Raw genomic sequence first — 265,822 nt, 5'->3', positions numbered from 1 at the left:
GCACTGATAAAGAATGCAGAAAAGGGAAAATGCTTAGTAACTAATTCTCAGGTAGCCTTCGCTCTCTCCACTTGCTACAGCTGGTTTCCATCCCAAGGTCACCAGCAAACACTTTCACTGCCAGCTGAGTCAGTATGTTCCTTGGAACCCCAAACAAAGGAGATAAGAACTCTGCTCTTTTGACCGGATCCTCCCAGCTCATGCTTATGCTCATAAGAAATTCAGGCCAAATTCTGCTCTGGTTCCCAAGGATAAAGCTGGTGTGATTCCGCTGAGGTCCATGGAGTTACTTGGGCTTTACAGCAGTGCAGGTGAAAGTGAAAATTTGAGCTGTTGATTTTAAGAGCATCCTCAGGAATTAATACTAACCTATTTGTATTGTGGGAGCATCTGGCCATCAGCCAAGGACCCGGACCCATTGTGCTAGGCACTATACACACCCATAAAGACAGTTCATTTCCCAAAAGAGCTTATGATCTAAGAATAAGGCAAGAGACAACAAGCCGAGAGGGAGAATAGACGCCCAGATTCTCCAGTAACTGATCTGTTGCCGTGAAGCCTCTCACACCAGCCACAGGCTGGACACGGGATCTGAGTCCAGATCACTTTGTCTCTGGCAGCCAGGAAGCTGCAGGGACTCATTGCATTAGCAGATGCAGGCCATTTCCTCTGAAGGTGTTTGTCAGGGTTGCTCAAGAGGACGGGCATTGATGGAGGAGGCAGAGTCAGGCTCTTCCATTCATTAATCGGAAGGGCTAAAATGTCTGCTGAGCCTCATAACGATAAACCCTCAGAGCATTTCTGGTGACGTCCTACGCTAGCAGTGTATCACCAGGGCTGTGCAAAGTCAAGTGCAAGAGGAAGAGAAGGAGCTGCCCCCGGCAGTGGTGCTTGGAGATCACAAGGTAAGAGACTGACGCAAGGGAGAATGGGGCTGAAGGTGATGCTAGCATCGCTGAAAGGCAGCCCCTATCTGTGCAACTGTCACGGGTTGCTTCTGCAGCGGCTAGCAGTGGACTCTGTAGCCACAACACCATTGCCAGAGTCCAGTGTCAGACGGTCAAGAGAAACAGTGGGAATATAGACCAGAGGTGGGATTCTTCTTCCACATGGTGTGTTAATGAGCCTCAGCAAAATTCATTCGGGATTGTTTTTTTTCCACTCACAGCTCCAGCTCCTAGAAGACAGAGAAAGAAAAGACCTTTTAGGTCCCCAGGCAACCCTCTGGCCTGGGTCTCTTCCTTAAAGTTTATTTTCTAGCACGTTATTCAGTCTAATTTGAAAAGTTTTGCTGCAAAGATTTCCCAGAAGTCCCCATTGCAGAGGTATCCATTTCATGCTGGAACATGACACTCTGGCTCCTAATTCCCCTGGGTGCAATTCTCTGGGCACTGGATCTGCCCCTCCCTGGTGACTCCTGGCAGCAATTTGCTCAGCGGCCCAGCACGTGGGGCGATTCCACCAGACAGGGCTGGGTGGCATATGATCCAGAATGATTTGCTTCCCTTACAGGTGTCTACTGTCAGGACTGGGCAGAGACATTCCTAATGGGCCCCTTTTCTGGATGGACCAGCTCCTTTCCAGGATGGTCGGTTCAATGCAGGACACTTGAATCACCTTAGAGAAGGCCCCCCCCTGCCCCCAGATTGCAGGGCTCATCCTCTACAGCAGGGGGCATTACGCCCCCCCCCCTTTCTGCCCCATTCTCTAAGAGGGAAATGGGGTCTGGTGGTTAGAGCAGGGGAGCACTCATGGGTCAGAACTTCTAGGTGTTTTTGTCAGGTTCCTGGCTACTGGCAGTCTGTTGAACCCTTTGCCTCTGCTGAAGAAGTTCTGGGAGCAAAGCATCTGACCCTTCCAAGTCATATTGTAAAGAAGCAGGCAAGAGGGTATAGAATCATAGAATACCAGGGTTGGAAGGGACCTCAGGAGGTCATCTAGTCCAACCCCCTGCTCAAAGCAGGACCAATCCCCAATTTTTGTCCCAGATCCCAAAGGGCCCCCTCAAGGATTGAACTCACAACTCTGAGTTTAGCAGGCCAACGCTCAAACCACTGAGCTATCTTTTACCACCAATCAGATTGATGGGACTCTAAGCATCTAAACCCCACTCCAATGTTTCCCTCAGCCTGACATGTGGCTGCTGAGTCCCTCTGGGCATTCCCAGCTTTTCCCCAGGGTCTCTAAGTAACATTAGCTGCTCCCCTTAGTTTCCCATGAGGCCTCATTCCCCATGCGAGGCAAACACACAGGCTGGGTGAGAGGCACTCAGCATCCTGGGGCCTGCTCCAGCCTTGGCAGCCCGGCTTCGGGTTCCTGAGATTGCTGCTCCTCTGGGGCCCCGGCAGAGTTAAATGACTCCTGATTCCTCCTGACTTCACAGCCCATCCACGTGGGAATCCCCTCATTGGACAGGAACCAGGACCTCTCTTCACCAGCTCTGTAGGGCCCAGGTGCCCACATCCCACCTCCTAGTATGACTGAAATGGCACATGGAACCCAGAGCAAACCTTGGACCAGGCTGGGGACACCGAACTGCGAATATCCCTGTCCTGGCAGGACCATGGCGCGGCACTGAGATGCTGGCTGGATAGATACAGGGATGGGTGCGGCTCTGACCAATCCCAGCCTTCGGTGAGGTGAGCTCTGCGTCTAGACATAGCTCGTCTGGTGGTTGGAACAGGGGGGATGGCAGTTATCATTTGTGGGTTTTCTTTATGGCTCTGGGATGGGCATAGGGTGTAGAGGTTAGAGCAGGGGGGCTTGGGAGTCAGGACTCCTGGGTTCTTTTTGCTTGAAAAATTGTCAGCTGGCTCTAGGAAATATTATTATCCCAGAGGATGGGCAGAGAGGGATCTACCCTTTTGTTCTGTCCTGGGCGGGGTTCCCTTGGTGAATGCTAACCCAACTCTCACCATCTGTTACCCTGAAAGTGCCAAGTGTCAAGGCTGGGAAGAGACCGATAAGTGAAGGCAATCCCAGTACTCTGCACTGCGAGGCTGCTGCCCTGCGGCCTATGGCCAGGGGGTACATCTCCATCTGGTGTAAGGGCTGGGGACCTGGTCACGGAGACTTGCTGAGGAGGGGAAGCGGGTTGTGGCGATGTCTTTGTACCATAGGAACAGCCTGGGAAGAGTTGTCTTGGGGGTCATGCTGGATAATCTGTTGACCATGAGCTCCCGGTGTGATGCTGTGGCCAAAAGGGCTATTGGGGTCATGGGATGGATACATAGGGGAAGCTCGAGGAGTTGAGAGGTTATTTTACCTCTATATTTGGCATTGCTGCGACTGCTGCTGTAATCCTGTGTCTGGTTCTGGTGCCCACAATTCAAGGAGGATGTCGATCAGTTGGAGGGGGTCATAGAAGAGCCATGAGAATGATTAAAGGATTGGAAAACCTGCCTTACAATGCTAGATTCAAGGGGCTCAATCTGTTTATCTTAACAAAGAGAAGGTTAAGGAAGGACTTGATCCCAGTCTAGAAGGACCCAAATGGGGAACAAATATTTGATAATGGGCTCTACAGGCGGTGAATTGAAATATTTTGGTTTTCAATATTTTGCCAAAAAGTCAAATTTACACACACACCCTGGCCTATTTTCTGACTGGTTCTAATGCTGTGTCTTTTGCCTTTTAAATAACATTCATCCGATGAAGAGACCACACAGGCTGGTGGGGTGCAAATAACCATGTTTACTAACTATGCACTACGCATGACAGGCCGACCGACACCCACACAGATGCTCTGGTTGCTTTTGAACCACAGAACATGGTGAGCGCTGCTAGAGGGCTCACTGGACACTACCCCACTCCCATACACAGCCACAGAATAGAATATGGTACGAACCCAATTTTTCTCTTCCTTTTTATGGATTGTTTCTCTGTTTCCAGATGCCCCTAAAGGAGTTAGCATCATGACCATGCTAGGGTCCAACATGTGAAAAGGCGGATCTGTGAATCTGACGTGCCATTCAACCCACAGCATCCTTCCTAACGCCATCTGTGTCTGGTACAAGGATAATGCTAGTCTGGGGCTTTTCCAGTGGGAGCAGGTGTTTGAGAGCATCACAGCAAAGCATGCTGGGGAATGTCACTGTGAGGTTCAGGGCACAGCTGGGACATCCTGCCCCTCCTCTGTCACCATCTCTGTCCTGGGTAAGTGCTCAGGGCTGAGGGGCCTTGGCATCCCTGAGAGGATGGCTGGGCACCCCCAGACATCAGGATGGCAACCTCTCAGGCCACAGGTGCTGATCCCATCAGGCTCCATGCCATCTTTGTCTGGAGGCAGGCTGAGTCCCACACACTGCGCTGGAGGCCACTGGCATGACACTGGTGATGCCAGCCCCCATCTGCTCCTCATGATACCACCCATGTCCCTTCCCATTTGGGCAGATATCACACAGAGCCTCTGTTTGGGCCTACAGGAACTCTACAACCACTTGGAGAATCACTGAGCCAGTTCCCACTGAGATCTCCTGAGATCCCAGCCATCTGGGGTCCCCACTGTGCTGCCGGTACCCTAAACACAAAGAGGACCCATCGCTCAGTCTGCCAGATGCCCACCTGGTGTGAATCAGCCATAGCTCCAGGGGAGTGAATGGGGGTCAGAGCCCCTGCTGCTGTGAATCGGCCATAGCTCCAGGGGAGTGAATGGGGGTCAGAGCCCCTGCTGCTGTGAATCGGCCATAGCTCCATTGGAGTGAATGGGGCCAGATCCCCTGCTGCTGTGAATCGGCCATAGCTCCAGGGGAGTGAATGGGGCCAGATCCCCTGCTGGTGTGAATCGGCCATAGCTCCAGGGGAGTGAATGGGGCCAGATCCCCTGCTGGTGTGAATCGGCCATAGCTCCAGGGGAGTGAATGGGGCCAGATCCCCTGCTGGTGTGAATCGGCCATAGCTCCAGGGGAGTGAATGGGGCCAGATCCCCTGCTGGTGTGAATCGGCCATAGCTCCAGGGGAGTGAATGGGGCCAGATCCCCTGCTGGTGTGAATCGGCCATAGCTCCAGGGGAGTGAATGGGGCCAGATCCCCTGCTGGTGTGAATCGGCCATAGCTCTAGCGGAATCAATGGAACCTGATCCCCAATTGGATCTGGTATAAATTAGATTCGGTGGATTAAATAAATGAGGCTGCATCGATTTACACCAGCTGAGGATTTTGCCCAGAATATGGGAGATTCTGGCTGCGTGACTTATATTGTCAAGTGTTAGACTTTCAGATGCTTGGACTTGATTGCATTTCACCTTAGCTGTGATTTTCTAGCCTATTTGATGTTTGGGTTTTTAAAGCTCCGTTTCTCTTTGTCTTGAAGAGACTGATCATTTCTCATCCCAAACTCCTGCTGAGCAAAGTTTTTTGTCTGAGAATTTCCTCAACGTTTACTCAGTAACCAAGTTCTGTTAAAAATACCAGGGGTGTGTGTAGCAAAGCAGGGGCTGCAGGCAGGGGGTTGTGTGTATAGAGCACCAGGAATCCAGGGTCTCCCAGGCCCTCTGGGGCTCATGCAGGCCTTAGCCAGCCTAGAGGGCCCCACCCACTTCAGTCCTGGCCCTTGCAGGATTCCTCAACCCCACAGGAGGGAGACGAGGGACCCAGGGAACGGTTGCAATGAAATTCAGGTGCTGTAAAGAACCGGCACCGTCAGTGCAGAACCCCACATGCAGGTGGAGCTGGAGTAAGAGCAGTTGTTCTGCAGCACGAATTCTCCAGCCCTCTAAGCTACAGGAGATGTGGGGGGCTGCTATGAACAGGTCCCAAATTCCCCGACGGGGTGGCACCATCAGTCAGTCTCTCGCCATTACATTACAGCCTGGCCTGTGGGAGCTGAGCAGAGAGCCCCCACACCTCAGCACTGGCTGGTGAATTGCTCCCCACGCTGAGAGTCAGGACGCCTGGGTTCCCTCTGTGGCTCTGGGGTGCAAATGGGTTCAAGCAGTGAGATGCAGAGCTGCCATGTTCTCTTCCTGGCTTTGCCCACAGTTCTCCCTGGGGGGTGTTTCGCTTTGCTCTCTGGCCTGAGCCAAAAGCCTTCCACTTCCCTTGGAAGCTGAGAATGCCGGCCCCCCAGGGTGACTATTATGATGTGTAGGGGGTGGCCTGTTCCCATTAACCCTTTCATTCCCAGGAACCGCCTTGCCACAGGCCAAATGGGCCTCCTGGAGGGGAGCTAAGAGGACTCTCACAGCTAGTGGCTCTGAGAGACCCTGGGGAAGGGATGAGGCTTTTTCCTGTTTTGGCACCATCCAGCTGGGATCTCAAAGCATCTAAGCTTCTCAACCCCCCCAGGGGAGAGGAGGGTTCCTGTCCCCCAGCACGGATGGAGAAAAGTGGCAGAACAAAAGAGAATGGGGGAGTCGTAACTCCCAGCTTCCCCCTCCCCTGCAAACACACGCACTCCACCCCACTCCCTTCTCTGAGCTGCAGATAGAACCCAGGAGTCCCAGCACCCCCCTCTCTAACCCACTAGACCCCACCTCCCGGCAGTGGGCATGAAACCCAGGAATCCTGACTCCCAGTCATTCTAACCATTGAACCTTATTGCCATCTAAACAGCAAGTAAGTTGCCGTTAAGAGCCCGGACGTCTCTATTCTGGTTCCCTTTCCTCTCCTGAGCCACCAGCCACTCACAGTGCAGAGGCTATTGCCACAGATATAGATGAATATGATTACCTGTTATCCACCTTAACCACTCTGCCCCGCTGGTTAGTGTCAGCGGTGGGATCAGACCACATTCCCAGCTGCTAACCCAGACCTAGGACCCAGGACCCAGGTAAGAGCCACTCATCTTTATTTGGGGGCAAAACCCATGTCTGGGGACTATGATTCTTCGATTCCCTAAATCACCAAAAGTAGGCGAAATGGTGATAAGTTATTGCGCGTGTAGCTCCGACTGAGATCAGGGCCCCATTGGGCCAGTCCCTGCCCCACCTGAGACCAGGGCCCTGTTTTGCCAGGCTCTGCACAGGCACAGTGAGAGACGGTCCCTACCCTAAAGAGTTAAAATCGAAGTAGACGTAAGGCGGAAGGGGAAACTGAGGCACAGAGAGGGGACACAATGTGCCCACTCTCTTACAGCCGGCCTAGGGCAGCTCCAGGAGCCATGAGTCCCAGTGCAGTGTTTTAGCCACTGGACCACGCTGTCTCATAGTAACTTCTGCTAGCAGTGATAATACACTGGGGGCTTCCCAAACACAGGATGAGAGACAGCCTCTGCCCAGAAGAGTCCGAGTGTAAACTGTGGGTATGGGGACCGAAAACTGCAGGGTAACATCGCTCTGAGCCGTTAAACAGCAGGCGTGCCCCAGCCCTGAGATGGCTGCAGTTCTCTACTGCTTGAAACATTCAACCAATAGGAGGTTGTCAAGTGGTATGAGGTCCTAAAGGGTAGATTCAGAACATGTCTGATTAAATGACTGTTCATAGAGGGAGCATGGTGTTTTGCTTAGAGCAGAGGGATCTGGGAGTCAGGACTCTGGGCTCTATTCCTAGTTCTAGGAGAGAGGTGGGGGTCTAGTTGGTTACAGTGGCAGGGGGCTAGGAGTCAGGACTCTTGGGGTCTAGCCTTGTCTGTTGGAGCAGGGAATCAGGACTCCTGGGTTCTATTCATGGCTTTGCGAGGGGAAATTTATTTTCAGACATACCCTGATCATCAGAGCCTTGCTGGCTAGTTCCCCATTGCCCTGAAACTGTGTGCTCAGAATGGTATGATTACATCAGGATTGGCTCACTGGCTGTAACCAGGGTGTGGACGGAAATAGAGGCAGAGAAGAGACCCAGATAAAGGGTCTTAGGCCTGGTCTACATTACAGACGTCTGCAAGAAGGCTGAAGATGGTTCCTTATTCCCAGTTCCTTATTCGTGGTACCAGCTCTTTTTTCATGGTACCAGCTCCTTATTCCTGGTTCCCAGTTCCTTAGTCAAAGGCCCAAATGATTTACAGATACAGCCGCATAAGATAACATTTCATCAAGCCATGTGATTGAATGAGAGAAACATTTAAATGACGAATTACTTAATTATTTACGAATTACATACTCAAGTAAAGCGCTGGGCTTTTATGGCTTGTACGCAGGGCCACCCGCGGGGGGGGGGGGGCAAGTGGGGCTATTTGCCCCCATGAGAATATAGTATTGGATAGTATTGCAACTTTTGTTTTATGGAAGGGCCAGTGGCGTAGCTAGGTGGAGCGAACAGGGGGAGCGATCACAGAAAAGGCACCACCCACTGCGGCCCTTCTACTCACTTCTCCTGACGGGGCAGCGCTCCGGGTCTTCGGCGGCACCTCGGCAGCGGGTCCTTCAGTGCCACCGAATGCACCTGGAGCGAGTGAAGGACCCGCCACCGAAGACCCAGAGCGCTGCTGGGTGAGTAAAAATTAAAAAGGTGCTTAATTAATTAAAGGGCCTCCGAAATCGCTTTGCCCCTGGCCCCCTGAATCCTCTGGGTGCCCTGCTTGTAGGTAACAAAATAAAGCATGAGTCACCCTAATTGACACCTCCCTGCAGCCATCAGGCTCTTCCGAAGGAGCTGGGAATTGCCACTCGCTGCCCTGAAGCTTCATTCTTGAATAACATGCTGCAAAATGTCACACACGCACCCACCCCTCAATTCCATTTTGTGTTGAGAGTTTGAATAAGGAACTGGGTTTTGACTGGCTGGTATGTGACGAAACAAGTCTCAGTGATATGTCCCCGCAGCTGTGAAGCTGTTCTGATGTCTCTGAGACATGGACCTCCCTGGCTTGCAACATTTTCTTTGTGGAAAACCTGTGGCCCATGTCACCAGCCCTTCCCTTCAGCAGGGTCCCAGGAGCAGCAAATCTGGACGTTTCAGGGGGTTAAGCTGGGGAGCCCATGTCTGCAGAGGGTGGGGACTTGGAGAGTGTTGTGTTTGTCCCATGTGCTGGCTGGTTGTTCTCCGTGGGGGGTTCTGGGAATGGGCTGCAGGCCCCCTGAACTAGCCTGATGCAAAGGTCTGTTTGTGTTTCAGTGAGGCCCTTGTCCCTGGGACCTCTGGCTTGGAGCCATGTTGGGAGTCTGAGGAGTTATTCGCTCCTGTTGGCGAGGGAGGGAGCTGAGCCTTGAGGTTTAGTATATAAGTGAGGTGACGTGAACGGGAGTGGCAAACAGTCTGAGTTTCGAAGGGAGTGTGATTCCTGTTTTAAGTATAGCTCTCCACCAGGGAGCAGATATGGATGAGGAGAGAACAAGTGCTGGGACCTACCTTGGACGTGCTATGTTTTCCTTTCTGCCAGAAGACAGAATAGATACCAGGTATATGAAGTGCAAGCTGGTGGCCGTACTGGAGGAGAAGACACATGGTCAGGAAGCATAAGTTGCAAAACAACGAAGACTTCTTAGACAACCAGAGTTGGAAATCATTTTCACAGATGCCACAAGGGGAAGGATCAGTGATAAAGGAATTGGATATAGTAGGAACCAAAGAGGTAGACAGGCTGTTTGTGACCAAGAGGGGAAAGAGCCAGGAGGCATTCAACCTGACTAGAAGTATCAAAACATCTTCAGATATTCAACAAGTCAACTGCGGAAGAACGTGTCTCTGGAGGAATGGAATAGAAAGCTACAGGGGACATACCTGAAGGGTGTCATTGCAGTTTGAAATAAACAGCAACCAAGCCAGGTTCTTCTACCATCCTAAGAATGTAAACAATTGGTGACTCTATTAAGAAGAGCGGATGGAGAATTCAGCCATGGAGACAAGGACAATAGGGCAGTGTGCTATCTCCCCGCAGTGAAGATACGAGATGTAACCATAACATTGGGTGGGATTATGAAGTTGTCTCCACTGATGATGATATGGCATCACACAGAACTACACATATTATAGAAGACCTCAGGCACTTGGAAGGGAGCAGAAGGAAAGGAAAGGCCAGATGATCTTCTCTGAGATCCTACTGGTCCAATGAGCGAGAGAAGGCAGAAAATGCTGGAGGTGAGCTGTTGGCTGCATGACCAGTGTGAGGCTGAAGGTTTTGGTTTTGTGGAACACTGGGCCACATTCCAGTGGGAAAGAGGGCTGTACAAACAGGATGGTCTGCATCTCACAACTAGGGGGACTAATCTTCTCTGTTGGAGACTAGCTGGAACTGCTCTGAGGGCATTAAACCACCAGTGCAAAGGGGAGGGTGCTCATAAGGCTAATGCTGTACAAAACTCAAACTCACGATGTCCTGACCAACTTGAATTGATGTGGCAAAAACGTGAAAAGAGATTTTTCAATTGCTTCTATACCAATGCTAGGAGTCTGTGTAACAAGTAGGAGGAATTAGACATTCTCATTGATGAGGAAAACATTTATATACTTGGCATTACTGAAACCTGGTGGGAGAACCCACCTGATTGGTTATAACCTGTTCAGGAAGAAGAGAGTGGGTAAAATAGGTGGGTTTGTGCAGTTGGCACTCTCCATTAAAGCCCCCATAACCTGTGTTAGTTTTATTGCTAACTCAGAACTACAGGATCTTGCATGCATGTGGATCCACATGCTAACAAACAAAACCAGGGATGGGGTCTGTTACAGGTTACCGAATCAAACCAGAGAGCAGGATGAGTTACTCCTTACAGATGGGTGTTTAATATGTTGGCTGAAGTGTTGTTATAATGGGGCAGTTCTATGTGGGAGACATAGGCTGGAGCTCTCATGCAGCTGGCGATAAAACCTCATTCCAGGTATTAAAAATGGTAGATTTATATTGATTGCAGGACATATTGCACCCAACATGAGGTAACTATGTTGGTCCTCACTATGGCAGATCAAGATTAATCAGTCATGGAACTGAGTGATGGTGGTTGCCTAGGGACCAGTGATCGTGACCTGATTATTTCACTATGGACACACAGAGGGCAGGCCCAACCCATAATATATGCACTTGGTGCTTCAAGAGGGCTGATCTCTCAAAGATGGGGAACATTTTGAGTGAAATTGATTGGGAGAAAAAATTAGAAAGAAAAATGTGAATGAAAATTGAGACTTCTTTATGAAGATTTTATTAGATGGACAAAAAAGCCATGCTACCAGATCAAGAAAGAGGACAACTTTGGTCAAAAGTCCATTCTGGTTCCGTGCTGAAGTGGAGGCAGCATTTAGAAATTAAAAAAAACAACAACATATGATATACGGAAGAAAGAGGACATAGCAATCAATGTAAATGAGAAGTTATGATGTGTAGAAAATTGATAAGGGAAGCTAAAGACATCACAGAAAATCCATGTCTGGCAGGGATAAGGAAAATAAGGAGTTTTAAAAGAATATTCTGAACTAAAAAATCCCAACAATGGTATAGAGTATAGGCATATTACTAGATGGAGATAGTAAAATTGTTAATAATAATGCAGGAAGGGTTCAGTAAATATTTCTGTTTTGTATTTGGAAAGAAGCAGGATGATGTATTCATATCATGAGGATTGATGAACTACCTTGTTCCAGCTCATCAGCAGGCCCTAATAACTTGGACCCAGGAATCCTAAAAGAGTTGGCTAAGGAGATCTTTGTTCCTGGGAAATTCCAGAAGACTGGAAGAGTACTAATGTTGTGCCAATATCAGAAAAGACAAGCTGTATGACCTGAGTGACACTAGACCAGTTAGCCTGATATCAGTCCTAAAGCAGAGAGGCACAACTCACCCCACTTTGCTCTAGGCTGACCCTTTGCAGACTGACTGCTCAAGCCCCAGATCGCACACTTCCCTACAGAGACCCATAGCTTGCAAGCAGGCCCTGGAAACCTCTTACTGTTAAAGTGATAGCTTGTTGTGTTTGCACAGTTTCAATGCACACACTTGTTTCGCTTAGGGGGGCTGGAATAAGGTATACCAGTACAATGTGCAGTGCTGCAGGGAGTGGGGACGGGGGTTCGGTATGGGGTCCTCCCCTTGCAGGCAGAGTGACCCCAATGCCCCAGCATGGCTCTAGGGGGTGCTGTGCTGAAAGGGCAGGGTGCTCAGTAGGGGGTGTTCTCCCCTTATGTGTGGTGCTTTGCTGTTTCTAGCTGAGACACTGAATGAGGACACTGCCCCCTTGTGGATGTCATACCCTGGTGGCTCTTTCCCAAGTGGTCAGGATGTCCCCAGAGCCCCAGTCACATCCCAATGTGGTTAATTCCCTTCCGCCTTCCTAAATCCCCTGGCAATGTCAGCTCCACACAGGATCCTTCTTCTGGTTCTGCCCTGAAACTGCCATTCATGTTGCTACAAGCTGTCAAGCAGCTGGCATGCCCTGCCCCGCCCCAGGGGTGGCTGCATTTCACCTGTGAGGGCATAACCACGCAAAACTGGCCTGCAAAGCATGCTGGGATGGAAATGCAACCACTCCTTGCTCTGTCAGGCAAGTCCGCTGAGCTATGTTCTCTTCCTGGCTTAGAAAATGCTTTACAAGGCCCATAGGTGTAGAATACCTGGTCGTGATGCGGGCTAGAGAAGATGCAGCAGACTCTGTGGCCAGATGCTGATGGAAATGCAGGGACCAGATGAGCTTCCCCAGAGAGATGATTCATGTGATTAATTTCTGGCCCTTTTCCCTACTCCCAGACCTGATGGAAACTCTCTTCTGGAAGAAAATGGCCTCTCTTCTGTTGCCTGCATTTTGCCTTTTGAGCGGTGAGTATAATGTGTGCACACACACGCGTGCACACAGCCACCGCACACACCTGTGGTCCCCAGGAGGTTTTGTCCAGAGCACCTTAGAGCTGGTCTTTGCTGCAAAACAAAATCATAGAATCATAAAATATCAGGGTTGGAAGGGACCTCAGGAGGTCATCTAGTCCAACCCCCTGCTCGAAGCAGGACCAATTCCCAGTTAAATCATCCCAGCCAGGGCTTTGTCAAGCCTGACCTTAAAAACTTCTAAGGAAGGAGATTCCACCACCTCCCTAGGTAACGCATTCCAGTGTTTCATCACCCTCCTAGTGAAAAAGTTTTCCTAATATCCAACCTAAACCTCCCCCACTGCAACTTGAGACCATTACTCCTTGTTCTGTCATCAGCTACCACTGAGAACAGTCTAGCTCCAGGTGTGTACAGTCTAGCTCCCCGCTGTGTACTTAACGGGGGTGCGCTAATTCGGGTTAAAACAGCAGCAAAGTCACAGCGGCCCGGGTTAGCAGCTCCAGTTAAAACCAACGGGTCAACCCGGACTTGGACTCGAGGTCAAACCCGAGCAGCGGTGTCCGCACTGCTCTTTTAGCCCCCGTTAAGATCGCAGCTCTTGTTATTGCAGAGTTATCCTGGCCTATCCGCGCTGCAAAACGCTACCCATGCCAGATCTATGTTGCTGTACCCACAATGGTGTGATGCTACCCCAGGAGCTGGGATGGGTTTACGGGGGGTATCCCTAAGCCCCTCATTTTCGCAGTTTATTTGGTTTGAAATAGCCTGGGAGTTTTTCAGTGTTTATTCCTAAATGTAAATAATGGGTGAGACTTGGTGAAAAATTGAAAAGGAAGGGCAGGAGGTGGGGGTGCTTGGTCCTGACAAGGTTCTGGCTGGCTGGGGAAGCAGACAGGGCTCTGAGCCGTGGGGCTGCGCTGAAGGTACCAGCAGAAGAGTATGTGCATCTTCTCCTGACTCCAGCCACTTCCCAAGCAAAAAATTCCCTGGTTCCCAAAAAGCCAAAATTTGGGTGAAAATCGGTAGAACCCAAATTGTGGCTTTTTCAAAACTATGGGAGTTTTAGGGGGAAAATCAGCAAATGCTGAAAACAAAGGGCTTTGAGTGTAACCAAACCCATCTTGGGTTGGCACAACTGATCTTCCCCATTCCCGGTAGGGCCCCGAGTCAGCAAGGCATTTAAGCACATGCCTGACATTAAGCACCCGAGTACCCCCAATGGGATTTCCGTGGGATCATGTGATTAAAGACCGGCTCTTCCTTAACTGCCCTGCTGAACTCTAGGTAGGTGGGTAGCTGATTGCAATGCACTCTAGTCTGGAAAGGTTCCCTGTCTCCTTGCCCCTTCGGCTGGGTTTGGGGAGGGAAATGTCCGATGCCGAGAAATCAGCTGATCATTGTTTTACAGGAGCCGGGTGGACATCTGGATGGGTGGTCCCTGATTTTGGCAACGTCTACCACGTCTCAGGTGAGTGGGCCTGGTACTCTTTGGTCGGGCTCTGTATCGCAGCATGCTCTCCCTCCGGCAGATGGCTGTGGTGCGAGCACCTCCTGGTGACACCTCGACCACGGAAAGAGCGCTGCCCTGCCCTGTGTTAGGAAACACTCGGGATAATCCTGAGCCCTGACCTGGCACCTCTGATCCGTGGATCGTAAGGTGTTGTACTTGCTGAATTAAACTGCTCAGCTGCTCTGGTTAGTGGGGAGCTAGGCTTGTCCCCACTAAGCAGATGAGGAAATTGAGCACATGCAGGCCCCACGGCTTGGAGCCTCCTTGGGGCTCAACAGGCCTTAATGTTAACCAGAGAGATTAAAAACATCCCTTATAAAAACAGCTAGTGTCCTCCAGCAATCTCCCTTCCCCCCTAGGGTGACCAGATACCAAGGGTGAAAAATCAGAACAGAGGGTGGGGGGATAATAGGAGTTGTCAAGGTCCCTCCCCAACGCTGAACTCTAGGGTACAGATGTGGGGACCTGCATGAAAGACCCCCTTGGCTTATTCTTACCAGCTTAGGTTAAAAACTTCCCTAAGGTACAAACTTTGCCTTGTCCTTGAACCCTATGCTGCCACCACCAAGCGTGTTAAACAAAGAACAGGGAAAGAGCCCACTTGGAGACGTCTTCCCTCAAAAATATCCCCCCAAACCCTACACCACCTTTCCTGGGGAAGGCTTGATAAAAATCCTCACCAATTTGTACAGGTGAACACAGACCCAAACCCTTGGATCTTAAGAACAATAAAAAAGCAATCAGGTTCTTAAAAGAAGACTTTTAATTGAAGTAAAAGAATCACCTCTGTAAAATCAGGATGGTAAATAACTTACAGGGTAATCAGATTCAAAACATAGAGAATCCCTCTAGGCAAAACCTTAAGTTACAAAAAGACACAAAAACAGGAATATACATTCCACCCAGCACAGCTATTTTACCGGCCATTAAACAAAAGAAATCTAACGCATTTCTAGCTAGATTACTTACTAACTTTTTACCGGAGTTCTGAGCTGCGTTCCTGATCTGTTCCTGGCAAAAGCATCACACAGACAGACAGACCTTTTGTTCCGCCCCCCTCCAGCTTTGAAAGTATCTTGTCTCCTCATTGGTCATTTTGGTCAGGTGCCAGCAAGGTTGTCTTCTTAACCCTTTACAGGTGAAAGGGTTTTGCCTCTGGCCAGGAGGGATTTTATAGCACTGTGGACAGAAAGGTGGTTACCCTTCCTTTTATAGTTATGACAGGAGCCTATATAAGAAAAAGCCCCAAATATCAGGACTGTGTCTATAAAATCGGGACATCTGGTCACCCTACTCTCCCCAGATACAGGAGTACTGCTATGGCAAAAGGGAATGTTCTGGGCCATCACTGTCGGACTTAACAGAGACCAGCCGGTCATCTCTTAGCACTTCAACTCTTCTTCGGCCATAGTGGGAGGACATGTCTTGTGCTTAATGCACTGGGGTGGGACTCATGGGTTCAATTGTGGCTCTCCCTGTGTGACCTTGGGCAAGTCGCTGCGTCGCTCTGTGCCTCGGTTTCCCCATCTGTGAAACAGGGATGATGGTACTTTCCAGGGGGGTTGTGGGGATGAATCCATTGCTGTTTTTAGTGGAGATTCTATGGGCTGGCGTCTGCATCAATATCTAGATAGAATCAAATCCTTTCCCACCATTCTCAGCCACAGACAGACAGACAGACAGACACCATATGGGAAGGGAAAGGAAGCAGAAGAGCCTCATCCCTAGTAAGCATGTTAACAAACCAACTCTCTGCCTGCTCTGTCTCCCAGTGCATCTCAAGCCTGAGTCCCCGATGGAGACTGCGTGGTGTTGTAAGCATTGTGTTTGCAATACAGCTCCTAGGCTTCAGGCATGCAGCTGGATCTGTGCCGCTGGACCCATGCGCCCACACAGAGCCCCTTGGGTGCAAGGCTCTGGCCCCTGACTGAGTCCCCAACTCCCCCACGGCAGGGCAGGGGACTGTCTTAATGATTCTGTCTGTCAAGCTGTCTCCCCCACATGGCCATCAGCCTAAGTGATAGGTACAGGTGATGGCAGGACTAGCCTGTCCAGCTAGCTCCTCAGACTCACTGGTGTCCATTCGGCAGTTAATAATAATAATTAATTAATACCTAGCTCTTATCATCATCAGATCTCAAAGTGCTTTACAAAGGAGAATCAGGATCATTATCCCCATTTGACAGATGCGGAAACTGAGGCCCAGAGGGGGCAGCATGATTTGCCCAAGGTCACCCATCAGGCCAGTGGCAGAACTGGGAATAGAAGCCAGGTCTCCTGAGTCCCACTCCCATGCTTTAGCCATTAGCCCACACTGCCTCCCCGTTAGAGGGAGGCAGTTACTGTATATTACAATTACTGGGAAGTCCTTTTGTTCATTTAAAACACTTCCCAGGAATGGGCACGTGTCCAGCGCTGTTCAGTACCCCGGCCTAGGCTCCTGGGTGAGACTGAAGCTCCAGGGGGTGTTGCCAAGGCTCTAGGCCACACGCCCAGTGTCTCTTGTTAAGAGGAAAAACACAATCAGTGCAGAGAATGGGAAGGAACGGGGGGCGGGGGCGGAAGAGACAGAAAAGCAGCCCCGTAAGCCGCTGGAGCCGTCTAGGAGACCGGAGGGTGGTTCTGTTGTTTACACAATCCGAGGGACAGCTGGGACCTGTTTGCTGGCTCCTTGTTCCAAAACAGCCCCGGTCACGGCCAGCCAGAAAAGGGTCTTTATCTTGCCCTTAGCCCAGACTGCAGCAAACCAGCTCGGCTGACGTGGCTGCGGGAACAGCCTTTCCCAGAAGGCTCCCCTCCTGCATGCATTCCCCTTTCACCATCCTGGCCTATCCTTCGCTCCCGCTCAGTGTGGCTAAGGGCCAGGGGAGGTGGCCAGGGCATCTCTAGGAGCAGCAGAAGGCGTAATTTCCTGCTCAGGCAGACGTACACTTAGAATCATAGAATCATCGAAGATCAGGGTTGGAAGGGACCTCAGGAGGTCATCTCATCCAACCCCCTGCTCAAAGCAGGACCAGTCCTGAATTTTTGCCTCAGATCCCAAATGGCCCCCTCAAGGATTGAACTCACAACCCTGGGTTTAGTAGGCCAATGCTCAAACCACTGAGCTATCCCTCCCCCCCAAACCTGCTAGCTGTGGTCGAGGTAGCACCCTAAAAGTAGCAAAGTAGCCACAGCGGCGTGGACAGTGGCCCAGGCGAGCTGCCTCACGTACCTAGGATCCTGGCCAGGATGGCACTTGGGCAGCTAGCCCGTGCTGCCGCGGTGACCCGGCTGTTTTCAGTACACAAGCCTGATCGAAGCTGGTGTGTATACATACTCTAAGCCTGGAAATTACACCTCCAGCCGCAGTGTAGACATACTCTAAGCCAGCTGGGGGATGAATTGGCCCCTGTGGCTGCTGTGACTTTCATCAGCTAGAACTGTCTCCCGTCAACCAGAAATCAGTGAGGGCGTCATGCTCTACCCCCATTCTCTCCCTGCTCCCAACCAGCCCTGTGCCAGAATCAGGGGGTGGAGCCAGGAGGGGCTGCCAGTCCAGGGTTTCCCTTCACCCAGGGAATCCTCAGCTCCTCCCTGAGGGGCAACTTTCGGGTCACTTTGCACCACTCTGGCTCTGGATCGCTCATTAAATTAACATTGTAGCTCGCAGGAGTAAAACTTCCCCCTTGTCTGTTGTCTCTGATGAGGGCATCACTTTTCAGTGTCCGAACAGTGAAACTGGCATAACCCGGCCTCTGGAGAGTGCAAGGAGGAAATCACCACCGAGCAGATTCGTGGCGAGAGGTTCTGGGATGGGAAGGAGCGGCAATGCCAAGGACAGTGAAGTGGCTTGGCCTAATTTCCTCTCTGTTAGGCCAGGCTGCTCGGTGGCTGCTTTCGCTGTGGGGTCACAGTGCATTTTCCGAGGGGGGCGCATGGAGCGGCCTGGGTCTCGTTGCGCTGCTCGTCTGTAGCTCAGAACACAGGGAGCAGCCGGGTGCACAAATCTGCATCTCTGGGAGCTCTCGGTGATGGAGGCCGGACTCCTGTGGGTGTGAAATGGGGCAGAAGGGGAATTCTGTCCTGGGTTAACGTCCATTACAGGGAGCTGGCCCCAGTGCCCTTGGTGTGCCCAGAGGGCGGCGCCGCACATGGCTTGAATTGGGCATGGCTGAGCTCATCCCACGTCTGTACGGTGAATCCATACTAGAGACTAGGCCTCGGCCCTCTGTCTCAATGGCATAGACTTGGGCTCATCTGGCTCCTGTTCTGGTGGCCTGCAGGGGTTATCGACCTGCCGTTCGCTGAAATCCAGGAGCCCTTCGAAGCCTGGTACAACCTGACGGGAGAGAAGAGCCGGATCCAGTACTACCAGGGTAGGCGTGCTGGGCACCTGGTCTCTCTCCGCTCCTCACCAGGGGGCAGGGCCAGTTCCCACCATTGGGGCCAAACTCGGAGGTGACGTATTGAATGCTGTAAAGGAGCCCCAGGAAAACCCCACCCCTCAGCCTGACGTGCCCCCACATCCCACTCCACGAACGAGGGTAGCCTGATTCGACTTGCTGCGACTTGGGGCCTGATCCAGAGCCCAGCGGGAGCCTGTCCATTTACCTCACTGCGCTTTGGGTCAGGGGATCCTCTGAGCAGTGGGGGAAGGAATGAGCTAGCAGAGAGGGGCCCTACATTCCCACAGCTGTTCAGTGTTCCCTTGGCTCCTCTTTCTCCTGGCCCCCTTGGGGTGTGAGCGGGAGTCGTCCCCCCCCATGCAGAGGGCTGAGTGCAAGGAGGGGGTGCATGTTCCACCTCTGCAAATGGGTGTGAGCTGGAGGGGCTGCAATGCACCCTAGGTGGTAGAGGGTGTAAGTTGCTCCAGGTGGGTCAGTTGCAGGGGTGCCAGAAGCAGGGGCAGGGAAGGGGGAGCACAGGGCCATGCCCCCCCTTTTTACTGGCCATAAGGGCAAACAACAAGGGGGAGGGGGCAAAAAGGAATGAGTGGGGTGCAGGGAAGAGGCGGTGCAGGAACAGGGCCTCGGGGGGCATGGGCAGTGTGTGTGGGGGGTCTTGGAGGGCAGCAGGGGGCAGGGCCATAGTTCAGGCACCTATGGCCCCCCCACAAACACATTTTTAGAGCACTTCCGCTGCTCCTGGTCTGTTGTCTCCCTGGCAGGGGAACACCCAGCTCCCCACAGTCTGGTGCTCAGCCCTCGCTTTCCCTCTGCTGCTCAGCCTGGCATGGCTGGGCACAGAGGGGATAACGGGGCAGCCAGGCCCATCGTGGCTATGGACTGGCTGCAGGGAGTTCAGCATCACACCAGCTCCTAGGGCTGCTTCCCCATCTCCCCGGGATCTGCCCCAGGTGGGTGTAAAAAGCTACGGACAGTGACGCTTCTCAGCTTGAGAGTTAAACCCTTGGTACCATTCCCCCTTCTCAGCCTGCTCAGGGAGAGGCTAAGACCCTGGCGGTTTCTCCCCTTCCCTCGCTGGGCCCATGAAATGTCTTGCCCTTCCCGCATCTCTTCCCTGCCTCCTAGGGCAAGTGATCACCTTCCAATATGGGGCAGAGAGGCTGTTTGGTGCCCTCTACAAGATCACCCCAGAGACCACCGAGCTGGAGCTGAACGTCCAGAAGTGCTTCCGGATCAGCGGCAGCCCCAGGAAGCGTATCTATCCACAGAGCGTCCTCCCCAGGCTGGACGGCTTCAAGGTGAGGCCTGGCAAAAGGCAGGAGGAAACGCCAGTCGGTCGGGCCTTTGGTTCACAGCGAATGGATTCCTTTGGCCTGGGTGGCTTCCTGGTTTAGCTGGGCAGCCCCCACCCCACCAAGGCTTCTTGTAGGAAATGGCATCTCCCCAAAGCTCGTTAGACCCGGCTAAGTCTGAACCAGGAGCCCAGCCACCCCTCATACGTGCTCCTCTCCTGTGTCCATTTCCTGGGGGCTCAGAAGAAGCTGAATGCAGGGGACAAGCCTGCGTCTAGTCCCTCCAGCGCTCCCAGTATCCTTTGCCACGGTCCTGCCTGGGGGGAAGGTGCGGAGGGGCTGACGCCTGGCATTCCCCTAGTGCACCTGGGTGGAAAGCAGCTTCCCAGTTGCTGCTGCTGCTCCTTTAAGGAATGCATAGCCCCGAATCGGGGTTGCGGGGGAGACTGAACCCCATTCCCTCCCCCAGGCACCGCAGCTGCTGGTGAAATAACATTCCACCCAGGCGAGCCACTCTCTGGAGGGTCGGTTCCGCCTGGCCGGGAAGCCGAGGGCACAGCTGGCAGCGCCCGTGGAACGCCCATCCCAAAGCGGGCGGGACTGGCAGCTCCTCTGTGGGAGCCAAGGCTAGCACTGCTGAGGGACAGGCTGGAGGTGCATCGGCAGAGCCGTGCCCCGTGCCTGGTTGCAGCCAACGTTCTGTGCGTCAGGCGCCCACTGCCGAAGGCCCCGAAGCCTTTCCAAGAGCGGAAAGCCAGAGTTTTCAGGAATAAATATGGGGACATTTAAGAAACACGTTTTCAGGGGTGGGGGGGAAATAGACAACAGGGTACAGCTTGGGGAGCGGGGAGCCTTTTCCAGTGATTGGGGCAATCGTCATAACATTGTCCAAGGATTGTGGCTTTATACAACTATACACAACTAAGTATCTGGACACGTACTGCAAGAAGTGCTGCTGTTTGGAAGCACGCTGTTTTTTCAATGGCAGCTCCAGGAAACTGAGGCAGGCCCTGAAATCGTCCTGGACATTCAGTTTTCATTTTTGAAATATGAACAAATGTGTGCTTTGGTTTTGCCACCCTTCCTTCTGCGCTCTCTTGGGAGCTGGGCGGCTGGAGAGCAGCAGCTGCTGTACCCACCCTCCCCCTCCAGCTCCCCTTCTCCCCAGCAGTGTCCTCTAGTTGGGAACTTGAAATATGGGAACCCTAGCAAAGGGCCTAAAGGCGATCGCAGTATTTTTTGTGATCTCGCGACCCCCTTTTGGGTCAGGACCCCCAGTTTGAGAAACGCTGCCTTAAGACAACACGGTACTGACTGCAATGTCCCCTCCCCAGCCCGTGCGGGAGGAGTTCTACAAAGGGCAGCTCTGCACCGTGTGGCAGAACGTGTCCTACTGGGGCCAGAAGGAGAACGTCTACACTTTATGGGTGGCCAGCTCCGCCGACGGCCCCGTGCCCGTCCACTACGAGATGCAGGGCTTCAACAGCCTGCTGGACTCCCACTACGACAAGTGCAAGATAGACTACAGCGGCTTCACCCACAGCTACCCAGCCGGGGTCTTGGACCTCCCAAGCAGTGAGTGGCAGTTCTCCCTCCTCCCTCCATGCTGTAGAAGTGCTTAGCTGGGGAAATTCCACAGCCAGAGCTCCCGAGCCTGAGCAGGGAGGTATGTGCCCTGAGTCCTGTGGGGACCCAGGGCCGGGATCTCTGAGCCAGGACGCTGCCAGAAGTAGCCCCAAAACATGGCCAGGAGCTGCACTGGGAACGTGAGCCCACTGGCTTCACTCCTGCAGACCAGGGAAAACCATCACAGTGTAGTGAGTCAATCAGGAGTGGCCAAGTCTCCACGTGATCCTGTTGGCTGCTGCTAAATCTCCAGGGGTTTGCATTGATCAGAGACGTGGAAACATATGGCTGGTTAATCCTTTCACGGCATGTGCCCCAGCTAATGCTGGTACCAGCAGATTCAGGCCCCCTGAGGAACCATTCAGTCCAACATTCCCACGCACCCACCTTCCCCATGCAACTATGCCCTGCCAACTGGGTGGGAGCAGGGCAGGCCCCTGGTCTGGGGCTGTGTGCATTTACCCCAGAGATCAGCTGAGTCCCACTAGAACGATGGTGTCACTCTGGATTTGTGCCAGTTTGTCCCTGCGTTAAGTGTGTGTTGGGGCAAGAGTGGATGGAGGTTTCCTGTTAAATAGACCCTGAAATGTGGCCCAGCCAGCGCTTAGATAAAGGCAGGGAGATCTGGATTCACACCAATGAGCAGCAATCTTCATGCTAGCACGTCCAGGGGCCCTGGTCCAGAGGGGAGCCTGTGGCTTGTTGACCCCCTGCAGACACGTTGTCTGAACCGCTTCTCACTGACCCATGGGCTAAAGCTGGCATGCTGAGCTTCTCTGGTGGATTTCGCTCTGGGCAAGGAACAAAGGGTTTGTTTCAGGCTGACGTGCGGTGCTCTATGAATTCTTGGCAGCTGGGTTGTGGGATCTGAGATATTGCAAGTAGGGGGTGGTACAGATACCGGGGGATTGCCGGTTGGTGTCTCTGAGCAATGGCTTTCTGGCACATGCTGTAACCTCCCCACTAACCTCCGGCTCGGTCCTAGACATGGAGTGCGAGTTTCCTCCAGGAGACGGAGTGGAGCATCATATCCTCGCCAACCCCATGGGGGATTTCATGGGCAGGCAGGCGGATCGAGGCCATCAGCTGTTCCATCACTACCGGCGGGAGTACAGGAAGGAGTACGGCAGCGAGAAGGAGCTCGAGCGCAGGGCACAGACCTTCATTCACAACATGAGGTGCGGGAGCTCAGATATTGGGGCGAGGTAGCCAGGCTCCTGGGATGCTGGGAGGGGGCAGGGAATGGTGGGGGGCAGGGAATGTGTCATCCCAGATTAGCCTTGTTCCTCTGACCCAGCCTGGATGTGCCGAAGAGTCAGGCAAGCCCAGAGCAACATGGGATTAATTTGATCCTGGCCCTTCCCATAATGTCAGTGTCAGGCCGATGCCAGCGCAGGAAACCTCTTCTTGCCCCGGATGGATTAGAACCCAGCTCTCCAGAACTCCACCCCGCTGCCCTGCGTCGCTTCTTCTGAGAACTCACAGAGAACCGAGACGGCCAGAGACAGCTGTGCTCCCTACCCTGCCCCATGCTCCCCACTCCTAACTAGAATGAAGGCTCCCTGCCATTCACCCTTCTGGCAGTGTAAATGTGAATCACGCCCTGAGTATCTAGCCATCAGTCAGCTGCTGGCTTCATAGCGAGAGGGGAGGAGATGCATGTCTCGGAGCACAGAGCAGTCATCTCCCGACTGTCACTTGACCTAGCACCAAACGGCGGTTATTTAAGTGTGCGTGTGAGGTGCTGCTGCAGGGATGTGCCCGGGGTACACCAGGGCTGCCCACCAGCCAGAGCTGCCCAGCTCCCACTCTCTTCATGGCATCCATCCCCTCCCAGGTACGTCCACTCCAAGAATCGAGCCCACCTGCCCTACAAGCTGGCACTGAACCACCTGGCCGACCGCACCCCAGAGGAGTTGGCTGTGTTGCGGGGGAGGCTGCAGGACCAAACTCCCAACAATGGGCAGCCGTTCCCACTGGCACAGTACGCTGGCATCATCCTGCCTGAGAACCTGGACTGGAGGCTGTATGGTGAGGAAGGCCACCTGTGTCAGCATTGACCACACATCCCCAGGGCTGCTTCACACGCCGACTGGCTGCAAAGTCCTTGTTCTCCCGCAGTCCCCTGACAAGTGGGAAGCACCCTCTGCCTCCAGGCGATGCTGAAATGCAGCCCTTAGGCCTGCTAGAGTCTTGGGCGGCTCCCTGCTTTGTACCCATGTGACGGAGTCAGGACTCACCACCGCAGCACCTCCCGCTGTCACGTCTGGGAATTAGTTCTGTCCTCTGTGGGGCACCCTCTGCCAGTGGTGTCCTGTCTGTCATCTGCTCCCCCATTGGTATCTGGACCCGCAGTGCTCCCTGCTCGGCAACTTCCGCTTCTGGTCACTGCCCTCCAACAGTGCCCCTTAGTCCATCGGAGGGGGAAGAGAGGGGGTTCCTGGTTAACTGCAACTTGGAGTCTAGCCCCTCACATCTGGGGCACATTGCAGTCCAACACTGCCACTCTTCATCAGCCAGGTGCAATGCAAGAGGAAAGGGGGGCCGGGACCCAGGCCCACCCACTACTCTGGGTCCCGGCCCAGGAACCCTCTAGTGGCAGCCTCCCTGCCCTCCTTCTTGTCTCTCGCTCATCTATCCTCCCTGGGCCAATTCCTCTCTGGCCCCTCACACCCTCTAGGCCCCTCCAATCAGGGCCCACAGCTTGACAGGTACTGGGCTGGAGCTTTCCTCAGCTCCCCCAAGCCTGCCCACCACTGCGCTGTCCAGGGTGCTAGGCTCCTTCCCTCAGGAGAGGGACCTTCTCCCTTGAAGGTCTGAGACAGACTGCCCTGCTTTTCTGCTGCACAGCCTTTATATATGGCTGAGCCTGGCCCTGATTGGCTGCCTCCTGCTCAGCCCTGATTGGCTCTCCCACAGGCCCTCCCTGATTGGCTGCCAGTCCGCACAGCCACTCTGGCCTGCCCTAGCCATGTCTCACCCCACCACAACCCACCTTTCAGCTGCCATCCTGTTAGATGGGGCCTGGATGGAGCTTGGGAGAGGGTGACTGTCCCCTTTAAAGGGCTAAGGGTCAGTTGGCCCCTAATCCATGGCATGTCCCTCTAGGCTTCCTGGGACTCCTTGGGCGGATAAAGGCCTAGGGAAGGGCTGAGGCGGGTGCTGGAGGAGAGGAAGAAGGTCCCAGGGGAATCGTCTGTCTCTTTAAGGACCCAGGACCCGGAGCCTTGGAGGGAAGCAGGGGTATGGGCAGGGCTCCCCCCTTGCAGCCAACCCAGATGAGCCCTGGGAAGGAAGGCAGGATATCTGCTGCCTCCTCTGTCTCACAGCGGGAGAGACACCAGCTTGGGGAAGCAGGGCTGCCTGCCTGCTGACCCCTCCCTGGCCAGGGAGGAAGAGGGCTAAGCAAAGAGAGGTCCAGCTAGGAGAAGCTGCTGTAGGCTACAGCTGGCCTGAACCAGCACAGCCCCTGAGAGGAGGGCTGGGGAGAAGAAGGGTGGGGCTCCCGAGGGTAGTATATCAGAGCCCATGAAAGGGGGAGCCAGGGCTTAGCTCTTGGCTCTGGGAGTCAGTTAATGCAGAGAACCCAGAGGGAGCTGAGGGCAGGGAGCCTGCAGGGCCATCCCAACTGGGGGTTGCTCTGTAGATGGCGACCCTGGTGTAGGGCTCCTCCTGGAACAAGTTGTTCTACCATAACTCGACAGAGGGGGGCAGCGACGAGCATCACTCCCAGTTCCCAACACTCAGGAATAGTAGGGCGAATTCCCAGGTCAGCGCGGGGGGGGGAGAAGAGACAGGGTGTGGGGCCCTTTCAGTCCTTTTAGTCGGACGGCTTCAGACTAACCAGCGCTGGCTGGGCTGGGGAGAGACGGCCTGAATTCAGAGAGGAATCCCCTGGGCAGGTTACTTTAATTCAAACCCTCCTGCTAGCTGTCTTTCCTGCTGTCCCTGCCAGCCACTTGGCATGTAGGTTACCCAGCATAGGCTGTTGGATGCCACAGCTCCTGGGTGAGTGTCTGACAGGGTGTAGGTTGTCCGGGGGTGTGGCTGCCCACCAGCTGGGGGTGTAGACATAACCCGCGTTGGCAAGCTAAAGCTAGCAATGTAGCGGCAGACGCGGCTAGCCACCCTGGTCGGATCCCATCTGAGACCCTAGGTACGTACTTGGGTGGCTGGCACCTCTTGCCACTTGTCCTACCAGGCCGGCACTGCTGGTTTTAGCAGGTTAGCTGGATCAAAGCTAGCGTGGGTGTGTCTCCTGGAGTTGGAAATGACCCCTCCAGCTCTAGTGTCAATGTATCCCGAGTCGTCACTCCCGCATTGAGAGGGCCGGAAGGTGTAACTGGCACCATCTTAGACTCCTTTCTGACTCTGACTTTGGCTTCCCACTGGAATAACCACGAATCCAGCAGTACGAGGGATAGCTTGGTACCAGGAGTGTGATGGAAACTGGACTCCTCCTTCCTGCTCATGACCCACCGAGTCATGTGCGTGGGCCTCTGCTCTCCGGCAAGATGGCCCAAAAGTTTGCCGCTCGCTCTTCATGCTGCATTTCTTCAGGGTAGCGAGGCACCTGGAGTGGGGGAGAAGGGCAGCGAGTGGCAATTGCTAGGGGAAAGGGGAAGAGAAGAATGGCCCTCTCGTGGTACAGAGGCCAGGTGGCATGGTAGCTCCAGGCGTTCAGGAGCCGGGGAGATCAGAGAGCTGAAATGTGGAAGATCTGAGTTCTCTACTGCAAGTGGCTCATTTCTTATTCTCTCCCACAGGCGCGGTGACCCCAGTGAAGGACCAGGCTCTGTGCGGCTCCTGCTGGAGCTTTGCTGCTACAGGAGGATTAGAAGGTGCCCTGTTCCTCAAGGTAACAGCCCCGCTGCCTCGTCACACCCTCAGCTTGTACGGGCAGGAATCACACCACAGGGTGGAGCAGCCAAGACGCCCCCCGTTGTGGTCTTTCAACGCTCATATGTACTGTGGTAACACCGAGATGCCGCAGCTGAGATCACGGCCCATTGTGCTGGGAGCTGTACGCACACACAGTAAGAGACAGCCCCTGAATTCAGCTGACACACTGCAGAGACAAGGCAGAGGGTAGGAGAAGGGCAGTATCGCTATCCCCACGTAACTGAAGGGGAAGTGAAGTACAGAGAGAAGAAGTGACTTCCGGGGCCACACAACGAGCCAGGCATCAAACCCAGACCCGCTGTGGGCCCGGCCAGTGCCTTAAGCACAAGCCGCGGCCTCCTTCCCCTTTGCCGAAAGCCTCCAGAGCAGATTAGTTTCCGCTACTGATGGGGGAGTCCCTGCTTTCAGCCCCAGGCTGTAACTCTGCCTGGAGTCCTGCCCCAGGAGCTCCCCAGCGTGAGCAGCTCTGGCTGGCTGCACCGGCATCACTGACGGGATGATGCTCACCCGAGACACAGCTCCCGCGGGCCATGTATCCCAGCCCAGGGATAGAGGGAGAGCGGTCCCCAGAGCATGGAAGGGGTCCCCAGAGCATGCCCATTGGGGGGATGTAGTAGCTCCCTGGACGTGGTCTTGGTGAGCCTGTGTGTGATGTGTCAGCCTTGTCGTAAAGGGGATGGTGAAGTTCAGGTTTGAGTTCTCTGTGCCCGACCCTGCCCTCCCGCTCTCCTCCCCAGACCGGAGGCCTGACCCCCCTTTCTCAGCAAGCCCTGATGGACTGCTCCTGGGGCTTCGGGAACTACGCCTGCGACGGCGGCCTCCCTTGGCAGGCCTTTAAATGGGTCAGGAAGCACGGCGGCATACCGAGTGCCAAGTCCTATGGGCCGTACAGGGGCCAGGTGAGTCGGGCTGCTTTTCTAGGCACCTGCTAGGGGAGCCGCAGAGAGCATTTATTCTACCTGCTCGAGCAGCGTGCCCTTGCACCGAGTGGGGATGTGATGCGGAGAGCCCCGGAGAAATGCCCCCGGCTGCCAGACGCTGAACTGTGGGCTCCCTTGGCAAAGGGCTGGGGCTGCTGACGGGAGAGCTTGGTGCAGGGCCCAGCAAAGATGGAAGTGGCCTGGGATGCGATCCTGGGAGCAGCTGATTCCCCCTCTCCCCACTCCCACCCCACAGCATGTCTATTGTGCAGATGGTGAGTCTCAGGCATGGTCCTGGGCTGGCTCCTCCCTGGCTGCCAGACAAAGGAAATTGTGAGCCTCTGTTCACCAGCCTCCAATGCTCTGACGGGGCTAGAGAAGTCGAAATCCATCCCTCCACTCACCGTGCAGGGCCCTGGCATGAGATGAACCTCCAGCATGCCCTAGATGTTAGCGGGGTCAGACAGAGGTTCATACCTGTGGGCAGATAACAGGGCCCAGAGCCCAGGCTAGGCACTGGGATAGCGGGCGATGATGCCAATCAGCATCTAACTAGAATGTGCTCCTGGTGGCTGAATTTCCTGGTGCTCATTGTGGATCCTGCACCACTGAAGCCAAAGGGAGATTTATCATTGATTTCAATGAGGGCAGGAGGTGGTCCAGAACTAGCAGTCTGAGTTCTGAAGTTATCTGTGGAGTGGATGGGCCGCCTAGCGCTCGGGCTGCAGGAGGAGAGGGGTGCTGCAGGGCTAGTCTTGCTAACATCTCAGGGAGCCCAGTCCTTTGTGATACAACTTACTAGCTACGTTCTCCTACCACCGATCCAGAGAGATGGGAGCGGGGGGAGCCTTTATTTCTTCCTTGACATTATAACCAGTTTTAGACAATGTGCAGGGGCTTTGATTTTACATGGAAGGTGTGATGGGCAGTGGTATAAAACCCTTGGAGGAACTGATAGATAAGCAATTGCTTCTGAAGATCCTGAAGTCTCCCCTCGCTGCAAAATTCTCGTCCCTGTTACAGAAATCTCAGATCCAAGCAAACCTACCTGCTCCACTCACCTCTGAGTCCTGCGAGTGTTTCTTCTCCACGGCTCCCATTTAGTACTGTAACCCTCGGTACAGCCCCTCTACAGCGTCTGGCTCCCGAGGGCTTTTCCTTAAATGACGAGAGGGGACTTGTAAGGCTCCGGAAGACTAGAACCCAGGTCTGCAGAGTGCCAGGGGATGGGTGTGGCTCTCAGCAGCCCGGCAGAGTTGCAATGAATAAGCCCTGGGAGAACAAGCACCGCAGCACCCACCATCACTTCTGATTGGTCCACGTGCACTATTTAAGCATGGAGGGTGTTCCAGGAAGCTGTCTGTGCAGCTTGGCAGCTTGTGGCTTATTGCCACCGCAGGCCCTGCTCTGGTCCCTGATTTGGACCTTGGCTCTGTTCTTTGGCTCTGATTCCTGGCTTGGCTCCTGATCCTTAACTCCGCCTGCAATCCCTGCCTACACTCCTGACTCTGGTTCTGACCTTCACCTTGACTCCTGCTTTCTGCCTCTGGCTCTGTCCCCTGGCTTGAGCCCTGACTCCCACCAAGCCTTCTTCCTGGTCCTATCTGCTAGGCCTGACCACCCATGTCCCAGCTATGCCAGGGCTTAACAGATGCACTGAACTCTTCTCCTTGCCTTGTGGGGTGTCCCGCTAATGAGCCAGTCAACTGCTGCTGGTTCTCCCTGGGCTGAGCAGGCAGGAGAGTGTCTGGCTGGCTGGGTTTGAGCTGGCGGCATATCACGGATCAGCTGGCATCCTCTGGCTCTTATCCAGGCTTGGCCGCAGTGAGGGGGTGGATGGAGGTTGCTCTGTGAGCATTCTGGCTGTACGGGGACACTCAAACCATACTGCTGTTAAACTCCCGTGTCCCGCCTGCCTCCCAGAACGGATATTGCCATTACAACTCGTCTAAGCTCCTCGCCAACATCACGGGCTACGTCAACGTCCCGGTCGGCGACGTCACCGCCCTGAGAGCCGCCATCTTCAAGAACGGCCCTGTGGCCGTCAGCATCGATGCCTCCGCCAAGTCGTTCATATTTTACTCCAACGGTGTCTACTATGAACCCCGGTGTGGTGAGTCCAGCCCTGCCAGGCGCGCGGTGCTCCCGGTGGGACGAGTTTGCATGGCTAGGAGGAGAGGCTGTGTCATGGTAACCCTTTGCCAGAGGCTGCTGGATCCCAGATTGCTCAGGAGACAGGGTGGCTGCACACCCCCGTGGGGCAGGAGAGTCCCAGGCTATTCTGTTCCATCCAGGGTTTTCTCTGCTGGCTCCAACACCATGAGCCGGGTGGACCTTTAGTGCATCACACTGCTCTCTGCTACTCGGGCACCCCCTCCCTCTCCCAGTGCCTCTTGGGGGCCACACATGACTGCCAGCCTGGGGGTGCTGGTGCCAACTGAAACTGTACAGAGCCACCTCCGTGCATGGCAGGACATTCCCCCGGATGAAGAGCGCCCAAACAGCACAGAGCCAGGCTGGCCCCCCGATCACTACCAGGCACTCCAAAGGCATGGTGAAGGGAGGCAGCAGAGACCCTAGAAATCCAAGGTCTGGGCGTCCCATTCTGGGGTGCAATCCAGCCCCATGAGGGCTTGCATCATCACCTGCCCTGCAACCTTGGGCACCTCACAATGCTTTGCTGTGGTAGCTCCCAGCCATGGCCGCTCACAAACAGCAGGCAGGTCACACCCTGAGTGTCTGTGTACGGCTGCCGCGCTGGTCCAGCTACTCTGAGCCCAGCAGCCTGTGAGCAACACTCCAGCCATGCTCTGGCTTCCACCAGCCTCGGTTACTACTCACAGGGTGACCCCAGCACACTCTCAATCCCAGGGTTTTCCCCAAAACTTGTGTTTCTGTGTGGCCCAGCCCTTTCCTGGACTGTTCAGCTATTACTGGTCCCCCAAGGGGTCAGTATTCAACAATTTGCTACATTAACTGGAGTTACCAAATAGTTTGGTTTAAACACAGCCCTGGATTAGTTTAGTTTAAAAATAAAATACATTTATTTAACTACAAAGAGGGAGGTTTTGAGGGAAAGTCAGACATGGGTAAGAGAGAAATAAAGCTAAACCGCTGTCTGGTAGCTGAAACGTCGCAAGTGAGGCTTGGTTCAAGGTAAAATCGTTACGGCAGGTTTCCAGCGACAATGCTGATCAAATTCTGAAGTCAGGATCTCCCCCAGAGCCAAAGTGCTGGTTCCTTTGTCATCTCAGATGTGTGTGAGAGAGGAAGAGATCCCTGGGGTGTTTTTGCCCCTCACTTTTGCAATCCACTCACCCTCTGGAGTGGATTCTTTTGAGGTTTCCCCCTCAAAGCCATGTTTATTCACACAGTAAAGAAGGTGACCTGGGATCTGCAGGTGAAGGTGGCTCCTTCTCCCCTGTGCATGCTGAAATATAGACTTGCTATGTCTCCAGCCCCAGGACCCTGTTTACTACTTACATGTACATTGAGGTGAACCCACATTGCTTTGTTTAGCCTAGACCTGCTTAACAACTCTTGCCTAGGCAGGGCTGTGGGGGTTTGAACATGCGCTAACATTGTGCAGGGGGAATTCATAACCTTACATAGAATGTCGCTGCGTATCTTTCACCAGGATGTTATTGACCAGCAAGTTGTTAGTTTTCAAATGAGACCTGACAGGGCATATTTTGTATAAAGATGATCACAACAGTGTGTCGGGGGGAACGGGGGGAATACAGCAGTGCTTTCGGTCACGGTGGGCCCCTGCTTCCATGGCCTGACACCCCAGGATTCCTGCCTCCCTTCTGCAAGCTTTGCCCCCAATCATGCCCCTCCCCAACCTCCCCATGACAGCACTTAGGAAGGTGTTGCATTCTCATGCTTGAAGAATCCCTGATAAGTGGAGCAATGCTCGGGGGTCTTCCAATGCAATGCGCCAGCCCCCTGCACTAAGAGCTTGGCAAGAGCTTTGCATGGGCTCTGCCACCAGGTGGCAATCATAGTCCATCCTAGGTTTCCCAAATAACTTCCCTGGCAGAACTAGACTAGCCGGGCGGTTGATACCGCCCCTCCCTCTTGGCACGGCCCCATATAAAATAGACCTGACTGTACAACTCTCCAGGCTGCCTGCAGGAGGGCATTTGATTCACACTGTGGGGCGTGGAGGAAGCTACGTCTCGGGAGAGTCCCAACCCGTGGCATCTGATGCAGAAACCATTCAGTGGGGCGCTCTGGGCTGTGGTAGGCAGGAGGTCAGACTAGATGGGCGTAATGGTCTCTACGGGCCTTAGTATCCATGGATCTGCCCCCATGGGGAGTCCTTGCTCGTGACCACTCCAGGGCTGCTGTGGCTGAGTCTGTTTCTCTACATGAGACTTGTCTTTTGGCCTCCTGGGAATGCAAGAGCCCGGATGCCAGGGAGGAAAGTAATCGCAGCAGGTTAATAGCAGCATGAGAAACCCCTTTGCTAATCTCCTTTCCTCTCGGTCGTAGGGAATGCCAGCAGCAGCTTAAACCACGCGGTGCTGGCCGTGGGCTACGGGGTCCTGCAAGGGGAGAGCTATTGGCTCATCAAAAACTCCTGGTCCACCTACTGGGGTAACGACGGCTACATCCTCATGTCCATGCGGGACAACAACTGCGGGGTGGCGATGGCTGCAACGTACCCCATCCTGGCCTGATCTCCAGCCGCTCCTGGGTCAGAGGGAAGCGAGCTGGCTTCAGGATGCTGGTCCTTAGCAGCCTGCCGGGCCTGCTCTTTATCTGTGCTTGGCTTGCGCTCTGGACGGGACCAAGCTATGTGCTTTAGCACCTGATCCTGCATGGCCTAGGCGCTTGCTCATTCATGCTGAGTACCCTGAAATCCCCCGGGAAGCCAAATGGAAACTCAGGGCAACAAGGGCCTCCTGAGGCTGCATCTGCAGGGTCAGCCCCTCTCGCTGGATAGGATTTCAGCTCAGCCCAGGTAGGCAGACCCGAGCGGATTTTGATCTAGCTAGACGCAGTCTCCGCTAGCCTTGATCTAGCGAGATCAAAGCTGGCTTGAGTAACAAGGCCAGTGTAGCCACTTAGTGCCAGGGGCCAGTCTCCTGAGTACCCCCCACCCCCGGTCTTGACTCCAGCAGCTAGCCTGTGATGCCACCCACGCTGCTGCTGTTACTCAAGCTGGCTTTGATCTAGCTAGATCAAAGCCAGCTGGGCTCTGCCTACAGGTGTGGCATGCTCACCTCCTGATTGCAGCACCCACGTGCGAAGAGCCCTTTGTGGAGCTTTGAGAAGCTTTAGGTGCGCAGCATCCCCGGCACCGGAGAAGTCAGACCAGCTGCTGTGGGCGGGGGGAGCCCTAGCTCCGGCTGGGCACTGAAAGGAGGGGTTCTCTGTGTGGTGCTCCAGCCCCTCTACCCCTCTCTCCCTGTAGCTGGCTCGCAGTCTGGTGAGTTACAGTAACTAGGGCAACTCCCAGGCCTGCAGCTGGCAAAGAGAAGTAGCTGATGCGACTGATTCTGGTCCTGTCAATAAACTCGCTGGTAAAGGCACAAAGTATGCGGAGTGTTGTCTGCTTGCTGGGCTCCGCCAATAATGGGGTGGGGTGGCAACCCAGCTAGGCTGCTGTGGTCACAAGGGAAAGCATAACTGACCCCTCTTGTAAGCCAGGCCACCTGGATTCCCCCAGTTGCAGGCTCCCTTCTGTGCTTTGGGACTCTGCTCCGGAGCCTCCGCTCTTGCGTAAAAGAGAGAAGATCATGCCAGCCCCCATGGTTGTGAAGAAAACCATAGATACAAACAGAGAGTAATGGCTGTGTCATCTTCCTGAGTCTGCAGAGAGCCTGAAATGAGAGTTCTGTTGTGTGAGCACTGTCCTGTTTTTCCCTCAGTTAGTTGTTAACTCTGAACCCTAGTGATGTCCCTTTAAAGATCAGCATTGTTATTTATCTCCCTGCTGATCATCCGAGCCGAAGAGTCCAGTTAATGTGCTTTACCCTTTGATCCCAAACTGTCCCCTACATCTCCCCGGGGGCCAGAAATCTCCAACTGCTCTGGACCCAGATGCCAAAACCTCTGGCTTCCTCCGTGATGAGCTAGGGAGGCTGCCCAGAGGGGTCGTGCTCTTTGTGTCTGAGGGGAGGGTCAGCACTGATGTGGGGCTGCTAGCCGCTGTGTCCTGTCAGCGTACAGGGTGCACACGTTGCTGCCAGGGGAGACAGTGTAGCCTCCAGAGTTAGGAAGGCTCCCCCTTCCAGCGGTGCAGGGGCTGGATGTGGGGACCAGGGACTGGGAATCCCGGTGCAGTGGCCCTGAACTGTGTCATGCCGTAGTGACTCGGAGAAGGGAGTGACCAGCACCCACCCCTGCAGGGGGCTGCGTGGACCTTGACCGTCTCCCAGCCAAGCACTGACTCAGCCAGCTGCTGCTGAGCATGCAGGATTCAATGGGGCCAGCCCAGCACACCCCTGCCCTTTCCCTGGGACCTGGGAGTTAGGCTGCTTTCCACATCCTCAGCTATGCAGCCTCTGAACCTCTCATTTTATTCTGCGCTGGGGCCCTGCAGCCACCCCCTTCGCCCATGGGCCCTGGCTAGCTGCCCTTGTGCAGGCCAGCAAATTCCGTGGTCTTTCTCTGCGCGATTTCCCCAGGCAGCCTCCCAGCGGGCAGTCAGGGCTGCGAGCCCAGCCTAGAGAAGCGTCGCTCCACGCTTTGGGATCCCACATCCTGCAGCAGCATCACGTCCTAGGTGAGGTCAGTTCTGGTTCTTCTAGGAATCCCGCACTGGACACAGCTCCCTCGGCTATCGGGATGCAGGGGGCTAGGGGATGATGTTTTAGAAACACATGGAGGAGTGCACCTCGCTCGCAGTCCTTGGGGCGGCTAGCAGGAATGCAGGGCGCTCAGCCTGGCACCTACACAACAAGGACCACAAACCTAAGGGTGCAACCCAGGAGCATTGCCCAGCTCAGAAGTTTCCCCACAGAGGTGGCCCTGGCCAGGGGGAAGCCACTTCCAGAAGTCCGGCCTTCCTGCTCACATCCTGCATCATACCAGCGCTCCCACTCGGGCTCCCACGCCGGGCGTGTTGTGCCGGTCGCCGGCACGGCAATGGCAAAGATCCTGAGCCTGCTGTGTGTGTTACTTAGCGCCATGCTGGTCGGAGCTGCTGGGCTCGGGGCTTTATTACTGGAGACAGCACACTGGCCTGGGCTGGTCTAACCCGGGCTTCTTGCTCTGATGGTCACGTGCGATCCTTGCAAGCCCCTGCCGCGGCTCCGGTAATGGGAACCCTGCAGCTGCCCCTTGCGACACCCCCCTCCACAGCAATGCAGAACCGGGCTGCAGCGTCCCTGCCATGAGGCGAGCAACGCACCAGGCCAACGCCAGCCCGTGACTGGGTGGCGCTCACGCCCTCCCCCACTGCTGCAGCCCCACCGCACTCATCGCTGCTCTGGGAGATCCTGTTTTTCCTGCCTCCTTGAGAGAGGAAGCCCCGGTCCTACGGTTCTGAGCCTCCCACGGTGCCGGAGCCTTGGTTCTCGCACTGATGCAGGAGCAGAAATCCTTTCCTTGCGCTGGCCCCAGGCTTGAGGATGGCATGTCCCCTGCCTGCTGGGGCCCGTACAATGGGCTGGGTGCAGCCACCTCCTCCTGACTGTGTCCTGGGCCTTATGCAAACGTCCCTGCCCAGGTGCCCCTGCAGACTCAGAGCAGCAACCTAGCGGCTAGGTCTTCACCGCAGCGCGAACTCAGGCAATCCACGCTCGCGTGGACTCCTCCTGAGTCAGCCTAAGCCGGGGAGCACGGCCACGCAGCGTGTGTGTGAGCCGCTGAGGAGTCGTGCTAACACGAGCTGTAGCTACACCCCCGGAGGGTGGGTTCTTGTGCGTGGACGGGACTCGAGTTAGGGGCGCCACCCACGTGCACTGCAGGGAAGACAAGCCCTGAGAGTCTGGTCGGCTTCTCTGGGGCTGTTTGCAGGCCTAGCGAGGCCTGGAGGACCCACCATGCTGGAGCAGTCTCTAGGCCCTCCTAGGCCAGGATTCAGTCTCTGGGAGGGGCCAGCCCCTCAGAGGAAGGTGTAAGAACCAAGTAGCAGCAGCTGTTGGAGAACCTGCCCCCCGCAGTAGGTCTCTCCCTGACCCCAATCACCTAGAAACTGGCTCCAGCCCCGAAACGCAAGGTTTGGCTCCCCTTCCGCTGTCTGTGTTGGGGCCACTGCATTGTCCCACATCTGTCCTCCGCAGAGTGCCTGTTCTCCTGCCTCTCCCAGCTGCCTGGCCGCGGTCGCCTGTGCTCCTAGGACACCCTCCCTCGAAGCCTTGGAGGGATGAAGCCAGTTTGCCAGGCCAAAGGCCACAGCTGGCTCTTCTCCCCCAGCCCAGGCTGGGGAGGCCTCGTTGGAGCTGCCCTGGGATGGGAGCTCAGTTCCAGGGAAAGGGGCAGCTGCTCCCCACACACACTGGGGCAACTTGGGTCTAAAGAGCCACCCCTGCCTCCCACTCCCTCCTCTCTCAGCAGGGGAGAGGCTCCGTTCAAACCCCGGCTGCCAGCCTAGAGCAGGGAAGCCCGCAGCAGGCTGGTGGGGCTGGGCCCTGTCTGAATGGGTGGCACTTGGAGACTTCCCACCCTGGCTTAGCAGCAGGTCCTCAGTGCTGGGACTCCCAGCCGTGAGCACCACCGGAGCCTGGCCAGGAGGAGCCTTAGTGCCGACTGGCTGGGCAGAAGGTCTGAGCTCGCTCGCTGGCTGGCCCCAGGGAGGAAATGAAGATCAGCTGCCTCTGGCCTGGCCATTCTCAGGGCAAGAGGGGTTTCCAGCAAATAGACTGGAAACAGTCCAAATAGACTGCAGGAAGCCACCCCTGCAGCAGTGAGGACCCCTGCATGCCCCTGGGGGCCATGCCAGCACCAGGAGAGCAGGGAGAGCCCAGCTGGTTGTGAAGAGCCACCGCAGCCAGGTACTGGGGGAGAAGGAGGTTTTCTTTGGGGGTGAAGAGGACTATGACCTGCTGGCTTAGGGGAGGGGCCGGGGCAGCGTGCACAGGGTGTCCTGCCCCTGGTGGCAGCGGGCGGGAGCACACACAGAGCCATGTGAAGCCAAACCGCCTTGTGAAGCAAGTGCACCTTAATCCCCCCACCTGGTTTAAAAGAGAGGCAGCAATTTCCCAGGTACTTTATTGCCAGCAGTGGCGAGAGCAACATCAGCTGCGCCCCCGTGGGCTTCTTTGGGCTGCTCCGTAGCCAGGCTGCCATCCTAGGGGGACAGCACTCTCCCACCCCTCGGTACAGGCAGCCCCCCTTTTCACACCTCTCCCCTTCCCCAAATTACCACCCCGCCTTGATTGCTATGGTATGTTCCCACCATCCTCCCGCCTGCGTGGCTGCTTTTACTTTTCACTCAGGGGCTTAGTGCTGCGAGGTTCCGAGGAGCTGATTTGCTACCGACGAGGGCCAAGGCAGGGGGACGGTATGAATTAGGCTCTCAAGTGGGTGTCTCTGCTGGGATGAAATCCACACTGGCCTGCAAACTAACAGCCCAGGCCTGGTAACCCTTGTGGGTGGGGCTAGGATGGCGTAGGTGACCCCAGCCTGTTTTGGCGCCAGGGTCACTCCAGGATGGGGTAGGTGGCATCCGTGGCTACCCCGCAGTTGTTGTCCTTCATGGACATGAGGATGTAGCCATTGTTACCCCAGTAGGTGGACCAGGAGTTCTTCACCAGCCAGTACAGCTCTCCTTGGAGCACACCGTAGCCGACAGCCAAGACCGCGTGGTCCAGGTCACCTCTCTGGTTACCTAGAGGGGCAAAAAATAAATATAAATGACGGCACCATACCACTAGCAAGCTCATTAGTGACAGAACCAGGGCCTAGCTTCTCATCCACACGTCTCCCAGCACTCTGCAGCAGTGGATAAGTGTTGTTATCGGCCAGGTAACCTGAGGCACCGGGTTTACGTAACTAGCCCAAAATCACCTAGCAAATGAACAGCAGAGCTGGGACTAGAAACCAGGAGTCCAGGCTCCCCATCCAGTGCCCGGTTTTCTCCCCTGCCCTGCCTTCAGTGCTCCTTGTTAGCGGTTTCTGACCCTAGAGTTGGTGGCAGGTTCCTGAGCAGTGGCTCCAAGCTTCTCAGATGCTGTTGTGCAGCCTGGTAAGCAGGCAGCAAATCCGTTGGGTTTTATTCCAGCTGCTCCTTTTGGAGGCTGAACCTGTAACCCTCCCAGCCAGCTTGTGGCTCTGGTGAAGCCCTGCCATGTGGCAATATCATCCTCCTCTGAGCCAGGGGTTCCTCCGCTTTAGTTTCCTTTCATCAAAGCCATTGGGCCTCCCCCCACCACCCCAAGGGAAAACCCCACATCTTGCTGAACTGGCTTGTTTGTCTGGTCTGAATGTATGCAGCTGGGAAAGGAGACGTGGCTGCCCCCCCAGTGTCAGATCCCCTGCAACGCACTTGTCAAGCCAGAGGGGCTCCAGATTGCGGGTGGAATCATGGTGTTTACCGCATTCATTGGCAGCACCCCAGCATTGCTGGACTTGGCTGCCAGAAGTCAACTGCCCAGGGCCTGGTTAGAGCCATCCAAAGCCATCCCAGGAGCCGATCGGCCGGGAACGGCCGCACTCACCACACTTGGGTTCATAGTAGACGCCGTTGGAGTAGAAGGAGAAGGACCGCCGGGAGGCATCGATGCTGACGGCCACGGGGCCATTCTTGTAGATGGCAGCTTTCAGGGCCGTGATGTTACCCGAGGTGACGTTGACGTAGCCTTTCATTTTGCCCACCAGCTCGGACTTGTTGTAATGGCACAAGCCGTTCTGCAACACAGACAAAGGAGATGACAGCCACTCTCCTGCACCCCTGCATGCATGAGCCAGGCCGATGGCCCCAGGAGCAGGGTGTCTCGGCTGGTCAGGCAAACATGCGGATGCCCCCTGGGCTCGAAGGAAGCCATAAGCGTCTCTGGCTGCTGGCATGTCCAGTCTATGCTTTAATGCCCCTCTTTTCTTTCTATGACCCCAATCAGCTCTGTGTCCTCCCCCCGACACCCCCGATAGGCAGGGGAGTCTCACCCCCATTGCACTGTCAGGGAAACTGAGGCACGGAGTAAGGGGAAATGATTTGCCAGGCTAGCAGTTGAGCCCAGGTCTTCCAAGTCCCAGGCTAGTGCCTTAGCAGGGCCATGCAGCTGTAATTGGGGTCAGCAAGGGCATGTTATCAGCAGTCCCAGTGGCTGCTTCCCACGTGGATGCTGCACCCTAGTCACTGACTCTAAGTGGGGTCGCTGGAGCGGCCCCATGGGATAGAGCCCCAAAGCCCCGAGAGGTCTCGGCCCTGCTGGAGGCAGAGGCTCCCCCTTCATGGCAACCTGCTTTTGACTCACAGACCTGGGACACACCAGGGAGGTTCAGCGGGATCAGAGCTCCCGTGCCAATGGAGCCGCTCCCCGGGCACCTCCGGCAGCCGAGCCGGAGGGCGCCGCGCTCACCTGGCCTTTGTACAGGCCATAGGAATCGGTGCTGGCGATGCCGCCGTGCTTCTTGATCCACTCGTACGCGCTCCACTCCTCACCGCCGTCACAGCCATAGTTCCCGAAGCCCCAGGAGCAGTCGATCAGGACTTGCTGGGACAGCGGAGTCACTACTCCTGTCTGGGGAGGGAGGAAACCCAGGTCCTCAGCTGCAAAGTCCCAGCCAGGCGGCTGGATCAGGAGCTATGAGCCTAGAGGGGGTGTTCCCAGCTCCGCCATCGCCACCTCCAGCCAGCCTTGAGCTACAGCTGTGCCACCTGGGGCCCACGCAGTGGGGAGTCACCCCAATATCCCTGGATCTCCCTAATTCAGCACAAAGACCATTCCCACCCCTCCAGCTGCTGGAGCGCCCCCAATCCCCTCCCCACCCTTGTTCCAGGGCTGCCCAGTGTTCTTGGGGCAGGGCTCTTGTTGCTGCAGGGTGGCTCCTGCACTCCCAAGCCAAGCCCTGTTGTGGACGCGCCATCCAGCTGGGGAGCCGGACGGGCTGCCTGTGACATGTAGGCACACAGGTTGTGCCCTCAGCAGAGCATGCAATCTCCTCACTGGGAGGCAGGCGGGCTCTCACCTTGAGGAACAGGGCACCCTCCATTGCCCCGGTGACAGCAAAGCTCCAGCAGGAGCCGCACACGGCCTGGTCCTTCACTGGGGTCACGGCGCCTGGGGAGGGAAGGAGGGAGCGAGCGAGGGGTCAGGGACTGAGACATATGGGGCAGGTGCCTCCAGGAATCTCCATCTGGGGAGCTCTAATCCACCCGGTTCCCTCTGTGCCTGACTCCCTCCCTTGCTGCCCAAGAGCTACCAACGATCCCCTGTAATGCAGGGCGTAGAGTGCTGGCGACTGGAGTTTTAGCTTCTTGGGCCTGGCGCTACCCCGGCCTGGGTGCTGGCAGAGCCCCCTCCCCCGACAGGGATCTCCGCGCGCTAACTAGCAGCCATGAATTAGGTCTCGCATGGCCCTGTGTAGCAGGGAAGTATCGCCAGCTCCATTTTACAGATGGGGAAACCGAGGCAGCGCCTCGGTGACTTGCCCACGGTCACACGGGGAGTCTGTGATAGGAGCTGAAAAATGACCCCCCGGTCTGTTCAGCTAATTGGGCTGCAGCTTCTGGATGGCAGCACTACTGTAGTAAGACCAGCTTTGGTATAATTCGTTCCCCGTTAATCCCTTCCTGAGGCATTTAGTTTGGTGCCAGCCCCGGGCCAGCCTGCTTGTCTGTCCCAGGGTTTGCACGAACAGCACTGCACGGACCTCTGGGTAACAATGGGATGCCAGCAGCTCCAGCCCGTAAGGCCGAAGCCTTCAGAAGCGCCCCGGGGTTGTTTCTTTTCAGGGGCCTCTGATTTTTGGAGTCCCAACTCACAACCCATCAGGCCAGGCTTCATAGAATCATAGAATATCAGGGTTGGAAGGGACCCCTGAAGGTCATCTAGTCTAACCCCCTGCTCGAAGCAGGACCAATTCCCAGTTAAATCATCCCAGCCAGGGCTTTGGCTTCCAGGCAGAGCTGTGCGATTCCAGCTCCCATTGACTTCCCCAGCAGCAGGGGGCGCCCCGCACCCTGGACATATAGCCCCTCGAGGGTTCGAGCCCTGTGAGTAGCAACGGGGTGTGGAAAGGGAGGCAGGAGGAAATGCTCCATCCGGACGGAGCTTTCTGCCCAGAAGCAGCCACATAACAACCCACTCACCGTACAGCCTCCAGTCCAGGCTCTCGGGCAGGATGAGGCCAGTATACCCCTCGGACGGGAACGGCTGCCCGTTGTTGGGGGCCCCGCTCTTTAGCCGCCCCCGCAGCACGGCCATCTCCTCCGGGGTGCGGTCGGCCAAGTGGTTCAGAGCCAGCTTGTAGGACAGGTTGGCCCGATTCTTGGAGTGAATGAACCTGGGCAGGGATGGGTGCCGTGAAGAGAGGGGGAGCCAGGCAGCGATGGCTTCTGGGCGCTGCTCTGCCCACCTGGCATAGGAAGCTCCTGCCACAGGGCAGGGTGTGTGGCACACCTCTACAGCCCTGGCGAAGGAATCCCTACCCACCAGGCACACCCACAGCGTCCTCCCCTGTGCAGCAAGCAGATTAACCCTTAGAGGGCTGGTGCAGCCTCAAATGGCAGCCAGACGGCTTTGGGGGATGCCCGGTGCCCACAGTCTGCGACCCAGGAGGGTTCTGTGTGTTGGGGACAGGGGGAACCAAGGGATGCCAGCCTGAAAGGAAGTCAACAGACCAGCTCCCGCTTGCTGCGTAGACATACCCCGAGGAGATGAGATTGCAGCTCCTGGAGGCAGACCCAAGGGAGCGCTGATGGAGCGAGGAGATGTGCCCCCAGGCCCTGCGGGACTCCATTCTCCAGCCGCTAGCTAGAGTCCGCTGCTAGACCAGGTGCTGCTGGCGTTGTGGACAGGCCGTTCTCCGCCACGTACAAGGCTAGCTCAGGAAGGTCCGTTCCGCAAGCAGCCAAGGCCGAGCCCCCGCCCAGCTCCCTGGGGGAACCCTCCAGCCTCCCTGACCCAGCAGAGATGCCGTTTCCTTCAGCACGCGATGCACCAGCTCCCTCCTCCTCCTCCTCCGTGACCCCAGAGCCCCCGCTGCCCCCAGGCAGCCCTGTACCGCATGTTGTGGGTGAAGGTGTGTGTCCTGTGCTCCATCTCCTGCTCGCTGCCATAGCTCTTCCCGAACGCCTTCCGGTAGTGGTGGAATACCTGGTGGGACCGGTCCTCCTGCTGCCCCACAAAGTCCTGCATGGGGTTGGCCAGGATCCAGCGCTCTGCTCCCAACCCGGGGAGCTCCCCACAGGACTTCGTTCCTTGGGCACAAGCACAGGCAGCCGTCACCCCCAGACTCCCCTCGCTCCCCCGCCCGGTTAGGGGCAACCCATACAGGGGCTTCAGTGAGTGCTCTGATGCCTGCAGGGGTGGGTGGACCAAAGCTCTCCCAGCTGCCCAACCTGCATGGGGCTTTGCCTCTCTGCAGGATGCTTTTCCCATGGACTGTTCCTCACTCCCTTCGAAAATGCAGGTCAGCAGGGCTGGGTCAGACGAGGCTGCCGGCCCCCCCCCCAATGCTAGTGCCACATTCACTGCTCAGTGCCCAGGCGGAAGCGGGCAACGCCCTGCTGCCGCAGCTCTACAGTGATCATTAGATCCCTTCCCCGCCTCGCCCCAAGGAGCTGGGAGATCCCCTCCTCTCTCTATCCTGACTGTGGCAGCTTCCCACTCCTCTTTCCTAGCAGGCACAGGCTGGTTTGGCCTCCCATGGGCCTGCCCGACCTCCCCTTCTCCCTTGGCTGGCCTCAGGGTTGGAGGCAAAGAGAAGACATTGGCATCAACACTCGGCACGGGATCTTGGGCCTTCCAGATGCCAAGAGCCTTGCTATGCCAGCAGGGCTTCCACAGAACTGGGCTACCTTGCAGAGAGGCCCGGATCAGCTGCGAACCTTATCCCCCAAGCTGGCTTAGCAGCTGGGTCCGGAGCCAGCCACCAGGGGAAACATCTGAGAGCAGGCGGCGGCCCCCAGCCCATTTGTCTCCAACATTTCTCCAGCCCACGGGGCTGAGCTGCCCTTGCTCAACGTCTGTTTGGAGCTGGAGATGGGTGCGGGGGCTAGTTTCCCTGCCCCGCCCCTGAGTGGCTCTGTCGAAATAGTTTCACGGCTGCTTCTGGGCACCTCCCACGGCAACAGGACGCAGGGCACCACCCACCCCTTCCTCTCTGCCCTGGGCTTCGTGAGGTCAATTCCTGACTCTGCCACAGATGGCCTGGGGCGGACCACATCCTCCCGCTGTGCCTCGGTTCCTAATCCTCAGCTCGGATCCCTTCCTCCCGCCCTTTGTCTACGTCCCCGTCGGGGCCAGGCTGGTCTCTGCGTGCGTCTTGGTGCGGCCCCTAGCGCGAAGGGACCCTGCTCCCGGCTGAGTGCTTTTGGAGTACAGAGAAGAGGGCGAGGCTTGTCTCGGGCATGGATAAATGCTGGCCCAGGGATGGAGAGGGCCCACCAGGCCCATCTTACCGTTGGTGGGGAGGTTGAAGGCAGAGGCCGGGTAGCTGTGGCTGAAGTCGCTGTAGTCGATCTCGTACTTGTCGTAGTGGGAGCCCAGCACGCTGTTGTAACCCCGCATCTCGTAGTGGACGGGCGACCAGCCGCAGCTGGTGTTGGTCACCCACAAGGTGTAGACGTTCTTCTTCTTGCCCCAGTTGGACATGTCCTGCCACACGCTGCAGTACTGCCCTTTGAAGTACTCCTCCCGCAGGAACTGGGGCGGCAACGGAGGGTAGCCGGAGTTAGGCCCCGTGGTTCTTCCAGCGCTCTGCTGGTGAGACTGGCCCACGCTGCCCACGGCACCTCTTTCCCGCCCCGAGGCAGCTGGTGCTAATCCAGCCCCGAGCCTTGCCTTAGCAGACGCCGCCCAGCACATGGAGGTTGTGGGGCTAGGCACCAGCTGCAGACCCATCTCCTTGCCCCATCCCCAGAGAGGAAAGTTTAGTTAGGCTCTTGGGGCAGGAATTGTCTCTTGTTTGGTGTCTGTCCTGCACCTAGCGCAGTTGGGCCCTGGTCCGTGACTGGAGCTCCTAGGTCAGCTGCTACCATCCTACATAACAAATAATTTCTCTAGGCCACCCAGAGCGCTTCCTGTGCCCGCATCCTTCATTCATGGAGCTAAAAACTCCTCAGCCACCATCAGAAAAGTCCTTCTGGCTTCGAAGATCCCCAGGACGACCCCTCCCCCGTCCTCCCTTCCAACCCAGTCCTCCCTTGTCTACCTCTGGCTATGCCCTCCGCAAGCTTTGGTTCATTCAACGCGGCTTCTGAATACATACAGCGAGCAGCTGTGTTATTTGCCCTTGTATTCCTGTAGCACCCAGTGGCTCCAGTCAAGCATCAGGGTGCCACCGTGCTAGGCATTGCATCACAAGGAGATGGGCCTCGCTCGGAAGAACTCCCAGTCTGAGTACGAGCTTGAATCTTTCCACAGCCCCGCTCCCCAGGGAGCTGCGTTAAGCAAGTAGCAGTATATTGGTGAGTTTTCCCCATATGCCCAAGGCCTTTTAAACAGCCATTACCAAATTATCATCCGGGCGAAGCAGATTTCAGTTTTCATTCAGAGTCCAGGACACATGAAAGCAACTTTGCCCAACGCCCACAACGGGGATCTCTCGGTAGTGGGCAGCTGAGTCACCACACGGGCTCGCCCAAGCTGCCACCTCGTTGTAGTAAGGACTAGTTGCAACAAATCTCCCAGGGTTGGGAAAGGAGAAGAGATTCTTGGCCAGCACTGGTGCCTCCTTCCCAGGTTCACCTCCTTCTGCAGGGTCTGGCTGGCCAGGCAAACCCCCTGCTCTGATTGGGGCCGTCCATTTCTGACACCGCTAACAAAGCTACCCTGGACTCCTTGGCTTGCTGTTCTATTTTTGTGCTGCTTAGACACAGGGCTCCCCCAGAGGGCATGGAATGGGTTCTCCGGGTCTTATGCTTCCTGGCTCTCAGCAGGGGATGGAGAGGAGTGTAAAACGCCACGAATCTCTACTTGGAATATCTCCAGAGATATTCAGCTAGGGCTAGAGCAGCCCCGAGGCTGCTCTAAACTGCTCCAAGTATTGGGAGAGAGAATTGGGGAGCTGTAACAGTGCACCTTCCCAGCTGCACCCCACAGCGGGGATCTGGACAGCTACACAAGGTGTATGCATGAACCTTCACCAGCCAGGAGAGGCCAGGAAGAACACTGAAAGACACAGGGACTCAAGCAAGGAGACAGAGACTTGGCATTTACCGATAAGCTATGGAACAACTGTCTGCAGCTTCCCACATACCTGTAAGGAGGAGGCCTGCAGCGCGTGTCCAGGCCAACTGTCAGGCGCTGTCTACAATGCCACACGGACTGGAGATCAGAATGGGCCTGACGGTTCTCCCAGCTACAACGAACCCAATCGCTGCTCTGTCCCAGCCAAGCTGCTGTCAGTCTGAGGGTCTGGCGTCAGAGTCATGCCAGCTGAGGGTCTGGCCCAGTGCCTGGGGTCCTGCACTCCTCCCCCATCCTGCCCAGATCCCCGGTAGAAGGGGCTCACCTTGAAGCCATGTGTGTGGGGAAAGACGCTCTGTGGCTTGATAAGCTTCTCTTTCGTGCCGTTGATCTGGAAGCACTTCACGATGTTCATTTCCATCTCAGTAGTTTCCGGCGTAATCTTGTAGCTGGTACCGTACGGCTTCACCGATCCCAACTGGTAAGTTATCACCTGCCCTGCAAGGTAGGAAGAGAAAATAGAGGCAGCCATTTTCTACGCAGGGCTGCTCTTAAGCATTCTCCGTCCTCCTCCCACAGAGCACAGACTGAGGGGGTAGGCTCCTGCTTCCCCCCGCCCCAGGATAGCAGATGCCATGCTTCCCTGAGCCACAGGCATGGTCGTTGGGTCTGGGAGAGCCAGGCACGGCATGCAGGTGACAATAGGAAATGTCACGTGGACCCTGCACTTCCACCGCAACAGGGATTTTATTATCCTTGGTGCGTGACGTCCACATTGCTCCCCACTGTAGCGAATCCAAGCAGAGGCAACCCATGCCTGACCGATAGCGGGACTGAGCTCTGCAGGGTGGCCTTCCAGAGAAGAGCCATTCGTGGCCCTGTGGCCTACACACACTAAGTAAATCAGGGTCTGGTCGTGCAAGTGGCTGAGTGTCTCCCGGTGCTGCCGAGCTCTCGGCTCCCAGCGGAAGTCCTGGGCAGCACAGCGCTTTCTGCGCCTTTCAGAACGGGGCCTTCCGCGGATCACTTGCTGACACCAGGAACCCCGCAGAAGTTCTCAGCCTCGGCTTCTTCACCAGCGGCTGCAGCTCCTGAGCAAGCCCCTTGCAAGAGCAGGAGATGGTGTCACCCCAGACTGGCACGTGAACCACCCAGAGGCACATCCTGCTCTACAGACCCCCAGGAGACTCTCTCTAGTCCGCCTCCCACAAGTACCCCGGCGGCTTACCGTGGTAGTACTGGATCCGGCTCTTTCCTCCGGTCAGGTTGTACCAGGCTTCGAAGGGCTCCTCGATTTCGGCGTAAGGCAGGCTGATGACTCCTGCAGCATACGAGTGACAGGTTAGTCAGTGTCTTTTGCTTGGGACAAGGGCCCATCTGTAGTTCGCGGAGATTCCCTGGGAGAACGCAGACTTCGAACCAGCCCGTTCAGCCAACCCGGGAGACAAGGGTGAGCCTGTCGTCCTGAGGTACAGCTCGAAAGCACAGGCGTGCGCAGCTCGCTTTGGTGCTCTCTGGATTCGGTGCTTGGAGGGAGCTTCGCGTAAAGTGCTGAGTTCTGGAAGGTGCAGGAGGCCAGCGCTCTTCTCACATGTGGCTGAGGATTGCCATAAACTAGTGCAAGCCTCCGACCAGCTGTCCCCACTGCCCTAAGCCAGTGGTCCCCAAACTGTGGGGTGCACCCGCCTAGGGGTGCACGGAGAAATGTTCAGGGCATTTGTGGCGGGGCCTGGGCCAGCACCCCTGGGGAGCAGGGAGGGAGCACCACCCTGCCCCACTCTGCCCCCAGACCAGTTCCAACCCCAGCCCAGCTCTTCCCCTCATTCCCTCTCCACCTCTCGCCCCAGCTCCCCGCCCCGCCAGCTCTGCCCCCAACTCCACCTTCAACCATGTGGCTCTGGTGAGGAAGCCTTGGCTGTGCAGTAATGGGGGTGGGGGGGCGGACAGAGTTCATTACTGGTAAGAGAGGGTGCGACAGGAAAAGTTTGGGCCCCACTGCCCTAAGCTGTGGTGGGTGGATTTGCCAGATCACCCAGAGGAAGCTCCTACGCGCCAAACCCGTTGGGTATATGGCTACGCTTTGAGCTGGCAAAGAAACCCTCAGGCTAGCTCTGGCCTCATGCACTGAAACCAGAGCACAGCCGCAGCAGGGGCTAGCTACCCTGAGGGTGCAGCTCTGGGGAGGTGCACGCTTCCGTCGGGTTTATCTCTGTGAACATGGGAATGAGACTAGAGGGCTCTAATCTGGGGCAGAGCATTTCCTGCCAGTGCTGGAGCCGGCTCTCACTCCCTGGGGTTCAGAGACACCCCTGGGCTAAGCTGTCGATGGCGCCGAGCTCATGGATGGTTCCTAGGGGCTCTGAAGGCCACTCAAGTTCCTCCAGGCCCAGCACAACACAGAATCCTGGGCATGGATTAAGCGAGGCCCATGCCTCAAAGACAGGCTAAGCGAACATTAGAGAGGCCCCATCCAGTGCTGCCAACTCACACCCTTGGTTTCTTGGGCTTGTAATTGCTGCACGAGTTTATCCAGAGCAAGCACTCTGTGGGAGGCTCTCGCCGCGAGCGATCGGTGCGTGTGTCGAAAGGCCAGGCTCTGTCGTTGGAGGGATAATCATAGGAAGCTAGACATTAAACTGCAGCTTTGTTGTTGTTGTTGAAGAGGGTTTGTGCAGGCAACGTACAGCCGGCTTGCCAAAAGCCACGCCACTGTTTCATCCCAGGAAAAAGCCACAGACTCACCTCAGAGGCCCAGAGTCAAGACATTCTTCTGCATTGAGTCGAGAACAATCATTATCATTCTTTTGTTTGTCAGTTGCACACCCACAGTGTGCTGGGCGCTGGCCCCACACAGCCAGGAAAACACAGTCCCTGCCCCAGGAGCTTCCAGTCTGAGGAGACCAGCCAAACTGGAAGCCTGCAGGAGAGGGACGCAGGCCCAGATCCTCAGACGTACTTAGCTTCCTGCTGTCCATTGGAAGTTAGGAGCGTAAATACCTCTGAGGATGTGGCCCCTGGTGCTCCGGAGCCTGGCTGTGTGCCAAGCTCTGTTTACTAGTAGAGCTGGGAGTTGATGGAGTCACTGGGTTGAGCTCTCCTTCAGTTATTTTTTTTTCCCGAGAAGGCAGATCAGATCCAAGGCCTCAATTAACCTCAGCAGCAATTTGCCCTACGCAGCTTTGCACAATTGCACCGGGCGAACCCGTGGCTCTGTCGGGCTGGGCAGAGGACTCCCATCATAGGGCCTATCCCTAGCTTCTGGCTCAGGGGCAGGGTATGCTTCAGTCTGGTTTGTTTTACACACACACACACACAGCAGGGTGAGGGTTTGATTTGCTGCCCATCCGGCCCTGAGTTGTACAGAGGGAATGTTACCTTTGACATGGTAGATATCTCCAAATTCAGGGATTGTGCTTAAACGTTTGCAGCCTTTTCCTGAAAGCAAAGGAAAACAGAGGTACAGAGCTGACCCTGATCTGCCAGCACAGCCAACATGTTCCCCCTGTTGGAGGGCTCCAGTTACACCTGAGGGCCAGTTTCAGACTTAGGCCAAGTGGGTGCAATGTCATGGACTTCAGTGGATTTGCACCTGTTTACAACAGTTCTTAGCTCTAGAAATGGCTATGTGGGTTTGCATGGAGCACTCACTCCAGCGCGGGGGGTGGGGTGAGATAAATAGGGTTACCATACGTCCGTATTTTCCCGGACATGTCCGGCTTTTTGGTTCTTAAATTGCCGTCCAGGAGGCATTTTTAAATATCTAAAAACGTCCGGGATTTTGCCATTATTATTTTTCCCCAAAGAAGAGTGGATCATTCAAGAGAGAGAGTGAATGTTGATCATTTGAGAAAGAAAGTGAATGCCGATCACTCGAGAGAGTGCCCACTTTCCCCCCTAGCGCCCAGCGCTTGCGCCGCGAAACAGCTGTTTCACGCTGCTGGGAGGGAGGGGGCAGGAGGGGGAACATGGCACGTTCAGGGGAGGAGGCAGGGCCAGGGTGGAGATTTGGGGAAGGGGTCTAGTGGGGCAGGGAGGGGGCAGAGTTGGGGCAGAGACTTTGGGGAAGGGGTTGGAATGGGGGCGGGGAAGGAGTGGAGTTGGGGCGGGGCTGGGGGGGGCAAGAGCAAATCCCACCCCCGTGGAGTGTTCTCTTTTTTGAATGTTGAAATATGGTAACCCTAAAGATAAAGGTGGCAAACCAACAGGCCCTGGGCCATGTCCTGTAGTGGGAGGAGCAACCTAACTCACTGCAGCCGGGAAACACTTGCATCCACTGGCGGTGTGCGGATCGCATGTCCTTGTGGGAGGCCCCATCAGTCACTCAAGGTGAGAAGGGACCGCCAGGGTCAGCTAGTCTCACCCCCTGCCAAGAGGCAGGGTTTGTGGTGTCTAAACCATCCAAGGCAGGTGGCTACCCAGCCTCCTTTGGAAAACCTCCACCGAAAGCACTTCCACAACCTCCCAGGGTGTCGGTTCCACTGTCCTTACAGGCCGGAAGTGTTTCCTGAGATTCTAATCTAAATCCGCTCTGTGATAGTTTGAACCCGTAGCCTCTTGTCCTGCCCTCTGTGGCAAGAGAGAACAACTTTCCTCCATCTCTTTTCATGGCAGCCTTTCAAATATTTGAAGACCACTCTCATGTCCCCCCTTTACTCTCCTCTTTTCCAAACTAAGCATGCCCTGTTCCTTCAGCCTTTGCTCAGCTGCCTTATTCCATCCCTTCCATCAGCTTCCTGGCCCACCTCTGGATCCTCGCCAGTTTCTCTCCATACTGCATGGCTGATAAAAGAAAGATTTGGCCAAGATTTCCACAGGGGAGTGCCTGATGCCAAGCTCCTACATGCAGTCTTAGGCACCTATGTAAATGGGCTTGGGTCTCAAAAGTGATGAGTGCCCACAGTTCCCACTGGCCACACTGGGTGGCACCAGGTTGCATTAGGGGGGGCTGGTAAGGTGTGGTCCTGTGGCCTACACCGTTGGCCTGTGGGTTGCACTGGTCAGGATTTGAGCCTCACAGTTTAAGACACATCACGTGCTTCTCCTGCTTTACCCTAGGGGATGTGGGCGTGCAGGCAGGATCTCTGCTCCCCAACAATTTGGCTGGGGCTTAGTCATCAGCCGCAGGATGAAGCTAACACACCCTGTGTTTTAAGGAGCTCGTCTTTTCCCTCATGTCAGCATCTTCCTTGGAGGAGGACAGGTCCTTAAACTGGAGGGGTAACCACAGCCTGTCTGGAAGCAACGCCACGCCATGGTGCCCACTGCTCCCTCCACCCTTTGGTCCCCCAAAGGAGGCTGGGGGGCCGAGAGGAAAGGCAGCTGGCACGTAGCCCACGGCCCTGTGCGCTTCCCTGGGTAAGAGCAGTGCCTAGGGGCTAGCACATCATGCAGGCCCCCGGCCTCTGCTAGAGGGTGCAAAGCCCGAAGAAGGAAGCTGCCTTTCCCCGGACGGCCCTCCCTGGGGGTGATGCCCCAAGAGAGGCCCAGCTCGGACAGCGAGGGAGCGTCGTAGGAATGCCAGCACCGCCGCAGCTAATGCCAGGCTGCAGCCACAGCGTCCGGGCAAGCTGCTGCTGCACTACAGAGCACGTGCCTCCCAGAAAAGGGGGGTCAGCTCCCACCCAGAGGGCGCCCGGCCACACCGGTTTGCTTTTAGGTTAATCTCGGATTCCCCCTGGAACGCCAGCGACGTTTCACGGCGGTCCCTGCTCCCATGCCTAATTCAGCCCCCTCTGCCCCTACACGGCTGCCCCCCGCCTGCTGTGTTCCCCCTACTCCAGCACTGCTGTACAGGGCATAAGGCTGAGGACCATCCAGTCTGTGGCTTGCAGGAGCCAGTGGTCCCAGTTGAGAACTAACCATCCAGTCCAGCTTGTCCGGCCGCATTTCACTGGGCAGAGCCAAGCGTCCCAGCTACGCTGCCCCATCCAGCGGAGGCTCTCCAAGCGCTTCACTGACACTTGTGAGCATAGCCTCACACCCCCTTTCCCTGGCGTGGATGGTCAGTATGGTTCTCTCCTGGGGAAACTGAGGTCCAGCAAGGGGAAGTGACTTGCCCAAAGGTCACGGAGGAAGCCTCAGTCTCAGTCCTCCCTTCCTCCCAAGCAGGCGGAGGAGAGGCCCTCAGGTCGCCCTACCGGTTCCCCTGCTCCCATCACCTGTTGCTTTCCATCGGCTCTCACTTGGCCGGGAGCAAACGTTCTCTCTGTAACAGCATCCCTCGGAGATGCGGGAGCTCTACTCTCCCCGGCTCAGCGGGCTGGAGAGACAGACTCACCTGCGACCGAGCTCCACAGTGCGAAGAGCAGAACCCACTGGAGCGCCCCCATCCTCGCAGCTCCCTGCTCGACCTGCCCTGGGCTGCAGCCGTCTGAGCAGCAGCTCCGAGCACCACCTTTAAACAGTGCCGGCAAGACCAGGAACTCGGGGATCCAATGCCACAGCCAGACCCTGCCCAGAGGAGGGGAAGGAGCCTGAGCATGTCTTTGCAGACAGCTCATTTGCTGGTGCCTCCAGTGCTGGGAAGGGTGGATCTGGCAAAAGAGGGAGGAGCGGGGAGGTGAAATGAAAGGGCGAGAACAGATCCTACTCAGGCAGGGCGAAGAGTGGAGTGCAGCCCCGTGGAGCCTTTCCTGCCTCTGAGCTGAGCCAGGCGTCTCTTACAGCGGGCTCATTTCGGCACGTGGGCCGATCAGCTCCAGGGCCAGCCAGCCTGGCCCCTAGAGCCTTGGTCAGACCGACTGGGCGCTTCAAGCTGCTTTTTCAGCCAGCCAAGACCTGTCCCTAAGGTCTTCTCCCCCTACTCCCTGATCAGAATTTCACCTGCCACGTCAGGTGTTCAAACCCCTCTGTGGGGTCTGGGTGAAGGTGACGCGACTCAAGCTGGAGGGTGACTTTAATGCAAACTAAAACTAGTTGAGACCCTAGATGATTAATATGGCCACTAAAGGCAATGGGACTGGCCCAGAACTAGGACCCCCGCAGCTGCTGTGCCAAGGCAAGACCAGGTAGGCTGGGGAAGGGTCCCAGGGGGCTGCATCGCGTGCCAAGGAAGACAAGGAGAGAGCAGAGTGCGCAGCAGAAACAGCAACTCCCCCTTAGGAGCTTGCAACAAAGCACTTGTCCTCCCCCCCATGTGCATGGCCTAGGCTGCCTGCTATGGGAACACAGACCCTGGAAGACCAGCCGGTGGGAATCTTAGGTGCCAGGGAGAACCCGCGACTGAGGAATCAGGCAGGACTATCAAGTCTGGCTCTGTGCAGGAGAGACCAGGGATGGCCGCTCCAGAGACTGGCAGAGGGGAAAGAGCGTGGAGCCTGTTTGCCTGTGCAGAGCTGGGCAGGACCCAGACCAGCAGGGGACTGGGGTGGGGAGAGGCATCACAGCCCCAAGATCGGGGTGATGCGTGTGTCCCGCGAAAGGGCCAGAAAGGACACGGCGAGCAGGGACGAAAAAGACTTAACGCTCCTTTGTGTTAATAAACCAAGAGGGCGCCTGGCATTGGAATGGCAGCTGTGTGGGGGTCTGCATGACGGTCATCAACTGGGCAAGTGCTCCTGGCTTCACAAATGAGCTTCTCCCTCCCCAACGCTGGGGGCCAGGACTGAAGTCATTGCAGCTGGAGTAAAGAGCTCACTTTCTTGCGGCCAGCCAGAGGGAAACTGAGGCACAGTAGCACATCCAGACCCAAAGGGGACAACAATGGCCAGTTGCTCTCTTCTGATTGGGTGGACATGGCAATTCCTCCAGTGATGTCAGAATGTCAGCCAATCACTGCTCTCTCTGGGCGTGGGAGTGAAGGCTGTCCTCCCTTGGCCACTTCCCCCCTTGGCAGTGCCGAGTGGGTACCATCTGCCCAGTAGCTCGTGGCCTCTGAATGTAGCCAAGCCCCTTGGTGAATGTGCCAGCCTTCTGTCTGGGTCTGAGTCGGGACCCCTGCAACACCCGCATCCCCAGCTCCACCTGGGAGCAGCCATATCCCTCTTTGCCCTATGAAAAGGCCGAGTGAGCCCTCGCTGGGTGTGCCAGGCCAGCTGGGAGTGACCCCGCGAAGCTGAAAGCTGCTGGCCACCACGTGTCACGCCCAACGGGTCCCATAGCTCCCTGCTGAACTCCCAAAGACCTTTCAGTCCCTTAAGCCCAGCTGCCGCCCACCACAGATCACACGGCCCTGGTGCAAGAACTCTGCTGGGAGGTGGTTAGTGCAACTGGGCTCTTGCCTTTTGCCTCCTCCCTGACATGCTCCCCCTGAGCCAGGCTGCAGCCCCTCAGCACTCTGGTGTTGTCACCAGAGCCGAGGCTGAATGAGGAAGCTAGGCCAGCCTCGGCCCTGGGTCTCATGCAAGTGTCTGAGGTGGAAATGCACCCTCCTCTCCTCAATCTTGTGCAGACACTGATAAGAAGCAGCAAGTGGTTAGCTGGGTTCCTGCTCTACGCACACTTCCCCAGCTAGGCAGTCCTCCAGGCAGTCCTCTGTGGCTCACTGACCAGTGCTGCCCCCAGTCACAGACGGGCAGCCAGGCAGGGTTTGTTCCCGGTGCCGAAGAGCCAGAATCCCCCCAGAGCTCAGCAGGAGCCTGGAGAGGCCGGCGCGAAGGGATCTGCTGGCTACAATAGCACCTCTTCATCTCAGACGCTTCCCACGCCCTTCACAAACCGGCTCCGGGCCTGCTGGGGGCACCGGACAGTGCTGACGGGGACAGGAGACTAGCACCTGCTCAGTCGCAAACACCGGGTGGGTCGTCCTTGGGGTGCTGCCTCGCGGCAGCTGCAGGTGCTGTACTGGAATGAAGGCACATGGCTCTTCTTAGGACATGCTGTAGCCACAAAGCCTCATCCCCTGGCTTGGGTTAAAGCTAATCCTGGCCTGGGCTGATCGAAAACACAGGGCCTCAGAGCTGCTTTGGGGAGAGGGTGATGCCACTGGGCACTAAATTAGCGTAGGGACTCGTCTCGGACAAAGGGCTGGGATCAGCTGGGCCCTCTGATCCCACCGCCCCCACCAGCACGGGACCCCTTCCTGCAGCCAGCATTGCTCCATGCCACCCACAAGTGTGGGGCCTGATTCGCCGCTGTGGAGCCTCCGGTGCCCGTGTATAGGGGGAGTAAAGCACCACCCTGGGGGAGAGCGCGTGGTGAGCTCTGCCTATGGCACTTACAGTGGAAATGCCGGCACACAGGGCCGGGCGGTGAAGACTCAGGGCCCCGGGCATTCCAGCACCAGCTGGCGTGCACCCAAACGCTTTCCATGGGGCATCCCAGCCCGGCGGGATCTCCCAGCTCCGGCAGGAGAGCTGCTCCCACAGTGCCCTGCGCTGTCGCCGGGAGGCAGCTGTGGAGTGTGCGATGGAGTTAGGAGAACTGGCTGACCCAGTGCACCTGCAAGGCCGGTGGCGTCTCATCCACACTGGGTATGGTGTAACCCAGAGCCGAGCAAAACCCTGGCTCCCTGCTGTGGCAACCTACTTGTACGAGTCCTGGAGCAGCGGTGTGAGGTGCCAAGCCATTGCACAGCTGCAAGCTCAAGGCCTAACCTTCTGCAAGACTTGTTCACCTTGCATGGCCAGCACCTGAGTGTGTAGACAACCATGCCCTTGTGGGGGGGGGGAGGGGGTGAATGAACCCCACCTTCCCCCGCTTCCCCATGGCTTCCCTGCCACAGCAGATCGCAGGCTTCCTGCAAGTGGATGTTGCAATGCACCCCAGCTGTTAACTCGGTTGCAACACAAACTCCTTCCTGTGTGAATGAAGGTTCAGCCCCTTCCTATTGTGTGGCATGAAGTAGAAGGGATCTCTCCTATGACCTGCTGCCAAGCTCCAGGCCTGCTAAAACGACACCAGCCGCTGAATATGGGGGCTACATTGACGCTGGTCCTGCTTTGCTATCCATTCCACCGAGGCTCACGGGTCTGCTGCTGAACAAAGAGATGCAGTGCGCTGCCGGGCATCGGTGGCACCTTGGTCTCTCCCAATAGAGGTATGTGGGTGGAATGAACTGGCCCGTGCTGCTATCCGAAAGGTCGTACCAGATGATCTCATGGTCTCTTCTAGCCACTCTAGTGTCTATCTTAGGTTTATTATCAGGCCTTCCAATCCCAACGCGCTTTCTAAACCTGGGCCAAGGTTTTCAACCCCAGAGGCCTAGTGGCAGACTCCTTGGTCCCTGTTGAGGCCCCTTGATAAGTGGTCTGATTTGCAAAGGTGCTGAGCACCTTGCAGTCCACTGGAGCTTCAGGGCATGCAGCACTTTGCTAAAGTGCCTAGGGGAATCAGGCAGCTCCAAGATTTTCAACCTTGACTAACTTCGGGGGCCTCAGCTTCTGGGCTCCCAGCTGGAGACCCTTTCGAGGGGGCTGATTTTTCAGAGGGCTCTTTCTGGAAATCCAGGTCCCTTTACAGTGACTCAGGTTGGGACCCAAAAATTCAGGCACCTCCCAGATCACTAGTCACGTCTGAAATTCTTGGCCTCAGGGTCCTTTGCAAATCCCAGCACCTTGGTATATACACAGCCGCAGCACCGCTGCAATGGAGAGTGGCAGCCATCCGCAACAAGGGACAGGACACAGAGGTAATGGGGTAACAGGAAGTAGAACAGGGAGGCGAATACAGAAGCTGATGCTCCAGAAATGCTGTCTGAGGCGGGGGGGGGGGGGACTCATCCGGAACCTTTAGCTGCCTTAGAGGTTTTTAAGGTCCAGCTTGACAAAGCCCTGGCTGGGATGATTTAGTTGGTGTTGGTCCTGCTTTGAGCAGGGGGTTGGACTAGATACCTCCTGCGGTCTCTTCCAACCCTGATCTTCTATGATTCTACCCCTGTAGGCAGGAGGGCTATGGGACGGGCTCAGAGTCCCTCTCTTTGAGCTCATGAGGTAGCAGCAGTCCTGGGGCTCTTTGCACCGGCTTCACATTTGCCATACAGGTCTTTAAACCGCACCCCTAAAAATAACCACCAGGCGTGCAAAAAATAGCACCTGATTAGTGCCGAAAATACCCCGGCGCCTCGTGTTCTAGTCCCAGAGGCTGGATCGTCTCGGCAGACAGGGAGACAGCAGCCAGAATTGGGCTGGGGGAGGGGATGTATACAGCGCTGGTCACTGGGGTTATTTTGAAGCTGGAAATGTGGTAAGTGCACGCATCCTCAGGCTGATCAGCAGCAGGTTCCTCTCCCCAGCTCGCCCAAAAACAGAATCAGGGACTTGGTTTGTTCACACTGCAGCCAACTTCTGTTTTGCAATGCTTCCCCTCCCCTCCCCTCCCCGCACTCCCATTCCCTCCCAGCGGCCTCGGGGTGCTGGAAGGGGAGAACTGGGGTGAGCAGCCCCTGCTTGTGATCCCCTTCAAGTCACAAGGCCTAAGCCTTCTCCTGCACGGCTAAAGGCTCACAGCCTGGCCCAGCTGCCAATCGTCCTGGGTTTCCATGCCGACTCCGTGGTTCCCAGGGCCCCCGGGTGTTTTTACAGGGAGTTTAGCACATCTGGAAGGGACCGGAGCTGGACGGAGCAGGGGATGCAGCTTTGCCTATGTTGTCCTGCCAGTGGGTCTCCGCCCTGCCCTGGAGGTGCCGCCTCTAGGGATAAACAGAGTTTAGTCCATGGCCTCTTGGCTCTGGGTGCAGGCTGGGAGGCTGATTCGAGCTCATGAAGCTCGTCTAGTAGAACTGTTCGGAGCTCGCTGACTTGCTCCGGAGGCCTGGTCCCTGCCTTAGCCCTGAGCCCACCCCGCCTCTCCCGACTCAGCATTTTCTGAAGTGCCCTTTTCCAAGGGGAGCTTTGCACGCCTCTTCCTCCAAAGTCTCCAGGCTCCCGGCCCACTCGCAGGCTCCTTTTCAAAGCCCAGCTCTGTCCGCACGCCGGACCGTGTCCTGCTGAGTAACAGAGCTCTGGGCCGTGCCCTGACCCCCCTGCTGCCCCTCTGCTCTGGCCTGAGACACGTGCTGACACTCTCGGGCTGAGCCCTGTTATTCTCCAGTTATTCCCTATGGACGGAACCGGAACATCCCCTGCACCCAAGTCAGAAGGCCAGGCTGGTGTCAAGCAGCATGGCTCCATGGCACCCAGCGCCCATTTACACCAGGTCTGGCTCAGAACATGGGGTGACATCGGGAGCATGCTGCTGGCCAAACAATGCACCTAACTGACCCCATTGCTGGCAGAATGAGCGTTCGGACTGTTCTCCCAGTGCGTCCACAGCCGGTCAGTTCCATTACCCATCCGCACGTGGGTAGGAGGAGGTCTAAGGCAGTCTAACTCACGTATCACCCCATAACATTCCCCGGGATGTCCCAGTCATCCCCGCCCCTTTTGGGCTACAGGGGGTTGGGCATCGTCTTCCCTCTGCTACAGTCAGAGTTTAAAAAGGGCGAGGTGCTGTGTCACAGAGTGATGTGGGGTGATTCCTGAGTGCCTGGGTTGCAAAGGGCTTTGGGATCCTTTGTTATGAACACTGATTTAGGAGCTATTGTCATTAGTAATTGTGTGTGGCCATCAAGAGGCTCCAGCTGAACTCAGGAGAAAGGATGGTCCAGTGGTTAGTGTTCTCACCTGGGACTCTGGCAACCTGGGTTCAGTACCCAGCTTTGCTGCTGACCTTGGGCAAGTCACTTAGTTGCTCTGTGCCTCTGTTTCCCTAGCTGTGATATGAGGCTAATAGCACACCAGGGTGTAGTGAAGCTGAATATATTTAAGCGTGTGAGTTACCCCCATTACTGCAGTATTGGGGAGCAGATTAGGACATAATATAGATCAGGGTGCTAGGCACTGTATGTGCCCATAGTTAGTGCCCCTGCTCCAAACTGCTGACAATCTAAATAGGCCAGACAGACAAAGAGGAGGAGGGGAAACTGAGGCACAGAGCGGGGAAGTGACTTGTCTAAGGTCACTCAGCTAGTCAGTGGCAGAGCAGGAAATAGGCCTCAGGTGTCCTGTCACCCAGTGCAGTGGGGGTCACACTGCCTCTGATGGTTTTCTAATGGCCTGATTCTCTTCTCACTCAGACGGGTATAACTCAGGGGTATAACCCAAGGCCAGCGGGATCAGACTTGTGTCTCCATAGAATCATAGAATCATAGAATATCAGGGTTGGAAGGGACCCCAGAAGGTCATCTAGTCCAACCCCCTGCTCCACTCTGTCTCCTCCGTTGATTCTATTAGTGAATGAAACAAACAGCCCCCATCTGGGACAGGGGAAGAGAGCCATGGCTCAGGCACTCTCCACAACTGCACCTGGCCTTTCAGGAGTTCCTGGTGCAGGCAGGTGAGGGCACCTGCTCAGAGTTTCCCCAGGTGAGCAGTTCATCTTTGAGGAGAGATCAAAGCCCCTCCAGCTGTCAGCAGAGCCTTATTTCCAAGAGGGAGCCTGGTGAGTCCGGCTGTGGAGTCATGCACCAGCCACCTCTTTCAGTTACCCACCCCAGACAAGTGATTCGAATCTCCTCCTGCTGGGAGCAGAGGAGCCCTGCAGGGCTGGGGGTGGGGAGCCCTTTCCCTTAACCCCCTTCTCCCCAAAAGAGCCCCTTCCAGAGTTCTCCCTGGACTGTCCCACAAGGCACCGTGAGTTCGGAGCAACCCCAGGGAAGGGGCAGCCCCTGGGTCTGGGTGGGACAGCTGCCCCTTCCCCTGACTCCGCAGTTCACAACGGAGCTGGGCTGCCTTCGAGTTATCACAGCTCCAAGCGGTGTGACCGCCTGCCTGGAATTTCACACGGGCCCAGGCCATGGGGCAATGCTGCGGAGAGGGGACCTCACCGGCCCACCCACAGCCCCCCTGCAGAAAAATGGGGGGTCGGGGGGGGAAGTGGAGCAAAAGGAAGGCGGGAGCTATGCACAGAGAGCCCCACCATGCACATCCCTGGGGCGTTGTTTCCTACTGCATCGACTGCTAGCCCCTGGGGGTAGGGCCCTTCTTTTTGTGCTGTGTTTTGTGCAGCACCTAGTGCAACGGGGTCTTGGTCCATGACTGAGGTGCCTAGGAATTACCGTAATACACCTAATAGCAATAAAAATGTACAGCGCCTGGCACAATGGGGGCTGGTCCGTCACTGGTGCTCCTAAGCATTACAGCAATAACGTGCCCATAGTAAGAGTCCCTTCCCCAAACAGCTGACAATCTAATAGACAGGACAGAGAAAGAGCAGGAAGGGAAACCGAGTCACAGAGGAGGGACGTGACTTGCCCAAGGTCCCACAGCTAGTCAATGGCAGAGCAGGGAATAGGACACACCTGGCTCTGATGGTTTTCTAATGGCCTGATTCTCCTCGCAACTCAAGAGTGGCTCCCCTAAAGCCAGCAGGGTCTCCCGTCTGAGTGCGGCATTGGGCGTTTTGGAGCCTGGGGTTGCTAATGCTGGGGTCCTTGGGTCGTGTCTATGTCGGGGTGTCGGCATGTCTAAGATTGGGGCTGCCTGGATGGGAGCTGTTTGCTGCAGTGCAGCTCTGGGCTCCAGCCTGGGTGTTTTCACTGGTTTTCTCCAGCATCCGAGTGGTTACTGAATCGCAGCTCTGACCAGCTTCACACCTCTGCAGAAGTGCCTCTGAGGTTTTCACTGGTTTTCTCCAGCCTTGGTGTTGTCACTGGTTTTCTCCAGCATCCAGGCATCAGCACGGTGGGCTGTGACTGTCCCAGCTCCCAGGCACTGAGCAGAGCTGGGCCTGACCGGGAACCTGCCGGGTTGAACCTTGGTGCCGTGGGGAGCGCTGGTGGCAATTCAGCCGGTGGCGTCCTTCCTTCCGGGCAGGTTCTGAACCGTCCAGGGGCTGCTGTGCTGCCCGAGGCCTTTGGAGAGAGCTGTGCAAAAAGGCTCCTGGGGGCCTTGCACTCATCAGAACCCCAGAAGCACTTCCTGCAGAGGTGTGAAACTGGTCAGGGCTGAGGTTAAACACCTACCTTCCCACTGCTGTCCTGGCGAAGGAAATCCTTTTGCACTTCCCCTCCAGAGATAACCATTGTCTGGCTGCTAACACAGAACAGCTGCATTCCACCCCAGAAGTGGCTGCAGTGCAGAGATGGGCCTACAAAGCGAGTTGAGATTCTTCTGGGGGAAAGATGCAATACTGATTTGTGATGGTGATGGTTGTATTGTGCAATGAAGGTCTTGTTTTCCATGCCCTCTCTGAGTGGTATCACCCCACCCCCACTGTGCTGAGAACCAGCCCAAGGATCTGCATCCTGTAAGTCCCCTTAAGCAGTGAGTCCCCTTTGTATAGCCTCTCTCCTGGAGGGGGGGAGATTTCATCCTGTATTCAGTTTTGAATCAGTTCCCTTCCCCCACACCTCCTATATTTCTTTGCAGGAAAGATACCCCATTTCCAGAGTGGAAGGGGAAGAATTGCATTAGTGCTTGGGAGTGATTTGTACTGGTTTGTTATGGGCTTTGGGTTGTGTCATAAATATAGGGGGAAGGGTAGCAACCTTTATGTATGTGGTAGCATAAAATCCTACCGCAGCCACCATGCCAGGGTTCCCCCACCCCACTCTGAACCAGTACAGCTGCCAAGGAGGGATTTTATGCTACTGCATATATAAAGGTTGCTACCATTCCCCCTATATTTATGACAGGTTGGCTTTAATGAGTTTAGATCCGGATGCTCAAAGGTAGTCAGGCTTCTAGCTATCACTGAAATCTGGGCCTCAGTGCTCATGACAGAAGCTGGACTGAAATCCACTGCAGAAAATCCAAATGAAACATTTCATTTTGGGTCCAACAAAGCCTGAGTTGACATTGTTTTTGGACTCCTCGATGTGCTGAAAATCTCCAGCGCTTTTGGTTTTGGTTCAAATTGAAACCTTTCTTTTTTAATTTTTTTTTAAATCTTTTGGAATGACCAGTGAACCGAGAGACCCTGTTATTCACCCAGCTCTCTACAGGACGGGCACCACACCTGGGCAAGCTCCCACCAGGTGCTGCCCCCCTACTCCTGTGCCTCAAACCTGTGCCGGTGACATGTCCTCTAGCAACAAGTGGAGAGGGGAGTCCCCTTCGCTCATTCAGCCCGTGCTCTCCCAAGGGGTCAAGCCAGGTGGGTTGGGCACTGGATTGGGAATCATGGGGGTCACTGACCTGCTCGGCAATCTTAGGGGAGTCACTTCACCTCTCAGCCACTAACTACCTGGCATTAGGAAGGACCCTGTGAGCGGGTTATTTCACAGTTACCCATTGTGGGGTTTCTTGCAGCGGGTGCTCGCTCCTAGAGTAGAGGCAAGCAACTGGGCTACCGAGTCTGATCCTGCTTAACTCCCATTGAAATCCGTGGGATTTTTGAATGCATTTGAAATCAATGGGAGTTAGGGGTCTGGATCCCTTTGAGGAGCTGGGTCTAGGTGCTAGGGTGACCAGATGTCCCGATTTTATAGGGACAGTCCCGATATTTGGGGCTTTTTCTTACATAGGCTGCTATTCCACCCCACCCCCCTCCCGATTTTTCACACTTGCTGTCTGGTCACCCTACCCGGTGCCCAGAGGTCGCATTAACAGGTGGTCCTAGGGTTCCCTCAGCCCCCCGCCTATCTATTCGTTTTTGATATAGCCACACCCTGGAATGGTTTGATTGGCAGGCACTCCCCCCGCCCCCCAGCTGCGGCCAATGCCCAGCGCTGCGTCGCCCGAACTCCCTTCGCTCTCAGAAGACACCGGCCGGGCCAGGTCGGCGGGACCCTAGAGCTGCAGCTCCCCAGTGACCCGCGGGTCAGGGGAGATGTGGGGCAGGGAGGGGTTAGGAGCTCTGCGATCTGCCCCTGCCGTGGGCAGCCGGAGGTGATTGGGGTGGTGTGCGCTCAGGAAGGACTTTCAACCCCAACCCCCCCCCCCGCCCCCCAGCCCCGAGAAGCTCCTGATTGACAGAACCCCCGGCAGCCGCAATCAATGACTGGGTGGGACCGAGCGGCGGGGGCTCGTCCACCAGCCGAGGAGGGTTTGCTGGGAGCCCGGAGCGCTCTGGCTCCCACTCGCCCAGTTAAGCCTTGCTGAGCGGGGGGAGCAGCAGAAGGGGGCTGGCTGCGGGCTGCCCGCCGGTCAGAAGGACTGAAGAGACAGGGAAAGGGGCAGCGCGCTGTGCCCTGCCCGCCCCCTTGCCAAGGGGCAGATCAGCCCGGTGCCCGCAGGCGGGAGCCGCGCGGCAGGCGCCAAAGGTAAGGCGAGTCCCGGGGAGGGGCGCAGCCGGGGCCGAGGGCCCTGGAGGGAGGCGGCGGGGGCTGCGTGTGTTTGAAGCCAGCGAGCTGGGGGGTGAGGTCTCTCCGGTTCCCCGCAGGAAGCGGGCATGTGCGGGGGGATCTGTCTGAATCCCCCTCGGATGGGCATCGCGCTCCGGGAGCTGCGGCGCGATGGAGGGGTGGATGGAGGGGGGGGCTGGTGTCTCCCCCCTTTTCCTGGGGGCTGCTCGTTCGTGGATGCGGGGGAGGAAGGAAGGCGACCTCCTTGCAACCTCCGGGGGCTGCCTGGGGCTCCCCCCCGGTGAAACAAACGAGGCTCGCTTAATTCCTGGCTCCGCCGCCCCGATCCCCCCCTGACCCCCATGTAAATCCGGCCTAGTCCCCGGCGCCAGAGGGGAGCGAAGCCCCCGCTCCGCTTTGCTAGGTCTTAATCGGCAGCATCAACAGAAGGATGTTGCAAAAGCAAAGAGCTTGTTTTCCTGCCTGGTCTGGACCTGGGGGGCGGGGGGATGAAGCGGGTGTCACTTTCCTTCCAGCCATGATTCGGGTGGCAGCCCTGATATTATGGCTATGCCTGGGCAGGAGACACCCCTTTAGTCCTCGCAGTTCAGATGATTTTACCCTTTCGGGGGTGGGGGGCTGTATCTCCAAACCCCCCGCCCCCATCCAGGAAAATGCTTGCATGGTGACCGTCCCATCCCCAGCCACTGAGAGGACTGGTCCTTGGAACCACCCCCACACATCACTGTCCCCTGGCTGTGTGTGTGTGTGTGTGGGGGGGGGGGGGGGATTAGCTCTGGGAGTGAGATCCCAAGGGCCCCCAGAAGGGATGCTGACTCTGTGTCTGGGAAAGGGGCCTTCAGCTCAGTCTCTGGTCCCGTTTTTTCTGAGTTTATTTCTCTGCACTAACTCCTGGTGGTGGCTCAGCTGGGAGCAGGAACTTGCAGCTTCCTGTCAAAGTCCCTTCCCCGCCCCCCCGCCTGTGGGGAAGGGGGTTCGCTTCCCCTCCCCGCGCTGGGCCCAGTTCTGGATTGTATGTGTGCGTCCCCCCTGCTCCCCTAGGCCGATTTCCTCCTCCTTTGCAGCCCCTCAGATCCGGGAATTGCTCTTCTTCCAGCGGAAATCCTGCTTTTCCCAGCCAGCAGGCGAGAGCAAGGGATGGGGGGGTGGCGAGAGGTTACCATGGCTACCCCTGTAATGTGCTTTTCCTTTAGGCCGTTACTAATAGTGCACTTCCTCTTTCTTGTGGGAAGGGTGTGCGCCTGTGGATTGTTCTGCGTGTCACGGGGCTGTGTTTAATGGGCCCAGGTCAGACGCTCAGAGCCAAGGGCTGATGTTTGCAAGGGCTCAGATGCTGACCTTTGGCGACCCAGGCTGGTCCCTTTTACAGATGCTCTGGTCTCACGCTGGTGCACGATCAGGATCTGTCCCCCGGGGGAGGGCCGTGGTCCTGGGGGTGAAAGGCTTGACGCCACCCTGCCCTTGTCCCCTTCTTATCATAGAATATCAGGGTTGGAAGGGACCTCAGGAGGTCATCTAGTCCAACCCCCTGCTCAAAGCAGGGCCAATCCTGAATTTTTGCCCCAGATCCCTAAATGGCCCCCTTAAGGATTGAACTCACAACCCTGGGTTTAGCAGGCCAATGCTCAAACCACCAAGCTCGCCCGCAGAAGGGGTGCTCCTTTGAGCCAGTGGGCTTGTGGCGACTCGGGGCTGTGACACAGGGAAGAGTTGTTGGCAGCATCCGAGCAACAAAGGTGTCCGGGGGAAGGAGACCTCCGGCCCCTCGGGTACACTAGGGTAGCCCCATCGACTCTCCTGGAGTCACTCTGTTTACACTGTAGATGCTCCCTGCCTGTTTAGGGACAGATGCAGCAGCAGGGTGAGTTTCTGGCTGCCTGACCTGAACAGAAGGCCCTTCAGGAGCGCCAAGAGGGATGTCCCTGTGACCCGTTTGCTCCTTGGCTCCTCTGCTCAGGCTGCCAATAAGAGCTCCAGGTGATGCCAGGCCAAGGGCTGCTGCCACCTTATTTCCTACGGAGGTCACAGAACAGCTGTCAGGTGGTGACAGCCGGCTGGGACAGAAAGGTACAACTTGAGGCCAGGGCTGGGATGGCAAATACTGGCTGTGGGGAGCCCCTCTGCCCGTTACTAAAGCTCTAATTTATTTCCACACTGAGAACCACTCCTCTTTGGGCCAAGTTCTCCTTTCCCAGGTTTCACCCTCTTCCTCATTCGATTTGCTGCTGTTTTGAATTGAATGAACTCCCGCCTCGCTCAAAAATCCTTATCCCTGTTCTACCTGGTATTGTCCCCTTCCCCATGCCCACAACAGAGCCTCTAGAATAATAGCCAGGTGGCTAGTATTTCCCTGCTGACTGGAACAGGCTGGCAGAGTCTGCTTGAAACCTCCCACGCTGGTAGCAGGTGTCCTTCTGGCTGATGAAGGGCAAAGTGGGTAGTGGAGACTCACAGGAGCAGATTCCTCATTAGTGCATACAGAACTGAGGGGGATGGTAGCCCATAGCGGGGCTCCATCTGAGACTGAACCCCTTTTGTGCCAGATGCGCACAGACACTGTGAGAGACTGTCCCTGCCCCAAAGAGCTTGCAGCCTAAACAGGCAAAGAGTGGAAGAATGGTAATATCTTCCCATTTTACAGATCAAATGTTGAGGCCCAGAGCGATTCCCTCACTTGGTCAGGGTCACACATGAAATCCTTGGTGGATCAGGGAACTGGCCCCAGATCTCCTGCATCCCACTCCAGTGCCTTAACCACAAAGTCGTACTTCCTGTCCAAGGGGTTCTCTACAGAGATGATTCAGGGCGTGGGCTGAGCAGTCTGGAGGGAGGAACTCCAGGAACAGCCAAGTGGAGGGCGAAGGTTTAAATGGAACTTTGTTACCTTACAACAAAAATTATAGCTGTTTCTATTGCAGTAGGGTCATAGGACCGCCTCAGGGATCAGGGTCCTGATGTGCTAGGCACTTGCAAATAAGTAAGAAAAAAGACAGTCCCATCCTGGAGAGCTCACAATCTAGGATTTAGTGAATATGCAACAGTGAATAAATAGAGGGTGGAAGGACAAGCTAACAACAAAGGCGGGTGCATGAGTCATGGTGGTCACGCAGGTTGAACCCCAGGGAAGGGGTCCTTGTGATACTCTGATATTATGAGCCTGGTGCGAGAATCTCGATAGAACAGAATCACGTGTTGACCTGGACCAGAGTGGGGAAAAGCACCTGCTGAGAGCAGGGAGCTACAAGCGCTCTATGAACGTGGGGAAGGAGCCATGCAGGCCCCTCTGGGAGCGGGGCATGCAGGGATTATTGAACCCATTTCGTGGTGGGTGGGGAACAAGTCTCTGAAGTTGAGTGATTTGCCTAAAGTCACCCAGTGAGCCACTGTTAGAGGTCGGAGCAGAACCCAGGAGTCCTGACTCCCTGTCTCCTGCCCTAACCACTAGGCCTGCCTCCCTCTCAAGGAAGGGATTGCTGCCTTCTACGTAAAGAAGAAGGCTGTCCTGCACCTCATACTCAGCCACAGCCCCTCTGGACTTTGGGGGGAGTTTAGCCTGGGCTGGGTGCTCAGGACCAGGTGTGGCGTGAGATCCTGAGGGCAGTGAGGTGATGGGAAGCCCAGAAATTCTTCTGCCTTAAAGGAGCAATGGGCTTTAGCAAGAACATGGCTTCCTTAGATGAGTCCCAAACATGGACACCCCAGATTTCAGGGTGGTCTGGATTCAAACTCTGCTGTCTCAGATCTGCTAAAACTAAGAATCCATTCCCATGCCGGGATGGTGCAAGACCTTTGGGTCAGTCGGGGCAGGAGGGGGCTGGAGAGTTATGCAGCAGGAAAAGCATTTATGGGCTCACCGAGGCTCTGCTGAGCTGCGGTCTGTCGCACGAGCGTGCTGTAGTTATGCGGGGGAGGGGGAGAACGGAAGTAGCTGTGTACACACCTCGCTGAGCGCAGTGCTTGGGTCCCAGGCTTCTCCCATGCAGTTTAGCTGGGACAGAGGGGCAAGAAAGCCCAGGCTGGCCTATAAAACTCCCTGCGGGGTCTTAATTGTGTGTTTCTCTGAGTTTATTTCTCAAGCCCTGATTTTTTTATTCCCCCCCCCCCTTCCTCCTTGATGTTTTTGAGACAATTTCCCCCCTTCTTTTCCTCAGGGGTAAATGCTGAGTCCCACCCACCTGTAGATCCGAGCTCGGCCAGCTGCCCACTCCCAGCCCTGAGGCTCGTGCTGAGGGGGATCTTTAGGAATGAGGCCGTGACATTGTCCCTGCTCACCCCACAGCAACTGTTGTATATGTGTGACTGGCCTCCCGCAGCACGCCCCTAGGCATTTCCCTAACAGCCAGGACTCGGCAAGAAGCAGAGCAAGGCAGGCTCTGAAGGAGCGTTCGTTTCTGTGGAGCGACCCTACAGTTCCATCGCTGGCCAGAACTGAACCTGGGACGTCTGGCCCCAAAGCCTCTTATTTGAGCTAAAGGGCCAACTCCGATAGCTGGGCACAGTAGCAGGCCTCGATGCCATGTGGATCCCAGAGGTGGGGATCTGTACCGCACTTTGCCACTCTGCTATATTAATGCCCGCGCTTTATCTCAGGCCCTGCTGTTACTCAGCAGTGTGGTTACCGTAACGTGCAGCCATCCCTGGTGTGCCACGTTCATAGACCTCGCCAGGCTGTTTAGGAGCAAGGGGGAAGCAGAAGGCAAGGGAAGGGAGTGGGTCCAGCTTTTCTTCTCCCTGTTCCCAGCACGAAGAGAGGCAGTTGCCTCCCCCAGGGGCTGGAAGTTGCATTTCCATCTTGGGGAATGAAGAGCAGCCCATGAGAAGGAATCCCTGGTAAAACAATGCCTTGTCTCTAGATGTCTCCTCTGTAGCAGGCTGGGGAAATGGAAGATCAGTGCAGCTTTTGTGGCTAGCCAGCCCTTGTGTCTGTCTGTCTGTCTGTCTGGGGATTTTCAGCAAGAGGCCAAAGGGTACAATTGGGGCACATGCCCACGAGGGACCAGCTGGAGACCCAGCAACCACAGTGTTTCATCAAGGGCCATCCGATGGCAAAGGATGCTGTCACCATAGGCTGGGTTCAGACTAGGACACTTGGCAGCAGGAGGCCCCCACCCCCGAGCTTTGTAGGCCCTGCAGGAAAGGACCTGGTCTGGTCTCCAGCCTGCTGCTCCCTTCTCTAACTCCTTTGGTTACCAGATGGACATATCTGTCCTTGCAGCCTGAGCCATTGGCCAGATCTATATGCTGGACTTGTCATGGACTGACCACACAGGGCGCTGCCCGTCCTTTTCTCTTGCTGACTCGTTAACGTAACACACGTTTTCCATGTGTCTGTGTCCACCCACCCAGGCAACTGTCTAATGCTTCCTGAATGTGGCACTGGGTGCTGTGAAGACTGGAGAAACAGGTCCTCGATGCCAGGAAGGAAACCCTAAGGGCTATTCCCAAAGCCCCATAATTTTCCCAGGCTGCCCTGGAAAGGGGAGGGTAACAGGGTGATGGGTTTTGTTCCTGGCTCACCACGTGACCTCAGCCAAGTCGTCTATTTGCCATGCCTTGTTTTCCCCAGTGGCAAGAGAGGGCTAGCAATCCTACCTGCCTCTCGTGCCATTCAGCCCTTGAGGCCAGATGTCAAAAGGTAATTTACCTTTTTAAAAGTCTGGGCCGTGGAGATCCACGGCTGGGCCGGGGGGTGGTAGGGAGCCTGGTGGGCTCTGAGTTGAGCAGGGAAGCGGCTCCCAAACGCGTCAGCGTTCTCAGTTCCTCTTAGCCCAGACGTGACTCTGTGAGGCGAGGCTGGCGTGGGGGGTCTGTGTGGGGTGATAACGCTGCCATGGGGCTGGCTGTTGGGTGGTGCTCTGGACACTGGGTAATGTGTGTGCAGCATGTCGATTTTAGCCTGTGGGTTTTATGGCACGATCTCTCTCCCCCGCCCTGCGGTGGTGCTGGCATACCTGGGGGCACCAGCCGCCCATCCAGATCCAAAGGGTGTGGGCCGTGCGGGGAGCAGGCTGTGGGAGAGGGGCAGTCCTGCCAAAAGGCTCCCCCACCCCCCTGTTCCCCAAGCGTGGCACCATCCCTCCTGCTCTTGCGTTGATTTTGGGTGGAGTTGCTCTGGTGTAGCTGAGAGCAGCATTTGGCCCTATCCACCCTGGGAGCGTGAGACCTGGGCTGACGACAGCCAGAATCCAGCCCCCGGATGGCCTGGGCCGCCAAACTGATGTGCTTTGGGTTCACTGAGTTCTCTGTGCATGGTTTCCCTGGCCTGGCCTTCGTGGCCCCCCATGTACACCCTTCCCTACCCCCACTCCACTTTATGCAGCAAGCCCCATAGCTAATCAGCCTGCTGAACTCCTGGGGGTGCAGGGCGGGGCTCTCCTGCTGTTTGCCCCATCTCCATTGTCAGCGACTGCCTCCCCATGGCTGGCCAAGAGGTAGCGGGAGGCTCTATTCCCAGGGGTCTGGGGCAGATGGGGCCCTAAGCTTGTCTGCTGCTGTGGCTGGAAAACAAAGATGAATCAGCCAAGTGTGGGAGGTGCACCCCAGAGCCCTCTTGGTGCCTCAAGAGTCGCTCCCCCCAAATACTACGAGGCCGGGCTTTCTGGCCCAGGAGGGCTGGATCTCATCTTAGCCCTGCATCCAGCCCTCCATCTGCAACCCAAGCTGTGATCTCCCCTACAGCACCTCTCCTCCCCACCCCGCTTCAGAGCTTGGTTCTCAAGGCAGCCCTGGGATTCCCCTCTTCGGGCGGTTCTGAATCCTTCCCTCCCCCACCCCCTTACCGGTTCCCACCCAGCTTCCTCCGTGAGCTGAGCATGCTGGACCAGAATGGAGTGGCTTCCTCTCTGTCCCACAGTGCTGCAGCGACTGAGCCTGCCCCCCCATGGCGCCGTGGACCCACTTTCACTTCGTGTGCCTCTTTCTCACTGGGAGGTGACTGGCCCCTTGCCTACGAACCTCCCCCAGCTCCAGCACTCCAGCAGGCATCTCCTCTTGAGCCAGCCGTGGAAACAGCTCAGCCCTGTCTACACTGGCCCTTGCGCCGTTTCTGGTTCACCCATCCTCATTGCGAAGTAGAGGGGAATGCACTCGTGTCTCTGTGCCCCCCACCCCGCCCCAGAGAGGGGGGCTGTCTCCATACCCAGAGGCACACCTCACAGGACAAAACCTTCCCACCCCACGTCTGCTCCGGCTCCCAGGCAGCTCTCCTGTTGCGGGGCAAGGAGCGCTGTTTGCACAGGCTCGCTGGGCTCTCCCCCTCTCCACTGCGCCCCGCACCCCTTTCTGGGTAAGCCAGCAGGATCGCAGGCGCATAACTGAAGGCTAGCCCTGGCCTGCTGCGGTCTCGAGCAGCACAGTGTATTCTGGGGCCGTGGCATGCTGGGCAAGTTGGGCAGTGCACTCTGGCTGAGGACGCCACCGGTGCCTCGTGGATACGATGGGGTGTTCCATAAGGGGCAAGAATGGTGCGTTATAGCTGGAGGGAGAAGCCTGGTGCTTTTCAGTGCCTGTTCTAACCCTCTACTTGTACCCTTCCTGCACCCTGAGTAACCCCGGAGTGATCCCTGCCCCGAAGTCACGGGGCATTAGGGGAAGCATCTCCTTTTATTGTCCTGCTACTTCCCCTAAAGAGAATGGAGCTTGGGGAGTATTTTGCAGAGGAGACCAAACTCAGCCAGCAGCTTCTGGGAAGGCTCAGCACCCTCCTCCCCCAGCCCGCACCCTCCCTTTCTCACAGCTCTCGACTTCGCACTCAGATCACAGAGCCAGGGTGCAACTGTGGGAGGTGAGACCTGCTGGAGTTGTGACAGCTCCCCGCCTGGCCAGCTCTCTGCGGAGCAGGCTGCCTGTGTGCACAGATTGCAGCCTGAGCTGCCATCTCTGTTCAGGATGCTGGAACGGTTCCCGAGACCCGCTTGGTGCCGGGCTGCTGCCTCGCTGGCTGGCCGCACACCTGTCTGAGTGCTCAGCCAGTTCCTTCCTCCTGCCCTGGAATCGGAACTGCAAGCCAACCAGTCCCCTTCACCCCACAGCAGGAAGCGGGCTGCTTCGCCCACCCTGCAACCACCACTGCCGCGCGTGGGTAAGTGTCACCGGTCAACATTCAAGCTCTGGAAGGCAAGTCTTGCAGGGAGCCTGCGGATTCGTGTCTGAGAAGGAGACAAAGATCTTAAATGCGGCTCATTTTAGAAAGGTCACGTGCCTGGGGTCGTGCACGGAAATGCCCAGCGTCTGCCTGCAAACACCCAGTTAGCTTCCTAACTGGAGTAAGCATTAAGTAATGCTCACAGCACTCCAGAGCATCATTAACCCAGCAGATGGGGAAACTGAGGCACGGATTTGCAGTAACCTGTCCAGTGTCACCTAGTAAGTCAGCGTCAGAGCTGAGATTAGAACCCAGGAGTACCCAGTCCACTGGTGTCAATTTGGAGCCACTCCACTGACTTTTGGTGACGTCACGCTGTGCCTAGACCAACATCACTGAGAAAAGCATTTGTTTTATTGATTCCAGGGGTTCAAGCTGGGGACTGGTAATCAGGACTCCTGAGTTCTTGTCCTAATTCTGCAACTGATTTGAGGAAGTCACTTATGCCAAGTTATTTTGACAGTGTCTGTGGGTGCCCTGATTGTGGGTTCCCAACTTTCGGTTTAAGTTTTTGGAGTCCGCACCATGTCAAGGTCTAAAAGTCACTCTGCTAGATCCTCTCTTAAAGAGACACTGTCAGGAAGTTTAGGTTCATACATCTTTTAAGGCTTTTGGATTTTGTTTCTTGCTTGTATGTTACCTTTGATATGTTAGGAATGTTGTGTGTGACCAGCCCTGCTTTAATGGAGGGTCACCCTGGAGGTTTCAGAGGCAGGTTCTCATACCTTAATTGAAGGAAGGGGGAATGATGATTCTTTAACAAAGATGTGCTTTTTGCCAAGAGTGTGTTAGGCATCGGAGTTGGAGTTAAATGGATACTTTAGCCTTATCTGTAGTAATGAAAAACCAAGTCCAATGCATGAGAACTGGAAAAGGAAACTGACTGACTAGAAATTTACTATAAAGAAACCTGAAAGTCACTAGGCTACTTTCATTGTTGGAGGTGTCATTACTGGTAATGTAGCAGATGAAATATGAGGTTTTTTAACAGCTATATTATGCTGTTAGCCTACCAGTGCCTCTTTTTAAATTACAGGGAGAAAATGTCCTTATTTCCCCCTCCAAACCATGTGGCTACACTGAAATGTTTAAAGATAGTGCTGTTCATCTCAGAACATGCCATGAACTAAGCAGAATATTCAGCATCCATACCATGCAGCTATCTCTGGGGTGGAGGACAGCAGCTATATGTTGCATGGTAATAAGTGGAGGAGAAATCAAATTAAGGACACCAGGATTTTAAAATCCATGCAGGGCAGACAAGACCTCTATTTTTAAGATGTCATTCAAAAGACAGCCTCTTACAATGCGTGGTACTCAAGTTATCTACCATATAAGGCAGAACGGCTGAGTTTACCCTGCTGCAGTTTGGAGCTGTATTCCAAGAAGTGGCTCAAGGATGGAACACAACTGGGTGTGCTGTGGGCAGCCCACTGCAGAGTGTGTGTGTGTGTGTGTGTAGGGAGGGGGGGCAGGGTCTCTTCCCCAGTGATCAGCGCTCTTCTTCTCTGATTGAACTGTAGCTTCTTAATTCCCCTGTGCTCTGCCTTTTCGCTGCGGGGCTCAGGACAGCTTTTCCCAATTAATAAAATAATCAAAGTGAAGAGATCAGTGGGACTGGACCGGTGATGGACTACGCAGGGCTTTTCATGTCCGCCTGACTGGGTCAAGTCCAGCAGTGGTGCTAGGTGGCGGTGGTGATGTGACAGGTGCGTCTCAGGGCAGATCCCTGGACGAATGGCCAAGCTGCTGGTGCAGGTGGCAGGCGTGGCCCGGAGGCCCAGAGCTGGATGGGCTGGAGGGTGAACTCTCTACTCTCACCCCTCTAGGTCATGTTGCCAAAGGCTTGTGCCGGTTGAGCCAGCACAGGAGCTGCCTTCTGCTTGGTGGCTCACTGGGATGGCACATCTCACCGGGGGGCTCTGGCTTCCACTGGGAACTGGAGTGAGACCTGCCCACTTGTCTCTCACATGCCACTGAGCAGTTACCCAGCAGTGCCAGCTGATAGTGACGGCTGAACTGGGTTTCAATCAGTGACCCGGAGCTGAAAGGCTCTGCCTCCCATCCCTTGAGCCGTCCCACTTGGTTGCCCTTGGGATGGGGAGGAAGGCAAAGCACCAGCCTTGTCTTCCTTGGCCTGGAAGCCCCTGGCATGCTGCACTTGCGGGGAGCTGGGTGCATGATGATTAGCCAAAGCCCCGGATTGCCTCTTTGTGGTTACTGCAGCCCTAGGCTGAGCAGCCCTTCCCCGGCCATTGTGCAGAGGCTGTGCCCATGACCTACCATGGCTATGCAGCCCCTGCCGGGGCCAACAGGCCTGCTGGGATCTCTCAAAGGGGAGCATGTTGGAGGGTGTGTGGAAGTCAGGCCCTCCTCCCGTCATGGCTGCAGCGCGAACAATAGGCTCCGGTGCTGGCTATTTTTAGCCTTCTGGTGCTTTTGATAGGATTCCAGTTACTATTTCCTTTAATTACTGGGCAAGCCCAGCCGCTGGCAGTGGGATTAGCAGTGCGTGGAGGGGCCGTGATGGCAGGATACGCTGTCAGCCACAGCACTCGGCAGAGGAGGAGTCCGAGGAATGATTTCTTCCTCCCTGCAAGATGTGTCTCTATGGGGTGTGCTCTTCTATGGCACGGCAGGACTGGAGTGCGGCATCCTCCATGCATAGCCATCCCCATCCGTCAGCATGATGCCACAGGGCAACAGGGCCCTCCCTTCTCTTCTCCTCACAGTGACGGCTGGGGGAGGAGGATCTCATTTATTTTCCAGCCATCATGTGTTGCTTTCCAAGTGGGAGGCGCGATTTCCCTGCCCAGCCCACAAATGTGTCTGAGAGCCAGGGGGCTGCTTAGCAAGAACCGGGCCCAACCGGTGTGCAAGAGCCCAACAGGGCTCAGCAGGAGTTTCTGAGCCTGGCAATTTGCAAAGTATCAGAACCTGAAATCATCCTGAGCCCAGGCAGAAAAAGAAGCCTTGATAGGCTATTTACCAGCCACGCTGAGATGCTTTCACCAGCATCCTGCTCCAGATCCTCTGGCAAGCAAGATGCTTCTGGCCCAGAAAGGTGAGAGAGCAACTGGGCATAGCTTGCTCCGGGCCAATGTGCAGGAAACTCTCTGGTTTGTTTCCAGTCCTGGCACCCTGAGGCTAATGGCGTGATCCTTGCAATGCATGTGGCATAGGGGAATACCACTCTCTTGGTGTAAGGTGCAGTGTGGGTGGGGTGCCTGACCTGAGGCCCTAAGCAGTGGGGTAGGGTGCGCGAGCACAGATGGTAAGGGGGCAGTCGGAGGGATACGTGATTTAAAAGGGAAGATGTGAACAAGCGGGCTCGGCCACAGAGAAAGCCAGAAAAGGTGTGGGGATGGCTTCAAAGGGGGCACCATCTTTGTCGGCACACAGATGAACTATCCTGCTTGTTGCGGTCGCTCTCGGCAGCTCTCAAGCTACATGGCATTGGGCTGGTTATCCCTGGGCTGGGAGGTCTCCAAGTGGAAACTGATGTCATTGAGGAAGTGTTAGTCACTCAGCCCACAGCACGCCCCTTCCTCCGGTCTCTCCTGGACCAGTGCCCGAGTAGGATGCTCCTCTGCCCTTACAAGTCAGAGTCTTACCAATCAGATCTGAAACAAAGGTCCTATAAGAGAGCTCCTGGCCCCTTCCCCACAGAGGGGCTCTATACCTGGCCCCGTATGGGCAGAGGTAACTACCTGAGGGCCCAAATGGGGAAATAATTCTACCCTTCCCACCATTGGGTGAGGTCACTAGAACAGGATGGTGGAGGCGGCTCACCCGTGGGGGAGCAAAGCCCTCTAAGGACTGGGACCCACAGGGAACCCATTGCTTGTGTGACACAGAGCAGAGTCTGCCCCGCTGCCTGCAAAGCACTCTTGGATCCGTCTGGCTGTATAACCGACCGGTCCCTGTTGTGTACGTTATTTCATCCCATCATTCTGCCCTGGAATAGGGCTGTCGCTCGGATCCTATGGTAGTGGGCACCTTAGAAACACCAGAGGTAGGTACTGGAGGCTCTACAGTGTTGAAGATAGTGTGTCGGGGGGGGGGGGTTATGGTACGTATGACAATAACCACCTCATGCCCCAGCTGAGATCAGGGCCCCCTGTGCTGGGCACTGAACAGACACCCTGGGTGCATCTGCAGTGGAGCTGGAGGTGGAATTTCCAGCTCAGGTACCTGTCCTAGCCCATGGCAGCGTGAGGGACGGGACGGCCTAGCAGCCCAAGTAGGCCCCCAGGATTTCAGATGAGGGCACTTTTTAGTGCACTAGCTTATTCAGAGCTAGCATGGGTATGTCTGCTGCCTCCGGCTCCCATGTGGACACATCGATGTCTGCGCTGCAATGAAAGGCCCATGGCATTCAGACACCCCCCGCTGGCCAGGTGCGGGGGAGCAGACCAGTCCGGGGCTGGCATGACAGGCAGCCGTCTGCAGCGGGCACGGAGGAATGGGTGCAGGTTTCATTCCTGCCCAGTGACCGAAGCCCTGTCCTACCCCGGCTGCGTGAAGCCTCTGAGGAGAGGATGCTGATAGGGGGCCGCAGTGGGGAGGTCGAGCTCTGGTTGCCCTCGGGTGGTGGAGGAGGGCCTGGGGGGGCTGTGGTGGGCGAGGGGAAGGGCCTGGGACTGTGGCGGGTGAGGGGAAGGGGCTGGGGGGGCTGTGGCAGGAGAGGCTGGGACACTGGAGCTGCTGCTTGCAATGCTCCGTGCAAGGATTTCTTTCACCAGCTTTTTCATGGCCCAACCACAACCGGTTTCTTGTTCCTCTTCTCAGCCGTTCCGTCTCACTGTGCCCCTGACAGGTGGGGAGACCAGCTTCCCCTGCCCGGCTCAGCTGCCGGAACTGAACACTGGGGGGGAATCCAGCCGGCTTGCCCCAGAGGGGCCCTCCCCAACAATGGGTGCTCCTGTGCAGTGGGTCTGGCAGCGGGCCAGCCCCACACTGGCTCAGCTGGGGGCGGGCACGTGAGGACAGATAGCATCTTCACGGTGCACTAGCTGGCTCAATAGCGGCCCTTGTGCGGCTCCTGGGACTGGCTCTCTCTGGCATATTCATGGCGGGCTGGGTGGGGGCACCGCCTTGGCAGTGGGGACTTTCACCAGCTGTGGGTAGGGGGCCCAGGGCAGTGGCAGGAGCAGGATGGGCTGGGGGTGGGGTGGGCGGGGGGCACAGGCCTCTTCCCCCAGCACAGGATGGGCCTTTACTATAACAATTCCCTGCATCTTAGTCCAGACACTATGGACTGGGGTGGGGGCTGATAAGGGGGGCGCTCTCTTCCCACCCCCCCAGCTTTCTGCCTCTGTAATTGCTGCCTCTGAGAACATCTTGCTGGGGAGCTGCCTGGTCTCTCTTGCCTCCCCCCAAAAAAATCCTCCAAGCTGCTGCCATGGAGAAGTGGGGTAATATACAGAGGAGGGAATGAGCCCCCCCATCTTATTGGGGAGCTGGCTGGAGAGCATGAGGCTAATGGGGCAGAGATGCTGAGGCTCATGTCCCCCTGTACCGAGACACCCTCTCTGCATGGTGTGCAGGAGCTAGGGGCTCCTCTTGTCCGTAACACAGGGTAGCTTCGAGCTTGGGATTACTCAGGTGGCAGGTTCAGAGGTAACTCACCCACCCTGCAAGGAGGAAGGCTGAACAGTGCTCGGCATGAGCCCTTTGGGGCCGTGCCCTCGGGAACCCAGGCCTTGTCTGCTAAAGACCCCGGCCCTTCTCATAGGGGCTTTGCATGGTACCCTTGCCCTGAACTCTCCCTCCCGGCAGTGCTGGACTGTGGGCAGGTGGCTGCCATCCTCCACCACAGAAGGGGCTGCATTTCAGTGGGCCTGTCGGTGTACTCTCCACAAAGCCATTCTGGGTTCCTGGGGCAATACAGACATGTCCCGTCTCACTACTACTATTCACGGCCTAGTCCCAGTCCGATGCCTTATCCACTTGGGAAACCTGGGTTCTCTTCCCAGCTCTGACATGGCCCTGCTGGGTCAACTTGGACAAGTCACAACCCCTCTGTGTGCCTCAGTTTCCCCTCTCGCCCCTTGTCTGTCTAGATCATAAGCTCTCGAGGGCAGGGATTGTCTCTTGATATGTGCCCAGTGCAGCCTGAGCTCAGTGGGCCCCGATCTCAGTTGGTGTCTCTAGGCACTCCTGTAATACAGCCAACAGTAACGCTCTGGAGGGCCAGGTGCCGGGATATTGGAGCGTCATGCCCCGTGTGTTGCTGTTCGCCCCCTTCTCTCTGGGCTCGCTTCCAGCAGCCTCCTGGTGAGGCAGGAGCTCCTCCCAGCCAGTATCCAGCACAGGTGGTTTTGCACTGGTCGAGACCCAGTACAAGGGAGGCTTTTGACCACTAAGATAACGGAGAGGGGGAGCGTGCACACCGAAGAGTGCTGGAAGGCTATCGGTGGCGTAAGTGCTTTGGGGGAGGGAAGCCTCATGTAGGCCGGGCCAGAAGAGTTCAGCCCAACCTGCGAGACGGCCCTTTCTGCCAAAACGCAGCCCCAGCCCCTCTGTAGGCAGCCATGCAGGGAGCGTTCTGATGGGGAAGAAAGAAATTTCAGCACCTCCCTTCTTGCTTCCCCTGCCCGGGAACATCCCGTGCGAGGAGCAGGCTCCCCATAACCCCCGCTGCAGGTTCAGCCTCTCGCCGTGTCCCGCCGGTTAGCCACGCCGCCCCTTCCCCTTCCGTTCTGAGAACAAGCTGGGCAGCCAGCCGCCCCGGGCGTGCAGAAGTGGGAGCCGGAATAAACCGGCGGGTACTTCTGGGGGCTTCCCAATGCTGCTGCACCACGGGGACAGGGAAGGTTCCTGCCTCAGCTGACAGAGTAGCAGCTGTGTTAGTCTGTATTCGCAAAAAGAAAACGAGGACTCGTGGCACCTTAGAGACTAACCAATTTATTTGAGCATAAGCTTTCGTGAGCTACAGCTCACTTCATTGGATGCTCAGCTGGGTGACCCGAGCCAGGGGCTGAACCGAGCTGCAGAGAGAGGTGCTATCTGTGAGCACGACCACAGGGGTAAGTCCTGCCTGGTCAGCTGTGTGTGTTTAGCGCCCGCCTCCACCACAAGGGATGTTCTCTGTGCTTGGCGGGGGAGCCCCACATTTTCACCAGTGAATTTCCCCGAATCTCAAACGGGGGGTGTTTGATCAAATCCGAGGCTGGAACAGAGCCCTGGGGTCATGGAGTCTGACCTCTGCCGTAACACAAGCCAGAGGACTGCCCTGAATGGATTCCTGCTCGAATGAGAGCAGATCTTTTAGACAAACGTCCCATCCTGGTTTAAAAATGGCTAGCGATGGCGAATCCACCCTTGGAAAGCCGTGCCAGTGGTTAGAAACCTGCACTGTTAAACCACGGGTGCCTTATTTCCCATCTCAGTCTGGCTGCCTTCAACTTCCAGCCACTCTATCTTGTCAGACAGGAGAGCCCCTTATCAAATCTTTGGTTCCCCACTCCTTAACCGGCTCTCTGTTAAGCCACATAGCTTGAACTCCTTGAGGCTATCGCTGTAACGGTTCCCATGGCTCTCGCTCCAATTGATCGTTTGGCTCCAGGTCATTTGATTCAGGCCCACTTCCACATTGCAGCCGCACCATGTTCCCCCCCTCCACACTGCTCTGCAGCTCCTGTCCTAGCCAAGGAGGGCCGGATTGGACCCCGTTAAGAGGTGGCGGTTGTATTTTGCCCCATGCCTCGTACGACAGGGGCTGCTGTTGAAATGTTCTAGAGGTGGGCAATGGGTTGTCTCTCCAAATGTGGCAGCTGGCTGTGGCTGAGCCCTTAAGTGGGGGATGGTTCTTTACATCCCCTGAACGAAGGGATGAGTGACTGCGCGGGGCAAGGCAATGGAGACTCAGACCCCAAAGGCCACCCTCCTCTTGCCATGTCACGTCAGCTGAGGCCTGGCTGCACTGGGTTGGGGGCAGGTTCTCTGTTGGGAGCAGGAGCATGATCTTCAGAAGTTGGCCGCGCTAGGGAGAAGTCTGCTTCCCTGACTGTGGGCGGGAAGATGGTCTAGTGGTTAGAGGTGCAGCCTGGGGCTTGGGAGTACCTAGGTTCAAATCCCTGATTCACACCAGATTTCTTCCATGATCTTGGACAAGTCACTCAGTCTCGGTGCCATCGGTACGACTCCTCCCTTACAGTGGTGTTCTGAGGATAGATACACCCAGGATTGTGAGGCGCCCAGAGCAGCATGGCAGAGCCTGGCCTAGGTACCTCTCCTCTGTTCCCAGCCTTTAGAGTTCATGGCCTGGAGTCGGGGGGCTGAGCTGTGCCCCTCACCACCTCTCTTGAAGGCAAGGCCTTTCCGCTTGTTCGGGGCTTCTCCCTCCCGGCTGGCACTACTGCCAGATTCCAGTATTGTCCCACCTCTGTGCCACGGTGAGGAGGCTGGGAGCAGCTTGGACTGTGTGGATGAGTAACCCAGCGAACAAGCATCCCACATGGGCTTTGATGGCTGGCACCCCTGCTCCCCCCCCGGTGTTTTCCTTGCCTCCTGCTCTGAAGTGTCCCTGCCTGTAGGATCTCGTTCCCCAGCTGGCCCTGCATGGCCCTCTCTTTGTCTGGCATGGGAGGGGGGCAAGGGCATAGCTAGGGGAGGAAGAAGACAGCAATGACTGTGGGGACATAACTGGGAAATTCTTCCTGGGTCACAGAAATATGCTGCAGTGGGGGAAGGGGGGTCCAAAACAGGGGCTGGTTCCTCGGAGGCCGTGTCCAGGGCCTGCATCTCCTTCCTCGCCCCTTTGCCAAGAGTGTGCCCTCTGCTCACACCTGGCTGGTCCTCCCTGCCCCAGAGACTGTGCCCTGGGCCTGCCCCACTGTCTCCAAAACGCATGCCTAAGACTTACCGCAGCCTGCCCCCTGCCATCCCCTCCTGCTCCCTGGGCCGCTTTGCCCCCCCATACATGTCCAATCTCCTTCCCTTCCCCAGAGCTCGTGCCCTGGGCCTGCTCTCCCTTGGCAGTCCCTCCCCATGGCCAGACCTCCCGCACCGACCCTTCCCTTCCTCTCATGGGGCCACTTGTGCTCCCTGATCATAGACTATCAGGGTTGGAAGGGACCTCAGGAGGTCATCTAGTCCAACCCCCTGCTCAAAGCAGGACCAATCCCAACTAAATCATCTGATGCTTGTGCTTCTCTTTCCTCTCCCTCCCGCCCCACAGTTCTGGCCTGGTCCCCCTCTCTCCCCACTGTAGGGCCAGAGGCAGATTACCGAGCGGGGTGGGCTCCCTGCCTCCTAGTTGTGCTGGGATGCGTCTGGGCCAATAGGTAAGCTGAGGGCAGTGCCAGGGAAGAGCAGGTGGGTTCAGAAAGCCCCTCGCTGTTATCTGCCTCCCTTTCCGCAGGAGGTGGTTGAGCTGCGGTCTTCGGAAGCTAGATGGTCCATCAGAGGGTCGTCAGGAACCAGCCCGAGATCTGCTGAGCTTTGGGAGCTCGCTGGCGGGGCTCAGCCGTGAGTCCCCAGGGTGAGGGTGGTTGGCACGGTGCTGCTGGGCAGCTGCTCCCTTTGGCACCCCCAGGGCTCCCCTGGCAGGATGCCTTCTCCCAGGCAGGAAGAAAGGGCTCCAAGCCGCTCGCCTGGAGGCCTGACTCTACACGCACCTCCCCCCCCACGCCCCCAACGCTGCCTTTGAGAGCAGAGGACCCGGGCCTCAGGGCTGTGGTAACCTCTGGCTGATCCCCCATCACCCGTGAGAGGACAGCTCTGAGCCTGCCCTGTGCCCCCCACCAGCAGGGTGGGATCCGCAGGCTGGCTGGTAACCCGGGCAGCCTGGATTTGTAGTGGGGTGCCGGGGCAAGGCCAGAATCTATGGGCGGGGGGCAGGAGCACGTCATGGCACCCGTCAACCCAAAGCTCAGAGCCTGGAGAGGCCCCGCCAACCGAGCCCAAGGGCTGGTCTGCGCTGCAGAGTGGGGCTGACGCTAGGCAGCTTACGCTGACCTAACTCTGCAGGTGTCTACACTTACATTTCGCTCCCACGGACATAACTGCCCCTCTCCGCTGCCTTAACTCCACCTCCACGAGCAGCAGAGCCAGCGTTGATGCCGTTAGGGTGATGCAGTGTCAGCGGAGGCTGAGCGGGTATTTCTCTTGCCGGCCGGCCGTAGGAATGAACCGTGCGGAGCCAGCGTGTTGGCATGAGCTGGGGAGGGGTCAGGGTTTAGGCCTTGTGTTCAGGGGCAGTGGAGAAGCTTGAATAAGAGTCTGGGCCGTGTCAGCTGCTCCTGCTTCCCCTCAGCTGCCGGCTTCAGTAAGCAGTGTGGGGGCCAAGGGGACCATGGGCCCCATCACTTTTGCCCTCCCACTTTTTTCCTGCCTTAGGGCAAGCACAGGGGCGGGAGTGGAGAGGAGTGAGCGGTGGGTGGGGCCTCAGGGGCAGGGGGAGGGGCCTCGGGAAGAAGCTGGACGAGGGCGGGGCCTCAGGCAGAACAGGGGTGGGGCTTTGGTCCGGGCGCCAGTGGGCCCCCCACACTTCTAGGGAGCTTCTGGCGCTCCTGTTTCCCAGGGGTGGCACTTGTGAGTGGACCACGTTAAGGGCTGGGAGAGCAGTAATTTGAGGAAGGACTGGGGAGGGTTCCTGGCAGAGTGGGGAAGCAGCTCGCAGAGAGGCTTTCTGGTGGCAGGGGGGTAGCTGGCGTGGGAGGGCGTGCCTGGGAATCGCGGTGGGATCATCCTGGAATAGGTTGCTGGCGTAGGTTGAGGTTGGGCAGAGCGCAAGGGGCTGGAACTGGGACCCAGCTGCAGCGGGTGGGGTGGCAGGAAGAGATTGCTTCGCTCATCATTGAAATGCAGCCAGCTCTAGGGTGGAGCATGGCAGTTGTTTAACCACATGCAGCAATGCTGCGCAACAACTCAGGCCCGGAAACGAAAGTGAGGGTCAGACCTAGCAGCATGGAGCAGCTTGGCTGGAGTTCTGCCAGGGCAGCCCCTGCCTTGTGAAAGGGGCCATGGGATCATTACACACCATGGGCAGCGAGTCGGTGTGGAGACTCTCATTTTGTGTTGCTGACTTCCCTGGGGCACAGTCTGGGTCGCTCTCAGTTCCTTCCTGTAAGGCTGATTGGTGGTGACTTTTTTGTAGAGATCGGGAACACGCAAAGCGCGTGGGGAGGGGCTGGGGAATGGAGAAGTGCACTCACCATGTAAGTGGGGGGAGAGCCACCCCCATAGTCACTGCCCCATCCTATGTCACTTCCCCGGCCTTGGTGTGGTGACACTAGGGATCCATCCGGCCCCGAGAGTGGATCCTCACCAGATGGCTGATGCGTGGTCCCAGGTGAGGAGCTGGGGAGATGGATGGTTAATGCCAAAGAGTCCAAGATCTCAGCCTGGGGATGCCTCTGCCGTTCTTAGTTGGCTGCTGCTCCCTGTGAGGGATTCAGAGACGCCGATTTCAGTGAAGAGGGCGGCTGGGTGGCTCTGGGGCTTGGAATAGGGTGTGGGGGACCCTCAGCCCTGGCATCGCCCAGCTGGGCTAGTTGGATCATGAAAGCTGAGGATGTTGCATAGCGCGGTTCTTCCTGACGCTCCTCCTTGTGGGCAGCTCCAGTGCTGGGCCGAGGGTTGTTTGGGTCGCCGATCTTGGGTGAGAACTGGCCAAGGCTGGAGCACGTTGGCAGAGCGGCCAGGGGAGAAGTTTGACCTGCTTGTGTGGCTGGTGACTACTCCGCTGGCCATCGTCCTGGGGAGTGAACTCAGGACCTGTGGTGTTAAAGGACGATGCCCGTTTCAAGGGTATTTAACATTTGTAGTCCCCAAGTGCCTAGCGGCCCCAAGCAAATCCCGGCCCCATTGTGCTAGGTGCTAGACAGACAGGGCAAGAAAGGCTCTCCACGGACAAGACGCACGGGGGCAGGAGAAACAGAGGAAGTGATGTGCCAAGGGCAGAGCCAGGAAGAGAACCAGGTCTCCTGAGCCCCATGCCCTGGCCGCACAACCCCGCTGCCCGGCGTACACAAAGCCTGGTACCCTGTGTTTAACACCCCAGAATCTTTGAAACATCGTCCTTGTGCCTTGGCTCCCATGCAGTACGATCAGCATCACCCCACGGCCAACATGCCATCGCCAGGGCCCCCTTCATGCCTTAGGAACACGGGCTGCCTCACTGCATCAAAACCAGCCCTGTGCGGCTGGGCTTGGGTGGGGCCCTTGAACTGAGTGCTTGGAACATGTCAGATTCCAGTTGTTACTATAATGACTGTAGACGAATACTGCCTCTGATTAAGGTGTAGCTCTCGAGGCCGGGGGGGAGGAGGATTACTCTGTTTTGCACCCTCTGAGTTTGCAGTGTGTGTGTGTGTTGGGGCTTTTGTGGAATGGGCCACTGGGTGTGGATCCTGTGTATTTCAGCCCCTAAAGGGACCCTGCTCCCACAGACTGCACCTGGGGAAACTCCATCTCTCTCTGCTTCTCTCTTGCGGCTCTTTCAATCCACCCAGCCCGCAGCACTGCAGTTCCTAAGGTGTCCCTGTGCCATCTGCTGGATGCTGCAGACACACAGGCCTCCTGCTAAAGAATCTGGTTGGCTGGCAGCCTGGGCAAGGCCAGCTTGTAAAGGGTTAAAGAGCCCTGGGGGGGCAGGGGGGCTCGGCTGGTCCCGACCCAAAGAAAGGCTTTCCATCCGCTGCCTCCTGAAGCTGCCGTGAAAGGCATGGAGTGTCCTTGAGCTGGGGCATGTCTGGGGCCATTGTCTCTCGCTCCTATTGTGCTCAGCCACCCTCCATGGAAAGTCATTTCACAGCCCAGTCGTCAGGAGATGAGGATGCGGGGAGACGGCCCTGTGGCTGGAATCCAGTCAAGACACCGAGGCAGATGGCAGCTAACATGCTGGCTTGGGAGGACTGTTCTGTCCCAGCTGCTGAGTCTGGGGGGGGACGGGACGCTAGCCATGTCCCTGCTCCTGGGGTGGGGGGCAATAGAATGAGGGCACTGGACTTGGGTCACAAGGTCTCCTGTAAGGTATCATATACCAAGTGGTTACACACTGGTCCTGAAAGCACTGCGTGGTGTGTGTATGGATGTATGAAGAGTTATAAATATGATCTGGAAAATTGTCTTTGTGTTTGACAAGCAATGCATAACCCAGCCTGCCCTAGACAGAGGAATGCATATTTGTTTGTCCTGACAGCCTGGTCGTCAGGCAGAGATCATGCGGGTACATTTACATGCAAGGTAAAGCAAGTCCTCAGGAGAGCAAGTGGGCAAAAAGGGACCACATAACAATCTCCGGGGGGGATGGAGGCTGGATCCCCAGGAAATCTTCCTGCCTTTTGAAGGAGGGTCACTGGCCTTAGGTAAGATAAGGTGAGAGGAAAAGCCATCCATTTCTTGAGTGATCAAAGAAACCAGCCTTTGGATGTTGTAAGGGTGGGTCCTGGCTAGAAGAACCAGTCACACTGGAGAAGCTGCTGTAAGTAAGGAAACTATCTGGAACAAGAACTTGAGCTGATTAAGTTTTAGTCTTTAGAAGAGTATTGTTACTTTTGGTTGCTTGTAGCCCTTTCTGTCTTTGTTCCTTATACTTGGTATCACTTGATCCTGTGTCCTGCTGTTAAATAACTTGTTTTACTTTTACTATTCAGTGCCATGATGGAAAGGAAGGGCATGTTAAGCCCAGCTAACAGGCCACAGTGTATTGTCTCTTTAAAGGAGCAACAAACATAATAACTTCTGGGAGTGTACAGGAGCGGGGGAGGGTGTCTCTAGGGAACATGGGAGTTGGGACTCCCCATTTGTTACCAGCAAGGCCAGATTTGGATGGGCCGGGTCCTGGCAAGTTTGCTGGCAGGGCAGACAAGCCGGCATGGCGGTGGGTTGTCACACAGCTTAGCAATAGCAAAACTCTCCTTTGTGACAGTAATTCACAGTTCTGGGAACCCCAGCAAAGGGGTGCCGTGGTGTGTGTGTGTGTCCCTGTGTGTGTGTGTGTGCATTTCTGTTGGCCTTTCCCCACTTCCTGCGAAGGTTTTTACCCCATTTTCCCCTTGGATATGCTTTATTCCACTTTGTACCCTATTAAACATAAACTACCCCAGTGCCACCAAGAGACACCCCGGCTCCATACCACCCCCAAACACCACTCTAAGGTGAGCATTTCAATAGGACTGAGGCTCCCAACTCTCACAGCCTAGGGGAGTTGGATGCATCACAGCCATTAGGTACTTTTGAAAATTCCACCCTCGGCCTCTAGCCAGCGCCTAGCCCATGACAGCAGGACCAGCCTTTGATAGGGTGTCCCGGGGAGGCGTTCCTGCCCAGGAATGGCTTGCGAGAGGGATTGGGTGTCCGTCAGGGCACTAAGCAGGGCTCACTCAGCTCTCTGCAGCACCACTCAGCTGAGGAGCAGCATGTGCTTTATGGATGTGGCAAGGGAGGGTTCGTAACCCCATTTCAGGGGCACAGTGGTTTACTCCCAGTCTGATACAAGGTTGGGAAAAGAACCCAGGAGTCCTGACCATTGGGCTCATCCACAAGACCATGCTCCCCTCCCAGAGGTGGGACTAGAACCCAGGGGAGGCCTGAGTCCCCACCTTCTTGCAGCCATGTAAACCGAGCGGCAGGAGCGGGGGAGCGTAGTGGCTGGGGCAGGGGGCGTTACCGTCCGAGTGCTAGGAATGGACGACCCATGGCTGGGCTGGTGAAGGGTGCGGAGTTAGGCCCTGCTCTGAGGTGGCCTGCTGGGATGGCCGGTCATCAGCTGGATCATGCAGGTGGCTGTGGGCAGAGTTGTCCTAAGGAATCTCACCATCTCTCTCCATCTCTCTTGTGTCCTCCAGGTGTTGGTTCTCCTCGGGCAGGTAACATGGAGCAGCTGAACTGACCTGAGGAGCCATCCCAGTGAGTGTCAATGTGTGTTAGGGGAGGTGGGGGGGGCAGTCACATTGGTGAGTCAAAGGAAAGATGTTTTGTGCCCTGGGAGTTGTTTTCCCCTTGTGCAGAGCTGGGCTGGCAGCCTGGGCTTCCCTACCTGACTAAGGGGCAGAGCAAATGCAGAGCCGCTGCGAGAGGGAGAGCACAGTGTGTTGCTCCCTGCGACGTTCTGCATCTGCATGGACCCACCAAAGTCCAGACAGGCTCCAAAGGTACAGCCCCCCCGCGCCCCTACAGCCTAGCGCACCGGACAGCCCCACGGCCTCCTCCGGCCCCTGCAGGAGGTATTTATCATCCCTCTCTCTGGCTGGGGAGTTAGCTGGAGCCTGCTGCAGAGCGTCCCAGCAAGCGGGTCAATGGCTGAGAGGGTGGGAGCTGGCCAGCGAGGGCTGCTGCCGGGGCCCTGAGTCTGTGCGGTGGGCAGGATTTCACAGTTGGTCTCTTCTTTCTCGCTGGCTTTTCAACGGGCTTGGTATTTCCTCCTCCTCCTCCTCTCCCCGCCCCCACGCTCTGCCGTCCGTCTCACCCAGGGCTGCCGGGGGCAGTTGTCTGGGATGGCTCTGTCGCTCTGCATTAAGAGACGCCAGCCTGCGTCCACCACTCAGGGCATCAGCCTCTGCTACCTGGCTCTGCCTCCAGAGCTCTCTGAGCGTGTTCGGCGCAGTTGTGCTCTCGGAGAAGAGACTGATTGGGGGGGGGTGTCAGTCATGCTCCCTCTTTTTCCCCCCCCTCCCCTCGAAAGAAGGGAAAATAACAATCCAGCCCAGAGCCAGAGGGAGCCCACCCTCCAGCCAGCAGCGCCCCCCCCCCGCCCCGCAAAAGGGATCCCTCCTGCCAGGTCCCGGTCAGCCATGCCATCAAGGCCCTAGGACTGGCCACCCCATCTCGGTCACATGGGCAGGAGCACTGCGCCTTTCTCCACCGGGTCCCACTACATCTTTCTCCGGGAGACCTCAGCCGGTGGCTGGGCTGGGGAGGGAACAGGCCATGCCGGGTACAGTGGGTGCCAGGACGCCTGCTGCATGCTATCGGGTACAGCCAGCACGAGAGTCTGCTTCCCCTTCAGCACCACCACAGCCGGAGACCTCAGCTGGACACAGGAGAAGGGCCGGGTCCTGTTTCCGTTGAAGCTGAATGGCAAGGTGTGACGAAGTGGGCCTGTTCTTAATGTTTCCTCCGAATATTGTGGGGGTGCCTCAGTTTCCCCTATGCAGTTCTTAAGTATCTAGGGGGTGGGGTAAGGGTGTATGATCCTTGCAAAGCCCTAGAGGGCAGGTGTGTGCAGGGGTCTGGACACAGAGAATGGCCAACACCCTGTTTCCTGGCAACTGATGGCCTGGGCCCTTCCCCCCCTGCAAGGTGAGAGCTGAAGGGTTGGAGAACAAAGGAATCAGGTGACCTCCTGGCCCGGGAAAGGAACAAAGCCCAGAGGAGGAGGGGCTGGAGGGAGTTTCAGTTTGGGGCTGGCTGGGACATGGAGTGAAGTGCAGACGTGGTTGTCTGGCTCACTGCCCCCCAAAATGGACCCAGCTGAGGGGTCCCGTTCTCTGCACCTGCAAGCTCTGTTTTAGACCATGTTCCTGTCATCTAATAAACCTTCTGTTTTACTGGCTGGCTGAGAGTCACGTCTGACTGCGGAGTTGGGGTGCAGGACCCTCTGGCTTCCCCAGGAGCCCCACCTGAGTGGACTCGCTGGGGGGAAGCGCACGGAGGGGCAGAGGATGCTGAATGCTCCGAGGTCAGACCCAGGAAGGTGGAAGCTGTGTGAGCTGTGTGTCCTGAAGACAGGCTGCTCACAGAAAGGCGACTGCCCCAGAGTCCTGACTGGCTTCATGGGGAGCAGTTCCAGAGCATCGCCCAGGGACTCCGTGACAACTGGTGGCAGCGGTGGGATGTACTGCACCCCGTGGATGGCGCTTCCTGCAGTAAGTGACTGGGGAGCAGTAACACGAAGGGGGATCGCCGAGGACCAGGCCTGCTGAAGGCTCAGAGAGGAGCGGTTTCGGGGGGCGGTTAACCCCTGGGAGTGTGTGACCAGCGAGAAGGACTGTGCAGTAATGGGGTCCCCCTGGGGACTGCAGTGAGCAGTCTCAGGGGCGGAGGAGCCTGCAGCTTGGCGCGGGGAGAGAGAAGGACTTTTGCAGTAACAGGGTTCCCCTGGGGATTGCAGCGACCAGTCCAAGGGGCGGAGGAGTCTGCAGCTCGACCCTGGCAAAGAGGTGGTGACCTCGAGAAGGGCTGGCACACTAGGGGTTCTCCCTGGAAACCGTGGGGGGCTGAGACCACACGGGCCTCTGAGTCCACAACAACTTGGGAAGAGCGGAGTGACGGCCTGTCCCCGTCTCCTTAAGAAGGACATTGTAACCCTGTGCAAAAAGAGAGGGTTGAGCGTTGGAAAGTTCACCAAAGCAGAGTTAACCGTGCAGCTGGAGGAGGATGACCGCTCTAAGGAACAGATTCCTGACCCCAAATGGGGCTATAGCAGGATCTGGGAGCAGCTGGAGTGGGAGCCAGGCATCGCCAAGACTCCTGTCCCCGACCAGACGGGGGTCTTCACGATCGGGTTCCCCATCGGGGGATCGAGACGGACGGGATTGGAGCTGAATCCGAGAGAGCAAGAGGACTGTGAGAGACAGCGAGAGCCCGAGAAAGAGCTGCAGAAGCAGCAGCAGCATGAACTGGCGGTGGGGGAGCGGAGAGGCCTAGGGGACCTCCCCGGGGTGAGTGGGGATAGATCCCGGGGGGCCAGTTCCGCAGGGAACCTCGAGACTAAATTGCTGCCCCTAGTTAAGGGGGGCGGGGTGGATGCCCACCTCACTGCCTTTGAGCAGGCTGGCGATTTGAACCAAGGGGACCCTGCGGAAAAGCCCCGGTGTCTAGCTCCCTTGCTGGGTCCCAAGGCCACAGACTCCATCAGCCAGATGGGTGGGGAGGTGGACAGGCTCCCACTCCTGACCCCAACCTATATGTCTGTGTGGAGTTTCCTGGGGCCAGGCCCCTCGGACCCCCAGTGGGAGCGGAAGGTGATGGTCAATGGGGAGACATTCCTGGGGTGGCGAGATCCTGGGACAGAGAGAACTGGTGTCAGACCCTGGGTGGTGCAGCCTCAGATGCTGAGGGGCGCTGTGAGCTGGGTGAGGGTCCCAGGGACGAAGCCCCTCGCCTTCCCTATGGCCCAGATCCCTGTGCAGACCCAGGAGGAGTGGGGCTGGCTGGTCGTTGGGGTGCCCCAGGACACCAGCTGCGAGACCCTGTTGTGGGGTGACTGTGTCTCTTTGGGACAGGATCCAGGCCCTGTTCCTGTAACTGCCAAGGGTTTGAATTTGAATCCAGGGAACCAATCGGCGGAGAGGGAAATGGTCAGTGAAAATGCAGATGACCTGGCTGGCAGCAGGGAGGAGCCGTTAGGCTCAGGCTACCTGCCTGCCTGTAACCAGACCCCTGGGGTTGGGTGGGACAGAGAGATGCTCCCTGCCCCCTTGCACACAAGAGTGGGGACTCTCGCTGGCTCTGATGCATTGAGGAAAGCAGTGGCCTGCCCCCACTGGGACAGCAAGGGCAGTGCTGAGCTGAGACCCCAGCTGAGTGGGGGGAGACACAGGCAGGGCAGGGGATCTGTGGGGAGTGGCAAGGTGCTTGGTAAGGAAAGTTTGGATGAGCCTAGGCAGCCTTGTGATCTGATGGCTGTGTCCAGTCAGCAGGGTGCAAAGGCGAGGAGAGTGGAAGATGAGAGTCCCGGGACCTTACCTGTTAGCTGGGTGGAGAATTGGGACAGTGAAGGAAATGGGTCTCTGTCTGTCAGGGGTATTGACTTGCCTATGGAGGGAGCTACCCTGGTCTCCAAGCAGTTGTCTGTGACCAGCCTTGTGTGCTGGGACAAAGGGAATGAGATCCCAACCTGTGTGTCTGGTAAAGGAGAAAGTGTGTCCGGCTCTTCTTGGTCTGTGGAGCAGACAGAAGGGGCCTTTCAGCCTGTGATGGTTGAGGGTCCTGCAGTTGTCTCAGAGCTGGTTCTGGACTCAGCTAAAGCCCAGGAAGGGAAGGGTCCTAAGTTTCTGTCTGCTCGGGAGAATGGCCCTGTAACTAGGTCGCATCCAGTTAGGGTCTATGTAAAATCCCAGAGACCAGACAATTCTGGTGCTTGTATTTTGCCTGTTGCTAGTGTGTTGTTGGAAAGGGTGGAGCAACTCTGTCTAATCAGGGTGAGATCCTAGCCAGGGCACAAGGAGAGCATGAAGGTGATGTGATTGTGTTACCTACTGAGGGCGTGGAAACCTGTAGCAAGGAGGAAAAGATTCCTGAACTTGTGTGTGGCAAAGGGAAGGAGAATGCTTCTAACCTTTTATCTAGGAAGTCTGTAAGTTTGCCTGAAAGGGGATTGTGTAGGAATCCGCCTGATGGGCCAGAGGTGATTCTGGATGTAAGGGAGACCCAGAAAGAGTCTGTTGTTGCTCAGGAAAGTGTTCCCCTAGAGCAAGCCCTAGGTAAAGAGGGTAAGAGCAGAATTTCTGGGAGGGGTGAATTGTTGCATAGAAAAGCCCTTGGGAAAGGAATCCTCATGGAGTCTTTGCAAGCAGTTTACTGCAACTGAAGGGTGTGAAAGTGATTTAATCAAGAAAGTTTCAGTTCCTAACAGCCAGAAATTTTCTGTTGTGAATGGATCCACTGACTTTCCTGTTGAAAGATCCAGTGTGGATAGCTTTGAGAAGGTCTCAGATGGAGTGAAAGCTGTTAAGAAAGGTATACCGTCCTATAACCAAGTGGCTGTGTTTGGCCAGCTTGTTGGGGAGCCAAGGTTGTGGAGAAAGGGATGTCTCCATGCTAGTTCTGTAAGTGAACAGTATGTGGCCCAGGTCAAGATGGGGGCCCTTAACCAAGAGAGCCCGAATTGCAGCCCTCCAGACTGGAGCTCTGGGAGAAAACCCAATCCCAGTTTGACCCCCTGGGGTTTTGGGGTGGCCAAAGGGCATGGGCCGCATAAACCTTCCCATATGCGGCATGCGAGTGCTATCGACCACCCCGACCTAAGGGAGGGCGTGAAACTGGAAGGGCCTGGTGTAACTCCTACCAAGGAATGGGAGAGACGCTGGGGCATCCATGGGAACATTGGTGGCTTCGAACTTCCCCAGGTCACCGGGTAAAGTGATCCCGCTCAGTTCGATCTCGAAGGGGGGAGAGATGTGACGAAGTGGGCCTGTTCTTAATGTTTCCTCCGAATATTGTGGGGGTGCCTCAGTTTCCCCTATGCAGTTCTTAAGTATCTAGGGGGTGGGGTAAGGGTGTATGATCCTTGCAAAGCCCTAGAGGGCAGGTGTGTGCAGGGGTCTGGACACAGAGAATGGCCAACACCCTGTTTCCTGGCAACTGATGGCCTGGGCCCTTCCCCCCCTGCAAGGTGAGAGCTGAAGGGTTGGAGAACAAAGGAATCAGGTGACCTCCTGGCCCGGGAAAGGAACAAAGCCCAGAGGAGGAGGGGCTGGAGGGAGTTTCAGTTTGGGGCTGGCTGGGACATGGAGTGAAGTGCAGACGTGGTTGTCTGGCTCACTGCCCCCCAAAATGGACCCAGCTGAGGGGTCCCGTTCTCTGCACCTGCAAGCTCTGTTTTAGACCATGTTCCTGTCATCTAATAAACCTTCTGTTTTACTGGCTGGCTGAGAGTCACGTCTGACTGCGGAGTTGGGGTGCAGGACCCTCTGGCTTCCCCAGGAGCCCCACCTGAGTGGACTCGCTGGGGGGAAGCGCACGGAGGGGCAGAGGATGCTGAATGCTCCGAGGTCAGACCCAGGAAGGTGGAAGCTGTGTGAGCTGTGTGTCCTGAAGACAGGCTGCTCACAGAAAGGCGACTGCCCCAGAGTCCTGACTGGCTTCATGGGGAGCAGTTCCAGAGCATCGCCCAGGGACTCCGTGACACAAGGCCCTTCCTGAGTTCCGCGGGGCAGGGTGTCCCCAGGCAGGCAGTGTCTCTGGAGCTGACCCTGGGTCATGCCCCTGCCCGAGGCATGCATTGCTACCCGCGTGGCACAGGGTGTCGACTAGCCCAAGGAGCTCTCTGCCCAGCTCCTGCCTCTGAAGCTGCTTTCCGGCTGATCCAGCCAGCGGAGGACCCCACTGCAGAGTCCAGACCCCCCTCCGGGGGTGGAACAGGGCCCATCTGTGCTAGGAGCCCGGCCTGCGTTCGCCACGCTGGGGAGACTTTCCAGAAACGTCCCCGATGTAGACGAGGCCTTGGTGCTGATCTCAGCCCAGCCCGTGTGGTTAAAACCGAGCAGGCCCTTGGCAGCCACCCAGCACCAGAGGAGCCCCTGTCTTGACAGAGGCTGGGAGCCGCAGCCTGACCCCAGCTGCGCAGGGCTCTTCCTGTTTCCGGGGCTGGAGGGATGGGCTCTCAGCTGAGCCTGCAGACGCTGTAGAAACCAAGTCAGTATCTGTGTCGTTCAAGCAACGCGCCTCGCTTCTGGCCTGCATCCCCTTGACGCCCTTCTCTGCCAGTCCCAGGCTCCCCATGCCCGACTCTGCCCATGGGTCTCAGTCCTGGCCTGGCACGGTTCTCCTAACGCACCCACCGCCTCTCCTTCCCCAGCCACGAGTTCGCCCCACGCCTGACTGCTGCTCCAGCTGTGTCCACGCTCCTCGCTCCTGCCCTATGTGGGAGGGAGCTGAGCCCCTCTAACACCTCCGGCGGGGGACCTGGGCCGGATCCGCAGCTGGTGCAAACTGCCATCCGTGCTGATTTGCACCAGCCCTTCTCTGCCTTTCGCCTTCTCTTCATAGGAGAAATGCTGCAGCTGGCTTCTGCTGTAGTCCGCGCAGAAGACAGAGTGAATAGCAGGGGCCGGGACCCTGGGAGCTGCTCGCCTCGAGCAGCAGGGATCTCACCAGCCTTACTGGGAAATCCACCAGGATCCCCCACCTTGCTTTGCCATGGCTCCATCAGGGCTGGCCGGGGGGTGGGGGGAGTGAATTTCTACCCACTCTGCCATGCCCGTCACTAGAGTACCTGGGCGCCAGCCTCTGCCCCAGCTGACCCCCAGCCCATTAGCTCCAGCTTCATAGATTAAAGGCACCCAGTCTGGCCCAGCTCAGCCCAGCTCCCTGCCCCTGCTGGCTGGACTCCTGTGCCCTCCCTAACCCCCTGGCAGCTGGGCACAGCTCTGTCCCCCTCCTCCTCCAGCTTGACCCACCGACCTTATTGCCAGGCAACCGGCATGTGGCAGATGGCAAGAGAAGGAAGTGGAGTTTGACAGCTGGGGAGGAAGGCGAAGTTAGTGAGCTCCCCATATCCCGCCCCCCCGCCCATGGAGCCGTGTGGTCACACATGTGCCGTCACACGCAGCCAGACACTCGCACTCCCAGGTGGGAGAGGCATCAAGTTGCCCGCACGGGCAGCCATGTGCAAGGAAGAGGCAGGTGAGGCCCGACTGCATGGACCGTTGCTCTCGTGCAGTGCGGCAGGAAGGTGGGACTCTCTGGCTGGGTGCATCTGCTGGGGCGGGAAGGGTGCATTGGAAGGACCACAGTCCTGCTGTGGTGGGAGTGGGCTGCTGTGGGGATGGACCCACCGGGCTGCGGCCAGCGCTGGGGGAGGGAGCAGTCAAGCTCCCGAGCTGGGAGGATCATTGTTCCGCTCCGTGCAATGGGTCCGTTCCGGTCCAGCAGCGCGCAGGAGTCACTGATGGGCAGCGGTGCACAGCCCGTGGCGCAGGCTAGCAGAGTTCCTGGAGGAAGGGCAGGGTCTTTTTGTCCCAGCGTGACCTGAGCAGCCGCCCCGTGTTTGACCCCCACGTTCTCTCCACCCTCTGCAGGCTTTGCCCAGAATGGGCTGTGTGTATTGCAAGGAGAAGGGGTCGAATAAAGGCCAGACGGAGAACATTGATGGGACGACCAGCTCAGCATCGAAATCCTGCTACGGCCCCGACCCGACCCAGCAGAATCTCAGCAGCAGCTTCACCCGCATCCCTGACTATAACAACTTCCACAGCACGCCTGTCAGCACCGCCGGCGCCCCTGCCTTCATGGGCCCCGGCCTCTACCCTGGCAACACCTTGCACGTGTGTGGAGGGGGAATCACAGGTGAGTCTCCTTGGTGCCCCTGCAGTGGGGCAGGGCCTTGGGGCTGTGCTGCTGGGGGAATACTTCCCCAGCAATTAACCCACTGGGATGTGAGTCCTGCTCCACCCAGCAGGGGGCAGTGTGAATCCTGGCACTACTGCACTAGGGTTTGGGTTGTGCTGGGCACTAAGGGTCGGGTGCTGTGGCCCTTTGCCCGAGTATTCGACATTGGCGAGGCCTCATCTGGAGTACTGTGTCCAGTTTTGGGCCCCACACTACAAGAAGGATGTGGATAAATTGGAGAGAGTCCAGCGAAGGGCAACAAAAATGATTAGGGGACTGGAACACATGAGTTATGAGGAGAGGCTGAGGGAGCTGGGATTGTTTAGCCTGCAGAAGAGAAGAATGAGGGGGGATTTGATAGCTGCTTTCAACTACCTGAAAGGGGGTTCCAAAGAGGATGGCTCTAGACTGTTCTCAATGGTAGCAGATGACAGAACGAGGAGTAATGGTCTCAAGTTGCAGTGGGGGAGGTTTAGATTGGATATTAGGAAAAACTTTTTCACTAGGAGGGTGGTGAAACACTGGAATGCGTTACCTAGGGAGGTGGTAGAATCTCCTTCCTTAGAGGTTTTTAAGGTCAGGCTTGACCAATTCCCAGTTAAATCATCCCAGCCAGGGCTTTGTCTTGCTTCGAGCAGGGGGTTGGACTAGATGACCTTCAGGGGTCCCTTCCAACCCTGATATTCTATGATTCTATGATTCTACTCTCGGTTCCTTTGTACAGCGAAACCTGTTTCCCATCCCCATTCTGCTGAGGCCCAGCGATGGATTGTAAACCACCCTCTGCTGTCCCACAGTGCACCCCTGGGCTTTCAAAATCTCCCACAATCCACGGCTGCTGGGAGCTAATCTGAGATCTGTGGGATAGGTGCCCAGAGGGCATCGCAGTAGGACAGTCTAGGACGGCACTCGTGTGGGCATGGGGCAGGGTTGCCAGGGTTCCAGGCACCAATCAGGGTGGCTGTGTGGAGGTGGATGAGCTTTTGGGCTGAGGGCCGTTCTGTCCTAGGAATAGTTCAGGTCTCTGTGCGGGCTGGTGGGTCGCAGTCCAGTGCCAGGGGGTAACGACTAATCTGCCCTTCCGGTATTGCTCAATGGGAGCCGGGTCCTGGGGTAGGCCTGGTATGGAAGAGGCTGAGAGCCCCTCCTCATGTGAGAACTCTTCCCAACCGTGTCCAGACTCCTTCTCCCCTGTGGCACAAATGCCCAGCAGCACTGGTGAAAGGCCAATGCCCCTCAAAAGCTCTAGTGGACAAAGCACTGGGCTGGGAGTCAGGAGACCTGGGTTCTATTCCCTGGCCTGCTGGGTGACCTGGCCCAGTCACTTCCCTGCACTGTGCCTCAGTTTCCCCTCTCACTCTGCATCTATCAGACTGTGAGCTCTTCAGGGCAGGGACAGTCTGTGCAGTGCCTGGCACGACGTGACCGCAAGCATTGACTAATACACAGAGTGATGGTGGCAGCTCGCAGCAGCCTGCCCCTGGCAGATTCCTCACTGCCTTGTCCCCGTGTCTCGCAGGCGGGGGGGTGACCCTATTCATTGCCTTGTACGATTACGAAGCCCGGACAGAGGATGACCTGACGTTCCTGAAGGGGGAGAAATTCCACATTATCAACAATACGTGAGTGTCCCATTCAGGGCTGGGCCCCTCCCCTCCAGGAACGCTGACTCCACTCCCCGAAGTGCAAACGCACCCGGGTCTGCTGCTGGCTGGAGCTCCCTGCCCCATGCGGCCCTGCTCCGAGAGCAGCTTGGCTGGGGGATTTCACAGCCCGTTGGCGTTTGAACCACAAGCCCATCCAACCAGCTAGGCCGAGTTAAACCCACTGGTGACTGGGTGGGGGGGCAGAGGTGACAAAGCCCAGCCTGAGCCTTGCTCCCAGGTCTAAGCTGGCTGGCCCTGGTGGGGCAGGCTGGGAGCAGCTGAGGAGTGGCTCCGCCTCTGGTATTCATGCTGGATGCCCCATGATATGGGAGTGGGACAGAGGGGCTCAGCGGGGTCTCCAAGATGGGCTATGTGCCTGCGGGAGTGGGGAGGGGACTTTCTCACAGATTCTCACTCCGTCTCTTTGATTCCCCAGTGAGGGCGACTGGTGGGAGGCGAGGTCCCTGAACACAGGGGCCACGGGCTACGTTCCCAGCAACTACGTGGCCCCAGTGGACTCCATCCAGGCAGAAGAGTGAGTACTGGGCTGACTGGGGAACGGAGCCCACTTGACTGCCAGAACCGGGTGTTCTGGCTGGGGACAGAGGAGGGAGCCAGTGACAAAGGGACGTCCAGGAGACACTCCATCCCCCACAGCACCCTTGGGGCAATACAGACCCCAGCCAATCCCCCCCCCCGCGCACACACACACACAATCTGTACCAAGGCACCCCGGCTCTAGGAGTTGCCTCTCCGTATCAAACCAGCTGGGTCACACAGTGGTAACTTGCTTCCAGCAGTGTCTGATGCTTCAGGAGGTGGAATCTCCCATGATGCACCTCACCTGCAAGTGGGAGGGGTGTTTCCTTCCTGACCCCTGTAACATCAGCCCTGAAGCATGAGAGTGGATTACCCCTAGCTTAGCCTGGGTAAATATTCCTGTAGCACCTTCTGCTCCCAGATCCCCAAGCGCATTGCACCCATTAGTAAATTCACCCCTGCAGCCCTGCTGGAAGGTAGGTAAGGTTTATTATTCCCAGTTTGCAGAAGGGGAAAATTGGGACAGAGAGAGGCTAAAAGGCTGACGCTTCCATCCTGTGATCGGCCACCTGAACTCATATTTAATGGCAGGGACCAACGTTGAACAATGTGGCCTCAGCAACTTGCCCAAGGTCACTCCGAGGGGCAGAGCCAAGAACAGAACCCAGGAGTCCTGACTCCCAGATTTTTGTTCTAAGTCTCAAACATACTTCCCCACCCAGTACCTCCTGTGCATGTGTGTACATCATCTACCCAGCTACCATATTCTGATGTGCATTTCAATAGCACCTAGAGGCCCCAGCCGAGATTAAGGCTCCACTGTGCAGGGCGCTGTACGTACACGAAGTAAGAGAGCACCCTGCCCCAGAGAAGCTGCAGTCTAACTAGAGAGACGGAGGCTGGGAGAACAGACGTTGCGTTCTCCCCATTTTACAGATGGGAGACTGAGGCTCTGGGAGAGTCCATGACCTTCCCAAGGCTCTCAGGAAGCCAGGAGCCAACCCAGCTCTCTGAGTCTCAGGGCTGGGCCATAACCATCCTTCCCCTGGCCCTCTGTCTTCGTTAGAGAGTCCCAAATCCATCCCTCCCCTTTCTGGGTCCCCGTAGCAGGCGGGGCATATGCGAGCCGTGGCTGCCAGGTGCCCCGACATGTTACTAACCCTCCCTCTCCTTGCCCTCTGCGCCAGGTGGTACTTTGGGAAGATGGGGCGAAAGGACGCCGAGAGGCAGCTGCTGTGTCACGGCAACCCCCGAGGGACCTTCCTCATCCGTGAGAGCGAGACCAGCAAAGGTAGCAGCCATGCCTCTCAGCATCCCGGGTGTGTGTGGGGGGTACTCTGGGAGGGGCAGCGGGGGCCTAGATGTTTCCCCACATCTGCCTCCCCGCCGGCAGCCAGACAGCTCCAATAACGGGCGTGACAGCAGGTGGGGATGCGCTTCCAGCCCGCGTGCCTGCGGAATAGCGCCCCTCTGAACCCCCATATAACCACACAGTGCCCCCTGCTGGTGTCCACTAGCTGCTCCCACCACCCCCTCCAGGCACCCTGCCTGTGTCTGTCTCCAGCCTGACCACTTTGCTGTCCCTCCCCAGGTGCCTACTCCCTGTCCATCCGGGACTGGGACGAGACGAAGGGCGACCACGTGAAGCACTATAAGATCCGGAAGCTGGATAACGGGGGTTATTACATCACCACGCGGTCCCAGTTCGAGACCATCCAGGAGCTGGTCCAGCATTACATAGGTAAGGGGGGACAAGCCAGGGCCGGGCAGGGATGGCACCAGAGGGAGCGTGGCATTGAGAGCATTACTCAGCCATAGTCCTGGCTCCATTCAGTCTTGGTGCCCCCCAGGCCCTAGGGGGGTTGAGGGCGGAAGTCGTGACGCTGGCCTGTCCAGACCGAATTCGGAAAGTGGGGAGAGCTGGAGGGTGCCTGCTGCGTGTCTTGGAGATGCCGTTGGCCTTTCTGCACCCTGCCCAGCAGCTGCAATGAAATGCACTGGCCTGGCCTTCACAAGATTCTTTCTCCCCAGCCCTTGAGAGAAGCCCCCAAATCTGAGCCCAGGGGAATTCCAGCCAGTGGCAGCTGGAGAAGCAGGGGCTTTGCCCCAGAGCAGGGGCTCCGGGAGATCTCTCCTTCCTGCGCGGGATGAGCCCTTGGGGAACCTGTGCCCAGGTTGACGGGCCTCTGCTAATTCCTTGTGCTGCAAATGAAATTTGCCCTGGCTGGCACACTGCAGCCCCTCTCCTCCCACCGTGCCTCCCTCCTCGTCTAGCAGCGCCCCCCCACCTTCTCCCCCCAGCATCCCATGCTGGCCAAAGCCCCAACACAGGGGAGGGAGGTTCCTTTGGTTGCTGCTTTTCCCCCCCTAACCCCACCCCAGCACCGATCACAGACGCCAGCCTGTGGGAGCAATGCACGGACCGAGGGGGTAAGACCAGTGAGGTAGATGTCGCCGTTCGGTGCTGACCAACATGCCATGTCCAGGACGGCTGGGAAACCCACTGCTCGGGGCTGGGCCACCCAGGGAGTCAGGCCGGGCTCAGAGTGGGGCAGGGCCAACTGGCGGGTAGAACGGGCCCATCCAGGGCAGCGCTCCGGAGGGCTCCTCCCCAGGACTCCCACCCAAGGAGCCGTGCGATCAAGGGCAGGGTCGGGAGCCTCCCGATTGCAAAGCCCAGGCTTGACTCCTCCGGGGATCGCCTACAATGAGTCCCTTGCTCCTGCCCTCCGCTTTGGCTAGCATTGCCACCTTCCGCTGCTTCTCCTGCAGCATGGTGACGCTGCCCCGTGAGCAGGGCCTCGGCGTGACCCCCGTGTGGGCTTGGTTGTGCTGCCCCCGGGGGCAGCGCAATGTGGTTTCTCTCTCCCTGCCCTCAAGGGCCTCGTCTCTCTGTCTGTGCTCTCATCTCTCTCTCTCTTTTTCTTCTCGCTCCCTCCTCCCCTCGGCTCTGTCCGCAAGAGCGAGCTGCGGGCCTGTGCTGCCGTCTGGCCGTGCCGTGCCACAAGGGGATGCCCAAGCTGGCAGACCTGTCTGTCAAAACCAAAGACGTGTGGGAGATCCCGCGAGAGTCGCTGCAGCTGATCAAGAAGCTGGGCAATGGGCAGTTTGGGGAAGTGTGGATGGGTAGGACTCTCCAGGCGAGCGGGGGGGCTGAGCCGGGAGAGGAGGGGAGAACCCCAGGCCCTGCGCCCTGCCGGGGCGAGGGGAGGCACACCAAAGACTGGATCCATCCAGGGCATCCTAGGGACACAGCAGGAAGAGACAGGGCTTGCTATTGGCATGAGCCATCTGCAGGGTCTCCTGGTTCACAATCTCAGCAGGACTGACTGAGCCATGGGGCCTGAAGTCCCTTCTCACCCCTGGGCTGGGCTGGCCAGGCCGGGGGATTCGGGGGCACCATTTACTTGCTGTGGATGTGTGCGGGGGCTTCCCTCCCCAGACTCTTTCCAGCACAGACATCTCGCTCGCGCACATGGGAAGTTGCTCAAGGAAAAATGCTGCTGAAAGCCATCAGGCCTGTTCCAGCTAAACAGCAGGGGAGTTGCCCTTGGATCCAGCCTAGTGCCTCCCCTCCCCTGGGGGTGGGGAGCTCCTGATCGCCTGCTCTGGGATGCTCTGTCGGAGTCTAACCACTCTCTGCTGGCTCTAGGGCCCGGGACAGCAAATCTGTAGAGGGAGGGAACAAATCAATTAATCCCGCCTCAGCCTGGCCTCCAAGCCAGCCGCATGGCACTGCCATTTGCTCCTGGCTCTGCCCCACTAAGCAGCCAGACCTGGCAGCCAGTAAATCCTCTCTGTGCACCTGTCTGGAGGGCGGGCCGTCTGTCGGATCTGGGCAGCCATAAGTGACCCGTCCTCTTGTTGGGGAGGTCGGGGCTGCAGGGCGGATCCATGCCGGACCCATGTACCCAAGGGGAGACCCTGCCCTAGGAGGACAAACAAACCTCTGCTATGACCCTACATGTTGCATCCTGGGACCACAGGTGAAGAGCTCCAGCTGGTGGACAAGTCAGCCTTCGCCACAGTGCCAAGGCAGGCGATCAATCTGAGCCTGGCTCCCCTCCTCCGCCTCTCAGCCCTTGTGCATGTGCATGCCGAATTCATCCCATTCTCCACTCCCCCCTTCCTCTCTCCCGCCTCCTCCCCGTCATCCCATCCCCTGCAGAGTTCAATGACGGTCTGTGCCATCTACTAACCCGGGTATGCCCCAATATGAAGCCCCAGACTATGAGCCTGTCTAAAGACGCCTGGGAAATAACGCGGGAGTCCGTAAGCTTGGACAAGAAGCTTGGCATGGGATGTTTCGGAGACGTGTGGATGGGTAAGGCGGGCACGTTGCAGCAGGAGGATGGGGACGGGGCCAGAGCCTGGATATTGCAGGGCTGGGAGAGGCCTGGGGGGTGGGGGAGGGTGGTTCCATCTGGTCCCCACCAGACCCTCAGGTTCTGATTATCCATGTAGGGGCAGGAGTGAGGGTCTCTGCCCATCAGATGTGGGGAGGGGGCCTCAGGGAAGCCTCTCTGAAGTTTTCCAGCCCATATGGGGATGCGGGAAGGGAATTTGCCCCATTCCATGTGGGGCTTCTACACTGAGCCATCCTGGGGGGAGGCTCTGGGGAGGGGGGACTTTCGGACCCCTGTCCCTGAAATGGGGTGAGATATGGGCACCCACTGCCTGTCCCGTGAGGGGGTAGGGGAGTGAGACACAAGCATTCCTGCCCATCCCACGGAGGGGGGCTGATCTGGGGATCTCATCAGGGAAGGGGTGAGAGTGACTCAGGGTCTGCTACCTGCCCTGGGAGTGACGAGGGCTTCTTTGCTGGGCTCTTCATCCTGGAGGCATTCCCCCACCGCCACCGCCCGCCCTGGAGCTGGCAGTGACTGACCCGCCCCCACACCCTCCCTGCATTGCCACCGCCGGTCGGGGCGAGCGCACCGTGACGCTGTCCCCTGCCTTCCCGCTGGCTCCAGGCACGTGGAACGGCACCACCAAGGTGGCGGTGAAGACGCTGAAGCCGGGCACCATGTCCCCGGAGGCCTTCCTGGAGGAGGCCCAGATCATGAAGCGGCTCCGGCACGACAAGCTGGTGCAGCTCTACGCCGTGGTGTCAGAGGAGCCCATCTACATCGTCACCGAGTTCATGAGCCAGGGTGAGAGCTGGGCGCAGCCCGGGGGGTGGGGGGAGGCGTTGGCCAGTTGCCTTCCTCGCCCCAGCTGTGTCTGCACCAGGGCAAGGGACTTGATGGAGAACACGGCGACTTCTAGCCGGGGGTGGAGCAGGGCTGGGGGAGGGGGGAACAGCTGGAGGCTCATGTCCTGATGCTCCCTCTCCTCTCCCCCAGGGAGCTTGCTGGATTTCCTGAAGGATGGAGATGGCCGGTTCCTGAAGCTGCCCCAGCTGGTGGACATGTCGGCCCAGGTACCAGGAGATGGGCCCTGGTGGGGGTAGGAAGCGGAAATCACCAGCCCCTCCCAGGGCTGGAGATCCAACATTTGGCCGGGTCTCGTCTGCAGGGGGGCTCCTTGCGACTTGCCCAGCCCACCCCCGTCCTGGGTGGGGAGGGGCTGGGACTAACCCCAAGGAGATGAGGGAGGGTCTGCATCCCATCCCCCAGCCGGGGTGGGGGGTGGGGCAGGGGATGGGGGCTTACGCAGGGTGACCGCGTTCTCACCACACGCTCCCCTCCCTGCAGATCGCGGCCGGCATGGCCTACATCGAGCGGATGAATTACATCCACCGGGACTTGCGCGCTGCCAACATCCTGGTGGCTGACAACCTGGTGTGTAAGATCGCGGACTTCGGCCTGGCCCGCCTCATCGAGGATAATGAGTACACAGCACGCCAAGGTGGGCCTGGCTGCAGAGGCGCGCAGGGGGTGCCAAGGTGGGTGGGAGTGGGCAGGGCTCTTGGCCTGTGCCCAGGGGTGGGAGTGGCAATAGACCCTTTGTGGCTGGGCTCCCCTCTGCCCCAGTTGGGCCATGGGGCAGAGTGACCTCCCGCAGCACCCACGTGCTAACGCTGGGGGAGGCAAAGAGGCCACGGATCCCCCGCTGGCATCGGGCCTGAGGAGCCCTGCGCCCTAGCTGGCGGCGGGCATGCTGCCCCAGGGGAGCCTGCCCCCTGTGGTGGTCTCTGCCCCTCCCCCCGTCCCATCTCATCTACCCCACCTCCCTGCAGGTGCCAAGTTCCCCATCAAGTGGACGGCCCCGGAGGCTGCTCTCTATGGGAAATTCACCATCAAGTCAGACGTGTGGTCCTTTGGCATCCTTCTGACAGAGCTCGTCACCAAGGGCCGCGTGCCCTACCCAGGTACGGCTGTCTGGCGCCAAGAGGCAGCTGCTGGCTCTGCCCCCTCCTGCTGGGGTTGTGTTCAGGGCTGAGTCCAGGGGAGTGAGCAGGGTCTAGTGGTTAGAGCAGTGGTCTAGGAGTTGGGTCTATTCCCGGCTCCGGGAGGGAAGTGGTGTTTAACAGGTAGAGCACTGGAGTCTATGCCTGGCTCTGCCGCTGGCCCGTGGGGTGACCCTTGGCAACTCACAGCCCCACTCTGCCTCAGTTTCCCCATCTGTAAAATGGGGATAATGCTGCTGACTCCATTGGGAAGTGCCCAGAGAGCTACTGATGAGAAGCGCTAGAGAGGAACCAGGCAGCATTATCAGCGGTTAGAGCAGTGGGGCCTGCCGGTCAGGACTCCTGGGTTCTCTTCCCATCACTGACACTAATGGTGTGACCACTTCCCCCCGGCCTCCGTAGGGTGGGGCCATAGCACGTCCCCCCCCTCCCTAGGAAATACCCATCATTAATGCCCACAAAGAGCCTCTAGCAGCAGCCCCTCCCTCCCCCGACTCAGCCGCTGTCCTTGTTGCGCAGGCATGAATAACCGGGAGGTGCTGGAGCAGGCAGAGCGGGGGTACCGCATGCAGTGCCCGGGCAGCTGCCCCCCATCCCTGCACGAGCTGATGGTGCAGTGCTGGAAGAAGGAGCCCGAGGAGCGCCCCACTTTCGAATACCTCCAGTCCTTCCTGGAAGACTATTTCACTGCCACAGAGCCTCAGTACCAGCCGGGGGACAACCAGTGAGCCCCCCTCTCTGAGCCAGCCAGACGTGCCCAGGGGCCCTCCCCTGCGGCGGCTGCACCAGGCCAGGACTTGCCCTGCTAGCCGGCCGCACCCAGGTGGCACCGGGCCAGACCTTCCCTCTTCGTACAATCTGGGCCAGACCCTTTTTTTACGGTCCCCTTTTGGGGGTTTTGTTACTTTCCTGCCATCCGGCACTCACTCTGCCCTTGGGGGGGAGGGGGTGCTTTGCACAAATGCCTCCTATTCTAATGAGGATCCCACCCCCCAGCCCAGGGCCGTTCTCGGGGAGGGGGAGAGCTGAGTGAGGCTGCCCTGTTGGTCCTGCATGGAGAAATCCCCCCGCACCCCTCTTTCCAGCTGCCTTCAACACCTAGCTCTTAACCGGAGAGAGGTATTTTGTTTTCCCTGGGGAGCAATGAGGCCGTGCTGCCCGCAGGGGCCAGAGGCCGTCCCGGCCTGCAGACAGTGGGGCACCCTGAGCTTGGAGGGGCGCTCAATGTGGGTGCCCTGGGCTTCGGAGATGGCATTGGCCAGGCCCGCTGCACCTCGGTGGCCTTGGATGGGGCTGGGCCAGGGCCATCGCCCACCCGTCCGTGTGTCCCCCCGTCCCCCCCCCACACACACTGGATTGCAGCAGCTTTGGAGCGTGTACATCAGGCCGTTCTCTCCTGGGGCTGACGGCTGCCCCCCGTCTCCGGCCCCTCTGTTCTGGAGCGTCAGGCACGTGTGTCCCACCCCCTCGGCTGCTGGCGCCCCCCCCCCCCCCCGGAGTTAGCGCCACCGTCTGCAACACAAGTGCCTGGGGTGGAGGAGGGGGTCTTTGCCTCCCATGGCCTGGGCACCCCACCGCCCCCCCATGCCGAGTCAAAGACGTTGCAGAAGCTATCCACCCGCCATGCAAGGCCTGGACAGAGGCTAGGAGAGAGGACGTGTGGAACGTAACCAGTTTCTCCACGCCCCCGCCCCCATCACAGCCTAGCCAGGTGCCTCCACCCCCCGGGCGGAGGGGAAAAAGAGGGCTCAGGGTGGTGGGGGCCTTTCCATCTCTAGGAGTCCACGTCTCACGCGGGGGCAAGGGGAGGCTGTTGCCCAGCCTGTGCCAGCCCCTCGCTGCCCATCCTAACGTGCTGTGGAACCTGCAGGGGCGGCAGCCCGCTGCCAGCTGCTCCCCTAGCCATGGAGGGATGGGGGGGTCTGGTCCTCAAGGCTCCTTCAGTGGCATTACAAAGCCTGGGGGGTCAGGAAGTGTCTCCCAGGTGGAAGCAGTGCCCCCCCACCCAGTTTGTCTATTTCTCTCCTGTGGCAGGGCATAGCATGCCCCCAGCCATGGGAGTACCTGAGGCCAGGGTCGCAGTCCGGGCTCTCGGGGTGGCTGGATGTAGGGCCAACAGGGTGCGACCTGCCCAGGGGGCCTGCACTGAGGTCCCGCGGGGCAGCTGGCTAGCGCAGGTGAAGGACGGGGTGGAGGCTGCTGCTTTCTTCGCTGAGAAGCTTGGCCCTTTGCATGTGCCTCCACCCCCTGGCAGTGCCCAGGTGACAGATGGAAGCCGAGCCCCCTGGGTTTTCTCTCCTAGCACAGAGCGGGGGGTGGGGGAAGCTAGATGCTCCCATCTCCATTCCCCACGCATGGCCCCCAGTTGCTGCCCTGAGGCACGCGGTGTGGTGCTGCCCTGATGATTGCACCAGCAGGGGGCGCTCCCCTGCCGCCCGCGTGCCCCCAGGGACTTGCACACTTTTGTATGTGACTTTCCACCAAGCTGTTTGTTTATTTATAAGACTTTAACAAATCCTTCTGCCCTCCTCCCGGGGGGGGGGGTGCGGGTGTGGTCCCAGTTCATTGGCACTCAGGGAGCCGGCTGGGAGACTGGTTTTCCTCTCCCTCCACATTTGTAATTCTTGCTTTTGTCTCTTTTCCTTAGCCAGAGCCAAATTGTTCAAGCCATAAACTGCTGCTCAGGGGAGGGGAGCAGGCAGTGCCAAATGCTTCTTAAACGGGGGTGAACAACCCCAAGGCTGGGCTGGGGGTGGGGTTCCAGATTTAGCCCAGTGTGGGGCAGGTGTGTGTCCCCCATGGGAACAGGGCCTGGGATTCCCACCGGAAGGCAATCCAGGGTAGGGCGGTCGTCTTCCCCCGGCAAGCCCAGCCCCTGCATCTCATGCCCAGGGGTAGCAAGGCTCCCCTCTGGCCCAGCAAAATGTGAACACGATTGGCGCGGGGGCAAGGGCCACCCACTCGGCCTGAGTCACAAGGAGGCCAAGCTCCGGCAGCTCCCCCTCGAGCCAGGGCTGCCTCCAGGGTGTGGAGCCCCTCTGAGCCAGGCGCCGTGGTACCGGAGCCCTCTTTATTCCAGGGTGTAATTTATAACCATTAACTTTCATTCTCCTTTGACGACATCCAGCTGTGGGATCTGACAGCCAGCCAAGGGGGGCTTGCTCCCTGCTGCTGCGGGCTCTGGGCCTTGCCCGCGGCCCTGTGTCCATCTCCCGGTCCAGCTCTCCGTCCGGCCAGCTACAGCACAAACGTTGGAGGCCGCGCCTGCCTGGGGGGGTCCCGCTGAGGCTCCCTGCCCATGCTGGGGGGTGTGTGTGTGTTTTTTTTTAATTGATCCTGTAAATAAAGAGAAATAAACCTTTCTAACAAGCAGGGCGTGGCGTGGTTCCCTGGGGTACCTGTGGGTGTAAGGCGCTGCTGAGGTTTGGAGGGGGGAGCTCCAAGCCTGCAGGGGTTAAAGGACCAGGCTGTCAGCTCTAAGGGCTCAGGGTTAAGTCAGAGATTAAAATACGTTGCCTTGCAGGAGGGGGATGCTGGTCTCTGGGCTGGAAGAGCGAGGAGGGCCAGGGGGTCCTGGTTGAGGGGCAGCGGCTGAGCTGGGGAGACAGAAGAGCCAAGCGGGTGCAGACCCAGCTGGAATCGCTGAGCCTGGGGGTCTGGCCGTGCGGGTCTGAACTCCCACTCTGCTGCAGCCCCTCCGCGGGCTCCCTGTCCCCTTGCCCAAGGCCCGTTCCCCTCGGCATAGGGAGCAGCTTGCAGGAGGCTGTGTGCCCAGAACGGCACAATTCGCTGCACCGGTGAGAGGCAGCTGGGAGTGAGGTCATCCCAGCACCCGGCCTTTCCCCCTCCTAGCTGCGGCTTCCCCCCCTCCGCCCCAATCTCCTCCACTGTGCTCTGGCACTGGCTGTGGTTGCCGCCTGGCAGCCGGTGCCTCAGAGGAGCAGGCCTTAAAGCTTCTCTCGCCTCCCCCAACTGCCAGGGTGTTAAAATCCTCTCTTAAAAACCATCTGCAGAGAGGCCATTTGGTGCAGAGCCGCTTCCCAGGGAGCCGTGGCTAACACCAGTCTGTGGCTGGAGAGACAGCTGGGCTTTGCTGCTGGGGACGGGGGGGGGGCGGTTCTCAGGCTGGAATACAAATGGCTAAAGCCCCAGGTGACAGTGGCGGGGGCTGGCGAAGGGAAAAGCCAGCCCTGTGCAAACAGCTGGGCCACAGGGCTTCTAGCAGGCCCAAATATGGCAGAGCATGTTCAGTGCAGTCACTAACATGCACACGCAGAGACGCCCCCCCATGCACTGTCAGGCAGGCCGGCGGGGCCCGTTAGCCGCTCTACCAGGGCTCCCAGCCAGAACCCTCTGCCTGCCCAGCTGCCCCTCCGAGCCGAGGGCTTTCCGTTCGCCGCAGGGGGAGATTTGGGGGAACGGTCTTGCACCAGCAGCGTTGCCGGCCCTTGCTGCAGGCTTCCTCGGGCCCCAGCTCCTTCCGTCAGGGGAAGAGGCGAGACACTCAGCTGCTTGCTTTATTTTATTTATTTATTTTTTTTTTTTACATACGTTTCTAGCCCTCCAGCCTTTGGCAAAAATCTTTAACTCTCGCCCCTGGAAGGGCTCAAACACCAGCGAGGAAACAAAAAGACCCCCATTTACTGTTAGCTCATGGCGCGATGGTTAAACCTAGGCCCTGCTTGGCTGCGCTGGGCCATCGACCTCCCCAGCGTGAACACCGACTTATGCCCGCTGGGCCAATGGAGGCCAAGACCCAGCGGCCTTCCTTCTGGCTGCAGTCAAGCCCGCAGCAGAGAGCGGCATCGGTGCAACGCACGCTCGTGTGTGTTTGTGCCCATGCAGGGAGAGCTATGGAAGGCTGCAGCCCCCCACCTGTTTGGCAGGAGGCTCCCTCTAGTGGCCCTACTCCCATTTGCACCATAAAAGCTGGTTTTTTAGCTGCCTCCTGCCACAGAACAGCTGTTCAGTATCTTCACTATTGAAATAAGGGAGGAAGTTCTAATCCTTGTAATTCCACAGCCATCTTGTCTGGGGAACTGTGCAGGCCGAGGGCTGAGCAAACAAGGCACCCTATAAATAACTATCCTTGCTGCCGTGGGGCCTCAGGCAGGGTCTGGCATTCAAAAGTGCCGCTGGGTTGATCAGAGACAGGGCGAAGGGGCAGTGAGTTCGACCGCCTAAAGGTCACCCCCAGCCCAGGCAGCCTCCTGCTGACCTGAGCTGTCAGGCTAGGGCGTCTAAAAGACAGGAGGGAACTGATCTCAGCTCTCCACAGCATGGATTGATCCATCCATTGCCTTCCTCTCCCTAGCTACCTGCTGTATGCCCTTCCCAGGTCCTTTCCCCGTTACGTCTCCGCTAACCGACTGTTTCCCTGTTGCTCGCATCCCCCGCAGCACCCCCCAGAGAAGGGTCATGGAGGAGGCTGTAGCAGAGGTAAAATGCAGCAGGTAAAAAAGCTGCTGCATCTCCTCGGGGAGCAGGGTCGGGAGTGCCATGACAGTGACTTACAGGCAGTCGGTTTAGCTCCGTTAGGGAGCTGGCTGCAGCTTGCTGTCGCAGAGCAGGACCGAAGGGGGTTGCTCCCAGGTAGGAAGCTCTGATGAGCCAGAAAGTTTCAAAGGCAGGGTAAGGGAAGTGCTAACGAGTCCTGGTGCTTAGCACTTACACTAGCCTCAGGCCCTGATCCTGCCCCCCGGCCCAGGCCAGGGCTCTGCCCACAAGGAGCAAGGCCAGGCCCTGCCCCAGCCTGTACCCTCGCTCTGGAATCACAGGCTCTCTCTGGCCCTGCTTAGACGGGGATTCATAGTGGAATGGTTGCTGGCACATGTAGACACAACCCCTGCCTTACCACGGGCTATGCTGGCTCCTCCAACAGCTCCAAGGGGAACACCTGGCATGAGTTAACACCCATCCCGTCTACACGAGGCTTGGCAGCCCCGTTTACTGCCACATGCTGACGCCACATCTTAAGCCCTGCTCCAGACAAGGCCTGTGGGCTCAGTGCTGCTCCCCACCGGAGGAAGCCTCCCGTGGTCTCGTTAGATTAATTCCCGACCTGCCTGTGAGGTCAGAAGCTGGGTGTGAGCAGCACGGGCTCCACCCGGACACAGCTGCACACTGCCAGGGCATCCTGCAGGCCCGGCGCTGCTCCTCTCCGGGGGTGAGTCAGCCTACGGGTCTGAACAGGGCAGGGCAGGGCAGGGCATGGGGAGTATTTCTGGGTTTATTGGGCAGGGGGAGCAGGCCTGGGGCGTGTCTGTTGAGGTGTGGGGTCTGGTAACCAGGTCTGGGGCGCTGAGCAGAGCCTGGTGGGAAGGATTGGAAAGGCTGAGCCACGTCACCTTCCATGGGGTGGCAGCATTTGTTACAGTTCAGGGAAGGGGCCCTTGGTCCCCTGTCTCGAGGTTGGAGGGGAAAGGGTTAACCTGTGGTGCAGGGCCCAGCTGTGGCCGGTTAATTAATTCCCCGGCACAGGAGCAAAGAGTGCATCTGGCTGGATCAGCTGGCGGGGCGGCTCTGGAGGGAGCTTGGCTGGCTATGGGGGTTGCTGGCTGGAGAAAGTCTAGTGGGACTTTGGCCTGGTTTTCAGAGCCTGTGCGGCTCTCAGCCTTCAGTAGACACCCCTAGAAATCCCAGGCCACTTGGGCCTGGCTCTTAAACGAGCAGGAATCAGGATCTTGTTCTGGTTTCTCTACACGGAAACCCACCTCTTTGACCCTTTGGCAGCCCTGCTTGTGTAACCCACACACCTCCTGGGTGGGGTTCTGAGACCACTTAGTTAAATGAGTCTGCTATAGCCTTAGCTAACAGCCAGGTGGCTTTTAGCTCCTGCAGTAGAGGCTCATGCACTGAGATCCCAGGTTCGATGCCGCCGACCGGGTTCTGTCAGTGTTATACTGGGTCAACCCAGCTCTGACCTGCCACCTCCTCCATGAGCACTGGACAGAAAGAGTTAGGAAAAGCCCGGAGCGCCGTCCCGGTCATCATGGGTGGGGAGAATACAGGCACAGGGGAGACTCCCCCCGGCTGTAAGCACGGAGTAGCGATTCACCCAGACACCTCGGGTAACCCTGAAAAGTGTCCCAATGGGAGACCTCCTAGGAGTAACTGAGCAAAAGGGGCTCCTGTACTCTTGTTGGGAGGGGATGCTTGCCCCCTGACATTCCTGCTGGGCCAGATCCTCCTGCTGCCCCTTGGGCACGTGGCTGCCTATTTCCTAGAGGCATCGCTGTGGGGCTGGGTGGGGAATCTCTGGCCTGGGAGATTTCGGGTGTGGCTGAGCACAGCTGCTCAGGCAATCTTGGCCTCTTACCGCTGCTGCCCCAACCCCTCCGGTGAGCAGGCGCCCCCAGAGCGGCGTGTCCCCCGGGCTGTGCTTGGCAAACAGACTTCCCCTGAGCCTGCCTGCGTCATGCCCGCCTGCTTTCTGCCCGGGGGCAGCAGCGTAGCCATGTAGTCAGGAGAGTGCGCCAAGCAGCCTGCTTTGCGCTGCGAAAGCCCAGGGGCAACAGGCCCTGGGAGAGGCCCAGGAGAGACACGAAATCCCTGCAGCTTCCCAGCCTCATCCCCGTGCTTGACAGCTCTGCCCCTGCCTCGCTACCTGCTTCCCGCCTAGCTCCCCAGGGCCAGCGCTGCCCAGAAAGGCTCCGAAAGCACTCCGGGGTAGAGCCTCGGTGATGGAACCAGGGCACTGCCTTGGGCTAGGAAACCGGCTTGTCTTGCAAGGACAACTAGAAGGACTGCCCCGGCTCATTGCAGCCATGTCCGGAGGGGTGCGGCAACAGGCTGGCAAAGCCCAGCGTACCAGCTCTGCTGAGGGGCTGCAGGGCTGCAAACACACACGAGCACAGACCCATGCAGACGCAATCCTGTGTACGTATATGCAGGCTCTCTCTCAGAAGGTGCGTAAGCACAAGTGTGCACGAAGACACCCCCCCACACACACTGGGGTTCCGACGTGTGCACCTCCCCACACTGCCGTACCTTCCTGTGCACACGACAGGTGAGCACACAGAGGCACTGTTGTTGTTCCTGGCTTGCTGAGGGCCTGCAGTGTACTCGGAGGGTTAGGATCCACATGGGGGCACCTGGGCCCTGTGGTAAAGATCTTCTCCTCCACATTCTGCATACAGATGTCTGCCTGCCTCCGAGTAAGCAGCCACACGTGATTACGGAGACATGCAAGCACACACATGCGCATGCAGAATACAGGGGCAGTCCCATATGACACGTGTGCACAGACACATTCACAGGTGTAAAAAGAACAGGAGGACTTGCGGCACCTTAGAGACAAACCAATTTATTTGAGCATGAGCTTTCGTGAGCTACAGCTCACTACATCGGATGCATACCGTGGAAAGCGTAGAAGATCTTTTTATACACACAAAGAATGAAAAAATACCTCCCTCCATCCCACTCTCCTGCTGGTAAGAGCTATTGCATGTGTAAAAAGATCTGCACTTTCCACAGTATGCATCCGATGCAGTGAGCTGTAGCTCACGAAAGCTTGTGCTCAAATAAATTGGTTCGTCTCTGAGGTGCCACGAGTCCTCCTGTTCTTTGTGCGGACACAGCCTAACACGGCTGCTCCTCTGAGACATTGCACAGGTGTGTGCATGCAATCTCACAGTGTAGAGGCGAAGAGCCGCCTATACGTACCCTGTGCATGAGCCCACAGGAAAGGGGGGCACAAGCACATATTGTGTACACGCAAACACACACGCATAGTATAGCGCACACACACCGGGCATGAGAGCGTACACAGTTGTGCGTGCACACCTGTGTTCACCATGCACACTTGCCCAGTGCCCCGGGGTGCACACACACACTCACGCTTGCACGTATATCTCTTGCACACCTCCCCACCAGTCCACGCACTGCACCGGCTGGCACTGGCCTCCAGCCCCTGCTTGCTGAACCAGGGAATCGTCCTGTGCCCTCCTGGGAACCCAGTCAGACAGAGCGCCCCACCTCAGCAGCCCTTCCAGAGGGTAGAGGTCACCCATCCCAGGGGCATGCCAATCCAGGGCACTGCCAGTTCTCTCTGCCAGCTCTGCCTGCGCGCCCCCCCCTTCCTCAGCCCACACTGCAGCTGTCCACCCCCCTTCCCTGTTCAAAATTCTGCACAGCCAAGTCCTTTGCCTCTCATCACCTCCTGGAAGAACAAAGAGAACCTTTGACCTCTCTGCTCCCCCCCATCACCCCCGGAGGGAGGGAGTGGGCACGCAGCCATGCTGGGCTCAGCCCTGCTGTTTGAAGTCTCAAACAGGCTTGGATGCTTAATTGCAGCTGGCGGTTTCTTGTTGCACGGAGGAATTTATAGAGCAGGGTTGGCTTCCAGGGTAGGGGGCAGAGGAAATTGATGTCGTTCCCATCTGTACCCCGGCCAGGCAGCCATTTAGGGCACCTGTAAAGAGGGCCATAAAGGGAGGCAGATGGGAAGGCAGGAGCAGGGCTCAGACAGCAGACGGATGATGAGGGGGAAGGCTCCTCCGGCTGCCTGCCAGGCCTGCGTGCTGTCTACGCGTGCGCCCACCAGGCCCTGCCATCACAGGCCCTGGCGGGGTTTGCCCGCCCAGCCCAGGCAGGACTCTGCCGCACGGTGCAGCCTGCAGGGCTCTCGTGAATTGTTCCCTGCTGTGGGGCGGCTGCTCCCCTGGGAGACTGTTTCCCAGCCCCATAGATCTCAGGAGCAGGGGAGCCAGCGGTGGCCACATCGGAACTCCTCCAGAGCCCAGACGAGATGGGGGAGGTGGAGGCAGGGGCTCATGCCGGGCCCATCACCCGAGATTCAGCCGGCATTTCCATCGGTCGGTTGCAGCCCCTTCCTCCTAGTTCTGCCCCCACTGCCCCCCACGGGAGAGATCGGGGAAGACAAAGCCTGGGAGGGGGCGTTGTAACAGCCCAGCCTCGTGGTGGGGTGGGAGTGGTTATATTGCCCTCGCCCTGTCCTTGCTGGCTCCTCCGGGGCCTCTCTGTCCCTGGCTGGCTGCCTGGCCGTGTCCAGCAAAGCAGAGGGGCCTGTCCGAGCCAGGGATCCCGAGGGTGGGAGGGGCAGGCTGCAAGGAGACTGGGGGCCCAGGGCGTTGGGACTGTCCCTGTTCGGATCTCGCCCCTGTCAGCAGTGACCAAAAACCACAGCCCAGCTGGTGGCTCGTCAGCAGCCCACGGGCAATCATAGAATTATAGCACCGTAGGATTGGAAGGGCCATCTTGAGACAGAACCTCCGCCCTCACCCTGAACTCAGCCCCCACGCGGAGCGAGGCAAGGGCAGCAGCTTGGGGTCCCCTGCTCACCGTCCGGGTGGCAGCAGAGTCGCTCCTTCCCCCCGGAGAGGCAGTGTCAGTCGGGCCCCCTGGCCCCCGGTACTTACCCAAGCAGCTGGGGTGGTGTTAGCATCTCTTCCCCGGAGCAGCAGGGTTTGGGGTTAATGCCCATTGAGATGGAGGAGGCGGTCCACACCTCTGACTCAGCTAGATGTGGCTGTGTCTATTACCCAGGGGTCAGGCCCTGGCCAGCTGGAGGGCTAGAAATCTTAGAGCTTGTCTACACAGGAGAAACGTACTGATGTTACTATACCAGTGTAGTTATACCAGATTAATTCAACTGAATTCAGACCCCGTGTGGACATTCTCATTTGGAATCACAGTGGCTTTAATTCGGTTCAGTGGAAGGGTATGTCTACACTACACACACCGTTGTAGTGCTGTGGTACAGGCCCTTACAACCGTGATGGAAGGGGCTTTTCCTTTGCTGTAGTAAATCCACCTCTCTCAGAGGCAGGAGCTAGGTTCAGCGGAAGAATCCTTCCATCAGCCTGCGTCTACACTGGGGTTAGGTCCACCTAAATTTCAAGTGTGGACCAGGCCTAACTCGCTTTGGAAGTAACTAAACCACTTAAGGCCACTTTTATTCCAAATGAGCCGGTCCACAGAGGGATTTAATCTGGTTTAACTAATCCAGTTTAAATGCACACTTTTCATTAATCTGGATTAATTTTTCTTGGGCAGACAAACCCTTAATCCGGAGGCAGTCATGTGACTCTGGGAGCTGGGGCCCCATGGTGTCTGTGCCTCCATCTGGCCCTGCAGCAGCGCTCTTTGGTTGCCTTGATGCCTTTCTTAGCACAGAGGCTGCAGCTGGCTGGGCCACACAGACCAAACTCTCCCCTGGCCCCTTGCAAGGTGCAGGGCAGTGGAGAATCAGGCCCAAATTCGGTGTGGGGGGGTAATGAGCACCTTGCATGCCGAGCCCGTAAAAGCACACTTCAGCACAAACTGCACAGCACAAAAGAACACCTGGATTATTATGGCTCTGTATTGCCGTAGCAGCTAGAGGCCCCCAGCCCTGCTGTGCCAGGCGCTGTACAGACATAGCCCTCAGAGATGGTCCCTGCCCCAAAGAGCTTCCCCCCAAACTTTGAGAGGAGAGACTGCACGTCCCTCATCAGTTTGGGGGCTGAGCGCGCTCATCATGCAGGCTCCCACGTAGACATTTGCTCCAGGAAATTCAACCGGCATTTCTGGGGTCCCTGGAGAAATGGCAGGATGGGACCTTGCAAGTAGCTGAAATCTCCCTGTAGCCCCTGGAATTTGTGCTCACAGCCTGAGGCATAGTGGGATCTTCAGGGTGGTCCAAAAGGAGCTGAACCAGAAAGGCCAGTTACAGCTTATTTAGATTCCGCCAAGAGGGACGAGTCGGCACAGACGCCCAGGCTTAATTCAGCTGCATTTCATAGAATCATATAATAGAATATCAGGGTTGGAAGGGACCCCAGAAGGTCATCTAGTCCAACCCCCTGCTCGAAGCAGGACCAATTCCCAGTTAAATCATCCCAGCCAGGGCTTTGTCAAGCCTGACCTTAAAAATCTCTAAGGAAGGAGATTCTACCACCTCTCTAGGTAACGCATTCCAGTGTTTCACCACCCTCTTAGTGAAAAAGTTTTTCCTAATATCCAATCTAAACCTCCCCCACTGCAACTTGAGACCATTACTCCTCGTTCTGTCATCTGCTACCATTGAGAACAGTCTAGAGCCATCCTCTTTGGAACCCCCTTTCAGGTAGTTGAAAGCAGCTATCAAATCCCCCCTCATTCTTCTCTTCTGCAGACTAAACAATCCCAGCTCCCTCAGCCTCTCCTCATAAGTCTGCTTTGCAATTCTACTTCCAGGGCCGGATCCTGCTCTCCCTCGCGGCAGGCTGGATTCACCATGAGACAGGTCTCCAGGGGCTCTCAGTTCGGCACCTTTGCCCAGGTGAAATTCACTTAAACAGGAATAAAAATGGAAATCCATAAACTAGCCTAGCTGGGAGAAGGAATGCTAGCTAGCTTTGGGCTATCTGCACACGTCTGGGCCTCCACTTAGTTCAACCCAGGTAAATCTCTGTGCGGACGCTCTGATTTCAGCTGGAGCAGTTTGTTTCCATTTAGCTTCACCCTGTTCCCATTGGCTGAAGCGAAACTCCATCAAGCCTGAAATCTGAGCCCCCGCACAGGGGTTTGCACCGATTGAACGGAACTGGTTTAAAATCGCACCACATCAGCGCTGGCAGACAAGCCCTGGGTACACACGCGTGAACTCTCCTCAGGAAGGGGGCTAAGTCTGGGACTCGGGTCCCTGGGTCTGCCGCAGACTCCCTTGGTCTGTCTTGTCTATTTAGACTGTACAGCTCCTATCTGTACCGCACCTAGCCCAAGGCCCCGAGCTCGGTTGTCACCCAGTAGGCGTTACTGCCCCACAGGCAGCAACGGGAGCGACATCAAGCACTAAAATAGGACACAGCAGAGCATTTAGCAGGCGTGGGAATACAGACACGCCTTGACCTTGCTCTGGGCAGCCCCCTGAGAACATGCAACTGCCCCGCGGTTCCCACGCACGCAGCCTGCCATCTCGCCCCGCCCACAGCAAACGGGCTGTGGTGGCAGGAGGATCTGTGCTGTCTCAGGACCCTCTGCCTGCCAGCCACAGCGGCATCCCTGGCGCAAGGCCTGTGCCTGTTCCCTGTCCCTGAGAGAGGCAGGAGTGGATCAGAGGGATTGGTTTAATCACGTGGAACTGGCCTGGCCTCCCCCTCACCCCTGGACCAGACTGCACACGAGCGCTGGTGCTTGGGGGATTGATTTTCTGTTAATGACAAGCCCGCTGGCTGGGGCTGGAGGCTGGAGCTGTGAAATCGAACGCGGTTAGCTGCTTTCTGGAAGGACACTGCAGGGAACAGGCTGCTGTTTGCTTCCATTCCCCGCATCCCCAAGGGCAACCCTCGCGCCTGATCAGAAGCGTTGCAAGCTCTCCGCTTTCTCAGACAGCATCTCTTGGGGGCACCTGGTCCAACCCTCTGCCTCAGGCAGGGGGGGCCCTGCACTCCGCTCCCCCTAAGCACCACTCGCCACCACTCTGTCGGCTTTGCCGTGGCTCCCGGGGAAGGGAGCGAGATCTAGTGGTTAGAGCAGCAGGGTTGGGACTCAGGAGGGCCGGGTGCTATTCCTGGATTCGCCATGTGACTTGGGCAAGCGGCTTCCTCTGCAATCTGCAAAGCTGGGGAGGCAGGGAGGGAGGAAGGAGCCTTATCTGCCTAGCAGAGGGAGCTGTCAGAGTTCATCTGTCAATATTTACTGAGCTCTTTGAGATCCTAGTGCATCTGAGCTCCTGCGGGACAAGGGAAGCCCTCAGCCCCTTCCCTGGAGGGAGCTCCACCCAACTCCACCATGGGTCCTGTCTGCTCCATGTGCTCCATCCTCTCTGCCCCTGCCCCCCAGGAGCCTCTCCTTGACTCTGCTGACATCTGATCCTCTGCAATTCACCTCCTGAGCCTCCCCTCCTCGGCCTGTATCGTCCTGCATGCCTTTCTTTGACCCTTCCCCTCTCTCCTCGCACAGCGGCCCAGCGCTTGCTGGGTAGGAGCCAGGTTTTCAAATGTGCACCCCCAAGTAGCTTGCCTCGAAAAGCGCTGAGCCCCAGCGGGGCGGGGGAAGCCCACCAGGGTCAGCGCCTTTGAAATCATGGGGCCATCCCAGGGAGGGGTGCAGGGACGCTGAGGCAGAGCCATCCTTTGGATTTATGGGGCCCTACACAGTATTATTACACTGCTGCCCCTATGCCGGGACATTCGGCCCTGTGAATACGGCCCCTGGCTTCTGCCTAGTAAGGAGACTGCAGCGTCCATTGGGTGTGCGGGAGCTGACCCGCTCTTACCTGCTGTCCCAGTCATAGGCGCGGACTCTGGGAGTGGGTGCTCCGGGGCTGGAGCACCCACGGGGAAAATTTAGTGGGTGCAGAGCACCCACCGGTCCCAAGCTCCTGCCCTCTGCCCCCCTGCCTCTCGGGCACCTGCGGTGCTGCGCTTACCAACTCCACCCCCCTCTCTCCCAGCGCTTCCTGCATTCAAACTCCAGGAGGGAGGGAGAGGAGTGGGGACGGGAGGGGAGGAGGCGGATGGGGGTGGAGTAGGGGCAGGAAGAGGTGGGACGGGGCCTTGGGGGAAGGGTGGAGTGGGGGCAGGCCTGGAGCAGAGTGCGGGGGTCGAGCACCCCCAGCAAGATGCGAAGTCGGCGCCTACGGTCCCAGTGGTGCCCCAAATTTTCGGGTGCCCTATGCAGCCGCATATGCTGCGTATGCCTAAGGACGGCCCTGCGCTGAGGACACAGACATCACAAGCTCTGTGGACTGGCCAGCGCCCTGCTCTGTGCGTTCTCTAGTAGAGACCCTCTCCCTCCCCTCGCTGCAACGGCCTGGCTCCAGGAGAGCATCTTCCCACTGCTTCCCACCACTGCTCTCCACATGGCTGCTCTTCTAATTAATACTCCCCTCCCTTCCATCTGGCCAGTGGTGAGTTAGCCTTCCCCGGGGTGTGTGTCTTGCCCGTTACAGAAAGGCCCCATCTACATTAGGGAGGGCAACTGCCTGCATTGGACTGGGGACTGTGCCTTTAAGGACTGAGCTTCCCAGACAGTGGGGCTGGGCGGGGCTGGGTTGTGGCGCTGCAGCACCCTCCATAAGCACTGAGGTTACGTCTAGACAGGAATAACAAGCCTACGGCTGGCCTGGGTCAGCTGGCTCAGACTCCAGGGCTGAAAAGCAGCTGTGTAGACAGCCTGGTCAGGCTGGAGCCTGAGCTCTGGGACCTTGCAATGGGGGAGGGTCCTAGAGCTCGGGCTCCAGCCCAATCCTCCCCCCAGCCCATACCCTGCGATCCTGAGTCAGCTGACCCCAGGCCAGCTGTGGGTTTTTTATCCCTGAGTGAGGACTTAACACCGCCGTGAGCAGCCCCTGGCACAGCTGTGGCTGTGAAACCCCCTCCCCACAGGGTACTGCTGCCATTTGGCTTCGACGTGCTTCTGGCAAAGCGAACCAGTGCTTCAGGCTGAGCCAGGCCTAGGGCGACCACCTGTGTTCACTGGAAATAAGGGGAAACCACGTGGGAAATAAGGGATGAGGCTTTATTTTAAGGGACGTTTTAGGGAAATCCCATTTCTCGTAGCGTACCCTGGATTTTTCTCTCAAGGGCACATTTCCACTGCCCTTCTCATAAGCTTCAATTGAATGTTTATAATAGTGTTTATTGTCAGTTTCGAAACACGGGACGGGGTGGCCACCCCTGCCAGGTCAGTGCTAGCCCGGGCGGGAGGGCTTGCCAGCACCAATCAATGGCAAAGGGTCCTCCCACAATGCACCAGTCACTGCGGAGGCAGCCTGGCGAAATCTCCCGCAGTCCAGTGCTTCCAGGAGCTGTGGGGAAGGTAGCCAGGGAGCCGTGCGGCTGCCAGGGTGGAGTATGGGGCTAATGGGGTCAAGCTGCACCGCCTTGCCATGCAGTGTATAGACCCCATCCTACCATGGCCACTAAGCGGTTAACAGATGGGCTAGCTGTCTCCGCAGCTGTGGCTAATTCCTGGCCCAGCCAGAGCCAGCGGGATCAGAAGGCCGCAGATCAGAGGGGGTGGCCTGAGGGATTCCTGAAGCAGCAGAGTGGTAAGAAGTGGTCCAGGAAGTTGGCCAGCTGAGAAAGTGAGTCTGGAAAATGGCTTATAAGAAAGGGGGTTGGGAAACAGGAGGGGAATGTGAGGAACTTGGTCCCAGCTGCTTAATGCAGGGCATGGGCTGGAACCCAGAGGACTGGCTGGGGTCCCCTGCCATCCCTAGCAAAGGGGGGGGAGTCATAAAACCCCTTGGAGTAAAGAAGGCAGGAATCTGTGGTGGACTGGGGCTGTCAACCCTTTGCTAGGGTCATTGGATTCCTGGTCCCTTCCTGGCCCTGGAAGGGGAGACCCTATAAATAACGTGGCTGGAGTCACAAGAGGAAAGCCACCTGGCATGAGGCCCAATGACTGTTGGTGGGAGAAACTGAGGCAGAGTCACTGGCACCATGCACAGCCATGAAAGGGCACTGGCTGGCAAAGGCAACCCTGGACACCCCTCTAATTAGCCATTGGCAGCTCCCTCCTGCCGGTGAGACCTATGGGCTGGCTGCTGACCTCAGGCAGGGATGTGAACCTGAGTTACACAGATAAGCAACCCACAGAGGAAGCATGAGCCAGCCCCTACCCACAGCAGGTCAGGAAGTAACCTTCCCTGGGGACAGAGTGTCCCAGAACTGTAGGGAAAATTTTCTTGCAGCGGTCTCTGAAGCAGCTGGCACCGACCACTGCTGGGGGCAGGCCTGCTGGATGGATCATTGAGCTGACGTGGCCTGGAAATGCCTGTAGTCTGAAGGCTTTCCGGACACAGTGGGGTTGAAGCTAGTGTCCCCAAGGCGAGAGAGCTCCCCAGGAAGCCTGCCCAGCCCTGAGCCAATGCACTTTGAACCTCAGGACAGTGGACAAGGACAATCCAGCTGGTCTCAGTTGCCTTAGTGGGACAGAGGGTAAGAGTCCAGGAAACCATGCAGTCCTGGGGTCTGAAAGGTTTTCTAGCGAGGGCCTTTGGGGGTATGTGTGGACACAACCTCGGGAGCCACTGAGCGGCTATAGCCTCGCACAGGGACCTAATCCAGCATTTCTCCAGGACACCCTGCTGTTTTTCTGTGCCGCCGGCTGGCCGTCAGACACTTTGAACCCCCCTCGATGAGGCTCAGGGCAAGGCCCCTGCTCAAGACATCTTCCCTCTGCATCTCCAAGGGGAGGGGAAAACCCCTTTCTCTGCCAGCTCTTTTCCATGCAACAAGTGCCTGACCACCAAAGAATTCTCCACTCTGGGACTACTCTCTTAGAGGGACCTTTCCCAGCATGTGCTTCTGCCAGCTCGCCCTTTAAACCTGGGGTGGGGGCTGGGGCACAACCAGTTGCAGCCCTAGGGGTGTTCCTTTGCATCTGGCTGCTGCAGGCCCTGCCTCCCAGCCGGTGAGGATTCTTCGCACCTCCTCTCTTTTTGCTTTTCCCAGGGGCACAGCATGTTCCATTGCCAGCCCGTGCTCCCCACCCACCCATGCGGGAGGGGGCTGAGCTCTGCCCTCACTGGCACCTGGCGGATCCCTATGAATCAGGGCAGAGAGGGAGAGTTAATTCTGGGCCTCTGGTTACCAGGCAGATTGAGAGATGCGGGACAGACTTCCAAGTGCTCAGCCCCTGGATTTTCAAAAGAGTTCAGGGGACGCAGCACACGTGGCTTGGCCCTAAACGGGGAGGGATTCCAGCAGATCAGTGACACTGTGTGGGGGGAGCCTGGGCGGGGGGGCAGATGAGAGGGAATAAATATTGCAGCACCCAGCAGAGTGCACTGCCATGGGTGGGACGGGAGCAGGGGTGTTGCAAACCAGGAGGGAGCTGGGAGCTGCTTAGGCTGCGCCAAGGGATGAAATTAACAACGGGGACGGCTGGCTCTTGGGGCCTGTCGGGAAGATCAGAAACACCGGGGGACAGTCTCTGATGGAGGCACCTTCACGTGGGAAACGGGAAACCAGTGTGGCTAAAGTGCTAGAAAATATACCCAAGGGAACGGCCCAGCGTTGGCCCCGGGGCAGCGGACTGGGGAGGTGGAGGAAGTCTCCACGTTCACTCTCACGTCTGTGAAAGGAGAATTTAGCTGCTGCTTGGCTGTGCCATGAAAGTGGGTGATTATAACAGTAGCACCCAGAGGCCCCCCCCACCACCACCCGAGCAGGACTCTCCTGGGCTAGGGGCTGTACAGCGGGTGGCTCGCTGAGCCTGCAAAGGCGGGGGGAGGGGGGGGGAGAAAAGGATTGTTATCCCAGTGCACCGGTGGGGGTTGAGGCCCAGAGTGACCCAGTGGCTTGCCCAGGGGCATGCAGGGAGGCTGGGACAGAGTCAAAAATTCAACCCCCGGCTCCTCCGTTTGTAGTTTGCTGCTTGAACCCCAAGGCCACCCTGCCTCTCTGCACAGGGTAATCGGCATGACACCACTCCCCCAATGCGCAAGATCTTTCACCCCTCGCTTGAATTCTTCTGCGGGTAGGGCCGGTGTAGCTGAGAGAGGAATTTACCCCAGAACAGTAGCCCGGGCTAAAGAGGGCAGTATGTGCCTAGGTCCCTCCCCCGTCCTCCAGGCCTGGGCCCCTTCCCCTGATTGCCAAATCCTTTTGCCAGGAGGCTCTCTCTGGGGTCCCTCCCAAGTGCACACACTCACACTCTCTCTCGACACCAGAGACGGAATCGGTGAGAGATTCCTCAAAGAGACCTTTTCATTGAAAGGCTCTTTCTTTGCTCATGGAGGAAGGCAGAAAGGGAGGAACTGAACGGGGGGGAGGGGAGAGAAAACGGAGAAAGGGGGGAAGCCAGAAAGAGGGGCTGCTGGCGGAAAAGATGAATGGACTTGGCCAATCCAGCGCTTTGGTGCTGCCAGCGGGTGGGGGGGGGGAAGCCGGGTTGTTTTTTCTCCCCCCTAGCACAGGCTTAATTCAGCCCTCCTCCAGCTCTGCCTCTGAAGGGAGGGGAAGGGGAAGGGAGGCTATTTTGAGCTTGGTCGTTGCTTTCTGGGATCTGTAGTCCGGTGCAGGTCTGAGCCAGGGGACGATGTCAGGGAGTTGGCCGCATGGCTAATGCGGCCTCCCTGTCCGCTCCCGATTCCGAATGCTCTGCTTGTTTCCTGAGCCCCTGTCGAGGGCGCCATTGGCTGGCGGTTCCGGTTGTATTCCCATCTGCTTGTTCCTCCACCAGAGCCCAGGCTGACTAGTGCGTGGGGTGCTCTCTGGCTGGTGGTGGGCTCAGCATCCGCCCCCCTTGAGAAGTTGGGCCTCGGAAGAGGCTGGAGTCCACTACTGTCGCTAGCTAGGGGGCTTGGTTTAGTAGCTCCCATGGTAGCAGCTTCTGCCTTTAGATCTGAAGAGTCCCAGGTTCAAACCCCGTGACGGGCCCCAGTGGGGTTAGTTTTGTCAGCAACAGCTCTGGGGAAGGCAGCGTCCCTAACCAGCCGCACTGATGCCACAGGAGATGGTGGCGTAAGCCAGTCACCCGGGTCGGGGCAAACGACTTGGAGGGAGGGAAGTGGTGATGCCGGCCGAGACTGCAGTCCTTCCCCTTGACAGCCTGCTGCCCCGCTCCCAGGGAGCGGGCTGGTGTCTCTTGCTTCCTAAAAATGTTGGAGGGGCCGTATGAGGCGCTGAGTGCTCCTTCCCCCACTCTGCCGCCTGGGGTGCCCCCCGCTGGGGTGATTGGCTGATGGCCCAGCTCCTGACCTGTCCTGGGGGGCTAGGTGCGGAGATGCAAAGCCAAGAGACAAGGCTGGGCTGGAAGAAGCATCCCAGGGATGGTGGGCTGAGGCTGCCGGACACAGACGGACCCTGTGGTTCTCTCTGGCTCCCAGACATCGGGCTGCGCTGCCTGGGGTCCCGCGATGGGATCCTCCGAAGTGCTGGCATGGACGCTGTGCTCAAGGGAGGGGCTGCTGAGTACCGAACTGGTGCTTGGAATGAAAGAGCCCCGGGAATCCTTGAGTGCAAGGACCCCCTGAAATCTGTCCCTGGCCCCCCTGCGTCTCTCATTAGAAGGACACATTGGAATCCCTGTTATAGAACGGCCACCTCCCAATCTTCCTGGTACCCTGCCCCCAGTCTCCATGGCTCTGATTTATGGTTCTCTTCCCTGGACTCACTGGGTGACCTGGGGCCAGCCACTTAGGGCCAGATTTTGAAAGGTATGGTGCCTAAATCCTATTGAAATCAATAGGAGTTAGGAGCCTAAGTCCTACTGATATCAATGAGTTAGGTGCCTAAATCCCTTTGAGGAGCTGTGCCTTAGCAGTTCCTCTGGGCCTGGGTTCCCCATCTGTAAAAGGGGATGATGTCCACCTCCCCGGGGGCTGGGAAGCTAGATGCAGTGAAATGTACAAAGTGCTTTGGGATCCCGATGGATGTTGCCATGGATGCCCAGGGTATCACTGCTATCCTGGAGGAAATGGGGACGGGCCCTGCTGGGTCTGTGCCAGGCAGGCGGTGCTGCGATTGGCTGCACTCTGTGCTATCGGAGGCCCATGCAGCTCGCATCACGTGAGACTTCTGCTAAGGCCTGAAAAATCTCTTCTCACAGGCCCAGCCCCAGGACTCCATATTGATTAAAGAATCCATCAGCTCCTCTCTGCCCCCTAAGTTCCCCAGCACCAGCTGTTACTGCATGGCACAGAGACCGGGCATAGCCAAACTTGGCACCAGAAGCCAGGATGTAATGAACAGGGGACACCAGGAAGCGCCAGGCAAGTCCCCCAAGGCTTGGCAAGGAGCAGTGGCTCACCAGATCTGCTCCCCATTTATGGATACAGCCCCACGTGCTGTAGCCTGAGCTCTCAGGGGGCACGGCCCTCCAGCGGGGATAGCAGCCAGTTGCAGAGTAGGGTGGGGTGGCAGAGGGGTACCTGTGGGTGACGGCTCCATCTTTACTGTTTACAAGGTGCTGGACAAACCTGCCCCACCGAGCTTACAATGCAAAAACCAAAGAGGAAACTGAGGCACAGACCTGCCCAAGGTCACCCAACCAAGGAGTGTCGGGTCTGAACCACGGCTATGGAGCAGAGGGCCTGAGGGGGGGGGGGGGTTGAGAGAGAGCAGCATGGACTAGAACAACATGCTGCAAACCTCACACTTAGGCTCTTGATTTCCATTCTGCGTTCATTAAAGTCTAATCTGCAGCGGAGCAGCCGGGCCGCGCTTGGGAAGGGAGGCCCAGTAATGAGGCTCGGAAGCCGAGTCCCCAGGTCTGGCTCTGTGCGGGCGGCTCATCCTGTGTCTGCGAGGCTGTCACCACGTCACGCTGGGGATTAGTCACTCAGCGGTGCCGGAGGGACTCGCTTGCCTCACTAACGCTAACAGGGAGTGAAACAAGGAGCCGCTGCGGACAAGGGCGGCTTCTGCTGGGCTCTGGGAGGGCGCGTGGCCCTAGTTGAAAACCCCACCCGTGTGGGTAACATGGCAGAGGGAGACTCCCCGGCGAGCCGTGTGACAGAGTGTTCCCGATCCCCTCTGCCGGGCTCTACCCCACAGGCCTGTCCCAGCCACCCAAGGGGAGGCCCCGTGGCTGCTGGAAGCTTGGGTTTGGCCTCTGCTGGGCTATGGGGGTAGGCCGACCTGATGCAGCCAGGCCGGCTGCTGCTGGGGAGCTCCGTGGGCAGGGGCGAATCTGTGGGACAGAGGGTTCAGAGGTGCATGCAGAGGGAATTGTGGAGAAGGCCTGGGTAATTCTATGAGCAGGGAGGGAGCCACTCTCAGGCTTCAGGGCATCCAGCTCCTGCTCCCTGGGTCAGGAAGGAACGACGACTCCCCCAGGTACAGCATGGCGCACCTAGTCAGCTGCAGGAGGCTGTTTTCCTTCCTTTCCCATCTCCTTGGCTGCAGCCAGAGGCAGGACTCTGGGCTAGCTGGGGGGGGCAGAGGCCTGAGCACCAGCACTCTCGAGGTTAACCCCCTGCTCAGGTTGCCCACAGGTGGGGTGCTGAGGAGCGACAGCTGGAGAGGAAAAGGCTCTGTTCTACCATTTCTCAATGGGCATCAGTCTGAGCCGGGCTGGCAAATGGTACAGGCAGGAAGGGAGAATTTTTCCAGGGGCCGAGCAGGTCAGAGGTAGATCCGGCAGTCGCGATGCCTCCCCTTTGGGGGGGTGGACGGATGGGGGCAAAGTGAGCAGGAATCCAACAAAAGCAGCCACTACCACCAGTCTGTGCTGGCCCTGGGTGGGGAGCTCTGCAGACCCTAACCAAAGGAGTGCCAAGGCATTTTACCAACACGAATGACCTTTCCTGCCACCCTCCCTTCTGCAGGGCCAGACTGCAAATCTACCCATCTGTGCGGGTACCCGCTGTGCCCCTCTGGTAATGGGCTCCTACACCCCTACACGCTCGGAGACTGGCAGGCAAGCTGTCTGCAGAGGTCCACGCTAGGCTCCCCGGGACAGCTGAGAGTGAGCCGTGACGGGACGCACTCTGCTGTGACATATGCAGGCAACAACGCAACCTGGAAAAGCCGTCTGTGTCAGAGGGCAGAAATAACCTGCTCCCCCGGGAGCAGGCCGGGAGGGTCAGTTAATTGAGGAGTCTGCAGATTTTGATCCGGAGGGCTTGGCAGAAGCTCGCAGGCAGCCTGGTGTGTGTGGAACATACAGACTTGGGTCTCGGCCAGAAAGGCAGAGCCCCCCGATGGCAGGTTTAAAATGCATTACCTCTGCAGCTCTGTGTTCCGTGCTGCGTTTGATCAATTACCTGCTCTTCTGGGAAAGCGGCAGGTCTGGGGAGGTTGTACTGCAGTGCGGGCGCTGGACACCTTCCCTCCCGTACAGCTAGACTCGCCTACGGATGAGCCTGCAAAAACAAGCCCGCGCTCCTTGTCTGTGTCACAGCCGAGCTGGGAGGCCCACGCCCCTGGCGTCAGGGGGCCGAGAGGGACGGTCCCTGCTCGCAATCTAAGGAGTTGGGAGAGGCACGAGGTGGGAGAAAGGAACTTTAACGAAGGAGAAACTGAGCCCGAGAGGGGATGAGCCACAGCTGGGGTTTGAGCCCGGATCTCTTGAGTCATTTCCCTTGCACCAGCCTTAACCACTAGGCCACCCTCTTTCTCATGGGCCCAAGTGCGCCCGCTGCTCCTTTTGGTGGCTGATGCTCCCAGACACGCGCCCTGCGGCTCTCAGAGGAGGCGGGAGCCTTTTCCCTTGCACAGCAGGGTTTAGAGGCGAATCGGGCCCATAGGCTCAGGGAAGGGATTTGCACGTTAAGGAGCTTGATGAATTATTGAAAAGCCTCCGTGATGCCTCGCTCCTCCAAACCCTATTAGTGTGTGTGGGCACAATGACACCGCACATGGGCTAGGGAGTGGGAGGGAGGAGCACAGGCTTCCTCCCCCTCAGTGCCACCCCCCGAGGGAAGACTCCAGGCAGCGCTCTGGCAGAGCCGTGGCGCTGGACTTGGGGATGGGGGTTTGCCCTCCTGACATGGTTGACAGTCGCGCTGCCAACCCACCCCTTGGTACGTGATCACCTCTGTACTGTCACCGTTTGGAACTCTTCCCCCCCCCCCCGGGAAGTGTCAGCTGGTACCAGCCTGTTGTTTCAAGGTGCCCTGTGTCTTTATACAATGCAGCATTAGAGAAAGCAGCCAGTGAAAGTGATTAGAGCTCCAGGAAGGATCCCCAGTGAAAGAGCCAGGGCCATTCGGTTTCGAGAGGAGAAGAATGAGTAGGGATAACGAATCCTATGGAGGAGGTAACTCAGGAACTCCTATTTACCCGCTCAGACTGCAGGAACAAGGCGATGCCCAATGACATATTTGTTGCCTTTTCATCTGATAAAAGGAAACTGTTTTTTTTTTTTACGTTATTAGCTTGTGGAACTCTCAGCCACATGCTCACAGTGAGCACGGAATTTAGGTTTCAAGAAAGGATTAACTCATTTCTCTGGCTAAGAATAGCTGCAGTTACATGAGCTAGGGTAAAATATGTAAGACACAAATCCTCATGCTTCAGGGCGTAAGCTGACCGCCATGAGCCTGAGATCAGGAAGGAACTTCCTCCAGGAACAAGTTGTTCTATACTAATCGGGGGTCCCTTTGAAGCAGCTGGGATCAGTCACTGGGGGGATGGCATACCAGGCTTGATGAACCATTGGTCTCACCTGGGCCAATTCCTGTGTTCCTATAATTTAACAAATATAACCTCATGCGGTCTCTTCTACCATTCCCCTCCTCCCCCTGAAACCACCAGAAAGGGCTGGTTATTAATGTCCTAACACCCTTTTATTCTGCTGACACCAGACAGAATTTCCCAATTTGACTCCTAGCCCAGGCACAAGTGCTGGCTAAGCTGCCACAGCTGACTTCTGGGGGCACCAGGAGAAGCTGTTTCCCACTGCACTGATCCAGACAGCACTGGGAGGAAGGAGTAAAGCCGGGTCATGCAAAAAGGATAACACGTCAGCGGGCCTGATTCAGAGTTGACGCCGCTCTGTCGCGTTCAGTGGTGTTACTCCTGATTTACACCAGCTTGTGTGATGAGAATCAAGGCCCCGTGCCTCTGCCGGCTGCGCATACGGTCTCACAGATGCACTCGGATTTCTCTCTCACTCACAGGCACATGCTGGGTGAACCCACGCCCCTCTGTGACACCCGGAGCCCAGCGATGCTGCCAGATGTCCTGCTCTGGACGGTGCAAGGATTGCGTTGCCATGGCCCTCCCGGGAATTGAATCAAACCGACCACAGCGATTTCCTGCTTTTCAGACTTGTAGGCTGCCACAAAGGTCTGCAATAGCTCAGTTAAAATCCGGCCTCCTCTGAGGGTGATTTTTTTTCTCTAAAACCCTTCCTGTGCCCCTGAACCCACCAGCCCCTGACCATAGAAACCGAGCTTCTACCCCCTGCTCTGACCCCGCTCGTGATTCGATGTAAGTAGGAACAAAATAGGTTTACAGACACATCGCTGCCAAGGAAGTGTGTGTCTCAGGAGGCCAGTCCAGCAAGCCTGCCTTTAAACATAAGATGAATACAGTGTGAATGGATTGCGTACGTTCACACAGGTTCACCATGTGCATGGCGTAGCATCCCTACGCGGCTAGGCCGTAAGACATCCCGCTGTTCCAGCCTGGTTTTCTAGTCTGTTTCCTTTCAGGTTTACAGATGGAAGGAAGGGTCCCTACAGTGCCAGTAAAGATGAAACCAAAAGCCTGGATCCTTTGCAGAAGTTCAGCGGGCGACAGACGTGCGCTCAAACCAGGTGCCGAGGAGGGCCGGCCAGCCAAGCCAGCCACACGGTGGCAGCGTAACCCCACGCAGAGGCATCAGGAGCCTGGGCGAGAGAAGCAAGGCCCCCGGGCAAGCTGAGTTCCCGTTAGCCCCTGGTGCGTCTCCGGGAAGAGCAGCGGGAGGGGGCTGCAGGGAGTCGGGCCCCCTCCCGTGAACAGTGACTGATGGGACGGGTGTGCCCCTCTTTGCAGGCTGTGGTGGTTTTGGCATGCACTCGTGGGCATTGTGTTGTCCCCTGCCGTCGACGGAAGTGCTCAAGGCCTCATGTGTGAGAATGGACCCTGGTTCGTGAGCTCCGCCTGCCTGAGACCTGAGCGATTCGACACCCACAGGCCCCGGGGATTGTGCCTCGCTAGATTTCCCCCTTGCAGGGAAGGGACCCATCCAGGCGCTGCCCGCCGGGTCCGCCTAGACCTGTCTAAACTGGGGCCTGGCTCTGTCCGATGCTGGATCTTGCCCAGCTCATCCTTCTCTCTAGAGCAGAGCAAGTCAGGACCCCAACGGCCGCGCCCTGGAGACGTTTGGCTCTACGTCCAAGACACGGGGCTGCGGCCTCTGTCTAATGGGAATGGAGGAGGCTATGGGGTGGGGCCGGGCTCAGGACCTCAGCCCATGTGGGCGCCCTCGGGTGATGCGGTCACTGGGTAAAAGTGGGAGGGTTGGGTCAAAAGCCAATGTGGATTATCAGGACGGGCACCCACTCAGGACTGAGGCTTGAGTCGGGATTTGGGCAGCTCAGATGCTTTTGATCCTCATTTAACAGCAAGGAGCTGAAAGCAGTGATGGCACCTGCCGCCCCATGGTTGTAGGAGAGAGGCTCTGTTCTTCTCTAGTACCTTTGACCCCATGCGCTCCTTGTCCTTCACATGTATTAATGAATTAACCTGGGTCTGGTGACTCAATGTGATTATCCCCGTTTTGCACAGGGAAACTGGGCCACCAAGAGGTGACGTGACTTGCCTGAGGTCACGCAAGTCAGTGGCAGAGCAGGGAACAGAACCCAGGAGTCCAGACTCTGAGTCAGTGTGTGCTCTAAGCAGGGTCTCTTGCTTTAACCGTGTGTGTGTGTCTAGGTATAGGCTGATGCCTGGGCTGAAAGCCATTACGTGGTGAAATTCAATCCAGGGGCTTGGGGATAGAATAAATTCAAGTGGTTTATATAGATTCTCAGGCCCCTCAGCTTGAGTTACAGCCTTAGGAATGGCTCAGGGCCCATGCATTGTTATTCACAATTGGTGAGGCGCACGTATAAATATTCACCAGTATAAATATTCAGCTAGGATTAATTGCTTCTGGAACAGAGACCTGTGCAGGTGGCATAGCAGAACAGGGCCTCCGGAGCAAGGACTCTCGGTTCGGTTATAAAGTGGTGACTGGGTCACGGTTTGTTAGCTGCCACCAGCATCCCGTGTGACGTGTTTTGTGCGCGGTCGTGAGCATCGCACAGGACATACATGCCAACAGAAAGCAGGGGAGGAAAGGTGACGTCCTGTCAAAAGCCATGGGAATTTTGTTACTAGTTTTAAACCGGAGCGAGGGGATGCGGCAGGTCCTACCCAGCTCCTTTTAATTCCCTGGGGCTTTGGGCCAGGTTGGGATATATTTTTTTATGATAACTATAGACATGAACTTCAAACCCGACAAAGGACTTGGACAGTTTTAAGCAGCTCTTTGATTAATATGTGACCTTTCAATGCTGTGGATTAAATTAATAAATCTTTTAAATTTAAACCTATGCCACTTGCAATGTAATGTTTTTTGTATAGTCGTCTGGGGGGGGGGGGGGGGAGATCTGCTCCTCTTCTCCGCCACAGATGTGTGTTATGCCCACAACTCCACTATAGTGCGTATGCATATACAGCAAAAGAGGCAAGATTACTACCAGGTAAAATCCTATGAGATCCGAATATGTGCATCCTTCTGGATTTTGATCTGTTACTAAAAAATAGCAGAAAATTCAAGGCTGACCTCATGGGCTAAATGATAAAACCAGCCTCTCTATGTGCCCGCTCCAACAACACGGATCGGGTGCCTGTGCAAATTCTATCGATCCAGGTGGAGGGCGCCCATCCTGGTGGCGGCTGCAACGTCTAATATCATGGCGCTCTCTGCATCATCTGCTTACCTACCAGTCCCCGGCAGACCCACTGACGTCCCTGAAATCAATGGGTGAGTGCAATGAACAGGACTTAGTCCTAGGTGTCTGTTGATACCCAAATATTAATTAGAATTGAATACACAATAAGCAACCTAGGAGTGTATGTGTGGGTGATACATTTTCTGTTTCATCTGCACCTATGTGTTACTTCATTGATGACTCACACATGATTAAAATTCTAGTGATATTCCCAGACCCCTGGAGTTAACCCTTCACTCATCACTCAAGAAAATAAAATGTCATAACAAACATCAGTCATAGTATGTATTTTAATTGTATTGTATCTATGAGCCTCTGTGAAATTAACAATGAGCGAGTGCTTTGAGAGCCTTGGAGAGAAGGCCCTATGGAAACACAAATTTGTATTGAGATGCAGCATGATTGAGGGGGCAGGACACTGGACTGAGGGGAGGAGACCTGGATTCTACTCCCAACCCTGCTACTGACCTGCTGTGTGACCTAGGGCAAATCACTTCCCTGCTCTATGGGGAAAGGAAGTATTTTTTCACACAATGCGCAGTCAACCCGTGGAACTCCACAACATCCTCTGGCAAGAAGGCCAAGACCATAAGAGGGTTCAAAAAAGAACTAGATACGTTCCTGGAGGCTAGGTCCATCAATGGCTATTAGCCAGGATGGGCAGGGATGGTGCCCCTAGTCTCTGTTTGCCAGGAGCTGGGAATGGGTGACGGGGTAGATCACTTGATGATTATCTGTTCTGTTCATTCCCCCTGTGGCACCTGGTATTGGCCACTCTCAGAAGACAAGATACTGGGCTAGATGGACCTTTGGTCTGACCCAGTGTGGCCCTTCCTATGTTCTGTTTCCCCTCCTGTTTTGATTGTAATCTCTTAGAGGCAGGGGCTGTCTCTTACTAGGTGTTCGCACATCACCGAGCGGTACCAATCTTGTCCAAGACTTCTAAGCCTTCCTGTGATCCCCGTGCTGATCATGCAGTTCCGAGGGCTGTCGATCCCTCACCACGTTTTACGTGAACCAAACAGAAAGTGAGAAATGGTCATGCTGTTTCATAGTGCTTAAGGCACAGCTTTGGATTTTGCACATGCAATTTGACCATGCAATTTTGCGTGTGTGCGTGCGTGTTGACGGGGCATATGAGGAATATCCACTTTGTCCACAACCCTGTACTGCCAACACCAAATGTTCAAACATCACGAGTCAGGGCCTCAAGCACCATGCGATGGGCTTAAAAAGCAGGAGACTCTTTAAAGAGAATTCAGCTGGGGCTCTTTTCGTTTGCCTTCTGGTTTGTGATGCTTTAGGGGGGCTTTGGGGTCACATTTTCAATCTTTTGGCCACAACCAGGGTTAAAAACTTACTTGTTTTTAATGAAAGCTGAGAGTCTCTTGTACTCACATGACTCCAGGGGCTGGGGCTTTAATAAATACACCCAATACCATGGCAACCCCAGCACAAATGGAGTCCAAGCAGGAATTCACCCCGAGTAAGTCACATAGAGGTGGCTTGAATATTTAGGCTGATGTTTCCAAAGCCACCGTACAGGATTTGGATGCTTCCTTCCCAATGGGAATGGGGTGTCTAGATCCTCTCGAATGGCTTTGAAAATGTCATCCAGAATGTACACAGCCACCCCACCCAGAAATAGGGAACCCCCAGACCCTCCACCAGCATTGCCCCAACCCTAGTGCTGAGTCCTGCAAACCGGAGACAGTGCAAGGCAGTCCCTTTGCCAGCACCTGTCCTGAGCCCTAGTCCATGGGCCCAGACCCTGGTGCCACCCTCCCAGTGCCATAGTCTGTACTGACTGAGTACCAAAGAGAAAAACACTGGGGTTTGGGCAATGCTGAAACAAAGTGGATTTTTCCCATCCTGTGTGCGTTTAGGTAGCAAGATCATCAACCGCTAGCTCCCTGGGACTGTCTCTCTTTGTCTCTCCCCCGAATATCCTGGCAACAGCAGGGAGGAGAGAACTCCAACCCTCCAGCAGCCCCGCCGGGAGCGAAAGGCGAATCCCCACGAGCAGTAGAGAGCCTATGACACACACACCGCGGAGCAGTTCCGATTCCACCCAGCAGAGGGCAGCGGTGCCACATCCCAGGGGTGGGGGTGGGGACAAACCCCCCCCCCAAAAAATAGAAACAACCAACCAGCCCGTCCTGCGGTTCCCAGCAGGCTGCGTCCGGAGGGCCCCGGAGCCTGGCTGTGGGTGCAAAGTTCAGCCCCAAACTTGGCAGAAGTTGGACGGCCGGGCGCGGGAGGTTGGGAGGGGGGCTCCGAGCCCTCGCAGCCGGCTCCGCGCCGGGCTCTGCCCCCCGCCCCAGCTCGGGCTCGGCGGGGACTACAATCCCCGGCATGCCCCGCCGGAGCGCTCCCTGGGGTTCCGGCTCGGCTCCGGCGGCTGACAGGCGAAGGTAAGCAGAAGTCGGAGGCAGGCGGCGGCGGCGGCAGCAGCCCCCAGCGCTCGGGAGCGGCAGGCGGCGGCGAGCCCGTCCCCAGCCCCGGCAGGCTCGGCGGAGCCCGGCAGGCAGCGCGCAGCAGAAGGCGAGAGAGGAGAGAGCAGGGGGGGAAGGAGGAGGAGGAGGAGGAGGAGGAGGAGGAGGAAGAAGAAGAAGGTGGGGGGGGGGGGACGAGCAGCCTCCGCTGCAAAAGCCAGGGCTCTGCTCTGTGTCTTCATTTCCTTTTCCCACCCAGCCCCGAGAGCCGCGGCGGAGGGTGGAGAGCGCGGAGCCGGGGAGCGATTCCTCCCGGGCTTGCAACCCCCCCTCCGCCCCCCCCCAGCCCCGCAGCCCCCCCCCCGCAGCCCCCCTCTGCTCCTGGCTTTTCTTTTGTGTGTTTCCCAGGCGGAGAGAGCGAGAGGCGGGAGGGAGCGGGGCAGATCGGCGGGGCGGGCAGGCGGGGGGGGGGGCCGTGTCCAGCCGTGCTGCCGGAGGAGAATGTGAGCGGAGGCGATGAACATGCTGTCATTGAAGGTGGCCGGTGGTGCTGAGGGCTCCATGAATCTCTCTGGCAGCAAAGACTCAGCCCCCGTGGAAGAGAAAAACCTGCCCCGGCGGGCGGCTTCGGAAGGGCTGGGTGCCCCGCAGCCGGCTGGTGAGTGCCAACCTTTCCTTTTCCCTGCCGCCCCCCGCCCCTGGGACCCCCCCCACCCCGCCGCTGCTCCGCTCGGGGCTGTTGGGTTTGCCAATCGACCCCCCCCTCCTTTCCTCTCCCCCCCCCCGGTAATGAGCTAATCTAGCAACTTGCTGCAGAGTGCTTGGGCAGCAAACTCTGTGGGGAGGGGGTTAAAGGGCAGCCTGCAGTCCAGATGAAACAGCCTTTGTCTCCCCGTGTAGCAGCTTGGCAGCAGTTGAGGCCAAGTGGGTTGTATTTCTCTTATTTCCTGTCCGCCCTCCCCGAAGCCCACACCGCTCCGGTGACTGCCTTGCAATATGCTCTCCATCTCTCGGTGGCTGCCTTTCTGTGTGTGTGTGCGCGCCCCCCCCCTTTTAAAAAAAAAATCCCTACCGCAAATCGCTTTAGGTGTAAACACTAATCTTGCCTTGCACATGCAGATGGGGGCGATGCAGGCAGGGGCTGTGCATTTGAGAAGCCCCAGAGTAAGAGGATATGTTTACTAAGTGGCGGGGGTGGGTGGGTGGGGAGCTGCTTTGAAAGGGAAGGGTGGGTGGCGAGGCGAGGGGAGGGGGGGGGGTTTGGAATGGAAGATCAAGCCAACAGTCCTTTATTATTTCAGCATGTGGGTTTGGTTCTAGGCAAAAGCGTGGGGGTGTCGGGGACAGACGCCTCCTGGCTCTGGCTCATTTCCCCCCCAACCCCCCCCCCCCGTTTGGCAGGGTGAAGTTGCATCCTCTGTGAGAGTTGTTCCCAAATTGCTGGAGTTTTAATTGCAGTTCAAGGAGCAAAAGCCGCAGAAATGTTTGGCAAGGGGGATATGAAGGCGGCGGGGGGGGGGGCAGGGAGGTAAAGGCTGGGGTGGGGAGACATTGTCTGGCAAGCAGAGTTGTGTGCGCGCTGGCAGGGCGGGGGGCGGGGGGAGTTACTGGAGCCAGCGTTACCTGTGGAACAAAGTCGCCTACTTCTTTAAATAAATAAATAAGCCTGGAATCTATGCGTTTCCTTTTGGAGGGATGTGATTTCACAGGGTTCCTCTGCCTGCCTCCCCCTGCATGTGGGATTGCTGAGTGACAGCTGTCAGGCTGGCTTCTGTCCACTAGAAGGCAGGCGGCAGTTATAATGAAGGATGTCAACAAAATTTGTGGTGATCTTTCTTTTCTCCTGTCTGCGCCTGTATCTCTGTGATATCAACCCAGCCCTTCCTGCTGTGCTTCCCCCCACCCCCAAAGGGGTGGGGGCTGCTGGACTGGACAGCAGAGGGATAGACCTTTGGTTGGTGGGGGGGGGTGTATGTGGGGGGGGGGGGAGTTTTCTTTATGGTTCATAAAGGCCTTTAGTAAAGCATGGTGAAGGTGCTTGGCTGGGCTGTCCAGGGGGGAATGCTGCACAAAGTTGGATGCATTGGAGACCCTGCTGCTACCTTAAATTCTAGAGAGCTAGTTCTTAGGGGCCAGATTTTTGTAAGAGTCTTTTCTTTTGGATATATATATTTTTTTTAGATCCCTTTGGTGCCAAGGTGCTGCACCCCCTGCTTGCAAATAACACACTGGAATTCTTAGCTCAGACCCAGACACAGGGTTGCTGGAGTAACTCCACTGAGCGGCACTAGTGGGAGACCAGAACTACCCCCCTGGGTGCTTAGTTGGAAAACACTGAGATTCTTATACATCCAGAAAATCAAACTACCCTAGCAGCCAGGCTGAGGAGACTGAATACTCTGCGAGCTCACTTGGCAGGGGCCAGTTTCTCCCCATGCAAGACCAGGTGGCCTGTGCATAGAGAACTTGGCATGTTGCTTTGGGAGTGGAGCTCAAAAGCCCTATTCTGAGCTCAGTTTCGCTGGTATAAACCCAGCGATTAGTGGAGTGACTCCAGATTGACACCACCGTGACAGAGAGCAGACGGGAGCCCTAAGAACTTAGGCACTGATTCAGCAAACACTTAAGCGGGCGCTGAAGACCCACTGAATTCAATGCGACCTCTTCAGAGCTTTGCTGAATCGGGGCGTGATGACTCATTAGGTGTCCCCTTGCAGTGACTGTCTTGTTGTCTGTGGGATCTGGAGGGGGAGGGGGAAATGCTGCTCTTTATGCCTATGCAACCGGAATAGGCCAAACCATGCCTGGTGCAACTCCACCGCAGTCCATTGCCTCCTGGGCCGTTACGTGGCGGGACGATTTTAGCCCCTTGGACCTAACTGTGCCCTCACTCATGCTGGCTTTGCACTGAGCAGGCACCCCATTCCCTTCCCCTAAAGCAAACGCAGAATAGTCTGGCTGCATTGCTTTCCATGGAGCTGCTCCCGGTTGGCACCAGTGTTGCTCAGAGCAGGATTGGCCCCATTGCCTTGGACGGGGGGGGTTGCAGGAGACGTATTGGCACCATGGTGGGAACGGCGTGGGCAAGGACGTGATGCAGAGTTGGGAGCTGGAGGCTAGGGCAGGAGAGGCGATGGAAGGTTATAGGAGGCTTGAAGGGGCTGGCTGGACAGAGTGCCTGCCCTGGCCTCCTTAGAAGAGGCAGCAGGGACCCGGGGCAGTCTATTTCTGCTGAGATCCCGAGGAAAGCTCTGGGAGAATTGTAGGCTTCTATAAATAGCGTGTGTCAGCCAAGTGGAAACAGGGCCTTGAAATGCTCCTGCTATTCTCTCGAGTGCTGGAAACCAGCTCTCAGTAAACAGGCTTTGGTGGGGAGGGCCCTTTCCTACTTCTGGACTTGTAATGTGGGTGGATGGGGGGGATTTCTGCCTGGAAGTGGAGCCCAGCACCCCACGGAGAAGGGGCTTTGGACACCAGCCTGTGGCTCTGTCTGGCTGGATGTGCGATGGGTCTTTTGCATTGAAGATCTTCTCCCTTGCGCTCGATGCTCGGTAATGGACAGTCTGGTATGTGCTGTCCTGTCGGGCTGAGCCTTACTAAAGTGACTAGTGATTTTGGGTGCCCAACCTGAGAACTCTTAAAAGGGCCTGGGTTTTCAGTAAGTGCTGAGCATCCTCCCTCTGAAACTCAGGCCCCTTTAAAGTGGATCAGGTCAGGCCTCCAAAATCCCAAGTCACTTGTGAAAATCCTGCCCCTCATTGAGTGCGTGTGATCAATGTATCCATTGTCGACTCGCCAGATCCATGGGGGCTCATTGTCGTCTCCTCTAGCATGCCACCATTGACTTGGAGTTATTCCTGATTCTACACCTGGTACGAGCGAGGAGCAACTCGGATCTGAGATGTTTAGCAAACCCATTGTGTGGTGTGTGTAGACCATGTTTTTGGCCAGATCCCTGGAAGGGTCAAGTGAAACGTACATTTTATATCCATGTGGAATAAAAGCCAGCAGGAGATGCTGTTCCATTTCCAACCCTGCTGATAACCTGGACATCTGTCCGGAATAAGCATACATTTTCAGCTGTTGGCTCGGCCTTTCCCCACCACCTCTATGTCAGGTGATGCATGAGGGGCGCTCGAAAGCCCTGACTTTTGGGGTGTTTGAAAGGTAAAGCTTTGCTTTGGAGCTTGTGTGTTGTCTTCCATGCTGGGGAGCATGAAAAGTGTGTTGCCCTCTGGCCTTCTGGGACACATCCCTTCCCACACTGGTACTCTCTGGTGCAATTCGTTGCCCCTCTGCTCTGCTATGAGGCATTGTCTGTTGCACAAGAGTGCGTTGTAGGGCTTGCTGTGACTCCGCCTCTGTCGCACACCCATTCTGGAGCATTGCACAGCTCCCCAGGACACTTTGGCTCTCTTCCATAAACGTGTGACTGCATTGCTCACTGGGGCATCTGTGCATGTCTGGGGCAGTGCCCTGACCACCATGACACGTTCTCTGGCTGGTGCGTATGTGTGAATGCATTGCACTGTGCTCTGTGGCTCCTAGGCTTTGTTCACATGCGTGTGTTACTCACTGTGAAATAACTGGTGTGACCCCCTGTGCGTTGCAGGGCCAGTCATAATGCCTCCTTGCACGTACTGGTGCATTGCATGGACCAGCAGGACACCTTTGCTTCTTTGCACACTAGTGCACCGCTTCTCTCCTGCATGCTCAGACTGGTGCTTTGCACTAACCGTTGCCATGTGTCTTTGGTCCCTCGTGTGCACATACACTGATGCATTGTATTGCCCACCCTTTCACCTTTGCTTGAGCACCTGGGTAAGTATTTTGTTTCCACAGCAAAACATAGCTTTAAGGCTGTAATTTTCTTCAGATGTGATCTCTGGGATGCCCGCTGCGACTCTTAGTGGGGTATATTCTGGAGCCCGGGATGAAAGGGATGTGACACACTCGAGATAGTTTAGCGGTGTAAAGAGAAACAGCCTGGAGTTTACTGGGCTGTCTTCAGGGCCCAGGCTAGCTTGCTGTCGAGAAGGTAGCATGTGCTTGCAATGTGATAAGGTGTGTGAGGAAGGCGTCCCGTTTCCAGCTTGGCAGTACTCGTCCATTTGGGCTGGGAGCTTGCTGAACTGGGCTTGGTCTCAGAAAAGCACAAAGATACATGGGGCAAGTGGGGGGATGAGTCCCTGTTCCTCTCTGTGAGTTTGCTGCTGGGGCTGCATATGGGGAAGATTGGCATGACGGTCTCCTCTGCTGGGCTGGCATCAATCACCGGTTCCATTGGCCATCACAGACCCGGCTCTCCCCCTGCGTCTTGGCTGCAAGAAGAAAAATCGGCATCAGAGAGTCCTGCCACAACTGGGAGAAGGGCGTCAACGGGAGTCAAACGTTTGATGGCGAAACGCATCCCTCTCCTTCCGCCCTGCTCCCCGGCACTGCACCTTGCCCAGCACTGAGACAGGCTGATGTTTTCTTGGCATGGGGAAGGCTGCTAGCCCCCAACGCCCTTGGGGCGGGGAGGTTCCCGGAGCATGGAGAGACCACTCAGGGGATCTAATTAACTAACAGAGCCCCCTGGCCCAAGGGAAGCAGGGTGCTGGGGGGAAAGTTGGGTGGAGCAGGTTTCCAAACAATGGGTTGCCCGTTGGGGCTAGTTACTTGCCTGGGCAGGAGGGCTGCCCCAGGGGAGCATCTGTTAGAGCTTGCAGGATGCATGCAGAGCCGAGCTGGGGAGAGATACGCGTGTATGTGAAGTTTGGTGTGTCCCCCTCCATCCGGGAGCGAGCTGCTAGAGAGGAGAGTTGCCTCAATCCAAGGGAGGGGTGAGGCAATAGCAGCCTGAGAGACCCCAAACCCTCCCCCCAAAAGCTCTGACAGCAGTGGTTCTGTTCCCAGCACTGGGAGTGGGATCTAGTGGTTAAAGGAAGTGGCTGATAGTGGCCCGTGGTCTGCAACCTCCGCTTGGCTGGTCAGTGTCTCTGCCGTGGGAGAGGGGTAAGACCAGACCAGGTTTGTGGGACAAAAGTGAACCTGGCTCTGCGCTGCAAGGTGCTGGAGAGCGGGAGACAGCTGCCTGGTACCCAGGCCAGGGGAGTCTGTTAGGGTGGAGCTCTTCTGCCAGCCCAGGTGGGGAGCAGCAGCCGTGTGAGGTGGTGGTTTGACTTTGAAGCCAGGCGGAGGCTGGGTGCAAAGTGCAGAGATGCCAGTGAGAAGTGGCAGCAGCCGTTGGGCCCTCCAGAGGGGGCGAAAGGGATGCCGCAGGCCATGCTGGCTGGGGAGCAGGAGACTTGGTCATGTGCATGGGAGACTCGGATTTTCCTATACATGGCAAGTCGGGGTGGGCGCAGAAGAGGCCACAATGTGGATTGTGGGGGGATGGCCCCATCAGAGGCAAGTGCTTAGAGATGTGGGGATGATGGGTTAGGAGAGGGGGAGGTGAGCTGAGACGTGGGTGGGGAGGGGCCGTGTGTGCAAAGGTAGGAATAAAGACACTTTTTAGGGACTGAGAGACTCCCCCAGGCACACCCCTGGGTGGAGAAGTGGGGCGAGACACACTGACATCTGGCAGACACGACCAGGGAGGGCAAGCGACCACTCAACATATGTGTGCATGGAGACGTGGGGACCGCCGATGCATCCTCAAATGGCAAGATATGGGGAGACTGGGGAAAATTGACCATGGTACTGGTCTTCCGAAAGGAGGATGCCGTGATCCTGGCGTTTGCTGGCCAGGAATTTCTATCCTCCCACATTAACTAAAGGGGCGCGCTTAAGAGAAAAATGTCAAAGGTCCCAACGCTCTGAAGGCTTGTGCTGGCACTTAACGTCCATGGGTCTACCCAAGCGAAGCCTGGATGTTAGTTTGTGCAAGATCAGGGTCTAAATATCTAGAGGTTAATGGAACCTTGGTGCGATAAAGATCAAATCTTGCAGTGCCGTAAATCCAGGTGGTATGCTGATTGACGCCAGCTGGCCCCCAGGAATTTACCCAGCATAAAATGTGATGGCTTTCCTTGGGATGGGATGATACAAGGGACGCTCTTAGGGGAGTGTGGTGGATGAGCTGTAATGCACCTGGATTTTAGTCAAGCCTTTGATAGGGTCTCTCAAAATCTTACGGGGAAAGTTAAATTGTCTTGGCCTGGAGTGAGCACCTGTGGGGAGTGAAAAGTGGCTGAAGGATTGTGGTCAGGCAGGGATGATAAAAGGCAACCCCTGGCCTAGTGTTTGGTGCCTAGTAGAGGCTGCTTTAGAACCAGTCTTGATGGTCCAGAAGACACTAAACTGGGAGGAGCCGGGAACTCCAAGACAGAAGGAAAATAACCCCTCGGGCTCTGGAGAGACCAGAAAATAACGAACAAAGATTTGGGTTTTGTGGAGGACATTCAAGTTGGATGGGACTTTGCTGCCAGAATGTAAAGCTATATTTAGGGAAAGTTATCGTCTTCTGATTTTGTTCCTTGTTTTCCAGCGTGGCTAGTAGAAACCCATGGGAAAACGAGCCGAACCAGATCTTGGAGGAGAGGGGAGGAATGTGGGAAGGAGTAATGGCCAGGAGAAACCGAAATGTGACAGTGGGCAGCAGGTTGAAAGGGAGTGGTTTGCATACTTGCGTGGCCGTTATGATAACAAAGAAAGCCAGGGTAGCCTTGGGCCTATGTGCTCTGAGACCTGGAACAGAGGAAGCTAGTGTCCTCCTTCCTCCCAGCACCACTCACCCCCTGCTTTGTGTGATGAGAGGCTGGGCTGTATTGACCGTCGGGGCCTGTTGGAAGGACCAACAAGGGAGGCTGACTGGGATCTGGGGAGGGTTTTATTTGTGCTGTGATTTGGAGGGGTTTCCATTGGGGAGCCCTTCTCTTACTTACCAATCCACCAGCCCATTGGCACCTTTGTAACACTTCCTGCAGCTCCTGGCATTTTGGATGCTTTTTAGAAGTGGCAGTAAGTCTACAGGTAGTTGGATTGTCCCAGCACCAGTGCCCTGGGAATGCTGTGCTCGGCTCTGGGCATTTTGTAACCAAGGGAGACCCGGGCACATTGGGAGAGGGTCGAGAGAAGAGCAGCAAAACAGATCCAGGGCTGTAGAGGCCAGCTGACATGGGGCTAAATAAGTATAGGTTGGCAAACGGCTGGAGCGAATGGGGCTGGGGGCATATGCCAAGGCTGCAGGGAGATTAGTTTGCATGGGACTGGGAGAGGAAGGGAGGCAGAGGGAAAACTTCGGTTGTTGTCAGGGGAGGAAGTTCCTGGCAGTGGGAGCTCTGGGAGCGTGGCCTACCATCTCGGTCAGCGTGTCGCAGGCTCTGAGCCTGCTTTGGCCGGGGATGGGGAGCTGGGCACGGTTTTTAGGTACTTCTATGGCCCCTCTTACTATAATCCCTAAGTGCCTCCAGTCTTCCGTGTATTTGTCCTCACATGCCCCAGGAGGTCAGGCAACGCTGTTACCCATTGTGCAGAAGGCGAACTGAGGCACGGATGATAAAGTGTCTGGGGTGGGGGAGGTCTATGGCAGAGCAGGGAATTAATGCAGGGCTCCCAAGTCCCAGGCCCATGCCCTAATCCCTGGGTCTCCTTTCCTTGCACCAATAGGGGTTGCTACCCAGAGGTCTCTTCCATTTCTGATTGCTGGGGGTCCATACATGTTGTGTGTACTGGGGTGGGAGGGGAGACCCCCAGGGATTTCCCCATGGCAAGGGAGGCTCCTGGTTCTGCAGCTGGTGAAGGGGCGTTGGGCACATACTGCTCTGGCCCGGCATGGGCTTTCCCCAAAGCATCCTTGGTCAGTGTCTTGGACCATGTCCCACCATAACCAGGTCTTAGCTGGTTTCTCTGCAATGCCCCCACCCCCGGTGCCGGCTTCCCCAGCAGCTCCCACTCACCTGGCATGTTCTCCCGGGTGTCCCCAACATGCGCACCAAGTCCACTGGCTTCCGCCAACCACGGGGTGTTAATGGGATATTGTGGTGTCTCTCCCCCCGACCCACCCCCCAGCACAGCCATCCCTGAAAAGCTGCATCCTGGGAGGGCTGGGGGTGAGCATGATGAGAGCTCCGGGCCAGAGGGGGGACACCTCGTTCAGGATGGGGGGACCCCCCTATGTGGGAAACCCTGGGGTATGCAAACAAGGGAAGCAGTGAGGATGGGGCTGGGCCTGCCATGCCCAGGGGAGCTGGTGGGGAAGAGAAAGGCAGGATGGCAACAAGGAAGCACCCATATCCCCCCCACGTCCCCTGGGGGCTGGGGTGAACCCCCTTGGGGAGGGCTGGGGGGAAGAGGCCTGGGCTGACCTGTGACCAAAGGGGGATGCCGAGCGTCTAGGGTGAGGTGTGGTGGCAGGACCTCACGGGGCGGGCAGAGGTCTGCAGGTGCAGAGCAGGGAGTGCCGCTGGAGCTGGCGTGGGTCTCGTGGGTGCTGTGCAGGAGGGGCAAAATGGAGGGGCCGAGCTCTGTGTGACAGGGTGGGGATGGCCGCCCCCGCACCCTCTAATGTGCTAGCGAAGGCCGAGGCCCAGTCCAGCTGCTCATGTTGGCTGTTGATGCGTCCCAGCTGTCTGCTGGCCCCTGGGCGCAGCTGGGCAGCTCTGAGGTGCTGGGTAGCGGGTGTGGAGAGCAAGAAGAGGACAGGGCAAGGAAAGAGACTGGGGGGGCAGGGGGGGTCTGCTGTTTGGCTGCCAGGCGGGCGTGTGTGCGAGGTCCAGATGGGGCCAGCTCCCTGTGAGCCAAGCTGCCATCTCGCCCCTGGGCTCGGGGTGGGGGCAGAATGGAGGAGGGTATGGGGCGCGGTGCCTGGGTTGGTTCCTTGCCTGGCGAAGGCCTGGCTAGCCCGGAGCTGTCGCCTGGCTGATCAAAGGTGAATTCCTGAGCCGAAGCCCCAGGGGCTGTAATCCTCAGGCTGCAGCCTCCTGCTTTCCTGTCTCCCTCCCCCACCCCTCCCCACAAGCCAAAGGAGCCCGGGTGGAGGTGCCTTCCTCCCTCCCTCTTCCCCCCCCCCCCAATCCAGGGGGCTCCTCACCCCAGGCAGTGTCCCTGTCAGCCGTTTGTAAGGAGATGAAAACAATCCACAAAACTTGTTTTTGGGCCTGGCATTCTCCCTCCTTCCCTCCGCACCCCCTACACCCGCCCCGTTTTCTCCCTCCCCCTTCCCACCTCTGCTTCTCTCAGATGCTTCAAAGGCAGGGATGCCCTGAAGGCAGCAGAAGCACCTAGCAAGCACACACTAAATATTTGAACATGGATGGGCAGGCTGAAATTTTGCCTGTGTCCCTCCCTGACCACTCCCCCCAGCTCCCCATGACCCCTTCTCCTCCCAGGACGATGGGGCAGGAAGAACAGACATAAGAATGGCCTTACTGGGTCAGACCAAAAGTCCATCTAGCCCAGTATCCTGTCTTCCAACAGTGGCCAATGCCAGGTGCCACAGGGGGAATGAACAGAACAGGGAATTGTCAAGTGATCCATCCCCTGTCGCCCATTCCCAGCTCCTGGCAAACAGAGGCTAGGGACACCATCCCTGCCCATCCTGGCTAATAGCCACTGATGGACCTAGCCTCCGTGAATTTATCTAGTTCTTTTTTGAACCTGTTATAGTCTTGGCCTTCACAACATCCTCTGGCAAGGAGTTCCACAGGTTGACTGTGTGTTGTGTGAAATTCTTTCCCCTCTCTACCCCCCTGGCCATCCCCATGTTCAGGAGAGGGGCTGTGGAGGTCTTTGCTCTCTGCCAAGCAGAAAAACACCAACTTGCACCCCCTCCGGCAAGCAGCAGTCCTCTTTGCTAGCGGGGGATCTCAGCTACCTACGGAGAGCCCAGAAAATCAGTGGGCATCTCTTCGACACAAAGCGCTCTAACTGCAGCCCCTGGCACACAGACGTATGCGCTAGGAGCCGCAGTACCTGCCTACGAGCTAGCACCCCAGTGCACGCTAGTATCCCATCGCTGACACCAGGGTGCCCCCAGCACACACTCACCCAACACACATTTACACTCCCCCAAGCCAAGAGGCACTGTCCCCTATCACATATATGTACACCCCTGAAATGTTCTGATACACACACATTCCCCCCCCCCCCCCGCAGCACAGGCCTGCAGCTCCTCACCAGACACAGGCAAACATCTGCTTTCAGAGCCATCTCCCGTCCCCCCCCTCCCCCAGGCTGAGAAGCACCCTCCAGCCCAGCCCCAAACCCTGCAGGGGCTCCTGACTCCCCTCCCCTCCCCAGCATTCCATGGGAGTGAAACACAAGTGCTGGCAGGGGCCGTCTCTCTCTCTGGCCTGCTCTCTGATTCCTGAACAAAGCCTCCCCTAGTTCTCCTGGGAGCCAGGGCTGAAACAGGAGAGGCGGCTTCTGCTGCCGCTGGCCTGGAATGGCTAATGATTGTTCCTCAGTCCCACCTCGGCTTTGCACTGGGAGAGCCAGAGCCCGGGGTGGGGGCTGGTGCTGGGGGCACTGGGGAGGAGAGGAAAGGGCTGTAGGGGTCTGTAGCTCGTCCAGGCCGGTCTGGGTAGTTCTAGTTGGACCCTGCAGGGTTTACCAGCACACTCCCCTCCACACCCCCACCCTCCAGGCCTTCCCCAGTGGGCATGCGGTGCTGAAGGGTGTTCTTGCTTCTGCTCTGGGGGGTTCCCTGTGCTGTCATAGGGCTACGTTCCCTGGGGACGTCCGGGAGAGGAAGTTGAGATGCAACAACTGGAGTGTAAATGCTGGGCCAGTTCTGCTCTCCCTGCCCTCAGGTGGATTGCGGATCAGCAAATCCGGATTCCTTCCAGTGTGGCCGAGAGCAGAACCTGATCACTGCTGTCTTTGCATCTCAGCAAAATGCCAGGCCCCCAGTGGTGCTCCCAGAATTACAGGAATCTCTTGGAGAAGACTTAGAAATCAGTCACCCTGGTGGATCTGTGGCGGAGGGGAAGCCACACTCATGGATTGTGCTAAATTCTGGGGTCCCCAGCAGGTCCCCTTCACTTACCTAACACTGATTATCTGGGGGGCTCACTGCACTTTGCACAAGCCTCACAACTGCTGCATTGCAAGGTGGGTCAGTACCATTATCCGTTCTAGAGATGGGGAAACCGTGGCTCGGATTGGGGCTGTGACTTGATCAAAGCCATGCTAGCAGGGGCTTTGTCAGAGCCAAGATTAGAATCCGGGAATACCTGGCTCCTAGTCCTGTGTGCAGACCATGCCATGCCTTGCTCAGTGCCATGATGGTGGTATTCAGGTGGGCACATGTGAGCCTGTTCACTTTCTAGGTATGTACAAGAGGCCAGATGCAGCCCTGGTATAAGGGGCTCTGGGTTATTGACTTCCATGGAGTCACAGGTCTGAATTTGGCTGCGGCGTGCCGCTCAGAGGCAATTCTCGAACACCAGGCTTGCTTCCTGAAGTCCAACTCCTTGCAGCAGAATGAGGCTTCCCCTCCCCATCCGCCTCTGGTGAAGCAAGCCCCTGTCGGAGCGCAGTCCCCGACAGCGAAGGTTATTTTAATGGATGCATTACTTTAAACGAACCCTTTGCCATCTGTTCCACCCCCTAATTACGAATGCAAAAAAAGCCCATCTCACAGCCAGCGCAGGAGAAAGTAAAGATATAAGTGATTTAAATGCATGTAGCTGCAGCTCTGCAAGCAGCTGGGATGGGCTGACTTCCACTCCTTCCTTTCGTCTCCTAGGCAAGTGGGGCAAGTGGCAGGGGGCAGGCCCTCTCGTGCCCCACGCTGAGGGTATTTCTTCTTGCAATGGGAGGGGTGGCTTTGCTGGAGAGCGGGCTCTGGCTCTCAGGAGGGGGCAGCAAGGGGGCACCTTGTTCCCCTCCCCTGCAGGTCAGCTTTGCCCCAGGGCTAAATTTCTCAGCTCCTAGGATTCTGAGCCTTCAAAGTGCAAGGAAACGTTTTCTGCCTTCTTTTGCTCCAGTGCATTGTGGGAATGCCAGCGGGGTGGGGGGAGTGTGCGAGAGAAGGAGAGAGACACACAGCTGCGTGCTGTTTCAGACAAACCCTGGTTCTAATCAGCTCTAAGCCGTGCCACCATTGATACGTTCAAGGCAGCTATCCGGTCAGGATGTTGCTTATTAGACGTTTATGCCGCGGTCATGCCTTGAGGCCAGGCAGGTTGGGACCCAGGGTGCTAGGCACTGTACAAAGATCTGGTAAATGATGGTGCCTGCCCCATAGAGCTTAGGGGGTGAGACTAGGTGATTTGCCCAAGGTCACAGAGGAAGTCGGTGGTGGAGCAGGGACTTGAATCCAGGTCTCCTGAGTCATAGGTCAGTGTGCTAACCACTAGACCATCCAGCCTACTAGTAGCCCCATGCTATTATGGCTTATATGGCACCACACGTGCACAATGGTGTCTCACAGGCCAATGGCAGAGACGAGACCCTCGGTCCAGGGAGCTTCCAATCTAAGCTAGAAGAAAGGTTCAGTTAAACAACTGATCACCCCAGGAAGAGAAGCGAGGCTTGGCTAGGGGGCTAAGAGGGTTCAAGTCCACAAAGAGCAATGTGAGAGGTAATGGCTCAGAGAGAACGTCAGCTGTTCCCAGGGCAGCGGGTCATACGCTGTGGCCTGGTTTCGCATATTTCGTGTTCGTCAAGGTTTCTCACAGCCCGATCGTGCAAGATTGCCCGGCGCCCTCCGCTCCCACACTTGGCACCGTTGGCCCCAGGATTTTGTAACTTTAACAGGAAAGCTAATGTGAATGCCCATGTCTGATGGGTGGCTATTGAAAGGGTTGTCGGGGGGCTTTTTCACCGACACCTCCCTGTAAGAGCAGCTGCACGGCTCTTCAGTGCCTTGCTACAAGATTCAGAGGGGGAGCTGCTGGAGTCACACGTGGGGTTATGGGACAGCGAGAATAGAGAGTGCCAAGAGACCCTTTCTGCACCATGGGGGTAGGGGTATGTGCGTTAGACTGTGTGGGTGGGGCAGAGGCCACATGGCTGCGGAGTCATTGCCAGGGTGTTCTTGGGGGACCAAATTCTGCACTCGTTCACACCAGTGTAAACTGTTTTTTTTTCAGAGCAGTTACTCTGGATTTACACCGAGAGCAGAACCTGGCTGGTAGTTTCCAATGTCATCGTTGCAACTGGCTCTGTTGTATATTACTCATGTGGTGGGGAAAGACTATTAAAAACTGTAGGGCAAGATTTTCTAAAGTGCCTAGTGATTTTGGGGGTCCAACTTGGGCACCTTAAAGGTGCCTGATTCTCAGAGGCAGGGTTGCTCAGTGCTTTCTGAAAATCAGGCCTCTGTAAGGTGGCACCAGAATCACTTTGACAAGGGAGCTGAGCAAAACTCCTCGCGGTCCTCCTCCGTCTCGCAGAGCAGGAGAGCCTGAATCAAATGTAATGGGACCATTTCTGCAAGGGTAACTTTATTTTACCCTCCTGTGGGCTGCCTGTTAGAGCTGCCCCTGCTCCATTTAACTCCATCGGTTTGACCAGCCAGGTCAGCCGATATGCCTGAAAATCCAAAGCCACACAGAAGGTCGGGGTATGTTTCTCCTAAGTGGTGCTGCAGGTGTGTGTGCATTTGTGGAGCTTCTGTGCTCAGAGAGGTTCTCTGGCCCTCTGCAGTGCCCAGCTCTTGTGACACTTTCTATTTTTTCTTAAAGCCCCAGCTCCCGGAGTCATGTGATTACAGGAGACTCTTGGCTTCCATTTAGAAGGAAAAAAAGTGTGTTTCTCTCTCCCTCCCCCTGTGTGGTTGCAGAGAAGCTGGAAAACACAATCCCTAACGGGTTAAAGACCAGAAAGCAAATAAAAGGCCCAAAATGTGTATTTTAAAAATCTCATTATTTTTAAGCCAATCTCATGCTTGTGGGGGTCCTGACTAGAAATTTTTGATCACTTGTGGGTGATGATTCTGTTTTCTGTGCGTGCGGAGGGCCATGTTTCTCTCTCTGGACACACACACGTGCTCTTGTTGATGAAACTGGCAGCTCCCTCATGCTGGTGTGGTGCCCTCGGGTCGCTATAGACCACCAAGGGATGAATTCCGCCAGCCCCGCTGCACTGTGTGTATTATCCCCCTCTTACAGACAGGGAGCTGAGGCAGAGAGGGGAGAAGTGACTTGCCTCGGCTCACTCAGAGAGACTGGGGCAGAGAAGGGCATTGGATGCAGGTCGCCAAACTCTTAGCCCTGTGCCTGACTCCAGCAGATCCAGCCTTCCTCCCTGGGAGAGGCCAGGGGAGCCCGGGGTGGGCTGACGATGAGGGCATGGGTGCCGTAGAGAGAATGTCACAGGGTCTGCAGCCAGCTTGCTCCTCCTGTCCTAGAGAGGGGAGGCAGGGGAGTGAGGGGCTGCTCCGACCCTTTTTGCTGTCCGCGGGGGGTCTGCCAGTGAGTTCAGGGGGTGGGGGGGGTCTGCCAGTGAGTTCAGGCCCAGCCCGTTCTACCCCCCACCCCCAGTCTTGTCTGTCTTCCTGGGTGCTCCAGTCTGTCCACGTTCAGCTGCCGCAGATGTGCCAGCAACTCAGAAAGAGGGAATTAAGTTGGGCTGGAGGAATTTTAAAGCTTGCTGCGGCCCTAAGGGTCTTAGACACCCCTGTGGAGACGGGCAGTCATGCAGAATTAATCCTAGTGGCAGCCCAGCTCCGCTTCAGCCCGTGCAGATCTTCGGGAGAACAAGAGGGGAGCGGGGTGGGGCGGGGCAGGGGAGCTCTCGATGTGGCTGTGGAAATTAATAATAAAAAATCCAAGCTCTAACCCGGCCTTCCCCGGTCTCGAAGGTGGGGCTGGTGGGGAAAGGAGGAGGTGAGGAATTCTCCCAGGGCTTAAGGAAGCCTTGTCGGAGACCGCAAACGGACCCCGGCTGCTCCAGCAAACAGCAGGCGTGGGCTTCCGAGGGGGGGGCGGGCGGGGTTCTGCTCTCATGGCCCTGGCTTTGCACGGGTGTGCCCGAGTGTGTGTGCGTGTGTGTCTCCAGCAGGGAAAGCGCGCCCTGATGTCTTCCCCCACCTGTCCCCGGGGTGGGAAACCTCGCAGCCCTGCCCTGGATGCTTAGGGTGCCGGGGGTGCCTGTGGGGGAGCCGGGAAAGCCTGGGCCCCCTCCACATGCTGGAGCTCGGTGACCCCACGCCACGTGACCGGGAAGAGCCCCCCCGATGAGGGATGATCTCATGGAGCGGCCGGCCCTGGATCATGTAGCTGGCGGAAGCCCCGGTCTGCAAAGGGGCTGCGGACGGGAGAGAGGTGCCTGATCGTCCTTCCCCGCCCCCGAAGGTGGGGCCCCTCCTGAGCGGGCAGAGCGTGGGAAACGCCCCCCACCGGCCCAGCCGCCCGTGCTCGCCCTGCCACGGGCCGGGGGGGAGGAAAAGGGGCAAGCCTTCTGCAGACCAATGGGAAAATTCCCCAACCCCCTCCCCCACGTGCAGCCCCCCGGAATTGGGGCCGTGCCCAGCGGGGTTGTGGCGCTCTCGAGTGCTCTGCAGCTGTTGCCTAGCCCTCTGCTCCCATGTTTTATAAATAATGCAGCACAGAGGCGTGTTGGCAGAGAGCGGTGCAGACAGTCGGATCGAAGGAGCCTTCAGCACAGAGCGAGTGAGAGAGGGAGGGAGGCTTGTGCAACTTGAACCTTGTGATTGCTGAAGGGAGCCGGGCTTCAGCTGGCTGGTGGATTCACCTGCCCTCTGCTCAGCCGCCCGGGAACGGCCGCAGGGGCCCCGCTGGGTAGGTCTGCGCCAGCTGCCCGGGGAGCTCTGGAAGGGAGCTAGGCCGCAGGGGAGCTGCTTCCCTGTGTTTTGGGAGGGGGTGCGCAGGCCTCACGGCCACTCTGGGGCGAGGGGAGGTCGCTGTTGTCCAGTAAAGCCAAGGGATGGGGACTTGGCCAAAGACGCTGAATGGCAGAGATGGGGGTAGGAGCCAGGCACGCTGACTCCCAGTTGTGGGTCCTGACATCCAGAATCCAGGTGCCTTGACTCCCAGCTCCCAGCGCGACCCCCAGTCCTCTCCTAGAGCCGGGAAGAGAACCCAGGAGTCCGGACACCGAGCTCCGTGCTCTCGCCACTAGACCCCACTCCTTGCCCTAGGGGAAGGAGGTGTGCTTTTTCCGAGTGACTCCCAGTCGTGGGTCCTGACGTCCAGAATCCAGGTGTCTTGACTCCCAGCATGACCCCCAATCCTCTCCTAGAGCCGGGAAGAGAGCCCAGGAGTCCGGACACCGAGCTCCCCGCTCTCGCCACTAGACCCCACTCCCTGCCTTAGGGGAAGGAGGTGTGGTTTTTCTGAGGGTAAAGATGTTTGTGCGAGTGAGCGAGCGGCAAGGAGCCCGCCGATCAGACTGTTCTGGGTGCACCCCGCAGAGCCTTCAAGGTGACACCCACACATCACGGGGGCCCTGCGTGGCTTAGTCGCCCCGATGGTGCAGCATGGCTTGCAAGGTTACCATAGCAACCTGCCGTTGCTAAACTAACCGGAGTAAACATTAACGAGGCAGCCGAGAGCCCCGCATGGGTCGGGGTTGGAGGTTGGGGATGCTTAGCAGGGGGTGGCAGAGGGAGCTGCTGGGGAAGGAGGTGGAGTGGGCCGTGGGTGGCACTCAGCCTTTGTGTAGGTCACTGCGGGGGCGGCTTGGTGCTTGGACCCTGCAGGGATTAGGGCAGGGGGGTCCCAAGCCTGCCCGATGTCCATGGTTCTGCTTGTCTTCCCCACGCCCATCTCCCCTCCTCCTGTCACCAGCAGCTTGTCACCCGGGGAGGAGCTAGCGACTGACTAGAAAACAGGCTTGTGGAAGTATTTTTTTTCCTCTTTAATTTAATTTCCGGCTGCGGTTGGAAAGATGTGTAGGGAGGAGCGTGGTCTATGGGCCAGAGCAAGGGGCTGGGAGTCAGGACTCCTGGGTTCTCGCCCAGGCTCTGCGTGGGAATGTGGGCCAATGGTTAGAGCAGGCGTCGCTGGGAGTCAGGATTCCTGGGATCTTTTCCAGACGCTGGGCGGGGGTGTGGTCAAAGTGCGGGAATAGGAGCTGTGGCTCCTGGCTGCTGTTCCCAGCTCTGGGGGGAGAATTTACAGCAAGGGACTCGGAGCCAGGACTCCTGGGTTCTATTCAGGTTTTTCTGCTGCCTGGCCTGGTGACCCTGGGCATGTCACTTCCCCTCTCTGTGACTCAATTTCTTCTATACAAGGGGGGTGAGGACACTTTGAAAACCTTCGTGGCTCAAAAATCTCTTTCTGCTCCATTAATCTAGCTGGCCTGTTTGCTGTATGTTGAGTTAAAAGGCCTTAGCCCAATGGGCAAGTGGTTCCAGGACCAGGGCAAGGGGTTCCTTCCTGTGGAAGGTTCCCTCCCAGCTAACAGAAAGCCATGGGGCTACCTGTGTGGAGCCGGTGAGCAGAAGATGGTGCGTCAGCAAGAAGGCCAGTGTCCCAGTCCAGCTGCCTCAGGAGCAGCCGGGGCGCTGGGAGTTCCCGGAGAGCCCTACACAGCCAGGGCCTCCGGCGTTTACCTTGGGAAGGAGCAGAAAGAGCCAGGCTCTTGTCCTGGGGGTGGGGATCCTGCGTGGAGCCAGGAAGTTGCACTGCAGAGGGCGGGGATTTTTTTTTCCAGCTCCAGGCTGCCTGCAGGGGCTGTTGGTCTTGTTTGATGGGGGGAAGGCGGCTTTGGGAGTGACAGGTGGATGTGTGGTGCTTCGAAGGGAGTGGGCTGCGGCGGGCAAGCTGGAGGGGAAGGCCCTCAAGCTGATGCGTAGCGGCTGAGTCCTGCCCGGGTATTAACACTCCTGTCAAAAAGCTTCAAAAACTGAGCCTCCCAGCCCCCTGGGCACGTAGCCACGTGTCTCCACTTTACAGATGGGGAAACTGAGGCATGGGGCATTGAACTGACTTGGCCAAGGTTACACAGGGAGTCGGTGGCACAGCAAGATTGGACCGTGGCTTCCCGGATGCTTGTTGTGGGCCTGGACCACAAAACTGGCCTGTGTCGCATAGGATGTAAGTCGGGACAGAGTCTGGTCTCCATGTGACATGGGTCTGGCCCTAAGCGCTAGGAGCTGCAGTCAGCGTCTGAAGTCAGTGATGCAATTGACAGCAGTGGCATGACTGAAATCAGAGTCTGACTCTGGGCTCCCGGCCCCTCAGCTATCAGCAAGGCACTGCCCTGGGTGCAGGTGCATTTCGGGTGCAGGGACAAACCAGGATTCTTACCTTTCATTCTCTATGGGTCAGGGGATGAGTCACAGTGGTCTGGGGCCAGGTTCCCCGCCCTTCAGCCTGGGAGCTCCCCTGCAGCCTGGGCTCCAGCAAGTGAAGATGTTCCCTGTGGCCTCGAGCACACCTGTATTTTCTCGGGATGTGTGGATGGCCGCAGCCACTGCCCTGCCCCCTCGGGCATAGCGGGGGGCGGGGGCGGGAGCTGGGAAAGGCGAGAGGAGGTGGGAATGGTGAGCTTGCAGGAGCTGCTTCGGGGGAGACCCCCCTGCTGAGGTCACACCCGCGCCCCCCCCCCCGCCCCGCATGTCATAGCAGGGCTCTTGCTCCCTGCTCCCCTGGGGTGTCCGCCCCATGTCCCCTACTGTGTCCCCCCCGTGTGGGAGGCTAAGCAGCACTTCATCCCTGTGCCCCACTGACTTGGAGACAGCTGGCGGCGGGCAGGGGCCACTGGCGGCTGTGGGTGGTGGCCTGGCTCATGGCACAGGGCCGAGGTGCAGGGAGCGTTCCGGGGGCGTGTGCATGCATTTGTGGTGAGGTTAGGGCGTTTCTCGGCAGCCGCCGCCTTGCCTCCCCCACCTCCCTGCAGTTGCCACGACGAGTCAACTGCCCGGGTCCCTCCCTTTCCTGGTGGCTTCTCTCTTGCTTTGTGGGATACGGTGACCCCCATAGAGCCAAGCACCAGGATTTGCTTGTTTCTCTGTCTGTTTCTCTCCACTGGCCATGCTGGCCGCTGCGCCACCCGGTGAAATTGGCGATGATTGGCTCCTGGCAGTCCGGCATCAGTCACGGAGAAGGCCCCGTGCCCCTTCATTTGTGGCTCAGGGCTTCAGGACAGTGACGGAGCTCATTAAAGTCGGAGGTGCAGGTGCCCTAGGTACCTTGCTCATCCCAGAGGGCTGTTAATGAGCGGCCGTTAACAAGCAGCTCGGCACTGCACTGCTCACTCCTGAGTCTGAGTGAGGGAAGAGGCTTGATTTGAAAGCAGGACTCGCAGGGCTGTGTCTGAAATTGCAGAACTGCCTTTCGGTGGGAGGTGGGAGCAGCGCAGCTGTGGCTGGGTTGGACAGGAAGGGTTAATGATGGGGCAGTGGTGGCTGGGGACAGACTTCTCCTCCCTTGCCCTGGGTCTCAAAGGTCCCCCTGGTATTTATTTCTTTGGTTTGGGCCTGACATTTATTTCTTCTTTTCAGTGCAGAGGCTTTCAGGTTCTTTTCTTTGCTACCTGCCACCCGCTGAGTATTTGTGCAACAAAGCTTTGCTTGTGATTGCACAGCTGCCTTTGTGCAAAAGTGCTTCCGCGGGGGATCCGGGTGTTGCACGGCTGCTATTGTGCCTCAATGCTGGAGGGGGCGTGTTGCACAGCTGCCCCTGGGCCATAGTGCTTCGGTGTCGCAGGCGCGTGGTCGCATGGCCTTTGTGTCGTGGCACCCCCCACCCCCTTGTGCGCTGCTGTTCCTTTCTCTGCATCAGCCCCCTTGGCGTGGCTGCCCCTCGGCTGACTCTGTGGAAGTGCCCTCCCCCTTCCGCCGACGGCTGCGATTGCTGTCGTCCTGGGAGGTTGCTATGGTCCTAGTGGTTAAATGCTGATTGCACTTGCAGGCCTTCTGGCCCAGTTGTCTAACAGCCTGAAACCTGCAGGAAGATTGAGTGGAGACTCCCTGCCAGCAGCTCGCCTGCAGCCTGCTGATTTCCTCTCTCACACACACTCTGCACTCGCACCTGATTAGGCTCAGGAGCCTCTTTCCTTTTGCCTGCATCACTGCAAAATAAATCCGCCTCTCCTTTTCCCTCCCTCCCCTGGGCCAAACTGTCGGCCCTACAGGCGCCTCCCTCTGCAGCTACCGGCTGGGTCTGGCGTGCCCCGGCCAGGGAGGAGTGTGCAGCCTGGCATGGGGAAAGGATCTGAGTTCTAATGCCAGCTCTGCCACTGACTCCCCATGTGTCCTTGGGCAAGTGACGTCCCTTCTCAGTGCCTCGGTTTCCCCAAGTGCTCTTATTCCCTGTTTTACAGATGGGAAACTGAGGCACAGAGGGACCAAGTGATGTGCCCACAATCCCCCAGGGAGCCTGTGGCAGAGCTGGGCTTCAGCCTGATCCCGAGCGTCTACACTGCAATTAGACAGGCCTGTAGTCCGAGTCAGCTGGCATGGGCCAGCCACAGGTGTCGATTACAGTGTGGACACGCCCGCAGCGTACTCAGCACCCACAGCTCCAGCTGAAACCGATGGGAGCTGCAGATGCTCAGTGCTTCTGCAGACCAGGCCCTGGGCATCTCAGGTTGAATATCTGAAAATGCAGGCTCACAAAATTAGGGGCTACTTCTGAAAAAGTTTGTCTGTAAGCTCCGTGCCTCGGTTTCCCCATCTATGGAAGGGGAATGAATAACCCCTTCTGGAGTCGGGGGGCATAATGGCTTCATTAGTATTCGGGGAAGGCAGCTGAATGCTATTGTGGCGCTTGCTGGCGGGGGGCGGGAACGCGCGGTGAGGTGAGGATGGACACATGAAACAGGCTCACTCCCTGCCCCACTCGGCTCCCCACACCCCGCTCCATCTGCACCCTGCATGTAAAACCTGGCCATGGTGCTCTGGTCTGTGTGAGCCCGACTGCCTGTCTACGGCCCACTGGGGCCGAGAGGCGAGGAGGGTTCGAGTTAAGCGGATAGTCGCTAATATCCCTTCCCTCACCTGCACGCTTCCTTTCTCCGTCTCCCCCTCCAGCTGTCTCTCTCCCATCAGGTGCCGTCCAGTGTTGAAGCTCTGGCCTGAGCTGAAGGATATTTCACTCCCCTCCCCCCCTCCGCCGCCCTGCTGACCACTTCAGCCACCTCTTGCATGGTCTCTGTGGATGAGGCCCATGTTAGGACAACCATGTGCCCTGGTCTAAGTAGAGCCCTAGAGCGGGTGAGTGTCCCTTGTGCTTTCGTCCTCTCTGCCCGGTCGGCTTTTGGAAGCGGGCCACGTAGCCGGGCTCTCCTGTACCCCACCCCACTCTGGCAGTGGTGTAGCTCACCCTCGAGCCCATCATCCAGGTCCCACGTCACGTGCACATGGCCCCGGCGCCGGCTTCTAGGGGCCTCCCCGAGGTCCGGCCCAGGTGAAATTGGCACATTGGCAGCCGAGCTAGCAGGTGCGGGAGACCGAAGGGCAGCGAGGTCAGCTGAGCTTGTGCAGCAGGGGAGTGGGGGCGAGAATTTGGTGCTCGTGGAAGTAAAGGACTCAAGCGGGGGACCAGGGGAAGGAGCAGTGCAAGCGTTCTCTGTGTTAGCCAGCCTCACCCTCTGCTATGCCAGTCCTGGGCCTCTTGCTGCCAGCTGCACTGGGCTTGTAATCTGAGCAAGAGCCTACTGGTTGGTAGCTGGAGACCTCCTGGCTCTCTTGCTTTGGAGCGGGGCAGTCTGTGCGCCTCATAGGGGGCAGCCGGGAACCCCCCACATCTTCCAGGTGGCGTGAGGCACAGTCCAGCCCTCTTGTGGCGCTCTTCAGGGGCGGTTTGGTTGGCTGCCCGGGGCATGCATGGCTGGCATCTGTAAGAAGTTGGGGTGAGTTTAGCAGAGTGGGGCGAGGGTTGGGGGGCACTTAGCTGGCGAGAGCAGGCAGCGGGGATGGAGGAGAGAAGAAGTCATAAGGGGGAATTCTACCCTGGCCCCATCCTGCTCGGTCTGGATTTGGAGCTTATTCTAGCAGCCACTTCCTGGCGGGGTGGAAAGGGGTGTGGAGGGGCAGGGAGCTGAGGAAGGGGCGTGTTACCTGTGGCGGGGGTGAGGAGCTGGAAGAATGGGGCCATGGCTCCGTTAATGAGCTTTGAGTTATGTATGCAGCTCGTGCTTTATTCCTGTCCCCGGATGGCCATATCCTCCCCTTCAATCCAGCCAGGGTTGTCTTCTGGCCGGGGCAGGTGGTGAGGTCGAGGTCGCAGCTGGGCTCTGGGGCTGGGACCCATCTCTGGGTGGCGGAAACCACAGGGCACCTTCTGCTCTGCGTGCGTGTGTGCGCTGGGAGAGGGACCCTGGTGCCCGGGTGCTAGAGAAGGATCTATCAGCTGAGGCTGAGCGTGGAGTGGCTGCCAGGTTGGCCCCCGCCATCACAGCACGTCTGGGGCCTACCTAGCCCTGGGGAAGCAGGTGTCCCTGCCATTGGGTCCTCTGGCCTGTGTCTCCTACAGGGGAGTCTCTTGCACACCCCTGCCCCAGGGGGGCCATCCCTTCGCTGGAGGAGGGGGTGCCCATCAGCACCCCTCCCCCCCAGTGCAGAGACAGGTCGCCAGCCCAGCCCAGCAGGCAGGCTGCCGCCAGCAGCAATCAGCTGGACCTCTCCTCTTCCACGTGCTACTCTGCCTCTGACTCACTGCTTGCATCCGGTGTGTGGTCCTGGGGAAGGGGGTGGGATTCTGCCTCGGCTGGCACCGGCTGGCCCCATCGCTTCCTGGCCGAGGGGAGTTACTCGCCTCCAGGTGGTTCCAGTCCGAGGCAAGGGTGGATCCTGGGTAGGTGGGGCAGTTCTGGGCCCTTGCCAGCCACTGGATGCGAGTCCCTGGGCCTGCAGCGAGCTCGCAGCCTTGGTGCTGGGCGAGGGCTTGGTCTGTGGTTAGGCGGTCACCATCAGAGCCAGTAACAGGTCCTCTGTATGCAGACAGACAGACAGACACGGAGGAGGCTGTCAGCGGGGAGCTCTGGCCTGCGGGGAGCCTCAGGCAGCCAAGTGGGTTGTGAGCGAGGGCTGCAGACTCTGGCTGGTGTGGGGCAAAGGGAACAACCGCAGCAGAACAAACCCCCTGCTCGGGGCCTCTCGTGGCCGTAGATGTTTGCTCTTGGGGGAGTCAGGACACCGGGGTTCGATCCACAGCCCCGCCCCAGGTGTGTTCAGTGAAGTGCCCAGTCACACGATACTCTCGGCCCCAGACGCCAGCCTCCATCCTGTCCCGCTCGAGCCAGTGGCCACTCCCGTCAGCTCAGGGGCAGCAGGGATGGGTATTCCAGTCCTCATGGCCCCCGTAAGGCAGGGGCTGGTGTCCCCATGTTGTGGCTGGGGAGGCAGCCGGAGAGGGGAGATAACATGTCCGCGGTGACGCAGTGAATTAGTGTCTGGGCTGGGATCAGAGCCGGCGCCTCATGGTGCAGGCTGGGAGGTCCTCGCTCAGGACTGGCCGAGGCAATTATGAAATACACAGTTAATGACGTAGTTAGTGGCCATGATCCTGCAATGTGGGCTGCTAATTTGGATGCCCGTGTCTTGGTGCAGTCCCAGCGACATCTGTGTACATGCTAGCTCTGCTATGCTCTGTGCAGTCTTATCCTGCAGCCCCGGCCGTGACCGCCTGCCCTTTCCTTCTCCGGCAGAGCCCTGACCCCCTGTCTGTGAGGCATGGGGCTGTGACGTCGTTTAGCTCGCCCTCGGAGCTGCTGTAGTGAATGGAGGGCGGATGGATCCTGAGCTAACCGGGGTGGGCGTTTGGCAGAAGGGGGTCTCTCCTCCTGTGAGCGTTCTAGAGGAATGACGGGGATGGGCCGTGGGTTGCTCCCAGCCAGGCCCTGCTGGTGTATTGGGGCTCCAGGACTCCTCGCCTGCTCTCCCCACAGGTGTACCAGGGTGATTTCCCCCTGGCTGGGCCATGGGGCAGAGTTCCCTGCACATCATTAGTGAGTCAGGAGCACTGAGGGGAGAGGAACCCAGTGGAGCTGGACTTCCCCCTGGGAGGGCTGATGGGCGCGAGGGGGAGGAAGGGCTGCAGACCTGCAGCTGCAGGCGGCTCATGCTTGGCTGCAGATGGAATGGCCCCAGGTGTTGCAGGGAATGCGGGCAGCTCTCTGGGAAGCTGGAGGGGGCTGGGTGGGGGCTGGGCAGGAGGATTTAGCCTCATAAATCAGAGATTCATTCCCCCCCCCACCCTACATTTCGTCTCTCGCCAAACCTGCTTTTCCTGCAGGCCTTGTGCAGGGCCCGTGTCCCTGATCATCCCCAGAGTGCACAGACTGTTACAGTGCAGCAGGGGGTGGGGTATCTTGGGGGGGTGGGGGGGAATCTCCAAAAAATTTATTGTCCTCTAGAATATTTCCCCCTCTGCCCCATGCCTCCCCTGCTGCCCCACCCTTCTCTCTACCCCTCCCCCTCCCATGCCCCCCACCTCTTCCCGCCCCATCACTTCCTCACTCCCCAGCCTGCCAGTGGGGTCTGAGCCGACCTGGGTTCTGCAGCCCAGGGCACATGTGTGAGATCGGCCCTGCACAGCCCATAAACCTCCGCCTACCCAGGCCCGGTTGCACCAGGGGCATTAGACCGCTGACGCCGGGGGGGAGACGTCTAAGTGGTGTTTTGATTCTCTGGTATCCCGGTTAAGGGGCCGGGGGCTTATAGTGTCTGTGCCCTTTGGAGCAAGGACTGTGTTCCAGCACCTACCACAACGGGGGCCTGACCCAGGCCAGGGGCTCGTAGGTGCCATCACAGTGTGACTAATAACCAGGGGACAAGTGGGGGTTGTCCCCAAGGTCTCCTTTGGGTGAAAACAGGATGGTGGTTGCTTAGTAGCTCAGCTGCTCCTCCTGCAGAGTCCCCCAGCTGAAGTCCTAATCCACTGTGACACCGCGACCATCTCCGCGGCGGCTAATTGTGGTGTCCCCAGCCGAGGATTATGGTTTAAAGTGGGGAATAAGCAGCGGGTGCAGATGAGCTCCTAAGCAACAAAGCTCCTGTTTTCATGCAAGCGACTTTTATTATTAATATAATTAAAAGCCAACGGGAGGGAAAATGTGCCTCTGCTGAGCGTTCCCTGCAGGGTTGGCTGGGCAGGGACAGTGCCGCAAAGCTTTCCACCTGTCAGTGGGTGCGTAAGATCCAGCCTGCATTTTAGGGCACCCCACCAGCCGAGGAGCAGAACCCAGGAGTCCTGACTCACTGTCCTCTGTTCTGACCATTCGACCGCGCTCCCTCCCCGTCTGGGAATAGAACCCGGGAGTCCTATCTCTACACACTTGCCCTTTCCTTCCCAGCTCCATTGACACATGCTTATCCAGCACCTTCCATTGGAGGGTCTCAAAATGCTTCATAAACATCATAGAATCATAGAAGATTAGTGTTGGAAGAGACCTCAGGAGGTCATCTAGTCCAACCCCCTGCTCAAAGCAGGACCAACACCAACTAAATCATCCCAGCCAGGGCTTTGTCAAGCCTGACCTTAAAAATATCTAAGGAAGGAGATTCCACCATCTCCCTAGGTAACCCATTCCAGTGCTTCACCACCCTCCTAGTGAAATAGTGTTTCCTAATAGCCAACCTAGACCTCCCCCTCTGCAACTTGAGACCATTGCTCCTTGTTCTGTCATTTGTCACCACTGAGAACAACTGAGCTCCATCCTCTTTGGAACCCCCCCCTTCAGGTACTTGAAGGCTGCTATCAAATCCCCCCTCACTCTTCTCTTATGAAGACTAAATAACCCCAGATCAATAAACATCCCCAGGTCAGGTCCGTTCTGTGGTGCTGTCCCCATTTCACAGGAGGGGGAGCTGAGACGTGAAGAGGGGAAAGTGACTTGCTCACGGTTACACAGTGAGTCTGTGGCAGGAGGAGAAGCCAGGAGCCTTGACTCCCAGCCCCTCCCTGCTCTTACCACTTCTGCCTCCCAGCTTTCCTCCCAAGGCCAGGAAGAGAACCCAGGAGTCCTGGCTGCCAGCCCCCTGCTCTAACCACAAGACACACTTCCCCCCCCCAGTACTGTAATGCAGGCAGGTCTGTCTCTGGGGTAATCTATGTGCTGAGCGAATCTAAACTCAGCCCCTATGAAAGGGGCTTTGTATACTCAGGGTAGAAGCAGGCCTGGCTCCTCCCCGGACCATCTCTTGGTCCTGTCCTGCTTCCCCAGGCTACGCCTTTGCATCAAGGCCACCATTTATTGCTTCCTGCTCGGGAAGGTGACACAGTCAGCAGCTGTGGTTTAGCTCAGATCTGTCTGGCCACGTTTCCACAGCTGAGTGATAAGCACAAGCTCCTTGTGAGAGCCTGAGCCGCCGGGCCCAGCGCAGGCCGGCCTCTGGAGATGATTCTCTTTCAGAGCCACGGCCCTCAGGTTTGCCCTGTTCTCTGCACTAGACAGGTGAAAATGGAGCTCGGAGCATCGAAACCGCGGCATGCCTGGCATGTTCTCTTTAAACAGAACTGAAGTGGGCTTAGGGCTGGGCGGAAGCGGCCCTGGAGGCTGGAATGATCCACAGAGCATCAAAAGGGGAGCAATTTGCAATGCCTACCTGCCCATGCTGGATGTGAACCGGTCACCTAGAGGTGAAAGGCTCCATGTTTCATTGTCAATCCCCTAGAGCTGAGCCAACCACCCCCATCCTGCATGTGGCCCGCTCTAGCTCAGGTGGCCTCCCAGGGTGACTATGAGGCTGTTATGGCTGGCCACCTGCGGGGCCCTCTGCCGCACTCAGGAACTGCCCTCCTGTAGCCCACGCAGCAGGTCTGCCCCACAAGCTGAACTGTGATTCGCCTGGCAAACCCCATGGCTGCAGTAAGATCAACCTCCTGTTTTTTTTAAGACCTCCAAAGCCCCTTCAGACCAGTCCCGTATATGGGCATTTCTGCCTCCACTGCCCAGAGGGGAGCAAAACCACAGTGGCTGTGCCGGAATACCCGGGCTATTTATGTCCCACCTTCGAGTCTGTCAAAGCGTCCTTCCGCTGAGCAGCGGGTCAGAGCAGTGCCGGCAAACGGCAGCTCCTTCTAAGCAGTGCTTCTGCTGGTGCCCCGGTGTGTTTGGTTTCTCTGCATGGAATTTAGGGAGAATCGGCCCTTCGGGGCGCATGCAGGATTCTTTGGGAGCTGCATGAAGGCAGCCTCTTGGCCGGAGGAAGCCTGCTGCTGGCAGAGGGATGTGCTGATGTGCTGGGACACAGGAGACCTGCGTTCGACTCTCACCTTGGTGGTCTGCGGTGTCACTTGTGTGCCTCAGTTTCCCCTCCCACTCTGTCTGGTTAGATTGTGGAACTCCTTGCCTGAGGAGGTTGTGAAGGCTAGGAGTATAACAGGGTTTAAAAGAGAACTAGATAAATTCATGGAGGTTAAGTCCATTAATGGCTATTAGCCAAGATGGGTAAGGAATGGTGTCCCTAGCCTCTGTTTGTCAGAGGGTGGAGATGGATGGCAGGAGAGAGATCACTTGATCATTACCTGTTAGGTTCACTCCCTCTGGGGCACCTGGCATTGGCCACTGTTGGCAGACAGGATACTGGGCTGGATGGTCCTTTGGTCTGACCCAGTATGGCCGTTCTTGTGTTCTTATTGTGAGCTCTTTGGGACCGGGGCCGTCCCTCGCTACTTGTCTGTGCAGTGCCTAATGCAGTGGGGCCCCGATCCCAGCTAGGCACTGCTGTCCCGCACCTGCTAACTAAGGGTGATGCTGAGCCCCCGGGTCTGTGCTGATTGCCTGCCCCAGGTGTCCGCGCTGGCCTTGCTGAGGCTGTCCAGGAAAGAGAGAGAGAATTTAGTGTCTGGGGCTTGGCTCTTGGAGGAAAGTGGCTTTGGGGAAGGGCTGGATGTGCACTGCACATTCCAAAGCAGGGGGGGCCCAGCCTGCTGCCCACCTCACCAGCCAGACAGGTAAGGGGCCAGAAAACCAGGAGAGAAGCCTCAAATCTCTGGAGCTCCCTTATCTTCCCATGTGCACTACCTTCATGCCTTCTTGTGTGCAGCCCCATGGCACGTCCCTGCGCTCAGCTGCAAGGCCCTGATCCCGGCCACGATCAGGTCCCTCCTAAAGACCCGCTTTGGCCATTCTGCTTGGTGAAAGGTATAGAAATTACCGGTGGTTCCCCTTCTCCTAATGCCTGTGGATTGGTCCTTAGACTTTACCGTCCACCCATCCCTTTGTGAGTGTTTGGAAAGTGCCTGGCAAGCAGCGGGCGCTGCCAGAAATAATGATACACAGTGGACCAAGCTCTTACTCACCTTAAATATTCTCTTTCAAAGTTAATGTGGGGGAGGCGTGATCACGGGAGAAAGGCAAGCGGGCTTCAGTGCTCTGGGTCACTCGGTTCCCTGGGCTGGAGCCTCTTGCTGAGCCATGTGGTACCCGCACTTAGTACGCCCACATTTTGAATAGTGCATGCAGATAAAGTCGCCCTATCCCAAAAAAGATACACCTCTACACCTCTATAACGTGACCCGATATAACATTAATTCGGATCAAACGCGGTAAAGCAGCACTCCGGCAGGGGTGGGATTGTGTGTTCTGGTGGATCAAAGCAAGTTTGATATAATGCGGTTTCACCTATAACGCTGTAAGATTTTTTGGCTCCCGAGGACAGCATTATATCGGGGTAGAGGTGTATATTGGAATTGGAAAAGGTTCAGAAAAGGGCAACAAAAATGATTAGGGGTCTGGAACAACTTCCATATGAGGAGAGATTAAGACTGGGACTTTTCAGCTTGGAAAAGAGACGACTAAGGGGGGGGATATGATAGAGGTCTATAAAATCATGACTGGTGTGGAGAAAGTAAATAAGGAAGTGTTAGTCACTCCTTTTCATAACACAAGAACTAGGGGTCACCAAATTAAATGAATAGGCAGCAGGTTTAAAACAAACAGAAGGAAGTATTTCTTCACACAACGCAGTCAACTTGTGGAACTCTTTGCCAGAGGATGTTGTGAAGGCCAAGACCATAAGAGGATTCAAAAAAGAACTAGATACGTTCCTGGAGGCTAGGTCCATCAATGGTTGTTAGCCAGGGTGGGCAGGGAGGGTGTCCCGAGCCTCTATTTGCCAGAATCTGGGAATGGGTGACAGGGAATGGATCACTTGATGATTCCCTGTTCTGTTCATTCCCTCTGGGGCACCTGGCACTGGCCATTGTCAGAAGACTGAAGACTGGACTAGATGGACTTCTGGTCTGACCCAGTCTGGCTGTTCTTAGGTTCTTATGAATGCTGGGGGATCATAGGGTGGCCACTGCCAGCAGGTTCTCCTAGACCTGCCCACTGGTGTCTTGCACCTTCCTCTGAGTTCGCTTCTGTCAGCCACTGAGCAAAGTGTCTCTCTGCTCTGATGCTGTCTGGCAAGTCCTGGGATGCTAGGGGTGGACGTAGGAGGCACGCCAGTCTGAAAGGTGAGTTTGTGTGCAGAGGTGAGGCTCCGCTTTATCCTGGCATCAACATGGGGTTGATGTCCCCCCTTAAAGCTGCCCTGCCCCTGAAATGGGAACCCAACCATTATTTCCCTGGCCTTTGCTGGGCTTTGAAGTCCTGCCAGTAGCACTCTGCAGATCTGCCTCATTAACAGGCAGCAAATTAACACAACCCCCTTGTTCAGTCCCCTCGCTCGCTTGCCCGCCCTCTTGTTCCCTGGCTCAGGACCGGTGAGAATGTGGAAGGAGGGTTTGGGGCAAGCCGTGGGACAAGCACCCTCTCCCACCTTCCAGTCCCTGTAAGCTCTGGCTCTCTGTATTGTCCTGTACCATCGTGCTAAGTCCCTGGCCTGATGGTTTATTCTCCTCAATTCTGGCGTATGGTGCCGGGGCTGCTCTCTCTCTGGACAGGAAGACGAATGAATTCCATTACGGGATCGTGATTTTATTCCACGTGTCAGGGAGTCTGAGATTAACTTGCTCACCAGTCTGTGACAAACCCAGACACACACACACATGCACAAACACAGAGGTGTTTGCACGTCTGCTGCAGGTGGGGCTGGAGCGGTGCACTGGATCCCTCCCCTCCCAGCAAGGCCTGCAGGCAGACGTCCTTCTGTTCTGCAGCCCCTCATGCAGCAGGAGCAAATGCCACTGCCTTTGCACGGAGGCCTTGCAGCATGCGCCTTTCCTGGGCTGCCCCCCACTCCTTTCTAACTCATTGGGCAGCAGCCTCAGGGTGCTGGGGGGAACCCAGGGCGAGCTACAGGACGGGAACCTATGGACCGGACAAAGCTCCTCGGGGGCTGGTTCGGGTTCATTTGCAGTGGGGGGGAATGGCGTACTGCTACTCTCGCTTTCTCGGCTTGGTCTCCAAAGCAGCTGTCGTCCGGGTGTCTCCGAGCGTGTCAGCCTGCCCGGGCGGGTGCTGAGCTCCCAGCAGGGGTGAGGTGGTTAAAAAAGAAGTGGGGAAACGGGCCCTGTGCTCAACTCCATATTCCCCAAGTGAGACGTGTATGGCTGGCTCCCCGGGTGGGCACCACTCCACCCCGCCCCAGTGCAGAGGGGCTGCAGACCAGGCCTGTGTGCCTCAAAATAGGCCTTCAGCCACTCGTAAGCGGTGCCCGGCCTTCCTGCAGGCCCCCTGCGCGTGGGTAGGGTCACCTCCAGTGGCTTTCAGGGTGGGACCGTGAAGTGTCTTTGCCCTGGGGAGGGAAGGCCTGGTGGCCCGGGGTGCGTCATTAGAGCTGGCGGAGGGGGTGTCCCTGGCAGTGGGCCTCCGTCAGTCCCGTAGCCCTGGGTGTAATCGCTGGCTCCGTGTCGCTGTTGCTAGGAGAGTAGGTCCCAGGCTGCCCTGCGCAGAGTGGCCTGTCGGCCGCGTGTAGGGAAACAGGAAAGGCTCCTTGGCCCCCTCTCTGGGCCCTGGCCCCGGCAGGCTGCTCGCGGGCGGGGGGGTGGGGGCCGCGGGGGACGGCAGGAGGGGCTGAGTTAGCGCAGCTGCCTGGAGGGCTGGAGCGACCAGCCGTTCAAGGCTGGAATGGCGGAGTGTGACTCCCGAGTACCTGGCTAAATGGCAGCCAGTTGTCGGGGCCGGGGGGGGGGGGGGGGGCTGTGTGTGCCACATGGCTGCAGTGCCAGGGAGGGCTCAGCACGGCCCGGCACAGCACACACACACGCACGCACAGGCTGGGTAGTTGCAGTTGACCTTCCCAATGCAGCTGGCGTCCTCCTTCCCTCGCCCGCCCCTCCCTGCGCTGATATGGGTGCAGGCAGCTGGCTATGTTTGCTGGAGGCTTTTGCATTCCAGTTCTTGGGTCACTCGCCTTCTAGACCTCTCCAGGGAGCGAGGCTGCTGGGAGCTGGAGCAAACAACTGGAGGGCTCGGTGGGGGACAGACCCCAGTGTGCGGGGGGGGTTGCTCCCGACTGCATGGCCTCACTCCTCTTGCTGTCCCCCTCCCCCTGACTCCCCTTGGGGTGAAAGATTGTGAATGTTGCATGTGAATTCCTGTAAAAAACGGGATAAGTGTTCGCTTCCTTGTCTGCATGGCCCTGAGCGTCCGCAAGGGTTGGGCAGGTATTTCAAGCACCAAGGCACGTTGGCTCCCATCCCCGGGGGAGGGGGAGGTTTGCTACGGTTCCCTTTGGAGCCCCCCACCATGCGGGCACATTTTTGCCTCTTGGAGCAATTCCTGGGGCAGGCGCCAGCGAGATCCCAGGGTCCGGGAAGCAGGGTACTCCAGTTATGTGCAGGGGAAGCCGGGGGCGCAGTATTGCCTGGGCATTGCCTATAGCATGGCAGGGGGCCCGCTAGGTATGTCACGGTAGCCTGGGAGGTACCCTCGCCTGGTGGCCGGTGGCGGAGCAAAGCCAAGGGGGGGATTGAATGGGGGTTTCACAGGACACAGTGGCAGGTGGACATCAGGGTGTGGGTGAGGCCTGTTCTGGAAAGGAGGAGGAAGTCGGCCCGGTCCCTGCTTGGTGGGTCCCCCAGTTCTGAGCAAGCTAAGCGCCTTGTTCCTGGGCTTGCCCAGCAGCAGCCTGGTTAATGTGTAGTGGAATGCGCTGTGGAATTCTCCCTGGGAAGATTAAGGGTCTGTGTGGAGCCACAACAGTGCAACATGATTCAGTGCTGAAGGGAGCAGGGGAGGGGTAAATGTGGGGCAGGGAGGAAGCAGAGGGTCAGTGGGGGGCTGAGTTCTCCCAGGGAGCCCGGCTGCATGGGGGAAGGTCAGGTCTGGCCAGATGCAGCCCCTCCGCCCTCCCTCCAGCACTTTGCACATTAATGCAAATGCACAGGCCTGAGTGGTTCATTAGCAGCGTGTGGAATGGAATAATGCATCCGCATCCCATTAGCCTAATGAAAAAAGGGAACGGGCACCTGGAACAAAGCTGCCGACTCTTGGCTTGTGTCCTGGAGCTGGCGGTGCTGGGGCCCCCGCTTGCATCAGCTGGGTAACTTCAGCGGGTGCATCCTTGGGGGCCTGGGGATCCCCAGCTCCCTGCGTGGGGAGGCCAGTTGGGGAGCAGCGAGAGAGGTGCCTGATCTGGACAGGATGGGGACACACATGGACAGCTTCCCTGGTGCCTCGGTGCGGGAGCTTCTCCTCAGTCTGTGCCAGGCACAGATGGCCCGGTGTGGGGTGGATCAGGCAAGGGTGGGCAGTTGAGCTCATGAGCAGTCAGCTCCGCAGGGAACTTCCACCCTGCAGAACAGTACCCCTGGCCCCCGGCCTGCTTCTGTGGCTCTCTCACGGCTCTGACCCTCGGGGCACCCGGGAATCCGTGCCACCTCCCGGCCACCCCCTGGTTCTAATGGCCCAGGCAGCTTGCTGGCTGTGTTGGTGTCTGGACTGGGGCCAAGGGAGCACTGGGGCCAGTGAGCACAGTGGGTGTAACCCGGACCTTGGAGCGCCCATTGTCCCCCATGAACTGGCCACATCCTGATTAGGATTATGCCAGGATTTACTCTGACAAACTTGCTCCATTTGCTTTGCAGCTTCCCTGAGAGCTCAGCAGGGCGGAGGCTGCTTGGACTCCGCACAGGACCATGCAGGAGCAGAGGCTGCCCGGGGGGAGGGAATTTGGCTCCGCTCCTCCCAGCGGGAGGGGCTGTCCAGACGTGGAGGAGTGTTAGCAGACAGTTCCTGCCCTCCTCCCTTCGCTCAGCCTCTCCCAGCAGGCGGCGCTGGAGGGAGCAACGGAGGAGTGTTAGGGGTGTGGGAGGGAGCAGGGGGGTCCCAGCAGGGGGTGCTGGAGGGGAGCAGGGCGGGAGCAGGAGCAGGGGGGTCCCAGCAGGGGGCGCTGGAAGGGAGCAGGAGCAGGGGGGCCCCACCAGGGGGTGCTGGAGGGGAGCAGGGTGGGAGCAGGGGGGTCCCAGCAGGGGGCCTTGGAGGGGAGCAGAAGCAGGGGGATCCCAGCAGGGGGCACTGGAGGGGAGTGGGGCCGGGGCTGCCCGTCGGCCCCAGCAAGTTGTGAAAACAGCAAAGCAAAGCCCAGCTCCCCCAGCCAGAGAGCCCGGTTCAGCTGGGCAGTTGTTCTGAGCCGGGCAGAGAAATGCCCTGGTCTCCGGGGCTGGGAGCAAGGAGGCTGAAGGATTAGGGGGAGCGTCGGCAACCAAACCAGGCTGTGCCGGAACCAATTAGCCTCTAGCAGGCAGCGTTTCAGATGCTGTTATTTCTGCCTCTGCTCTCCCTCCTTCTGTCTCTCTCTGCAGTTCTCTTTCTCTGGCTCCGCGTCCCTCCCCTTCCCCACACGCCCGCCCCCAGCAGCTCCTCTGTCTCCATTCCTCCCCGTGTTGGAGCTTGTTTTGGGCAGCACAGGGTTGGAGTGAGTCACGCCGCGCGGCACGGAGGGGATTCGAGGAGACGTCTGCTGTTGCTGGGCTTTGGGCCGTGCTGGCACTGTGGGTGGAGAGCAGCGTGTTTTGTGTGAAACCCCCCACCCCCTCACCCGCCCGCCCCTCACCTGCCAGCACGGCCAAAGGGGGGGTCTCTTGGCCGAGGCAGCCAGCGGCTGAGTCACGGATGAAACTTTAGAGCCGTTGGAACTTCCTCCGCCGAGCCCTGTGCTGGGGGAAGTGGTTTATCGGGGCGACTGGGCCGGGCATGTGGTTACCCAGTTTCCAGACTGGGCCCGGTGCACCGGCATGAAACCAGGGCTTTAGATAGAAGCCCGGCTCTGAGGCGAAGGAGGAGAGATGTCTTTCTCACCCGGGGCGGGGGGGGAGCCTAATATTTCCTGCTGGCCCCCCTCCCCTTCTGGTCACAGCCATCTCCTCCCCTTGCCTTGAGCTGCACTGGTAAGATATTTCAGTGCCACTGGATCAGGAGGAGATTTAGGTCAAGTGCTCAAGTGAGTGGAAACAGCCATCTGTGTGGGGAGAGGAGGCCAGGCCATCCGGAGCCCAAGGAGCCGATGGCCAGCGTTGCAGAGCAGGCCTCGAGGTGGGGGAGGAAGAGAGCAAGGCAAGGGCGCTGGCTTAAAAAGGCACCGCAGACTCGACCTCGAGTCGGTGATCTTCCAGTGTGTGGGCTCACGGCCTCCCTTTGTCTCCTTCCTGCAAAATAAAAATACCCCCCCTCCCCATGCACATGCATACTGGCAGGGCTGCTGTCAAAAATGGAGGGGAAAAGCTGCTGGAGCTGCCTTGGCCAGGATCCAAGACCCTCCTGACATCTAACAGGAAGGTGTGTGTTTGGGGAGGGGGGAGGGGGAGGATAAAGCAATCCGAGTGCCAGGCAGAATTAGGCAAAATCCCAGCCCTCTCCTGGTGCAGGCTTGCAAATCTCACTGCTGGGAATGATCTAAACCAGGAGGAAGCATGGCCTAGTGCATGGAACAGGACTCCTGGGTTCAGGCAGGGAACGAGGGTGGAGCAGCGGGGGACCGAGAGTCCGGATTCCTGTTTGTTCTCCCAGCCATGGGAGGGAGTGTGGTCGGAGGGTGCTGGGGAAGAAGGTATTTTCTTGCCGTGAGTTAGCTGATGCAAGGTAAATCCTAGTGAAGACAAGGCAGTTTGTAGGTTTCACATGTGAGCAGATCAGGGCAAAGACTCTGGGGGCTCTAGGGTTTGTCCCAGCCTGCTAACACATGGGAAGACCAAGCAGGGGTAATTTTAAACTAGGCTTTTACCTTTTGTCAATTACACGGTAGCAAACTTGTGCTGAGGACACACCTTTGTCCTGGTGAAGACAAGGCCTGAAGGTTAGAACCAGGACCTGGGAATCAGGACTCCTGGGTTTTCTTTTTGACTCTCACTGACTCATTGGGCAAGTCACGTCATACCTCTGTGCCTCAGTTTCCCCATCTGTGAATACTATGAGCTTCAGTAAGCCTGTACCGCCCTCTCCAGAAGGTGACATTGTGTGGGCGTATATTGCTGTAGTGTTTGAAGACCCCAATCAGGTACCCGCCATTGTGCTAGTCAGAGGTTTACAATGTTCCTAATGTTCATAAAGGTCTTTGAGATCCTCAAGGGAAAAGCATCAGAAGAGGGTAAAACAGTGTCGTGCGTAAGCTCCCAGGCATCTGAGAACGGCAGGACGTTGGGGCCACAAGGGATCATCCTGTGGGTAGGAAACCAGGGTCTGGCATTTTCTGTTCTTCACTTGCCGTTCTTTACCTGTCTCTGCGTTTCCTGTGGAGTTCTTTAATTTTCTGATTTGCGTCCGTGCGTGTGACGGAAAAGAGGAAACCCTTAAAAACCCTGCTGTGGGCGGGCATATGCAAACCAGGCTCTTTCCTGCAGGTGGCACTGATGGGGGGTTGTAGGGCTGGCCTGGGCCTGCTGACTCAGCGCTCTGAAGGCAGCTGGATCAGGGGAGATTTCATGTCCCGCGGTTTTTGGGTGATCACATAATCTCCAAAGTTAGAGGTGTGTGTACGTGGGGGGTGGAGGAGAAAAAGCCTTTCTGTGCCACCTTGTTCCTTCCTCCAGACCTGGAGCTGTATTAGTCACTTCAGCGCTTTGCCCAGTCTTGTTCTAAATGACCCCAGCCAAGGGGGCTCTCCCCTGCCCCTACTTGGGAGGCCGTTCCCCAGGCTAATGGATCCATCGCACTGCTAAGAAGCCTTGCCCTGATATTCAGCCTATTTACATGGTAATTTCATCCCCATTTGCTATGGAGGTGAAGCATTGGCTCGTCAAGTGCACAGTTGGTTCCTGGGTGGCTGAGGGTGAGGCTTGTCTTGGTAGAGTGGGGCTATTTTGGGGGGCAGGGGATGGTGATATCCCAGTGTACACTTCGGTCCGGGTCCTTCCCAGAAGCTGGGAATGGGTGACAGGGGATGGATCACTTGGTGATTCCCTGTTCTGTTCGTTCCCCCTGGTGCACCTAGCATTGGCCGCTGTCGGAAGACAGGATACTGGGCTGGATGGACCTTTGCTCTGACCCAGTATAAACGTAAGAATGGCCCCACTGGCCATATAGGGCCATTCTTAGGTTCCTATGTCCTTCAAGCTGCTGCCAGTGGCTGGACCCCCGCACCCACTCAGAGTCGCACCAACCTCAGGCCCTTAGTGCCCTGCTGACCCTCCCCCCATTAACCCAGCAGGGAGAAAAGGGTTCTCGGTGCAACGTTCTGCTTTTAAATTGAGCCGGACCCTCGCCTTTAACACTGGGCTCCCGGGGCTCCCAAGCCATCCCAGTCGCTGGAGGGGCTTTGTCCTTTCCGTTTCCTTTATTTCGGTGGCTCTGTGCAGCTTTGCTGAATCTCCACTAGGAGGGTGATTTGATTTGATTTTTCCCTCCAGGAGTCCTCTCTCCACTTGGCACTTGTTCTGCCGGCTCTGTGTGGCTCAGGGGGTGAGCAGCACCCCCAAGAAGGAGGCATACGGGCAGCCGGTTTGGTGCTGGGGAGGGGTAGTTGGGGCAGGAGGAGATAGTGTTGCACATGTGTGTCCAGAGGGATTGTGTGGGGCAAGAAGGGAGAAGGGGGTCTGGGATGGATGGAGAGGCATATGGGGCAGTGATGGGGGACTGGGTGAGAAGGAGGTGGTGTAAGGTGCTGGGGAGGGTACAATGGGAGCTGTAGTGCTGAGGGAAGGGTGGGGTCAGGGGCCTGGGGTGGTGGTTAGGGGAAGGGAGTTACTATGTTGATTTCCCCGAGGCAGGGGATCCTTGGGGAGTGCAGTGGCTGGGGGCCGGCGGGTGGAAAGGGTCCGTGGATTCCAGGAGCTGCCAGTTCTTTACAGTCTCGGAGGGCTCCATTAATTCTTTAAATATCCAGCCTTTCCAGGTGGGTTTTGTTGAAAATTAATTTCCGGAGCTATTTTAATTTCGCTGTAGTTAATTTGCTGTTTATTTTAATTAATTAACGTCGGGTAAATCTCCTCCCAAGCATCCCGCAGCCGTCTGTGGCGGCCGAACCCTGGGTGGGAAGAGTGTGGGGAGGGAGGGAGCCAGGGATGCCAAGGGGATCGCGGGGGCCGGGGTGCAGGAGGGAATCTCAGTCTCCTGCCCCATTCTCCTGTCCTGCTCAATCTCTCACCCCTAGAATGGCCTTGAGGATTTGGCTCTCGACCGGAGAAACGCATTGGGAGAGATTAACTGGAGCGTCCCCTCTGTGTCCATCTGTGCCGTGGGTCTGGCGGCCCAGGCCACCGTGGCCCATCAGCAGCAGGAGGCAGCGATGCTCCAGGTCCCTCCTCCATTGCCCAGGGAGGACCCCTTGGCTGATTGAAGTAAAGCTGAGGGGCAGTGTGGTCCAAGGGGTAGAGCGCTGGCCTGGCCATCAGGGGATCTGGGTTCTGTTCCTGGCTCTGCCATTGTCCTGCTGGGTGACCTGGAGCCAGAAGCGTCATAATGCCGTCCCCGCCCCCATTGTCTAGTTGGACTGTAAGCTCATAAGGGCAAGGCCTGTCTGTGTGTGGGTTTGTGCAGTGCCTCGCACAGCTCCCTCACTGTCCCGGAGCTCAGCTGGGGCCTCCAGCCACGGCTGTCATGTCAATAATGGCAGTAGCATCAACCTCCCCGGCTGGAGCTGTGGGCCTCCTTCCTGCCAGGGCCGGGGATCCACCTGCTCCCCAGCTTCTCGCAAGGGGATAGAGCCCCAGGGCGAGGGGGCTAGCAGGGAGAGGAGAGCAGGGAGCTGTTGCAGGCATAGGGTCTGCAGGAGCAGCGATGAGACTGGGGAGGGGCTGGGGGGCGGCGTGGCCAGGTACAGGGGAGTGTGCAATGGGGCTCTGCCTCTTAACCCCTTTGTGACTCCTGGGGAGGAAATGGGGGCGTCCCCCAGTAGCTCCCTGCGTCTCCAGTACTGGGTCCCCCTGCCCCAAAGGCGGCTGGGCCTGGCCTGTTTCGTCACCTCATGCAATGCACAGTCCCCCGGCCCCGGGCTGCTGCTCTCCCCTCCTGAGGAGCATCAGCTGGCCAGGCTGCTGTTGAGAAGGGCCTGCACGCCCCGCCTGCGTCTCCATCCTCCCCGTCTCCTCCCCCCAGGGGGCTCCTGGGCTCCCCCCAGCGAGCGGGAAGAGGCAGCGGGCTCAGGCCAGCAGCATCACGGGTGGCTCACCTGGCCTGCTCAGGGTGCAACACAGCAGCTGACTCCAGCACGCAGGGCGCGTTTCCTCCGAGACAAAGGGGTTTAGGAGCCTTTGTCCTGTGGAGAGAGCCTGTCCCACCTGCGGGCTGTGGGAGCCGCAGGTGTGGGACTGGGCCTTGTGTGCACTGCAGTGGAGCCCAGAGGCCCCAGGCGGGAAGCTGCAAGGGGAGGCGGGATGGTCTGAGGGCCTGGCCTGGTTGGTCCTGACCCGCAGACGTAGCTGCTGTGTGGGGAAGGGGTCCAGGACAAAGCCTAGGGGTCCAGGCTGGCAGGGTGAGCCCGGGCACCTCTACGCGGGGCTATTGTACGGTAGCGCCTTCTCTGGCCATCCTGTGCCTGCCTCCTCCATGATGCAGGGACACTGCTTGGCCTGCTACGGAGGGTCCCGAGGCCCCACATCCCTGTGCCCCTCAGTGGCTCCTTCTCAGCCCCGGACCCACTTCCAGCCCCTGGCAGAGAACCAGCCCTTCCTGGGCACTGGGTCCCCTTTATCCTGCTCTGCAAGAGCTCTCCTGGAGCTATGGGTCCCCCAACTTTCTCCCCTTCATTCTGGGGCTCCAGGCCCCTCTCTCCCTCCCCAAGGAAGGAGCTCCAGACCCCCACAGGAGCAGCTTCTCCCTGGATTCTGGGTCCCCCTTTATAGCCCCGCTCCCTGAAGCAGATTCCTCTTCCCAGCCATGGGGAAAGGGGCTGCCATGGTGGCTGGGCGGGTGCGTCTCTAGGCCAGGGAGAGAGAAGGAATGAACAGGTGGGGATGACAAACGGAGGAGTGCGTGAGAGGGGGAAAGTGCAGGGTTAGGAGAGGGATAGAGTGACGGGCGAGGGGGCGTGAGATGAGGAACAAGCTGACATCAAAGAGAGGAGTAGGAGAAAGACCTGAACGCCCTAGTAGGGCAGGGGATAAGTTGGGGCTCGGAGCAGAGCTACAGGCAATAATGGGGGTGGGGGTGGGGTGGGGGCACACAGGAAGAGCCTCTGGGGGCCCCAGCTCCTCCGGGGTCCACAGGGTCTGGTCTATGCCCCAGCGTGTAAGCAGGCCCAAGGGAAGTGATCCCTTTAGTGGACCGGGCCCAGTGAGACCGAACCTGGGCTGTTGCTGAGTATATTCGAAACCGTCTCCCCGTCTCCTTCTGCATCGGACGCCCCCTGCCACTTCCACGCCGCCCCCTAGGCCTGCCTCCCTTGGAGCCCCGCCTCACTGGCTCGCCCCTCGGGTCCCGCTGTCTGGGCCTGACCTCAAGTGTCCCTTGCGTTCATTGCGGGTGAATGCCAGGAATGAGCTCTAGTCATTGGGGGGCTATCGGGGCCCACAACAGACAAACCAAATGGTGTGATGCTCCCAGATTCACCCCTGCCTGGGTTGGTGGCATGGCTAATTCCGGAGAGCTCAGTAGGAACAGCAGGGGCTCCTTAGCCCTCTTGGGGCAGAGCCTCTGGCCCCGATCCTGGGCTGCCTGGGATCCCTTTCCACCTCTCCTGTGCTGTAGAAGGGCTGGAAAGCAGATGGGTCCCCTTGCTGGGAATTCCCCCACAACCAAGAGGTGGGACAGGGTAGGTCAGGTAGAACAGACTGATGCTGCCCCCCTCTGCTGGCGTGGGAGGGGGTGTGGCTGGAGCATTGTTTTTCTGCTCGCCCAGGGTGCTGGAGTGGCCCGAAGAGGCCATAACTTAAAGCAGCGTCTGGGGCTACCCTGCCTTACATGAGCAGCCAGGCAAACCCTCAGCCAAGCCCAGAATTCAAGTGGCACAAAGATGGCTGCTTCCCATAAATTGGGGCCCTGGGCTCTGGCCCATCTGGCAGTACCCCGCACACTTTTGGCACTTGGGGTGACGACCGCTGTTCTCTCCAGCACCGGGGTCGTGTGGGGCTCTGCGCAGACAAATAAACAGGCCCACTTCTGGCCTCCAGGAGTTTGCAATCTGACTTAGACTCAAAGTAACCCTGAGCCCTGGGCCATAACATGTTGCAACAGCTGTGCTCGATCCAGCCAAATTGCTGGGCTGACTTCAGTGATGTCCTGAGAACATGGAGGTGGAAGGGAGTGGTGAGGGTCTCCATGGGTTTGCGGAGAGCTAGTCCTGGTGCCCCAGGCACTGCTGACCCCATGGAGACCCTCACAACACCTTGCAGTTACTCAGGGGAAGCTGGGCTCTGGACCAGCAGGGTCCCTGGAGCCTTTCCCTGCTTCACTGTGGAGCATTGGAGGGTGGGGTCCGTCCAGAGATCTTTCCCTTGCAAAGCAGTCCAAAGAATGGAGGAGTTGAACTTGCTGATTGGGGTGTGTTGGGGGGAAGGGTGGGATAAAGAGGAAACTGAAATCTCTCTAGAGTGGAATCGACACAAGGGGATGCCAGGCCAGGGCCCCATCTGCCAACGTGTGCGAACACGCGCGTGCTCAGTGCACGCCAGGGCCTTGACTTCCCTGATCCGGGGATCCACGGGTGGGAGGCTTTGAGGAGGCTGCTGCTAAGAGGTGGCAGGAATGTGCTGAGCCAGGAAGGGTTAATGGCACCAGGACTTTCAGAGAGTCCCCCTCCCTCCCCTGCCTGCCTTGTGCTCTTGGCAGGGAGGCTCCGCTAGATAAGGGGAAAACCAGAGAGAGCCCTGGTGCTGGCAAGGAAGCAGAGACCTTTATTCAAACTGTGTGTCTGGAACCAGCCTCCGGGAGCAACACAGAGAGACAACAGGGACCCAGGGGTGGGGTGGGGGAGGGAAACGCCTGCCTCCCTGTTACATTTCACCCTCCGGCCCAACCGTCTGGTTAACGGCAAAGCAGGCTGGGCTGTGTCTGTGCCTAAAGTGAGTCCAGATCTGCTCAAACCGCAGGGCTTTGGAGGCACTGCCTGTCCCAAGTGCCGGGTGCACAGCCAGCCTCTGCAGAGAGCAAAACTCCTCGGCTGCAGTTGCCTGCCTGCCCCTGCCTCAGCTGGCCACTTCGTCCTGGAGTCCAGAATGGCCCAGCTTTCCCCCCCCCCCCCCCCGCACGAGTGGGACGGCGTCTCCTCAGCATGGAGAGGAGGAGCGCCGTATGGCTTAGCGAGGGAGGGAGCACGGTCTCGTGGTCAGAGCAGGGCTAGGAGGCAGGCGACCAGAGTGCTTTGCCGTAGACTTGCTTGGGGCTGTTGGACAAGTCACCTTGGAGGGGCTGACTTGCAGAGGTGCTGAGCAGCCACAAGGGATTTTGCCTGGAGCTGGCTGTGCTCAGCACCTTTGAAAATTAGGCCCGTTAATCACTCTGTGCCTCGGTTTCCCCATCTGTAAAAGAGGGATAATACTGAGCTGCGCCCTGCTGTGGAGAGGGGCTGAGGAGTCATTCATTAATGTTTGAAAAGCGCTTAAATAATTCACCACGTTCAGTGGCAAAAGAAACCCGGCTAGTGCATCAAGCCCCCTACATCCGCCTCTCTCTGCGTCCCTGAGCGTCACTCGCAGCATAGCGCGTAGAGACGGGAGATGAGCAATTCGGAACTAGGAACCTAAATGGGTCAGAGCCTAAGGGTGCTGCCGTGGGGGGGATCCTGCAGACTGGGCTATGGGCTGGAAAAGTTCTTATGGGTAGCCCCGGTTATGCCGGTGGTGTTTCCAGAGCATCCCCTTTGCATGTGTAAATCCTCTCCATTGGCCCATGAATGGCTGCCCTCATCCATGCAAATGCACCTACAAGCAGATGCATTTGCCGATTGGCTGCACTTGCAGATTACTGGGGGGAAACTACTGCTGATTTATTACCAGTTCATTATTTGTATTCTGGTCGTGTCCAAAGGCCTTAAATTAGGATCAAGGCCCCATTTTACCAGACCCTGGGCAAACACGGAGAGAGATGCCTTGTGGAAAACGTGGAAGATACTGAAACGATATGATGCTATAGTACTTTGCATGTGTATAGACCCGTTCATGGTTCCTATGTCCTTACTTAAGCAGACGGTGTGGACAACTGGCTAGAGCACTAGACTGGGACTCAGGGTACCTGGGTTGTGTTCCCTGGTTCTGCCAGTTGCCTGCTGGGCCTAAAAGGGAGCTAACAATACTGACTCCTTTGTAAAGCGCTTTGAGATCTGTTGATGAAAAGTGCCAGAAACGACCTAAGAATCATTATTATTAGGCTCGCAAAGATGAAGTGATTTGCCCAAGGTCACACAGTGAATCAGTGGTGGAGACAGAAACAAAATCCAGGAGTTCTGGCTCCCCATGGCCTGCTCTGTCCACTTGATCAGTCTGTTTGGTAACACCATGCTACACGCTTGTTGCAAGGCCCCACCGAAGTTGGTTGGGTTTAGTGATTCACATCAGAAGTTTGGCTGAGAACCGAGAACAGGGCTGATCGAATTATTTCCTTAGGGGTAATTTTTTTGATGAAAAATGGCTTTTTGGGGGTCACAAAAGAAATTTCTGTGGGAAAATGTTGATTTTGAGCAAGTGGGGGGGGGAGCTTCGCCGAGAAACGACACGTTTTCTGTTCCTAGAAACTGAACATTTTCAGCCAAATCCCTGCAAAATTTTCAGCTTTGGCAGCCCAAAACTGAAGCTGCTTGCAGAAAAATGTTAGTGAAAATGAATTTCGTTTTCCATTGGGGGGGAGGGAGGGGGAGAGAAACACAAAAGCATCTGCAGCCGTGATCTACAAAAAACCCCCTGTTGCGTGAGCCTGGGCTGCATCAAAATCTCCTGAAACCTGGGGATTTCTTTTGGATTTTTGGAGCTTGAATTTCAGTTTCACTCGGAGAAATTCATAGTGAGTGTGAGAATGTATGCGAATTCCTATGACTCCAACTTGAGGAAAGGTTCCTACAACCCCCCTGTGAACTGAAGATTGTTCCCACCCTCCGTTCTGCTGGGCTCCAGGAGCCTGCAATGCATTATCGTTGCCTTTTCTTTATCTGTACAGAACATTGCCACGAGAATGGGATCTTTGTTTCACAGGGTGCATCTACACTAGGCAAGGAAGCTGCTGCAAGGATGCCACTGGCGTGGAGTGGCTGGTTCCTGCTTGTCCTTGTCTCGGGTCAGTGCATCCAACCCAGCATCTGACGGAAATACGGTCTTGCACGCGGTGCACAAAGCCTGGCTGCACCGGTGCATTGTGGGATGCCTCTGGCACCCAGCGCGGTTGCTGGGAGCAGAGGCTTTTGGGTAACTTCCAAATGTGGGGCCGCGTATTGTGGGACAGAGTTAGGAGGAGCAGCTGAACTGAGTGCTTGGGTTTTTGTTTGGGTGGTTTTTTTCCCCCTAGCCACACTGGGGAGAAATCCATTATACGAGGCATCCGCTCAGCTAGAGCCGAGATAAAGGGCTCGTTCCCCAGCCTTGTGAAAGGCCTGCATGGCTGTGCCTGTGCACTGCGGTCATTGCAGGCAGTGGTGAAGATGGAACCTAAGTGCTCCAATTCATGTCCCCAGGTTCCAGTTCGGTTGCCTGCCCGTGCCGGGAAGCTACTGACAGGGATACTCGTGGGCAAATAAAAGGGCTTGTGCCTTGAACTCCATTGCAAGGCATGGGGGTGGGAGAGCATTTAGAAGGGAGGGGTGCTGCGTTATTTACAAAGCAGGGCCTGTCCCTGCTCAGGGGCAGCTGCCACCTCCACACCAATAGGATTCGGGTGTCAGGTGGGCAGCGAGCAGCAGGCTTGCAGGATACCTTAAAAAGCACAAAGCTCCTGTTTTCATGCAAATTCCTTTTGTTCAGAGTGAGCTGGGAAGGCTGGATAGTGCATGGGTGGGAGGAACGGGGGTGGGGGTGGGGTGGGGGATGACCTCTGGGGAGACAGGGGTCATCATCAGCTGGAATCAAGATTCAAACCTAGTGCTCCGTGTGGCTCTCCTCCGATTATAATCACGGGCCAGGGCCGCCTGTGCTCGGAAGAGGTCTGCTGCTGGGACAGCCGGGCTGTCCCTATTCCAGACTGAGAGTCTTCGACATCCTAGGACCAAAGCGTCAGGGATGCTGGAGTTCTGTGAGCAAAGAAATTGTGATCCTGGTCCTAGACCTAGCTGTAGGCAAAGCCGGGGTCTCTTGCTCAATTGCCGAAGGCCTCCCAGATATTAGAAGGTATTAATCAGGAGAGCGGCTCTCTGTCCTCTCCTAATCTCTGTCCGTTCCCTGGCAGATCACGTGTCCTGCCTTCACTGAGCAGGGAGTTGTGGGAGACAAGCTCAGGCCCTGGAGATAGATGGGTGCCTCTGTTTTTGTGGGTCTAGCTTGAGACATCAGGCCTCTCATCGCTGTTAATATAATGGAGGGGCTGCTAGGATGTCGGAGCCACACAATAGCCAGTGTGTCTGGATAGGGCTCTCCGGAAGCCATCCTTGGAGATACAGAAAGGAGCTAAACCCAGACAGGGGGCAGGGCAATCCCGGTATAGAAAAACTGGGGTCCTGGTCCTGGAGTCCCACGGGGCTACTCCCAGGAGGAAGGGCTGCCTGTGAAATCTGGCAGACTCTTGGGGGCCGTGAGAGCGAAGCTCAAGGGGTTTGGGTTATGGTCAGAGGAGTGCTGATAGATGCATATACATGCTGCAGCCTTCATAGACATTGAGGGCAGGAGGGAGCCTTGCCATCCCCTGGTCTGCAGCAGTGCCCCCAGCGATTCCTGCATCACGCCCCATTTCCTGCACTGTGGTTTATACAGTGAATGGATCTCTGGGAGCCTTAACAAGGCACCCGTTCGGGTGGATGCACCCTCCCTCTGCACGGGGCTGGCCTCAGCGTGACGTTCGGCCCTGCGCAGGGCTGCTGTGGTACGTGGGAGATGTTCCAAGACCCCTTCGCGCCGGTCTCAGTTCAGGGCAGAGCGGGAGCGGCTCTTAGCGGGGTTTGCGGCAGGAACGCAGTCCATCAGGATATGATTCACCTTTGGCAATTTCTTCCCAGTTCTCCAGTCAGCTACAAAATTATATTTCGTAGTATTGACATCAGGACCGTGAAATGTGACTTCCTTCCTAGCCGGCAGCGGAGTAGGGTTATACACAGGCACCGGTCATCTATTTAGAGTGTGACCTTTTCGGGGCAGAGGGTGTCTCTTGCTCCATCTGATCAGCACCTCGCACGGTGGTGCCCTGATCCTGCCTGGAGCCTCGAGAACATGACTGCAATCCAAACAATTAGAAATACACCTATTTTGTGCGTATGTCTGTCTAATTAATCCCATAGGAAACTAGAATTTGCCAGACCAGTGGCCAATCTAGCATCCAACAGTGGCCTACAAGCATCGTCCCATAATGCACCTGATCGGTTGTGCATCTCTGTAGATAATGAAGTAGGAGCAACTTCTTCCCGACCCCTGAGGTGCCCAGCTCCTACCCTGAAGCCTGGAACTGGCTCACCCTTAGCATGTATATAACGGATAGGGGTGGTAAAAATGATCCAGCCCTTTTAAAATCCAGCCTCGGCACGTGACCCCGAAACCTCCAGTGGCAGCAGTTCCCATAGGAGCAATGCCTAAAGAAGCATTGTCTTTACCTGACTCTGTCTTTGAGTGACCCCCTCATTCTCTAATGATGGTGCCACAAAGCAAAGGAGCGTCTGATCTGCCCTTTGCAGTTGCAGGTCTGGGCACCAAGCCTCCTTGTCTAAAATGTAAATATCCCTCTAATTTCTGAAGCTTTTGGGCCTTGGCCATTCCCATCCTTGACTTACCGACCTTTCTTCAGCCTCTCCTGCCCCTTTAAGTTGAGGCAGCTGAACCTGGGTGTTCGAGCTTCCCCCATTCTGCTCCAGTTTGTACCGGGGTAATTGCACGTGTGATTTTTGAGAACGGAATTCCGCCCATTGCCGGAAATGAGCAAGCCCTGGTTGACCTTAGCAGTTGTCTTCTGGCAACACCTAGGAACCTGAACCAGGGAGCAGAACCCCATTACGCCAGGGGCTGTACAAACTCATAGAAAAGACCACCCCTGGCACACCAAACCTACAGTATAAATAGTCAGGCCAGACGAACCGGTGTAGACAAACAGCTTGTCAGCTGTACAGCCCTTGTATAAGCTACTATCCCTCCCCACTTTTCCCCTCCCCAAACAAGTTTCCCGACTATCAGGCTGCCACAGCCGACCTTCTGCCCAATCTAATCTGTCTTGCATTATTTCCTGTCTCTTTATTAATGCACCCAAGCCTCCTGTTTGCTTCTTTAGCTGGAGTAACCACAAGAGGGAAGTTGGAGTGCTCGATGATCCTGTCAGAGCACGGAGAGATGTGTATAAACTCATTCATGGTTCTCCTGCCTTCTGGTCTGTGGAGTCAGAAGGCTTTCTCTGTGCAGCAGCTTGCACTGACCACTGTCAGAGCCAAGGCACTGGGCCAGATGAACTGTGGGTTTGATTCAGTCTAGCGAGCCCTGTGCCCCTATTGCAGTGTATTTTTTAACAAGAAGATCACGGTTTTTATCAGAGCCCAGAATACTGTGCCCTTTGCCCTCCGGCAGGGTGGCTCTACGGTTCTGAGAGACCATCACAGGAGGAAAGCTGCATCAGGATTTGTCTTCTAACTAGAGCTGGGCTTTTCAACGCAGCCTAAGGGATTTAGGCACCCAACTCGCACTGACTTTCACCTGGCTTAGAGCCCTTAGCTTGGATCGGTTTCACGCGTGGCTGAAATGTGGCTTGTGAGGGGAGTTAAGCCCGGTCTGCATCGGGATGCAAAATGGTGCTGGCTGCAGCCATTCTGGAACGCTGTTCAGTGCCTGGGCTCCCTGCCGTTTGATAAGTCCGTGCTGCCGGCCTCTGGGAAGGAGGGGAGTTTTGCTACAGCATCCACGCCCAGCCACTCTGTGCTGGGTTTGGGCTGGGAGGGAGGGGATCCTGCAGCAAAGATGAAGTCAGAGTCTGGCTGGGGAACATTTTTCCCCAGCTCGAGTCGGGCGGAGCAGAGAGACCCCTGCTGGGGACCCCACCCCTGAAGAGAGCAATTGCTGCTCCCCAGCACTGCTCGTCCAGGAGACTCTGGCTGTGTAATTGCACGCGAGTGGTCACCGTAGTGTAGACAGGGCACAGGCTCTTTTAGCCACTCTCATTTAACCCTGCTCCAAGCAGATCTACCGTTGCCTACACTAGTGCTCTCCTCCCATGGCTGCCACCGGTGACGCTGCCTCTGTGGAGAACCCCGAAAGGCACTAGCGTAGACGCAGCCTCGTGCATGATCTCAGTCCATTCTGTGGTCCTGGTCCCCACCTCGTGTTGAGGGCATCATTTTATCACCCAGTTTGCCGACCCTTCGTGTGAATGAAACCCAGGTCCCTGCCGTGCTTGGACACAGCTGTGCTCAGACACAATCCCACGCTGCAGAGTGGAGGTGAAACTCAACCCGGTGTAAATTGCCATTGCTCCGTGGAGGTCGTGATTTCCACCCTCTGAGACTCCGTTCCGTTGACTTCACTTGGCTGGAATGCTCCAGCGGCGTGGGTTACCCGTGCAGGAACCCAAGCGGGCTTTGCGGTTAGGGCAGCACATATGGGCCTGTTGTGAGAGACGAAGCCAAATGCTGAGCGGCCGTAACCACTTGAGCCGTGGGGTAGTTGGGTCTAACCCTGCCCTTTGAAATCATTTCACTGCTGTAAAAGAGGTTTTGATGATGATAGATTTTTTATTATTGCAAGTTTTAATTAAACTGGAGGGCTGGGACTCAGGAGACCGGGGGGGGGGGGGTCTCTTCCCAGCTCTGCCCCTGCCCTGTTAGGTGACCTTGAGCAAATCTTGTCCCCTCTCTGTGCCTCGGTTTCCCCATCTGTAAAATGGGGGTAATGCTACTGCTTCTCCTTTGTAAAGCACTGGTGAAAAGCACTGTATGAGAGCCAGGTGGTTGTTATTGTGGGGGAAATGGTATGTCCACAGCCCAGCACCGCTGACTAGTGCTGGCAGATCTGCTGGTGACTCTAGGAGCACAGTGGCTGGGGGTGTCAGAGCTTATGAAAAGGTTCTGGGCGGAGGGTTTTATTTTAGGATGCCTCAGCTGGACATGGGCCAGAAAGGACCCCGGAGGCCTAAAATAAAATATTTTCCCAGTGAGATGCCTCGGATTGGAGGAGCTGCTGCTGCCATCGTGCTGAGGGGGGTTTTGCAGCTGTGTGTCTCCGGGTGACAACCCTGCCTCTGTGTGTGCATGCGCAGTGAGAATAATTGGAATGTCTGGAGCACTTTTACTTGTGAGGGTCTCCAAGTGCTTTTTAAAAAGCATCCATTTGTTAATCATCACAGCTTGATGCAACCGCCTGACCCCTGCTTACCAAATGGGGAAACTGAGGCAGAGAGCAGGACGGGGACTTATCTAAGATGACACGAGGGCTCAGCGGAGGACCTGGGAATAGAACCAAGGAATCTTGACTCCCAGATGCCAGTGGCTTTCACTCTGTGTCGGGTATCCTAGTTCTATGGAGGCGGGGACTGTTTTGCATTGTATGTTTGAAGAGTGCTCAGCACAATGGGGACCTGATCGTGACTGCCTTTAGGAACTTACAAAATAGTATTTTCACTTCTTGTGTCGTCACTGTAGGATAGGAGATATATCTCACACTCACGCAGGTTTCAAGTGGTAGGAGCATATGAATAGCAGTTAGAGCAGGGGAAATGAGAACTGGGACTCCTGGGTTCTATTCCTGGCAATATAACTTGAGTGTGTGTCCAGTGGTTAGAGCAGGGGACTAGGAATCAGGACTCCTGGGATCTGTTCCTAGCTCTGCCATTGATTGGCTATGTAGCCTTGGTCTCTACCCCCTCTTGATGCCTCCATCTGTAAAACGGGGGGTGCTAACCAACCCGCCGAGATAGTGGCGGGGTTCTGGCTGCCAGTGTAAATTTCCAGATGGGTGATCAGCTGCAGGGGGCTGGGGAGTCCCCAGGTGAGAGGCAGCTTCACAATGCAAAATGTTATCACCCTAACGTACACTGCGCTTCCCCCCGATCTGTAGCACTGAAGTTAGTATCCGGAGCCTGTCTTCCACCTCTCAGCAGGCAGCTGAAATCTACAAGGGAGATCGTGTCCTTGCTCTGGTGGATGTTCCCCACTGCCTCCCTCTGTGGAAAAGGTGGGGTCGGAGTGCTGAAAATCAGGAAAGAGGGAGTTAGAAGAGAGCCTCCCTTTGAAAACCCTAACCTTATTTTCCCAGGTCCAATGCCAGTTTCCATGGAAACAGCAGCCGGGAGCAGAAACGGGAACCAGAATCCAGAAATGCAAACCCTAGCGCTCCTATTAATTTCACTCGCTGGATTCCAGCTCCCGTTTCCCCAAGGAAACGGGCTTCAGAGGGAGGAGAATATAGGAAAGCTTTCTCTGTGGGACCACAATGGCTGCTCCCACCGAATGGGCCAGGGCCCGGAGCTTGCATTCCAGGCCAGAACGGGGCCTCATTTTTGTTGCTTCAAGCCCTGTTTCTGGAAACGCAGTCAGAAAAGCAGCCGGCAGCTGGGGCCAAGGCCTCGCCTTGGGAGAATTCAGCTGCTGGCTTCCTGCTGGGGGATGCAAGTGTTAGCTTCCAAAACCAGCTACGGATTTGGACCCATCTTGGGACAGGCAGTGGCTGGGCTGAGGGTTAATGAGCTAACACGTTCCAGCCTGCACTGTTAGCAGTTTCATTCGCACACATACCACGGGGCGGCTGGAGATCACCGCAGTCGGGATCTGTGTCAGCCAGTTGGGCTCCTCCTTTCAGGGCAGCCGTTCTTTCGTCGTCTTAGAAACGATGCCACTTTGGTTGGCTTTTTCGTCTTTTGGGCTCTTTTTTCTGGTGTGGCTTATGATGATTTAATCATCCTCTTTATTACTGGAATTGTCTGAACGGGGCCCTGAGCACCTTGGCCGAGGAGGTGAAGGGCATGGCTTCAAATGTGTGCATATCTGTGGCTTAGTATACTCTCTGTGTGTGTTTCTGTATCTGTGTTATGGTGCCCAACATCTCAATCTGCACTCAAGACCCCGATGTGTTCAGTGTCGCACAGACCGGTCCCTGCTTCCCACTTGCCATATAACCAGACAGGTAGTTAACACAAATGCAAGAAAGACCAAATAAGTTGAATAACCGTGAGCAGCGTAAGAAGCAGTGAAGATATTTATTATATGTATTCTGCTCAGGCCTAGGACCCCCCAGGCATGGCCAGGCCCCCATTGGGCCAGGCACTGTAAAACCCAGACCAAAAAGACAGTCCCTGCTCCAAAGGTTACAATCTTGGGGGGGTGGGGGGAGAGATACATACATATAGTCACTGAATGCCATGCACTACCTGTGTATTGCTTCTCCTGGCTGGTCTCGGCAGAGCAGCTGGGGAGCGAGGTCCAAGTTGCAGAGTTTCGGATCAGAACTTCCCAAAGTTCGGGTGTGTCCGGAACATGGGTTTGGCCGGCCAAGAAGTTTAGCTCCGGTTCCCAACTCCGCAAGCCCCAGGAGGATCCAGAACCAGTGTTTTGATTTGGGGCCACGGGGGCGCTGGAGTTGGGGGGGGGTGGCTGAAACTATTTGGGGAAGGCCAGAGCTAAGCAGCCTGAGTAGAGGCTCTGGGAATGGGGGAGGTGCCTTAGCCAGAGTCCTGTGCAGTGAGGGTGCTTTGTGTCTCAGCAGCGCTCGCTCTGGCCCCGAGCTCCCTGCTCGCGTTCTCGTGGCCGGATGAATGCTTTGCCGAGGGTTTCAGGCTATTCCTCGGGGTCTCTTTCCCGGTCTGCCGGCTTGGCTGGGGGAGGGGTGTTTGCAGCCTGACGGAAGAGAAGCAGAAGCAGGAGGCAAGAGCAGAACATTCACATTCGGAGAGGGGTTGGGCTGCTGGGTGGTGCCTGGGTCCATCTGTCCTTGCTGTCCTGCCGTCTAGGAGGGCGTACACACATCTGCTGAGACCCTATGCTGGCACCCAGTTGGGGGAAGGCTGAGAGAGGGGCAGTATTTTAATCAAATCTGCTGTATGTGCTATGTGCACACCTGGGAGCCAGGACTCCTGGGTTCTAGTCTTGACTCTTCCCCCTACTGGCTTGGTGACCCTGGACAGATCCCAGCCCCTTCTGGGATGCACGTTTTCCCATCTGCAAAATGGGAATCAGGAGACTTGCCCTCCTGTGCTGGAGTGCTTTGTGGGGCTCTGGTGACAGGTGCTGGTCAGTTTCGAAGTTGCATTATTGGTCTGGGTGTCTTGTCGTTTTTGCACGTGTTACGAGGTGCCCAGAAGCAACTGAAATGGGAGCTGTAGAAATAATTAAACAGAGATGGGCCTGCTGTGTATTTGGTTCTGCGAAATCTCCTGGGCCAGCTGCATGTTCTGTAAAGCCGCGAAGGGCTTGGACCCGTGATCCCATGTTCTTGGCTAAGATGCTTGTGTACAGACAAGCCTGTGTTTTCCCAAGTGCGTGTGCCTGCAGGCTGGAGCTGAATGTGCTCATCGGGCTGTGCTGTGCAAATCCTCGCCTTGCACTAGCAAAAGTGCTTGTGTCATAACACACATGGAGTGTAATGTACACATGCCCTAGCGTCTCGAGGGTGCGCTATTGAAGATTTCCAGCGGCTCTGAGGGTGTGGCATGGCTGCAGAATGGTCCAGGAACCCAGGAGCATCTTGAAGGCAAATGCTCATGCTGCCACCCATGCCCGGTGTAATATTGGCCAAGTTGCTGATGACCTAATTTTCCAGAGCACCCAAATGTCCGCTGAAGTTGAGTGGAGTTGCTGAGTGCTCGGCACCTCTGAAAACCAGCCCATTAGCCTTTCCCAGCCTCTGCTTCCCCATCCATACAATGGGCACAGGGCTACTGCCCTGCCAGGCAGGTGTGTGAGAGCGGGGCTCAGGAGTGATTGTGTGGGTAGAGCTTTGGAGCGAAGTGTTGAGTGGTATTTCTCTCCCTCTCCCTGTGCTGTGTGTTGAGATTCTGGGATCTGTGCGTACTGACTGGTTAACACCGGCATTGTGTGCCCACACCGATATACATCATTTGCAGACGGACAGGTATTAAGATACATTATGGATAACTCACCGAGAGAGACGCTATTAATAATACAGACACATACAGAGGGAAGAAAGTGCACACTTGATTCTCATGCTGCTACCAGGAGTTCTGAAGCTGGCTCTGGCTGCCTCTTCCCACACGTGACTGCAACACAGTGGGTAGCTGACAGCCCAGAGAGACTGGCTTGGGGCCAGGAAAAAAGCAGAAAACACAATGTCTGTGCATATCCTCTCTCTTAAAATAACACTCCAACACCGTCTGAGACGAATTAAAATAAGATCAGGAGCGATCTTGCAGGGAGAGACGGAAAGAAAGGCAGGCAGGGAAATGTACATGGCTGGCTTTCGTCAGCCGCGGCCGCATGCATGCAGCCACCTCCCGCGCTCTCTCTGGGTAAAGGGCTTTTGGGTTTGGAACTTAAGTTGAAAAAAAAAAAGAGAGAGAGAATCCAAATCCATGTCAGGAAGCGGGAAGGTGGCGGGGGGGAGAGAACCATGACGTCGTGTGTGCTCAATGCCCAACACATGTCGGTCCTTTAGGGGAGACTTGGCAAGGCGAGGGATTGTGAGCAGCGCTGCATGATGAAGATCATCAGGAATTTCCTGCAGCTGGAGAACACACCAAATACCAGAATGAGCGCGCGAGAGCGAGCACAGGGCGGCCGAAGTGGGGGAGAGGAGAGAACTTTCAATAATCATTAATGAAAGCACCACCAATGACACCAAGCTGCTGCCGCCCCGGTGGCTGGCGGGGTTGTCAGGAATGAGCGGGAGCCGCGGGAGGAAGGTGCTGGATCGCAGCAGGGCTGGGCAGCGGGGACGCTGGATCGAAGAACCTTGGCTCTTGGGGGTTTTTTCCATCCGTTTGTTTGTTTGCTTTTTTTTTTTTTTTTCAAGGCATGCCGTGGGCTGGGAGGCTGCCTTCGGCTCTCCCAGCATGATCTACAGCAGAGACGCTGGGGTTTGCTTCCTTCTGTCCGACCCTGTCCCCTCCCTTCCTAATACATATAGGAGGCCTTTTTCCCCTGCCGCGTCCTGGCATGGAGCGTGGTGGGAGGTGTCTGTGATTTCTTGACTCTGGGACGTGGCTGGAGACCAGGGGCTCGGGTGCGTGTTTCCCCGGTGGGACTGTGGCTTGGGAAAAGCTTGTAGGCTTCAGTGTTTGTTTTTGAAAAAAATCAGCCCCTAAAGTGCCCAGCCTGGTTGCAAAACACTGGCTGGACTTGGTCCGGTCGACCTCCCGTCTGCTTCCTCCTCTGCTCCCTTGGCTCATCCACCATTTGCTTCCTGTCTGCCCCTTCGCACCAGGAGCCGTCTTCTGTGCAGCTCCTGCCATGTGGCTCCCTCCCCCGTAGAGCAAAGCTAGTCCCTGCACCAGAGGGGCTGGATAAGGGTTAAAAGCAATAGCGCTGGGAGCCTGCTTCCCATCAGGGCCTGTGTTGCAGGGAGACAAGTTAGTGCGGTGACGCCATGGGCCCCGAAAAGGGCAGAGATCTGCAGCATCCGTGGGTGGCTCCGTCGCTCTCGGCAGCCTCGGATTAATGTCCTGGGACAGGCTTTGCACAAAACGAGCCTCTCCTAGAGTTTTGGAGCCGCTCATGTATCCAGGTGCAGGCTGCCCCCTTTTCCCTCCCCCTCCCTGGCCCGCTCAGCTAGCTCACTTCTCCCCCTTGGATTCAGTACTTTGCTGTGCAGATGCTCTCTCTGGCTCCCTCGGGCATGGGGGTAGGGGGGCGGGGGCAAAGAGATCAGAAGGGGGCATCTTGCAATGCGGGAGCCAGGTAGCTGAAGGTCACAGGGAAAATCTGGAAGTGGAGTTTGGAGCTGGACTGGAGAGCCCTCCGCCTTTGGTGGCGGGGAGATGGGAACAAAGCACGGCAAAGGAGTTAAAGGGAAAGGGAGCAGCATCTCTCTTCATGCATGCCCTCGTCTGCCAGGGGGCTGAGCACTTGGCGCCTCAGGAATGGGTTCCTTGGGATGTCCCAGATGTGGAGTGGGGGGTGGGATCTATGTCCTTGGGAAGATTTGTTTGTTTTTTTTTCTTTTTTCCCTGTGGAGCCTCTGTAATTAACACGGTGGAAGGGATGGAGGAGGGTCCCTGGGACCAGCTTGTGCATTATTGCCAGATCACAGGCAGCAAATGTCGAGAGCATGCCCTGGGTTTGCAGGCCCGAAGCTGGGCACCTCGGGAGCGCCAGCACCAAGGGAAAAGGCTGAATTTATTCCAGGCCACAGCATCTCCTTGACCCCAGGGCCCAGCATGAAATGTGACCCTGCTCGTAGTCGCCCACCTGACATGGCTCCTGGGACCGTGCTAGGGAAAAGGGATGCTGGGGCAGAGGGAGTGGGAAGCCTGACTCCTGGCATTCTGTTGTGGGCTTGTAGCCGAGAGCCGTGGGCATGTTGTTTTCCCCGCTCCCTGGTTTTGATGCAGAAGGAGCGGCGGCTTGTGCTGTTGGGGTATCAAGCTGGGCAGTAGCTTCCTGGGCCTCCAAGTCGTCTCCTTAGCCAGGCACGTTCCTGGCCTTTCTCCCGTCTCGCCGGCAGGTTCCCGTTTCCTCCTGGGGCGGCGGGAGCGTAATGCGCTGCCCATGAGGGACCTGACCTGCAGGAGGTGCTCTGCCAGTGACAGAGCATGCGTGCTGCCTAGGTTCCAGAGAAGATGGCCAACCCCTGTCCGTGACTCACCCAGACAGATCCCAGCCCTGCTGCGTATTGTTTCGGCCCCTGGCACCTGAGGATCCTCAGCTGCTTTGCAAGCACTAATTGGTGATACACACGCACACCCCCGCAAGGCGGCGGAGCTCTGTTCACACCCAGTCTGGGACTTATCCAAGGTCACACGGCAAGTTAGCGGCAGAGTCCAGGACGGAATCTGACAGCCTTGGTGTCCAGTCTGTTGCTCCGACTTCAGACTGTGCTCCCCTCCCCCAAAACAGAGCGCCCCCCCCCCAAGCTGGCTTTTGGCCTTGCCTCTGGGCTGGCTGCTTCCCAAACAAACCCAGGGGGTGGGCGGGGGGCAGGGGGGACGACACCCTGGCTGCGCCTGAGCTGCCGGAGCAATGCGGCTCGCTCGTCTCAGCAAGGGAGTTGACCCGGTTTGGTTTTTCCATTGTTTCCCTTTGCAAGAATCCAGAGGTGCCCACATGGAGCAGGGAGCTCGTGATGGCAAGGGGGCAGGGGAGGCCCGCCGGGAGGTGACCCAGGGCCGGCTGGGGGAGAGGCACCGGCAGGCTTGCTCCTTCGTTTTTGCTCCTCCTCCCCCTCCCGATAGTTCTTAATGCTAGATTGTAAGCTCTCGGGATCTGCATCTGTGCGGCATCTTGCGCAATAGGGCCCTGGTCCTGGTCGAGGTCTCTGGATGCTGCTAGACTACAAATAATACTGATAATGAACGAGCAAAGGAAAAGCGAGTACTGCAGGGAACAGAACAGGGGTGGAGGATAGTCCAGGGAGCACAGAAAGGCAGCGGGCATACGGACACAGACTAATTCCTGCCCTAGCCAGCAGGGGGCACTGCAGGGGGCAGGCTGGGAAGGGATACACTGAGCACCAGAGCGTTGTGTATGCTCTGCTTGCAGGGAGGCTGCGTGACCTTGGCTCCCATCCCATAGCTGGTACCGAAGGGGGCACTGGGGCCATCTTCCTCTCTGCCGAGACAAGCCAGTTGTCTCCGGGATTTTGGCGGGACAGGAATCTCTCCTGCCCCGGCTCGCTGATCCGCGAGGCGTCCCTTTGATCTCAGCGCGAGATGCAGCAGCCACGTCATAGAGAGGGGCTTCATTTTTACGGTTAATTGCAGGCCCTCTCCTGCTCCTCCATGGGAGAGAAAGGAGAGGAGAGGAAAGGAAGGAAGCAAAGGAAGAGAAGTGGGGGGGGAGAAAGGAAAAGCAGAACGGGGTTTTTCGCTAACAAGCTTGAAACCCTAGGAAGGAAATTCGGGGTGGGGGGCTGGTCCTTGCATCATGGTGCTGCGTGTCTCTGTGTGAGAAGAGGGTTAACCCCAAGGGAAGGGGAACTGGCGTGTGCCACACCAGGCATTGCCAGTTAATTGTTAGTTTAAAATCCAGTGAATTGGGCACTTGGACAAGGGAGCGCCGCTGTGGAGGGAGCAGGGGTGCAAAGCACCTCCTTCCCAGCTCTGTCGCTGCCCCTCAAACCTTCTGCTGCTGCATCCCCTGTTCCCCAGTCCTGGCTCCTCCAGCTGTAATCCTGACCTGCAGCCCCTGCTCTTCCAGGCTGCTCTCCGGCCACTCAACAGCTCTGCTAACGCACCTTCGTCTGCTGCGCCCCCTGCTAGGCCAGTCTTGAGCTCCCCGCTGCTAATGCGCTTCGTTCCTGACCCTATCCCAGGCCTGGGCCCCTGCCCAGCTCTGCCGAGGCCCCTCAGCCCTGAACGGCAGCCCCCGTGCTACAGCAGGGCTGGGTCTCTCCTGCACAGAGCCGCGTCTTCTCTGTGCCTGTTCTGGTCTTGGGTGCCCAGGCAATGCGCTGATCCATCCCCATTTGGATCCACAGCAGCCCCTGGCCCCACCCGCCTTCCAGGGCCTGCAGCCCAGCTGCCAGTGCCTTGTCCGGGGAGAGGCTGTTCCAGTCCCCACCCAGGCCCATCCTTTGGGTCTCTGGGATGAATGCAGAGCATCTGCAGAGCTCCCGCTGCCTCCCTTCCCAGGGACTGAGCTACCCACTTGGGAATCCACCTGCGTTTTGGTGCTGTGGTGGGGGGATGCCCAGGGGGCTCCCCTCCTACGCATGCGCTAAAACTGGCTTGGGGCCAGCTCCCTAGAGCTGAGAGGCGCCCCCCCCCCGCCACGAGGGAGCGATCCCCCCCCAGCCCGCCGCACACCTAGGTCTCTGTGCATTCACTTACTCCAGAGGCTGGATGATCCAAAGCTGACTGGTAGATCAGTCTGTCTGCTCGTGAGTGGTGGGATGCGCTGCCTGAGGGAAGTGGGGGCTGTGAAACATGGGGGTGATGAGTTAAGACCGAACTAGCTGAGTTCCTCCTTTCCGGGGTTTTCCGGCACATCTGCTCCTGGTTCTCCTCCTCTTGCTCCAGGCCTGCCATTCTGCACAGCCTGTTAGCTCGACAGGGGCCCTGTGGCATTGTAGCCGGGGCAGCCCCCTGTGCTCTCTTGCTGCCGGGTGGGCAGGAGGAGTTGTGGCTCCAGGTGTATGTTATGCCATGGGAAGGAAGGAAGCGGTGGAGGTCTGGGCTGGGATTTGAGCCTTCGCTCAGCAAGAGCCCAGCTCAGTCAGCCTCTAGCATGGGTCGGGGGGTGCATGCACCCCAGGCATCAAACCCTGCCCTAAACTGGGGACATCCCAGCCGGGTTCAGTCGACGGCAACACGCCCTTTGGCTTCAGTGGGACCTGAGCTTGCCACTCCCAGTGTGGAGCAAGGGCAGGCCCTGGCCTCATCTGGGAGCAGGCTCTTCCCTGGCCAACCAAACCATTTGAACTGCTGCCCAGTTTAAACAGGACCCTAAAGCCAGTGTGGCGGGGGCCACTAGCTACTATCAGCCCCTGCTAGCCGGGGTCAGAAGGAAGTGCCCCAGCCTGGATCTCTTCGGCTCTGTTTTCCTAAGCCTGTGGCTGAATGGCACTTGCAGGGGGCCGTAAATCCTTGATCAGCTTTGCTAAGGGTCTGTCAGAGGGGAGGGTCAAGCTGGCTGCAGGGTGGCACTGGCAAATTCCTCTTGGCCCCTTTACCAGGGGGCCGGTGCGAGGCATGGCTGGGGTACCCGCCTGCACCCTTAGGCTCAGCCCGCAGGGAGGTGACCGGGGATACTGGATTCAGCAAGTCTGAGCCTGGCGTCTGTCGAATGTCACCTTACCCAGACAGTCTGTGCTTCCCTCTGTCTCCATATCAACCGTTCTGCTCCAACCACCTGCACGGGGTGCGGTATTGAGTGGCTGGAACAGAAGAGCCATTAGGCAAGAAGTATTAGCTCTCCGCCTCGGGTCTGCAGCCAGTTCCCCACCTTCCGCCCATTGCCTCCTCCCCCGGATGCTGGGCTGAGACCCATAAATCACTGCTCTGGGGCCTAATCCCGGACGGCTGACTCAGACTCTCCTAGTCCCCTGGTGAAAGAAACAAGCCGAGAGATCCTCTTTCCCCACCTCCCCGCCCCAGGCCGCTCTGCACGGCTTCATTTACTTTAACCCTGGGAATCAAGGGTGACGCCTCGTACTTGCCAGGGCCAGCTCGGATGAGCTGGCAGCTGCCGGGGCCCCCTGGTCCCACCCTGACGAGGATGGTGGGATGGCCGCTGTGCGAGCTGCAGGACTGCGCAGTGAGGAACACCAGCTGCTGGGAGCCGGGTGGGGAGAATCCCTGGAGCATTTAAGCTGCCTCCCCCAGTAGGCAGGGACAACGCTCCAGTGCGGTAGGTGCTCACAAGACGTGGGTTCGGTTCTCTGCTCTGCTGCCAACCTGTATGCAGCCTTGGGCAAGTGAAGTCAGCTCATACTGTGTGCCTCAGTTTCCCCAGCTCTGAAATGGGGAGGGGCTGCTACTGATCAGTATGTGAAGTGATAGGAGACCTATGGGTGGGGAGTGTTAATGATAATGATCTCTCAGCTCTGCTCGGGATATAGCACAGGCCTCTGAACCGGGACAAATCCCCAGCCCAAGCAGGCCTCGCAGAGAGCAACTGTGGGGAAGGAGGACAGGGCCTTGCACTGTGTCCTGCACTTTGCAGACGGGGCAGGAGGGGGGCTCCCTTCAACAGACCAGATGTTCTTACCCCATTGAGGGGCAGGTTGGGGAGCGAGGGCCTTGTGTATGATTGGAGACAATGTGCACATGCCCCAGTTACATTTAGCCCCTGGAGAGCCTCTGAGGTCCAAGCGGCCCAGAGCGGAGAAGCCTGGAGGCTGAGGGCACCTCCTGGCTACAGTAATGCAGAGAGGACAGTAGGGGCCCTGGGCTTTGTTCTGAGTGACCCAGAGGCGCTAGGTGCTGTGCGCTCCCCTTCCCCACGCCCAGCTCCAGCCCACGGCCAGGCTGAAACTAGGGAAAGGGGCTTTGTGGGGTGTACCGAGCCCGCGGAAGCTCGCAGACAGACAGATGGACGGATCCCTGGGGCGCAGGGAACGCGGATGCCTGTCTGGATAGCTAGATCTCTCCTTTGGCAGGGCCCCCGCGTTGCTAGTGGAGCTGAAAGGATGTTTGTGTGTTGGGGTCAGGGGATCCTCCGCCGATGTGAATCGAGGGAGCCCCATTGACGTCGGTAGATCCGGGCCAGTTGGCAGCCGCAAGCGATCCGGCCCCACGGGCACGAGAGAGGCCGCGGGCCCGATTCTCAGCTAGCATGGTGACCGTTGCCGTCGGCGGAGCGGCTCCCAGTTCGAGCCGGTGCGTGAGCTCGCAAGCGCCTCCAGCATCCGGCCCCGTTCCCCAACGCGGTTTGAATCCACTGCAAAGGGAAGGTCTCAGCCCCGCCTCGCCGCACCTCGTCCGTATCGGAGGATGCGGGGGAGAGAGATGTGTTTTCCTTCCAGCCCTTCCATTGCAAGTCCGCCTGCTCGTGTGTAATTTTACCACGGTGCCTAAATGAGGGACAGAAGTAAATTGACCTTTTAACCCTTTTTCCTACCAAGGGATTATAGCCTGTTTCCTGTTAAATCTCCTCAAGAACCAGTTTCATCCTGCTTTGGGGTGGGGGGGAGTCCAAGGGGGCTTTATTTTTCCTTCTCTCCCTGGCCCTCTCTCTGCAGTTCCAGTTGGGATTTCCAAGGCCTGCTAATTACCCCAGGCCCTTGCTGGTGTTCCCGGTGAATGACCCGGGCTCCTTTCTAGCCCGGGAACGGGGAGGCAACGTGGAAAATCACGACCAGGAAGGAGCTGAAGGCCGGGAGTGATAAATATTGAAAGGGTGGGATTTGGATGTGGGCGCAGACAGCTGCGGTGGTTACAGTGTCACACTATCTCTCCACAGGTTTACTGACCCATTTCCATTCACACGGCTGCCAGTATCTTAGCAACTGCAACAGTCCCCCAAGAACAGGCATATTGCCTGCTATTAGTGACTGCTGCAACTGTGTCAAGGTTAGCCTGCTCCCTGAAAGCCCTGCCGTGTGTGTGTCACAAGAAGCCAGCACGGGCTGTTTTCTGACCCAGGCACGCATGCGCAGGTGGAAGAGACGGGGTGTGTGTATGTGGGGGTGCGGGGAGGAACAGCCCCTCTCTCCAGCCCAGCCCCCTTCTTCCCCGGATCGTCCGGCTGACCCCTAAGTCCGCTCCCTGCCGCTTTCCCGGGGGTGCGGGAAGGGGCATGCGGTTGTGTGCGCCTAGCAGCCCCGCTGTGCAATGCAGCTGTGGGTATGGATGACCTTAGCCCTTGTCTGGGGTGGGGATTTACCCCCATGCCAGCAATCGGTGGCCGGCCACCCAGGGGAACCTTCCGGGGGGCTTGCAAAGGGGCAGTTACACCAGCAGCCGGCCAAGCTCCCCACACAGATGGCGAGGGCCTTGGATTGGAAGCTCCTTGGGGAAAGAACTGCGTCTGTTTTCACTGGGAGTTAGGCATTTGGGCACCTCACTCCTTTAAGGTCCTTTGAAAATGCCGGCTTGTGTACATCGATGGGCCTGTTGGTTGCGGGTGAGCAGCACCCAGAGCTTCAGAATAGAGCCCTGCATGGGACTGGTTTTTTAATCCCATTCCCACCCACTCCTGTGTTGTTTCTTGCGTTTTTATTCTGCTCCCATCTGCAAAAACCTTAGATCCCGAAAGCGAGACAGATTCCCCCATGCTACTAAAAAAAACAAACCCCAAACACGGTCGGTTAATATATATATAAATGGCATTTAGAGACAATTTTCACCACTCAAAGAATAAAACAAATCTTGCTTAAACCATTCAGTGTTTTCCCACAAATTACTGCAGTCTGTTGTTTTGTTTTAGTTTTTTTGCCACCCAATCCTGCCTGCAACAAAGGCAGCGGGTCCAGTGGGACCCGCAAGATTCCAGTCCCGGTGCAAGGCTCTGTTTCAGAGCCGTGGCATTTCTGCAGATCCAGGCGCTGTGGGCCAGACAGTTCAGCTCCCAGATGTTCAGGCATCTAACTAACAGAGCAGATTATCACAAGAGCATATCACCCAGCAGTTCCCATTGGGACACACGTGGCCTTGTATCCCAACAGCCATAGGCTGAGCTCTTGGGGATCTGGGTCTGACTGCAGGGCCAGAGCACTTTGGGAACTCACCCTCCATGTTGGTACACCTAACACAGACAGGGCGGGGCTACGGTCAGTATTAACAATCATTCAGGACTGTTCACGCTTGTCCCTAAAATGACATTTGGATGTTTATCTCGTATTTTTACCATTCAAAACCGGGCTGTTGGGTTATTTTATTTTTTTCCTTCCTAATGAAGTTTGGCAGGTGTTTAGTCCTGGATGTGTCTAACTGGTTTTTTCCTTTTTCTTTGGCATCTTTGTATTGAAGAGATGTAAATAAATCAGGCAGTGGGGAGAGAGAGGGAGAGATTTAACTTTGAAAAGAGGCTGCTTAGAAGATAAGCATCCGTAACTCTTTTTTTCAAAGCTTCTTCTGGAGAGACTTGCACCCGTGCAGTCTCTCCACTCCTGTCCTCGTGCTCCTCAATGTTCTCTGATGCGAGCTGGCGAGTGTGCATGGTTGTGCACGTGTGTGTGTGTGCATGCCTGCTTGTGTACCACTGCCCTCTACTGGATAGAATCGGAACTGCGCAACTGTGTGCCATAGGCCCTGTATTCTCAGGTGGTTGGGGATCTCTGCGCTTTGGCGGACCTGAGTTTTGCTTCTGCTAGGACCAGTGTGTGTGGAGCAGTAAGTTCCCGGGCATCCCAGAATTGATTACGATAAGCTTCTCCATAACAGAGCTGCTAAGTGATTAAAGCAGATGGGTTGCAGGAGACACCCAGTTTCTCAACGTCCTTAAATACAAATGAACGTAGTATAGTGCTGACTGTCTGTGGGGTAAGACCCCTGCCGTTCTGTGTGGGTCGGGCGGGGAGGGGTCTGAACCTGATTTACATAGAGATTTACAGAATATTTTACAGTCAAAACTAAGCCCATCTCCTCCCTGAGTGCAGGGAAGGAGCTGTTCATTGGCAGAACTCACCAGCAGGACAAACCTGCTGTCAGCTCTGGTTTGGCCTTGCCCCACATTTGCAGGGCGAGGCTGTGTTTGCCCCTCTAGAAGTCCCTGCCATGCGCCATCACAGTGCAGGCTGCTCAGAGCCACCGTGGCAGGGAGTTTGCCTTTGTACCCTTTTCCTGTTCATCCATTACCACTAACACACTGCATGCCTTCCAGGCACACTGCAGGCCTCTGCCATCCCTGCAAGATAGCGCAGTGTCATTAGGCTCATTTGCAGATGGGGAAACCGAGGCACAGAAAGGAGCAGGGACTTGCCCCCTGGCAGTATGCTGAACCAAAGGCAGAGCTAAGAATAGAACCCAGGAGATCTGGGTCTTGGGCCAGAGTATTCACAAGAGCCCACCTCCTGTTTAGTCACCAAAATAAGGGCCCAGATTTTCAGAAGAGGTCAGGATGGTGGGTGCCGAGCAGGCAGAAAACCTGGCTTTCAGTGTCCCACTCGGAGCTGTCAGGTGCTATTCCCCTCGAGCTTTTGGAGATCGAGCTCCAAACTCCCTTTAACTTCAGTGGAAGCGGGAGCGGGCCCGTGCTGTCTGCGCATCTTTGAGTTTAGACCTGATCCTGAGCATTTGTTCAGTGTAGAGTTGTGTCGGGGCCTCCCGCAGACCCTGCTTGTGTGCTTTGGTACAGCGATACTTCCAGGCCTCGTAGTGAGATAGTCCAAGCCACAAAGTGCTTGCGAGCTCGATGGACAACACGGACAACAGGCACCGAGAGGGAAAGGGACGTGCCCAAGGTCACCCAGCATGCCAGTAGCAGAGCCAGGAATAGACTCCAGGTCTCCTGACTCCCAGTCCAGTGATCTCTCCATTAATCATGCTGCTGCCCATATAAACAAAAGGTATCCCTGGCCACCGCAGCTAGGCCATGAATCACAGTCTTGTAGGACTGGAAGGGACCTCGAGAGGTCATCTAGTCCAGTCCCTTGCACTCGTGGAGGGACTAAGTATTATCTAGACCATCCCTGACAGGTGTTTGTCCATCCTGCTCTTAAAAATCTCCAGTGATGGAGATTCCACAACCTCCCTAGGCAATTTATTCCAGTGCTTAACCACCCTGACAGTTAGGAAGTTTTTCCTACTGTCCAACCTAAACCACCCTTGCTGCAATTTAAACCCATTGCTTTTTGTCCTATCTCAGAGCTTAAGAAGAACAATTTTTCTCCCTCCTTGTAACAGCCATTTATGTCCTTGAAAACTGTGACCATGTCCCCTCTGTCTTCTCTGCTCCTGACTAAACAAGCCCAGGTTTTTCAGTCTTCCCTCACAGGTCATGTTTTCTAGACCTTTAATCATTTTTGTTGCTCTTCTCTGGACTTTCTCCAATTTGTCCACATCTTTCCTGACATGTGATGCCCAGAATTGGACACCACACTCCAGGTGAGGCCTGATTAGTGTAGAGTAGAGCAGAGTAATTACAGGGCTGCCTGTAGAGACCTAGGGTTGAGAATGGTCAGCAGGCTAGGTATGGATTTGCAGTTGGATCGGGCAATGTCCTGGAGGGGGTCCTATGCCCAGAAGTATCAGCCCAGCCTAGAGCAGGGAGATGAAGATTCCTCTCTGGGCAGCCCTGGTGAGCCCCCACAACCAGCAGGCTCCTGAGCATCTCAGTGATGTGGACAAATTAGAAGGAAGCAACCAGAATGATTTAAGGGGTTGGAGGGATTGATTTATCCAGAAGAATTAAAAGAGCTTAATCGGCTTAGCTCAGCCAAACGACAGCCAAGCAAGGTGGGGCTGGGGCTGGGGTGGGGGGAGGAGACCTGTCTACCATGTCCAGAGCAGCCCAGGAGACGAACCATGCTGGTTAGGGTGGGTAAAGGGGATACTCCTGGGCATGATGGTGTGACGGGGAGGGCAAGCCCCGGCTGAGTAGCCAGGACACTGTGCCCGTGGTGGCATCCACAAGGCTGGAGCAGCATCCCTGGCGGTGGGAGTTCCACTGGATCCTTGAGTTATTGCAAACCAGCCTGCATGGCACGGGGCATGGTCCTGACTGGCTGGGGGAGGGACATCGCCATCGGCTGTTTTTTTTCGGTGCCGTCCTGGCACATGGGGCCTGGGAAGGGACCTGTCCCCACCCTGCTGCTGGAACGGCTCACGGGCATCACAGCGGTCCGGACTCAGAACTGAACTCCTGCTGGGAACAGAGAGAGCCCCGGAGCCAGGGCTCCTATAGGGAATGCAGGGGCAAGAGACTCAAAGAGCCGACAACCAAGCCCAGGCGGGGAGGGCTGCCGAGCTCTGCTCTGGATTGAGGCGGGGGCTAATCTCGTTGGCCTCGGTGGGAATTGCACCCAGTTACCCCAGGGCTGCCTTTGGCCCAGCGTCTCAGGGTTTAGATGGAAGGGGTGGGGGGCACAGCTTGATCCTGGAGCTGGGCTAGCTGCCATCCAGGCCGCAGAGAGCGAGCGAGATGGTGTCCCAGAGCGCCGGATGCCTCCTAGGCATAGCCTGAGATGGATGGCAGGGGAGGCTACAGCCTGGGTTTGTGCTGTCCCAGCTGTTCCCGTTGTTGAGTCGCATTTTGAATGAGACAACGTTAGAAAAAAACCACCCCTATTCTAAAACCATGTTCCGGTCTGAATCCTGGTGGGTGGGTAGCTTTGCTAATCCCTGGGGTTATACACGGCCGGCTTCTCCCCGCGCCCCAGGAGCTACCCCTAGGGAGTGCACTGGTGCGAGAGTTGGTGGGGCGTGTTTCACTGTCCTCACCATGCTACCCACGCGGACTGAGGACATGAGGTGTCTCGTACCCAGGCGATCCCTCGGAGAATTTCTGAGGTAGGCAGGACATAACTACTTGCGGGGGGCTCTTGCGGAGCACGATAGGGGATTGTCAGGGAGCACCCGGGGCGGAGAAAGGGGGTCAGGAGAGCCTCTGTCTCTTCCAGAAGTCAGCACCGCGCACCTGTGCGGTCACTGAGTCACTGCTGACTCAGAGGGAAGTGCGCCCCCTATGGAATCGCCAGTGCCGCTGCTTGAAGCCGGCTCTTTCTTTGAAGATCTCCTATCCCAGTTCTGCTCAGGCCATGCTTGGCTAGGTTGCTGGGTTCTGCTCCCAGCTCAGCCTGGAATGGACACAGACCTCATTTTATTTTTCCTTAATTTTCTTTCCTCTGCTCCCGCCTCTCCTCCACCCAAACATTTTGTGGGTCTTGCGGTCTGACCCTGAAGCAACTCAGTGCAGGAAGCTCTCCCCTGCGTTCAGCCCAGCTCGGCAGCCGGAAAGCAGAGAGCTGCCTCCTTTACTATGGGTGTTTGTAGCCATGTTCAGGAAACTGTAGCTTAAAACACTCAAGGTAATGAAACCAGAGGCCCTGGCAATTGTGGGTGGGGGTCTAGCCAGTACATCTGCCTGCCCTGCCATGCCGCCGGAGGAGAGGAATGCTTGTCTGGGTACTGGGAAGGGAACTAGGGGTGTTCAGTGAAAAGACAAGGTGGCAAATTCAAAACTGATGAAAGAAAATACTTTTTCACCCAAGGTGTAAGTAGACCGTGGAACTCATTGCCACAGGAAGTCATTGAGGCCACAAACTTGGCAAGATTCAAAGGGCTTGGACATTTCTCTGGATGACACCAATCTAGAGTTGGAATAGTTCACACCAACATACGTTTTGGGAGAGAGAGGAATCCTCCATGCATGGGAGTTTGAGCCAATCTCCAACTACGAAGATGAAACGTAATATTGGGGCCCTTGCCTGACGCTCCATCCTCTGAAGCATTTGGGGCTGGTGCTGCTGGAGACAGGCCCCTGGACTAGATGGACCTTGGTCCTGATCCAGTCTGGCAATGAGAATGTCTCTGGGTGCTTCCAGGCACCGCTCAGCCCCCACCCCCAAGCAGCACCAGGCTCCTCTCTCTTACCGCTGCAGCTAGAGAAGGTGGAGGATGGGCAGGCTCACTAGAGGGTCTGGGCGCTGCACTCAGGGACTCTGAGCGTGTGTGCCCTAAACTCACCCATCATCTTCCCCCGCCAGCCCCCAACGCTGACTCTCGCAGGCAGGATTTGCAGCCAGGAAGCGAGGGAGGCATGTTCTATAGGCCACCGGACTGGTAGGATATTAAGAAAAACTGGATATTAGGAAAAAAATTTTGACTAGGAGGGTGGTGAAGCACTGGAATGGGGTCCCTGGGGAGGTGGTGGAATCTCCTTCCTTAGAGGTTTTTAAGGTCAGGCTTGACAAAGCCCTGGCTGGGATGATTTAGTTGGGGATTGGTCCTGCTTTGAGCAGGGGGTTGGACTAGATGACCTCCTGAGGTCCCTTCCAACCCTGATATTTTATGATTCTATGAACCCCCACCCCAGCCCTGGAAATGTCTTGGGGCACATTGGCCCCTTGGGTAAGCAGGGGCAGCCCCAGTGTAACCAGTGGGGTGTTGCCCCCCCCCCGCCCCGCTGTACTTTGGGCAGTTCCTGGTGCCCTTCCCTTTGCCAGCACTGCCGGGGTGGTGAGGTCAGCCCCGCTCAGGCCAGCTGTGGCTGAGGAAAGGCTCCAGCACCCTGGCCTGCCAGGGGCAGGGTTGCTGCCGGCAAAGGGGCCCCTGGAGAAGGGAGGCCCTGGAAGGCCCAGCTGGTTTCAGCTAGTACAGGTTGAAGCTTCCTGCAGCTCTAGCATAGCTCTTCCTGGGCCCGCAGCAGGGGGAGCCGTGGCGAATTCTCCAGCTGCTTCTGTCGAGAGACGTTAGCCTAATTAAAACAGCCTTCCACCTGGCAGATTGGTTATCAGCTCCCGGCCGTCAGAGAGCCACCAGGGCCGAAGGCTCTAGCCCAAAGCATATGGCTCCGGGAGTGTGTTTGAGAGCGAGGGCATGAGCACGGCGTCCAGCCGGGGCGGGTGCACAGAAAACAAGTTGCCTTTTCAAGGCAATTAGCTGGGCCAGGGCCACTCGTTGCCCCTGGGCATTCCACTCACTGCCCCCGCCCACCAGTTGGGCACTGGTGCATCCAGCTCCGTGCCCCTCGGCAGTGAGATCTAGAGCCACCCGGAGCTGGGCCGGAGCCGGGAGGCAGCGAGGAATGTGATGAATAGGAACAAAAGGTCTAATATGCCTTCAGATGGGGTGAGTGGAGCCAAAAGGTTTTCTGCTGACCCCGCCGCCGCTCAGCCCCATCCTGGCTCCCTCCCTCCCACACACACAATCCCTTCTGTTGACATGTCAGCATTTCTTCTTGCTCGGGCCACCAGGTATGGGGCCTGCTTGGGGTGCTGCCCGCAGCCAGGTCGGTGTGGAGGGTGTGAAGAGCTATTTGTTTCACAGAGGGCTGGGGGAGGAGGTTGTTAACGTGTGGCTCCGGTATAGACAGGGCTCTGCAGCCGTAAAGCGCTTTACAAAGGAGTCAAGGGAAAACAAAAGAAAGGGAAACCGAGGCACAGACAAGCAGTGACTCACCCACGGTCAACTAGCTGGCCGCTGGCAGAGCTGGGAATAGAAGCCAGGTCTTCTGTGTTCCCGTCCAGCATCCTGTCCACTAGGCCACACAGCCTCCTGGTGTGATATTGCATCAGACCAGGTTCCCCCATAGAGATCTTTACCTCTGGGACTCCAGTGCCCTTCTGATGGGCCTTCCTGTTTGGTTTGTGGGGAGTGATGCAATATGTGGGTGTGGATCTAGTGCTGGTTTGATGCTCTTGGGGCTGGACTCCTTTATTTGCCCAGGGAACAGGTCTGGTGCAAGCTTTTCTGGGGTCTGGTCAGGGCCGGCTCATGCTGGTTAGGGTAGATTTCATTATCATTGCTAGTATCTGTGCTCCGTTGCGCTAGGTTCTGCACTGGTAGCCGGAGGGCACCTACAAAGCCGTTGGGAGGTGTGATTGCACATGATACGTGTGAGCTGGCTTGGATCAATCTAGCTCGCGAAATATCACGATTACAGTGTAGACGGAGTGAGCATCAGTCCCCGCTCTGACAAACTTAGTCTGACTAGACAAGGGAGCCTGGCTATCCCCGTGTTATAGGCAGGAACTGAGGCCCAGAGTGAGGAAGTGAACTGTCTGTGGTCATTTTGGGAGAGCCGGCTCTCATGAGGGCTTTTAACCACACGGCCATCCTCCTTCCCACGGAAGGAAGGTGTCTGTGATGCACCGCCCTACTCACTGCACACAGCTCCCCCCAGTGCCATCAATGCTTTGGCATTAGTGGAACAGGTAAGAAAACACCTTGCATTGACACTTTCCATCTCTTGTCACTGCCGACCTGGCCTGGATTAATACCAGCGTCCTGGAAGGTGAAAGCTGCTCCCGTTACTAGTCACTAGCCAGTCAAGGAGTGGAAGTCAGCTAAGAAACACACAGTAAAAGAAAAGACTTCCAGAGCTCCAGCCTGCTCCTAATCACCCCTCTATAAAGCCAGAGTGACTCCACTGGATTTACACTGGGGTAGCTGAGATCAGAATCTGATGCACCGTGTTGGTCTCTGTATCTAACCTATATTGAGTTCATTAGCATGGTATCTTGGCCCTCTAAGAACTGGGCCTGTTTTCTAAATGGGGGCCTGATTCTGATCTCACTGGAGGAGGTTTTACACCTGTCCATTGCCTTCCTGATTTACCTGGGGGTAAGCTTGTCAAGCAAACAGCACCATATACCCTTTGCCCTCTGAGCTGCACCGTTTCACCTCCTCTTTGCCCCGGCCCGACCAGATCAGCGGGCCCTGCTCGAGTGGTGGGTGTGTCGCAGGCTGGGGATGCTGTTGCTGCTGTCTGGACATTAAGGGGCTGTAAAGTGCGCTAGGGTGTTCCTGTCCCTGAGTGCGCTGCACCAAAACAAGACACTGCACTATAAACCCACAGGGCCCCGGCGAACGAATCCCTGCTAGAGTGAGGCCTGGCTCCCTAGCCACAGCCTCTCGGAGCCCTGCGCGCAGGAGGGCCAGAGCGCAGAGACTTACACTGACCCATGGCAACTCCACGCCAGCAGTAAATCATACAGTGCTATGCTGGTGAAGCTGTGAGCGGGGTCAGTTCTCTTCAGAGTGGCCCAGGGTGCGGGGACAGGGACCCCTTCCACTCCTTTGCAGAGGGGGGTGCACTCCCGTCTCACTTGGGTCCATGGCCCCCTGCTCCCCTTTCAGGCTCCGAGGGGCATCACCTGTTGCTGGCAGACCCTGCGACTCAGGGCACAGTGGGATTGGGAGGTCTGCAGGGGGAGGTAGGAGAGGGTTAGCTGGCCATGGGTGCATGCAGGTGGCTCCTTTCCCCCAAAGGCTGAGCCAAGGACAGCCACCCCAGATGGCCCTGCCTAAGACTGAGCTAGGAGGACAGCTAGGAATTGGTGCCTGGAGTTGCTTAGGAGAACTGTTCCTCTCCCACCTCCCGTCTCCTGTGGCCTGAATAGAACAGGCAGCCATGGGAAAAGTCACGTGCCTTTTAACTGGCAAGAACCTGGCTGACTCACCTTGTTGTATGGTGCATGACACGGTCCGAGTTCACCTGGGGTGTCCGACACTGCTCCCTGCTTTGGAGTCCCACCCCCCCCCAACCTAGCCCCATTGATGCACCGAGCTTTGCCAGCGTTAGCCCCATTTTGCATGGGGGAAACTGAGGCACAGAGCAATGAGTGACATGCACAGGTCGCCTGGTGGGTCAGTGGCAGAGCTGGCAGTAAAACCCAGGGGGCCCCTCTAACCACTAGACAGGGCTGTCTGCCTTGGTGGGTGCTCTCCACCTCGCCCGTGGGCGGGTCCTCTGGCCGCGAGCCGGCTTGTGGCCTGGTTTCTGGGCTGGGGCAGGTGGCGGTGGCCTGGCGCAGCAACCCCGGCAGCGGCCTGGGAAGGGTTAATGGCGAGTTTGCTGCTCCTGCAGACAATTAGTGCCATCTCGCTGACAACACCACAGTGAGCTTCCAGCCTCCTCCACCTCCCTCTTCCCGGCCATTTCAGCTGTTTATTCTGAGCCTTCACAATTGGGATTCTGACTGGAGGAGTTGGCTCCCCTCGCTGCCCTCTGACCTGCTGTTGCTGTGGAAACTGGAGCCAATGTAGGACTCTGATGGCAGGATTACTGAGCCTGAATTCACAATCTCTAAACTCCCTTGAACATATAGAGAGCCGCCCCCCCACCCCTGGTTCCCATGGAATCCAGCTCCCGTCCCATTCGGAGTCGGGGCGCTGAGTCACGTGCCCCGTCCCCAGCAGCCCTCAGGCCAAACCCTGCCCTAAGGGGGTTACGCTCCCCATGCCAAGGGAGGAAGCATGGGCCTGGCAGCCAGAACTCCTGGGTTCAGCTCCCAGCTCTGGGAAGGCCCAACACCTAGTGGTTAGAGCCAGGGACTGCGGCTCCAGACTCCCGGGTTCTCAGATCAGTGTGGGGGTGTTTTTGTGGGGCTAGAACAAGAGACTGGGGGTCAGGACTCCTGGGTTCTATTCTCAGCTCTGCCCCTGCATTGCCTCGGTCAAGTCTTTGCCCCTGCCTATGCCTCAGTTTCTCCAGCTGTAAAATGGGGCTAAGTGCCCTTTAACCATCTCACAGGAGCAGTGTGACCTTTCAGAGCTTGAGCTTCCCATGCGAGCCAATGACAAAACCTCCAGTGATGGCCAAGGGCTCAGCTCGCTGGTGTTCGCGAAAGCTCAGGGTGATTCTTGCGTGGGATCCTGTCTTGGGCCCGTCGCTGGAGGACCTGAGTGCCCAAGATGCCAACCGACAGGCTATACTGCAGGCTTTTTGGGCTCGCTGGCTCTGGGGGAATCATAAAACCTCCTGCCCTGTAATAACAAGCATCTTCCTTTCCTCTGCAAGCTCTCCAGGCCCTCTTCCTACTTCCCCTAGGCAGCCTGCCTCCCATGGAGCCCTGCTCCCATTTGTGTGGCTATATCAATCCCTAGGGGTAAATGCCTGGGTCTTGCAACTTTTCTTCTTGCCCCTGTGGCCTCAGTTCTTGCTCCCAGCCTCGGGGCTCCTGACAGCTTCTTGCTGGCTGCCTTCCCCCTTCACTCCCAAATCTCATGCGGTGGGGAAGGCCACTGCTAAATAAAGTGGGAGTGAGCGGAGGGGAGAGCTTGGAATCTGGGCGAGACTGTGAATTGCCTGGAGAGAGCCCGAGAGGTAGAACCGATAAATCCCCTAGCCTTTGATTAGAGCCACACAGCTTGCCCCTTGCCTCCCTTTCCCCTTCCCCTGCGCTGGGCGTGCTCCCTCTGCCCAGCTCAGTAGCCTGACAGCCCTGCTCAAGCCCGTGGAGTTGCACCAGCTCCCCCCAGCCAGACCCTTTCTGCCTTAACGCGCACAACCCCCTGGAAGCCGGTGGGGTTTGGATGGTAGGAGGGCTGCAGGATCAGGCCCTTGCGTACGCAGTGGGGAGACCCACTCCGGTGCCTAGGAGCAGAGCTCGCTGTTTTTTCTTGTGCTGCCTGCTCGTTTCCCCCGAGCAGCCAGCTGGGGGCGCAGCACTCGTGAGGACCCCAATGCTGCATCCCCCACCCATCTCACCCCCGTCTGTTTGGTGCATTGCACACACAGATGGGTGCATGGAGGACCCAGGGAGAGTGGCCAGCCCCGAGGGGCAGTAGAGGCCAGTCCACTGCCAGGTCCTGGCTCTGCCCTGGGAGCCATTGCTCTGTTCCCCCTCCCCCCCGCAGGGCTCCTGCCCTCTGGCCTTTCCTGAGCCGGCTGCTGCTGGAGAAACCAGACCCCTTTCCCACACTCTGCTCCCAGCCAACTGCCCCCAGCTGAAACCTGAGCCAAAAGCATCTGCAAGCCTCATGCCCCAGCTGACATTCCAGTTGTGAACAGAGCCCTCTCCCCCCTCGCCCACTCACCCCCCCCCCATCACTCCTCTCATCTGCTCCCTCCTTTCCTCTCTTGCACTTTGCTCACCCCCCACCTGCTCTCCATGGATTTTCTTCAGGGCTGCGAGCCTGATTTGGCTTCTGATTTCTCCTTTCCCTCCTGCAGCTGCCTTAAGCCTATCTGGACCTCATCCACCCTTCTGCTCCCTGTTCTGTCCAGTGCAGCATCCCAGAGATTGAGCGGGAGGGGGGCACCTAAGCCCTTGAAGTCTTTTGAAAACAGGGAGCCCTGTCCCCCATTTTAAAGGTCGTCCCCTCTTGCTTATCTGGGGGGTGGGGGGAGGGAGAGACCTGGTTTGGCTGCGCCACTGACTGGGTTGGTGGCTGAGTGTCAGGCTTCACGCTCCGGGCCACGCAGGGAACCCGGAGCTGCGTTAGCCATGATCAATTAGTGCTGCTCGCTGCCCCGCAGTTCTCTGCATCCCCGCCTTGTGCTGCTCTGGGCGGGCCCCTTGCAGTACCGATCGCACCCTGCAGGCGACTGTCCTGCCGGTGCATGGTGCCCCCCAAGCCCCTTCTGAGCCAGGGCACAAGCAGGGACGGGCAGGGTGCCCTCCGTTGCAGCACCGTAGTGTGTTGGCATCCTCCAGCATGGTGTCCCGGGCTGCAGCGGGCGCTGGGGACTCAGGAGAGCTGTTGGGAAAATTGGGGAAAAGGCTGTTTTTGGTGCCTCGTTTCCCGACCAGCTTTAGTAAATGCACTTTGTCTGTGCAGGATGCTGCATGCCCCGGTGCAAACTCCCCAATCTGCGTCCAGACCCTCATTCTGCAGGATACCACAGCAAAGGTCCCCAGATCTGCCCGCGAACACGCTGGTTCCCTGCAGCCGCCTGCTCCGGGCTGCCCTGCCAGCCAGTCTCTTGTGCATCGGGCTGCAACCAGCTCAGTCTGCACGACAGCCAATTTTGCTGCATTATCCTGCAAGGGTAGGACGCTGGACTGCAACCAGGCATCTCATTGCCAGACAAAGCCCCGGAGCCCGGTTCTCCTCTTCCCCCGGTGGAAATCCAGGGGACTGGTGCTGAAGTCAGCGGAGATCAGAATCAGGCCCCTGGGCTTTGGAAGGTGCTGTGAGCAGCACAAGGTGGAGGGAGGAGCCTGCCCACTGAACAGTGGGTCGAGTCAGGGTTTGCAGGAGCCTGCCCCTGCTGACATGCATGGAAATCTAAGCTCCTTGCCCCTCCCTGTCACATGCCATTCAGTGGGCTGGCTTCCCCTGGGCATAAGCAGGCACAGCTGAACCAGGGCTAGGGTGACCAGACAGCAAATGTGAAAAATCGGGACGGGGGTGGGGGGGTAATTGGAGCGTATATAAGAAAAAGACCCAAATATCGGGACTGTCCCTATAAAATCGGGACATCTGGTCACCCTAACCAGGGTGAACAAAGCTGGCTGCAGTGGCCTTGTGCATGCTTACAGCAGGGCTGAATTTGGCCCCGGCTGTATTTCCTGGGTGGGGGGGGGGTTCCTCGAGACTCATCAAGGGACTTGCCCCAGGTGCAGTGACCTCCCACCTCAGCCCCCCAAAATACACAGCCCACCCCCCGCTGTGCCCTGGGGAAGTGTCGCTCTGGTTGCTGGGGCAGCGGGAGATTTGTGAATGGTGCATCAGGCCCTAAAAGGGAGCTTGCATGCCACAGCCATCAAATCCAGCAGAGCTACACCTGCCCTCCCCAGGCCGGGCACTTAGCTACGCTGCCTGGCGCTGTGGGCATTTGCCCTGGGGCCTGGAGCCTCAAGGGCGTCCACCACTTTGTATCAGAAAAAGCAGGAGCCCTCCCCAGGACGCCAGCCCCATCCTCTCCCTCCCCTCCGTTGCTCTGCCCTGCCCCAGGGGCGGGCTGCACTCTGCTCTTCGGCAGACCCTTTTTTCCTCCACAGCTGTACCTGTTCCCAGATGTGTCTGCCCCTTCCCATTCTCTTTGGTCCCTTCCTCTCTTTGCATAGTCATGGTTCAAGGTTCTCCTTGTCCCCACCCCCGCCTGGGGGGTGTGGAGAGCAGTTTGCAGTTCCCACTTCTTGAAGGCGCAGCGGCATTGCAGAAAGCAGAGACACGTTCAGTTGGCCAGCGCCGTACAGCCAGCCGGGTCCATCTCCGCCATCACGGCACCCAGCCAGGCAGGACTCCGGCACTTTGGTGTCCTTTGCACCATGGACTGGGGAGATCTGGACACTGTCCTCTCCGGGGAGGGGGGAATAGTCCGTGAGGATGGATCTCAGTTTGCCTGCCCCTCTGTCTGTAGAGTCGCTGAGGGTAAAGGCGGTTGAACGGCGTTTGCCCACTTCCCATTTGGGGAATATGTAGTTTACCCACTTCTCGCCCTTGGTGTCCACCATTGCCACTGGCCTGCAACACCCAAAAGCTTAGTTTACCCACTTCTTTTACCACCACCTCCTCAATAGAAGACCTCAGTCCCCTTCTCCACCTCCCCTGCCCCTCTGGCACTTGGCCTGCGGTAGCCCTGCTCTGAGCAGCTCTGTCCCAAGGGCTCGGCATGGCAGGTCTGCGTGGGCTTCCCCACCAAGAAGGAGTTGCATGCGCAGGCCCCTGATGTCGGAATTCTCCGTGGCACGCGCAGGGCGCCTGGGGGTGCAGAAGGGCGTGTGCCCAGCGGCCATCAGGAGGACAGAAAATGCTACCTTTTGAGCATTTGCTAAGAGGCGCTGCTGGTGCCTGGACTCTGCTTCCTTTGGGAATGGATTGTTACTCCTCTCCCAGGCCTAGGTCTTCAACTTGGGGTTTCCCCACCTGAGACCCAGCCTGTTAATGTGCGTAAAGTGCTCTGAGGCACTTGGAGGAAAGCCCTAGAGAACGGCAAAGCCTTCACTCTTCTGCAGCTGTGGGATTGCCAGCGTCATGACAAATCCCAGCAGGAGGTAGCCTCCTGGCAGGTCAAGCCCTGCCCAGTGCTCCGGCTGGATATTCAGTTTATGCCCAGCCCTGATGATCTTGTCGCGCCACCAAAGCCTATGGTAACGGCTCGATTGCTGGCTCTGTAGCCTCCCATTCATTGGTAAACATGCTTCTGAATTCATTGGTCTTCCATCTGAATAACATGGCCATACCAAGAAAGCTGCTGAAACCAAACCAGCGCAGGGGCATGGACTCCCCCAAAGCGGCTATGGCTGGGGTTGGCCCCCGGTGCCCTGATTTTGCCATCACAGGTGCAACATGGCTGGTTTTATAACTGGGCATTTATTAGGAGTGGTATTATTTTGTCTCTTGGTGGAGCTCTCCAGCGCCACCGGAACCCATCGGCAGAGAGTGAGCCAGCCTTCAAAAGGAAGCCACTCCGTCAACGCCCCTCAGCAGCTGCGTTCTCCTCAATTAGAAGAGGTAATGGAGCAATTTATGGGCATCTCCAAAGTGATGCCTGAGTGACAGGCTGCATACGATCAGCGCCGGGGCTCTGCCAGCAACTTGTGTTTTTCCAATTTGAATGGAAAGCTCCCTGGCAAAAATAATAACAAATCCCCCAGTGCGGCAGGCACAGGCTGGGAAGCCGGCCCCTCACCCCAGCTCCATCATCACCTGGGTGCCTCTGTTCCTTGCACTTGGGCTGGGACGGGTAGCCTGGGACAGGTTCCCACGTTCCAGGTCAGGTTTATTCCTGGAGCTGGCAATGCCATGGCTGGGGTGGGGTTGGAGGAGAGCTCCTTGCAGCACCCAACTGTGCCCCCTCTGGCCACGTAAGGAACAGCATTCGCTCCAGCCCAACTCTGGGGCCGGAAGGATGGCGACTGCAGTGCAGAGACAGGGCGGGGCTGTTCAATGGAGAAGATCCTTCCGCAAGTGCGAGAGATGAAGGGCCTCACTGATGGGTCTGGTTTGGGGAGGAGGGCTGGGAATCAGGACTCCTGGGTTCCACTTCTGGCCCTGCCACTTGCGTGCTGTGGGATCTTGGGCAAGTCGCGTAATCTTGCCGAGCCTCACTGGTAAAACAGGTCTGATTATATGTACGTGCCTCGCAGGTGTGCATGAGGGATCCCTCATTAGTGTGGGGAAAGTGCTCTGAGATCCCGGGGCACAAGGCTCTGTACAAGTACAAAGTGGCTGTCCTCTCCCCTCCGCGCCGTTCATCCTTGGTGCCAGGTGTACAACGCTCTGGTGGGGGGGTTAGGGGACAAGGAGAGTGGGGCAGGAAGGATTCCAGAAAGTAGTGGGTTTGGGGGTGCTTGGCAGGGGAGGACGGGGGGCTGGGTGCTGTGGGGAGCATGACTGAAGGAACAGAGGGAAGGGGGGAGCAGAGCCGGGAGGGCAGAGGGTGGGGACATGAGCGGGGAGAGGGTCTTGCGGGTGAGGAGCTTGGACGTGGTGCAGTGAGAGAGGGGGGATTCGGGGGGAGCGGCGGGTGGCCTTCAAGGCAGCGTCCGGGCTGTACCCGGGAGGTGGGAAGGCTGGAGAGGTGGAAGTTAGAGGTGCAGCACTCCGGGGGGTTTGGGACAGCGCTGCATGGGGGGGGCGCAGTCCCACGGGATCAACCCCGTCAACCAGGGGAGTAGACACAGCTTCCCGCCACCGATGCTCCCACTGCCCCCCTCAGTTCTCCTCCCACTGGACACAACGGCAAACCCCTGCTGGGGACTGAACCAGGAGCTGCTGGGCCCCCACTGCCCTGCCTCTCACACCCCAGGGCAGTGCACGGCTCTGATCCAGCAGCCTCCACACCCCCACTCTGGTGAGGTGTAAATGCCGGCGTGAGGGGTGGGGCTGGGGGACCCAGGACGGCTCTCCCAGCTCAGTGTCCCACAGGGGCAGCATTGGCCTGGGCTTGGGGGGAGCTCCAGGGAGCATCTCCTGTTCCTGTGGCCTGCTCCTGGGGATGGGACCGGGTGCCGTGGCTCACCGGCCTGGGTCTCTCTCGCTGCAAATGGCAGATGGGGAGCTCTAGCTTGTGTGTGTTTGCTTCACATGCCTGACTGGCATACTCTCTTAGGCGTTATGCTGTCCCTGGGTGTTCACCTCTCTTCCCGCCCCCTCCCAGCCGCCGGGATCTGTGCAGCAACATGCTTCCTTTGGCAGCCTCTCCACAGGCCCCTCTCGATCCCCGTCGGCCCTTCCGAGCCTCCTGCCCCGACGTCTGGGTCTCCTGGGAAACCGGCTCCTCGGCCAGGCGTTTCCGCTCAACGAATGTGCGCCCCCCCCCCCCCCCCCCCAAAGCCCACCAGCAGGGTCGTAAATCCTGCCGGGGAATTCTGCCCTTCTTGTCTAGCTGGTTTCTAAAATTGGCCGAGGGAGGGACCCGTGTCCTCCCCCACCCCTTTATCTGCCCTCCTCCCCCCCCCCCGCCCGGTTTGCTGGTGAGTCACCAGCACCGCCAGTGAAGTGCACAGGGGCTGGGCGGATTGAAACCCAGCCTGGGGTCGTCGCGCTCACGCTGGCCTGAAATAAGGACAGCGTGCTGGGGTGGGTCACCTGGCGAGGGAGAAGGCGAGGGCAGGTTCCTGCCTGGGCATCACCAGCCCACAGACTCAGTGCCGTGGGCTAGGAGGGCAGATGGTGGCATTGGTAGCGGGGACGTGAACCGCCCGGCTTGCACACCTGAGGCAGCCTCAGGAAACAGGGGCCTAGTGATTCCTCTGCCTCTCTCGCTCCCCCGCCGCTGCTTTCCTGCTCTGTCCATCACGCCCTCCGCTGCCCCCCCTGCAGCTCCCTGGCTCTCTCCTGCCCTTGGGGCTAAAAGCCAAGATGGGCGCGCAGGTGACTGGAGCCTGTGTGGGGCGCTGCATGCCGGCCTGTGTGGCAGAGACACACAGCGGGATCGCTCTGCCTCCCCCGGGTCTGTGTATTTCCACCTTCCTGCCCCTCTCCCCCTGGCACTGGGGAGCACCGCCTCTGGAGCTCTAGACCTTGGGACGGGCATGATTCCAGCTGGCGCCTTCCAAATGTTACTGGCCTCCCAGCATCCAGCCTGCCTGGCGTTAACCCTCCATGTGCCATAGGGAGGAGGCAGATGAGCCCATGCAGACTCCCCAAGGGGAGGTTTGAGCCTGTCCACCTGCCAACCTCCACCCCCAACACACACACACCCCAGCTTGGCTTCCATAGCCAGCCTGAGATGGGAAAAGAGCCCCCTCCCTGTGCAAAAAAGGCCAGATAGTGCCATGAGCCAGCGTGGGGCGGGTACTGGGTGGGGCGGGCGCTGGGCAGGGATACAGCCTTGCGGTCTGTCTCTAGGGGGGGACATTCTGCAGACACTTGGGGGCAGGATGGTAGCCACCATCCCGCCCCGCGGGGGCAGTGGGGGGCGCGAGGCCCAGGCGTGGAGTGTGGGTGACTGGGCAGGTCGGGCCTGAGGTGGGAAACAACCACACCAGGGACAATAAGGCTGAAAGCAGAGGCAGGCCTCGGCTCGGCCCCTCTCCAGGCTGGCCACTCAGCCATGCAAGGCATGCTGGGCCAGGAAGCTGCTGGAGGAGAGGATCACCGTCTCCAGCTCAGCGGGGCGGGGGAACAAAGCTGGCACTGAGGAAGGCAGCTAAATTTAGCCCCTTTCCCTGCTAGCTCTCTCTGAACTGCAGCTCTCTGTTCCAGCCGGCCGAGGTGCCATGGCTTCGGCAGTCCATCTGTCGGCCGATTTCTCAAGCCCCTCCTCCCCTGCCCCCTCTGCCGAACCCCCTTCCCTGAGCCCCTTTGAGGAAGGGGAAGGGGTGGGGAGAGAAGGGGCTGGAGGGAGGCAGCTCCATCCCAGCCAGGTAGGAAACAAGGGTCCAAACCCTGCCCTGCTCCCCTGGATCCAGGGGCGGTGAGGCAGGGAAGAGTCTGGCCTTTAAGGGTAGAATCACACATCACACCCCCCCACAAGTGGCGGCTGCGTCGTTGAGCCCGCACATGGGGGGGGGGCAGGCTAGTTTATTGCCTGGCAGCCCCTGCCCAGACCGACTGGCTCCGGCGGGAAAAGTCCCCTTTCAGGAGGCACCAGCAAAGTCCCCTGGGCTGACTGGTACCAAGCGGGCTGAGCATCAAAGGCCCTGTCTGCTCCAGGTGGGACGGAGCCGAAAGAAGCCACTGGCTGGGCCCCTTGGACAGCTGTCAGCGGCCCCCTTGACAGCTGCACAAGCACTGGGGCGCCCCGGGAGGAGGTCTCTGTCTTGTCCGTCCGTCCGGTCTGGCTGCAGCAGCAACATCTCTCATGGTTTCCACCCAGCATGGATGGGGAGATAGACATGTTGAGCTGCTCCCGGGTCAGACGGGCTCCCTAATCATAGAATCATAGAATATCAGGATTGGAAGGGACCTCAGGAGGTCATCTAGTCCAACCCCCTGCTCAAAGCAGGACCAATCCCCAATTTTTGCCCCAGATCCCTAAATGGCCCCCTCAAGGATTGAACTCACAACCCTGGGTTTAGCAGGCCAATGCTCAAACCACTGAGCTATCCCTCCCCCCAAATCCTTTCCCACCGGGCAGTGCTTGGGGCTTGGAGGTCGCCTGAAAGCCCGTGCTCCCAGAATGCAGTGGTATGAGCCGCGCTGGTGAGGTGCATGGTCAGGGAGGAGGCCGGGCGGTTCTCTTAGGGTCGCCATGTAAAGGCCATGCTGAGCCAGGGGAGGGCGGGGGCGAGGAAACCAGCTCTCTGGTGCCATTGGTGCCCCTGCGGTGGCTTCCTCTCTTAGCGGAGCTGCCCCCGAAGGGAGCACACACCTCTAGCAGCACTGGGAGAGCAGACTTTGCAGAGTTAGGCAGCAGGGTGGGCTGCACCTGTGTGCCTAGGAGTGGGAGGGTCCTGCCCGCACGCCGGGCCCGGAATGGGTGAGAGTTCTTCAGGGCGAGGTGGTGCTGAGCCGCTGAAGTCAGTGAATAGACGTTCTCAGGGGGGTCGGTCAAGCTGATTGCAGCAGAGAAGCGTTGTGGCTGGAGAGGGGGACAGAGGTGTCCGTCCTCCCGTGCCCCGCCATCACAGAGGCAGGAGGTGCCTTCATCTTGCGTGCAGCCTGCCGTGAAGACCTCTGGGATGCTGCTCTCTGTTGGGAGCATCTTTGGTGAGCTTAACTCTCCACTGCTTGTGTCTAGTGCAGAGCCCTGGATGGCTGGGCTTTGTGCACGGGCCTGCATGCACTGCCCAGATCCCAAGTGACATTCCAAAGTCGTGAGGAAGGAGGGGACTGTCTCTAATGCACCCTCCAGGAGTCCCCGTCTTCTGGAGACTGCATTACCCCTGCGGGGGCCAGCCAGGTAGCCGTGTCCAAGCCTGCCGCTGGAGATGCTCCACAGATGGAGGCTTCTACCCCTTGCCGAGAGCTAGCTTGTCGCCAGCTCCGTGTGCCAGGTCTCCCACCCAAATCCAAAGAGTGGGAGTTTCCCAGGCGGTGCCCATAATGGGGCCATCTGCCTAGCAATTCTGCACCCCGCTGCTAGGCTCCCAGCGCCCGCCATGGAGCATCTCACATGTGACATTTCTCTCCATTCGCCGTTGCCGCTAGAGTGGAACTGGGTTGCGGCCATCTCTGCTGGAGAGAACTTCCCCGGCTAGCTACCCGATTCTGCTCCAGGCAGCAGAGCTCCCTGGAACCTAGGAAACTCTGCTCCCAGGGGCGCTATCGGAGGAAAGGAAACCCAGCAGCTGAGGTAAGTCTGCCGAACCTGCTACCTAAGATGAAACACTCTGGCCATCTGTTCTGTCTCCTCATTATAAATTCCTGCCCCCCCCCCCCCAAAAAAAAAGTCAGCGGTGGGGGGAAAAGGAAGGATCGAGTGTTGCAAACAGTGATGGGAGCACGGCGGGAAAGAGTCGTTCTTTTCTGCAGGCTGATGGCTATCGTTCAGATCAAACAATCCTGCCACACGCACACACACACCCCTCCTAGTCCTCTGGTGTTTCACCTCCAAAACCCCGGCTTCCCAGCTGGAATGAACTGGATAAAATGGCTTCATTGGTCTCCACCTACCCCTCAGTCTTCACGCAGCCAATCTGCAGCCACGTTGCCGACGCTTGTGGTTTGAGCGCAAGTCTCGCAATGATTCCATGGGTTTCCTATGGCCCCAGCTTCTGGAGTCCTGGGATTTATGTGAGAATCTCAGTTTTCATTGGGTGGCGGTGAGGGAATAGTTTCTCGCTTGGAAAGGTGCAAGACAAATACAAAAGACCACCGCCATGGTTTGTGATTTTTAAAACAAATCTTGTGATTTTGGTGCGGGGGGTCTGAGTCATGATTTTTTTAACACTGGGGTTGGCCGCGCTGCTGCCACCCTGCGGTTCAGTATGAGCGGCTGCCCCTGCCGAAAAGTAGAGGAGATCTGGAAGGCTGTGGGGTGCCCCAGGCCCACAGCAGGAATGGAGGAGCTGCAGATCTGTTCTGAGGGGGATTGGGGTAGAGGAAAGGAGAAGGTGAACAGGAGGGGGGTTGGTTTGTGTCAGGACAGACGGGAGTTGGCAGAGATGGGGGAGGAGCTACGAGTGGTATAGCCGGGGGGAGGGGGGGTCTCAGGTCAGGATTCTGGGGCACTGACAAAGCTGGGTGGACAAATTTCTCTTCTGAGGTCTCTGCCCTCCCCCGGAACGTCTGTGTGAATCGGGGGGAGGAAGCTGAGGGTTGCAGTTGCTACGCCGAGGTACCCCCCCACCCACACAACACAGACTCGTTGGGGGTGGTCCTTGATAAAAGGCTGGAGTTGCGAATCCATCCCAGCTCATCACCGGCGCGCCGAGCGGGAGCGTGCCCAGGCCGGTGGGGGCTCAGTGACGCGTTGGAAGAGCGGGGGCATCGGCGAGGCGAGCCTCATGTGCAGTAGCATGGACAGGAGGTGCCAGGGGGTGAGAGCAGCTGAGCGTGTGCCTGTTTCATCTTCTCTGGAAAGCCTGCTGCAGTGCCCTGCGGGGCTGGGCAGCCGGCGAATCCCGGAAGAGGCTTATTCCTGAATCCAGCATCAGTCACAGGCAGGTCTCTGAACTCCATCTGCATGCGCATCCACGGATTTGGTGACAGGAGGTCTTTGGCTGCACTGTCCCCACTGCCATCAGCCCTGAGTCCTTCACTGATGCTCTGTGTCAGCTGTCTCACCAGAGCGGGAAGGGGGGCACGCGATCCCTGGTGGTTCTTCCGGTTTGCATCTTAAGCCCCCAGTTCTCGTTCTGAAATCCCCTGGCTTTGAAGGACCCTGCGTTTACAATGTACCGCCACTTGCTTTTGGGAGGGCGTCACTCCAGGGCAGGGGGGACCAGCAAATCCGGACCGCCAGATACTTTTGAGCTGATCCTGGAATCTTTTTATTTACTTATTATTGTCATTAGTGTTATTCTATTTTATTGTTTTCTCTGGAGTCTGGACCTTGACTCTACCTTGACCGAGAAATTTGGAGCTGAGCAAAAATCTAATTGACTACCCCTGCTCTAGGGTATTACCCAGGGCCCCGGTGTGCCAGGCACTGCACAGAAACAGTGCGAGACAGGCCCTGCCCGGAGACTTTCCGATCGAAATAGACAAGAGGCGGGGTTATCACCCCATTGTGCAAGTGGGGAGCCAAGACACAGAGAGACTAATTGGTTTTCCCAAGGAAGGTTGTAGCAAGGCCAGGGATTGAATCCCACCCTGCCGAGTCCCAGTCCACAGCCATCACCACAATACCATCCTTCCTTTTGCTCCTCCACCTCCCCCTCATCCCCCAAGAGCCGCAGAGCGCTCAATAGCCCAGTCACTGTGCTGACAGAGAGGGAGCATGACCTTTGGAAAATCAGGCAAGGGGGGGGAAAGACCTGCAGTTTGGCAATAGACAGAGAATACAGCCGGGAGCTGCAGAGGAGAAGGCTCTTGCACCAGATGGTGAGAAAAGGCAGCTGAGGAATGGAGCGGGAACAGAAATGGGCATAGTCAGGAGAGTAACAGAGACAGCCATGGGGCCAGATTCTTCCTGGGCATCAGTGTGTCGGAACTGGGACTGACTGCCCGGAGGAAGGTGATTTAGTTGGAGCCTGCTCAAAGAAGATCTCTGGGTTTGTTTCTTTTGGCGTTTCAGTTTCCCTATTGCACCGAGAATGTGGATTTGTTTCTCTTCACAGCCCTGCGGCCCGGGGCGGGGTTCGGACCTGGCCAGCCCCGGCCCGTGCATTTTTCATCTGCATTTTGTATCTGTAATGAAACTAAACAGAACCCCCCAGTTGTGGGGGCGCGCCCGGGGTGGGGAGGAGAGCGTTCTGGCACTCCTTCCCCCAGCCCAGTGCAGAGCTCTGGTGGGTGGCACAGGTGAATACTTTGTTCTGTTCTCTTTTGATATAAAGCAGCCTATTGGATGTGGGGGAATCGTTAAAGTTCGGACTTTCCCAGGGAAACCCCGGGGCTACCTGTGCCTCCCCGCCCAGGTAACCTCTGAGCTCCTGCCCCTGGGACGCTACACACCGTCTGTTCCTCTCTCCAAGTGACCTCCACCTCCCCGCCTCTCCTCTGCCCCATCCACCCTGTCTCTGCTGAAGGCCTCTTCCGCCCCCCACTGCTCTGAGCCTTTCTCTATGGCTCCCCCAGTGCTGCTGAGATGTCAGCGTGGGGGACACGGGCCTGGGAATCCAGGCTGGCTGGGCTGGGCTGCTTGCCTCACTGTTTGCTTTGGCTTACGGCCCTTCCCCTCTCTGCCTGCCTTCCCCAGCTGTGGAAGGGGGGGTGAAGAGACTGCCCCGCCATTGTGAGCGCTGCTGCGGGGGAAGTGGTGGTGGTATTTGCACTGGGATGGGCGTGGTGATGGCTTTCCAAGCTAGCAGACGCTGGCCTCTCCCGGGCAGGGACCCTGCCTTGGACGTATTCTGGAAAGGACGCTAAGGGCAGGTCAATGCTGCAGCCACAGGGCTCAGGGGGAGCAAGGTGGGGAGCGACGTGAGTGTGAGGGGGCAGGAGGAGGTGGGGTGGGGTGGGAGGCCAGGGCTGCATAGGGCCACAGAGGGGAGGGCTCCTAGAATTTGGACTCATGTAGCTTTTAAGTCCAGAAGGGCCCATTAGATCATCTCCCCTGACCCCCTGCAGAGCTCAGGAGAGGAGCTGAGTGCGGGGAGGTTGGACAAACACAGAAACCCTCTGAACCCACCTGCCGGGAAGTCAGCACCCTGCTGATTTCCATTCATGTCAGCCAGCCCAGGCCTGGTTCCTGGGACATTTGTTTGATGGAGCAGGTTGGGGCCGGCGGGGGCTGAGCCGTGACTGCTGCGGGTATGTGGGGCCAACAAAGCACCGTCTACAAATGGCCGAGGAGCAGAAAGAGGGAGGAGGGAGCAGGTTTGTTTGGGGTACAGCTCTGAGCGACAGGGTGGCATTGAGAGAGCTCCACATCTGCCATCTCGCCACCCCAGCGGCCCCCCAGCAAGGAGGGGCACTGGGGCCGTTAGGGGGGTGGGAAGAATTCTGGAGCCAAGGACAAATCGGCCTGGCCAACTGGGAAGCCGGGGAAGGGTGAGGTGGCTGCGCCCAAGGGGGCCAGTGTGTGGCGCTCTTTCAGTGCAACACCCCGGTTCGTGAAGGAGTTAGCAGGCGCCGTCCAGACCCGGCAAATGTCTTTTGCGCTCCAGTCTGCGCAGCTGCTGGGTGACTGCTGTTTGTCTGCCCATCCCCGTGGTCTCTGGGCGGGCCCCAGGCCCCAGTGCAGAGCCCATCCCTGTGGTATCCGGACAGGCCTCAGGCCTTAGCGCAGAGCCCATCCCCGTGGTCTCTGGGCGGGCCCCAGGCCTCAGTGCAGAGCCCATCCCCGTGGTGTCCGGGTGGGCTCAGTGGCAGTGCCCATCCGTGTCCTGCAGGACATTCCCACTTCGATCTCATCTCCAACATGAGCTCCTCCGATGGCTAGGCGGGGTGCGTCACTTCCCTATGGGAGGCTGCCGCTTTTCCGCTGGGCTGATGACAACTCGCTCCCCCTCCGAACGAAGTCTCCCCATGGCACCGCTGGCCAGCAGCTGTCGCCTGGGTGGGCCAGCGGCACAGCGAAGCCTCGCTGTTACCCCAGCCTTGTGCAGGCGTGCGGGGCTGGGCTGTGGCACTGACCGGGGTGGGGCTAGTCCTTGGAGCAAACAAGCCCTGGCCTAGCTTTCCCCCTTCGCGCTCAGCCCAGGCCACCCTGTCCGCCTGCTGGGCTCAGAGGGGTTCTAGGCAGGCCTGAACACAGCTGCCCCCCACCCACCCAGCTCAGCACCAGGCTGAATTAAACACCTTGAAAGAGGCTGTGTCCTTCCCGGAGTCACCTTCTCCAGCGGGGGGGGGGGATTAGAGCTTCAGAGGGAGCCCCCTCTGCCCCCCCATCCATCCCGCGTGGGGCAGAGGGCGCTGGACAGCCTCCCAGGAGAGGGGAGGGCTGGCGGAGTCTGTGTCTCTGCTTCCTGCCACCAGGAAGCCTGAAACTGCTAAACTAATTAAAGATTTTCAGCAGCAGGATTAATCCTGGGGTGGGGGGGGGAAGCTAACAGCCCAGGTAGGCAGGAGGATATTGGATTTCTGAAAGGCGAGTCAGCACTCTTCGGGGCTGTTATCTTTCCGAGGCTCCAGGGGTCAGGAGGTGGGAAACAGAGGTGACTGCAATCTCTCTCTCACCCACCCTGTGCATTGCTCCCTCTCTCCTTCTGTGACTCTTCCTCCCTCCCGCTTCTCCATGCATCTTCCCCCCCCATGCATCTCTCTCTCCCCGCCCCCCCATGCATCTCCCCGCCCCCCCATGCATCTCCCCGCCCCCCCCAGGCATCTCTCTGCCCCCCCAGGCATCTCTCTCTCTCTCCCCCCCAGGCATCTCTCTCTCTCTCCCCCCCAGGCATCTCTCTCTCTCCATGCATCTCTCTCTCTCTCCCCATGCATCTCTCTCTCCCCCCCCCCATACATCTCCCACCCCATGCATCTCTCTCTCTCCCTCCATGCATCTTCTCTCTCTTGTGTGGTCTCTAGTCCTGTTTTGTAACCAGGGAGAGAGAGAGAGAGAGAGAGAGAGGGAGGGAGGGAAGGGGGGGGAGGAAAAACTCCCCCTGGCTAAGAACCCGGGAATGGTGAAGTCCAGAGCTCCTAATGCAGAACATGTGGCAGGCTGCCTGAGGCAGAGCAGAGGAGGTGAAAGTGAACATTGTGTGGCGAGCATCCGCCCAGCGGCCCCTCCCCCCAGCCCACTCCCACCCCTCTCTGGGCTGTGTCTGCCAACGCTCAGCACGCCCCAGCCGAGGGGGGTTGGGCTGTGCCAGGCTGCGGCTCAGGGTGGGAGCTTGCCGCCCCGGGCACGTGCGGCATCGGTCCCACCCCCCAACTCCCGCTGGGCATCGAAGCCGGGCGGGCAGTGCCCGGGGCCGTCTGGGAGAGGAGCAAGGTGGCTGTGTCGGGCAGTGCCCATTGTGTAACACAGGGGAGCGAGTCCCAGGTCTATTCTGGGGGCCTGGAGCCTCCTGCAACAGGCCCTGCTGTCCGTGTTGTAGGTGGGAATCCGGAGTCACCCCACATGGAACACAGAGGAGTTACTCTGCGTTCACACCAGGCTCGCCGGGAGCCTGCCGTGGTTATCTGCATGAGCAAGCCTTGCTATTGCCCCACCAACAGCCGCGTCGCTGCCCCAGGGGACACTGGGCTGGACCCCAGCCTCGCTGGGCTGCGCCGGAGGAGAAGTGGGGCATGGCGCCACTTCTTCAGGCCGGTGGCTCTGATGGGAGCTTGGTTGGGCCCCGCTGCAGAGCCCACCTGCGGGCTCTGCACTGAGCCAGGTGTATTGTTCTTGATGCACAGCTCCTTCGAGCTCCGCGCCCGGTCCCAGGGGTGCCAATCTGGAGTCGCTCCCCTGCCAGCTTGGTGGAGCAAAGACTCTGCCCCGACCCCCATGGAGGGCGCCTCCGATATCCTGGCTCGCTCGGCCAAGGGCAGGGGGCTGCATTCTGGTGCGCCCCGGGCCTCCGTTTGGAAAGGCCCCAGAGCAGGGGTGGAGGGCGGAGGCCGCAGTCTCTGGCTTGGCCAGGTGAGCATCCTCTGATGGCCCGTCATGTGTCAGCAGCAGCTGAGCCCGTCAGACGTTGCAGATCCCCATATCCCACCCCTATGCCTAGCGCAGAGCCGTGTGCTCCAGCCCCTCTGCCTTTTGGGGGCCTGCGGTGGGGGGGAGTTGCCTCCTGCCTCCCCTCTGTCTGCTCAGCAGCTGCTCAGGGCTGTGCCTAGTCGTTAAGAGGCTTTAATAACCCAGAGCAAGTGTGGTCTTGTTACAGCCAGAGAGGAGCCCATGCAGAAGCTGGCTGGAGCTGTGTGTGTGTCTCTCGGGGTGCGTGTGGGCCAATGTGTGCGCGTGTGTTTGTGTACAGCGTGTGTTGCCCTGGGTGTGTCCGGGTGACTCGGTGTTCTTGTGACTGGGTGTGCCCAGGCGGTGCATGGCATGAGCTTGCATCGCCCTGGCCACGGCCTGCCCTGATTTATACCGGCATAAAACTGCCCCGAACCCGACGTAGCCACTCTTGAACTGAGACAAGGTTCTGGTCCCATCCCAGTCCCGGCAGCAGGGCAGGCTCCCAGTCCCTGACTGGTTTTCAGTCTCTCCACGTTTCACTCGAATTAAAAGGGAAAGCAGCATGTGCGCGGGGGGGGGGAATTGGTACCCCGGGGGCTGTTCTGGAAAGTCATCTGTGCGCTTCCTGCCTGCCTCTCCTCCAGCAGCTCCCAGCTCCGGGCGCATTAGCAGCTGCGTGAGAGACTAGACCGGTCTTTCTAGTGCATACTTTGGTGCTCCGCATTGCCCCTTGGTGTAACTCTACACCACCCAGGCCAGCAGCAGCTCTCTGCAGGGCTGGAGACAGAGCTGCCTGCATTTCTGTGCCAGCCGGGAGACCCGAGGTTGAGGAGGGGAAGAGATGTGGACTGAGTAACTGACAGGTTTGAATTCTCCTTCCCTGCCTTGTTGATAAGTTGTCACGCTAATGCAAGCAATGGGAAGTCTGGATCATGCTCTGTGTGTGTGTGTTGGGGGAGGACACAGGCAGACAGGAAGAGGGACAGTCGCACAGGCTAAGGGTGGGGAGCAGACAGACACACTTGGGAGGGGCACCGGCGGACACACAAAGATACAGACACACACACATAAGGTTACAGAGGAAGAGAGACAGAGACACACATACGAACGCAGGAGAGGCTGGTAGACCCACAATAACACCAACTCTTAATCGCACAAAGAGTGAGCAACACAATCCAGGAGAGCCTGAGACACAGGCATGCACACACCCACTGAGACCTTCCCTAGTGCCCGCACATCTGCACCAACCAACACACAAAGAGAGAGCAAAAACCGCAACCCAGCAGCACACCCACGGGCAGGGGGAGCCCTAGGTGAGGGCTTTCGCTAATGCAGAGCTTGGAGCCTGGTTGATTTCCTCTAGGGCTCTGATAGATCCTGAGTGAGACGGACAAACAGACACGAGCCAGAGAAGCCAAGAAAGAGCGAGATGGGGCTGGGGCTGAATTGACGAGTGGTGGCTGGGCAGGAGGGGAATCACCCTGGAAAAACACTGGAAATGTCAGCACGGGGCCTGCAGCTGATGCCACCAGGACAGGCCGGGGCCCTGTGTCCGGGAGCCAGCCAGAACTGAGCCACGTCCGTGTTTCCATCCAGGCTGATCGAAAGCCGTCTGTGTCCCGAACGCTGCCCAAGCAGCGACCTCGGGCACGGGGGGGGGCGAAACGGGGGGAGGAGGAGGTGCCGTCACCCCTCCGTCAGTGGCCAGAGGGAGCCTGTCAGTTCTCTCCGGCACATTGGGGTGGAGAGGGAGGGAGAGTGGCTTAGACAAACAGACAGTTGCAGACAGATGGGTAGGCGTGAATGCCTCTGCGGCTGGCTGTACCCGCTCTCACACACACACACACACACGCGTGCAGGCTGAATAACCCTGTGGGAGCCTGTCTTTAAGATGCCAGAGCGGAGCACGATTCAGCAAAGTGCCATGCTGGGCTCTGTGCTGCTGGTTGCATAAGCCCCCTTCGCCAGCCGCCGAATGCGGCCTCCCCAGGGCCTGCCATGCGGGGGGGTGGGGGTGGGAGAGAGCCGCTGCCCCTTTGCGCCCCAGGCGCCGTTGCTGCCCCCACTCCCCCCGCGGGAAGGATGTTTCTGGGCCCCTTCCCCTGTCGCTGGGACAAACCCCCAGCACCGCCAAGTTCCCCTGCCTCTCCCTTGCCCCCCACACGGGACCCTGCACCCCCCCTTGGCTCACGCACCCGGGTCTGTGTGCTGCTCGTTCACAGATGGGAGCTCCCTCGCCTGCCAGCCCATCGGCCTGGAAAACGGAGCCAGCCCGCCAGCCGAGTGGTTCCAGCACGCCCAGGGCTCCGGGCTGCACCAGCCTGACGGCGACGCGGACGGCGGCGAGAGGAACTTCAAAGTGAATCTGCACTGCAAGCACTCGAGGCCAAGGTAACGGCTCCAGGGTGCAGGGCAGCCTGGTGCTCTCTGCAAGGGAGTGGGGGAGCAGCCTCGTGTTGTCACAGGATCTCAGGATCGGAAGGGACCTCATCTAGTCCAACCCCCTGCTCTAAGCAGGACCAATCCCCAATTTTTGTCCCAGATCCCTAAATGGTCCCCTCATGGATTGAACTCACAATCCTGGGTTTAGCAGGCCAATGCTCAAACCACTGAGCTATCCCTCCCCCCATGTTATCTATGGGGAGGGGCAGCCCCACGTTATCGATAAGGGATGGGAGAGCAGCACTGTGTTTTATTTTCCCCAGAGCACTGGAGGCCGGGGCCATCTGAAGATCTGGGCCTGCAGATCTGATTCATGCCCCTTAGGGTGTTCTGGGGGAGCCACGCGGGTGGATTGTGCTGCCTATCTCTCCCCTGCCCCTTGAGTTGAGCAGACGTGCTGCAGAGGGGCTGTGCCCAGGGTTGAATGGGGCCTTTGTGTTTCTCCCCCCACCCCCAGCAGCTGGGCCTGCCAGCGCTGCCTCCCCGGAGCACCTGCCTTTGCCCCGCGGCGAGCATCTCCATCTCTGCGGCAGCTGGGGTGGGGTGGGCGGTGAGCGAAGGGGGTGGTAGCACCTGGGCACTTGGCCCTCGCCTGGCACTCAGGACTAAGGATGGACGAACTGACTGGGGCAGTGAGGGGTTCAGGTCTGCAGACCTTCATCAGCCTGGGTTTGGAGCCAGCTCCGTTCATCAGAACGCCCAGCTTGGAGGGGACAAATGGTTGGCGCTGGGCTTTGCCCACCTCTGTTCGAGACCTCCACCTGTGTTTTGTTCGAGGGGGGCTCCCAGTAGGTGGGCACCTCGGTGTTTCTGGCTGTCTGATCTTTCTGTGCTGAATGGTGACCTCAGGGCTGGCGTAGCGGACCGGGGGGCTGCAGGTTGGGATTGAGGGGCAGTAGCACAGCTATGTAGGGCAAGCTTGCCTAGACCTCGAGCTTGCCCAGTTCGCCCCTCACCAGCTGTAAAACCCACCCAGCACTTAGCCCAAAACCCAGCTTCACTGTCCAGGCTGGCTGCTGTCAGAGACTCCCCACGGAGCCTGCCCCTTGAGCACGCCGGGGGAGCACAGGCCCCGGGCCGCGCGCTGCACAGAGAACCTGCCTGTGAATAGCCGTGGTGGCTTGCCCAGGCAGGCAGCCTGTTTCCTAAGTGCAGTGAAATAACCCGGTCACCCCAGCTACGTCTGCCAGCACCCCTCTCTGTGCCCATGCCGGGGAGAGACAGGGCCCAATGTCCGGAGCTTCCCCACTGCCCGTCACTGCGTCCTCTGTCCATGGCAGTTCTGCCCCAGGGAGGCTGGTCAGTATCATTAACCCAGAGGGGAAATTGAGGCACAGGGCAGTGAAGCGACTGGCCCAAGGTCCGAACTCGGGTCTCTTGGTGTACCCGTCCCCCCGCTGCAGCCACTGGCCCGCACTGCCTCTCCTCCCGCCCCGCACATAACGACAGCCGTGCGCTGTGTTTGATCCCTGCTGGCTCTGGTGCTTTTCCATGGGATCCTGACCCTTCTCACTCCACATCTGGCCAAGCGTTGCCTGGAAACGGCAGCCCTAAGCACCGGGTGTTCTCCAGGGGAGGGGGCGGGAGAGGAAGGGGAGCCAGGGCCCCTGCCGGTGTGTGAAAGGCAGGCCCCAGGAGCCTGAGCCGAGCCGTGGGGCAGACGACGCTGACAAAGGGGGGACACGTGGTGGGGCTGAAATGGCCGAGCTGGGGCAGGCGGGGTGGAGACGGGGGCCTTCCGTCCCAGCCCGCAGAGGGTGCTGGAGAGCATGGCTCAGCGCCCAGCCGGGCCTAGCACACGGCAGTGCCCAGCGGGGCCTGCCAAAAAGCTGAGGTCACTTCCTGCTGCAGCAACTTCCCATGAGCGGTGGAGGGGCTTCGGGGGTTAGGGTGACCAGATGTCCCGATTTCGGGGCCTCTTTCTTATATAGGCTCCTATTAGCCCCCACCCCCTGTCCCGATTTTTCACATTTGCTGTCTGGTCACCCTATCGGGGGTGGAAGGGATTCGGAGCAGGGCAGGAGCCATTGAAAACCACACCTGAAAGCTGGGGAGGGGGCAGGAAGGCGGAGGAGGGGGGAACGCTAAACAGGGAGCGAGAAGGAGGGGTGCAAAGGAGGGACGAGGCCTGGCAGGAGGGGGCAGAAGTTGGCCCTCGGGTGTCCTAGCCTCCTGCACAGTTCCAGCCCCCGGGGAAGGAGGCTGTGTGCCCACCCCTCCCTGATTTACCCTGCCCCTCGGTGGCCAGGTGCCCTTTTCCTGCCAGGGTGAGGGAGGGGCGGACCAACCCCTCCCCCTCTCCTGTTGTCTTGCGAATGGGTTTTGTTTGGTGCTGCTGGGGGGAGGGAGGAAAGACTCCTGCCTTATGTGGGCTGGGGCAGAGAGGGTGGTGCCGGGGGGGCGCGGAAGAGCCAGCAGCTCCTCTTATTTAGCCTGTTTAAAGCAACAAGGCCGGAACAGCTGGGCCCAGTCTGAGAGCAGCCTGCGGGGTCCCACCCCAGCCTCGCAGCTGCAGCCCTGGCGCGGGGGGGTGTTTGCTGCGTGTTTAATCGTGCTGGCGTTCACACCCCACTGGGCCGGACGGGAGAGCCTCCCGCTTCTCTGGGTGCTCTCGGTCCAGCTAGCCTGGCAGCATGTGGCTCCAAGGGAGCGGCTCAGCGCAGGCCTGGCTGCCCACCTAAAATGCAGGGCAACCTGGCTACCTGCAAAAAATCCCACGTCCCGTGAGTCATAGCGCAGTAGCCCTGATGCCCAGTGCCCACGCAGCTGGGCGGGCGGAAGGGTTCTTCCGTTCACCTACCCACTGCTTCTCAGGGAGGTGGATTGACCGGAGCGACAGGAGAACCCCGACGCGTCTACGTACAGTTCTTCAGGGAACGGGGGTTAACTCCCAGGAAAAGCTTGGCCTTGGGGGTGGGGCTGGGTTCCAGCCGTCCAGAGGGGACAGCTGATGGGTGTGTGGGGGTGAAGAGCTGCTCGGTGGTGGGGGTGAGGGCCCCCCTCATTGCAATACGAGCTGCCCATCCAGGTGGGGGACATTACATGGGGGTCTCTCCCCTTGCCTCAGGCTGCTGACGAGGGTCCCTGGCCTGACCGCCAGGGGCCAGACCCCGGCCCTCTCTGCTCTGGAAGGATGAATGAAGCCATGTCCCCTGAAGAGCCTCGCATTGCCTGTGGGGCGCGGGGGGAGATGGGGCCTGGGGCATCTCCACTCCGGGCCCATCCATCCTCGGGAAAAGCTGGGAACAAAGAACTTTTCTTTCGCTCGTCCCCTTCCTTCCTTCCTTGCAGACCCAGGACGGGGGGAGGGGACGCCCAGGCTGTCATTGATCCATTTCCAAACCTTAGTGCCAGGTGCTTGCTTCTCCAGGCGACTGGGTGGAAGGAAAGGGCTGGCTGGCTGGGCACAAAGGGGAATACAAAGGGGCTTTCTCTCAGGCCACAAGGAGCGCAGGTTGCAAACTTTAAGCAGTAGGTGGGAGTAGCTCTGCTGACGGGGAAGGGGAGGGGGCAGTGGGGAAGGAATCCAGGAGTGCACAGGCTTAACCGGTTAATATGCATAAACACTTGGAGGAGGATCCGTAGCTCACAGGGGACACCTAGCGGTGGTACGTCCGCAAAGCCCTTTCCCTTGGTGTGGGCTGCTTGTCACTCTCGGCCTGGTGCAAAGAGACCAGGAGGCTGAAGGAGCAGGCTGGAAAATGTGCACAAGGTCCAGGGACTGTGGAGCAGGTGTACAAAGACCAGGGGCAGCATCCCTGCCCATGGGACAGGCTGCAAAGGCCGGAGCAGATCCCCAGCCGAAGGGCAGGGGTAGCTCAGACATGCAAGACCCAGGCAGATCCCCAGCCTGTAGCTCAGGCGTGCAAGACCTAGCCCGTAGCTCAGGCGTGCAAAGTCTGGGGCAGCTCCCCAGCCCGTAGCTCCGCCGTGCGAGGCCCGGGGCACCTCCCCAGCCCGTAGCTCCGCCGTGCGAGGCCCGGGGCAGCTCCCCAGCCCGTAGCTCAGCCGTGCGAGGACCGGGGCAGCTCCCCAGCCCGTTGCTCAGCCGTGCGAGGACCGGGGCAGCTCCCCAGCCCGTAGCTCAGCCGTGCGAGGCCCGGGGCAGCTCCCCAGCTCGTAGCTCCGCCGTGCAAGGACCGGGGCACCTCCCCAGCCCGTAGCTCCGCCGTGCGAGGCCCGGGGCAGCTCCCCAGCCCGTAGCTCAGCCGTGCGAGGCCCGGGGCAGCTCCCCAGCCCGTTGCTCAGTCGTGCGAGGCCCGGGGCACCTCCCCAGCCCGTAGCTCAGCCGTGCGAGGCCCGGGGCAGCTCCCCAGCCCGTTGCTCAGTCGTGCGAGGCCCGGGGCAGCTCCCCAGCCCGTAGCTCCGCCGTGCGAGGCCCGGGGCAGCTCCCCAGCCCGTAGCTCCGCCGTGCGAGGCCCGGGGCACCTCCCCAGCCCGTAGCTCAGCCGTGCGAGGCCCGGGGCAGCTCCCCAGCCCGTAGCTCAGCCGTGCGAGGCCCGGGGCAGCTCCCCAGCCCGTAGCTCCGCCGTGCGAGGCCCAGGGCACCTCCCCAGCCTGTAGCTCCGCCGTGCGAGGCCCGGGGCAGCTCCCCAGCCCGTAGCTCAGCCGTGCGAGGCCCGGGGCAGCTCCCCAGCTCGTAGCTCCGCCGTGCGAGGCCCGGGGCACCTCCCCAGCCCGTAGCTCCGCCGTGCGAGGCCCGGGGCAGCTCCCCAGCCCGTAGCTCAGCCGTGCGAGGCCCGGGGCAGCTCCCCAGCCCGTTGCTCAGTCGTGCGAGGCCCGGGGCACCTCCCCAGCCCGTAGCTCAGCCGTGCGAGGCCCGGGGCACCTCCCCAGCCCGTTGCTCAGTCGTGCGAGGCCCGGGGCAGCTCCCCAGCCCGTAGCTCCGCCGTGCGAGGCCCGGGGCAGCTCCCCAGCCCGTAGCTCCGCCGTGCGAGGCCCGGGGCAGCTCCCCAGCCCGTAGCTCAGCCGTGCGAGGCCCGGGGCACATCCCCAGCCCGTAGCTCAGCCGTGCGAGGCCCGGCACAGGTCAGGTGCATTATCTGTGTTTGAAAGGAGCGCACGGAGCCCCAAATCCCATGCTCCTCTGTTGATTTTACCCTGCCCGATTGCAGCAGAAGGGCATGTCCCCCTTGGGGCCAGCCAGGGGTCAGCCTGAGACCAGACCATTTGCGTCGAATGAAAGGGTTAGCGAGACGCCTTCAATCCTTGCCTCGGTCCCAGAGCTTTGGGCCAAATCCAGCCCATGCCATAGGCATATGCAACACACGCTGGTTTCCATCAGAGCAGCCCCGCTGTGGCATTCTTACTGTGGCCCCGATACCATGGTGATGGGCACATCAGAAATCTACAGCCCGTGCCAGCTGGGGGAGCTCTGAGTGAGTTAGCTGTCCAGGGTGGGGGAGAGGAATCAGGGGGTGGGAGGTGCAGACACGGGGCTGGGGGCTCTGAGCTGAATCTAAGCTGCAGGCTGTGCAGGGAAGGTCCCGCTCTCTGGGCTAAACGCCTCTTCTCTTCCCTTTGCAGAGAGCTCAAGTGTAACAGCCGGAGCAGCAAGGCCGAGGGTAAGTGCCATTCCTGGGGCCTTTCATCCAGCCCGGGCCCTGTGGCCCAGCTGTGGGGCAGCCACAGGACTGGTTGGGGGGCAGTTTGGTATCGGCAGCCTCACTCCTGTAAACGATTCCCAGCAGCTCCCGTTTCCCTGCCCCTGCGGGTGGGCTCTTCCCAGAAGGGATTTCAGTGCTGACCCCGTACCGGAGCTGGGGCAGGGAGCTCTGTGGGTAAGGGGGCCCCAAGGATTCCTGGGATGCTGCCATAGAGATGGGTAGGGGTCCGGCCCTGGCAGGCTTCCGCTGCGGGGGAAGGATTTTGCTAGCGGGCATCGGCTGTGGCTTCTGTGTCGGGGAGGGGTGGGGGGTATCACAGCATTGCGTTTGTGATGGGATCTAGCTTGGCTAGTAGGAGACGCTTTCCAGCTCTCGGGGGGCTCAGCTCTGGAGCAGGAACCTTAGGGCGCTTGTGGGATCCCCGTTTTTGCAGCTTTTTAAGAACAGGTTGGACAAACACCGGCAGAGACGGTCCAGGTGTACCACGTCCGTCCCTTCCAGCCCTCCCCAGGAGGCATCGCTGTACCATGCTTTATGGAGCATTCACCCCTCCACTGGAAGCCCGCAGGGTGCCAAGCTAGTTGGCCCAGCACTGCCCTGACCTGCATTAAGAGTCTGACTTTGCTTCTCTGCCTGTTTCAGGTCCATGCATTGGCTTCTCCGACACCCATGTCAGCAACTGTTCCACCAAGAGGCATCCAGGAGAGGAGGAGTTCAGGATGCGCGTGAAGCCCCCAGGCCCAGTGGTGACATCTGGTGCCATCCGCAGCTCACCTGACTACGTCCGCGAGCCCAAGTTCTACCAGGCAGGGCATCCTGGGCAGAGGCCAGCAGCGTGCCCAGCAGAGAAGGCCTTATCCTGCAGCGTGCTGAGCTTCCCTGAGGGTTCCTGCCCGGCGCTGGGCAGGGAGCACCAGTCCGGCTCGCTGCTCCATGGGGACCCGGCCGACAGGTGCCAGAGCCTCCACGCCCTTGGTCCCACCAAGGGAGAGGACTTCTCCTCGACCAACGCTTTGGGCTGTGCCAGTGACCCCCGGATCCTGGTGGGGGGCCTGGATGAGACAGCCACCCACGACCGCGCCCCCAAGACCTTCTCCAATGCGACGCTGGCCTCTGGCCGCTGCAACGTCGACAACATCGTCTCGCTGCTGAAGAGCAAGTGTGGCAACGGGAGAATCAACCTCCACCCGGTGGTGCAGCTGATCGACATCATGAAGGACCTCAACCGGCTCTCCGAGGACCTGAAGAACAGTGGCGTCCATCTGGACTGCGGCAACCTGCGGCTTAACAGCCACCCAGCCCCCAGTGAGGAGAGCCGGACGCCGGCCAGTGCCGGGGACCGAGATCTCCAGTACAGCTTCTTCTCCTCAGCCACGCTGGCCAACAGCATTCGCAGCCCGGAGGAGAGGGTGGCACAGTGCAACGCCAAACCTGAGCCACCCAGGCAGACTCACCCGGCCCCCTCTGAGGAGGAGATGGAGGGGGGCAGAGAAAGTCCCCAGCCGCCAGGATGCCAGAGCAGTGCTGCCCCGGCCTCGAAGCCAGCCGGCAACCAAGACGAAGCCAGCTGCTCCGAGCCAGACACCACGGATTACTCTGAGCTGGCTGACGCAGATATACTGAGCGAACTGGCCTCTCTGGGCTGCCCAGGGGCCCAGTTGCTGGAGTCTCAGTCTCTGGAGCCCCAGCCCCAGTTGCTGTCAGCCCAGGAGCTCGATTCCCAGTCCCAGTTACTAGATTCTCAGTCTCTCGAGTCTCAGCCTCGGCTACTAGATGCCCAGACTCTGGATCCCCTGCCCGAGTCCTTGGAGCTGCAGAGTCTAGAGCCGCTGCCAGAGTCGCTGGGGCTCCAGTCTCTAGAGCCCTTGTCCGAGTCTCTGGAGCTCCAGTCTCTAGAGCCCTTGTCAGAGTCTCTGGAGCTTCAGTCCCTGGAGCCCCTGTCTGAGCCTCTGGGACTCCAGGCCCTGGATACTCTGCCCGAATCACTGGACCCCCAGCTCTTAGACTCCCAAGCCCAGCTGCTAGATCCCGAAGCCCAGTTACTGGACCCTCCGTCTCTAGAGCCCCTGCCCAAGTTGCTGGAGCCGCAGCCCCAGCTCATGGCAGCCGAGCCCCTGGGGTCCCATCCGCTGCAGCCCCGCCTCAGTAGCTGCCAACTGGGGGAGGTGATGAAGCGGGGCTCCTGCGCGGGGCGGGGCGCGGGGCGGGGCGGGGACGACCACCGGAAATACGCGCTGCGCAGAACAGACAAACCAAAGATGCTCGGGCGGCGGCGGCGGGCGGGGCGGGGTCGGAGGGTGGACGTCTCTGCCGAGAGCCGAGTCCTTCCCCTGGCCATGCCAGCGGAGCTAGCCCCGGGGCCGCCCGAGCCCAGCGTATCCATCCTGCTGGCGGCTCCCGCCCCGGAGGCCGACGACGTCCAGAAGGCCGCCCTGCAGGCCAAGAAGGGCAAATGCCGCGGGGTGCGCAAGATGGTGGTGAAGATGGCCAAGATCCCCGTCTCCTTGGGGAGGAGGAACAAGACCACCTACAAGGTCTCCTCCCTCAGCAGCAACCTGAGCGTGGAGGGCAAGGAGCTGACGGCCCGCACGTCCATGGAGCCCACCCCGCTGCTGAAGATGAAGAACAATGGCCGCAATGTGGTGGTGGTCTTCCCCCCTGGGGAGATGCCCATCATCCTAAAGCGCAAACGGGGCCGGCCCCCCAAAAACCTGCTGCTGGGGCCAGGCAAGCCCAAGGAGCCCACCCCGGAGGTGAAGAAGAGGAGGAGGAGGAAGCAGAAGCTGGCCTCGCCCCAGCCCTCCTACATCGCCGACACCAACGACAGCAAGGCCGACTACTCGGATGTGCTGGCCAAGCTGGCCTTCCTGAACCGGCAGAGCCAATGCTCAGGGCGCTGCTCCCCACCGCGCTGCTGGACCCCCAGTGAGCCCGAGTCTATCCACCAGGCCCCCGACACACAGAGCATCTCCCACTTCCTGCACAGGGTACAGGGCTTCCGCCGGCGCGGGGGCAAGGCGGGGGGCTTTGGCGGCCGGGGAGGGGGCCATGCTGCCCGCTCGTCCCGCTGTTCCTTCAGCGACTTCTTCGAGGGCATCGGGAAGAAGAAGAAGGCCCCCGCGGCCGTGCACGCCGACCCCGTCCACCCGCGCAAGAGGGGCCGGCCAGAGCCGGATCCCTTGGGGAAGCCCAAGCGGAAGAGGCGAGCCCGCAAGAATGGGGTGCTCTTTCCAGAGCAGAACCCCAGCCAGAACTTCAGTGACAGCACCTCGGAGTGGGCCGGGGACAAGGGGAGCCCGTGGGCACCCCACCACAGCCACCTCTCCAGCCAGGCTAGCAGGAACTGCAGCTACCAAGGTGCAGAGTCCCGGGCGTTCCACTCCTCGGCGCTGGAGTCCAGCTCTTCCAGCCGGGCCGGCTTCTTCACCGGGAGCAACCCATCCTCCCAGACGGAGGTCAACCAGGAGAGGCACAACCTCTTCACCGGCTACTTCCGCTCCCTGCTGGACTCGGACGACTCCTCGGACCTGCTGGACTTTGCCCTCTCAGCCTCGCGGTCCGAGTCCCGGAAGTCCTCGGCCACCTACACAGCTCCGCCCAACGCCATGCCCAGCCAGCGGGGCCTGGCCTCCTACCCAGGCAGGAGCACCAAAGTCACACCCACTGCTGCCGCCACCACTGAGACACCCTTCCACGCGGTCCTGCCAAGCCGGCAGTCCTTCTCCCACAGCCGGGCAGCCGGCTACGGGGTCTCCCAGGCCGCCTCAGACTGCCGCGGGGCTGACGCTTTCCAGAAGCTGGTGCCGCCCTCGGCCGTCTCCAGGTCGCCCACCGCTCACCCCACCGCCACCGCCAGCTACGCCCAGTATGGCAGCTACGGCTCGGGGCAGAGTGTGACGGCCTCCAGCATGTTCCAGCCGGGAAAGCAGTACCCCGCTGCCCAAGACTGTCCAAACAACAAGGACTGCAGCTTCGCCTACGGCAGCGGGAACAGCCTCCCTTCGTCCCCCAGCAGCGCCCACAGCGCTGGCTACGCCCAGCAGACAGTGGGGCCCAGCTTGCCACTCAGCAAGGCCTCCTTCTTCACCAGCTCTGAGCCAGGCCAGTTCTCCGGCTCCTCACACACGCCCCTAAGGTGCGACAGCCGGGCCAGCACCGTGTCCCCCGGCGGCTACATGGTCCCCAAAGGTTCAGCTTCTTTCCAGCCCTCGTCCGAGAACTGCCGACAGTTCCCCAGCGCTGCCCAGTGGACTTTCCGACAAGGCTACGGTGGGCTGGACTGGAGCTCCGAGGCCTTCAGCCAGCTCTATAACCCGGGCTTCGAGTGCCACATCAACGAACCCAACGTCATCCTGGACATCTCCAACTACACCCCCCAGAAGGCCAAGCAGCAGACGGTCTCGGAGACCTTCTCTGAGTCCTCCTCTGACAGCACCCAGTTCAACCAGCCAGCTGGGTACAGGCGGGCCAACAGCGAGGCCTCGTCCAGCGAAGGCCAGTCCAGCCTGTCCAGCTTGGAGAAGCTCATGATGGACTGGAACGAGGCCTCCTCGGCCCCGGGTTACAACTGGAACCAGAGCGTCCTGTTCCAAAGCAGTTCCAAACCCGGGCGGGGAAGGCGGAAGAAGGTGGATATGTTCGACGCCTCCCATCTGAACTTCTCCTCCTCTTCCTCCTCCTCCTCAGTGTATCCATCCAAGAGGAGCACGGGGCCCAGGCAACCACGAGGCTCCCGAGGGGCCTGCGCCTCCAAGAAGGAGCGGGGCACGGGGAAGGCCAAGTTCCCCACCAAAGCCCAGCAGGTCAACGCACTGTTTCAAGAGAGCACGGACTTGGGGCTGGATTATTACAGCGGTGACAGCAGCATGTCCCCGCTCCCCTCCCAATCCCGGGGCTTCGGGCTCGGCGAGCGAGAGCCGGGCGACTACGCTGGGCCCTACTCCATGAACCCCTCCACCCCTTCGGACGGGACCTTCGTCCAAGGCTTTCAGAGCGATTCCCCCGGCCTGGGCCAGACGGACTTGGAGAGCAAACACTTCCCCGCCCTGCCACACCAGCTGGCTGCCCCGAACCAGCAGACTGTGTTCGAGGCCAGCTTGCAGAAAGCCTTCTCGCCCAACTGCTCCCCGACCCTGGCCTTCAAGGAGGACCTGCGGCCGAGCGACATCCGCAAGCTGCCGGCCTGCGAATCACTCAAGCACAGCATGCCGGGGAGCGGCCTGCCCCACCCCGCGCACATGGCCTGCCGAGACCTCCCCATGCCTCAGCCCCTCTACGACTCCCCCAGCTGCAAAAACCCCAGCTACTGGTACTCACCCAACTCCAGCACCAGGAGCCCCCCCTACGACAACAAAACCGGGGCCGGCCTGCTGGTGGACTTCATGGGGAGGGCTGACGCCTCCTGCCTCAACCCCCACCTGAGCAACACCAACACCTCCAAGGGCGAGAAGGAGCCTCTCGAGATGGCCAGGGCTCACCACCGGGGGGCGTACGCTTGCCCCTTGATGAATGACTTGAATATCTCCCCAGTACCGAGAGACTCTATGTTGCAGCTGCAGGACAACTACAGGTACCCGAGCTTCCCGCCCCAAGGGCATCCGATCATGGCCGCGGCCCAGAAGAGCGGGTTTTTGGGTCCAATGGTAGAGCAACACCCCGAGGACACTTTTACAGTCACCTCATTGTAGTGTCATCTAAAGTGCCAACCGGACAACGAGGTTTTGTTACAGGGTAGGTTCTGGGGGGGTTCGGGGGGAGGGGAGGCACCGAGCTTGGCCCCTAATGCCCGGGGACGCAGGCCTGGGCCACCACGTTGGGAGAGCACAGCTAATCTTGGAGGATAAAGTGGGAGGGGGCAAGGATCAAGGGAAGGAATGGAGGGGGAAGCCCCGCGGGACAAGGGGGGGGCAATGAATGGATGGTTGGGGGGGTGAGCTCAGCTTGGGCTGGGGAGCGGATCCCCCAGCAAGGCTCAGGTGACAGGCTCGGGGTCTCGCGAGAATGCCCAGAGCGGAACCGGTGCTGCTCACGTGTTCGTGTTTCTGCCGACACATGGGCACAGGACCTCTCACGTTACCCAGTCGGGGAGGTGACACCCTGATGCTAGTGTCTCTATGCGTCTAGCTGCAGTATGTAGAGGAGAGCCGTCCCTCGAGGATCAGGGTGCAGGGAGAGGACTGTGTATCCCCCTCGACGGTGCCATAGAGGTTTCAGAACAGAACTGGCTGCTCCTTGGGCTGGTCTCACTTTCTGTAACTGGGACCTGGGCATCCTACCCCCCTGGATTTGCCAGCCAGTGGCTATGCACAAGCACCAGGACACCCTTCCAGCTGCGGTGGGGTTATCTTCCATGAGAAAGCCTGATCCCCAAACTTGAACCCAGGGTGCTGTCAGGAGCCAGCTATCCTCGCTGGCTCTCTGGAGCTTGGGTTGCTAGGAGGGACTGTGCATTTGTTTGCAGAGTGTGATAACTGTCCAATCCCTCCGGGCTGTCGAGGAGGCTCTGAGGATCCTGTGCGGGCTACAGCAGAGAGGAGAGCCCTGCCCTGCTTTGCACCTGCTCCCCCTACATCTCCTCGCACGGAATTTGCCTAAGCATCCCAACCAGTGGTCCAAGCTTAGTTCCAGGCCCCAGGTTTCCATAGCCACTTAGGGCTTGGAGAGCTCCCTGTTTCCTCATCCCGCCACCGCCCCGGGCTATTTGATCCCTTTCCCAGTGAGTCCATTTGCACCCAGACCATGCTCCATGCCCTATTCACAATAGAGATCATCCAGCCTTTCACTTCCAGGCACCAGCTGATGGCTGCAGGGGCAGGAGGCATTGCTTCCCATGCAGAACATTGCACGAGGGCTGAGGGGCATTGACGGGGACGGTTTGTCATTAGATCGGCCAGAGGCAGGACATGGGAGGTTATTGACCAGTAGGTGTAATCCAGCAAATAGCCTTGAACCAGACTATATAGACTTGATGGGCAGGGCCCAGGATGTAAAGATCTATGGCCCAGGTTGGTGCAAAAGGCCCATTGGCTTCAACTGCTCTTCCTGGGTATAAACTAACTGAGGGCAAGATTTGGAAGGTATGTGGGCTGGGATCTCCGCTCTCTGGGGAGTGAGATGGTTTGGAACAGGGAGACTCTGTTCTAACATCGGCCTCCTCTCTTCCCCACACACACACAGGTATAAATCAGGAGTAACTCCACTGAAGCCAGGGGAAAGCCAGAGGGAGAGGGGTAGGTCCGTCTTTGTGGGCCCTGGGAGAGCTGGCTCTGCCACAGATGTCCTGGGTGGTCTTGGGCATGTCACTTAGGCCCAGCTCCCATTTAGCATATGAATAAGGACTGGATCTCCCGAAATGCCCAGCGCTCAGCATGCCACTTGGAGCCAGATTTTCCTAAGAGTTCTGAGCTCGTCTGCAAAACAGGCCACTTATTGCACTGCCCCAGTCTCTCTCGGCATAAAATGAGGCTTTCATTTGTCTTTTTAATTTGTCTTTCATTTCTCCTACCGTGTGAGCCTGATTCTCATTTACACTCTGGCCACTTGATGCTGCTCTGGAAGAGCAGTTCACATTCCCATGGACTTTATGGCCTCTTTACGCTCCCAACGCCGTGTGAAGGGGCCTTAGTGTAAACAAGAATCGGGCCCGTTGTCAGGGTTACTGTTAAAACCAGAAGCTTTTTGGAGCAGGGGCTGTGTCTCACCACGTGTATATACAGCACCCGGCACAATGGGTTCTGATCTCTACTGAGCTGTCTAGGGGTGACCGTAACGCGTATCATCAGTAATCTCCAAGGGGATAGGCTGTGTTTGTTGTGTCCTCTTCTCACCCCGCTGTTCTGTCTCTCTCTTTTTCAGAGCTAATTTAGCCAGCACTTTTTCTGGAACACTTTTCAAGTTCTGTATTTAACTGAGATCGAGAACTGTTTGTTTGCTTTTCTAAAAAAAAAGAAAAAAAAGAAAAAGAAAGCAGAGAAGAGGAAGAGAGAAGCCCCCTGTTTTTTTAACAATAAGAACTCGCTCCGTCTCTGAACAACGTGGCTGTGATTTTTGGACCAAGCCGTGTTGTCGTGTCCGTCCCCTGTCCCCCGTCCCCCCCGCACACACCTCCTGCTCCACCGCCTCTCGCAGAAAGACAATCGGACAGCAGCCGCCTCCTTCCCGCCCCCGCCTGCATGCGTGTGAGCTGACAGAGGGAAGGCAGCAGAACACAACTCGGGACAGCGATGGGAGGGGCTGGGGGGGGTGGGGCTGGGATTTTTTGTTGGTTGGTTTGATTGGTTTTTCTACAAAAATAAATGAGATCTGTGAACTCGAACGAAAAACTCACGGATGCCGACCGAGGACTTGGCTACGTCCCCTCTTCCGCCACTTTTGCTGTTTTGGAGGGTTTCTTTTATTTTTTGTTCCCCAGTGTGTTTGTTTTTGGGGGTATTTTTGTTGCTTGATTTTTTTTTTATTTTTTTTTTTTTGGAGAGCCAAATATATATATATATATTTATATATTATATATATATATATATATTAAAAACTCCACCAGTGGATCTTGGAGACACACCTATTGCCTGGTAAGTAACTGAGCAGGATCTCCCGTCCCCCTGCTATGTCTTTTCTGCCCCCCAGACCCGCTTCCGGGAGCTGGGGTGTGTGTGTGTGTGTGTTAGGGGTCGTCCCTCTCCCCTGTTGACTCTTGGGGGGCTGGAGTCAGCCGCTCTGTGCCGTTATCAGAGTCGGCTCAGGTTGGTGATTGCTGCGGAGGGCTGAATTAATGGGGGAGCTAACTGTGGGTGGGAAGGGGAAGGCCTCTGTGTCCCGCAGCCGGTGTGGACCGGGGAAGGCTGTTGGTTGAGTTACTCTGTGAGTTTTGTAGCGGAAACCTAAAGCTGTGCCCTGAAGAAAGGGCCCCCGCAGACTGTGGCGTGGCGTTAGTCCTTCCTGGGCTGGGGGGCAAGCCAGACACCCCGTGGGGCGGCAGAGGGGGTCCCAGCACCACGGCCAGCCGAGATCAGTGGACAGGCTCCTGGGGTTTGGCACGACCCCCAGTGTAGCTCGTGGGCGGAGAGGAAGGGACGCTCCAAAATGCAGTGAGGACGCTGCCTCCCTCGCGCTCCCCAGGTCTGTTCGTGTCTCACTCATGGAACTAGGAGCTAGATTCTCCCCTCGCTCGCCCTTGTGGGCGTCACAGCAGCTGGGCTGGGTCTGGCCCTGCGTGTCTGAGATCGGATCTGAGCTGCCCTGCATTCCCCTCTCTCTCTCCTCTTCCCCATTACACGGTCTCCTTCCCCCTAGCTCTCCTCTCCCATCACCCCCTCCCGGCTAGTGCCCCCTCAACCACCGTAGGGCTGATGAGATGGAAGATCCTCACACACCTGCAGGCACCCGGATTTCAGCGTGGCCTGAGTGGGCCAAGATCTGCACTTACCATCCCTGTTCGGGGAGGTTTTTGATGCTCGGGGAGCAGCCTTCGCCCCCAGCAGGACACGTGAAATGTTCTCCGTCCCTGTTCATGGCGAGACTGGTAGAAGCACGGACGCGTGCATCTCCAGCCACAGACATAAAGGGCTGGGTTTGGGCCCACTCGCCCGCTGTGCAGGGGTCAGGTGAGAGGGGGCAAGAAGCCCTTTCCTTCAAACTTCACCCCATGCAGCAGGCAGTCATCACCCCGGATCTTACATTCCCGGGGTGTATTGGGAAAAAGGGGGGCTTACAGCTGCTGGCCCAGTGCAAGGTTAACAACATTCTCCCTGTGAGGCTGTTCTGGGGGTGGAGTTTGAGGGGAGGTGGATCTGTGAAGTGGGACTGGAAGACCCGGGGGTACCGTCCGTGCTGATGGGAGGGCAGGCGATTCTCACCGGGGCCATAAACTGGTCACTCCAGGGCTGTAGGAGGGATTCTCCCCCATCCCCCGTACTTGGCCAGGTGCCCTGTGGGTCTGGGTGGTGGGAGGCCCTGTCTGAAGCATCAGTCACTGACTGCTGCTGTCAGTGGATCCTGGCTCCCGAGGCCTCCGCTCGCATGGGTTGTTCAGTGAAGGAGGCTGTTGGCTTTGGGATTTGTGCCTAAATCAGGGGTCAATAGGAAGGGCCGTAACACGCTGTCCCCATGCCTCCTGGGCTCTTCAGCTCAGCCTGATTTTGACTGGCAACCACCTATTGCAGGGACCACCCATGGTGCTGGGCTTGCGTCTCCGCTCACCTTCCCATGGCCCTGCACTGATTTCAGCGGCGTCGCTCCTGATTTACACCAGTCTCCGCATCCCATCCAGCTCCCACTGCCGTCAACAGGAGTCTTTGCGTTGGCTCCTTTGGGAGCCGGATCAGGCTGCCGGGGAGAGGAGAATCAGGGCCGTGGAGAAACGGTTCTGCTGCGCCCCCTCGGCAGGCTGCCTCCGCTAGGCAAAGGGGCAGCCGGCGGCTCCATGTGGCTGGAGTCGCTGGCTATGGAACTTGGTGTGAAAAACAGGGCACTTGCTGGTTTCGGGGGGTGCGCGCCTGTTTGCATGTGCCCATGCGTGTTGGTGTGGGGGGCACATGGTGTGGGGGGGAGAGACACACGTTAGTGGACGGGTGTCCATATTTGCATGTCCGTGTGTGCACATGCGTGTCTGTGGGCATGCGTGGTTGTGGGTGGGGGGCTTGTCTGAATGCCTGTCTGTGTGTAGAACCCTGTTTCTTTGCCTTGTCTTCAGATCAGTGCTTCTTCTGCACTGGGAGCCTCTCTGGCCAGGAGCTGGCCACAAGCCCTTCCCAGCTGGCAGTATAGGAAGGGTAGGCTGGCTGCCAACCCATGACCCCGTCCGTGCCCCCCAGGGTAAGAACCCATGACTTGGATCCTCTGTCAAAGCCCGCTGCCTTGGGTTCCCTACGTTCAACCACTCATGCATGTAATGGTCCTCACGCAAGGGCTGATAGATCCTTCCAGCATGAATCCACTTCATCCCACCCCTCCATTTCCATCCCAGCTCTCTGCCTGGGAAGCCACTGGCTGTTCCCTGCCCCTGCCCATTGCCCTGGCGGGCGGGACCCCTGAGCCTTGCAAAAGGAGGTCCCCTGGGTCCTGAGTCCCAACCCTTCGCCAGGATGCAGTTAGAGCCCTCTGGGGCTAGGTAATTTGGTGCTAATGGTGAGCCAGGTTTGTTTCTCACTTGTTCAGTTTCAGTAAGGGGCTCTCCTTTGACAATGGATCCATGTTGAATTAACAGACCAGAACTGCCTTAGGAAAGGCACATTTAGGGCTCAGGTGAGGCCTTTCACCCGCAGTGGGGATGAAATTTTTGATTATTTTTTTTTAACTCCTCAGCAAAGGGCCCCAAGGGCCTGGTTTTCAGACAAGCTCAGCTTCTCTGTAGGCACCTAATGAAATGGGTCAACTTCCAGCAGTGTTCGGCACCCATTGAGAATCCCCCTCCTGCCCCTCTGAGAACAATGGGGAGTTCCCCCCACACACACCCCACTGAGAACAATGGGGAGTTCCCCACACACATACACCCCACTGAGAGCAGTGGGGAGCCCCCCACACACACACACCCCACTGAGGATGGTGGGAGCTGTCGGGCACTGAGCTGTTGTTATTACAGTCACACCTAGAGGCCCCAGTTGATCCAGGCCCCGTTGTGCTAGGCGCTGTACATTCCCCCAGTGAGAGACGGGCCCAGCCTCAAAGCACTCACAATCTCAATAGACATGGTAGACAAGGGAGGGGGTGGGACAGAGGAGACGTGATGTGCCCAAGACCGAGCAGAGCCTAGAATCCAGGTTCTCCCGACTCCCAGCCCAGTGCCTTGTCCTCTAGCCGGTGCTGCCTCCCCGGCTGCTATGAAAATCTGCACTGAGCTCCCCTGAACCTCCAGCCTCTCATGCCCATGGGCTGATCCTGCAAGGCACTGAGTGCCTCTGAGAACTCCCCAAGGCCTCTCCAGGGCGGGACGGAGACAGCCTTCCCCTTGCCCAGGCAGGAGCCCTCGGTCTCTGGGGCTGGAGAAGTTGAAGCTCTGGGGCCTGGCTGTGGGGCCTGTGGGAGAGTGACAACCAGGCCTGCAGCGCTGTCAACATCTCTAGCTCCCGGAGGGTGGGCACCTCCTCGCCACTGTGCCCCCGTTTCCAAGCCAGCCCCTTCCAGGGGAGGAGGAATGAATCGAAGGGGAGACTGACCCTGGGATGGGGGTCTGAAGGAGCAGCACAGAGGGAGGGGTTTCTGCAGTGCGGGGGGCTGTCTGCGTGTTCGGGGGGGGCGCTTCAGGCAGCGGGGCGACCCTCAGGCTAATGCCCCGTCCTGCGGAGCAAACTCCCGCTGCTCCCATGCCCACCAGCCCTTCTGTGGGCACCGCTCGTCAGAACTCCCCTGGGGGCGCTGGAGTCCTCCGGAGCCGGGGGAGCTGCACGGAGTGACTCCAGCAGAGGATCGGGGCCTGCTGCTGGGAGGACCCCTCCGCAGCAAGCCCAGCCCAGCCCAGCTCCATATCTATGACAACTAGTCTTGGCTCAGGCCTGAGCTCTCCTTGTTCTTCCCCATCCTCGGCGGCCTAGTGGGCTCCTGAGGGGCTACGCCGGCGCATTCCTCCATGTTCTCGTGGCTCCAGATCCTCCTGCTCGCTGGTCTCTCCTGTCCTCCAAAGCTGGGCCCTCTAGGCTCACCGGCAGCTGATGTCGGTGGAGTCACTCAGGTTTTACATCAGTGTAACCCAGAGCGGAACCTGGCCCTTGGAGCGTTTCTTGTAGCGGTTAACACAATGGATGTAGTGCAGGTCTGGTTCCTACATGGGGTCCCCTACTCTGCTGTGGGTGGCCAAGCAGCCGCACCCATGCCCTCCCGCCCCCACCGTACATGTCTGTCTGGTCCTCAAATGCACCCAGGAAAGGTGCCATGGTGCCGACCGGGTACTGCACGTGCCCCCAGGTCCCCGCTGTGAGCTCAGCTCTGGAGAAGATGCATTGGCTCATCTCAGAAAGTCACCTGCCATGCGGCGGGGAAATCTTTGCCCTTCTCCCCATGTGCTTTGGGCCGGGCCTGGCTCCCTTCTGGCTTAAACAGGTTCTGCTGCTCTAGATGCTAAAATGCCTCTGAACTTCAGAATCCTGCCAAACCCCCCGGTTTGAAACAAACTGGGTTCCATCTGGAGCTGTGAAATTGGGCAACCTGGATCTCATCACGGGTGTCAAACGAAAACCAGACCCCTGGCTGACCTAGTGAGACATCTCTCTGACAATGGCCAGGAGCAGACAGGTACTGGCCAGAGCAGACAGTAGATATCCTGTGTGCTCTTTTGCAATCCTACGCCATGAGTAACATTTCTTCCTGACCCCCAGCTCTGAACCAGAAGGACTGAGAGTCCTGGGAATTTGTATCCTACGCTAGTGTGATTGCAGATGGTCATGGTGGGACCCTGAGGTGCAGGTACCTCTGAGCAGCGAAGAGAGACTTTTCATGAGCGGCATGACCCACAACGTTCAGTGGTTCTGCCTCTCAGCCCACGACAAGATGGTGTCATTGTAACGGGCCCGGTCATCTAACAGAACCTCAGCACCAAAGTCTGGATTCGGATCGGGCTTTGAGCTGCACTTGGGACACCTCTATTGACACTATACTGGCCTGATCCCCTCTCGCTGACTCACGCCAGAGTAACCGAGAGCATTCCCAGGCTCACAGGGCGTATATGTAACGGTGAGGAGTGCACGGTGACCTGGCACGGTGCCCAGTGCTGCCAGTGGAGAGGCAGAAGGGGCCTGTGGGTCAGGCGTTGGGCTCGGGTGCAACTGACTTCAGTTCCTGCCTCTGTCTCAGGTTTCCTGTGGGACTTTGTACCAGTGTCCAGTCCCCCCCCCTTCCAAAGAGAGAGAGAACATATGGCCAGCACCTGGCACCTCTGTGTTCCCCCAGCCTTTGTCTGCCAGGTTTATTTAGACGATAAACGGTTTGGGGCAGGGCCTGTCTCTTGTTATAGGTTTGTCTACACTTGAAATACTACAATCACAGCTGTGACACTGTTGCACTTCAGGGTAGATGCTGACTAAAGCCACGGGAGGGGTTCTCCCGTCCGCGGAGGGACTCCACCGCCCCGAGAGGTGGGGGCTAGGTCGACAGAAGAATTCTAGCGCTGTTTCGGGGGTTAGCTCGGCTTAACTCGGGGTGGGTGTTTCACACTGCTGAGCACCATAGTTGGGCCTGGCCTCGGTGTATGTACAGTACCTAGCGCAGTGCCTAGGAACCCCAGCCGTGGACCAGGGGCTGGATGTTCAAAGGTGTTTAGACACCTAAAGATGCAGAGGAGTTGGGCACCATGTGCCCTTCTCTGATTCGCTACTGGTTCTTGTCCCGCCTCATCCTCGTAGTATCGTGCAGTAAGTGACCTGCCTAGCAGCGGCTTTAGGCACCTAAATACTTTCTGCAGCTTTTGACCCCTGTTGTGCTAGACATTGAACAAAAACACAGGCCCTGCCCCCATGGCAAGACCCCCACTGACTGCAGCGGGTGTTGGATCAGACCCATAGCCCTCCAGGGGTGAGCGCGTAGTGTGTCATCAATGTCTGTTTCATGCCAGTGAATGGGTGAAGGCAGGTGTGTGACATTAATTTCCTCTCTCCTTTGTCTTTTGCAGCTTATGTAAACAAATGAGAAGACCCCACCCTGTCCCATCCCAGCCATGAGTTCGCTACACCACAGTCTAGCATCCACCGGCTGCTCTGGGCAGATATTTTTTTGTTGTTTTTTTGGCAGGGGCGTGGGGAGATGGGGCGTGTCCCCCACTCCCAAAGCATCAACGTGCACCAAAATCCCAGCGAGAAGAGTGAAAAGCGTCGCGCCGCCTTTCACCTGCCTGATCTATGCCCCGGGTTGGCCTCTCCGCCTCACTTCTCCAGACCCCTCCCCCACAACTTTCTTCCTCTACCCCACTCTGTTTGGCAGCAGAGATGCCCCCGGTCTGTCCTCTGATTGGCAGCAGAGATGCCCCCCGGTCTGTCCTCTGTTTGGCAGCAGAGATGCCCCCCCGGTCTCTCCTCTGTTTGGCAGCAGAGATGCCCCCCGGTCTCTCCTCTGTTTGGCAGCAGAGATGCCCCCCGGTCTCTCCTCTGTTTGGAAGCAGAGGGATGTCTGTTCGTTTGTTTGTTTTTTTCTGCACAAAACCAGCAATTGTATATACTTTTGAAGAAAAGAAAAATGTAAAAAAAAAAAATCAAAAACAAAAAACCCGCACACGGAAAAAAAATTAAAAAGAAAGAATCCCCCCCCCCCCCAAAAAAAAGTTGAAAGGCAAATATGCAGGCGAAAGAAGCAAAAACCCACCAGTATGCACTGAGACAATTTATTTACAGATCGATCGACAAAAAAAAAAGTAACCATAACCTATTTATTGTATATAATGTTTTATTATAAATCGTGTCTTGTATATTGCATTCTGTACATCTGCTGTGGTTTTGTGATGTGCAAATTCCGCATGGGTTCATTGGGTTTCAGTTGCCTTTTTTATGACGAGGACGACTTTAGTTTTATTTTTGTTATTATTAATAATGTTTTTGGCAGGACACACCCAAAGATCCAAATTTGTATTAAAAAAAAAAAAGGAAGAAAAAGATTTTAAAAAAAAAACCACACACCGCACCCTCTTTGTGGGGGAAGGGGGGGTTGCTTGGCGGGGGGAGGGGAGCTTCAGGGGAGGGGGGGGGTTTGCGGGGCCAGGGTGAAGGAGTTGTCTGAGTTCTTGTTTGCCACTTGTTCGCTACACCAGTATTCCTTCCTCCATGCTTTCCCAGCTGCGCCTGTGAGGAGCTCAGGGGGTGTGTGTGTGCGTGTGTGGGTGGGTGGGTGACTTTTTCTTTTTGCCCCCCCTCTTTATCCCGCCCCCCTCCCCTTTCCCAGGGTTTGGAAACTATGTACAGCTTTGTGGATTGTGCAAAAAACAAAACAAAACAAAAAAAAAAAACAAAAAAAGCCCTCCTGTGTTGTCCGTTACTGCGCAGTGCTTGTATGAAATCCAGCAGAAATCTGGTCACTTTCAGGCGGAGCGCCTGCTCTGAGCATCCTTCATTAAAGACCATGAGCTCCTCCTGCTTTATGATTTCTTTGAAAAGGCCCCCTTGACTCCATACCCCTCGTTCCCCCCAAAAGTCCCTTTCGCTTTCCCACTCGACTGGTCTTTTTGTGTATTTAGGAAGGAATTTTTAATAGGCACTTTTTTATATTAAAAGAAACCTATATATTGAGCGATGAGGCTGCTTTTCTTTGCTTCTGTTAACGGTTGGAGAGGATGATGGGGGGGGTTTAATGGAGTCTGTCTCCCCGCCCTCCCCTCCTGCCCCCCCCCCCGGTGTGCAAGGGGGTTCTGGAGCTCTGCAATGGATTAGCTGGCATGGCGTGAGATGCTGTGATTATGCATTAGCTGGGGGGTTGGGTGTTGGCGGGGGAGGGGGATGGGTGTTGCTTACGAGGCTAGATCCGGAGCTAATGGGAGTTTAAAGCTGCCTGCTGGAAATAACCAGTATCCTGAGTGACAGGCAGCAGCCAAGTGAATGTGATTCACAGTGCCAGGCTTTGCACGCAGCACTGTCAGTATTGGGATTTGGACTGCCAGCCTCTGAGGGGATGTCTGCCCTGCAGCTGGGAGCGGGCCTCGTGTGCCAGCATGCTTAAAATAGCGGCGTGGACCAGGGGGTGAGGTGACTCCAAGCTTGGGTGTCTGGCCCGAGCCTCTACCAGGGCCACAACCTCCACCGTGTTATTTTTAGCACGCTAGCTCGAGCTCGGCTAGTGCGAATCTCTGTGTGGACGTATGCTAGGATCCTTTTCCCAGCCGCTGGTGCAATCACCCTGGTGTTGGTGGGACCCGGGCATTTTTACCACCCTGTGTTCAGCAAAGCGTAGATAACCCAGGGTGGCACTAAACACGCACTGTTGCGGGGAAACCAGTCTGAAATCTAGCTCAGACAAGGCCTGAGTGAGCCTGGAACAGCCTCTTCCAGGGGCAGGGCTCGGGAGATCGGCCTTTGCCCTCCAACGCAGAAGGAGAAAGCAGCCAAGCCAGGTTTCAACCTAGCTCTGAAAAAGTCAACTAGCAAACAGAAGGCTCAGCAAAGAGCTCCGGGGCTCCTCTCTTCTATGGCGGATGAATCGCTGGCGGGAACGTGGAACTCACTAGGAGCTTTGGGGAGGAGAGGCGGCTGCACCAAAGGGCTGAAGCAGGACTTACACGGTGCATAGATCTTGTGGGATTTAAGCAGTGTCTGAGTCTGGCGCTGGGGCTGAATTCCTCGCTTGTTACCAGGCCTGGCTTTGCAAAGGTGCCACTGGCAGGGGGAAGGCGCCTTCTCTTTATCTGCTAAATGGCTTCTGCTTTGTCTCTTTCCTCCCCACCTTCCTCTCCCCTTTCAAATCCTCCCTGTTCCGAGAGGGGGGGTTGGTGCTGGCTCAGTGCAGGCAGGGACAGATGTCAGGATCTGAGGGGGGTGGCTGGGTGCTGCCGGATTCCTGTGTCCAAAGTCATGGCCGGGGGGGGGGGGGGGAACCCGCTGCAGGGTGGATGAGCAGAAATGGGAGAGTCAGGGCTCAGCCGGGACCGTCCCGGACCTGCAGTGGGGAAGGCCAGAGAGGCGCGGGAGGAGGCAGGTGCCAGCGAGCCTGTTTACAGAGGGGCTGTGTTGCCAGTGTGCCCGGTAGCTGGCGCTTTTCTTAAAGCCCCGGCTCCGGGCGTCGTGGAGTGACACAAGAATCTCGGCTTTTATTGGGGGGGTCGGGGGGAGTCCGTTGGTAGTTGTGGTGCAGAGAAGAGCTTGAAAGTGTGACGCGCTGAGCCCGGAAGGCAAAGAAAACAACCCCCCAAGTCTAACTGGGTTAAAAGACCTCATGAGTTTTAACCCTATCTCATAATTTGATGGGCCGGGGAGCGGGGTGGGGACTGATTTTGAATGCTTGAGGTTGGCCATGCAAGATGTAGGGGGAAGAGAGGCAAGAGTTGCCCAGAGCCTCTGTTCCTTACAAGCAGGGATGGAAGTGGCTAGTGGGCCTGGGAGACAGGCTGCAGTCCCTGTTAGTAGCTCTGCTCAGGGCGGGCCAGCAGAGCTGGTGAAAGGCCTGATCCAGCGAAGGGCTGCAGAAACCACATGCTTTTTGGTAACAGCAACCAGGTGCCCAGCTGGGACCAGATTCCTGCCTTTGGACGGGTGCAATTCAGGAGCAGCTCTGCTAAAGCCCTGACCCTGGTGTGGAAGGGGGAGAAGCAGGTTCCAGGAGGGAGAAGGGGAGACAAATAGCAGTGGACGGGGCCGTCAGAGAAAGGTGACAGCTTGGACAAGGAAGGAGGTGAGGGGTGAGCACAGGTCTCCTGGCAGAGCCTTGCACTTCCAGCCCGGTGCATTATAATGCATCACCCATTATAGCAAGGGACAAGGTGAGCAGGAGTGGCGGACAGGCTTAGGGGCTATGGGGAGGGAGGGCACATGGAGGGGCAGCCTGGCCTATTGGGTTTTAATCCCAGCTCATCCTGTGTGACCTTGGGGTGAATCACCTCCGGCCGCCCTTGGTTTTCCTGACTGGGAAATGGGCATAATCAGGAGCTGAAGTACTAGGGGAGGTAAGTGTTGGGAGTCTGCTGTGGCCCCACTGGCCATGGTATCACCCCAAGCAGCTCTGCCTTGGGACTACATTGCCCCTTCTCCCTTGGTGACTGCTGCCTCCTTCTTGCTTTCAGCCTGACACCTAATGAGGAGTAACAGGGTGGAATCAAGAGAAGGAAAATGTAGCCTGCAAAAACCAGGGCCTAACAGTGAGGGAGGGGCCCAGGAGGGTAGTAGAACAAGCTCCCAGGGGAAGAGAGGGAAGCCACATTGCTTGGGACTTTTAAAGCTAGATGGAAGAATATAGTGCTACAGACTAATCCTGCACTGGCAAGGAGGGTATTACGGGGCCTAATTGCTCTTTGCTGTATCTGACATCTGTGTTATCCAGACACTGACTAAACTCATTACTTGGATCAGTAGTGAAATAGGCAACAGTGTTGGCAGCAAGTTGTTATGTTTCAGAGTCAACACCTCATTCAGACGAATGGGGAAATCCGAACCTCTCCGAACTATTCTTCCAGTTTGTCTGTCTGCAGGCGTAGAGACACAGCCCGCCACAGGGGCCCATTTGAAGCGCTTTCTCCACGACCATAAGAGCTGGAAATGGAGGGATTTAAGGAAGAATGAAAGGTTAAAGGCTAACAAAATGGATAGGGCCAATGGAGAAGAACTGGAACTGTGATCCTTGGGAATAGGCAAGCCCCACTCTTCACCCTCAGTGCCCTCTGATACTGGAACACTGGATTCTTTAGCAATTGCAAAGTGCTTTAAGATCTTCTGCTGGAAGGTGGCTTGGAGGTTAAAAGTTTTGTTATTATTATTGTACCTCCTATTTGTCCGATACGCAAAAGCAAGGGGCATAGGAGAGCGACTGCTGTAGCAGGACGATGGTAGCTGGTCCGGTAGTGCAGCTCACATTGTTCTGGGGCATCTCGCGCCTGGAATGCGCTTATCACCGCAGAAGCTGGGAACAGCTGGGTGCTCCCTGACTCAGCGCAAATGTTGTAAATTGGGTGCGGTCATCGAGGTGAGGCAGCAGATTTGGGGGCTAGACAAGGGCAGGCCCCTGTAATGAGCGATGTGATGAGGGGAGGCAGGGGAGGAGGAGATGGCCAGTGGGTGTGGTGGAGTGCAGAGTTCATAGGTGGCTCTCATGGGCTGAGCGGGAGGCAAGGCCGGGGGAGAATGGGTTAGGGAAGGAGGCTTTTGTGGCTGTGGGGAAAAGTCTGACAGGAAGAGGAACGAGCGTGCCCTGCTGAGGGCCAGCCCTGCTCCCCTGTTCATGGAAAAACTCCCATTGATGGCAGTGAAAGCAGCCCTGTGATTCCACTGAGCAGTTATTGCAAGAGACTGAGTGCTCCGGTGTCCCGATGATTTCAGCAGGTGCTCAGCTCCTGGGGGCAGCAGGGCTCCGTGCCTAGCTGGAATGAGCCCCGGGGTCCGGATTTGAGTGCTGGGCATGAAGCCCTGGAAGCAGAGATTCTGTGTCCACCAGCCAGGGAGCAGATCCTGGGACAATCTCCCCCGCCCTGGAGCAGCGGCTGGCGGAGCACGAGGCAGCAGACCCAGGCTGCCCTTGCGCAATGTGACCGTGGCCCCGTGAACATGACTGAACAGCGCACTGCTCCCCTCCCAGCCCGCCTCTCACTCGAGGCAGTGGGGAACTTGCATCAGAGCGGGCGCTCTTTCTCCTGGCCACGGCGCTGCACCCTTTACTGTCCTTTGGTGTCAGGGAGGGATCTGGGCCCCCAGCTCGCAGGACGAAGGGGGCTTTCCAGACCACAGCGACTGGGCGCTTGACAGATAGATTCTCGTCACGCGTCTCCCTGCCAGCGAAGGGAGGGGGTGGGCACGTCGACTTTGGGCTGCAGACAGGTTAAGAAAGAGAGACGGATGGGAAAACCGCCAGTGGCGTCAAGGAGCCTGGTGCGCAAGTTCCAGGAACGGGAAGCTAAACCCACCACCGGCGGCCGGGAGGGAGGAAGGGAGCAGCCTTGGGGCCTGCAGGCTGGAGAGGCTGGCAAAGCACGCCAGCTACCTGTGGGTGGGAAGCTAAACCCGCCACCGGCAGCCAGGAGGGAGGGAACAGCCTTGGGGCCTCTGGGCTGGAGAGGCTGGCAAAGCGCGCCAGCTACCTGTGGGTGGGAAGAGGTTAGCAAGATCCGCAGGGTCATGGCTATTGCAGTTAAGTGCTTTTTGCATTGTTGGGGCGGGGGGGAGGAAGGAGGTTGCCATGGAGAAAAACACATGATCCATACTGATGGACTGGGGGGGATTAGGGGGGGAGTGAGATCTGCTGTAGCGAATATGAGAGGCTTGAAAGACATCTCCACAGTGCCAGGAGAGAATGGGGGGCGGGGGTTGGGACTCTCCGATGCAAACCCCACTTCCCCTTTTTGGGGGGAGTGCTAAACCAGCCTCCTCGGCGGCTCCAGCTCCCCCTCTTTGTCTCTGACCCCCGCATGAGCACACACACACACTTTCTGCCAGCCTTTCCTCACTCCCCCAAGGGAAAGGACACCCTCCCCCACCTCTCTTCTGAAGGCAAAAGAACCTCCCAAGTTCCTGCCTTCCCACTTATGCCATCATGGCCAAATCAAACAAGAGCCTGGAAACAAATCCGAACACCGCCCCCCGCTCGCCCACCCACCCGAGCCACCTGCCAATCTGTCACTTCTGAGCGTGACCCGGTGGTGCCTGGTTTAAAGGGCCAGCACCCCGTCTTCACTGGGCCTAGGCAGACAGATGCAGAGTGGCATTTAAAGGGCCACAGTCCCCGATTGATATTGGCCTGCTGGGAGGGGCTGTGTTTGCGGTGAGTGAAGGGGATGGGCCCAGGAGGAAGCGCTGTGTGGCTTTTTGGAAGGATTGAGTGGGGCTTGGCATCTGGCACCGGCTGCCCTCACATTTGCCTCCCTCCCCATCAGCAAACTGCTCCCCTGCCAGCAGGGCAAACAGAATGGGCCAGTGGGGCCTGAGACAGGCCCTTCACACAGAGTTAGAGGGACTGAGCCCTCACTCCTACATGGTAGGATATGCAGCCGCTTGGAAAGCTTCAGCATGGGGCACAGGCTTCCAGCCAGAACTGCCACCAGTGGGAGGCCGGTGAGACATGCACAGACTGGAGAAGACAGCACCTGTTCCAGCCACTCTAGGGCCTCTAACTCCTTCACCACTGGTCCCCACAGCTGTTTTCTGGAGGTGCATTTGCCCCGATGCACCAGCCGCAAGAGGCTGCTCCATGGTGACTGTCGCTGCCGCGGGCAGCTTCCAAACAAGCCTTTTCCACTTCACAGCACAGCCGGTGTCGCTGCAGGGGCACAAAGGCCCGAGTAACAAGGACGGAGGGCTTGCAGGAGCTCTCCGGGGATGATGTCTCCAGAGCAGCCACCCCACTGTTGGTTTATCCCGAATGAAGGCACGAGACTGGATTTGCTTATTGAGACTGGATTTGCTTATTGCAAAAGGCCACAGCAGGCCTTAAAGTTAACCCCTCCTGCCTGCGGTTGAGGGAGTGATGCAAGGTCTACCTACTGCTTACGTCCCACTACATCCATGGGGGGAGGGATAGCTCAGTGGTTTGAGCATTGGCCGGCTAAACCCAGGATTGTGAGTTCAATCCTTGAGGGAGCCATTTAGGGATCTGGGACAAAAATTGGGGATTGGTTCTCCTTTGAGCAGAGGGTTGGACTAGATGACCTCCTGAGGTCCCTGATACCCCTGTGCAGAGGGGTGTTAAAGAGCCATGTGTTTCCATTATCTTTGAAATTATCAAGAGTTTCCATTATCTTTGAAAACTCGTGGCGAACCGGGGAAGTCCCGGATGACTGGAAAAAGGCTAATGTAGTGCCAATCTTTAAAAAAGGGAAGAAGGAAGATCCTGGGAACTACAGGCCAGTCAGCCTCACCTCAGTCCCTGGAAAAATCATGGAGCAGGTCCTCAAAGAATCAATCCTGAAGCACTTGCATGAGAGGAAAGTGATCAGGAACAGCCAGCATGGATTCACCAAGGGAAGGTCATGCCTGACTAATCTAATCGCCTTTTATGATGAGATTACTGGTTCTGTGGATGAAGGGAAAGCAGTGGATGTATTGTTTCTTGACTTTAGCAAAGCTTTTGACACGGTCTCCCATAGTATTCTTGTCAGCAAGTTAAGGAAGTATGGGCTGGATGAATGCACCATAAGGTGGGTAGAAAGCTGGCTAAATTGTCGGGCTCAACGGGTAGTGATCAATGGCTCCATGTCTAGTTGGCAGCCGGTATCAAGTGGAGTGCCCCAGGGGTCGGTCCTGGGGCCGGTTTTATTCAATATCTTCATAAATGATCTGGAGGATGGTGTGGATTGCACTCTCAGCAAATTTGCGGATGATACTAAACTGGGAGGAGTGGTAGATACGCTGGAGGGGAGGGATAGGATACAGAAGGACCTAGACCAATTGGAAGATTGGGCCAAAAGGAATCTGATGAGGTTCAATAAGGATAAGTGCAGGGTCCTGCACTTAGGACGGAAGAACCCAATGCACAGCTACAGACTAGGGACCGAATGGCTAGGCAGCAGTTCTGCAGAAAAGGACCTAGGGGTGACAGTGGACGAGAAGCTGGATATGAGTCAGCAGTGTGCCCTTGTTGCCAAGAAGGCCAATGGCATTTTGGGATGTATAAGTAGGGGCATAGCGAGCAGATCGAGGGACGTGATCGTTCCCCTCTATTCGACATTGGTGAGGCCTCATCTGGAGTACTGTGTCCAGTTTTGGGCCCCACACTTCAAGAAGGATGTGGATAAATTGGAGAGAGTCCAGCGAAGGGCAACAAAAATGATTAGGGGACTGGAACACATGAGTTATGAGGAGAGGCTGAGGGAGCTGGGATTGTTTAGTCTGCAGAAGAGAAGAATGAGGGGGGATTTGATAGCTGCTTTCAACTACCTGAAAGGGGGTTCCAAAGAGGATGGCTCTAGACTGTTCTCAATGGTAGCAGATGACAGAACGAGGAGTAATGGTCTCAAGTTGCAGTGGGGGAGGTTTAGATTGGATATTAGGAAAAACTTTTTCACTAAGAGGGTGGTGAAACACTGGAATGCGTTACCTAGGGAGGTGGTAGAATCTCCTTCCTTAGAGGTTTTTAAGGTCAGGCTTGACAAAGCCCTGGCTGGGATGATTTAACTGGGAATTGGTCCTGCTTTGAGCAGGGGGTTGGACTAGATGACCTTCTGGGGTCCCTTCCAACCCTGATATTCTATGATTCTATGATTCTATGTGGATCCAGCTCCTGGACAGAATGGAGCACCAGCAAGGAGATCACAGGTGCAGGCTGAAGAGATCATTCTCCTGCGGGGGGGGGGGGGGGGGGCTGATGGCTTCAGCCAAGCTTTGTGGGGTGTCAGCTATGTCCAGGTGTTTGGGTGGGAGGGTTTCAAAGCCCCCCCCTTCTCCCCCATAGCACCAATACCCATGATCTCTCCCTCTTCGGCTGAGGGCAAAGCGTTATTTCTGCACCAGGAAGCTGCAGGATGCTTGGCAAGGCGTAGGGTGGGTCTCAGCCGGGCTTGGCCGAGGACGGATGGAGGCCTCCAAGCTGGGCATGAGCAACGTGTCTCAGCAAAATGCCCCCGCGCTTCCTTGAAATCCCGTCACAGGGCAACCGCCGTCCCGCCCGGCTAGGCTATGACATGGCGGCTGCCACCCCGGCCCCCTGTGCAGAGCGTGTGCCCCGAGGCCGGCTGCTGGAATTGGCCTGCGCGCGGCGCTGTGAGGTGCCCGACGCCACCCAGCGAGGCTGGCAAGGAAGAGGAGCCGGGCCGTTGCCTGGCAACAACTCAGCTATCTGTTGACCTAGAAGGAGCCGCTCACTCTTAATACAGCTGGTGTTTACACAGCACCAAGGCTTCGCCTTCACGTGGAGCTAGAGCAAGGCCCTGGCCTCCCCCCCTACTCCAGAGCCACTTGCAGAGACAAAAGAGAGCGAGTGCAGAGAGGAAGGGGGCAGGCTCCCCTCCCCGCCCCCGGGGTACAGAGCTTGGCAGGAGTGAGGCTAACAGTGCACTGCCCAGCCCCTGCCTTGACGCCGACCACCTCCTGAAAGGGGCTGGGGGCCCTCAGCCCCTGCTGAGGTCAGTGGAGTGACTGGGGCTGGGGGACAGGCACAGCCAGTGTGCGCAGGGCCTTGGAACGAGAGGCATGACTAGTCATTAGAGTCAGACTGGGGCTCTCGTAGTGAATGGTTTTGTCCTTCAAGGTACATAGTGAATGTTAACCAACTCCTCCTCCCCCTCGAGAGGTGGCAAAGTGTCATTAAAGCCCCATCTTACTATTGGGGAAACTGAGGCACAGGGGAGTGGCAGGAACTTGCCCAAGGCTGCACAGTGAGTCAGTGTCAGGATTAGAACTCAGGCATTCCTGGCTCCCAACCCTATGCTCAGGCCGCTCCACTCCACGGCTCCCTGTTTATTCACCTGAATCAGGCTGTATTGCTTGTGGTCCCCCATTGCATCATTGCCCTGCACCTGGTGCACTAGTGTAAAAAGGGTGCAAAACGCTACAGCCTTCTGAACTGGTAGCATTGTCACACTCACCTTGCACTGGTGTAAATGACTGCACAAGGGGCAGAGCTATGGTGACTTGGGCCCTGGTGTCTAATTGTGAACTTGTTTACAAAGACCACCCTGATTTTCTGTCTCCCTGAGGGCTCAGGTGTCCCGTTACCCTTTCTGCCCTCATTATAAAGTGCTACACTGTAGGTGTTATGGTTAAGTTCTAATTTCCATTCAAATCGCTCTTTTCAGTCACTCTTAATTTTCTGAAGAGAAGCATTCTTTATGCTTGGTCTCAGCCCCAAGGTTATTCTTCTTTGTTATTTTTGCAAAGTTGCAGACAAATTCATTCAGATTTACCTTAGTCACTAGTGTATGGCGGGGGGGAATCCTTCCTATGGCCAGTGAATCATTTTCATTCAGGCACCGTGAGCGAGAGACTGATGCTAGGCACTGCAATGTCAGCTTGCTGTGTAGATCTCACTGAGAGCTGAAACTTGAGCCAAGTTTGAAGATGCTTGCTAGTGTCCTTTGAAAGCCACGAGCATTTTAAAAGGGCCAGCTGCACAGCAGAATGTCCCCACCTTTAAACGGTCAGCGTTTTCAAACGCCTGATCTGATTGTCTTGATTTTTAAGACTCAGTTAAAACCAGCAAGCGCTAGTCACGTGGCTGAGACAAAGCTTTGCCGATTGGTTTGATCGTTATGTTTTTTATCAGCGTAATCCTGCCTCTCCTATCAGCACAGCTCCTAGATGTGTGGCGTTGATTACAAAGTTTTGCCAGCCGAGGCTACTTGAAAATGACTTTAGATTTTTTTTCATTTTTGGTGCTGAAATAGTCACATTTAGTTGATAAATTAATTGTAATAGCATATATCTATCAAACATGATTTACATAAAAAGAGCAGGAGGATTTGTGGCACCTTAGAGACGAACCAATTTGTTTGAGCATAAGCTTTCGTGAGCTACAGCTGAACGCATCCGATGAAGTGAGCTGTAGCCCACGAAAGCTTATGCTCAAATAAATTTGTTCGTCTGTAAGGTGCCACAAGTCCTCCTGTTCTTTTTGCCGATACAGACGAACACGGCTGCTCCTCTGAAACCCATGATTTACATAGTTTCGAAATAGAATATAGATCTCTATGATCAGAAGTGATTCCGGATTCAAACTGGTGTTATGTTGACTGCTTTAAAACATGTCTGCCCCCAGCCCTACAAACCTACTGCCTGGCAGCAGAATGTGCTTCCGCCATTACGACAGCACAAGGGGGGAGAGGTGATATCTCCGGTAGCTTAGAGGCCCAAATCAAGATTGGGCCCCGTTGTCCTAGGTGCTGTTCATGGTAACAGTCACTCCTGGCCCCCAAAAGTTTACAATCTATAAACAGACAAAGGGCAAGTGACTTGTCTGAAGTCAAACAGCGGAGTTGACATTTGAAGCTGGGGACCGTGGGTCTCGAACACTGCTCTGCGATAGGCTCCAGCCTCCTATCCTGAGATGTGCCAAGTGCTTTCAGAATAAGGAGCTGAACTCAGGCAGCGGAGCCCCAGTCCTGGGAGCTGACTGGCAAAATGCTGAGGGCCCTGATTGGTCCACAGCCCCTATTTAAACCCAGCACCAGAACAGGAAGCTGTCTATGGAAGTGGGATTCACTTTGCCTTGGACTGTGTCCCCCTTGTGGCTCCTGGTTCTCTGGCTTGACTTCCTGGCGTCCTGGCCTGAAGCTGGTTATCAATCTGAGGTTCTGCTCTTGAGTTTTTCTCCTGCTTCTGATCTCCTGGTAACCTGATCCTTCCTGACACTCGATTCTCAGTTTGCCCTCTGGCCTGGCTTGGCCTCTGGACCTCCTGGTATCTGACCTGGCCTGACTCCTACTTTGACCACTAGGTCAGACTGCCCATGTCCTGTCGTGACACCAGGTCTCTTGACTCCCAGTGCAGAGGTCTGTCGATCAGACCGCACCGCCTCTCCATAAGGCAAGGGACCATGTAGGGCAAAGGAGCCTGTGGCTTCTTTTCAGGTTAGCTCTGCTCTCAGCAGGATCTGTGGGAGGTGGCAGACTTCTCCAAAGCATGGCCAGGGCTTTGGGAAGGCCTGGTGCAGACGCGGTGCGGTGCTCAGATACCATGGTGATGGACCCATCAGAAATCCATCTACTTTCGCTAACAGTCTGAGCTATATAGAGGGTGAGCATTGTACCGCATGGTCCAGGCCCTTCAGCATATGGCTCGGGTGAGGCATAGCCAGCTAATTGGCCGTTACCGGGGCTAGGCATGGCAATGCATTGTCCCTGGCATAGGCTGCATAAACAGAGCTGCCCTGGGAAATGTGGGTCCTTGGCAAATCCATACAAGTGCCACCCCGTTGCTGCAAGACCTAAAGTTTAGTGTACAACCCCACCTGGGCCACACTGCCTCGCCCTGCCCCTTGTGGGAGAGGCTCATCCCCACGGGAGTAGGAGAGAACACGCACAGATCCAGTCGGGGGGTGGGGGGGGACCCAATAACCCAGACACCACCCTGTGCAGCAGTAAACAAGCCACCAGCAGCATTTCCATGTGTCCCTGCCGGGATGGGAGCCCCATGAGCCCAGGGCCTCCTGCAGCTGCCACGTTGGCAGCATTGCCTAGGTCCAGAGCCCAGTAAGGTCTGGATAGACATGGATGGGGACAATAGCGGGTAGGCATGGTCTGAGCAATATAGACTATTGGGCTATGAAATTATGGCATGGACCATCCTGGCTTTGTCTGGGCACCGTCTAGCATGGATGTGGGACAGCATGGAGCTGGGTACACCCATGTCTGGGTTGGGCTTGGGCACGTGGCACGGCATAGACACAGCAGGGCCTGGTGTGGGTTTGGGCACATACATGGGCGCAGAATGGACATGCACATGGCATGGGTATGGCATGGATACACAGGGCATGGGAGGGTTTGGGCACAAGGCACGGATATGGCAGGGTATGGGAGGGTTTGGGCACTGGCATGGCACAGACACGCAGGGCATGGGTGGGTTTGGGCACATGGCACGGACAGGGCAGGGGGCAGGGGAAGGTTTGGGCACATGGCACAAACAGGGCAGGGGGCAGGGGAGGGTTTGGGCATGTAGCACGGACAGGTCACGGGGCAGGGGAGGGTTTGGGCACGTGGCACAGACAGAGCAGGGGGCAGGGGAGGGTTTGGCATGTGGCACGGAAAAGGCAGGGGCAGGGGGGGTTTTGGACACGTGGCATGGACAGGGCAGAGGGTGGGGCAGGTTTGGGCACCTGGCACAGACAGGGCAGGGGGCAGGGGTGGCAGGGGGGTTTTGGACACGTGGCACGGACAGGGCAGGGGCGGGTTTGGGCACTTGGCAAGGACAGGGCAGGGTTGCAGGGGCAGGTTTGGGCATGTAACACGGACAGGGCCGGGGCGGGTTTGGGCATCTGGCACGGACAGGGCACGGGGGAGGGTTGGGTTTGGGCACATGGCACGGACAGGGCAGGGTGGATTTGGGCACATGGCACGGAGAGGGCAGGGGGCAGGGGAGGGTTTGGGCACATGGCATGGTCAGGGCAGGGGGCAGGGGTGGGTTTGGGCACCTGGCATGGTCAGGGCAGGGGGCAGAGGAGGGTTTGGGCACATGGCATGGACAGGGCAGGGGGCAGGGGAGGGTTTGGGCACCTGGCACGGACAGGGCAGGGGGCAGGGGTGGGATTGGGCACCTGGCACGGTCAGGGCAGGGGGCAGGGGAGGGATTGGGCACCTGGCACGGACAGGGCAGGGGGCAGAGGAGGGTTTGGGCACCTGGCACGGTCAGGGCAGGGGGCAGGGGTGGGTTTGGGCACATGGCACGGTCAGGGCAGGGGGCAGGGGAGAGTTTGGGCACATGGCACGGACAGGGCAGGGGTGGGCTTGGGCACCTGGCACGGTCAGGGCAGGGGGCAGAGGAGGGTTTGGGCACCTGGCACGGACAGGGCAGGGGGCAGGGGAGGGTTTGGGCACCTGGCACGGACAGGGCAGGGGGCAGGGGTGGGTTTGGGCACCTGGCACGGTCAGGGCAGGGGGCAGGGGAGGGTTTGGGCACCTGGCTCGGTCAGGGCAGGGGGCAGGGGAGAGTTTGGGCACCTGGCACGGTCAGGGCAGGGGGCAGGGGAGGGTTTGGGCACCTGGCACGGACAGGGCAGAGGGCAGGGGAGGGTTTGGGCACCTGGCACGGACAGGGCAGGGGGCAGGGGTGGGTTTGGGCACCTGGCACGGTCAGGGCAGGGGGCAGGGGAGGGTTTGGGCACCTGGCACGGACAGGGCAGGGGGCAGGGGAGGGTTTGGGCACCTGGCACGGACAGGGCAGGGGGCAGGGGAGGGTTTGGGCACCTGGCGCGGTCAGGGCAGGGGGCAGGGGAGGGTTTGGGCACCTGGCACGGACAGGGCAGGGGGCAGAGGAGGGTTTGGGCACCTGGCACGGACAGGGCAGGGGGCAGGGGAGGGTTTGGGCACCTGGCACGGACAGGGCAGGGGGCAGGGGAGGGCTTGGGCACCTGGCACGGACAGGGCAGGGGGCAGGGGAGGGTTTGGGCACCTGGCACGGACAGGGCAGGGGGCAGGGGTGGGTTTGGGCACCTGGCACGGTCAGGGCAGGGGGCAGAGGAGGGTTTGGGCACATGGCACAGACAGGGCAGGGGGCAGGGGAGGGTTTGGGCACCTGGCACGGACAGGGCAGGGGGCAGGGGAGGGTTTGGGCACCTGGCACGGACAGGGCAGGGGGCAGGGGAGGGTTTGGGCACCTGGCACGGACAGGGCAGGGGGCAGAGGAGGGTTTGGGCACCTGGCACGGACAGGGCAGGGGGCAGGGGAGGGTTTGGGCACCTGGCACGGTCAGGGCAGGGGGCAGGGGAGGGTTTGGGCACCTGGCACGGTCAGGGCAGGGGGCAGGGGTGGGCTTGGGCACCTGGCACAGACAGGGCAGGGGGCAGGGGAGGGCTTGGGCACCTGGCACGGACAGGGCAGGGGAGGGCTTGGGCACCTGGCACGGACAGGGCAGGGGGCAGGGGTGGGTTTGGGCACCTGGCACGGTCAGGGCAGGGGGCAGAGGAGGGTTTGGGCACCTGGCACGGACAGGGCAGGGGGCAGGGGAGGGTTTGGGCACCTGGCACGGACAGGGCAGGGGGCAGGGGAGGGTTTGGGCACCTGGCACGGACAGGGCAGGGGGCAGGGGAGGGTTTGGGCACCTGGCACGGACAGGGCAGGGGGCAGGGGAGGGTTTGGGCACCTGGCTCGGACAGGGCAGGGGGCAGGGGAGGGTTTGGGCACCTGGCACGGACAGGGCAGGGGGCAGGGGAGGGTTTGGGCACCTGGCACGGACAGGGCAGGGGGCAGGGGAGGGTTTGGGCACCTGGCACGGTCAGGGCAGGGGGCAGGGGAGGGTTTGGGCACCTGGCACGGTCAGGGCAGGGGGCAGGGGTGGGTTTGGGCACCTGGCACGGACAGGGCAGGGGGCAGGGGTGGGCTTGGGCACCTGGCACGGACAGGGCAGGGGGCAGGGGAGGGCTTGGGCACCTGGCACGGTCAGGGCAGGGGGCAGGGAGCAGGGGAGGGTTTGGGCACCTGGCACGGACAGGGCAGGGGGCAGGGGAGGGCTTGGGCACCTGGCACGGACAGGGCAGGGGGCAGGGGTGGGCTTGGGCACCTGGCACGGACAGGGCAGGGGGCAGGGGTGGGTTTGGGCACCTGGCACGGACAGGGCAGGGGGCAGGGGAGGGTTTGGGCACCTGGCACGGACAGGGCAGGGGGCAGGGGAGGGTTTGGGCACCTGGCACGGACAGGGCAGGGGGCAGGGGAGGGTTTGGGCACCTGGCACGGTCAGGGCAGGGGGCAGGGGAGGGTTTGGGCACCTGGCACGGACAGGGCAGGGGGCAGGGGAGGGTTTGGGCACCTGGCACGGACAGGGCAGGGGGCAGGGGAGGGTTTGGGCACCTGGCTCGGACAGGGCAGGGGGCAGGGGAGGGTTTGGGCACCTGGCACGGACAGGGCAGGGGGCAGGGGAGGGTTTGGGCACCTGGCACGGTCAGGGCAGGGGGCAGGGGAGGGTTTGGGCACCTGGCACGGTCAGGGCAGGGGGCAGGGGAGGGTTTGGGCACCTGGCACGGTCAGGGCAGGGGGCAGGGGTGGGTTTGGGCACCTGGCACGGACAGGTCAGGGGGCAGGGGAGGGTTTGGGCACATGGCACGGTCAGGGCAGGGGGCAGGGGAGGGTTTGGGCACCTGGCACGGACAGGGCAGGGGGCAGGGGAGGGTTTGGGCACCTGGCACGGACAGGGCAGGGGGCAGGGGAGGGTTTGGGCACCTGGCACGGTCAGGGCAGGGGGCAGGGGTGGGCTTGGGCACCTGGCACAGACAGGGCAGGGGGCAGGGGAGGGCTTGGGCACCTGGCACGGACAGGGCAGGGGAGGGCTTGGGCACCTGGCACGGACAGGGCAGGGGGCAGGGGTGGGTTTGGGCACCTGGCACGGTCAGGGCAGGGGGCAGAGGAGGGTTTGGGCACCTGGCACGGACAGGGCAGGGGGCAGGGGAGGGTTTGGGCACCTGGCACGGACAGGGCAGGGGGCAGGGGAGGGTTTGGGCACCTGGCACGGACAGGGCAGGGGGCAGGGGAGGGTTTGGGCACCTGGCACGGCCAGGGCAGGGGGCAGGGGAGGGTTTGGGCACCTGGCTCGGACAGGGCAGGGGGCAGGGGAGGGTTTGGGCACCTGGCACGGACAGGGCAGGGGGCAGGGGAGGGTTTGGGCACCTGGCACGGACAGGGCAGGGGGCAGGGGAGGGTTTGGGCACCTGGCACGGTCAGGGCAGGGGGCAGGGGAGGGTTTGGGCACCTGGCACGGTCAGGGCAGGGGGCAGGGGTGGGTTTGGGCACCTGGCACGGACAGGGCAGGGGGCAGGGGTGGGCTTGGGCACCTGGCACGGACAGGGCAGGGGGCAGGGGAGGGCTTGGGCACCTGGCACGGACAGGGCAGGGGGCAGGGGAGGGCTTGGGCACCTGGCACGGACAGGGCAGGGGGCAGGGGTGGGCTTGGGCACCTGGCACGGACAGGGCAGGGGGCAGGGGTGGGTTTGGGCACCTGGCACGGACAGGGCAGGGGGCAGGGGAGGGTTTGGGCACCTGGCACGGACAGGGCAGGGGGCAGGGGAGGGTTTGGGCACCTGGCACGGACAGGGCAGGGGGCAGGGGAGGGTTTGGGCACCTGGCACGGACAGGGCAGGGGGCAGGGGAGGGTTTGGGCACCTGGCACGGACAGGGCAGGGGGCAGGGGAGGGTTTGGGCACCTGGCACGGTCAGGGCAGGGGGCAGGGGAGGGTTTGGGCACCTGGCACGGTCAGGGCAGGGGGCAGGGGTGGGTTTGGGCACCTGGCACGGACAGGGCAGGGGGCAGGGGTGGGTTTGGGCACCTGGCACGGTCAGGGCAGGGGGCAGAGGAGGGTTTGGGCACCTGGCACGGACAGGTCAGGGGGCAGGGGAGGGTTTGGGCACATGGCACGGTCAGGGCAGGGGGCAGGGGAGGGTTTGGGCACATGGCACGGACAGGGCAGGGGGCAGGGGAGGGTTTGGGCACATGGCACGGACAGGGCAGGGGGCAGGGGAGGGTTTGGGCACCTGGCACGGACAGGGCAGGGGGCAGGGGAGGGTTTGGGCACCTGGCACGGACAGGGCAGGGGGCAGGGGAGGGTTTGGGCACCTGGCACGGACAGGGCAGGGGGCAGGGGAGGGTTTGGGCACCTGGCACGGACAGGGCAGGGGGCAGGGGTGGGTTTGGGCACCTGGCACGGTCAGGGCAGGGGGCAGGGGAGGGTTTGGGCACCTGGCTCGGTCAGGGCAGGGGCAGGGGAGGGTTTGGGCACCTGGCACGGACAGGGCAGGGGGCAGGGGGCAGGGGAGGGTTTGGGCACCTGGCACGGACAGGGCAGGGGGCAGGGGGGGGCTTGGGCCCAGCGCGGCGGGCAGGGGAAAGTTTGGGCAGAGTCCGAGCAGCCTCCGTCCGGGTCCAGCGGCCCCACTGAGCGCCTGGCCCCGAGCTCGCCGCGGGAGGGAGGGTCGCGGCGCGGCCTGGGAGCCCGAGCCCAGGAATGCAGCCGCCGGGCGGGGAGCGGGGGCTGCGCGGCCCCTCCCCGGCCGCCCCTCCTCCGGGGCCGGTCCCGGCCGGGGCTGCAGGTGGAGGAGCCGGCGGGAGCCATGGGAGGCGGCTCGGCGCTGCGGCTGCTGCTGCTGGGCTGCGGGGTGCTGAGCCTGGGGCAGATCCTGCTGCGCTCCGGCCGCCCGGGGGACGCGCCGGGGCCCTTCACCATCATCACCATCCGCGGGGGGCCCGCCCCGGGCAGCGCCGCCCCCCGCCACGCGGGGACGGCAGCCCCGGCCGGGGGGCCAGGCGGGCGCAGCCCGGGCTCCCTGCAGCGCTACCAGGATGAGAACGAGAACCTCGGCCCGCCCGTAAGGAACCGGAGCCCCCTGCCCCGCTTCTCCTGCGCTCTGCCCCGCAGCCCCTCTCCGGGGCGCCCGGCTCCCTCCCCAAGCGCTGAACTCCAGACTAGCCACCCCCTGGCTTCCCGCCCCTCTGCCTCCCTCTCTGGCTTTTCTTTCCTGCTCCCCCTTCCTCCCCTGGCTCTCAAAGAGCCTTCCTCCTCCTTGTCCTGACTCCCTTCCCCGCCCCTGCGCCCTCTGCACTGGACCCCCCTGAGCGGGTGCGGGAGGGAGAGGGAGAAAGACGGTCTGGTTTTGGGGTGGAGGTGGGGGTTGCGCTTGCCCCCACTAAATCTCCTTCTCTTCTCTCCCTTTGCTTGCTGCTTCTGAGGAACGGGATTCAGAGCGAGACTCAGGCCGAAGGGGCACGTAAGGAACCCGGGGAAGTGGGTGCATTTAATGTCTGGAAGGGCCCAAGCCAAAAGGAGGCAGAGGGCGATGAACGGCCAGCCCCAGGGTGGAGGTTAGTCCAGGGCTGGGCACCGCTGCAGTGACCCTATGGGCTGGCAGCTTGTGCTCCTGGTTAATAAGCAGCCCTGAGATTAACCAGCCCAGCCTGGATTCCATAGGCCAGTGATCTACTTCTTCTACTGGCATCTCCCTGGGGGTCCCTGCCCCTCTGTATTATGGCTTTTTTTCTATTCAGGAGGTGGGTTTGGAATTGCATTAACATGGGGCCTGATTCTGCAGCCCCGTTCTCGTGCAAAGATGGGTTTGCATGCTCGCCCTGAGCCTCCTTGCATAAAAGTGCTACTCGGTTCAGTAAGGTTTGCTGGATGGGGGCCAGGGTGGAGCCTTGCCCATGTGCTGAAATTTTGGCTGGCATTGCAGCAGGCAGGAGCGAACCTCCAGGGTAGAGAGATGTGTTCCGTGCTGTTTTAGTTGCCTTCTTGAGGGGTGTCTGTGAATTGTCCTGGTTTGTTGCGACGCCTCTGTCTGCTGAGATTAGGAGCTTTGCTTCCTATTGTAACGGGCAGAGTTTCTTTATAATGAGGCTTGTCAGGTTTGCTGCAGGGATTCTGGCTGCGGGGTGAGTAGAGCCAGAGGGGGGACTGCAGGTTTTCTAACTTTTCTATTCCCTTGGGAACAAAGAAGGAATTTGCCTCCCCTCACCCCGCCCTGCCACTTCTCTAGGAATCCCATCCCCTCCACCCTCGAGTGAGCAGCCCCATCCATTTGCAGCATGGAAGGCTGAGAAAAGTTACAGACGCCCACAAATTGCCTACAAGGAGAGAAGGGCTCTGAAGAGTTCCCGGGGGTTCATTCGGGTGGAAATTCATGGGATCACTGCAGGGAGGGCAGAATTGAAGCAAGACAGCAGTCCTGACGCATCCCCCTTCCCTCTGGTCCACGCACCGACCTGCATGCATGTCCACACCCGTGCGATCTCACAGTCACGCATTGCAGCTCTGTTACTCACATCCAGGAACCCTCTTCCAGAGACCCAGCCGGGGCTGTTGCACACAGGACAGGCATGTGCTGTCACAATCCCCTGTTGAAGAGAGTGAGGAAGCACAGTTATTACACACACGCAGACACAGTCTAGATCAATCAGTCCCCTATTAAGGGCCCCTGGGCAGCCAGTCTTGTTACACCTGGGGCCCCCCGTTAAAAGGGCTAGTCGTGGCAGGTATACCCACATCCACGGCCACCGGTGGCAGGAGACCCGGTGGGAGGAGAGGGATGGACAGGGACGTTGCTGCAGGTTGGGGGGGGGGGCTTTTGGTGTGGGTTTTGCAGCCTCTCCATCTGACTGTTCTCGTCTGCGTCATCCAGACATCTAAAACCACCCGCCGTGTGTGTACCAGTGCAGGCGGAGAGCTTCAGGCTAACTATCCACGGGTTCAGACTGGTACCGTATCAACAGCGGCAGAGAGGGGATGGATGGGTTTCCGCTGGTGAAGTGACTGCCTCACCCCACAGCCCCGGCACTAGATGTGATGCCAGTTGAAGGCTTTTATTGAAGATTACTGTTAAACAACACGAGAGAGATTAAACATAAAACAGCATTAAACTGCATTCGCTCTCCGACTTCAGCATCAGGGAAGGAATTTAGCATGGAGGCTGCTGTGTGCTAAGACACACGGCTATGCCCAGGTGTTACAACCTGTCTGAACATGCTGTTCTGAGACTTTGCACACCCTGGGTACAGGGGAGTGTGTGATATACACACAAATCCACAGTCACGTAGGACTTTGCAGCTGGCTCTGAGCCACACCTGGGCAACTCAGTACTCTGCAGTGGCAGTGGGGATAGAGCTCAACTCCTCCTGCCCCTCTATTCGATACTGGTGAGGCCTCATCTGGAGTACTGTGTCCAGTTTTGGGCCCCACACTGCAAGAAGGAGGTGGAAAAATTGGAAAGAGTCCAGCGAAGGGCAACAAAAATGATTAGGGGACTGGAACACATGACTCATGAGGAGAGGCTGAGGGAACTGGGATTTAGTCTGCGGAAGAGAAGAATGAGGGGGGATTTGATAGCTGCTTTCAACTACCTGAAAGGTGGTTCCAAAGAGGATGGATCTAGACTGTTCTCAGTGGTAGCTGATGACAGAACAAGGAGTAATGGTCTCAAGTTGCAGTAGGGGAGGTTTAGGTTGGATATTAGGAAAAAAACTTTTTCACTAAGAGGGTGGTGAAACACTGGAATGTGTTACCTAGGGAGGTGGAGGAATCTCCTTCCTTAGAAGTTTTTAAGATCAGGCTTGACAAAGCCCTGGCTGGGATGATTTAGTTGGGGATTGGTCCTGCTTTGAGCAGGGGGTTGGACTAGATGACCTCCTGAGGTCTCTTCCAACCCTGATAGTCTATGATTCTATGAAAGCCCACTATGAGTGGTTCCAAAGGAGAATCTTCATTAGTTGTTACCAGTATAGAGTCTATGACACTGTTGTGTGTTTCTAATTTCAGTCAGAAGAGGGCAGTGAGGTACAAACATGGTAGCCAGTTATTATATGTAATCCCAATAGATGCTGGCTGAGATTTTCAAAGCTGCCTCTGCAATCTGGCCACTCGATTCTCATTAAAATTACTGGTTTTGGAAATCACAGCCATTACTCCTACCTAGCATCTTTTATACTTGTTAACTTTAGTCACCTGGCATGTTAATCACAAGCTGAAGAGAAAAGGAAAGTGTTGTGCCAGATCAGACCTGTGATCCGCCAGATCTGGCACCTTGATTCAACAGCAGATGTGGCCTGAAAGGTTTCGAGATTTCCCTTGGGCAGGCAACTTCTCACTGATTTCACTGGGAGTGTTGCCTGAGTGAGGTCAGATAGGGAGTAGCGACGGACTTCACGATCTGCCCTTTCTCCAGAGCTTTCCAGCTGCGGATCAAAATGCCCTGTGCCAATAATTCCCCTCACAGCCTGGAGAACTCCTATTCCTGTTTTATGGATGGGGAAACTGAGGCATGGGGGTGGGAAATGCCTTGTCCAGCTTGTCAGTAGCAGAGCTGGGCATAGACTGAATCTCCTGACAGCCAGACCTCTGCTTGTAGCCGTGACACCATCCGGCCCCTGTTACTAGCCATAAAGCTGTCCTCCTTGTGCACCCCCCCCCCCGAAGACTTTGACTCTGTCACCCCCTGTGGCAACGTTTCCTGTGGGCTGAGTGTGTGTTGCTAGCGGAAGCCTTTCCCTTTGTTTGTTTTTAAATCTCCTGGCCAGAATGGCTTTCCGGCGAGATTTTCAGAGAGGAGGAAGTGTCCCGGTGTCTGGGAGGGAGTTTCTGAGAGATGGCGCGATGCTGTGACCTCTCCTGAGCCTTCTGACTGACAGGCACGGGGCCAGGCGCACATGGGGTGCAGTCACCTCTGTCAATTAAATGGGAACAGCATCCGGTTCTTCCAAACCTTGTGCCGTGCACAGCTCCTTTCCCACATTGCACAGGTGAGACTTCTCCCTGCAGCGGCAACGCCAAACCTCCCCTGCTTTTCCCAGGGAGGGTCACCCTTCCCCAGCAGCACACGCTTCTCACTCACGCAGGAGTGCCACACCCAGGAGCCAGAGAGCACTTTTCTAGGGCCCCTTAACCCTTGGCCTCAGGACGGGAGGCTGGCAGCCAGCCCTCCAGCTCTGATGTGGGGGGAGGGGGTTAGGAGGTACATGCTTCCCTGGTAGAAACGGGACTGAGGCCCAGCAAACTCATTTCACATACCAGCCAAGGGGACGGTGACGTTCACTCACTACTGCCCTTGGTTGGAATTGAACCAGCAACTTTGGTCGCCTGTCACTGTTCCCCTGAGCCATGTAAGCCCCTTCCTGCTCCGACTTTGACTGTATATTAAGCAATCACAGCCTGGTGCCTTTTGAACTAATGGGGGCTGAATTTACAAAGCCCTGCCTAGCAAGAGTGCTGTGCAAAACACGCATGCCTCCTCTGTCTGCGTGTGCACCCTGGGCATCTGGTTTGCAAGAGCAAGTGAGCGTGTGCGCTAAGGTGGTGGTGGAGGGAAGGGCGGGTTGTCTTTGGCACACTACTCATCCTTTGTATGGGGCTTCAGAAACGTGGCCCTCGCTGTCGTGTTTTGAGCCTGCGGGGGAGGGAAACCAAAAGCCGACACAGCTGGGGGCAGCTTTCAAAGGTCTCCACTCTCCAGTAATTTTGAAAGCTGTTTTGGAGGCCGGAGGAGCTGAGATCAGCAAAGCACGGGGAAAGGAGAGCTAGAGAATAAAAGCGAAGGTTGATTTATGTAGGGGGTAGGGGTGGTATTTACTTGCTGTGTGTGTGCTCATGTATGTACGTACACAACAACTGTCTAAAACAAAATCCAGGCACCAGAACGGATAGGGAGGGAGGGATGGAAGAAGTCAGGACACCTGGGTTCTATTCCTGGCTTTAGGCGGGAGTGTGATTTAGAGATTCAAGTAGGGGGACTGGTGGGAGTCAGGGTTCCTGAGCTTTGGTCCCGGCTCTGGGAGGGAATATGATCGAGTGAGGAGAGCAGGGACTGGGTATCCGGTTCTTCTTGGTTCTGGGGTGGACGGGACCCAAAGGGGGCTTTGAATCAGGGCTTGTGGCTTCTTTTCCCAGCTCGGCAGCTGGTTGT

At 57.7% G+C, this 265,822-nt stretch overlaps 5 protein-coding genes and 1 long non-coding RNA gene across 14 annotated transcripts in view; 5 read left to right on the top strand and 1 right to left on the bottom strand.

The window, feature by feature from the left end:
• The first annotated feature begins 6,700 nt into the window (after positions 1-6,700).
• Positions 6,701-31,945, top strand: LOC140900465 (uncharacterized). The gene is made up of 12 exons (XM_073317790.1): positions 6,701-6,769; positions 12,545-12,613; positions 14,031-14,090; positions 18,398-18,490; positions 19,646-19,818; positions 21,147-21,387; positions 22,424-22,616; positions 23,276-23,469; positions 26,205-26,296; positions 27,078-27,239; positions 29,184-29,373; positions 31,758-31,945. The coding sequence occupies exons 2-12, from the start codon at positions 12,550-12,552 to the stop codon at positions 31,943-31,945; spliced, it is 1,650 nt and encodes a 549-aa protein (XP_073173891.1). The 5' UTR covers positions 6,701-6,769; positions 12,545-12,549.
• Positions 31,946-36,420: 4,475 nt separating this feature from the next.
• LOC140900350 (digestive cysteine proteinase 1-like) lies at positions 36,421-50,939 on the bottom strand. The gene is made up of 11 exons (XM_073317543.1): positions 50,787-50,939; positions 47,885-47,944; positions 45,738-45,830; positions 44,835-45,007; positions 42,781-43,024; positions 41,382-41,577; positions 40,468-40,661; positions 39,345-39,436; positions 38,735-38,896; positions 37,874-38,063; positions 36,421-37,044 (listed from the first exon to the last, which is right to left on the bottom strand). Exons 1-11 carry the CDS (start codon positions 50,836-50,838, stop codon positions 36,857-36,859), a joined length of 1,644 nt encoding a protein of 547 aa, XP_073173644.1. The 5' UTR covers positions 50,839-50,939; the 3' UTR covers positions 36,421-36,856.
• A 3,408-nt stretch (positions 50,940-54,347) lies between these two features.
• On the top strand, positions 54,348-104,724 carry FGR (FGR proto-oncogene, Src family tyrosine kinase). 5 transcript variants are annotated; one of them, XM_073317456.1, is made up of 13 exons: positions 54,348-54,485; positions 84,612-84,672; positions 92,508-92,775; positions 94,337-94,439; positions 94,900-94,998; positions 96,191-96,294; positions 96,595-96,744; positions 97,965-98,129; positions 99,977-100,156; positions 100,349-100,425; positions 100,700-100,853; positions 101,185-101,316; positions 101,875-104,724. In XM_073317456.1, the coding sequence occupies exons 3-13, from the start codon at positions 92,520-92,522 to the stop codon at positions 102,081-102,083; spliced, it is 1,629 nt and encodes a 542-aa protein (XP_073173557.1). In that variant the 5' UTR covers positions 54,348-54,485; positions 84,612-84,672; positions 92,508-92,519; the 3' UTR covers positions 102,084-104,724. The 5 variants fall into 5 exon arrangements, with proteins under 5 accessions (XP_073173557.1, XP_073173561.1, XP_073173556.1 ...); XM_073317460.1 differs by lacking the exons at positions 54,348-54,485; positions 97,965-98,129 and adding exons at positions 61,104-61,628; positions 99,172-99,327; XM_073317455.1 differs by lacking the exon at positions 54,348-54,485 and adding an exon at positions 61,105-61,628.
• Positions 104,725-130,867: 26,143 nt separating this feature from the next.
• Positions 130,868-235,330, top strand: AHDC1 (AT-hook DNA binding motif containing 1). Of its 5 annotated transcripts, none has more exons than XM_073318040.1 (6): positions 130,868-131,206; positions 131,635-131,755; positions 221,389-221,557; positions 227,135-227,172; positions 227,857-232,783; positions 235,069-235,330. In XM_073318040.1, the coding sequence occupies exons 2-6, from the start codon at positions 131,659-131,661 to the stop codon at positions 235,118-235,120; spliced, it is 5,283 nt and encodes a 1,760-aa protein (XP_073174141.1). In that variant the 5' UTR covers positions 130,868-131,206; positions 131,635-131,658; the 3' UTR covers positions 235,121-235,330. The 5 variants fall into 5 exon arrangements, with proteins under 5 accessions (XP_073174141.1, XP_073174139.1, XP_073174138.1 ...); XM_073318038.1 differs by having other exon boundaries at positions 130,870-131,076; positions 227,857-232,944; XM_073318037.1 differs by having other exon boundaries at positions 130,870-131,206; positions 227,857-232,944.
• Positions 235,331-235,785: 455 nt separating this feature from the next.
• On the top strand, positions 235,786-242,747 carry LOC140900566 (uncharacterized). Its single transcript, XR_012155663.1, has 2 exons — positions 235,786-238,020; positions 241,805-242,747. It is a non-coding gene; the product is annotated as an uncharacterized lncRNA (long non-coding RNA).
• A 17,652-nt stretch (positions 242,748-260,399) lies between these two features.
• The window catches only part of LOC140900487 (probable methyltransferase-like protein 24), a 17,653-nt gene continuing 12,230 nt past the window's right edge, over positions 260,400-265,822 (top strand). The window contains exon 1 of the mRNA XM_073317837.1: positions 260,400-260,743. Within this exon, the coding sequence (XP_073173938.1) occupies positions 260,489-260,743 (255 nt within the window). The 5' untranslated portion in view covers positions 260,400-260,488. The remainder of the gene's footprint in view (positions 260,744-265,822) is intronic.

Source organism: Lepidochelys kempii, chromosome 19 (genome assembly GCF_965140265.1).
Source record: "Lepidochelys kempii isolate rLepKem1 chromosome 19, rLepKem1.hap2, whole genome shotgun sequence".
Lineage (NCBI taxonomy): Eukaryota > Metazoa > Chordata > Testudines > Cheloniidae > Lepidochelys > Lepidochelys kempii.
This window is presented reverse-complemented; position numbering and strand designations above follow the sequence as displayed.

Bases quoted from the DNA above. Each gene is read 5' to 3' on its own strand.
- LOC140900350 (XM_073317543.1), bottom strand. From the start codon at position 50,838: ATGGGGGCGCTCCAGTGGGTTCTGCTCTTCGCACTGTGGAGCTCGGTC. The intron at 43,025-44,834 runs GTGAGCCCCTTC...TTGCCGCCCCAG, and splicing joins CCCACACACATGGCTTCAAG to TTCCTGCGGGAGGAGTACTT. The intron at 38,064-38,734 runs GTGAGCGCGGCG...TCTGTGTTGCAG, and splicing joins ATGGCCTGTACAAAGGCCAG to AACGGCTTGTGCCATTACAA.
- AHDC1 (XM_073318036.1), top strand. From the start codon at position 131,614: ATGAACATGCTGTCATTGAAGGTGGCCGGTGGTGCTGAGGGCTCCATG. The intron at 131,756-221,388 runs GTGAGTGCCAAC...GCTCGTTCACAG, and splicing joins GGGTGCCCCGCAGCCGGCTG to ATGGGAGCTCCCTCGCCTGC. The intron at 227,173-227,856 runs GTAAGTGCCATT...TGCCTGTTTCAG, and splicing joins CCGGAGCAGCAAGGCCGAGG to GTCCATGCATTGGCTTCTCC.
- FGR (XM_073317456.1), top strand. From the start codon at position 92,520: ATGGGCTGTGTGTATTGCAAGGAGAAGGGGTCGAATAAAGGCCAGACG. The intron at 94,440-94,899 runs GTGAGTGTCCCA...TTGATTCCCCAG, and splicing joins TTCCACATTATCAACAATAC to TGAGGGCGACTGGTGGGAGG. The intron at 98,130-99,976 runs GTAGGACTCTCC...CGCTGGCTCCAG, and splicing joins GTTTGGGGAAGTGTGGATGG to GCACGTGGAACGGCACCACC.
- LOC140900465 (XM_073317790.1), top strand. From the start codon at position 12,550: ATGGAAACTCTCTTCTGGAAGAAAATGGCCTCTCTTCTGTTGCCTGCA. The intron at 26,297-27,077 runs GTAACAGCCCCG...TCTCCTCCCCAG, and splicing joins AAGGTGCCCTGTTCCTCAAG to ACCGGAGGCCTGACCCCCCT. The intron at 27,240-29,183 runs GTGAGTCGGGCT...CCTGCCTCCCAG, and splicing joins ATGGGCCGTACAGGGGCCAG to AACGGATATTGCCATTACAA.